Genomic DNA, 288,358 nt, shown 5'->3' with positions numbered 1-288,358 from the left:
TGTGAGAGGGAAAGGGAAAGGAGGAAAGGCTCTACCCTCAAAGTACATGAGTATAGACACAATATTGTTCTTGGGTAGGCCTTGAGAAAGCCTCCTTCCTCAGTAACCTCTGCCAGTGTTCCACTGACTGTCAGCACAAAACAAGCATCGCTCCTATCGCAATAGGTCAAGTGATTTGCCTACCTCACAAGGTTAATAAGGATGAGAGGCAGGATATGAATAAAGGTTTCTCCTGACCTCAAATCCAACGATCTTTTTAGTATATCACATTTATTATCAGGGACATCAGGAAAATGCCTTGGATTTCTCAAACTTCTATTAATAACCTGTTACGAAAAAATTGTTCATTAATTTCCATAAGCCCATTTATACTTCATGGTGTAGCACATTCCACTAATTTCCAACCAGTTGTTTAAAGTAGTAGCTCATTTTATTTTCTTATGTCCAGAATTTCAAAACTGGAAGGAACCCTGTTGGCCATCTAATCCAACCCATAATCTGAACAGGAATTAATTAATTAATTAATTGATATCCCAAACAAGCTTTTGTTTAAAAACTTCTGGTGAGGGGAAATTTACTATGTCTTTAAGTAACCAGTTTCATTTTTAGATAGCTCTAATTTTCAGGAAGTTTTTCCTTACATCTGTTCTACAATTTCTGTCCACTGCTTGTAATTCAGTTCTTTAGTGTCAGTCACAATCTTACTAAAAATGGAAAGAGAAGTTATTTGTTGTTCATTTGTTTTAGTCACGTCCAACTCTTTTCATGACCCCATTTCGGGGTGTTCTTGGCAAAGATACTGGAGTCATTTGCCATTTCCTTTTCTAGCTCATTTTACCGATAAGAAAAGTGAGACAAAGGATTAAGTAACTTGCCCAAGGTCACACAGCTGGTAATTTTCAGAGGACAGATTTGAATTCAGGAAAATATCTTCCTGACTCCAATCCTGGAATTCTATTTACCGTGTTACCTCAATGTCCTCAAAAGAGTCAGAAAACTTGGGTTCAGATCCTAGCTCTGCTACTTAATATGTGTGATCTTTGTAAAATCACTTAACATGTCTGGGCTTCATCTGAACATGGTGGTGTTGAGTTCAACACCTGATCTCTAAAAGACACCTTATGATTCTAAATTTATGGTACTTCATCTGAAGCCCTTCAGATACTTGAAGATAGTTATCATATTTCTTAAGTGTTCTTTTCTCTGGACCAAATATCCTAGTTATTTCAATAGATTGTTATATAACAAGATTTGAGGATTCTCACTATCCTGGTTGACATCCACTGAACATTTTCTAATTTGTCATTGTCCTTTATAAAATGTGGTGCCCAGAACTGAACACTTTATTACAGATTTGGTCAGACTAGGTAGAAAAGGGAACTATCAGGTGCCTTGTTTGAGACACTATACTTCCACATTGATTCATATTGAATTTTCTAGCTCATAAAAATTCCCGGATCTTTTTCAAATGAACTGTTGTGAACTTCATCTACTAATAAAGTTGACTTATGAAACCCAGGTATGAAACTTTACATTTGTTAACTTTCATCTCTTTAGACTTACCTGTTTATTTTATCCCATTAAGACTCCAGGAAGCATAACCCTATCATCCAATGAGTTAACTACTTCTTACAACATCTACATATTTGATAAGTATGGTATTATGTCTTTATTCAATTCATTGCTGGAAATGTTTTTCATCTGTAAAAGGAAAGGACTGGATAAAATGGCCCCTATAGCTACATCTGGTACTCAAACTATGATCTCATGTGGGATTAAAGATGGATCTGTGGGCCACTATGCTAGAAACCTCCATCCAGTTTGGGACTGACCCCATTCACTGAATCACAGATCTCAGTCTTGGAAGAAATCTCTGAGATCCAACCTGCAGCTGAGTAAAAATGTACTCTATGATATACAACCCTACAAGGGGTCATTTAAGCTTTGCCTGAGAGCCTCTAGGGAAGCTGAATACACTAAATTAAGAAGCACCATGGGTACAATGTAACAAAAACCGCTTTTAGAGTCCGAGGATCTGGCTGATTTCCACCTGTCTCCTTCATACATGGGTGATGTTGCTAGAGTCCTTGGTTAGGTTGTGATCCTCAACTATAACATTGTTCCCCTGAAAAAAATACAATCTCATATATGAAAATTCATTTTGCGACATAATTCTAGAAACACACTTAAATGAAGTTTGTGAAGTGACTTTATGTACTATCGGTCTATTGTGGAGCAATGAAATTTCTGGAGTTCCCTTCCTAGTTACAAAGATTCTCTTCATCCTTTTACTGGCTTCCTTGGTCTGTGGGTTGCCATGTTATGAAATCTAAACCCCCCCGCCCCCACTTAAGATTGTTCTCAATGTTCATTTCAACCAGGTTTTATCTATGTATACACCTGAGGGGCAGAGGGACATAAAATGTAATTTTTCAGGAGGGGAAAGGGGGCCCATGATGCACCCAGCAGAGATTCCTGTCACTTCATATTGCATTTATAGTAATAGCTATTCCAGAACTTGGCCAGAAGAGGGCACTAGAAGTTTGTTTTTGTTTTTGTTTTAATTAAGCATCTTCTTGGGGGCCGTTAGGTTTGAACAACTTTTGCTTGAAATTTAAAAATAATTCAATATTTTTTTTTACTTTTTTTTCCCTCATTTTGCTCAGTGAAATTCTTTGGTGAAACGAGTGACTAAGAATGCTTCTTTGTTATTATTTTAATAATCTTCAAACTTTTTCTTCTTGATGGTATAAAAGATAAGACTCCTGTTCTTTGTATGGGGTCATTCAATCAATAAGCATTTATTAAATGCCAACTATATGCAAAGAACAGTGCTAAGCATCAAGGATACCAAAAAAGACAAAAGGCAGCCTGTGGCTTCTAGGGATTTCCTATTTAACTGAATTACCAAAGTTTAATTAATCACTATGTTCAATAAATCTGATGCAGCCTGTGAAAGGAAGGCAGCCAGTGAGCCATAAACTTGCTCAGAGAACCCTAAGAGTGTGTGTTCAGTTCAAGACTCCTTTTCTCAATCTTCTGCTCAGACATGCTCTCATGCATCATGTGTGTGTTTGTCCTTTGTTGCCGAAGAAGACCATGCCATCAGAGAAATGATGACATGACTTGCACTTGACTTTGTTTTTTGAGTGAGGGAGGGCTGTGCAGGTCACCAGCCTCCCTTCTCCTCCAGAGCCATCTGAATCCAGTGACTAGGTATTCATCAGGATGACTAGAGATGACCCAGGATGAGGCAACTGGGGTTAAGTGACTTGCCCAAGGTCACACAGTTAGTGAGTGTCAAGTGTCTGAGGTGAGATTTGAATTCAGGTCCTCCTGACTCCTGTACTGGTGCTCTATCCACTGCACCACCTAGCTTCCCCCCATGCATCATGAATTAGTGCATGGGAGCAAAGAAGGATGATTAGAAAGACTGAAAGGAAATTCTTTTTAAAATAATTTTCTTTTTTTATTATTGTGAACTTGACAAACATCAACAGATGTGAACATTTCATTATATAAAGAAAAAGATGGTTATATATAACATTGAATTTCTATAACATGCATTATTTTTCAAAAAGTCATCCATATATAAAATTTAACACTAACAGGTTTCAACATTGCTTGTCTATTTTCCCTTTTGAACTTCCTTTTGCTCTCTTCAGTCTTTTCAAAAAATGTTTCATTGACTTTCTTTTCTTCTTTTGCTTTTGGTGTCACTTTTTCTTGTAATTTCTGCTTTGTGTTATAGTTTGAGATCTGGTACTATTGAACTACCATACTTCTCACTGCCCCCCACCCCCATTATATCCCTTAAGATGCTAGACCTTTTGATGTGGCAGATAAATTTTGTAATCACTTTTTCTAGTTCTAATTTGATATGTATGACTCTAAATAAATAAGTTAATTTAGTTAGTAATGTCATTTTAATTTGTATTGTGCAGTCTACCCATTAGCAACTAATCTCTATTTACATGTTTTTATTTCTTAAAAAGTATTCTATGGCTGTAGCCATTTAGTTATAGATAATTATAGATAACATTATAGATGCTAGCTCTGGTTTCTAGTCTTGATTTGTAACTTTAATCTAAATCCTGTGTATGTGTGTGTGTGTATTCATTCACTGCTGCATTCCATCACTGATGATGCCAAAGAGAATGTGTGGTGGTCCTTCCCCCAACCTCCATGACAATAACAAGAAAGTGAGGTGTGACATCAATTAAAAAGGAGAAATTGTTTCATATGTGCTCTCTTTCTTCAACTCTCCAAACAGTATAATGTAACCCTGAGACTTCCTGTGAGGTATGAGGGAGGGAAGGGCCCTTGTCCACTTTGGTAACAGGGTGACCTCTACCATATCATAGTTAGAGGGTGCCCAGCTAGGTAAACTTGAGGCTGGGCCTCCATCTTTGTGGTTTTTTTTAAACAACTAATTGCAAGTAACAAAGCAGCGACCTCGAGATTCATTGACCTGAAGCTTTTTTCTACAGTACTCTATTCTGGCTTAGTAGTCAGTTACAAGGCTTTCTATTTTCATGGAGTAAGTGGATAGGAAACAATCAGAGGATACCTGTCCATGTTCTAAAGTGGAAGGGGGAGAGCCCTTGCATTATGCTTGCCAGGGATAAGGTTCACCAAACCTTCATATGAATTGGAATCCGGTAGGACATGCTCTAAGGCTTGGTTCCTCATTAGTTACATGTGGGAACTAGAAGAACCTGGCATAGCCCAGGAGAGGGTACTTTATGAATTATTGTGTGAATATATGTAGTTCCAAACTACAGAAGTGGTATTTATCTGGAGGTATGAAAGGCAACGGCAAGTTAAATATTATTGCCTGTGGATGCAAATCTAACTGCCACCCTCTTGACTTTGGACAGAATGGTCAATAAGAAGATAGGAATTTAATGAGTAGGGAAGTGACCTGGTCAGACTTGTGCTTTAGGAAGATCACTTTGGCAGCAGTGTCAGTGATGGATCGGAGAGGGAAGAAGCTTGAGGCAAATATCCAAGGAGTCTAATTAGGATGCTGTTTCAATAATACAGGTGATTAATGACAAGGCCTTGAACTAGGGTGCCTGTGTAAGTAGAAAGAAGGGAATAGGAGATATATTGCCATGGTAGAAATGACAAAGTTAGATTAGATATTTGGGGTCAAATAAGGAGTAAGGATAATGCCAAGACTGAGAACCTGGAGGAGTAGAGAATGATGTGCCTCTCAATTATAATAGGGAAGTGCAGGAGCGGAATACAGCAATAGGGAAATACACAAGTGGGATCTGTTTGGGGAAAATAATGATAGCTGACATTTATGGTACCTAGTGTTTTAAAATTTGCAAAGCTATGTGTGTGTGCATGTGTGTCTATGTGTGCATATGCATGGGGGGGGGGAGTCTACTCAAATAACCCTTGGGAGGTAGACTGACATATCATAAGTTTTTTCACTCATTTGTTCATAACATACATTAACCCTATACAATGTTCTACACCTTGATTTATGAGTCAGTGTAAATTTATTTAGCTCACTAAATACAGCTGGCCCCAGACCATACCTCACATCCCATCCACCTATTCACCACTACATTGCTGCCGTGAGTCCACGAATATACTTATTCCTAACGCGCCTCTTGCTTTGGACATAGTAATTAAATTAAAACTATAATTTCTTTTGGAAAATGCGTATTAGTTGACTTTTTGGTCACCATTTCTATGGCTAGCCAGACCAAAGTCTTTTCTCTGGTCAACACTTCCCTGTATGTATGGTTTCCTTCATTAAAATGTGTACTTCTATGAGACAAGAACTGCCTGATTTTTTGCCTTTCTATGCTGTGTTTAGCACAGTGACCGACATATCATAAGCACTTAATGTTTTTTCACTCTTTCATTCATGAAATACGTTAATCCTGTCTGACAAATACTCAGTGTTCCATATCTATAGACTCTCTGTTCTGCGAAGAAAGGAGGGATGTCCATTTTCTCATTTCTCCTTGATGAGCCAACTTAGTCATTCTGGTTGTGCAGGATTTGGGCTCTTTTTTGTTGTTGTTCCTTTTGTATTATTGTAATCATTTTGTATATTGTTTTACTGGTTCTGCTCACTTCACTCTAATCTTAACTCCTGTCTTCCCTGATTTCCTTTAATCTCAATTAAAATTCCAGCTTCTGAAAGAAGCCCTTTGGACACACCTTTAATGCTAGCATCCTCTCAGGGATTGCCTTCATCTAACATAAATATATAACATATGCATAACATATAAGTAAAGCATAGCTTTTATATATGCAGTTGCTTTCCTGTTGTCTTTTGCATCAGAATGTGAGCTCTTTGAGATAAGGGATGATACAGAGGAAAAGAAATCACCAGTGATTGGATGGCTGAATACCTAAACCTTACATACCCTGTAACAACTTCCCATCTGGCCATGTGTTGTGAGTCCTTTCGATGGAACAGGAAGGAGGCACTCACTGTCACAGTAGCATTGACGAATAAATGCTTAGGGATATTATTCCCTTACTTTTGCTAAGGATCACAAGAAAGCTGTATTGCCAGCATAAGAAAAAAATGAAAGTAAACTGTCCATCTGCATTCAGCAACTAGAGAAAGATGAGAATACATTTGTTCTTTAAGGACCATGCCCTGAAAGGCAAAAGAGCTACTTATGGACTTAGTAACAGCACAGGTGAAAGGGGTGATTCTAATAGGGATAGGTACCAAAAGGTCCTGATAGGAAGTACAGTCTCTGACCCAGAGTTAGGAAAAAGTGTTGATTTTCAATGACAGCCTGAGGAATATAAGGAAAGATAACGAAGGAATAAAGATGAGAAATGTGAACCTCACTGGTATTAAAAGAGCCTTAAGTTTACACTATTTATATTGGGGGGAAGTGGTTGTGATTTTCTCCACAGGAGCTCCAGAGGACAAACAGGCTCTTACCACAAAAGAACCTGGGAGACTGAAAAAGAAGTTAAAATCACAACCTTATGGATACAGAGTTCTATTTGTTTGGGGATCATACAGAAGACTTTTGCAAAGTCAGTTATCAGTTTGAGGCTGCTGATGGGGAGTATCCTTAGCTCCTTTTTAGGTGGTTGGGATGGGAAGTTGTTCATACCTGGTCTCATAAAGATAAATTCCCTCTGCATGGTAGACTGGATCTATGCCAGTCCTTCATAGCCTTTTGACCTGCCTGGACATCAGGAGCAATTAGTTCTCACCTTCTGGACAGAGTCCCTCCTAATGGGTATCAGATTCTAGTTATGGAGTCCCCCCCAACAGACCACTTGGCAGACTATCTGGTGAAATTTGAGGAAATTGGAACAGTCTCAGCAGTAGTTTGGCCAAGTTCAGCTCTTGGACCAAATATGCAACAGGAAAAGGGAAGGGAACAATCATTTACTGAGCACCTTCCATGTGCCAGGCACTGTGCTAAAGTGCTTTGACATGATGCTTGCTACTTCATTTGGCATACAGAGGGTGATAGATACCCTCTCCCATAAATAGCTGTGGTTATAGCATCTGAAACACGAGGCTGATTAAGAGATGATCAATTGCTAGTTTACTGGGGTGCTAGTAAAACTATTGGGGAGGAATCAGGAGTAGTAGTGGTATTAGAATAGTCCTATTAGTTAGGCAGTAGACAAATTATTGGGCAGCTAGGTTGTACAGGAGAGTCCCAGGCCTGGAGGCAGAAAGATTCTTCTTCCTGAGTTTAAATCTGGCCTCAGACATTTACTAGATGTGTGACTCTGGGCAAGTCACTTAGCCCTGATTGCTAAGTTTCTTCAACTGTAAAATGAGCTGGAAAAGGAAATGGCAAACAACTCCAGTATCTGCCAAGAAAACCAGAATCAGGCACAAATGAAAAATGACTGAATGTAAAAGCCAACACCTCAATATACACCGGGGGGCCTGCTGTCCCAGGTTCTTAGATCTGCATTTCTAAAAGGAAAGCAACTTTTGAGGGGTCATCAATCACTTTAATCAAGCATATGTATCATTCACTTAGTTCAGGGGGAAAAGTCAGCACCCTGAACTTCAGAGAAAATACAGAGAAATCAAAATCAACAGACAGGGCTTCCAGCTGCCTGACAGATCAACAGACAGATAATTGTCTGACCATACATACATAGTTACCAGAGCGAGAAGCACCAACATCTGAGTTTTCAAAGCTGGGGGTTCCTTAGCATCTGTCCAAACAAACATTTCTAATGAGTAAGCCCCAAAGTAAAACCTTACCTCAGAGTATTTATACATTTTTCACAGCCAGAGGGCATCATAGCCCTACAGAACCAGTGCCTCATTAGCCTTCCTTAATGGGCAGGCTCATTAATGGGTGGAGAAGATCTTTAAATTCTCCTAGTTACCATTACACTGAGCAACAACAAAGATATATTATCATTCCCTTACATCCTCAATTTATCCTGGGGTAGCTAGGTGGTGCAGTGGATAGAGCACCAGTGCAGGAGTCAGGAGGACCTGAGTTCAAATCTCACCTCAGACACTTGACACTCACTAGCTGTGTGACCTTGGGCAAGTCACTTAACCCCAATTGCCTCATCCTAGGTCATCTCTAAGTCATCCTGATGAATATCTGGTCACTGGATTCAGATAGCTCTGGAGGAGAAGTGAGGCTGGTGACCTGCACAGCCTTCCCTCAAAGTCAAGTGCAAGTCATGTCATCATTTCTCTGATGGCATGGTCTTCTTCGGCAACGAAGGACGAAACCACAATTTATCCCTGCTAGTTCTTCCACTCATCAGTAGAGAATCACATGGTTTCACATTTATTATACAAACACAGCATAAATACTTCTTGTTAATCATAGTCAGGTTCAACTGTTATTTTGGTCTCCTGACTTAATATTGCCTATTGGAAGAGTTCATGACAAGAGCCTCATTAATGACCAACTCAAATCATCCCTGGGTACTGTGGAAAGCCCTGGGAAACTTTAAAAGTTAAAGAGCTTGGTCTACCATAGGCAAAAAGCCAGTGTTTTAGTTTTGTTTTGTTTACCAGTCAGCAGAGGGCAGTTGAGAGCCACCTGAGGCAGAATTTGACTGATGGACAATACCACTTAAGGGCATTTCCAACTTCAGGCAGGGAAGACATTGGAATGGGAATATAATAAAACAAAAATAGAAACATCAATAATTCTGGAAATTAGAAAGTTTAAAGAGATAGAAGGATGGGTTTTAAAGTGTCCATTCCAGGAAGCAGATTAAAGGAGAGAAATCCAAAGAATAGATCAGGTTTTCCTTAGCATAAGTAGAACTATGAATATGCAAAGTGGAACGTTCCCTAGGTACCAACATTCAGTATAGCAAAATGAGAGACATTTTTAAAATGCACATATATTTAAAGCCAGAAAATTACTTTCTCTATTCACTGGATTTGAGATTAGAAGAGCTCAGTTGGCATCTTGCCTTTGTCAATTACAAGATATGTCATAGTTGGCAAGTCACTTAACCATTCAGCTTTAGTTTTCTTATCTATCTTATCATATGGAGATTAGAAGCAGTGGTAGAAGGAAACTCTCAAGGTCTCTCTGAAGAACTTCAGTACTGATTGCACAACATGGGAGACATGGGCACAGGACTATCCAGCATGCCAAGAAAGTTCTGATTTCTTTAGGCAAGGCAGAATTGAAGTAGCTGAAAAGAAACTCAAGATGGACAAATTTAGAGAATCCACTGAAATTTTCACATGGAATATTTGTGTTCAAACTGAGGTAGAGCTCTCTGAGTTCATGTTGGTCTGATTAGTCTCAGTTGGACACACCATAACTTGACTCTAATATAGCAATGTCATTTTGGTCCTCTTTGAGAATGAAGGACAACAACCAACCAACCAACTAACCAACCAACCAACCAACCAACCCCGTTTGTAATAATTTCTCCCTGGCCTTCTTTACTGGTGAAGTAAAATTGAATTGACCCAGAGAGGCTGTCCATGAAACATGCTCAGACTTGATATTTCTGATTCTGGTTGGTCCTGTGGGAACTTTGGGACTGACTTCTGACCATGTATAGCTCATGGCTAAAAGGCTTACACTTTGAGACAGTGAAGGAGTCTTCGTTGGCTGAGATTATTGGCTGCAGAGCAGAAAAAGTTAACGATTCATTAAGTGTAAAAAATGGACCAACCACCCCCTCAACATCTCTTTCCTTACTTCGAAGGAATTTCACCCTCTTCTGTCATAACCATATGACTATTTCAAGCTTTTCTGGAGAATTAGGTGGTGGGAGGAGTGGCTGCACTGACTTCCCACCTCAACTTCCATGTGACAAGTAGATGGTGGCTAAAGCATACTTTCTGCCTAGGAAAGCCCAAGTCGTGGCTTAGACTTCCTCTTTGATGCTTATTTTCTATTCTTAGATGAGCAAGTGCCTATTCCGAGATGAATGTATTCAAGTGGATTGGAATTGAATGGAGGTAAGGGAGGAATTCCCTGCAACAACTCCACTGCCCTTGGGAAAGATAGTCATGGATAAGAGGATTGGTTCAAGCCTAGTTGTTTTACTAGCATTCACTTACCAAGAGTTGTTTGGACAGTGCAGAGTTGAGGTAAAATGTAAAATGCCTAACTAAAAGTCTTAAAAGTTGCCTTATATTCTGATAAGGTTTAAGTATCAGCCTCCCAACAATTGTAACAGCTTTAAGTTATGTTATTAAATCTTATTTTAAGGTTATTAGGCTTTTTAAAAAAAATTTATATATTAAGCATTGAGACCCTAAATAACTTCTCTAGGTAAAGTGGACTCATGAAACCTGTAAGCGACAGAAACAGGACTTGAACCCCCTGCTTCTAGATATCAAGGACAGTTTTCTATCCACTATGTCATGCTGTCTTTCTTGCCTATCTCATGCCCCAATCAAATTGTACATTGAGTATCTTTGTACTCTACCTTTTTTGGGGAAATCTTAGATGAGAACCATAATCTAACTGTAACTTGGCTCCTACTGAAGAAATTACATCTTCCTTTATACATAGATTATAGAATAGGGCTACCATTTCTCCACCCTGTTTGGGTAGAAGTTAGTCACATAAGCTATCAATAAAATCTTCCCTGGGGCACCAGGGTATGAGTATGAGAACAGGGAGCCTCAACGCCTCTCATTAAAAGTCAGGCTCCCCATGACAAAACCTTATCCAAATCACATGTTAGGATACAGATCAGGGAGTGAGGGGGTAGTGCAATCCCTGTAGGCCTCGCTGTGGTTTCTCAAGGTTATACTGAGCTGTTCTGGAACTTCGCCTAGATCTTTGTCCCTACCACCTTCTACTTTGTAGCTGTAAAATATAAGGTTGGACTTCGAGATCTTTCAAGTTCCTGCTAGTTCTAAACCTTTGATTCTATGTGAAATATCATACTCATTTGTATCACTGTCACATCCTTCCTTATTACACCGATAGCTCCCTGAGGGCAGGGACAATGCCATCTTTCATCTTGACATCTCAACTCTCTAACAAAATGTCTTGCTATAGCACAACATAGCAAGCACTTAACAGATGTTTGTTGAATTAAATTTGCAAAATACAATATAAATGTGACGTATCATCAATCTAGTCCTTAATGTTTCATTTATCTGAGTATAAATTAATTTGCCAACCTCTACTAAACATTCTAAATATTATAGCAATCAAGCATATAATAATAAAAAATAAACCATGCTTCTTTATACCATCCCAGGGTGGGAGAAGGGAAATGGGATCAGTCTATTTTTTATGACATCATTGGAAGTATCTACAACTTGGTGATCTATTACACTGGACTTAGGTTTCTTGAGGCAATCCTCTCCACTAAAGGTCTTTCTTTCCTTGTATCCAAGCTACATCTCTTATGTTATATCTATGGGGAACTAAACTGAACTTTATTTAGCCCACAGCATGACTGAGAAGAAGAGTGAGATGAAGGAATGTGTGTTCCTTTGTCTCAGGCTGATCCAAAGCATTTTCATTGGACTGTGGTAGCTAGAGCCAAAAAGAGATTTTAGAGATCAATACAGCTTGAACTAACTCAGAAAGCCAGGTTGTTAAATTTTCAGTATGAGCAAATCAGGGCTTGGTTTATTGCTTCATTGATTGTCAAGACTTAAGAAAATCGTGGAGAAAATATTAGTGATGCAGATTAAATTGAAACATATGTAAAGTGTACATTTTCCCTCTAGCAAGTTGGTTATTAAATACTTTCCAGTACACCTTTGATATACGATACCCTCACTTTAGAAATGAGAAAGCTGAGGCCCGGGAAGGTTAAGTGCTTTGTTTAAGGTCACACAGAAAGTAAAGCAAGATTCATATTCAAACTCCAAATCCAGAACTCTTTTTATATCACCACACTAAGTCATGTGGAACCAATTTTCACACATCTTAAGCAAAAGTCATGTCCTGATCTCAAACAAAAATCTGTACTGAGTTTCATGGGGATCATAGGGCCAAAATTATAATGCAGGCCTTGCAGCAGTATCCTGTAATACTGCTGATTAAATCTGAGTCTGAGTCATCTGGGTGTGGAAGTTGTTGGGTTACATTCTTGCAAATATAATAAACAGGCTGGGTAGAAGTTCAGAAAGTCCACACTGTGAGTTTTATTTTTTAAAAATTTTTTTCAAAAGAAAAGTTGATAACAATGCTACCTTTGTGACAGATGTTAAGGGAAAATAATATTGGCATACCTCAGAATCAAAAAAGGTACAAGAATCAGAATGAAACAGGGATAAGTTAGGTGACCTGAAAAAAGACAGGAACACTTTTTAGCAAGGTATAGAGCATTATTGTTTGTGCTAAAGTCTCACAGGAGAATAGAATAGAAAGGAAATAGCTTCTACAAGATGTCTCTCTGCATTTTTAATGTTTATTTTGAACTACGGCTTTCTTTATCCTCTCAGAAAGCCTTTTGTTCTGGGCACTAGTGGGACAGTATGGAAGAAAGCAGAACACAAGAAGCCAACATGTCCTGCTTTCTTAGAAAGGGTGTAAGGGAGGTACTTGAAATTAGGGGTGGTAGGAGCAATATGGACTGGGCTTTCCCTTAAAAGGCAGTCAAACTATTGCCAGACTGCATTGGTCCAGGGGACTAGGACTAGAGCCATTGACCTAGGTATCCCCTGAGTACCTAGAGGATAAAAAGTCCAGCCCACTTAATGAGAAGTTGTCAACCTTTGAACTTAAATGATGCCCCACTTTTGTGCAAGTCAGCATACCCTTGTGACCCAACACACCTTTGTGACCAAACACATTTATTTATGGAGATGAAGGGGATTGCATCTACCTGAACCAGTCCTGTATTCTTGCTGAGTATCCTTTCCATACCATTATTAAGACAATTTCTTTATTCTTAAGGACTGGATAATTTATATATGTCTCGTTTCATTCCTGTTCTGAGTTTGAACCAGCAGGCTGACCTGAGTCAGACATGGTCTAAAACATTTAGTGGTAGCTATCAGAATTGGAACAGTATGACCTAGGAGCTGGTTGAAGTAGGGAAAAGACAATGTGGAGAAAGACGAACAGCCTTAGGAGATCAGATTGATAGGTATAGCAAACTGGCACCCTATGGTCACAAGACTTCTGGCTGTCTTATATGGATAGTCCAATCAATGGGACAGATTTGGAAGTAGGGGTGGGGGAAGAGGATGTGACCCTAATTCATAGGCTTACGCCACTGGATGCCTTCTTGGTTAATATGAAAAACAAAAATGGTGCCAGAACCTGGGTAATGTATTAGTCCCTGAAAAGTTATGCTGTCAGCATAAGGAACATGAAATGCCGAAACTGCCTACATTCAGTAAGCAGAAGAGTTCTTGGTTTTTAAGGATCAGGATCAGAGGCAGAGGGGCAATTAACTGGACTTAGAAATAGCACAGGTAAAAGGGGTGATGCTAGTGGGAACTCAACCCAGTAGAAAGTATGATATCCAACCCAAACAACTGGTTAGAAAACATATTGAATCACAGTGAATCTAGGGAGAGGATGGAATGGCAATAAGGATGAGAATTTACAACCAGCTCTCCCTAGTAAGTGAGTTTCAGGCTTACCTTATTATTTCTGTTTGGAGAGGTGGGGGGAGCAACTTTGTCCAACTTGTTCATTGATCACCAAAGAAACTTAGAAGTTCCCTGAGAAGTGTAAATACCAACTCGATGAGTCACCGGAATAATGGTTAGTTAGGGTAAGGTTGAAGGAAACCAATACAGAGCTCCTCTTGGAGTTCCGGGGGCTTGGGAACTTCAGGAAAACTTACTTTTGAAAATCTAGTTATCAGTTAGAGATACTCTCCCCCAATAAGGACTATCCTTTGTTTAGCTGACTAAAATGGGGGTTGTTTATACCTGGTTCCCAAAATATAAATTCTCTTTACAGCTGGTTCCCGTTACAGCAAGGAAGGGAGTGAAATAACTAAAGAGATGGATTTGGTAGATAGGAGGTATACTGGATCACCATGGCTCCCTATCCCTATGATCAGCTCATATCCAGAGCAGTTAGATCCTTCTTTCTGAGTGAGACCTTCACTTAAGTAGCATCAGGCTTTAGCTTTGGACCTCCTCCAAGACTATACAGTCTTGACATTTGAGTGAGAGATGGGTACAGCTATAGTGGCTCTCCAGGCAATTACAGTTATTAGTGTAAATTGATGCTCTGTGGCTAGCAAGACAAGGCCCAGCTAGGTGAGTGGATGGAGACTGAAGAAATTTTCTAGCAGAGAAAAATAGAGAGATACCCAGTGGGCATATCATATTTCTAATAAGAATTATACAAAGACTATTATCCAGGAAAGATGATTTGAAACAGAGGGGGGCTCTTCAGGCAACAAAATAAAGGGATGAATAAGTCAATAAATCAATTAATAGCTATTACATACCTTCTACAGACCAGGAACTGGGCTAGGCACTGGGCTAGGCACTGGAGATAAAACAAATGAATGATCCCTATTATACTATTGCGTGTAAGGAATGGGAGATGGATAACCTAAGTATACAATATTGGTACATAAAAAATATAAAAAGACATAGAGGAAGGCCTACAGCATATTGAGTAAGAGCTTCCATGGAGGATCTGTGGGAGAACATAGATAAGAATCAAACAGGCTAAGAAGGTCACTAATGGAATGAATACATGTCCATTGAAGTATTAAAGTCTAAAATGATATACAATAAATGAATAATGTTACTAAGTTTTGTGCATGTCCAGATCCCCTAAGATGAAGGTGGGAGATGCCAGAAACCTGCTTCTGCAAGGAGACATTCTTCATTCTCCTACCTAATAGGTAGAAACAGCATCTTTCCATTGGTTGAGTAATCAGAACTGGCTGCATCTTTAAAACTTCCAGATTGGGACAGGCTTGGTCCCTTCTGGTGGTGTCCAGGGAGTAGATAAAAGTCTGTTGTACACTTAAAGCATAGGCATCATGCACTGAACTGAGTGGCAGGGAAAGGCTACCTTCCTCCTTTCTCTTTTAGGTTCTATGTTCTCAAGAATTGAGTTAAGGGTTTGGGTCTGTTTTATCTGTCATTTTAGTTCCCTGGACTTGGGAGCTTGAGCCATAGCAACCTTGGAGGAAGGATTCCAGGTTGGAGGTTGCCGAGGAAATAGGAAAGCCCTGAGAAGCTAACGTGCTGGGACTCAAGCCCAGGAGAATTTTGGACTTGGAGGTACTACAGTGTACAGGAACTGAGTTAAGCTATGAAATAGATCCTAGCACTTATGCAGAGACTGGGGTAGTAGAAGAGGGGAAGGTTTTGCCTCCCAGGTATTTGTATGTGGGAGAAAATTTTTGTATGTTTTATGTGTGTTCTATATACCTTTGAAGTAAATATTCCTTTGTAAAAACTGATTTGTTCTTAAACGGAACTGGGGTACAGAAGACCCCTAAAATTGGGGGAACATAATCTGTGAGTATTTGAACCAATGGCACTGACTAAATACCCTTTGAACTCCTCTTCAGGGTGCCAGACAACCCTGGAGGAGGGACAAAATGTAACTCATCTGGCCTTCCGACAGTGTTGATCGTAGCTGAAATAATAAAGGTAAAAACCAAGGTTTGATGAGGGGGAAAGGAGGCAGGAATATTATTGAATGGGTATATGGGCCTGTATTCCATTTTGCAAAGGAGAGTAGGTGAGAGAGGATGGATGGTTTGGAACAAATCCATCACTGTTGCTAAGCAAAAAAAAGACACATACCTTTATCAAGGTGGAATTCAATTTAGAACTTTTTTTATTATTTCAGGAATATCTCTAATCAATACCTTTCATTCAAACTCCCACCTGAGACTTCCTACTACCTGTTGGATTAGGCTAATTTAGGGTGAAAGAGAAATGTGTAAAAGTTGGCTTGAGGCTTAACATCAAAAAAACTAAAATCTTGCTAACTGGTCCCATCATTTCCTAGCAAAGGGAGAGGAAATGAAGCAGAGTCAAATTTTATATTTATTTATTCATTTACACTCATTTACTTACTTATACTTACATTTATTTATACATTTCTGTTCTATATACTTCATATCATTTATTTAGTTATATTTATATTCTTGGGCTCAAAAATCATTGCATATGGTGATTGCAGCTGTGAAATCAAAAGACGCTTTCTCTTTGGAAGCAAAGTTATGGCAAATCTGGATAGCATACTGACAAACAGAGACATCACCTTGACAACAAAGATCTGTATTGTCAAAGCTTTGGTTTTTCCTATAGTAATGTATGGTTGTGGGAGTTGGACTAGATGAAAAACTGAGTACTGCAGAGCTGATGTTTTAGAATTGTGATACTGGAGAAGATTTTTGAGAGTCCCTTGGACAGCAAGGAGATCAAATCAGTCAATGGTTAAAGAAATTAATTCAGGGTATTCACTGGAAGGTCAAATATTGAAACTGAAGCTTAAGTACTTTGGCCACATAATGAGAAAACAGAATCTAATGAGAAAATGTTGGGAAAGATTAAAGATTAAAGATAAAAGGAAAAGGTCATGGCAGAGGATGAGGTGGATAGACAGTCTCATAGAAACAATGAACATGAAGTTGGACAGATTTTGGGAGAGAGTGGAGGATAAAAGGGTCACAAATGAATGACTGAACAACAGTGTCTTTCTTCCAAACTAGTTCTCTTTTCCAGTTTGCCTATTTTTGAATGTGACATCATCCAATCAAGAGGCTCAAAACCTTAGAATTCTTTATTTATCAACACATTTACTGAGCAAAGTATAGTGGAAGAATATGAAGAAATATAAGACAAGGCCTCTGTCAACTAGGAGTCTGTAGTCTAGCTGGGAAAAGAAAGTATGCACATATAAAAATATCTAAGTGCCACAAAAACCCTTGGAACCAGTCACTCCACAATGCAGATGGGCATAGCTTATTCCAGGAAAGACTGGGATGGCTGATATATTTGGGTGTATAATGTGAGTCATTATTGACCCCTTTATTCCCTATGCCCAACCAGTTACCTAACTTTCAAAAAATTTGTATTCATTTACATAACATTTATTGAGTCCCTATCAAATATAAAGAATTGGAATTATGTATATGAGGGTTGGGATACAGAGTAGAATAAGACACAGTCTCTCCTCTCAAAGATTTTATATTTTAATACAAGAATGATTCTTTGATAGAATCTAGACCAACAATGTTCAACAATGAGTTGGAGAGTCGTTGGAAGAACACTTAAAAGTGCTTGCCTTGACCGTGAAATCATCATGATCTAAATGTGACAATAGAATTGGAGGATACCATACTGCTTCATGTGGTCATTTCTCTCTCCATTCCACCTCCAGTTCTGTCTCCTGCCCCTCTCTTCTAAACTACTCTTCATTCTATTCCACTCTTATGTCTATCTTGTAGAACACCCTCCAACCAATCAGAGCCTTCACTTGATGACATTACCATACTGTAGGCACATGTCCAACCAAAGCATTGCCAAGGTAGATGTACTTTACCTTTGAGGTATGCTTTTAACCCCAGGTGTTGTGGAAAATGAAGTTTTACAGACATTTCTTCTACACATGTCAACTCATCAAATGCAAATCCACTGAAATAATTTGTTCATTTTGGTTGATCCTTTCCTCTAGAACCTTGATCCTCAAAAATGTATATTTCTTAAATGATATGCATTTTGAACCTTGTTTTAACTCCTGACTTTGTTGCTTACTAGCTATGTGACTTCAAGTAAGTCTCTGAGCCTAATTACTTATCTGTAAAATGGATACTATCCTACTTCATAAAGCTGACGTAGAGAAGATTAAATGTAAAAAATGCATTGCAACCATATAAAGTCACACAAAGATAATAGCTTGTTTAAATGCTATTATGACCATGTTGAAAGTAGCTCTGGGAAGAAACTGAGGTAATGAAGATTTGGTTAAATAGAGAGAAGGGCTTTCCAAGGTTCAAGTATTACAATAAAACTGTGTTACAGAAATTTCTTAAAGTCTATGTTGACTATAACCAGAGACCCCAGAAGGAAATATAAAGTGTGAGTGAATCATCCAAACCAACAAAAATAAATCACAGTTATGTTTCCGTGACAATGGATTTTGCTATTCTGGTGTTAGTGCCAGTGACTAACCTTCTGTGTGACAAAGAGGCTAAGCCTGGCTATGTGCTTATGACTCATAGTCTTAAGTTTACAACATTTGCCAACGAGGCAAAGGGCACTCCTCTGTGTGGTAGGGTAGATTCCCTTTTTTGTTTTTTAAACACCCAAAGGTTATCTCTTGGCTATTATTGGACTGAGGGAAATTGAAGCAAATATCACTTATCATTTTACAAGTTTGTAGCACCCCCTCTGGGGTTCCTCTCTGGCATTGGTTGGGTTTATTTCCCTCAGAGTTTTAGAGAGGTAACTAGAGGTAACTCTGAGAGGTTACTAGAATTTCTAGGACCACTGTCCAAAAGCCCTAATCTGATATGCTCCTAATTATCAATTAACCAGTAGAATTTTATTAGCTTCTGAAAAAAAATGTTTGCTGACAATGGATAGCAAGGAATGAAGGGTTTTTTTTAAATCCCTTCAAACTGGAGGAACACTCTCTCTTTGCACACACAAAGTCCCTGAGGAGAGTTGGCTCAAGTTCAAAGTGCAGTGAGAGTGAGGCACATTTGCAGAAAACACATGTGGTCAAGAAAGTATCTCCTGATTTAAGACCCTGGAAATCTTGTTCTCCTTTCATGGAGTCCTTATGAGGTTATCCTTAAGTTTAGCTTTCTGCTTGGGCTCAGTTTTTATTTTTATTTTTATTTTTTTTTAAATTTTATTTTATTATTATTATTTTTTAATGTTTAACAATCACTGCCATAATATTAAGATTTTATCACCCCCACACCTACCCCCCATTACCTCCCTCCCTCCCCACGACCGCATACAATTCTATATAGGTTCTACATATACTTTCCTATTGAGTACATTTTCACTATAGTCATGCTACGTAGTTGAACTAAAATAAATGCAAGAAATAGTATAACTAATCAAAACATGATACACAAAAACACACACACTCACAAACATGTTCTGCTACATTCTGCGAATGACTTCCATATTTCTTTCTCTGAGTGTGGAAGGCATCTTGCCTTAGAAAACCACCATTGGGATTTTTTTTTTAATAAGTTCTTGCGTTATTACGAATTTCCAAGTCTACCAGAAAAAACTCTCGCACGCTGTGGTCGTTGCTGTGCACAAAGTTCTCCTGGTTCTGCTCCTTTCACTCAGCATCAGATCATATTTGGGCTCAGTTTTTAGAGGGAGGCCTTTCCATTTCCACTTGCAGATGTTCCCTGCAAATACCGTAGAATTTGTTGCAAACTGTATTGGCTGGTGGGATCTTTGATGGATCTTCCTTCATTCATCTGGGGACTCTCCACTTTCAGAATATTCATTTACTCATCTTCAGGAAAGAATAAACACAAAAGAAACAGAGGTGCTGTGTGTTCACAGACATGTCAGCTAGGTGGGAAAAGTGGTCATTACCTCTTCACCTTACAGCTCAAAGTGATGCTCCTCATTCAAAATTTCCTAGGAAAGAGAATGATAGTCTGTTCGGACTTTCTGTAGGAACACTCGGTTGCTGCTCATCCTCTCCTGGTTTAAAAAAATAGTATTAGAATTTTAGCAGTCAGTCAATAGATATTTATTAAGTGGCAATTATGTGCTAGGTAAGTACTGAAAAAACAAAGAAAAGTAAAAGACTGTCCCTACCTTTGAGGAGCTCAGTATCTAATTGGGGAGACAACACACAAGAAATTATGTACAAACAAGCTATATCTAGGATAAATTAGTGCAGTTTCTTGGTCAATCATCTTTTTTCTATTCTGCTATGTTATGGAAATGCTTGTTTTATTTCTTAAGTTCAGAATAAAATAAGTAATTTTTTTTCAAAATAGAAACAATCAACATAAGGAAGTCACTGGAATTAAGAGGGATTTGTAAAGGCTTCCTGAAGAAGTTGGGATTTTAGCTGGGATTTGAAGGAAACCAGAGATCAGAGATGAGAAGGGAGACCATTCCATGCATGGGAGACAGTCAGAGAAAACGCCCAGAAGAGAAGGATGTGGAGTATTTTGTTCATGGAACAGCAAGGCCAGTACCCTTGAATCAAAGAGTAGGTGGTGCGATGTGAGTGTGTAAGAACACCAGAAAGGCGTGTGGAACAAAGGTTGTTTGTAAAGGTACTTTACACTGACTGTTTTGTTTGGTAAATAGAGGTGGTAACTGGAGTACCTGGTGTTTATTGAGAGGGAAAGTGATAAAGTCAATCCAGGGTTGGGCTTAATGAAGATCTCTTTGTGCTCTGACTCAGGATTTTCTATTTCCTTTCCCTGGGAGCTTGTGTCTCCATAGCGATTTTATTCTGAATACCCCCAGGCTACAGGCTTTCAGTCTTAAGTGGTCCTATTGATTTTTTTTAAAAGTGATTTTGAAGAAAAGTTTTTCTGTCTAGGTTTTTCGTTTTCTTTTCTTTTTTAAAGTGGAGCCTACTGGCAAGTTTTTCTTTATTCCCTTTTTGATCAAGATATTTGGCCCTAAATTTTCTTTTGGTGTAGTTATATTTGGTACCCTAATTCCTGGAACTGTAACCCAGGGAAAATTTCAGGGCAGCCCTGTTTATATTCAATGCTATTTTTTAAAAATAGTTTTATTTTTTGGAGATATAAAGAGCTTATCTGGACTAGCTTAACCTCATACTCCACCTGATACTAGCATGCAACTATTGTTATGCATGTGGGTACTGCTGAATTTTATTCATGTTCTATGTGTTTATAAGCAAGTTTTGAATGCTTGCTCTAAGCACAATGATTTGCTTTATGTTCATACATGAAAAAGTCATTGGTATTGTTTCAGGATTTGAGCGGTGACATGAAACTTTTAAAGCAGGGTATATGAATCCCAAAGAGCATTGTCTGCATAATATTAAACGTTTATTGCTTTGAAAGACTTAATAGCTCTGATTAATGCTGTAACCAAGAGGTGTGATTATGAAACATGCCCACTACCTGACAGAGATGATGGATGGATGATGCAGACATGGCCAACGTATGGCTTTGCTTTGCTTGACTGTACTTATGTAGCTCAAACTGGATCTGAGGAACATTATGCCTACTTCCATTCTCAGGGACAAGAGGCTCAGGTCTCAGAATATGGCTGTATCTCTCCCTTGGGGACATAGGGATACCCAGGAGGAGTTGAGGGTGATTGCCTAGTGTCATTCTTCACATACACACCAAGATTTTCAGTTGAAAATTGGTTTTAGTCAGCTTTTAGCAAGAGGTATTTACTAAGTAAAGGCATACATAAGAATTGATATAAAACATCCCCTCCCCCCAGTTCTGTGAAACTCTCCCACAAGTACATACAGGTTCCTGGAGAAAGTAGGTTCAAGTTTTGACAGTGCATTTAATGAAAGGCTAAGTAAGCTCTTAGTTATCCGAAGTCTTTTTCCCCTATTCATGGGGTGCTGAAAAATCTCCCCTTGAGTCTCATGAATCTGTATCCAACTGTTCTTGACTTCCAGTGCAGACCTTGCTGTTAGCTGATAAGAGTTGTGGCTGACTCTGAGGGGAAGATAATGAGGTCCAACATCCTCTACACCTTTGAAACTCACAGATTCCTCCTTTAGCCAGAGGCAGAGGTGCTAGAGGAGAGGGAAAAGAGACTGAGGACGAAAGCCAAAGCCCAAGTCTCTCCTTAATTCTCCGTGGGGATGGCTGAGTGCCACACTTGCTCCAGCCTTTCAAGTGAGTTTGGTTCCAACTACCTTGGTAATTGATAGTAACCCCTGGGAAGAATTTCCTAGGTCTATCTGAATATTATAATTCTTTTACACCATTACAATTCAAAGGACTTTTTGTACTTTGTCTGTGGTCTATGATCTCACCTAGTTAAGGTATTAAGGCTAAAATGGGGTTTCACAGGGGTACTTTGGTTGAGACAGAAGATTTTTTGTTTGTCAGTCCTTTCAGTTGTGTCTGATTCTTCATGATCTCATTTGGGGTTTTCTTAGCAAAGACACTGGAGTGGTTTGTCATTTCCTTCTTCAGTTCATTTTACAGATGAAGAAATGGAGATATTCAGATTTAAGTCTCCTGCCCAGGGTGACACAGCTAGTAAGTGTCTGAGACTAAATATGAACTCAGTTCTTTCAGTGGCTGGTGTTTTATCCACTGTGACACCTACTTGCCTCCAAGTAAATGATTGTGATGGCAAAACAAAAATGAAGAAATAAGAGAGTCATTGAAACATTTTAAACATGTAGAAGATAACGAAAGGAATTTCAGAGGGAGATACAGATATGCTGAATTTAAAATAAATATTTTGAAAGCTAGCATATTGAATCTACTTTAGTGTGAAACAGCTATCTGTAATAGATATCTACAATATCACGTGTAATCCTCTTATTCTGTTCTTTGTCCACTGAAATGTTCAAGCAAATTGGTGTTTGTCAAGTAAAGAAAGACAAAAAAATTAACATTATCTTAAAAATGAAAGTTAAAGTTCATTAACTGAGTACCTATGAATCTAAGTTTACACAAATCAGTAGGTAAAGTTAAACACACAATGTTTAAGTTATACTGCACATTAATTTTCTTTCATTTAGGTTTTAAATCACTAATGGTGATTACAGATATGCACAGGCCTAAATGTTATCAGTTTTATTATGTGGGTAGATAATGTGGATTCTTCTGGCCTCATTATTAATTACCCATAAGAATGTTTGTAAAGTATCTAGATATGCTTAGTTTGCAAACTAGGAAGCTGAGAAAGAACCCTAGAGTTTATTTAGAACAATCCCTGAGAAATTCTATAATAGATCATTAAGGAGATAGTTAGTGACCACTTGGGCAACGAGGTTGAGCACCAGACTCAGAGGCAGAATGAACCAAGTTCAAATCCAGCCTCAGACACTTACTAACTGTGCTACCCTGGGCAAGTCACGTAAGCCTCTTTGCTTCAGTTTCCTCATCTGTAAAATTATCTAGAGAAGGAAATGGCAAGCCACGCCATTATCTTTGCCAAGAAAACCCCAAATGGGATCATGGAGAGATAGACACAACTGAAAAAACTGAACAACAACATAGTGAACACTTAGACAAAGAAGCAATGATTACAAAGAGCCAGTGTCAAACTTTTTCTGTTTTTGACTAGCAAATTGTGGTACCACTACTGATATAGTTTAAATTTTAGCAAAGCATTTGATAAAGAATCTCCAACTATTCTTATGGAGAAGATGGAGATGTGTAGAATAGGTGATAATATAATTAGATAGATTTGGAACTGTTCAAATGGTTGAACTCAATAAGTAGTCATTAAAGATTCAATGTCAGCTGGGCAGGAGGTCTCTGGTCCATGGATCTATGCTTGGTCCATGCTGTTTAATATATTTTATCAGTGACTTTACCTGATTATTTCCATCATTTAAGTGAAATAACCGATCAATTCAAGTTTTGAGTTTTAACCAGGTTTTCTGGTATCGGGCAATCATTGTGAGTAAAAACCCATTAAAAATTAATATTTAAAAGAAAGGCTTTCTCATTCCTGTTGACCTAAATTAAAAAGACATTTTCTCCTCTTATTGTCAGGAGTACATTTATTTTCAGTCCAATAAAAAAGCACAGGATACCAACTACTAAATATGAAGGGCAGTATGATAGAGTGGACAAAACTAGTATAGGGGAAAGAGTACTGATCTGAAAGTCAAGAGATATGGATTTAAATCCTGGCCCTGATACTTTTCCTTATCTGTAAAATGGAAATAATAATCTCACCTACCCCACAGAGTTTTGGAGAGGACAAAATGAGATAACAAGTACATTAGGAAATGGAAAGCCTTAGACGGCTCAATAATTTATCATTATTTCTATTATCATTATTAATTTTATTATCATCATTATGAATTATTTTTACTTATCTCACAGGATTATTGTGAGGAAAGTGCTTTTTAAACTCTAAAGTGAGTTGTGCTCACTATCAGGTAACATTCTTGAACTTCTAGGCTGGTCATAAGGCCTTTCCAAGCCATGTTCTCCTGAACATTGAGACTGAGCGCTAATTAAAGAATCCATTGTAGGAATTCTTACTTTTATGTATCTTGATAGGTGGAACTCTGTATTTACATGGAAGATAAATGAGGAGATGACTATTTAACAAAATGATTTTTCACTGCACTTACACACAGTTTTTCAGGAACAGATCTAGTGTCTAAGGAAGTCTCTGCCTTAAAAAGGATGAGTCACAAGCTGTAGTACATCTAAAGGAGAGCAAACATACCAATGGAAACATTTCACACCAGGAATGGCTGAATGAAGTAGGGATATTTGACTTGAAGAAAGAGAAGACTTAAGGGACCTGGTGACCACTGTTTTCAAACATTTAGACTCTTATCTGGAGGGACTAGATTTATCTTGTTTATTGAACCAGCACCAAGAAGGGAAGCTTCAAGGAGGAAGATTTCATTATAGTAGAATATTTTCCAACGATTAGGACTTTACAAAAATGGAATGGGTTTGTTTTGAGGTGCAATATGTTCCCTATCATTGAAGATATCTGTTGATGGCTAAATGATTATATGTTTGAGATGCTGAAGAAAGGGATTAATATTTAAAGTAGGGATTGTTCTAAATAAACTCTAGGGTTCTTTCTATCTATAAGATTCAATTATTCTAAAAATCAGTATTTCTTTCATAAGTGCCAAGAAAGAGAGGAGACCTTCTAGAAGGAGTGTCCTCTGGGTCCAAAAATTAAATTTTGTATATTAAATTTTAAATTATTAAAATTGTAATGCCATGTAAGTCTTTTATGAAGTCACTTCATCTCACTTATTAATATCATTTTTCATCTTAGATAATGATAGGGAATAGTGACCATTCCTTCTGGAGATCATGCCTAGAACTGGACTCCTTCCAGAGCCACATGGGTTCTTTCTGGTGAGAAACACTCAATCCCTGGAGCTGGGCCCCTACAATGTTACATGCATTCTGGTCCTTTCCAGGGGGCCCCTTGATAAAAGACACATACAGACAGAAACCTCTAATGGATGTCTATGTGCGCCTTAATGACTGCCAGAACTTAATCAAAGAGGCTTGACTGTTGAGTCAGGAAGAGATCATTAAAAGGAGTGACTCTATCCTCTCACTTTCTCTTCCTTCTGTCAAGTATGTGAGACTCTCCTTCCAACTTTCAGTGAAGGGAAGAGGAGATTGCCTCTCTACTGGCAGCAATGGTAGCAAGAAGTTTTCCCAGGTTGAGTTTAATCTTGGACTTTGGGTCTCTGACTCCTTGTTCTGCTTTTATTTTTTCCCCTGAGCACAGCTGAGTCAACAGCAATCTTCTTAAACCTTGGTAGCCACTTCATGGACTTCAGAGGTTAGAGTTAATAGTGTCATTCAGAGGTCAGAGTGGCTAGTAGTAGGAGATGTCTTCTTCAACTACATGTAAAGCTGAGGTCTGATAGGTCTATTCAACAGTACTCCAAAGTGTTTCATGTTTTAATGTCAACTGAGAGAAATGATTATTAAATTATCAATTATTGAGGAGATCCAGGTTATTTTTCCCTTCCTAGATCTTCATTCTGTACTAGGCCAAGCCAGTATCTGCACGATGTTGTTGATGGGTGAGATTACCTAAATACTCAGCGTATTTGCCTTTCATCTTGGGTGGAAGTTGTTGCCCCATCCAACTAGAGAGCCTTACAAAGAATTTAATCTAAGGTGAATTCTGGCTCAATGTATTCCTCTCTGCTGGGTCTAAGTAGACCCTTTTTGTCTAGATTTCCCTAGGCAGGAAGAGGTAATCTGGATAAGAGATAAGTCTCTTTGACCAAGACTGAGTGATCAGTCACATCCCCCAGAATCTTATTAGAATAAGCCTTCTCATCATAATATTCATTCTGTCTTTATTTGTTGACCAATCAGAGTCAATTGCCACCCTGAAAAACATCCACTCTTTCAAAGGTATATAAACACTGAGGGGATTCCACAAGGGATCTTTGGCGTTCAATAGTTTCATTGACCTCATTTATTAATTATTGCTAGCATGATTAATAAAATGATTAATTACTCAGAGAGGCTGCTTGCGGGTCATGTGACAAACAAGACAGAGTATGGAATGGCAACCCACCCACCAAGTCATATGATTGGCACAATAGTGACTAGTGAAAAGCAGGTTAAAGAGGGTACAGACAAAGCACTCATTACATCTTTACTTTCTTTTGCATCCTCTACATTTTTTCAAGGCTGTCCAAAATCCTTTGGTGGGTGGCAAGCACCCCACAGGCTATATGTTGTTCAGGCTTGGGTTTGGAGGTTGGATACTTAAAACATCATGCTCAGAGTTTTAAGTATCAACCTTACAAGAGAATGTAAATTGTTGCTGCTTGTTTAGGTATCTCTTAGTGCCAACACTTGTCAGTCTTTTGTGTTTTTAGCATTTATTTTATGTAGAGGAAATCAATAATAGTCCTGTACCTGATTTATGTTTTACATTGAGTATCTTTATACTACCCCTTTGGAGGAGACATGAGACAAACCTAAGCTTTAAATGATTCTCGTTAACGTGCTAGCGTAAGGAAAGAGAAAAGCCATAGAGTTCAGTTTTGGAGGTTAGGTTCCCTCATTGCATAAATCTTAGATGACAGGGACCACTTTAGTAGAGAGATGTAGGGTGACCAACACAGCTCTATCGGACCTTATTGTTACAATCAGATAATTAAGTTAAAAATTAGAAGAGACCTCAGAGAGTAGCTAAGTGAACCCCTTCAATTAAAAAAACCCAATAGCAGCAAAACACTAAACTGAATGCCAGATAAAATGAAACTTTCCATCTATAAAAGTAGGATAGAAAAAGAAGATTGTACATGAAACGGCAGATCTTTATTATAATAGCTGTCTTTACCTCTTAAATTAAAGAGAAATTCAACAACTTTCAAAGCTTTTTCTGGCCCTTCTGTTTTCTACTGCATAATTTCAAAAAAATGTCTCAATGCCCCTCGGGTTTTCTTCCTTTTTTCTGTGTGTGTGTGTATGTGTGTGCACCTGCATGTGTGCTTGCATGTGCATATGTGGGTGTGAGTACCTGGGCACAGAAAATCTATCAGTAGCCCTCCCCCCGATTTTATTTAATCAAAGGTATACATTTTTCTTCTGTGATCTTCTTTATCGCTTGTTTGGCTATGGATTTTGTTATACTTTTGTTCTACTCAAGGTTAGGAAGTCTACATTCTTCCCTGCTCTTCTAATTTGTTTACAATGTGACCTTTTATGTAAGTCTGGTATCCATATGGAGCTCATCTTTGTACATGGTATGAGATATTGACCTTAACCTAATTTCTGCCTGACTGCCTTTCAGTTTTCCCAGTAGTTTTTGTTGAAGAGTGAGTCCTTCCCTAATAGGTGAGGTCTTCAGTCTTCTCATTTTGCTACCGAGCCAGCTCTGTCCTTAGTCTCTGACAGTCTGGTGAACAGTGAAGTGAATCAACATTTCCAAACTCCTGTATCTTAAATACGCCATATTTCCAGTGCAATCCAAACTTTTAATAATAACAGTACTAGTTCACAAATTTTGTGACTTTATCCTGCTCAGCCACAAAAAATGCACTGAGATATTTTTGCAAATATTTCATAATAGCCATAAATCCTTTCACATGCATACATAATGAAACCTATCCAGAATCTGTCTGTCCTCTGGAATTCCCAAGGTGGTTTATGTAATTCTTTTTTCCTTACTAAACATAATTGGAGCTCTAATTGAGGAGAGGCATAACTATTTTCATTTGGGTGTTGTTGCCCAACTAATTCTGAAACCATAAGCAAAAAGAACGGAAATTGGGACATAAGCACATTTCATAAGACTAAGGCTGTTGAACAGAGATCCCTCAAGTTAAGTTTAAGTATGGCAGGAAAGCTCTGAACATGAATATGCAGAAATGTTGTTTGCTGGCTACCTTAGGGGGAGAAAAAGCAAAAGCAAATCCAAAGCACCCCAAAGGGAGTTTTTCTTTTGAGCAGATCTCAACTTTCCACTCTGCTTTAAGTCTTGGGGAGTCCTGCACGTTCACTTTTGCTCAGTTAACACCGATCACAGCTTCCCCAGAGCAGGGGGGGCAGGCCCCTGCCTGGGGCTGCTGTTCCCTCCCTGGAGAGCTGAAGCGGGGGTTGCTATGGATCTGTACCGTCCACACCCAGGACCGCGCCCGCCCACTCCGCTTCCTAGGCTGGCAGGGCGGAGTTTGGCTGGTGGGGTTGGGGTGTATTTGTGCTGCGTAGCCGATGCTGCCGTAGACCTAGCCAGTGACCGCTCCAGCCACTTCGGGACGGAGATCGAAGCCGCTACACCAGGTGAGCGGGGCAGCACTGCACCAGGTGAGCGGGCGAGGGTTGGGACGCAGGGAGGACGCCTCCGAGAGCCAAAGAGAATGCAGATTTTCCAGCAGTTCCTAAAGTGCGACTTTCCCCCTAGCCTCTGGCATGGGGCCGCGGTGGGGAGGTGACAGAGTACGGGGGCGCCTTCCTCACTCGAAGTGTTATAGGTAATGGAGAGAAAAGTTTTCGCTGTCTTTAGTGAGGGATGCTCTGTTAGGACACCTCGTCTCAAAGACTTTATTTACTTGCCTGGAGACTGGTAGGAGAATCCCTGTTTCCCAGAGAAGCTGTTGCAGTTAAAATTCTCGAGGTGGAGGATGGAAGCCTTTGTGGGCGCAGGATGGCAGGACACTCCGAGGACAGGACAGGACGCGCCCTAGGGCAGAGGACGGCTGCAGCGCTTTTCAGGGGTCCTGCCACCCTTCACCTTGGTGAAACAGTCCCCTGCTACCTTCCCCTCTCTATGCCCATGGAAATATAGCCTTTGATCCTCCTCAGACACTTTAAAAGTAATGAATTGGTGGCAAGTATAATCCAATTGTGATCTAAAACAGAATGCAGGATGCCCTTCACCCCCCACTGAAGGACATAGAAAAATTCTATTAGGATAATACTGCTTAAATACTTAAATCTAGTGCTTAAAAACGAGACCCACATCACACCTACCTAGTAAAAGCCAATACTCTCATAATTGTAGAACTACTTCTGAAACTTGGGAATAGGGAAGAGGATTCACATGATTTTTCTTATGAATTTTGTCAGGATTACTTTATCAGAAGATAACCTCTGTCTAACTTGGGAGACAGGAAAGAACATCGGATTTGGTTCAAGTTGTCTGTTCTAGTTACAGTCTGTGTGACCTTGGACAAGTCACTTAGCTCTCTGGGTCTCAGCTCTCTCATCTGTAAAATGAGGGGGAAAAGAAGGGGACAGGCATTTATTAAACATTCTACTATGTGCCAGGCACTGTGCTAAAGTGTTTTACAAATATTATCTTATTTGATCCTCACCACAATCCTTTGAGCTAGGTGCTAATGTTATCCCCACTTTTTAGTTGAGAAAACTGAGGTTAAGTTTAAGTGAGTTGTCCAGGATCACACATCTAGGGGGATGGTAGACTTCTTGAGTCCTTACCATTCCTAAATCTACAGTTCTGTGAATTCATGCATACCAGGCTCAGTATCAACTCTTAACTTAGCAGCCAAAAAAAAAAAAAAAATTGAATGTACAAAAACAATCATTGTCCCATAGATTCTTGAGAAAATAAGTTTAGGATTATCCTGTGAAAAGTGACTCATTGTATTGAGGATGGGGTCTGGTACCTTTTAGTCTTCGACTAGCAGGAGGGAGAAAGCTAGATCTGGTGCTTTTAAAATAGGTATAAGGGTTTATTCCAGGGGTGGGGAACCTGTGACCTTGAAGCCACAAGTGGTCCTCTAGGTCCTCAAGTGCCACCCTTTGACTAAATCCAAACTTCAAGGAGCAAATCCGCATGATAAAAGGATTTGTTCTGTAAAACTTGAACTAAGTCAAAAGTCCACTCCCAAGGACCTAGAAGGCCACATATGGCTTCAAGGCCAAAGATTCCCCACTGCTGGTTTATTTAGTCATCAGTTCCTCAAATGAATTTATAAAAGATCTGTGATTTTTTTTTTTTAGTATAGGGGACTTCTTGTTCTACCCACTGAGCTGTGACTTAATAGAAAAGTTGTCTGAGGTGTTATGTAAAGGTTAAATGACCTGCCTACTGTCTAGCAAGTAAACGTCAGAGGTAGGATTTGATCCCAGGTGTTCCTAATTCCAAGCTCAGCATTCTTTTCACTACAATTGTTGCCTCTTTCTTCAATGATAGAATTTGAAAATGTTCCCAAACTGGAGAATGAGGGTTAAATGCCGAAAATTAGGAGGGAGCAATAATTACCAGAAGAGAAAAAGCTAGGAAAGAAAGTTATAGATCTTGAGTCAGAGGATCTGGATTTAACTACCAGCTGTACCAATTACTATCCATGAGATCTTGTGACTCATTTAACCTTTATTGATCTCAGTTTCCTCATCTGTAAAATAAGTAGATTGAGGTGAAAAGACCCCTAACATCTATTTTAGTTCTAAATTTAGACCTGCTAGAAGCTCCTAAATACCTATATCCATCCAGATACCTAACTATAGGGCTATAAAGTATTGTTTCCCAAAGCTAGTAGCATACTTGACTGTATTCATTTTCATTCTCCCTTTTCCTTTTAACATCCCCCCAACATCACCAAACAACAAAAAGCCATCCATTTGAACAGATGTTCAAAGCATTCAGTTTCCTATGCAAGATACCATAGAACAACTATAAAATGACTTCCCATTTTTAAATTTCAAGGACATTGACGTTAGTAAAACAGTTAGCCTTTCAAAAATAGGGAAGCAGGGAAAAGGCTGATGAAGCTTGCATAGGTTCTGATGTGGTATTGATAGAGAGAGACAAATCACACCCAGGTATTGCCATGGACACTAGACATCAGAAAAAAATACCATTGCATTTTGAAATTCTGACTAGTTCTCTAGAAGTTTAGAATAGGCCTTTCCATAATAGGAAACAACTTCTCTGCTTTTCTTCTCAAATTGTAGAGTTTTTAAAATACAGATTTATCTTTTCATGAAATTCTTAACATTTCCCATATTGTGAAGAATAACCTTAGTTTCAGAAAAATGACTTTAAAGACTTAAAAGTGTGAGTTAGCTGCTATTCATAAAAGTTCTTTTGACCACAAACAATTTTCATTTACCTTGTCCTCCTATTTTTTCTCTTCCTTCTCTTTTTCCTTCAAAGAAATTTCCTTCTCATTGAAAAGCATATTTAAAACCAGTAGCTCTTGTGTTGTGTTGAATTTTTTTAAATATAAAATCCTGATTTTTGTTTTATTTGGGGCCAAACAGGGATAATATATAGGCAGGCTTTTTTTAACGCAAGGAAATAATTGAAAAACTGTTCAGAAATAAATGGATTCAACCACTGTTCACAGATCTTTTAATATCTCTGAATGTGTTAATGACAGCACCATGGCCAGAGTTTGTTAGTTACTTCTAGTAAGAAGAGTCAATTGTATGATAAGTAGCTGTGGAAATGGAGAAGTCACTATGCAGGATCTATGTTGAGGATATTTTCATAGGTCTTTTCCAAAAATGTTTGACATATGGTTAGGTCCTAGAAATAAACTTTAAGACATTTTTAATGAAGCTAAGGATTCATCCTCTGTACCCCACTGACATGAGGATATTGTAAAACTTCTTTTTCTGATGTGTGGCAGATGAAGGGAGGTTTTAATAACTAGTAATAATAACAGCTAGCATTTATATAGGGCTTTACGTATATTATCTTATTTGATCCTCCCAACAGCACTGTGAAGTAGGTGCTATTATTATTTCCACATTCTAGATGATGAAACAGGCAGGAAGACAAGTTAAGAAATTTGTCCAGGGTTGCTTCAGCAAATGCCTGAAGCAGATTTGAACCTAGGACTTCCTAACTCCAAGTCCAGCACTCTTATCCACTGCACCACATAGCTTTATGGACAGAAATTCCTGAGAAGGCAAATTTCAGTGATTGTTCAAATGTAGATGAATTTAAAGAAACCTTAAAGGCAATCTCATCCTAACGCCTTAAATTGAGATTAAGACAACTGGAGAGGGTACATGTTAGCAAGTACCTGAATAAGGTTTTGAATTCGAGTTCTAAAGGGTTCCAAATCTGACCATTCTTTCCTCCATACTATGGGATTTACCATAAAAGGAAAAGATCTTATAGCTAAGATTTCCCTTAAATATTTAGTAGAAAAGTAGCTATAGTGACAAGGCATTTACTGAGGCTTCATTAATTAAGGCTAAGCTAATGTAACTGATCAATTCACTTATCAGCAAAGTTTATTGCAGCATGTAGTAAGGATCCTTAAGTAATTTATTTTGTCCAGCATAGTACTAGGTAAGCATACTAGAGACTTCCATATCTATTCTAAATTCCTTCTTTATTGCTTTTCTGCTTCTTGGGGTGGAGTTGTGGAGGGTGGGGAAGGAAATGGAACAGGACCAGGATAGACATGGATGGAGACACAATCCACAGAGTAATTCTACCTCCATTATTTACTGGACTTGGAAGTCACATGGTGATTCTGGGCAAGTTAAGTCTCAGCCTCTGTTTTCTCTTCTGTAAAATGAAAGAATTGACCTTGCTGACCTACAAGGCTGCTTTCAGGTCTAAAACCTGTAAAAAATCTTATTAAAGTATCATCTCAGTTGTCTTACCTTAGCACTACTCCATTCCATTTTTGAAACTTTGTACTTTCTCTCTTTCTTTTGTAGTTGTATTTACACATAGATAGTGTATTCAGAAGGAAACAAGTGAACCCATTTTCGTAAGTTCTTTTGAGTCATTCCAGTCATGTCCGACTTTTCATGACTCCCATATGGGAATTTCTTGGCAAAGATACTGGAGTGGTTTTGCCATTCTCTTCTCCAGCTCATTTTACAGATGAGGAACTGAGACAAACAGGGTTAAGGGACTTACCCAAGATCACGCAATCAGTACTCCTAATAGCATAGGAAAAGAATGCAGATTGCTCTAGTGCAATTAAAGCAATAATACAAATAAGCTTTTCATAAAAAGGTTTTAAATTAAACTGAGGAAGAACTTATTGAAGAACCACACCCTCAGTTTCAGAGAAACTAACATCCTGAAAACAGCAACCTTTGTTTCATATGCCTTATAAAAAGCTATCAGTTAAAAAAAATTTTTTTAAAAGATTTAAAAACTACAGTTACCAAGTATCTCAATTTGATATTGAGGGCTAACAAAGTACATGAAAATCAGCAATAACTGCCTGGGTGTTTTGTTTTTCCACTTCTTTTCTCTTCTTCCCTCTTTTCCCCCCAGAGTTACACTAAGTGGAAGAGAAGCTTTATTAAAGAAACTCACAAATCCTTTCAAAATTCTCAGCTTTCTGTTGGCATCTACATTTTTGTAGAGCTAGAAATGTCTTCTTTGCTCATCTGTTAGGGGCGTCTCTTGCTCCTGGGTCTTTTAATTAGTTTCTAGCCCTCGGAATTGTTGCATAATTCTAGTGCAATTTTAGCCTACATACAAAACAAATCCTGCTGTCTTTTCACTCCCTAACATCCTTACACTTAGTAGAGGAAGTCCCTAAAGCCCTAAGGAATAACATTTGTGAGAAAAAGAAGACAATTTGACTTACTATTATTACTTTCAATAGTTCTTTTTTTTTTAAGGAAAGTTACATTAAAAAAGTTTTCACATTTATTTCTATATCCTGTAACATCCTATGTTCAGATTACGTACCATAGTTATTTGTGTATGTACCACGGTTCCATGGTTCCCTACTACATTGAAAATTGTTTAGGGTCAGAGAGAGTTAAAGTTGTTTTATCTAAAATTCTTTTCTCTTCTAATTTCTTTGTACTTTCTTTGAGGAACTCTCTGTTTTACCAAGTGCAAAGTAGAAACATCTCTACTGTGACCTAGAATTTCAAAGTTATTTGCTGGGAGGAGTAGCAGAGTAAGGCCCTGAGTTTCTGGGGAAATACATTTAAGGGAACTTTTTGATATTCTGACAATATTTTATAAAAAATAGAGAGGTTCCTTCAAGGGCAGAACTTGCACATATATTCTTGGGAACCCAGGTAATTGGATGAGATGCAAAGACTAGGATATTATAGTAATTGCTGGGCAGGTAAAGGCTTGCATGGTACTACAGAGAGATATTTGTTATTAAAGGGGTAACTTGGCAATTGAGTTTTCTAAAATGAAAGATTTCTGACTCTGACTCATGTTTGTTTTTCCTTATCTGAAATTACACAGAATTATCATCTGATTTCCTAATATTCTTCCTCTGCATAGTATCTCTATAAACAAATATTACTTTGCTGATTTATGGCTTCATTGCTAGGTCCCAGACCTAGAAAAAAAAATTCTTGTTTGGCTAAATTTCTAGGATCATAGAGTCTGAGACTGGAAAATACTATAGGGACCATCCATCCAACCCTCTGATTCTATGGGGAAACTGAAATCCTGAAAAGTTAAGTGATTTGTTTGAAGTCATATATCTATAGCCAGGGTTGAAACTCAAGTTTTTTTAGTCCAGATGGAGGATTCTTTCCCTTATATCATGATGTCTTTGTGGAATGAGGGACTTTTTGCATTTTGTTTTGATTAGCTCTTTAAGCATAAATCACTCATCTGAAAAAGATATAGGTAGAAATATGCTAGGCAAGTGGGAATATATTTGCTTTAAATTAGTGTAAGTTTTCTAGAAAAAGTTCTGAAGTTTTTCACTTTGATTTGGATCCAGAATAAACTTAGAAACTTTGTCCTAAATGATATATAAAATTCAGACATCAACAAAGCAACATAGCAATCCTTGTGGATGTTGATTGGAAATTTAAGTTCCCTTGGTTAAAATGTGGCTTTAGTTTGCATAGTGACTATGCAAAATGGCATTTTCTGAGTCAACATCTGAGTCATCTAGTTTACTAAGAGACATGAAATATTAACATTTTGTCTTCAGTTTCTTTACTTTTTTAAAACATCTGTAGTTGCTAAGACCTGACATCTAATACTACCTATGTCTCCTTGGCCAACTCACTTAACTTCCCCAGGCCTCAGTTTCCTCAACTGTAAAAGGAGGAGATTAGATTAGATGGCCTCTGAGGGCTCTCCAGTTCTAAAGTTTTGAGTCTAGGTATAGAAGAATAGTCCAGAGAAATAATTGTAAATAAATTTTAAAATTCTTACAAAGTATGATACTTTGAGACAAGGACAAAGTGTAGTTATTTTTAGTAGTCTTGTCCCATATATCATTAAAGAAAACCCTCAGACTTTAAGCAAAAGGATAGAGGAAACATATGTTCATCTATTTTTATTTTCTGTATTTCATTTGATCAATAAGTACTAAATTTGAATGTATTTTCATCATTCAGGTTCTTGATAGGTTCTAATCTTAATGGTACCTAACTTTATTATTATACTTTGAAGTGTGTATCCATAAGAACTCAGTCAATGAGATAGTACTATAGTTAGCAGTATAAATTTTCCTAACTCTCGAAACTGACTTTGAACTTTTTAATTTTACACACACTCACACACACACACACACTGGCCAACACCCAGATTAATAACTCTAAAATATGGCTGTAGGCAATGATTGCCAAAATCATTTACTCATGGAACATTTGGACTTAGAGCTCTAGTGTCTGCGTGGTTTGGAGGGCGCAGGGTACATTTCTGAGCAAAGTAAAGTAGTGTAGGGGCAGTTAACTGGTGTAGGGGCAAGCTAGGTGGCATAGTGGATAGATTGCCAGGTCTGGAATCTGGAAGACCTGAATTCAAATCTGACGTCAGATATTAACTAGCTGTGTCACCCAGGGCAAATCACTTAAGCCTGTTTGCCTCAGTTTCCTCATCTGTAAGATAAGCTGGAAAAGGAAATGGTAAACTACTCCAGTAACTCTGACAAGAATACCCCAAATGGGGTCACAAAGAATTGGACATGACTAAAATGACTGAACAACCACAACTTAAAATAGTGTGACCTTGAATACATCTCACCACTTAATGGGATTCATAATTCAAACAAATCAGTACCTAGTTGTTCTCTGTTTTTGCTTCTCCTTTCTAGCATTTTCTGCTGTGAAGAATAGGCATTTTGGTTCCTCTCTCACCTATGGTTGATAAAGTCATTTGAGAGCAAAGAGTGGAAAATAGGGTGATGAAGTTTTAACGTCTTAATACTTGGTAATGCCTTTACTGATGTTTAACCATTTACCTTTGAGCCTATCGGGATGAGCAAAAGTTGGACAAATTGGAAACAAATTGGCTTAGTAGGGTTTTAAAGAGGTTAAGCCCTGGAATGAATTTGGCAATTCAAGGGAGTACAGGCCAGGAGCTACCTATGGAGAAGACTCCCAAGGTGGGAGATGAATTTCTTTCTCCTCCCTAAAAATTGACTGTGTAGCTTTGAACAGGAGTTACTTGACCAGTGGAAAACACTGGTCAGGGAGTAGATGTATGTACTCCAGAGACAGCTTTAATGGATTAGAGGACCTCCAAGCATTTCTGATGCTGAGTAGGAACTTTGAAATACAAACAAAAATTCAAGAGAAACCTTGTAAGGTAGATATAATGAGACCATTAGAAGAGGCCATATGATGAGGAGGCCTTTTTTAGTTGCTTTTCTATGACTATCACTACCTACCTATCCTTATCAAGTAAAAACTCTCTCGTGGCAAACACAAATAAACAAATTAATACATTGGCCATGTCTGAAAATATGTATTTAGTTCACCTCCCTCCCAAGAGATGGGAAACATGCTTCATCATGAATCTTCTAGTGTCATGAATGGTCATTGCAATACCAGAGTTCTTAAATCTCTTGAAGTTGCTCTCCCTTACATTAATGTAGTTAATGGATACATTTTTCTTCTGGTCCTCTTCACTTAATTCTCTATCAGTTCAAACACTTAATCCTCTAACAGTTCAAGTTTTCATAAATCTGTCCCTTTTATCATTTCTTGTGGCCTAATAATATTTCATTATATTTGTATCCTATAGCCATTCCCCAGATGATGGGCACCTACTTTGTTCTGCTATAACAAAAAATGCTAATATAAATTTTTTTTTCACAAATGAGTCTTTTACCTTCTGGGCTTTTTTTTCTTTCTCTTTGGGAATATATGCATGGTAGTGATAATAGTTGAGTCAGAGTATAATAATAATATGACAGCTAACATTTATATAGTGCTTACTATGTGCCAGGAACCGTGCTAAGCACTGGAAATACAAAAAAAAAAAAAAAGGCAAAAGACAATCCTTTTCTTCAAGGAATTCACGATCTAGTGAGGGAAACAAAAAGCAAATGTACATACACACACACACATACACATATATATGTGTATGTGTGTGTGTGTGTGTGTGTATATATATATATATATATATATATATATAAAGGTATGTAAAGAATTAATAGGAAATAATTAAGAAAGGGAAAGCCCTGGAATTAAAAGGAGTTGAGAAAAGCTTCCTAGAGAAGATGGTATTTTATTTGAACCTTAAAGAAAGCCAGAGAAGTTAGTAGGCAGAGATAAGGAGGGAGAACATTTCAATTATCAGGGACAGCATAGGATGTCCAGAGCCAAGAATAGAGTGTCTTGTTTATGGAACAAGGGGGCCAGGATCACTGGGTTGACGAGTATACAGTGGGAAGGAAAGTGTGTTTGTTAACAGGAATTTACTGAGCCAGTCTCTAACCTGAAAATGATGAAACCTCAGACCAGAGACAAAGTGCCAGTAATCAGGTAGCTGTTTAATTAATTAGCTTCATTATGAGGAACAGATTTGCAAATTCTCCTGTTCAGAATTCCACTCTGTTGAAGTGAAGACAGAGATTATACACATAAATCACAAGCGGGAAGGGATGAGGGAAAATGGATTACAAACAAGGGCCAGAGTGGTTTCCCAAGACAGGCCCACAAATGGAAGACAGTGGAGTCTTGTGGGAGCAATATTGGATTGGATTTGAGTTTAGGAAAATCATTTTGGTGGCTGAATGGAAGATGGATTAGAGTAGGAAGAGTCTTGAGGCAGGCTGACTTACTAGCAGGACTGGGAAGATGATGTTGCCGAACAGTAACAGGGCAAACAGGTGAGGAGGGTTTGGGGGTGGGGGAGAGTACTGAGTTTGGTCTTCTCAGCATCCAGTTTGAAATGTCTGAAAGACACTGGAAGATGCAAGACTGAAGGTCAGCAGTGAGATTAGGATAGGATAGGTAGATCTGAGAACTGTTCACCTAGAGATAGTAATTAAATTCATGGGACCTGATAAAATCATCCGGTGAAATTGTATAAAGTTGTATAAAAGAAGAGAATCCAGGACACCTACAGTTAGAAGGCATGATCTGGTTTGGGATCCAGCAAAGGAAACTGAGAAAGAGCAGTCAGAGAGGTAGGAGGAAAACTAGGAAACAGTAATGTCCTTGAAAACTTGGAGAGTATCAAGAAAAGGGGGAGGGTTATCAACCACGTCAAAGGCTGACTTCAGATTTTATGTCCTAGTAGGAATAAATAGTTACAAAAAGGAGAGGAATGTTGGCTAAATAAAGAAGAATAAAGGGAAAAAAAAAGGGGGTCCTGTATGTTTCAGGGTATTCATAAGTTTAGGCTAGTTGTTGTTTAGTCATTTCAGTCATGTCTGATTCTTCATGACTTCATTTGGGGTTTTGCTATTTCCTCCTATTTTAAGATGAGGAAACTGAGGCAAACAGGGTTAAGTGACTTGCCTAAAGTCACCCAGCTAGTCTTGAGGTCAGATTTGAACCTAGGAAGATGAATCTTCTTCCTGCCTCTAAGTCCAGTACTCTCTACTGTGACACTTAGCCACCCAAATTTTAGGATAAACTATTCTAAATGGTAAATGGCATAAAATCAGAATGAGAAAGTTTCTTATTGGTAAGATTTCTTTGTGTATAAATGATATTTTAAGAGTAGATATTGATGAACTTTTCTGTTTTTACTTTTAGGAAAATGGCTGACGGATTTTCTGTAAGTCTTTCATTTCTATATTTTTATTTCTAAAATATATTCTACTAAAAGTGAGACATTTTTATAACTAGACTTGCCCTTTTTAATCACTGGGCCAGTGATTCTGGCAGCCCTCTCCTCACTGCAAGTACAGTAAGAAGACCTTTTATCTCCAGTTGATGTTTTGTTTTGGTTTGGTTTTTTTCTAGCCACAGATTCCAAGGAACAAAAATTAGGTAAAGAGATTCATGAGTCATTAATAGTAACCCAGATCAGTGGGAAGGTATTAGGAAGAAGAGGGTATAGCTAGCACCCACTGGCTAAAATGCAGCAGTATTGTGGGCAGTATAAAATTGGACTAAAGCCCGGCAATAGAAGTTTTTGATGCACTCCAAAACTGACTTTTTAAAGTTTTTAAGCCTACAATTTAAAACCCTAGAGTACCTAGAAGTAATTCTGAATTACTTGGAATAACAGGAAATAATAATATGTATAATAAAAGACACAATTTAGAGAGCAAGTAACTTAAACCTTCTATGCAAACAAAAATTTTATTAGAGCAGCTAACACAATAAGTGACAAAATTCACAGGAATTGGTTTTATTTTTATCCTTGCTCTTACTATTTCTAGATCAGAAATATTTTATTTTCCATTTTTTGCTTCCCCTGATTTTATTTAAAAAGTTGATGAAAATTATTTTCATTCTTATGGTTGTTTTCTTCTTTCTTCCAGCTTAATGATGCCTTATACGGGTCTGGAAATCCAAACCCACAAGGTTGGCCACAAGGTTCGCCACAAGGTTCTTGGGGAAACCAACCCGCTGGTGCTGGAGCCTACCCAGGATATCCTGGGGCCTACCCTGGTGCAGGAGCACCTGGGGCCTACCCTGGAGCAGGAGCACCTGGGGCCTACCCTGGAGCAGGAGCACCTGGGGCCTACCCTGGTGCAGGAGCACCTGGGGCCTACCCTGGATCAGCAGCACCTGGAGCCTACCCTGGTGCAGGACAACCGAGTGCTCCTGGAGCTTATCCTTCAGGGCCCATGACTACTCCTAGTGGACCAATACCCTATGCGGGAGGCCCACTGGTGAGCTCAAGTTGAATGATCTGGCTTATTGTTAATTTGACAAAGCCTAAGAAAAGGCAAAGTTGTAGTCCAGAACAAGCAGAACCATCTCTTTCTCTCTCATGCTTTTGTAGAAAACAAGCTCTGATCAGTATTGCAGACATGTAAAAGGGGTCTAGACCCAATTTATATTAGAAGAAATACTGGACAAGAAGACCCATAGTCTTCAATGTTCATACTTTTCACCATATGCCTGGAAACCACCAAGTTACTAAGCAGCTTCCCTAGCATTTCTTTCTTTTCACATCTTTAGGAATAGCTGCAGGACTGGTATAGGGAACTTCCTATATGAGGAAACTCTATTTACTAAAACATGTCAGCACTTTCTTTGCGACTTAATGGTCTTAAAGAGTTACCTAAAGCACAAGGAAATTAAGTGACTTGTCCAGAGTCACACAGCTAGTATGTGTCAAGAAGCAGAACTTGAACTCAAGTCTTCTGGTTTTGAGGCCAACTCTTAATCTCCCACAACAGACTGCCTTTCTTGTTTTTATTCTCTTTAAAGAAAGGTACATGGACCAACATTTGACTTACTCTCTATTCAAATTATATTATACTCTACTTCCTCCTCTAGTTTTAGCAGTCAAATAATCTGTGGTGAAAGTCTAACGTCTACTATTGGAATACTTGGAAGACCAAAACAGAACGACTATTGTAAGCTTAACTAACATTGTTCACTATAGTCAGTATTTTCCCCCAAAATATCACATAACACTTTTTCACACCACTTTAGTAGACTTACCCTATAGTACTTTGCATCCTAGTGATCTGTGTGTGCATGTGAAGGTTACACCCCTCCTCAATAGATTTAAAACTCCATGGAGGTAGGAACCCATTTTATTTAAAGGCTGTTTCTCCCAGTACACACAGTACTTTGCAAATGATAAACACAACAGATATTTGTAGAATTGGATTTATCAAATTGAAATGTCTAGGAGCTGCAATAACTCATGCCAATCTCATAGTAAAGGATGTTGGTTTTTACAAATTTTATAAGTGTCTTCTCAGGGAAGGATGGGCTGATACATATCTTCATACTCTGCATACTTTCTACATTTATAAAATGGGGTTAACAGTACCTGTTACCTCCCTCCCAAGTTAATGGGGGAGGGTGGGGAAAGTGCTTTGTAAACCTTTAAGGACTATATAAATGTGAGCCATTGTTATCTTGGCCTGCAAAACTGTTCTAATCTATACTCTCATATATACAGTCAGTTGCCAGATCTCTCCTATTTATCTCTTTCCCTCCACTCACAGAGCCATGACTTTAATTTAGGTCCTTATCACCTCTTACCTGAACTATTTTGATAGCTTTTAAAAATACGTGCATATTTTAAATTCTCTTGTAAAATCTTCTTATAACTAACTTTTTAAAAAGGCTTAGGGGGCAATCTAATGGCCCCTAACATCCACATGGTCCTCATCTCTGTGACTTTAGAGAACGTATTTTAGATGAAAAGCTATGAGTGTAATCACAATTGTTCTGAGCCCTAAGTTTCAAAATTCCCAACATTTAAGCTGAGCTATGAATGTCTGCCTTAACTTAAACTTATATCTATCAATAGTTAACTCCTGGTGACTGTTTTTACGGCAAAATTCAAATAGCCAGAAATATAATAAAGCAGTAGATTGTATTATAGTGTTTGTAGATAAACAGATACTAAGAGGGAAAGCAACACTTTTTTCTTGGAACTTGGAGCAGGTGGGTACAGCTGGTGCTGTGAGCCTGAATCTTCTGCTCTAAGTTTCTTGTAGATTTGACAGCTCTCTCCTTTCTCTGTCATGGCTCAGTACTACCATCTCTTTTGCCTCACATAAGTGGCATCTGGGCTGCTGATTCTTTCTGGCAAAAGTCTGTGTGACCCCACTCCTTCTCTACTTTCAGACACTCAGAATTTCTCTGTTTCTGAGAGAGATCCAGCTTTTTATACATGTTCCCCAGGGTGTGATTACATCTTTCATATCATTACTTTGATTGATTCAAGGAGTCTTACAGGCCCTGTTCACACTCAGTTCTTATTGATTGATTCCATCAATAAATGTTTTTACCTAGCAACAATAATTACTTTTAGGTTAATTAATGGAGCCTCACCTTTAACACTGGACTTAAAAAAAATCCCACTAAATAAAATAAGCATTTCATACACATAGTAGAATGTAAAAAGAGAATTATAAATGGAATCACAATGTTTTGTTAGGTACAGCTTGCTTTTCTTTTTAAGTATATAATAAATTCAGCTTATAACTTTTAAAGCTGTCCTGATTGTCTGTATTTCCTTTGCTTTCTTCTGTGCATTTAAAAAAATGACCTTTTCCCCCTTTCTTTCATTTTCTACTATTTTCTTTCTTTTCTTGACTACTCTGTCAACAGACCTTCCTCTCCTTCCCAACTTTCCTTGTCCAGTTAAAAAAGAAAAGATAAAACTTTTGTAATGAATATACAGTCAAGGAAAAACATATCTGAAAATGTATGTCTCATTTTGTATTTGGAGTCCCATTATCTCTCAGGAGATAGGTAGTAATCTTCATCATCAATTCTCTTGATTATGATTGGTGATAATGCTAATTAGATTTCCTGTCTTAAGCCTCTCCCTAGTCCAAACTATTCTCTAAATAGATGCCAAAATTATTTTCTTAAAGTGTAGACCTGACCACTCTCCTAAATCTAGTGGTGCCTTATTACCTCTGGTATCAAATATAGAGTTCTTTGGTACTTAGAGTTCCACATAACCTGGTGTCTTCTTATCTTTTTTCTTATTTATTTTCTTCTGTCTCCAGACTTTGTATGCATTACTACCCTCCGTGTACTATGTAATTCAGGCATACTGGCCTGCTTGCTGTGCTCCATAACATCTGATCTCCCTCCCCTCTCCATCTGTACTTGCTGTCCTCCATGTTTGATATTCTCTTTCCTTACCTTTACCTCTTAGAATTGCCGATTTCCTTCAAGATTTATTTCAAATGCCACTTTCAGCAGGCGGCCTTTCCTGGTCCCCAAGCCTTTAGTGCCTTTCCCCAAAAAGTTACCTTTCATTTTCCTTGTCTGTATCTCATCTACATTTAATTGTTCATGTGTTGTCTACCTCAGTAGAATATAAGCTTCTTGAGAGCAGAGACTATTTTTGCTTTTTCTTTTAATTCCCAGAACTTACCTGATGTACCTGTCACATAGTGACTGCTTAATAAATGATGGTTTAATTGATCAACACCAAAAACTAGTTGCTTTTTTTCTTTTTGCCCAGACCTGTATGTTCATCAATGTAGAGAGTTTCCAGTGGGGAAACTTTGTGACAATTTAGATTGGCAATCATTTTTCAGTTTTTAGTCCTAAAGAATTGCCTGTGGTGATTTGCCTAGGGTCACATAGCAGGTAGGACATTCAAGGTAGGACATCTAGATGCATAGTAAGTGAGAAATTAATAAACTTTTTAAAATTTCTTTCCTTAACTGAACATTTATTGAGCACATATTTTGTACAAGTTCTCACAACTGGGTGGTGGGTGAGAAATATAAAGATATTAATTAAGTTCTCAAGGAAGGAAAGGATATGCCCTCAATTGTTAAGTGCTACAAAGCAGATATAAACAAAGTACTCTAATTTAATTTGAGAACATGGTCTTATTCGATTCTTTTCAAGAATCATTCCTAGAGGACTAAGTGTTGGGGAGGGAGGGGAAAGTGTATGAACTAAGGATCAGAGTGCTAGGTGTAGAGGTTATAGTTTAGTGTGCTAAAGAAGGGGCAGTTTTTTGCCTTTACTACCAATCAAGGATTTCCTCTCTTTCCTGCCCTAAATGAAATCTATAATCTCTTTCAGATACCTAGGTAGCTATTTAATATAGAATTATTGTGGATTCTAGGGCTCAGACGTCAGCTTTACCTATCAGTGTCAAAAGGTGGAGGTGGTGGAAAGGAGTTTAAACTGAGCAGGTCTGAGAAATTTGATCAGAATTCTTTTAGTGAGTTATTCATGTGTGTACATTTTGATTAAATATCAACAGAATTTTTAAGGTTAAGAATTCATGTGCTACTTTTCTTACATATATATATAATATCTTTTTCATTCACAGACAGTGCCTTACGATCTTCCCTTGCCAGGAGGCATTGTTCCTCGCATGCTGATTACCATTATAGGCACAACAAAACCCAACGCAAACAAGTAAGAGAAGTATGGATAAAAATAAGATTTTGATGTTAGCATCTGGAAGAGTTGAAAATGTTTGAATTTTTACTTTCAGTAGGACAGTGGTGTGTTGATAATAAGAATTTTATATTTAACCTCCCATCTTTTTCTCTCTATTAAAGGGGTTATCCTCAATAAAGTAAAACACAGCTTTAAAGGAGGCCTCACTATTTATCGCTTTAACATATGAAAGAGACCAAAATGGCATGGTGGATGGAGTGCTGGATCTGTAGCCCAGAAGATCTGAGTTTAAATACAGCCTTTGACACTTACTATCCGTGTGACCCTGGGCAAGTCACTTAACCCTTATTTGTCTCAGTTCCTCATCTCTAAAATGGGGACACACCGCAGAAGGAAATGGCAATCCACTCCAGTATCTCTGCCAAGACAAAAATCCATGGATTCACCTAGACACCTTGGACAGGACAGGACAGAACACTTGACTAACAATAGTGACAATAGTGACAAAAGCTGTATGCTAAGGGGTAATTCATTTGATCATTTTAGAGTCCTAGTTTCTTTTTTGTAAAATAAAATAGAACCTCTCTTAAAGGGTTGTTATGTAGCTCAAATTAGATAAAATATGTAACGTACTATTTAAGTGTCTGTAGTTATTATGCCACAGATTGACTTATAAGCTCTGGGTCAAGTCAGTGCTCTTGCCACTACACTGTGATTTTAAGATCGAATTGGTGCTTTCATTTTTATGATTTTCCAAATTTTGTAGGCAGTATATATTGAAATTTAAGGTATTTGGAAGGATGTTATGAGATTTTATCAAGACAAACAGCCTTGTTTATGGAACCTGGCTTAGTTTTAAGAATATGGGCATAGATCCAGGAAAGTTTATTCTTTTCTGGAACAGCTTTTGCTTATTCATTGTGGCTTAAGGTTTTCCCTTGTCCTAAACACCACTCCTCCAGCTCACAGGAGAGGTTAAATCTGTCCTTTGAAAATATTCCAAGGGTTTGAGTTGGTCTTCCCACAAGTTGTACCTAGAACAATCTTGGTGCTCTAGACTCACTGGGACTTTGAGTTAATTTGGACTAGAATACATAGAACCTCTGGTCCTGTCCCAATACTAATCTGATTTTCTAGGTTTATCCTAGAACTAAACTAATCTCAAATATGAAGGAGAGGCAAGAGAGTGGGACACACAAGGAAATCAATTGTTTAGCCTCTAAATTCTACTGGAAGTCCAGCTGCTGAAACACTTGAGTAAAAGGTATTAAACATTAAGATAAAGGCTCTTCTTACTGTTGGAAAAACTAAAGATGGCCCTGTCTCTTCCATTTTACACTATTTCCTGCAGGTGAAACAAAACATTTATGTCATTAGTCATATTCAACAGTTGGCCCTGCCCTTGCTTATTTATAGCAAAACTACCATTGTTCTCTAATGGGTATGTTTGTGAGTGATCCTGAAATGAGTTCCTTCTGTTGGGTAATTTAATAGTGCTGAGTTTTAGGCCTAGAAAGCTAGATAATCCTTTTTAATAACCCTAGATCACAGTTATATATTGTCTCAAGTTGTGCAGTTATTTCATCTGATCCTTATAATCCCTTGGAAACATGTGCTTCTGTCCACCATCATTTCACAGAAGAGGAAAGTGAAATTCTGAAAAGTTAAGTGGCTGGCCCAGGGTCACACACAACCCAGACTTTCTGGTTTCCAAGTCCAATACTGTATTCACTCTGCAACACTACCTTTCTTCAGTAATCAGAGACTCCACCCTGTAGGTGTGTCAGCATGTAAGGAGAAATTTTTTATTTTATTTGAAATAAAACTAAATCTACTTAACTAGGTGAAGAGTGTCAAAGTGAGGTCAGTATTATGATGAAAAATGCTATCCATCCCCCAGGAAAGAACTGATGGTGTCTGATTACAGACTGAAGCATACTTTTTTACTTTATTTTTCTGAGTTTTTTTTTTTCCATCTGTGTTTTCTTTCACAACATGACTGTTATGGATAGGTTTTGCATGACTACACATGTATAACTTATACTGAGTTGCTTACCTTCTTAACGGTGGTGGGGGAGGGAGGGAGAGAATTTGGAGCTCAAAGTTTTAAAAACATGTTAAAAATTGTTTTTACATACAACTGAGAAAAATAAAATACTAAACAAAGTGGAGTCAGTAACTATATAAATTCTAATTCATAGAACTGGAGTTTCCATAGGCAGAGAAGCAAAACTCAATTCAGTTTCTCCTTAGGTACCAATAAGTCTCAAAATCGGATCTGCCTCTGAAATTAATGGATTAGGAAGCAGTGTTAAGAAATTCAAGTTACCTCAAATTTCTTGATTCCCTGCAGGAAGACCTGGGTTCAAAACTGACCTCAGACACTGACCAGCTGTTTGATCCTGGGTTTTGTTTTTTTGCCTCTCTCAGTTTCCTCATCTGTAAAATGGAGATAATAATAGTACCAACTTACCAGAGTTGTTGTGACAATCAAATTTGCTAATATGTGTAAATGTTAGCTGCAGCAGCAGTAGCCCTATGTTTTTCTGTAGGGCTTCTTCTTCTCTTCCAGAGGCCTTGTATTCAGGCTTACTGCCTGAAGTTCTCTAGTAGCCAATGCACTGTTTTCTGTGGTCATGTTTTCAGTCTTTAAATAAGCTAGAGACCTGCTTGCTTTTTCCCTGAGAGGTGGTTAGGAATTTAACATAAATGTCCTCACAAACCTTCCACATCATGGCCCTAGCACATGGAACATTTCATCTGGTGTTCACATTGCTGTCTCCCTTCTCATAACCCTGTTTCAGTTCATTTGGCTGTGTGATTCTGCCAACAAATTTTGAGGGTGGATATCAGAGGGTTCCTCCTAGATTCTCCATTTCAGGAGGGTGTCCAGGGCAGTCTTCTCATTATGTTTCCCACCTGCTCACTGGGTGTCCTCCTTCTTCCTTCTTTTTGTGTTCCATCTTCCCCCGTTAGATTTCAAGCTTCTTGAGTGCAGGGACCATCTTTTGCTTTCTTTGTATCAATAGCACTTGGTACAGTGCCCAACACAAAATAGGGTTTAATAAATGTTGATTAGCTGACTGTCTTAGAAAATTCAATTCAACAAGCATTTTTAAGTGCCTGCTGACTGTAGGAGCTTACATTCTACTGGAGGGATACAACAGATAAGTATTTTTAAAGAATACACTAAATACAGTAATTTAAGGGAAAAGGACCAACAACTGGGGAAATAAAGAAAAGGGCTTTGTGTAGGAGATGGTACTGGGGCTGGTCCTTGAAGGAGGCTAGGGATTCTCCCAAAAATAGAAGTAGGAGGTTATTTCAGACAAAAGGGATTTGCCTGCGTAAGATGAAATGTTGTGTAAGGAGAGTAGCAAATAGGTGAGTTTGGCTGGAATATGGAGTGCATGAGGCAGAACAGCGTGAGTCTAGAAAAGTCTGCTGGCATCAAATTGTGGAGGACTTTCAATGTGAAACAAAGGATTTTTTATTTTAGTCTAAAGGGAATAGGGAGCCACAATAGCCTGCTGAGCTTGGGAATTTAGGCTAGATTTGTAGGGCTCATCGCAATGGTTGGGGGATGATCACATTCTCTTTCCTGCCCATGTAATCACCAATGCTTTCTAAATGAATAATTATGTGGTAGACATTACTTTCTTATCTACAAAAGCTGAAAGCAAAACCAACACACCATTCCTTTATGCTAGAGTGAGATTTACTATATGATATGAATTGTTGAAGTTATGGATTACAGTAAACTCCAGATATTGGATGGATAGCAAGTGTCTAGAGAACATAAAAGTAGCTAACATTTATACCGTATTTACTATGTGCCAGGTACTGTGCTAAACACTTTACAATCATTATCATATTTGATCCTCAGAGCAATCCTATGAAGTAGGTGCTATTATTATCCCCATTTTACAGATGAGGAAACTGAGGCAAACAGTAGTAGTTCAGGAACTTTGCCCTGCCAGTAAAAGGCAGATTTGAACACATCTTACTGACTCCAGCCTGGAGCTCAATCCATGTACCAACTAGTTGCCAGTTCTTGCAGACGAAGGACTTCTCAGCTTTTAAGGACTTTTAAATCAGTTGCCAGCCTTCTCCATGCTAATTGTTGTTGTTCAGTTGTATCTGATTCTTTGTGACCCTATGTGGGGTTTTCTTGGAAAAAACAATTGGAATGCTATTTCCTTCTTCAGCTCATTTTACAGATGAGGAAAACGAGGCAAACAGGGTTAAGTGACTTGCCCAGAATCACACAAGTAAGTAAATCTGAGGCCAGGTTTGAACTCAGGAAGGTGAATCTTGCTGTCTCCACATCTAATATGCAGCCTAGCTGCTCCTCCAGGCTAATACAAGCACTTGAATCCTCTATATCAGAGAATGGAGGAGAAAATAAGGAATGGTGGGGGGTAGAGTTTGAGGTATATAATTGGGGAAAAGAGGGAGCTAATAATGTATGTTCTCCATTTTCTCAGTAAAATTGAAAGTGATGCCCTCAACTAAAATGATGTCCTTTATTTATAAAATGTGAACGTTTGATAGTCATTTGGCAATTCAATTCAACAAGTATTTATTCAACTTCATAGGCACTGTGTTGGGAGCTGGGAAGATAAAGATTTAAAAAAAGTTCCTGCCCTCAAGGAGCTTATATTTCTATTGGGGGAAAATAACATACGCATAGAAAACTAAATGCAAAACCATATAAATTACTTTCTTTTGAGGAGACAGTCTGGTTTAAGTGACTTGCTGAGGGTCACATAGCTAGTAAGTGTCACTTAGATACTTGTCTAAGGCCAGATTTGAACTCAGGTCCTCCTGACTTGAGGGGGCCATTGGTATATCCACTGTGCTGTCTAGCTGCCCCATGAATTACTTTCCAGAGAAACACCTGGGGGTGATGGGGTGTAAGGAAAATCAGAATAGATTTTGTAGGAAGGAGTACTTGAGTTTAGCTTTGAAGAAAGCTAGGGATTCTGTGGCCGAGCTTAAGAGGGAGGGTATTCTAGGTGTGACCTGAGGGAGATGGCTTGAAAATGGAAGAAGGAATATCATATATAAGGAATAGCATACATTATTCAGTATTTCTGAAACATAGAGTGCACAAATGAGAGTAATTTTAAAAATAACTCTAGAAAGACATACTGGAACCAGATTAGAAGGGATTTAAAAGCTAAACAGAATAATTAACGTCTTATCCTAAAAACAGTAGGGAACCCAAGGAGTTTCTTGAGCAAGTGAGTGACATGGTCAGACCTATGCTTTAGGTTTATCAGTTTGGCAGTTCTATGAAGGATGGTTAGGTGAAGGGACTTTGGTAAGGAAACAAATTAGGATGCTGTTGAAATAGTCCATTTGAGAGGCAAGGAAAATTTGATTGAAGGTGGTACCTATGTGAGTGGGGAGAAGGGAATGCTTTAAGGTAAATTGTGTAGGTGGAATCAGCAAGACCTGGCAACTGATTGAGTGTTGCAGGTAAGGGTATGCGAAGAGACAAAGATGACTCAGGTTCTGATGCTGGGTTACTAGAAGGATGATGATACTTTCAAAAGAAATAAGGTAGTTAAGAAAAAGGGAGGATCTGAAGGGAAAGACAAGTTTTGTCCCGGACATACTGAGTTTGAAATAGTTATGGAACATCCCTTTGGGGGTGTACAACAAATATGATCTTGTAACTAAACTCAGTTTCTATTTAAATTCACATTTTTTTCTTAACAGAATTGCTTTAGATTTCAAGAAAGGGAATGATGTGGCTTTCCACTTCAATCCTCGCTTCAATGAGAACAACAGACGAGTAATTGTTTGTAATTCAAAATTCAACAATGCCTGGGGAAAGGAGGAAAGACATGCCATGTTCCCATTTGATGCTGGTAAACCATTCAAAGTAAGTCAGTGTGAAGAGTCTTTTGTGTGAAATGCAAAATAGTTTAACCTTGAATGTTCTAGAAGGGGTGGTGGCTCTCAGTTTCCTATCAAATTCTTACCTCAGGATTCTCCAGATAGTACGTTTTATATGCCCTGTATCTGTAGGACTGTTGCCATACCACCTTCTCCCTTCTTTGAAGTTTCCTGGAATTCTTAATGAGAAGGGCTGTGTAGGCAACATTAAAAATCCCTCCCCTCTCTACTCAGGATGACACTGTCAGCTCTTTCCTTCCCCACTATGTCAATCATAGGACTGCAGAGAAATCAGAAGTGGTTCCTTTCAGAGGCTGGGGACTCTTTGTCATTATCTACATTTAATTATCACCTCTTACCCTGATCCTTTCTTTAACCTGTAGCAATATGAATCCTTGCCTAGAAACAACAGGGATGCCTGCACCATAGTTCTCTGGTTCCATCTAAGGAAAGAGTGATCCAGGTCAATAGCGCAAAAACAACAGAACACATTGTATATGGCATAGCATGTTTTTGGCATACAAAGTGGAGATTAAAATAATTCTCCTTAGAAATGAGGTGAAACATAGTTGATCACATACGTTGGCCATATTGGTGAAAATCTTGCTTCCCATAGGGAAAAGGAAGGCATTTCAGATCCTAATTCTCAACTCTGCCTTTAAAGCTCTGTTAGTAGCCTCCATAAAGTGGAAGCATGGAGAAAGTCTTTACGATATAGTTGAGCTAAGGTCAGCATGGGAATGGCCATTAATGTTGTTACTAATCGGGACCTTTGAACATAGGTCAACTCTAGTTGCTAAAACAGATGGGAATGTATAACCAGGTTTGTTTACTTATCATTTCAGATTCAAGTTCTCATTGAGGCTGATAGTTTCAAGGTTGCTGTCAATGATGCCCACTTGTTGCAGTACAATCATCGAATGAGAAACTTCAATGAGATCAACAGGCTGGGCATTTCTGGTGATATTAACCTTACCAGTACCTCACATACCATGATATAAATTTAGAGGATCAGAAATATAAAAATATTGACAGGAATTTTCCTGTAAAACATATACTTCAGTGCTTCCTGCTTGTTATGGGAGAAATCTTAAAGGTACTCATACTCCATTTACTCTCTTTGTCATAGCCACACCAAATCTAATAAATGTTCTTTAAGTACAACTTGTATGTGTGTTTTTTCTTTTAATGTTTTTTTCTTTAATGTGGATCATTTGTAATTTATTCCCTGGATGAAATACTGAAGGCTCCCAAGGGATGGGGAGGAGGTGCAAATGTATAGTAATCTTAATACTATAAAGCTCTTAAAAAAATCAAAAACCCAAAGCTATATCTGACTTCGAATTCCACCCATTTCTTCTTCACTTCCCTGCCCCAATTCCCATAATTATATTTAAAGAAAGATTAAATTTGAGTAGATGAAATGAATGAATGAGTGGAAAAGCATTTACTAAATATCTTATGTGTGCCAGGCACTATGCTAGATGCTAGGAATCAAGATGTAAAAGTGAGATAGTCCATGTCCTCTAGAAGCTTATATTCTAATAATGTGAAAGTATACACATACACAAACATGTGTGTGTGTGTGTGTGTGTAATACACATATACACTACAGGGGTGCTTGTACCATAGATCTCTGGATTCCATTTAAGGAAAGAGTGATCATAATATACAAATGCGTACGTGTGTGTGTGTGTCTGTGTGAATACTGGCCAGGAAAGGAAATTTGGGTTTGGCCAGTCACAGAAATGCCAAGTGAAGTCAAGTCAGTTGTCATATCCTTTCTAGAAGCAATGGTAGTACTGTTGTAGTAGTGGTGATGATAGTAGTTGGGTTATGTGTGTCAGGAGAGTACATATCAAGATGTCCAAGGTGGATGGTCTGAGGCCTGCTAGACATAGTGGTAAGTTTGCACTCACTCACCAATCAGTCCTGGATGGTAAGTAAGACAGTAATGTATAGTAGCTAGAGGGCTTTGCAGGCCAGTAATGAAGATTTGGGTTCAAGTTCTGCTCTTATAAATTACGGTCTATGTAGCCATGGTTAGTTCACTTGAACTCTCAATGTCCCAATTCTACTAGAATGATTGCTGATCTTTATCAATGAAGAACATTTTCATACTACGAGATTCACAAATATGGGAAACCACAAGTCTGGATTAAATAAAAAGAAAAAAGGAATGGAGTATGTTATCACAAAAACCTAGATTTTTCTCTCACTTTCAGAGATTCACCAAAAACAGAAGACCTCTACAATAAACTGCTCTTTCATCTCCTGTAGACCACTCCAGGCTCACCACTTCCAATTCAATATTTGATAATTATCATTCCTACGTTCTAGTCTTAAATACAATCTGTTTTTTAAAAAAAGACAATGGCATTTTTTTGCTTTTCCATTATTTAAAAGTATATATGAATATCTATGGAGCACTATGCTCATTGATTAAAATACCTTCCTTCTAGCTCCTGATCCCAGTTGGAATGTTAAAAGATTTATAGAATATAGAAGGGTCCTTAGAGATCAGTGTCTTGAAACTTGGCTTTCCCTTAAAGTTTAGTCTTTCTCTCATCTTGAACACCTTGCCAGCATCTTGAGTACCTTTAATATTTCTGCTGATGACAATACTCTGGCCTCTTTATCAATCTCAATCCTCTTTACATCATTTTCACTTTACATCAGCAACACGTGGGTTTAAACCTTACTATCCCTACACCATACAACCTCAAAGATCTTAAACTCACCAATTTCCCTTTCTGATCATATTCTCTTGTTTTTCCATTTTATTCCAAGTTTGCTTTTTGTACTTCGCATATCTTCTGATTCCTTGATCCATTGTTGTTTTCCCAGTTTATCACTCCTCTTGTACTTTCTGCTACTTGTTTTAATAATGAATGAAAGATACTAATACCTCAGTCTTGTGCCCACTGGTGTGTGGCCTGGACTCCTAAGTGGCCAGCTGTTTGGTGGACCCATTTTGCTAGTACCAGATCATTAGTTGGTGTCAGAGTAGAAACAGCATGTTGAGTAGCAATTTGCTAGTTGATCAGCATGTGCGTTGTACTCACATTCTGGCATGGTGAGGGTCACGTAAGCATCTACATGAAAAAATTACAAAATAGTAACCAAAGACTTGTCCCACATATCTTCCCATAATTCTTTGCCTCAGATTGGTTTGCCATGAATTTCCCAATTTTGATTTTTCCACATGGGCATCCATGTAGCTAACCCATTACCTACCACCTGTGAATCAATGAATATATGACACTGTCCTCCTTGTTCCGTTTTTATGGCTTGATGTACTGCCATAAGTGCAGCATATTGCCTATTTCCACATCTCCCAGGACTTTCCAAAGTCCACCTAGTACATGGGTTATAGGTCACCACTTTCCAATGTCTTTTGTGGCCCAAATATTTTGCTATCCCATCAGTCTCTTTTATTCTTCACTTAATCCATCATATCCCTCATTTCATTTTACCAAGGACTGTACCAACTGTTGCTTTGGTTCAGGGGGTATATCAATGCTCTCAGTATCTATGTTTGCTATACATTCATGTAAAGCAGAAACTCCACTTTTGCCTGCTTTAAATCTATTTGGAATATACCATTTCCATTTAATTATGCTAGCCTCTTGTGCATATCCAATTCTGTGAGAAGCTTGGGTACTCATTACCTAGGTCATAATTGGAATTCCAGGCCTTAATATTACCTCATGGCCCAAAGTCAGTCTCTACCAAAGCCTAATATGTATCTAACAACTACTTTTCAAAAGGTGTATATTGAATTCCAGATGAAAGGAGTTTCCTAGACCAAAATTCTAAGGGTACATTTTGATTTCGTTTTTGTCATAAACTCCAGTTTGCATATTCATCCTGTACAGTCACTTATAATTCCACCAGGCCACTTTGCGTAGGCCATAAATTTAGTGTCAGTTGTATAGCAGCCTTCAATTCTTCAAAAGCTTTTCTGTGCTCAAGTGCCCATTCAAATTCATATTTTTTCCTAGTAATTTTATATAAGGGTTTCAAAATTTGTCCTAGCTGCAGTATGTGATGTTGCCAATATCCATATAATCCTATAAACATTTGGACCTCTTTCTTTTTGGTGGGAATAGAAAAATCCTGAATCTTTTGGGGGGTTTGTAGGAGAATCTCTCATAGTCCTTTATTCCATTGTATACCCGAAAATTTTACAGTTTGAACTGGCCCTTGAATCTTTGCAGGGTTAATTTTCCACCCTTTGCTTTTCATATGCTCAGTTAAAAGTATCAAACTCTTCTCTACTTTTACATTTTTTCCATGTATCACAATATCACTTATGTAGTAGGTAAGTTGTACACCAGGTAACTCTAATTCATCTAAACGTCTAGCCACAATCCTATGACAAATAGTGGGGCTATGCAGATATCCTTGTGGCAAACCTGTAGAAGCATATTGTTAGCTGTCCCAAGTGAGAGCAAAATATTTCCATTGTTTACAGTCTATTGGGATAGTAAAGAAAGCATTGGCTAAATCAATACTTGCATACCAAGTCCCATTATATTTCTGGATTCTTTCAATTAAGGTAATGGTATCTGGAACAGCAACGTACAAGGGAGGAGTCATCTTATTCAATTGTCTATAATCTATTGTCATCCTCCATGTCCCACCTGACTTTCATACTGGCCAGACAGGATTATTCCATCTAGTGGTTGAAGGGACTAACATTCCTACCTCAACATATTCCTTTATAGAATTGGTAATTTCATCTTGCCTACCTTGCACAAGATACTGCTTTGAAGCAGTTACTTTAGAAGGTTCAGGTAAAGTGATTGGGTTCATTTCTGTTTTAGTTACTGGGTTTTTATTTTACTCACTAAAACTGTATTAATTCCAGTCTTCCTTACCACAAATTGGCATCTCCCCTCAGATAAATTTAGAGTCATACCTCTCAATGTATACATTCCAATAATGTATTCAGGAATGGGTGCTATTAGCGTGCTATATTGTTTCTTAGGTAATTGTTCAATTTTCATCGTTAGTTTGGTTTGTCTGGCTGATATTTCAGTCCCTCCCAGTCCTGTGATGGTGATAGGAGTTCCATGTTTATACTGATCAGGGTTTCCGTATACCATGGGAGCCCTATGCCCCAGTATCTATTAATGCCCCAGTTACAGTATTTGATTCATTTTTCCAATATATAGTTAAATTGATATGGAGTCTGTAATCCTGTCTGGGTACTTCTTTAATCTGAGCTGGGACTCAGCCAATTTCTTATTCTCCCTGAAGGTGTGATGAACTTGGATACAAGGGTTCAGGAGAATCTGTAGGGGCAGTTCTTACTTCTCTGTTCCATCTAGTATCAAGACCCTTTTCTCAGTATATTCTGTATTGTTCATTAGTTGGAATGCTTCCAAAATCTACCCCTGCTCTCAATAGAGCAGTAAACAATTCTTTCTCTGTCAATCTATTCTGACTTTGAGGGGCAGCTAGGTGGTGTAGTGGATAGAGCACCAATGCAGGAGTCAGGAAGACCTGAGTTCAAATCTCATCTCAGATACTTGACACTCTCTAGCTGTGTGACCTTGGGCAAGTCACTTAACCCCAATTGCCTCATCCTGGGTCATCTCCAGTCATCCTGATGAATATTTGGCCACTGGATTCAGATGGCTCTGGAGAAGTGAGGCTGGTGACCTCCACGCAGACCTCCCTCACTCAAAACAAAGTCAAGTGCAAATCATGTCATCATTTCTCTGATGGCATGGTCTTCTTCAGCAATAAAGGATGAACACACACTCCCTTTCATAAATTTGAGTCTGTTGTTAGGCAGCTCATTAATATATTGTTCTCATTCTTGACCACTTTTGCTTCTGCTGTTCCCATCTTGATAATCTTTACCATTTGCTTTTTCCACTGCCACTCATGTATTTTCAATTTTTACTGGAGGAAATCATGGAAATTGTTTGACTGGATCCATTTTTCTTGATGCTCTCATCCCCAAACTACTTTCTTATATCTTTTTTCCCTTTTACAATCCAAATTACATAAAAGATAGTACATTCTAAAAACAAGAACAAAAACTTCTCTTCAAGTTCACCAACCTCCTTTTCTAATTCAGTGGCCTTTTCTCAGTCATGGAATCACAGAAAATCTTAAGAGTTGGAAAGGATTTTCTTATTGTTCAGTCATGTTCAACAAGTCGTGACCCCATAGATCAGAGCACACTAGGCTCTTCTATCTATCCTCTGACTATCTCTTGAAGTCTGTCCAAGTTCATGTTTGTCATTTCCATGACAATCATCTCTTCCTCTGACATCCCCTTTTCCTTTTGTCTTCAATCTTTCCCAACATCAGGGTCTTTTCCAATGAGTCTTACCTTATTACATGGCCCAAGTGTTTAAGCTTCAGCTTCAGTATTTGACCTTCCAGGGAGTAGCCTGAATTAATATCCTTAAGAATTGACTGATTTGACCTCTTTTCTGTCCAAGGGACTCTAAAAAGTCTTCTCTGACACCACAATTTGAAAATATTGCTTCTGCTTAGTTTTACTTCTAGTAAATCTAATTCAACTCTCACAGCTATACATTACTACTGGAAAAGCCATTTCAGCAGTCATCTAATCCAACTTACATACAAAAGGAATCTGTACTCCAACATATGACAAGCTGTAAGCGCAAGCAAGATAGGATTTTTGTTGTTTTTCTTTTTGGAGCTCAGTTTCCCAGGCTCATGCTTAATTGTAAACATCTGAAGGATTAATCTCCTTTGAACCCTGGTAATTCACAGCTGTGCTGAGTCCAATAGGTTTTGTGCCTTCTGGCCCTGAGCCTATAGTTGAAAGTGTATATATATTCTGAGGTGGGATATTCCCTTGGAGCTCACTCATGGAAGGATGGTTAGCTGTTATTAAGGGTCCCCTGGCTGTGAATGTGAATCACTCATCAAGGCTTAGAGAGGAGACCCCTGATAGACAGAGGAGTCCTCCAATACCAAGCCTTGTGAGAAAACTGAAACACTGGACTCAAATAAAGTACTAACAGAGAATACGGGGTTTAGTGAGACTGGGGTAGTTATCTATTATTTTCTGGTTATTGTGTTATTTTACTGTGCCCAGAACTCGGACTGAAGAAGCCACAGGAGGAGGATGAACTGCCTCAGAGTTGGGGTTGTGAAGGTCAGAGATAGAGGCTGGTGGCAAGAGTCCCTGGAGCCAGCTGTATCTGATCCCAGGCAGGAGCAGGAAGAGCTTGGAATAGAGCAGTTCCTACTTCTGTGAGTAGAACATGAAGCAGGAGCAGATACCTGCCTCTGTGTGTGTGTGTGTGTGTGTGTATTACATATACACAGATATATATATATATGTATGTGTGTATATGTGCATGTGTGTGTGTGTGTGTGTGTGTATATATGTGTGTGTGTGTGTGTGTGTGTGTGTGTATTCATAACAACAGCCCTCAGATGTGCTGTGTTCATTGGCATTACACAAGTAGTCACTCAACTTCCGCTTGAAGACCTCCAAGGAGGGGGAACCCACCAACTACCTTTGAATCTACCTGCTCCACTCTTGGACAGCTTTAGTTGTTAGGATGTTTTTCTTGATATCAAGTTTAAATTTGCCTCTTTATAGTTTCTACTCAGTGCTCCCATGGGGAGCAGAGAAGTTCTCTGGGGCAGAGAAGTAGTCTCATTTATTTTTCTTATATGACAGCTCTTCAAATACTTCACAGAATTTCAAAGTTAGAAGGAACCTCAGTGGATGTAAAGAATTACCTCTTTAGCATACTTGGTAAGGAGATGTCCAACCTTTACTTGAACCTACTGAATCCCAAGGAAGCTTATTCTACTTTTGGTAAGTTCTAATTGTCATGGAGAAATTAGGTGGTATAGTGGATAGAGTGTCAGGCCTGGAGTCAGAAAGATTCTTGAATTCCAATCTGCCCTCAGACACATACTAGCTAGGTTACCTTGTGCAAGTCACTTAACCCAGTTTATCTCAGTTCCTCATCTATAAAATGAGCTGGAGAAGGAATGGCAAACCACTTTAGTATCTGTGCCAAGAAGACCCCAAATGGGGTCACGTAGAGTCAGACATGACTGAAAAATAACTGAACAATAACAAATTGTTAGAAAGTTTTTTCTCACATCCAGCCTAAATTTGCCTCTCTACAATTTTCACCCTTTGCTTCTTGATCTATTCTCTGGGCCCAAGAAGAAGAAATTTAACAGCTCTTCCATGTAATATCCCTCCAAATACTCAAAGACAGTCAAGATGTTCTTTCTCCTTAAGTCTCCTCTTCCACAGGAGAGGCCCTGTGATCTTCACACGGCACACACTGGAAGACATTTGTCTTCTTAGCCACACATCTCAATGCTTTCCAGCTTATCAGTGTCATTCCTGATGGTAGCACCCAGAAAACATAGTACTCTAGATGTAACCTGTCCAGGATCAATCTATAAATAAACCTATATTAAACCTACTGTGCACCAGGCAACCATTCTAAATGTTGAAGATACAAAAAAAAAAAAGGCAAAATACAATCCCTCCCCCAAGGAGTTTACAGTCTGGGGGGGAATGGGGGCACACAACAAGCAAACAAACAAACAAATAAATATATATATGGATAAATAGGAAGTAATTAACAGAGGGAAGACACTGGAGTTAAGAAGGGTTGTGAAGACTTCCTGTACAAGGAGGGATTTTAGCTGAGACTTAAAGGAAGCAGAGAGGTCAGAAGTCAGGGCAGAGGAGGGAGAATGCTCCAGGCTAGTGTCACTGGATTGAAGAGTACATGATGGGAGGTTGGGGGGGTAAGGTATAAGAAGGGCGAGGTATGAAGTGCTTTGAATACCAGAGTATTTTATCTTTGACTATTGCTTCCTTAGCCTGGGATACTATGACTCTTTTCATATAGTTTCAGATTGTTGTAATTTTCCCTCTGCTAGATCACTGAGGTAGACAGTTCAGTATAGCAGAAAGACCACTGGCTTTGTTGTCTGGAAGACCTGGGTTCATATCCCAGCTCTGTTATTTATTGCCAACATGACCTTGGGTGAGTTCTTTAACCTCACTTGGCTTCAGTTTCCTCATTCCTGTAAAATGAGCCAAAAAGACAAAATGATTTCTGGGGTCTTGTCTAGCTCTAAATTGATAAGACAATTAGGTGACATAGTAGATGCAGTGCTGGAGGTAAATACAGGAAGATCTGAGTAAAGGTCTTGATTTGGACACTTAAGGTATGGATGCTGAACAGGGCACTTAGCATCTCAGCCTTAGCTTTCTCATCTATAAAATGGAAATAATAATAGCACCTACTTTGTAAGGTTTGTTGTGAAGATCAGCTGAAATAAAATATGGAAAGTGCTTTGCAAATCTTGAAATACCAGCTATTTTGAGACAATGACATATTGAAGTTTGCAGTTGTGTATGAAATTTAACAAAAAAGGTAAATTGAGGCAATTCTCTGAGCAAGATAACAGTTTATAAACAGAAGGATGGGTCGAAGGCACCGTCTCTGGCCAAAGACCCCAACTTGAAGATGCAAGTCATTTTTATATCCATAGGCTAAAGAACAGAACAGAAATTGTATTATTGCCCAGAATCACAGGGGTGATGGAGCATGACTGTTTACATTAAAGAAAGTGCGCATAGCGCACACATGAGATGAAGACCACCTCTCTTCAACTTTAAGGAATGCTTTTGTGAATTTACAGGTCCTAGCTGCATCCTTGCGGTCACTGATAGAAATGCAGGTTTGCAGACTCACTGACACCTAAGGAATTAGATAAAATCACCTTTTAAATTTTTAAACAGGGGACAAGGTCAGTTAATCCAGCTTCTCAAGAATAACACACAAACCTTGCAGGAAATGCTGAGATAATGTTTTAGGAGAGTATTGAGAACAGAACTTTCCTAACAGGGACTGTGGGAAAACTTAAGCTTTTGGTATCTAACTTCGGAGAGAGGAGACAACTACTGAACACGTGAGCTTCCCTCAGAGATAAAGAAGAGGCTTACAGAATAAAACCACTTACAGTAAAATCAAATATAAAATCAATATTAATTTTCACACAGTTCACTAAAATCTCTAATTTTTTTTTTCAAACTGCAATCTAGTCATGTCTTCCTTGTCTTATACTTAAGAAATTGATCCTTTGGACCCATGTGTATGTTTTTCATATAAAACTCAGTATTGGTATATGTATTTGATTTGGCCCAATGTTTTATCCTCTAGAGATCTTTACAGAGCCTGATATCCAATATGCTAGCTATTCTTTCCCAAATTTGTGTCATCTGCAAATTTGATAAGCATACCATTGATGTCTTTTTCCAGATCGCTGATTTTTTTAAAAGTATGAAATAGCAGAAGGAAGGAAACAAGAGTTTATTTGAAAGCCTATTACCTGCAGTACCAGGCACTGTGCTAAAGGCTTTACAAATATAATCTCATTTGATCTTCACAACTGTGGGAGGTAACATGTTATTATTCTCCCAACTTATAGATGAAGAAACTTAGTCAAAGAGAATTTAAGGGTGACCCAGGGTCACCGAGCTAGTAAGTATATGAGGTTAGATTTGAACTCAGGTCTTTCTGATTCCAGGTCTAGCCTTTTGCCTACTGCATCACCTGGTCCCCTCTAAGATTTGTGCATAAGACCAAGCACAGATCTTCCTTCTAAGTTGACACTAATGACTACTCTTTACTATAGCTTTGAATTCATCTAATTGTACTGTGGTCTACTCACACAGCAATATTTTTCAACAAGCAAAGCATGAGAGACTGTCAAATGTTTGCTAAAATCTATAGCTCCTCTGGGCTAAGTCGGGGGTGTAGGGAGACACATTCCTACAGTCAATCCTCCATACATCTCATTGCTCCAGGTGGTGAGAGGAGAGAAAGATGGGAAGAAGGTGCTTGCTTTTAAACTAGCTTCTGGGGCATCTCTGCACTAATTTTGGTCTGAGTGGTGATGATGATCAACCAGGAATTTGGATTTTCAGGACTGGCCCAGAACAGAAGGAAAGGCAAGGCTTTATTTTTTTTTTTAACATATAACTTACTTATTATTCTGCTCTCAACATTCACTTCCACAAGAATCTGAATTAAAATTTTCTCCCCATCTCTCTGCATCCCCCACCCCAGGACAGCATGCACCCCATCCACCCCTTCCTTTAGTCTGTCCTCCTTTCTATTACCCACCCTTCTTCCATCCCCCTTCACTTCTATTTTCCTGTAGGGCAAAATAGATTTCTGTACTCCATTGCCTGTATATCTGAATTTCCAGTTACATGCTAAAACAATTTTCAACATTCATTATTAACTGTTTGAGTTCCATTTTCTCACCCTCCCTCCCCACCTACCCTCATTGCGAAAACAAGAAGGTAAGGCTTTAAAGAAAAAATTACCTTCCGGGTCACTGACAAATGAAGAGGCTACCTTTTTGAACAAACATCCATTGGAGCTAGGATATCAGTTTTGCCTTAGATAAGTGCTCATCATTTTGTGTTGATTAGGTTCTGGAAAGATTTTAAAGGGTCTTTAAGAAGAATACAGATTATAGATGATTAACCAGTTTTCTGAATAAGATTTTCAGAGAGATTTTGGTAATTTGCCCAGAAAGTAAGTCATATCAGGTCCTCTTTCTTCATGTGGAGAAGAACATGTCAACCCTATATCCTACATTAAATTAGCAATCACACCTGAGAAACTGAATTCTAGTCACCATGGACCTTGTTATCTCTAGTAATGGACAATTTTAAGGTCTAGTCATCTTGAGTTGACATAGTTTTCATTAATGTCCCAGTGCTGAATCTTGTGTCCTTTCATTCATACAAATTTTCCAGAAGCAAACAAGTGGCTAAACCCTGAGTGACCAGAGAGAACCTAGTAAATTTAGAACTTGACAAGAAGTATGTAAAATGGTATTAACTGGAATCAAGAGGATTCCAGAGAAGAGTGCACCAGGACAATAAAGCCCTAGAAATAATAATAATAATATCAAGCATTTATATATAACTTTAAAGTTTGCAAAGTGCTTTACAAATATCTCATTTTATCTTCAAACAAACCTCAGGGAAATAGGTGCTTTTGTAGATGAGGAAACTGAGGCAGATAGCAGTTAAGTGACTTGCCTAAAGTCTCATAGCTAATGCTGTGGGTGTTTGTCCTTCGTTCTCAAAGAGGACTATGCCATCAAGATGATGACATGACTTGCAGTTGACTGATTTGAGTGGAGGAGGGCTGTGCAAGGTCACCAACCTCACTTTCTTCTCCTGAGCCATTTGGGTTCAGTGGTCTGATATTCATTAGGATGATTGGAGATGACCCAGGATGCAATGTGAGACCCTGGCCCTTTCAGGCTGAGGTCTTATCACAATCTCACTTTAAGTGAGATAAACCCATTCAACGAATAGGCTTCTTTAAGTTACTCAAGGGACTGCCCCTTTAATAAAAAGAAAAAAAAACTTAAAAAAAAAACCTAAAAAGCATTCTAAGGTTGAAAGATGGGGGGAGGTTGAAGTCCAAGACCATCACTATGACCTAGGACTTGCTAGCTTACTTTATATGCATCTTAAACCTTCAAGTTCTTAGAAAAATGGAATTTTACACACAAGATGATCCTAAATCAAATTCCTCTTGGGGAAATTTTAATCCAGGATGAAATTATTCACCTTAGAGATGCCTCAGAATCAAAAACATGATAAAATGAAGCTGAGTTCTAGAACCTAGTTTCTTTTTTTAAATAAACTCCTATTCTGCTTGGGAAAACTTTGCATCTGTGTGCAGAATCTTACAGATGAATTGTAAAATTGAATTCTTGTTTAAGTTATAAACTCAGAGTGAAAACTGAAAGCTGCAAAGGAGAAATTGACAGCTCCACCCTTCACACCCTACCCTCCCAATCAATGCACAACTTGTAATCCTCCAGAAGTAATTGAAGCAAGATGTGGTGCCAAAATAAAGACATTTTTTTCCAGCCTGCTTAAAATAGAGTAAGGCTTTACTGTGAGTGAAGAGAAGGAGGGGGAAGAGGTAACTGCCAGCATCGGATTAGACGGAGCATAGAATTAAAGGGAAAGTTCAAAATATGGTGCAGAATTCAGGGAAAAAATGTTTTCTGTGTTAATTAGTTTGAGAAAAAAAGCTATCTGGTCTTATTGTCTTTAAAAATTCCTTTTTTGTGTGAGGTACTCTGGAAGCAATGGTGGGATAGCTAGGTAGTGGAGGGTCTGAATTCAAATATGAATTCTACGTACTAGCTGTGTGACCCTGGGCGAGTCACTTAATTTAAATTGCCTCAAAAAAAAAAAAAACCAAAGAGAGAGCAATAAGCAACTTTAAATTTAGCTGTGAATAATTTAGGAAGGGGCAATTATTTTGCTATAAAAGCAAAACGTGTCCAAGATGATTTATAACTAAGACTAGTATGTTCAGTCATTTCAGGCATGTCTGACTCTTCGTGATCCCATTTAAGGTTTTCTTGACAAAATTACTGGAGTGGTTTGCCATGTCCTTCTCCAGTTCATTTTACAGATGAGGAAAGTGAAGCAAATAGGGTTAAATAATTTGCCCAGGGTCACACTGCTACTAAATGTCTGAGACTACATTTGAACTCAGGTCCCTCAGACTCCAGGCCTGGTGCACACTAACTGCTCATATCTGGGACTGGAAGCTGTTAAGCTAAACTCTTTCTTCTGACCGCTGTATGTCTGTCTAGTGTTTTCAAAGTTTATACTTTGGTTAAAATCCCCACCCCCACTCCCCATATTTGAAAGAAATTACACATGTGATTTGGGGGGAAATAAGAGAAAATTTTTCAACATTTTGGTTTGAGATATTTATGTTATAATTTTAAAGTGAAAGGCCAGACTTAGCAAAGTTTAGAAGGGGCACATAAGGGGCACATACACACACAAGCAGGGTAATGTGGGCACTACCATGTCAAATCGAATATTCAATAATACTTTTAATGATAATAGCTAACATTTATATAGTGCTTTCATATTTGCAATGCATTTTCTATATATATACACACATTTATATATATATATATATGTATGTGTATATATATATATATATATATAATGATAGCTGCACAGTGTGGCCTTCTCATCACAGCAAGGGGAGCAGGATGGGAGAAATGAGGCATCTTATGCTTCTTGAGGTTTGAAACAAACTATCATCATCATCATCATCATTATTTTTAGCCCTGCACCATTTGTGATATCCCTACTATCAAAATACCCATTTAGATAAACTAGATGACAGTCTGGGACATCCAATTATCTTATTTGTTCTGCTGGTCTGTGTTCTAGTCTTGGTACCACATCGGATATAATAGATCACTCAAAACTTTAGAGTTCAAAGTTCCAGTATATGAATGTAATGGAATACTATTGCGCTATCAGAAATGATGAACAGGTGGACTTCAGGAAAACCTGGGAAGATTTATATGAACTGATGCTGAGCGAAGTGAGCAGAACCAGGAGAACATTGTACTCAGTAACAACCAAAAGTGCAGTGACTGACTTTGATACTTAGTTCTTCTCAGCAATGTAAGGACCTAAAACAATTCCAAGACTCATGATGGAAAATGCCATCCATATCCAGAGAAAGAACTATGGAGTCCGAATGCAGATCAAAGCAGACTATTTACTCTTTTTCTGTTTCGCTTTGTTTATTCTTTCTCATGGTTCCTCTCATTTGATCACATGACTAATGTGAAAAATGCTTAATAATATTGTATATGTAGAGCCTACATTGGATTGCTTGCCATCTTGGGGAGGGGGAAGGAGAAATGTTGAAGAGAGAAATGGGAGTGCTGGTTCAAAACGTGAATGAATTCACTTAGACCTTCCCTGTAGCCCTTGGGAGCTTTATTGACACAAAAGCAGCGGGCCTGAGATTTAGCAAGGAGCTAAAAACAAAGGCAGTGATATAGGAAAAGGGTCAAATTTATACAGGACGATTTTAGGGTTTCCTTATGAGGGTTGGAAATCTAGGGTGAGTCTTGCAAGATAAAGACAAAGGATGAGGACTATGAATGACACAAGATAAGGGAGATAAGGAAATCCCATTCCCAAGGCTGAGGGGTGGAGACAAGGAATTTTATGGTCCCAGATAAGGGAAAATTGTGTGTTACGGGGAGACTTTAGGGCACCTTCAGGTTAGAAAATAAAGCAGAATTTTCACAAAGTCAACACCTAATATTATTTTTAACTCTTAGGGAACTGTTTGTATTCACATCATTTCCCCACTCAACCACTAGATAGGAGAATTCTTTCGGGGAGGCGGGGGAAGGAGGGGAAAGGGGTGAAGGTCCATTGTCTTCAGTAGTTGTTTCCTGCTGAACAGGGGTGAAGAGTCCACTTCAGGGGCAGGGAATAGGTTGAGGAGGGGTAGTGGGGGTGCGCAATAAGATGCTTATAATAAAACATGTTTGTACCACAGAACACACAGTATAACAAACTTTGAAGTTGACTTTTCCATTAATACAAAAATATTCCATGCTACCTCCCTGTAAGAAAATTGCAATGAAATTTTTATCCTCAAACTGAAGATGTTTCTAATCTAGTTTGAGTAATTAATAGAATAGCAGGTAGGTCCCTCAATCAGTTGTACCAATGCCCAATTATTTTAACATCACTTTGAAACATTTAAGGATCCTATTTCATACAAACATATATCTAGTAACAGGCAGATGACTAAGCCAAATACCCATTTACTAAGTCATTTGAGGTATAAAAAGCAATATAGTCTTAGGCTGAATAGTTCAAATCTTAAACACACACTTTAATGTAGTAGCTCAGATGTATCCCAGCATTAGTCTATGGGATAACAATTCAACATTGCATTTGCATCTTCATTTCACAAACTTCTTTCCTTTTGTTTAATTATTTCCATATCATTCAGAAAGAATATTCTATTCCAGGGATTTAATCTTTCACATGGCTCTACAGGAGTACTAATTTACCCAACTGGGGTGTAGAATAACTACCCATTCAGATTGACCTCTTCCTTTGATTACAGAAATTTGCCACAAAAAGGAAAAGCAAGGACATGATTAGATAAAACATCACAGCTTTGCAAACATGTAGTATCAATTCTACCTCATAGCCAGACTCAGGAATAGTCAAGTGGGAAACATTCCTTTTGAAAGGAACACAATGAGGAAACTGTGCCAGGAGGATCCCATCCTAGGCAGAGGCTGGGATTGTCCCCTCAGATTTCTAGAGGAAGATCTCTTGTAATAGCCACATTTTCTCTGAGTAGCTTGTGGCATTTCTCTCAGATGGTGGATTATTGACTATTGACTATTGATGGATTTTTTATGACCCATCAGATAACTCAAAACATAATTCATTATAGTCCCAAGAGCTTTTACCTCAGATGGCAAGTTTCACTAATCAAAAATTTACCAGGACTCACATCTCAAATTTTAAATTTGTCCTTGTGCAAAAGCCAGTTACTAGAGATCATTTTTATATATTTCCAAATTCTCACCAAAACAAGTTCCTTCTTTAGGAATGCCGTTACTTAAATCAATTCAGCTGGGGGTAAGGTTAATTCAAACTGCTCTAGGATGTCTTCTCAATGTGATGGCTCAAAATAGCCCTATTGATGTTGTGAAAGTGTGAGGGTTAACTAGAACATTCCCAGGTCTGTTAGCATTCAACCACTGTTGAGTCAAGTCTGTGACCAAAGGGCAATTACTGAATATTTGGATGTTGTTGTTCAGTAATTTCAGACATGGCCAATTCTTTGTGACCCCATTTTGGATTTTATTGGCAAAAATACTATAGTGTTTTGACATTTCCTTTTCCAGCTCATTTTATAAATGAGGAAACTGAGGCAAATGAGGTTAAGTGACTTGCCCAGTCATCCAGCTATTAAATGTCTGAGACCAGATTTGAAAATGAGTCTTCCTGACTCCATGCCTCACACTGTATCCTCTGAGCCATCTAGCTGCCCAGAATATTTGGATAATAACTGCATAATTAGGAGATACTTAAATTTAATTATTCTCCTGATACTATGATCAAATTATAAGCCTTATGGGCATAATCCCAAGTCTCTTATTTATCCCTTAGGTGGTCCTATTAGTAGGGCAAAATAAAGAAACAGCAGACTACTTTTTTCCTTTATTCATGATAAAGTTTTTCTCTTATGGTAAGACATTTACGATATGTTAAAGAATACTCTTTACTCTGGGTCAATGAAAAGGGAGATTGTCTAGGAACTTACGGGGAAAAGACCACAGCAGGTATCCCAAACCACTCACACTGTTATTAAATGTAAGGATCCTCATCCTTGGATTTATATGTTCCACTTTAAAGACTTTTCCTCTAGGAGCAATACTTCAACAGAAAGGTTGTGTTTGTTAGTTAATCAGTCAATAAACTTTTATCAAGAGGGTACTATATGCTGGGTACCATACTAAAGAGGCAAGACAGTCTCTGTTCTCAAGGAGCTCACAATTGAATGAGAGAAAACCCAATCAAATATGTCCAAACTACATACAGGATGAATTGGGAAAAATTAAAAGAGGGAAGGCACTAGAATGAAAAGAGATTGGGAAAAGTTTCTGGTAGGATTTTAACTGAGACTGAAAGGAAGTTAGAGAATGGCAATAAGGAAGAGTATTCTATGCATAGGCAATTAGCCTAAGAAAATGCCTGGAATCAAGAGATGTAGTTTCTTCTTCATGTAGCAGTGAGGAGAGTACATGGAAGGGAGTAAGGTGTAAGAAGACTGGAAAGGTAGGAGGGGTCTGCGTTACGAAAGGTTTGAATGTCAAGTAGAGGATTTTGTATTTAATCTTGTAGGTAGTCACAGTAGAAAGCCACTGGACATTACTGAGTAGGAGAGGTGACGTGGTTGGACAGTCACTTTGGTGGCTAAATGAAGGATGGATTGGAATGGGGAGAAATATGAAGCAGGCCAACCCACTAGCAGACTCTAGAAATAATCCAGACATGCAGTGATGAGGGTCTGTACTAAAGTGGTAATAACTAATTACCTTCCTAATAATGGGGGAAAAATACAGTGCTTGCAACTTCAGAGACATTGAGTTATCCTGTTAATCCAAATACCAATACCTTTATGGGTTTGAATGAACCCTTTAATTTCTATATAAAAAGCTCTTTATACCTGGAAAGACTTACATGAGCTGATGCAAAGTGAAAAGTACTGTATACAAAGTAACAGCAACATTGTAAGATGATCAGCTGTGAAAGACTTGGTTATTCTCAGCAATAAAATGATCCAAGACAGCCCTGAAGGACTTACGATGAAAAATGCTGTCCATCCCCACAGAAAGAACTGATGGTTCCTGAAAACAGATTGAAACATACTTTTTTAAACTTTACTTTTCTTGAGGACTTTTCTGGTCTGTTTCTTTTCACAACACAACTAATATGGAAATATTTTGCATGACTACACATGTATAACCTATATTGAATTGCTTGTTTTCTTAATGAGGAGCACTAGGGAGAGAAGAAAGGAGAGAATTTGAAATTCAAAGTTTTAAAAATGAATGTTAAAAATTGTTTTCAGATGTAACTGGAGAAAAACAAAATAGTAAATAAGTTCAAATAAAAGCAAGAGCTGTATATAAATTCTATTTTATTTAAATTATATTCCATATAAAACAATGTCATTGCTTTATTTTTGTGATTAAGTTGTACGATGGATGCTCACTCTGAAATGCATTATGAATGATAGGTTGCATGTGTTCATAGCAATGACAGAAGAGGAATTTAAAGTGTTTAAATCACCTTATATAAACTCAGGGCACAGGGTAGATATTTTCAATGTCATCTCATGTACTGAATTAGAATTACAAAATAGATGGGATGTCTTTTACTACTAGTACAAGTAAGAACAGTAACAACAACGTTTCCACTGAATTGTAAGCAGTGAAAATTACTGTATTATTAACTATAAATTTGACTGTTATCATGCTCACTTTGATACAGTGTTACTGTTGAAAACATCAGCAATCCCTCATGGATGGGAAAATGCCAACATCCCCCTACAAGGCTATAATGCTTAGAAATAAATGTCAAGCTAGTTACGAGATTGATATAACTTGCTAGGATGCTTAGCATGGCATCCAGGAAGATGATGGCTGGACCATCCTGATTCATTCTCCTGTTGTTTTGCTTCTACCTTTCCAGTAAGAAAAACATGTACTTGTGAGACAAGGAGGCAGGCTCTTAGCATTCTTAAGTAGCGAGGAAGCATGTGTTATAAATTGGCTATTTCAAATTGTTTTCTGACATTTACCTAAAAGAACTGAGAAACTTTGTTTACAGTGTGCCTTGTAAGAGGTCAGTCTGCCATTTTCAGAGCCAGATCTGATAGGTGTTTATACTGTCAAAGCAATGTCCTCCTTTATAAAATCCTACTCTATTACCTCATTGTGGCATGGAGGTGACTTTGGGCTCTTGAAAGCTGCAGAAAGTCAATCATTGAGTCAATAACATTTATCAAACACCTACTTTGTGACAGGCATTGTGTTAAGTACTGGGGATTCAAAGAAAGGCAAAAAGAAAAAACCAGTTTGAACAGTTCAAGCTCTCAAGGGACTGACTCACAGTCCAATGGGGAGACAATGTGCAAAAAAAAAAAAACCCTAAGTACAAACAAACTCTCTTCAGGATAAATTGGAAAAAAATCAAAAGTTTATTGACCAACTGTCTGTGATTAGAGAGCTGCAGTTTCATCAACATGAATACCAAAGTTACTGAGGATGATGGAAGATAGAGAAGATGGTGAGTCAGGTACCAAAGTCATTGAACAAATGGTCTTGAGTTTGGTAGGTGAGAGCGGAAAGGATGGTGAGGGGAAGTTAAAAAGAGATTGCATGAACTTCCATAAGAAGAAAGAATAAATAATATAAAAATCTGCAATTTAAGTTGAGCTGTGCAAATCACAAAATGTAGAATTTTCCTTCTACTGTAAAAATGACCTCTGAACAAGAAAAGTTATGACTATTTCTGAAAACCATTCTAGGAGTCAGAACATATAAGATTTTTTTAAAAAAGTATGAAACCAATTATAGTTTATTTTGTATCATAGCAGTTGTTTTTCCTGCTTATTCATTTAGCTTTAAGTAGTGAGACAAAGGACACCTGGTGGTAAAGAGTTGAAAAAGCATTTTGGATAAAGGAAAAAGATCAGTTTCTAATTTGTATACAATGTACTTGTAGATCATAGAATCTTATAGTGATCATTTAAAACTGGCCCTCCATCCTGACAGGTATGTCTTCCTCATTTTGAGGACTACAGATATAGGAAGCTCACTACCTTTTGAGTTAATTTTATTTTTAGATAGCTCTTCTTATTGGTACTAGTATTATGGCAAAGTTTCAGCATAGATGTATTAAAATATGGAACATTTAAACACCTGTAGACCCAGGGCAAAAGAAAAAACAGACCACTGGGGTGGTAGGGCTGGGAAAAGTGTATAGATGCCTCATGTATGGTTATGTAGATAGGCCAGTGGCCACAGGAACTTACTACTTTCTCCAGAGCTGCAGCCTGGGATTTTCTCTTCTGCTTTTCTCCTTCACTATTTTCACTTCCCTCAGTTCTTTTTTCTTAATTTATTTTTTCTTTATTTTTAAAAATTTATTTATTTTAGTCAACATTCATTTCCACAAGATTTTGAGTTCCAAAATTTCTCCCCATCTCTCCAAGTCCCTGCTTTACTCTGTCATCTTGGTGTTTCTTTCCTCCCAGTTCTTTTTTCATACCTCCTTCACAAGCAATAGTAGATAGGCAGTGGCAAACATCCTCCACCACCCACACCCTCACCCTCTCAACCAGCATTTATAAGTACTATGTGCTAGGCACTAAGCTAAGCTTAAGGGAATACACATACAAGCAAAAAGACAGTCCCTATCCTCAAATAGCTTATATTCTTTTTTAAAAAATTATTTTATTTTAATTTATGGGATAAAACAAGCATTTCCACAATACAGTACAATAAAAAAGATGATTGCTCATGACACTGCAAATCTACTATGCACAGCTTTGTTCCTTTGAAAGATACAACAAAATTATCATGTAAGTGTCTTTTTGTCACTAACTTTGAGGGAACTTTAGTAAGTTACTTGCCCAGCTTCATCTTTTTCTCCAGTGACAGCAAGAAACAGGAAATAATTGCAACCCATTAACCACACAATCATAATATTAACACAAATAACTAGATATGAGTATCTTCAAGGCAGGATAAGCTAAATTGATTATGTAGAAATGTATAAAAACTAGTAATAAATGTTGGTGAAGGATGGTGACACAAATTAAAGTAGAAATGAGAATGATAGTTATAAATAGCTACAATGTTAAGAATCATTAGGTTGTTTTTTCAGAAATAATTTGGCTTAGGTATTAAAAATAACAATTATCTTTCAGTATTCCCTTTTTCTTTCACTTTTAAAATATATGTAAAGGATAGTGCTCATGAACAAACCTCCTCATTCCTTGTCCTTAAAATGTCAGGTGGAATCTTCAGACAGAATGCTTACCAAATTTCCCTGGAAAGAAAGGAGTACCTAATGAAAACTCAAAGAAGGGCCCAGTAATACTAGACTCGAAACTCAACTTCAAACTTATTGTTACTATGGATTAGCGTTGCTGCTGGAAAAAACCTCAGAATCCCATTCCACATATTAAACAACATTGTTATATTAATATAGGAAAAACCCTAAAAGTCTTTTTAAAAGTTGTATTTCTAACAAAACAGCTACTTACCTAAAAACCAAAACTCAAAATCCATCCAGACAATCTTTTCATCACACTTGTAATCACAGTGATTCACCAGTCTTTCAAACTGTTTAGATCTTTTGGTTATCAATGACTAACTGTTGTATAATGAGATCTTTGGTTATTAGAAAAATAAAAATTTTAGAAGTTCATTTATAAACCAAAACCCAAATACCTGGCCTGTATATCAACTAGCTGTATAGTGAGTATTCCAATCCCAATTGAGGGGGAGGGTATGAGGAGGGGTGCAGACCTACAATTTCATTGGTTTAGGAAATTCTACCAATAACAGTACAAATAGGGAATTATTCTGCAACTTACTGTCTTAAGAGAGCTGCCTGGAGTGTGCCTGGAGAGATTAAGTGACTTACCCAAGGTCACACAGTCAGTATGTGTCAGAGGCAGGTTTTGAACTTCTGGATTTGAGTCTAGCTCTCTATTATTACACACACACACACACACACACACACACACACACACACACACACACACACACACACACACACACACACACACACACACACACACACACACACACGTAGTGAGGTGGTACAGTGGATAAAACATCAGGGCCTGGAGTTAGGAAGACCTGAGTTAAAAATCCAGTCTCAGACACTTACTAGCTGTGTGAATCTGGACAAGTCACTTAACCCCGTTTACCTCTTTCCTGATCTGTAAAATGAGCTGGAGGACAGGGCAAGCTACTCCACTACGTTTGCTAAGAAAACCTCGTTGGACAGTCTCCCCATGGAGAGTCAGACACAACTGAACAACAACAAAATACACACACATATATGGACACAGATAAAGTATATAAATGTATAAAAATAGACATAAAGTAAATTTTTGAGAACCTACTAGTGGGGTTTTCGTAGGGGAAAATGTTTGTGGGGGTGTTGCTTGAGCAGAGTTTTTAAGGAAATGAGATTCTAAGAGCCAGAGATGAGATGGAAGTTCATTCTCAGCATGAGAGACATCCAGTACAAAAACAGCAAGATGGGAGATAACAGTTTTGTATCTAAGAAACAGGAAGAAGGCCAGTTTGGATGAACCAAAGTGCAGGAATTGTATAAATGTCTAATAAGGCTGTGAATGAGAGAGCTTATACTTGATCCTAGCAGAAACAGAGAGGCACCAGAGGATCCTGAGTAAGGGACAAACTTACATGGACATACTTAAACTTCAAAAAAATTATTTGGCAGCTGCTTAAAAGATACATTAGAGAGGGCAAGCCTCTCCTGAAGCAAGGACAATTAAGGGGCTATTCCAGTCATCTACTTGAGTGATGATGAAGGCCTGAATTAGAATGATGACCATGTGAGTAGAGAGAAGGGGATGGACACAAGAGATATAGCAAGATTTAGCAACTGACCAACATATGAGGCTGAAGAGTCAAGGATAATGTTGAGACTGGAAACCTGGGTGACTGGATGGTAGCATCCTTGATAGAAATAGAAAATTTTGGAAGGGATATGGGCTGGAGGATATACAAAAATAATGAATTAAGTTTTAGACATGTTGAATGTCTGTGGAACAGCCAATTTGAAATATCCAGTAACCAGTTTGAGATGTGTGACTAGAGCTCAACAGAGAGTCCAGGTATACACTTATACACACATATATGTATACATACATACATATGCATAGTAAAGATTGAGCAAGGACTGCTGTTCTTATTTGTGTCCCCTGCACTTAGCACAATACCTGGCATATAATAGCCATTTAATAAATGCTTGTTGACTGACTCACCTAGGAGAGGGAATAGAAGGGAAAGAGAGTAAAGAAGGAAAGAGAAAGGGGTGGAAAGAGGTTGCAAAGGGTCTAAGACAGAACTTTACACTGCACCCATAGTTAAGGGATGAGATATAGATGATAAACCATCAAAGAAGACTGAGAAGGAATAGTCAGACCACGACAAGCAAGAGAGAAGAGTGTCATGGAAAATCAGAGAGGAGAGAGTGAACAACAGAATCTAAAGCTACAAAAAGATTGAAAAGGATGAGTTTGGAGAAAAGGCTATCCAATGTGGCAATTAAGGGATCAGTGATAACCCAAGAAAACAGCTTCAGTTGTGATCTGATGAAGATCTGAGTCACAGGGATAATTTCATCAAATAAAGAAAATTATTTATGTCCTGTCAGCTAAAATACTTTGACAAAAAGTAACAGAAAATTAAAGTCAAGATCAAACTAAAACTCTCTTCTTGATCAATAATCATATTCCAAAATAGACCACCTTTTTTAAATCTGCGAAATAAGATCAAGATACCATACTACAGGAATGATCTCTTTTTGCCAACATCAGTAATATTCAATTTGAGTTTCTTTTTCCACTCATGGCAGTATACTGCCAACTTCTCAGTTTCTGACTAAAGGCTATTTTTTAAAAATAATTTATATATTTTTTAGTTTTTTAACATTCACTTCCATAAGATTTTGAGTTTCAAATTTTCTCCCTCTCCTCCTGCCCCCTCCCCAAGATAACATGCAATCTGATATAGGCTTTACTTATCATTCATATTAAATATATTTTCATATTAGTCATGATGTGAAGAATTAGAACTAATGGGAGGAACCATGAGAAAGAAGAAACAAAACAAAACAACAAAAAAAGGAGAATAAATAATATGCTTTAAAGACTATTTCTAATTGCATATATACATTGCCATTTTCTTCTATCTTTTTTAGTCTTTTGAATTTGTTTTAATATTTCTTATTTTCTCATAGAGGCATTGACTTCTATTTGATCCATTGTAATTTACAGGGAATTTGTTACTTGGTCAAGGTTTTGTATTTCTTACGCCAAGCTATTCATTACTTTTCCAAGTGTTTCTTCCATAGTTCTCAATTCTTTTTCATTTTTTTCCTACAGCACTCTCATTTATAAAAAAAACTTTTCAAACCCTTTTAAAAGTTATTGCTTTATCTCTTCTAGGAATAGTAGTCTTATATCCCAAGTACTTAGCAAATAGTAGATACTTAATAAAAATATTGGGGGGCAGAGCCAAGATGGCAGCGTAGAAAGACGAACATATGCTACCTCTTACCCCACAGCCCATAAAATACCTGTAAAGAAGAACTCTCGACAAATTCTAGAGCAGCAGAAGCCACAGAACAACGGAGTGGAGGAGATTTCTATCCCAGAGTGATCTGAAAGACTGACGTGACAGGTCTGTCCCACACCAGACATGGAGCAGAGCCCAGCCCTGCCTTGGCCACGTGGCACTGAAAGGAGCAGATCCAAGCAGGCTTCAGGGATAGAATCTCTAGTGGCAGCGCAGATCCCTCAACTCACAGGCACCAATGGTCAGTGAGAGGGTCTTTTCGGCTGGCCGAGAAGGGAGCAGGGTGTCCCCATAACTCGAGCCTCCTCAGGTGGCAGCAGTAGAGGCAGCAGTGGATGGGGCTCCCAAAGCAGGCAGTAGCCTGCATCCATTGTTGAAGGTCTCATTGTAAACCCCTGGAGGAAACTGAGCCCTGTGTGGCTGCCCTATCCCCTCCTGAGCAGCTGCTCTTAATCTCACACTGAATAGAGACCTGCCCCTGCCTAAAGCCCCTGAGGCTTTGGAGCAGCTCATCTGAATCTCAGCCCCTAGTGCTGGCTTGGCGGAACTGGAGGCCAGATGGTCTCTGAAGTCTCACTTCTTAATTGTATCCACTGTGGTGATAAAGATCTTGGAAAAGAATCTATTTTTTTAGAATTAAATTAGATTAAATATTAATTAATTAAATAGAAACTATTTTTATAGAATTAAAGTTGAATCATGTAAGCAAGTTTCTAAGACCTCTGCTGGATCACTGCCTTGTCATGGTAGAGGGACTTGTGTAGCTCAATGAAACTCTGCCATGCAGGGTTACCTAAGACAGGCAGGTCATAGTAGAGAGAGTTCTCACAAAAGGTGATCCGCTGGAGAAGGAAATGGCAAACTGTCCCAGTATCTTTGCCAAGAAATTCCATGGTCAGTATTAAAATGATAAAAGAAATGACATTAGAAGATGAGCCCCACAGATTGGAAGGTGTTCAACATGTTACTGGGGAAGAGCAGGAGATAACCACAAGTAGCTCAAGTACTAATGAAGAGACTGGGCACAAACCAAAAGGAAGCTCATGGATGTGTCTGGTAATGAAAGGAAAGTCTGATGCTACAAAGATCAATACTGCATAGGAACATGAAATGAAAGATCTTTGAACTGAGGTAATCTGAATGTAATCAAAGAGGAGATGGAAAGATTAAACACTGACATCTTGGGTGTCAATGAATGGATGGGAATGGGTGATATAATTTAATTCAGATGATCACTACATATACTACTGTGGGCAAGAATCCCTTAGAAGAAATGGAGTAGCTGTTATAGTCAATAAAAGGGTGAGAAAAATAGTATTGGGGTATAATCTCTAAAATGATAAAATGATATCTGTTTGAATCCAAGATAAATGGCTCAACATCACAGTAATACAAGTCTATGCTCCAATCGCTGATGCTGAAGAGGCCAAAATTAATCAGTTCTATGAAGACTTACAATATCTTCTAGAAATAACACTAAAAAAAAAAGTCACATTCATCATAGGGGATTGGAATTGGAATAAGAGGCAAGTTTGGCCTTAGAGTACAAAATAAAGCAAGGCAGAGCCTAATAGAGTTTTGTTAAGAACTCATAGCAAACACTCTTTTTCAACAACCCAAAAGGTGATTCTACACATGGACATCACTAGATGATCAATATAGAAATCAGATTGATTATATACTTTGCAGCCAAAGATGGAGAAGCTCTATACAGTCAGTTAAAACAAGACCTGGAGCTGACAGTGATTGAGATCATGGACTTCTTTACAAAATTCAGACTTAAATTGAAGAAAGTGGGGAAAACCATCAGACCGTACAAGTATGACCTAAGTAACATCCATTATGAATATGAAGTGGAGGTGCTGACTAGTTTTAAGGGATTAGACCTGGTAGAGTACCTGAAGAACTATGGAGAGAAGTTCAAAATATTGTACAGGAAGCAACAGCAAAAAACATCCCAAAGAAAACGAAGAGAAAGAAAGTGAAATGACTATCTGATGAGGCTTTACAAATAGCTGAGGAAAGAAGGAAAGCAAAAGGTAAAGGAGAAAGCAAAAGATATACCCAATTAAATTCAGAATTCCAGAGAATAGCAAGGAGAAATAAGGTTTTCTTAAATAATCAATGCAAAGAAATAGAAGATAACAATAGAATGGGAAAGACAAGCAATTTCTTCAAGAAAATTAGAGATATCAAGGGAACATTTTATGCAAAAATGGGCATGATAAAAGACAAAAAGGGTAAGGACTTAACAGAAGTAGAAGAGATTAAGAAGAGGCAACAAGAATGCACAGAACTATACAAGAAAGATCTTAACATCAATGATAACTATGATGGTAGTTACTGACCTAGAGGCAGACATCCTGGAGAATAAAAGCTAGTGGGTCTTAGGAAGATTTGCCAACAATAAGGCTAGTGAAGTCTTATTTCAAATCCTAAAAGATGATGATATTAAAGTGCCACACTTAATATGCCAGAAAACTGAATGGTGGCCTCTGGATTGGAAAAGATCAGTTTATGTCCCAATCCTAAAGAAGGGCAATGCCAAAGAATATTCAAATTGCCAAATGACGGGACTCATTTCACACACCAGAAAGGTTATGCTTAAGATCTTGCAAGCTAGGCTTTAGCAATGTGTGAATGGAGAATTCCCAAAAGAACAGGCTTGTTTTTGAAGAGGCAGAAGAACTAGAGACTAAATTGCCAATGTTAACTGGATTATGGAGAAAGAAAGGGAATTCCAGAAACATATCTACTTCTGCTTCATTAACTACATTAAAACTTTCTACTTTCTACTATACAGATCACAACAAAATGTGGCAAGTCCTCAAAAAGATGGGAATATCAGATCATCTTACTTGTCTCCTGAGGAACCTGTGGGCCAACACTTAGTACCAAACGTGGAATAACTGATTGATGTAAGATTGGAAAAGGAATATAACAAAGCTGTATGTCACCTTATGTATTTAACTTATATGCAGAATACATAATACAAAATGTCAGGCTGGATGAATAAAAAGCCAGAATTGAGGTTACTACGAGAAATACTACAATTTCAGATATGCAGAATATGCCACTCTGATGGCAGAAAGGGAAGAAATAAGAAGTCTCTGGATGAAAGTTAAAGAAGAGAGTGTAAAAGCTGGCTTGAAGCTTGCCATGAAAAGAATTAAGACCTTGGCAACTGGTCCCATCATTTCCTGGCAAACAGAGAGAGAAGAAATGAAAGCAGTGTCAGATTTTACATTTGTGGGCTCAAAGATCACTGCAAGATGGCAACTCCTTGGAAGGAAAGCTATAGCAAATCTGGATAGCATACTAAGAAACAGGGACATTACCTTGCCAACAAAGTTTTGTATAGTCAAAGCTGTTTTTTTCAGCAGTAATATTTGGCTGTGAGAGATGGACTATAAGGAAAGCTGAGTGCTGCAGAATTAGTGTTTTTGAATTGTTCTGGAGAAGACTTTTGAGAGTCCCTTAGACATCAAGGAGATAAAATCAGTCAATGCTTAAAGAAATTAATTCAGACTACTCACTGGAAGTTCAAATACTGAAGCTTAAATATTTTGGCAACATAATGAAAAGAAAGGACTCATTAGAAAAGGGAAGGGGATGGCAGAGGATGAGATGGATAGATACTGTCATGGAAGCAATGAAAATGAGCTGAGATAGACTTCAGAACATAGTGGAAGACAGAAGGACCTGGTGTGTAATAGTCCATAAAGTCGTGAAAAGTGGGACACAACTGAACAACAAGGTTCCCACTATATGGTATCTTTTGGACTGGAAATGTTAAAGTGGAATGGCCAGATTGCCAGTTCAGACGGTGATGTAAAAGGTCATAGAGAAGTCAAACTCTCCCACATGAACCCAAATAACAATGAAAATCAAAATTATTAAAAAGTACAGTCCTCCAATCCAGTCCAGAACTGCAAAAAAAAAGGCAGCCAGAAGTCAGGAAAGGTGGGTAGCGTAGAATCGAACCTGAGTTCCCGTGAATGGATGTGAAATAAGTTGGGAGTGAGTGGGAGGGTACACAAATCATATTAAAATCCTGTGGCTGAGAACATGAAGATCCAGACCCTAGCCTATCAGAACAGAAAAGAGAACAGAATAAGCCCCCAAAGAACACTATATAGCAAGACAAAACCAACTAGCGCATTCCTTGGAGCATAGGGAATCATAGTAATAGGGTCAGCACTAGGAGGGCTATTGAAGAGGTTTGATTTCAAGATGATCTCTAAAATACACTGGGGTTTGTCAGGCCATAACAGAAATGGAGTTAACTCCCATTTGGGGTTGTATAAGGAGAAGGCAAGAGTTAGGCCAAGGGCCAGAATCCATAGTGGACTACTAGGAAACATACAGAAGTTAGGGACTGAGGCAGAAGGTAGGGCCCAATACCAGTCACCCAATCCAGATCAGCAGAAGTACCAAGATGAAAAAGGAGACTGGAACGCACAAAGCCTACCCAACCTATCCAAGAGGACTGGTCCAAGAACAAAATCCCAAACCAAGAACTCAGGCTAAAAATATGAGAAAGACAGAAACAAAAAACCCCACACTAAATAATGAAGAAATACTATGAGTTAAAAGTACCCAAGAGAAAAACTTAACAAAATTTCTAAGCAGATGCTCAGAAGAAAAAAATTGACTTGATCACAAAGGCTAAAAAGAAATGAAACAGCAGATAAAAAAGAAAATTATAAATGAAATGAGAGTTAGGAGGAAAAGAAAAACAGAACAAGAAGAAATATCTTAGAATCCTTGAAAAATTGAAGGAAGAAAGTAGAACATAGCAATTCTAGCTGTTGTGGTCTAGGGGTATTAGCAATCCCAAAATGCAAGGGTATAGGTTTGGGACACTGAGGTTTAGGGGTCCTGGGACCATAAAATAGGAACATACAAGTCCTGCCCAAATGAATTCGACTCAAGCCCTCTTTCAGCCAAAGAAAAACAAGGTTTATTAAAGAGCTGGCATATTGGCCAGATGCTTAAGGAATCTGAACATTTTTAACACTAATATAAATGGGCCAGATTGAATCTGCGTACCTGCATGGAGGCCAAGATAGAGCTTATACACGGAAAGACCACGGAGGGGATTCAGGGTTGTCTAAGTAGTCAGGGGTGATTGGAGGAGGGGTCTAGGGAGGATCTTGATGGGTAGACTGGGTTGACTAGAGGTCAGAGGCCAAGAACCAAGAGAGTGGGACCTAGATAGGATCAAGGGTGGGAAGTAACTGGAGACAATCTGGAGGTAATAGACTATGAAGGCCTGGGCTAGGTTAAGGGTAACAGAGAATTGGGTATAGATAATGAAAGGCCAGTTGAGGGGATTATAGCTTCAGGCAAATGCCAGATCAAGTGGCAAGATTCAAGGAAAATCCAAGGGGGTTTCCAGAGCTGGTATCTCTTCAGGGGTCTACCTCAAAAGAATTCTACCACTGGAGCCTTCTTTCAGTCCAAGTGGGGAATTTATTAAGACACTGGTTTGGTGGGTGAGATTCATGGTGATTCTGTGCTTAATGGTGTTGAGAATGAAACTTTTATAGAAAGAAAGGGAAAATGGATAAATTGAAAAGATCTCGAAGGGATTAAGGATACTTCCTACTTCCTAGTAGTCCACTTCAAGCAGACCGGATTAGTCCAGAGGTAACAGAGAATAAAGGGCTGTGTTGGAAGCCACAATGAAAGGACAGCTGAAAGGATTACACTGGGATGTGTCAGATGCCTTAGGAGAATACCAGGGATTTGGTCTGATGAAATTTGTGGGAGAGTTTCAGGACCCTTTTTAGAGGTTCAGGTCCCATATCCTGACATTAGCTATAAGAGAAAAGATTAAAACAAAGTCAAAGGATTGGAAAAGATAAGCAATGTAAGGTATTTACTTTCAAAAACAGCTATGCAAAATAGGTGGGATTTAAGAATCAATGTATTTCATGAAAGCACATGATCAGACAAAAACTCTGGACATCCCATTTCAAATAATCATGAATGAAAATTGATTATTGTGGGAAACAAGGAAGTTCTGTTTCCACAGAGTCCTGACCTAGCATGGTCAGGTAAAGATCAGAAACTGCGAAGTCTCCATGAGCTGTGTGAGGCAAAGCCTATCAGAGAGGAGAACATAAAGTCACATGGCCCGGGGACGGTGTAAGCATAAGAAGTATAAGTATAAGAAGCTCCATTTTTTTGGAACGTGTTGTAGTGGTCTTATAACCTTACTGGGGAGGCTACCTGTCCATTCAGGGGAAATGGATGTAAAGATTAATAAAAGCTTTCCTGATTTCACAATTGGTATTGTTCTTTGTTTAAGGTGAGCATGTTTCTCACAGTTGGGGGCTTGTTAGATGGGCTCATTATTCACAATTATTAAAACCAGAAGAAAAGAGGAAAATAGAAGTAATACACCAATCACTTCCTAAAAAGAGACTGCCAGACTGGAAATACCCACCAACATTACAGCCAATATTCAGAGGTTCAAAATTAAAAAAATATATATATATATGGCAAGAAGCCAGAAAAAAAAAGTCAAGTACCAAGTAATCACAGTCAAAATCACATTCAACCTGACAAGAATTACTATAAAGAATAAAATCTTGGAATATGTTGTTATAAAAGGCAAAAGATAAAGCTTTAGAACTATGAATAACTTAATTAGTATTTAATAAATGCTTACTATGTTTCAGGAATTAAGATGCTGAGGATACAAGTAAAATGAATGAAACATCTTTGTTCATTTGGTGAATTTAAGGTAAACTTGACCATATCTCTCCTTTCCTAAAAATACCTCACTTAATTCTTGTTTTCCTATATCTCTTCTGACTTTGGAGCTAAATTCTTTGAAAAGGATGCCTATAATAGATGCTCCTTCTCAATCTCTTCCAATCTGGCTTCCAATCTTATTATTCCACTGAAATTAATCTTTCTGAAGTTACTAATCATATCTTAGCTGCCAATTCCAGTGGCCCTTTTAAAATTCTCATTATCTCTGACCTCTTGGTAGCCTTTGATACTGTTTATCACTTTCTCTTCCTCAATACTCTCTTCTCTTTCCTGGCCTGATCATCCTCCTACTTATCTGCCCGCTGCCTCTTGTTCTCCTTTGTTGAATCCTTCTCCAAATTATATCTTCTAACTGTATATGTCCCTCAGGGTTCTGTCCTGGGCCCTCTTCTTTTCTCCCCCATATTACTTCACTTGGTTATATCTTCAGCTATGATACCTCTCTTATTTGACTTTTAAAATCCTTGAGCCCTTCCAACAAGGCTTTTTGGGCTTGAGACCAATTCATATTCCCCTTTGAGGTTTCTGATGTGGGGTATATTGAGCAGGTTGTTGTCTCCAGAATTTGTGTTTTGATTTTCCCTTTTTTCCCTATCACCAAGGTATTTCTCTAGTGTCACTGTTTTTCTTTGATTCTTCTTGCTTATGTTGTTTACCCTTTTTTTCTGGTTTTTAAATTTGATCTCTGCTTCTGGGGCTCAGGGGGCACTGTCCCAGAGTTCTTGTACTGGGAGCTAAGGGCCTATTTACTGGTTTTCTGTGCTGGGGCTTCAGAAGTCGGCAGTTGGATCTTGTAGTTTACCTGGTGCTGAGCTGGTGGTAGCTCGTATGTGCCTGGTATTGGCGCTCACCTGCTCCTCCTTGTGGCTTAGGATTTCCCAGTGGTCCACTGAGGTGGGGCTTTCGTCTTGCTTGCTGGGATATCTTCCCTCCTGTACTGGTCCCTTTAGTGGTTTTTTGTTCTGCTTTGCTGGAGGAAAGCAATTTTTAAGGGGTCAACAATCTTACTTTCATTAAAAAGAAGAAAATACAAGCAGAGAAATTAGCACAGAGATTCAACAGACAGGGCTCTCACTGTCTGAAAAAAGTAATACAACCACCTACTTACACCACTGGACTGTGAGTTCACCAACTTCTGAGTAGTTGGGGGGGCAAAGAGGGGACTCTTAACAAACAGCTACTCAGAGGTCTGTCCAGGGAATCAAAACGTCCTTCTCCTAATTGAACCCCCAAAGCAAAATACCAACCTCCCAGTATACGTGTAACAAAAACTCTGCTCCTGATTGACTTGACTCAGAGCCAGTAGGCACTAAACGTGACTCAGAACAGCTGCAAACCATCAGGGTTTAAAGAAGATTGAGCCTGGGAACTGAACTCCAAAAAGAAAACAACAAAAATCCCACTTTGCTTGCTCTTACAGGCTTGTAGATTTCACCTTTGCAACACCTCTCCATATGTTCCCTTTTCTTCTCTTGTTGAAGTTTAGGTGTGCTCAGACCCCAATATGTCCTTCCTGTCCTGCCTGAATGAACCTTCAAACCCAAGCCTTCTTTCAGCCAAAGAAAAACAAAGTTTATTAAAAATCTGCCATATTGACCAGACTCTTAAGAAATCTCAGCGTTAGCTAGCCTCTTAATGAATCCGAACATTTGTATTGCTAATGCTATTGGGCCAGAATGAATCTGAGCACCTTCATGGAGGCAAGATGGATCTTATATCCAGAAAGATTGTGGGAGGGATCTATGGTTGACCAAGTAGTCTGGGGTAACCAGAGGAAGGGTTTAGGGAGGGTCTTGATGGGAGTGGCCAGTAGCTGAGGTGAGTAGAGCTCAGACACTAGGAACCAAGAAAACGGGATTTTGATGGGATCAAAAGTAGCTGAAGGCAATCTGGAGGTAACAGACAATGGAGAGATGGGCTAGTTTAAGGGCTTGAAAAGCCAAATTAAGTGGGAAAATTCAAGGAGAGTTCATGGACTCATGGGTCTCATTCTTTTGGGGTAAGGGATAAAGGTATTGGCTAGAACCTATACCTGTCAGTAGCTCATCCAGCTGGCCACAGTTGTTCAAATGCAAAACATATGCATGCCAAAAAGACTTTTATGGAGAACTTAACATACAGCAGGCACTCACATGGTGGTCCGAAGAAGTGATACAAGGACACTCCCAAGGTCTCTTGTAAGAACTTTGGAACTGATTTTGTGACATGGGATGGGAGACACTGGCACAAGACTGCTCAGAATGACGTGCCCACATCAGAGAAGGTTCTGTGCTCTATGAGCAAAGCAGAATTGAAGTAGCTCAAAAGAAATGCAAGATGTGCAAATTAAGAGAATCCACCCCAAATGTTCACATGGACCATTTGACCTGTGGTAGGGCATTTCCAGCTCATATTGGTCTGATCAGAGCAAGCTGCAACCTGACTCTAGCACAGTGATGTCACTCTGGTTCTGTTCACATATTGTGTCCCTCTCAGATCCGCCCCTGAGGGCAAAGAATGTTTGTTGCTTTTTTCTGTGTCTCCAGCTCTTAGCACAGAGCCTGACACACAGCAGGCGCTTAATAAATGTTTATTGATAAAATTGCAAAGTATCTCTCTATTATTAGGGATTTCCAGCAACTTTTAAAATGGCTGATACTTTGTATTTATTTTGAAAATTTCCTAGTTATAAAGTTCAAATTTGGGAACATGTGGAGAGAAGAAAGATTACCCGTTCTACCGAAAAATGAAACACACGATTCTCAAAGAAAACCCACCCAGCCCACTTCCACTTCCTGGCAGCTTCAATTTCCCGCAACCCTCCTCGGATTGGTGAGTCTAGCCAAGGAGTGAGTCCGGATTGGTTGACACAGACCTGAGAGGGCGGGATGAGCAAGCAGTTACAGCCAGTCACTACCTCAGACCTGGCGGGCCGGCGCCCGGAGGATCCGGTTGGAGCTCTCGGCACTTCAGCTATAGTCTCACTTTGTTGCCCCGCCCACCTGGGGGGAAAGGGCAAGATTCCGGAAGTTGTGGAATTCTAGGTAAAGTGGCCCGTCGGAACATCCATTCCCTTCCGCCCAAGATTCCAAATGTCACGTGTCTGGGCAGGGGGGACGTGAAAATCCGGGTTGCACTCTTGAATAAGGTTCCGGGTCAAGCAGATATTTTTCTTCCTTCCACCCTGGACCCTGAGTGGTTCGGCAGTTGCTGGGCGGAGCCCTCTCTCATAGCGCTTTTCTTCATGGAGGCCCGTCCCACTCGACCTGGGGGAGAGGATAGAAAGGTGGAAGGGGAGGCGGCCGCCCTTGAGCCCCTAAAGAGGTTTCCTGAGCAGCCCTGGAAGGCCTCGGGGAGCAGCCTCTTGGCCTGTCACTTCTCGGCACTCTGTGGGATGCTGGCGCTGGGGAGGTCCCCGGGAGCTCTGGGCCTGCAGTCCGCTGTTGGTACCGGCTTTTTTGCGCCTGAGGAGCAGTCCGGCGCCGGTCAGCTTATCTTCAGAAGAAAACTTTTTAAATGCAAAGTGTTCAAAGTGAGAATCGCGCAGTTATCAGCCCTTTTGAAAGATGTTTGGAATCGCCGAGTGATAATATGCGAATTAAAACTTGGCACGTTCACCTTGGGTTTATCAAATGAAGAAAAGATGAATTAATGTAGGAAAGGGCCAGCATTGGAGGGGTGCAGCGTGCTTGACCTACGTGGGTCGGGCAGAACGTGGGTGCAGCTTTTCTGTGAAAGTTTAGAGTTATCCAAGAAGATTACCAAGCTCTGCTGCTTTCTAACTCAGTATCTGGAGCTGTATACATAAAGAAAAGTTCCGTATATACCAAAAGAAATGAAGCAAAGAAAAAAACAACCAAAATCCTAGACAATTCTATTAATAGCTAACAGTGCTCACTATACGCTAGGCACTCTAGTGCTTTAGAAATATCTTATTTGAGCCTCTCAACAAACTTGGGAGGGAGATACTATTATTATCCCCATTTTACAGATGAGGAAACTGAGGCAAACGGGTTAAGTGACTTGCCCAAGTGACAGCTAGGGAAGAAGAAAGCCGCTGACAGGAGAGCAAGAAATCAGGGATGTGATCAAACAAGGCCTTCTCCATGTAAGAGTGGCCCTCTATAATAGTCACAGACCACAAAATGAGGATAGAGATTTGAATAAACAGAAGAAAGCAACGCAATAAAGGATCAAATCCTTAAATATGAGTGCAATACTTGATATGTCATATTTAAATGATTCCTAAATCTAGATATATAACCAAAATTTCATTCCAGAACCCCAGTCATCCCATCAATTACTTCAGTTTCTACTCTGGGTTGTCTGGAACTTCACATGTCTAAAGTGGAATATAAGATAATTTCCCCTAAAGTATAGCAGAGCTTGTGCTATTTTTTGTGCCTCAGATCAGAGCTCTATAGTCTTTCAGTTCCTGGGGAAAAAACTTTACAGTAAGTTTCTCTGAAAAAAAATCTACTTTTTAAAGATATATAGTTAACTGATAAAAATTTATAAGAGTAAAAGTAATTCGCCAACTGGTAAATGATCAAAGGACATGAACAGGTAGTTTTCAGGAGAAATTCAAAGTAGTCTTGGCCATTTGAAAAAATGCTCTAAATCACTAATAATTAGAAAAATACAACTCTGAGGCTCTATCTCACATGCTCAGATTGGCAAAATGGACGAAAAAAGGCAAACAACAAATTCTAGAGGAGCTATGGGAAAACGGATACATGAATACATTGTGGGTGGAACTATGAATAAAGTCCAGACAATCTGGAATTCAGAACTATGTTCCCAAAGCTATTAAACTGTCTGTAGTTTTTGACCTTATAAAACTACTAGGTCTAAATGCCTGAAAGACATCCAAGAAAGAGGGAAAAGATCTGTACGTATGGACATATTTATAACAATTCTTTTTGTGATGGCAAAGAATTGGAAACTGAAGGAGTGCCCATCAGTTGTAGAGTTGTGGTATGTTAATATGATGAAATACTATTGTGCTATAAGAAATGATGAGCATTGCTTTAGAAAAACCTAGGAAAATTGTTGGGACTGATGCAGAGCCAAGTGAGCAGAACTAGAAGAATCATTTATATAAGAACTGTGTAAAAACAATCCTGAAAGGTTTAGGAATCCTGAAAAACAATGACCTGTCAGAGGACTTCTAACACATGCTAATCATACAGATTGAGACATTTTCTGTATATGGCCAGTTCTAGAATTTTTTCTTGACATGGTATGTTTGGTGTGTTTATGGCATATTTATAACAGCAGTTTTGTTTATCTTACTTTCCCAGTGGAGAGTGGGGGTGGGGGGGAAGGGAAAGAAGATAGATTTTTGCTGATTGAAAAAAATAATTTAAACAAAAGCTAGAAAGTCTTCCAGTCTCATTGAAATGACATCCCTAGTCAAGGTGCTGATCTCCCCTGTGTATACTTGGTCTAAGTCAGCCACTTTCCCTTTCTTTGTTGTTGGATTTGTTTGTTTTTTCAATATTTTTACTTCCGTTATAAACACATTTGGAGTTGTGTCCTTTTTTGCCTGGACTATTGGTAATTAGCCGTATAATTAGTCTCTGCCTCATATTAACATTCTCCAAACCATCCTCCACTAGGCTACCAAAGTAATTTTCCTAAAGCATATGACTGTGTCACTCTGCTTTTGTCCAAGCCTCTGGTAGTTTTTCTAAGGGACAGCCCTGTGACATGTACTGTTTACATAGAAAGTGATATGATTCACTTCAGGAAATGGTGAGCTGTGACACAGAAGGGAGATGGGACTTAGTTCAGTTGGTTGAAGAAGACCTTATCAGAGGACTTAAGTGAGTAGTAGACTTTTGAAAGGCAGGCTGAAGCAAGAACCATACACCCATAGGGTAGCTAGCCCCTATCATATTCCTTGACTTCTAGCGCCTGTCGCTCTAATGACTGCTTGAGATAGCACTCCTTCTTAGGTATATTATTCCCTTCCTCACTAGTTGAGCTAAACTGTTTTATCTCACTCCCTGCTGAAGAGCTCACATTTATAATCTTTGTGTATTTGATATTATGATTGATATAACTTCTCCAATTTTTTTGGTTGATTTATTTGGTAAAGAGGTTTGCTAGCTATTCATGATGGTCGTTTATGTAACCAGCCTTTTGTGGGAAGGAGCTAGACTCTATAGCACAAATTAAGCGCTATTCTCCCTCTTTGAGAGTGATCAGGAAAGTGATTTTATTCTGAATCCAGAGTCTTATCCCTAAATTAGAGATATTTGAAGGGTGGCAACTATGTCTAGACTAATATTTGGATATAGGAGAGATCACCCAGCCTTAGCAATTCTAGATCTCTCCTTTTCCTCTTGTCAAAGGTACACCAGATATCAGATCATATCTATCTACCATATCATATCACATCCACCTGTGCCACCCATAAGCTGTGTCTATATAGTGAAACACAGCCCTCCACATACACCTTAGATGTGTATATATATTTAACATCTACCTAGTTATTTACATGTCATCTCTTCCGATAGAATATGAGCTTCTTAAGAGTAGGGACTACTGCTTTTCTTTGTATCCCTAGCACATAACACAGTGACTGGCATGTAGTAAATACTTAATAAATGCTTGTTGACTGACTGACTGACTGCTATGCAGGACTGCACACAATGTTCCAGATGTGATCTATATATTGAAAAGTCACTACAGGATAAGGTGTATGTGTCTAAAGGGAGTATGAATCACCATAAAATTTAGATCAGAAAAAAAAGTGTTAGTTTCTGCTGTTTTATTCACTATGAGTGACATTTCTTGGCCAATTTGCTTTTTTACTTGACACACCTAACTCCTGAATCTTATGTGATCCTAACTGTGGCTCCACAATATTTAAATTATTTTTTTCCATATGTTTGCAATATTTTCTTCTTGACTTGCAACCTCTGGAATTTGGCTACAATATTCCTGGGAGTTTTCATTTGGGGATCTCTTTCAAGAGGTGATTGGTGGATTCTTTCCATTTCTATTTTACTCTCTGTTTTTAGGATATTGGGACAGTTTTCCTTTCCTTTATAATTTCTTGAAATATTATGTGTAGGCTGTTTTTTTTTACCATGGCTTTCAGGTGGTCCAACAATTTTTTTGGTTTTCATTTAATAATTTATTTTTTTCTAGTTACACGTAAGAACAATTTTTAAGCTTTGTTTTTTAAAATATTTGAGTTCCAGATTCTCTCCTTCCCTTCTCTCCCACACTGAGAAGGTAAGCAATCTGATATAGGTTACAAGTCATGCATGCATGCAGTCATGCAAAACATATTTCCTCATTAGTCATATTATGAAGGAAAACAGACAAAAAAACCCACAAGAAAAATAAAGAAAAGGTATGCTTCAGTCTTCATTCAGACTCCATCAATTCTTTCTTTGAAGATGGATAGCATTTTTCATCATAAGTCCGTCAGCATTATCTTGGATTATTGTATTGTTAAGAACAGCTAAGTCATTCACAGTTGATCATCATAAAATATTGCTGTTATTGTATACAGTGTTCTCCTGGTTCTGCTCATTTTACTTTGAATGAATTTATGTAAATCTTTCAGGTTTTCCTGAGGGCATCATGGTTGTTATTTCTTAGACCACAACAGCATTCCATCACAACTATATATAGCAACTTGTTCAGCCATTCCCCAATTGATAGACATTCCCTCAATTTCCAATTCTTTGCCACCATTAAAAAAACTGCTATAAATATTTCTGTACATATAAGTCCTTTTCCTTTCTGTTTTTATCTCTTTGGTATATAGACCTATTAATGGTATTACTTCATCAAAGGATATGCATGGTATTACATACTTTAGGCATAGTTCCAAATTGCTCTACAGAATGGTTGAATTAGTATACAACTTTACCAACAATGCATTAATATCTCAATTTTCCCACATTCTCCCAAGGTTTGTGATTTTTGTTTTCTGTTGTAATAGCTAATCTGATATTTATGGGGTGGTACCCCAGAGTTGTTTTAATTTGCATTTGTCTGATCAATAGTGATTTAGATCATTTTTTAATATCACTATAGAGAGTTTTGATTACTTTGTCTGAAAACTGTTCATATCCTTTAACCATTTTTCAATTAAGGAATGACTTATTTCTATAAATTTGATTCAGTTCTCTATATACTTGAGAAATGAGGTCTTTATCAAAAAAATTTTCGGTAAAATTTTTCCCACAGGACTACTACGTATTTCCCTCCATTCTATTTTCCCTCTCTTTATCTATTCTTTCTTTCCTTTCACCTTGTCCAGTCTCAAAGATGTTTTGTTTCTGACTTTTACCTCCCCCAATCTGCTCTCCCTTCTATCTGTCACACCTGCTTTCCTATATGGTAAGATAGATATTTATACCCAAGTGATTATGTATGCTAATGTTTAGTCTATGAAATTTTTCCTCCAATTTTCTGCTTTCTTTCTAATCTTGGCTACATTGGTTTTATTTGTACCAGAACTTTTTGATTTAATATAATTGAAATTATTCATTTTATACCTCATAATGCTTTCTATCTCTTGTTTCTTCAAAAATTTTTCTCCATGACTCTGATAAGTAATATGTTCCATGTTCTTCTAATTTTCTTGTAGTATTGCCCTTTATATCTAGGTCATTTATCCATTTTGACCTTATCTTGGTACATAGTTTAAGACATTGGCCTATGCTTATTTCTGCCAAACTGTTTTCCAGCTTTCCCAACAATTTTTTTTAAACAAATAATGAATTCTGATTCTCAAAACTTAAATTTTTACACACAGGCACAAGGTTACTATAATCCTTTACCACTGTGTATTGTATGTCTATTCTATTCCACTGATCTTTCTATTTCTTAGCCATTTCCAGATAATGTTAATATTTACTGCTATATTAGAGTTCAAGGTCTGGTACTGTTGTGGCTTGAGGTGCTGGGAACTGCAAAATGCAAGGATTTGAAAGAATTTGACCACTCAAGCCTTCTTTCAGTCAGAGTAGTGAGGTTTTATTACAACACCAGTAAGATTCCCAGTAAACCTGCACTATTTTATCGCCAATAGGAGTAGGCAGAGTCCATAGGGAATCTGTACAATTTAATGGAGGGGTGGTAAGATTGATACTTCTATACAAGAAAAGACAGTGAGATTTGGATGGAATTAAGGAGTGGTAAATTGCCTGGGATGGTCCAGGTACAGACAATGAAAGGAGTTAAGTGGTTGGAGAGTCACAGTGAAAGGACAATTAAAAGGATTATTGAGTATCTAAGTAGGCTGGGATGAACCAGATGTCTCAGGCCAAACACCAGCGTGGGAAAGTTCAGGGCAAAGACATGGTCTTTTAGGGGTCCAGGTCCCATCACTCCATCAGTACTGCTGAACCTTTTTCTTTTCCATTTTTTCACTAGTTTCTTTGAAATTCTTGACTTTTTGTTCTTCCAAATGAATTTTGTTTTTAGTAATTTGATTGTGATAGTATTGGATAAATAGATGAGTAAAATTCTCATTTTTATTTTTAATTTTTTACAATGAAATAATATTACGTTACATTCATGTACCCCCTTTTATTCAGTCATTCCCTAATTTCTAGGCATCCTCTTAGATTTTAGTTTTGTCGTTCTTTTTTCCTTTTAATCCCCCTTTCAGTATCAGAAAATTTGTTATGCTTTTGACTATCTAATCATTATCCTTTTTATTAATTCTCCTTCCTCCAATTGTTCCCTGTTGAGTTTGATCTATTTCTGCATTGAATTTGCTGTTTTCGGTGTATGTAATGTATGTAGGTGAACTTTTATGAATGTTTATATGTCTATATTAAGTCCTTTGTCTATTTCTGAAAAGAGTGAGGTTCATCTGATGCCCACTTTTTCCACTACTTTCTCATTTCTTTGTATAATCTCATACTCCCCCAATTATGAAAAATAACAAATTCCACCCCCCTTTTCCTCCTTCCTTCACTTCCTTTCACTCTGTTTTGTCTCCCTTCTTAAAACATTGAACTGAAACAATTCACCCTCCAGGGTCACCTTTTCTTTTTAAATTCAATTTTATTTTATTTTCAGTTCAAAATTCTCTCCCTCCTGTGCCCATTTCCTACCCATTGAGAAGGCAAGAAATACAAAACTGATTGCAAATATCAAGTCATGCAAAACAAAACTACATTTTGAAAAAAAAAAAACAAGAAAAAAGAGAAAAATGCTTCAATTTGTACACCAAGTCCATTAGTTTTACATCTAAAGATCATATATTTTTAAGAGTCCTTTGGAATTGTGGTGGATCATTGTGAGAAAACTAAATTCATTCTATTTTGCAATTGCTTCTATTCTGTGTCACTGCTGACATTTTGTATAACTGCCTATGTCATGTCTCTTTGTCTTTGGATTAAATTCAGTTTATTAGGTTCAGAAGTTCAGTCTTCATCTCTGAGTTAAGTTTAGAAGTTAAGTTTTCTTATAAATCATTTTAATTAAAAGAAAACCTATTATTTCAATGCCATTAGCTGTCCTTGTACCATTAGAAGAAATCTGTTATCTATATATGCCTTTAGTTATTCTTTCAGGTGGACTAAATCAATCAGAATTTCTTAGGGTCAATATAGGAGGGTTTGTTGCTAGCTCCATATTCCTTATTTCCAGCCAATCATATTATTTTCCCCATTTATAATGCTGCCTTCTAAATTTTAGATGATTTTCTTTTTATCTGTAAAAAATGATTTGTCGGCCCTCTTTTGGAATGTTAGCTTGTTGAGGAGGCTGAGACCCTGTTTATTGGCAGATTTGTTCTTTGCTACTGAATTAAGCATGTTCAGAGCTTTGTGCTTCAGTTTACCTTAGTTTCAAGTGTGACAGTTGTATTAATCAGGGTTACTAAGCCTTTCACTGTTGATGTTTATAAAATTGCTGTTACTATGTAAATTATTCTTCTGGTTCTACTCACTTCACTTTGCATCACTTCACATGAGTCTTTCCAGGTTTTTCTGAAACCATCCCCTTCATTATTTCCTATAGTACAATAGTGTTCCATCACATCCATATAACCATTAATTGTTCAATCATTCCCTAGTTGATGGGGAATCAGTTTCCAGTTCTTTGCTACCACAAAGTGTTACATAAGTATTTTGTACAAATGGATACTTTCCTTTAAAAAAAAATCTTTTTAGGGGTATAGCACTAGTAGCAGCTTTTGTGGGTCAAAGAGTATGCACAATTTAATAACTTTTGGGGCATAGTTCCAAATTGCTTTCCATAATTGTTGAACTAGTTCACAGATCCACCAACAGTGCATTAGTGTACCTATTTTCCCATATCCCCTCCAGCATTTGTCATTCTCCTTTTCTGTCATCTTAACATATTTAATGTGTGTCAGGTGGTATCTCAAAGTTGTCTTAATTTACATCTTTGTAATTGTTAATGATTGAGAGCACTTCTTATATGTCTATTGATAGCTTTGATTTCTTCCTCTGAAAATTGCCTATTTATATCCTTTGACCATTTATCAATTGGGAATGGCTTTTATTTTTATAAATGTGACAAGTTCCATATACATTTTATTAATGAGACCTTTATTACAGAAACTTGCTTCAAAGTTTCTTTTCCCAAAGATCTTCAAACCCAAGTACATTATCTCTGGTTACAGCAAAAGCAAAAGAAAGGGGGAAATGTTGGGCATGCAAGTAAAAAAAATTAGAAAAAGAACAAATTAAAAATCTGCAATTAAACAACAAATTGGAAATCCTGAAAATCAAAGGAGAGGTTAAGAAAATTGAAAGTAAGAAAACCATTGAACTAATAAAACTAGGACCTGGTTTTATGAGGAAACTCCCCCCACAACAAAATGGATGAATCATTTGTAAATTAGAAAAAAAAACAAACCACCAGTTTCAAAAATGGAAAGGGTGTATTCACAACCAATGAAGATGAAATCAAAACAATTACTGAGAGCTATTTTACCCTATTATATACCAATAAATCTAACAGTCTAAGTGAAATGGATGAATATTTACAAAATTACAAATTGTTCAGATTAACAGAAGAGGAAATAAAATACTTAAATAACCCTATCTTAGAAAAAGAAATCGAACAAGCCATCAATGAGCTTCCTAAGAAAAAATCCCCAGGACCAGATGGATTCATGAGTGAATTCCACTGAACATTTAAAGAACGATTAATCCCAGTGCTATATAAACTATTTGGAAAATTAGGCAAAGAAAGAGTACTGCCAAATTTCTTTCATGACACAAATATTTTGCTGATACCTAAACCAGAAAGAGCAAAAACAGAGAAAGAAAACTATAGACCAATTTCCCTAATGAATATTGATTCAAAAATTTTAAATAAAATACTATCAAGGAGATTACTGCAATAAATCACAAAGATCATATACTATGAACAGGTGGTATTTATACCAAGAATGCGGGTCTGGATCAATATTAGGAAAACTATTATTATAATTGACCATATCAATAACAAAACCAAAAAAAATTATAATTATCTCAATAGATGCAGAAACAAAAACATTTGGCAAAATACAACACCAATTCCCTATTAAAAACACTAGAAAGCATAGGAATAAATGAAGCTTTCCTTAAAATAATAAGTTGTTGTTGTTTGTCCTTTGTTCTTGAAGAGAACCAGTGACAGAAGGGTGATGTCTTGACTTGCAAGTAAATTGGATTTAAGTGAGGCAGAGCTAGTGCAGGGTCACCAGACTCACTCCCTTCTCCAGGGTCATCTGAGTCCAGTGGCAAGATGTAGATCAGGACAACTGGAGATGACCCCAGATGCAGTGTGAGACCTTGGCCTTTTTAAGCTAAGCTGTTTCCCAAGTCTCATTTTGTCTGAGGCCATACCCATTCAGTATATGATGTAAACATAAAGAATTATAACATAAATCAAATTAGGGGAGCATGGAGTAGTTTACCTGTAAGGTCAAACTTATGACCAAACAGGACTTAGAGAGCATTATAGGATGTAAAATGGATAACTTTGGTTACATTAAAGATTTTTGCACAAATAAAACCAATACAGCCAAGATTAGAAAAGCAGAAAATAGGAGAGAGTGTATGTGGATTTTATAACAAATTTCTCTGATAAAGGCCTCAGTTCTCATATATATGTGTGTGTGTGTGTGTGTATACACACACACACACACATACACACTATACACATACATACATATATATATATACATATATACACACACATATGTATGTGACTGAGTCAAATTTATAAGAATACAAGTCATCTACAAATGGGGATAATAATAGCACCTACCTCCCAGGGTTGTTGTGAAGCTCAAAGGAGATAATATTTATAAATTGCTTGGCATAGTACCTGGTACTATGAACATAGTACATAGAAGGCATGAAACAAACTAGCCATTACTATAAATGAAAAATGCTCAGATGTTATTAGAACGAGAGGCAAAGTAAAAATAGAGAGTCTACCACTCACTTCCAGAAAGAAACCTGAAAATTAAAACCCTAGGAATATCAGTCAAAAGCCAGACCTTCTAGGTCAAAAAGAAATAATTCAAGCAGTCAAAAAGAAAGAATTCAAGTACCAAAAATATTCACAGTCAGGATCACACAAAAGTATGAAGCTACCTCTATAAAGGAGAAGAGAGGTTCAATTATAAAGATGGCCAAAGGCAAAAGATAAAGGCTAACAACCAAAAAATAAACTATCTAGCAAAGCTTAGTATAATCCTATAAGGAGAAAAGCGTAACTAATGAAATATTTTCCAAGTATTCCTGATAAAAGTTCAGAACTGAGTAGACACTTTGAAATACAAATGCCGGAGTATTTAACTAGGGAGTGCTCTAGTTTCTTTTGACGGTAAGACTACCAATGGGAGTACTCTTGCTGAGGTGAAGGTATATATATATATATATATATATATATATACACACAAACTCTCTGTTTGGGTTTCAGCCGTTGTAACTGGTTAGGGGGAGTATATTGGGAGCAAGAATAGTAAGAGTCCATAGGAGTAAGTACCTATGCTGGCACTTACAGTCATCCCTATGGTAATTATTATTGATAGGACTATGTGGAAGCCCTCAGAACAGCCTAGTATCCAGGGTAGCTAATATTTAACAATATGGCATCTAGATTGGTAGTGTGAGTGGAGATGTTTCCTTCCTAATTATGAAGATGAAGGAGGTTGAATACTTTGTAATACAAACTTTGTTATAATAATTGTTTCGATAACAAAGAAGGTGGATGATACGGTGACTTATTGGGAGCTGAGTGAAGTTACTATGCTGATTGCTGAAGCTGTTCTGGTCTTGTTAGAATAATCAACTAGGTCATCTAGGCTCCAGTTTAGAGGTATGAGAATACTGATCTTGCCAATGCCTTTTTCTGCATTCTTGTGGCTGACACTGGTCAGGAAGTTTGCTATTATTTGTGAATGAGTTCAGTATGGTTTCACTATTGTTTCACAGGGTTATTAAAATTCTTTTTCACACTGACATATTTTGGTGAATAGAGAGCTAAAAGAGGCCCTACTTCTGGAGGTCATTGATGTCCATTAGTAATTACATTGGCAATGTAATGTTGATTGAGCTAGGTGAGGACATTGTGGCAGAGTCCCTGGATCAGATGGTGGCTCACATGAGAGTAGGAGGTCAACCCTATGAAAATTCAAGGTCCAGTCCACTCAGTTAAATGTTTGGCAATACATTGGATGGGGAAAACTCAGATGATCTTAGATGTACTCCATGATACTTCCCTTGCAGACTGAAAAAGAGACTTTTAGGGGTTGGCTTAATGTTAGCACTCTATTCATGTTTGATGTTGGGACAAAATGAGGCACTTGCAAGTCATTGAACAGTTAACAAAGGAGGTTTGCTTTGCCCTGACACAAGAAAAATAAGCAGGAAGAATCCACTGGCACCTAGCCTTTTTGGATGCAGTGTCTTGTCCTGGACAGCAGGATAGGGGGTTTTCAGAAATATACCAACTCAGAGTGGCCCTGCATCTATGTGAGTAGGACTTTTTAATGTCCTAACATGGCTAGGAACCTGTGTCATAAGAGGCAGGGGCCAATTAAGGCCCAGGAACAACTTTGTTGTTTTTTAGGGAAAACATCCCTATTTTTGGAAATGAGGAGCTCTGGTCTTACCATAGATTCTCAGAGTCTCAGGCCTTATTGGACTCTGGGTTGGGGGATCTTATGTTCCTCACTTGGGTTTTTTGATATCCCCTATTTACTCAGTTGATCACAAATGCGTTTCTTTAAGTAGGGAAGACATCAGGCTGTATCTGCAGAACATTTAAAGTGGGTTGTCCAGTAGTCTTTTCTCTTGGGTCCTTAGAATCCTGTAAGGCCTGTGTTCTTGGAAGACTGTTCATAAGTTCCAATATGAGTAGAATATCTGAAAGGTACCAAATCAGGGCAAGACCAAGTAATTATTAGATTTTTGGAGCCATAAGTGTTCTGAAGTAGCTATTTCAAATACTACATTTGAAAAATTGTTGTTCAGTCATATCTGACTCTTTGTGACTCCATTTTGGGGTTTTCCCAGCAAAGATACTGGAGTGGTTTTCCATTTCCTTCTCCAGCTCATTTTTACAGATGAGGAAACTGAGGCAAACAGGGTTAAGTGACTTGCTGGATTTTAATTCAGGAAGATGAGTCTTCCTGACTCCAGGCCCAGCACTCTATCCACTATGCCATCTAGCTGCTCTATATTTAGGCCCTGCTTGAACTGAATAAATTTTTTCTTACCTTTTCTCATCATGAGCTGAGTGATACAAGATGGTTCCTTCAACAAGATGGAGGATTCCTTTTTAAAATGGAAATAGCGTATTCCAAATTGTGCTCATCTGGACTTCTCACATGTTAGTACACTTCATAAAGAGGTTACAGCTCTGTGAGAGGCTTAGTCTCAGTCCTAATGCTTTGTTTTTTCCGTTATAGAACCATGACTACAAATACGTAGGTTCTTTAGTACTGTTGTTTTGCTTGGCCAATTGTTTTGCAGATAATCACATAGGTAACGCTGACTACACCAAGTATGAGACACGTGGAGACTTGGGAGACACAGGAGGGCTGCTAGCACCTGATCTAGCATTAGCACAATTTCACTCTTGATCTGGGCAGAGAGGAAGACAGGAACGGAGTCATAATAAGGAGTTAAATAAGCTTACTTTATTTTGTCTTAGTCTTCTTAATGGGTTCCTAATAATAGAAGCACCAGCTCCTATAGGATTCCCTCATCATCCTTTTCCAAAGGGAGGAAGAGGAGAGGGGCCACAACCCCTAGGTCTTGATGGGGTCAATCGATACAGACACAGAATTCCAGCTTGTGCACTCCCCTAAATCACCCAAGGCTCAATGGAGGCTGGTTGAGCCAGGTACATGCATTCCTATATGCATTACTCAAATCACAAATCCTCCCAAGCTTGAATGGGGGCTGATCAAGGCATACATAGCACTATCATATTCCCAACTCACTGACCAGTGCCCACTTGATTTATAGGGCAACAGACAAAGAAGGCATATTGCCAGCAATAGCCTTGCAGATTAACTTAAGCAATCTCATCATTCAGTGCAAACATGGTAAACATCACTTATGTTATCCCATATCTCACTGTGCAGTTGCAGTGGTAGAGATGTTCATAAGCCATGAGCCTGGGAAATATTATCTCTCACCTGGGAACTAGAGATTGGTATGGCCATAGATCCTGAGAACTAAACTCTAAGAAAAAAATAACAAAATCCTCCTTACTTACACCACTGGTTCTGCCCCTTTTGAGAGGAGTATAGGCAATTGCATCTCATTAACATAAATTCAGTAAATGGGGACAATTAGAGGAAAGGGGATCTTGGCAAGTCCCCTTAGCAGACCAAGCTGTAAGCTGCATGGCTGGTCATAAGAGAATGTTAAGAGACAGGGCCGACAAGATTTTTATTTATACTGGTTCTTGGGTGGTGGTGGTGAGTTTGGTTGAGTGGTCTGGAGTTGGAAGAGAACAGGATTTATTAAATAAAGTTCTTCACTTTGGTGTCAGAACTATTGACCTGAAAACTTGGTTAGAGAAAAGGCAACATGGCTAAATGCATACATCTTATGATTTAATTAATTAATTGATCAATTCCCCATAAAGAAAACAGTTACATAGCACTATGGAGTCAGAGGTGACTCTGACTATCTAGTACAGAAATCATCTGTCTTAAGTACATTTTGCCATGAGAAAGAAACTCTCCTAATTAAGCAAATCATAAATTCAGTAAGACAGGACAATTAACAAAGCAATGTTAGTCAGGCCTTGAGATTCCAAGCTGGGTAAGCATATGTCTCGGTGATAAGGAAAGAAACCCCACCACTAGTAAGTGGCAGGCTTCCTCCCTTAAACAGATAATTGACATAGGAAAGGGTAAACAATGTTCAACAGAAATTATGATCTAAGATGTCTATATTTTCTTTATCATTAATACGCCATAACATAGTATATGTCTATAGATCAAAGGAAAGTCCCATTATTCAAGATATAGTGTCTTAGGTTAAAGGTCTCCTTAAGGAGTGTAGAGTCGGCCTTGGCTGGCTTTTGCTGACATAGGAAGAGGCACTCTCTGAGTTTACTTCAGAGAGAACAAAGAGATTATTCCAAAATTTTATATTAAACATTGTCAGAACCAAAGAGGAATTTGCTGATGCCCCCCAACACATATAGTAGTTTATGGGGCATGTTAGTGTCTGGACTTTATACACTCTCTGTTGAACTACATAATTAGGTTGATGGTCTCACAAGAACAGAAAATACTGGGGACTTGGTTCCTCTTCAATCTGGATGTAGGGTTTATAATGCTACATTATAATGGGTGCATGATCATATCATCCTCTTAACTAAGGATGGTACTGATACTTGTGCTCTCTGATACTCTACACCAATCAGAGAGTTTGCCTTTGAAGGATTAGTACGGGATGATCCCATGTCTTTCTCAACTGGTCTCTACCAAATGGATTGTCATCTTAGGGTGAAAAGGTTTGCCCTCACTGTAGCTGATACCTATTTTGGATATGGGATTCTAGTGTGAGTTAAATCTGTACGATACCAGCCATTATCAAGGAATATATTTTCTCATGGGCTTCCTGTACCACAGTCTCTGATCACAGTACTCATTAGTCCAAGATTGGGTTTTGTCACCCTCACATTTGCTGGAATTTCTATTTTCCATATAACACATGCAGTTGGTATTATAGAATACTAGGGCAGGCTTTTAAAACAAGTTTTGTCATTACACCTTGATTATTGGGAAAGGGGAGGAGAGATCTTCACTCTTGTAGTTTCTTGGATCAAGCCTTCAGCAGGACATATTGAACTTGACTAGGATGGATTACACCTGGACGTAGTCCCAGTGAGCTCTTCCTTATTCCATCCTCTGTTTGGTCATTTGGGCCTCAATATTTCTGCCCCTTTCCTCAAAGATTTCTGTATAACCCATCTTTCATGTCCCCCTTTCCATTTCCTGGAAATGGTTTTGATAGATACTCCAGAAAGGGTCTGGAAGACCAACGGGTATAACTCCTGGGAAAAGTTTTGCTTTTGAAGGATTTGGGAGAGGTAAAACTTTTTCTTATAATGGTAAACGATAATTTGTTTTGAAAAAACAAAGGGGGTCATTTAGCTGACTTGATAACTTGATCCTTGTATGAAAATGAAGGGGAGTCTTCATCCAATATCCATAGAAAGGGATAACCTCTTGTAAGACAGATAAACACAGCACACTAGAGGGCTGCTAGCATAGGTTCACTCTTGATTTGTTCAGACAGGAAAGACACTGAGAAGGGGTTAATAATCTTTATTCTAGTCTAGTTCTCTCAGAAGAGGTTGCTGATAGTAAGAGCACAAACTCCTACAGCATTACCTAATCACCCTTCTCACAGGGGCTGGTAAGAAGCAAGGACAATTACTCCTATGTCTTGATGGGGTCAATTGAGACAGTCACAACTTGTGTTTCCCCTAAATCCCCTTAATCCTCAATGGGGGCCAGTTGAGGCAAGCACAGATTCCCCCAAGCCTTGATGGGGGCTGATTAAAGCACACTCAGGATTCCAGCCTGTGCATTCAACCCTAATTTTCCCTCCAACCCTCAATGGAAGCCAGTTGAGGCACATACAGCATTTGTGCATTCAACCCTAAGGGTTCCCATTGAAGTGACCACCTATTTTATAGGCCAACAGACAAAGAAGGCATATTGCCAACAACAGCCTCACAAGTTTACATTACCTTTTATCCCTGTATCTCACTGCGCAGCTGCCGTGGATGTTTATGTTATTTACCATTATACAACTATGTGCAAGAGTAGCAGAGATGTTTTGAACCATAACTGTGGGAACTCATATCTAATACTTAAGAACTGCTGATTGTTATGGCTATGGATCCTAGCAAACTGAACTCTGAGAAATAATAGCAATTCACTTCACACTCACTAAAATCCACCTTACTTACACTAAAATTCACCTTACACACACCCCTTATTAGAGGCTTTCATGGGGACAAACACTTGGTACCATACCTCTGATAGGACTTCTAGGGAGGAAACTTTGGCTGGTAGTTTGGGGAACAATGAATTGGTCAGTCTTGGAATCAACTTAGGCCTCAGGATTGGTTTCATTCCAGAGTACTATGTTCATTTAGCTATCTCAGTGGACATATTCATGACCTGTAATGGGATCAAGGGATAACATCGGAGATACGGTTATTTGGTGGGCCTAATATTCTTTGTGCTATTTCTGGCCATCAATATTATTTTTAGCTTTAGAAGACTTATTATTAACTGCTCCTGGCATTGTTTCCTTACTTTTAAAGAAGATTATTTGTATTTTATGTTTTTATTATTTGTATCAAGCTCCTACAATTGTTGGGTCTGTTAGTTGTGGAAAGTCCTCTAGAAAATTTTTGGGACCCTGCCTCCAAGGTGTGGGACATGGTAGAAAGTGTTTTAGTTTTTTGTGGGTGGCTAATGGGATGAAGGCTAAAGTTAAAGAGGGACCTTGTCTAGGCTCCTATGCCACTTTGCTTATGACCACTGAAGTAGAATCTTGTGTATACTTCTGTCAGATTATGGCCAATATCTTTTTTCACTCTTTCTCCAACCCCTGCCCCCTTTCTTTTCTTTGGGTAGCCCTGGACATCATGCAGTATACTGGGTAGAAGACAGGGCCATTTGATTATTTTTGCTACTTAAAAGTATGAAGCCTAGCCTGAAGGGAAATTGCCTAAGAGATTATTCCTGAGCTCTAACTGATTTTAGGACACCTTTCTAGATTTCTGCCCTGGTAACTATAGAGGCAGAAGGAAGTAGTATTCTATGTTCCTTTCACTTTGAAGTTGCATTGTTTTAATCTTTTGTTGGCAGAGTTGGTTTAATCGCATTTTAGGATCCATGAATACCTCATTGCACTTTTAGTCCTCAACCCTGAATCACTGGTTTGGCCAGATTGAGCCTGACCCAGAATATCTTGTTTCTGCTCACTTTATTCTTCATTAGTTCAGTCAATTACTGTCAGGCAGTGATATAACTTGATTACTATGGGCCAGGTACCATGCTAACCCCTGGGGGTACAAAGAAAAGCAAAAAACAAAACAAAACAAAACGAAACCCCCCCCCCCAAGCCCACCAGTCCTCTTAAGGAACTCACAGCCTAATGGGGAAAATGACAAGCAAACAACCATGTAGAAAAAAGATACATATAGGATAAATTGCAGACAATCAATAGAAGAAAGATTAAAGAAGTCTGGGAAAATCTTGCAGAACGTGAGACTTTGAGGAAATCAGGAGGTAGAAATGAGAAGGGAAAGAATTCCAGGCATGAAGACAGCTAGTGAAAACACAAACCAGGAGAGGGAGTGTCTTGTCAAGGAGGGCAGTAAGGAGGCCAGTGTCAATGGACTGCAGACTATGTGGAGAGGAGTAGGAAGACTTGGAAAGGTAAGAAGGGGCCAGGTCATAAAGGACATTAAAAGGCATACAGAGGATTTTGTAATTGATCCTGGAGGAAACAGGGAGTCACTGAAGTTGAGTGAATAGGGAGGTGACATGGTCAAATCTGTACTTTAGGAAGATCAGTTTGACAGATGAGTGGAGGATGGACTGGAGTGGAGAAGAGTCTTGAGGCAGGGAGACCAAGCAGAAAACTAGTGAAATAGTCTAGGTGTGAGGTGATAAAGATCTGCATCAGGAGAGTAGCAGAGTCAGAGGAGCAAAGGGTTGCCTATACAAGAGTAATCGTGAAGGTAGAAATGGTAGGACCTGATAACTTATTATAGATGTGGAGGGTGAGAGAGAAAGAGCTGTCAAAGATGACACCTGGGTGATTGGGAGGAAGGTGGTAGCCTCAATATTAACAGGGAGGTTTAGAAGGAGAAGGACTTTAATGGAAAGACAATAAATTCAGTCATGCTGAGTTTAAGATGTTTATAAGCCATCTAGATTAAGATGACTAATAGGCAGTTGGAGATATGAGAGTGGAGGTCATGAGAGAGGTTAGAGCTGAATAAATAGGTCTGAGAGTCATCTGCATATAGATGATAATTGAAAGCATGGGAACTGATGAGATCACAAAGTGAAATTGTATTGAGGAAGAAAAGAAAAGTGTCCAGGACAGAATTTTGGGGAACTGCCAAAGTTAGTGGGTGTGAAGTGGATGAAGATCCAGCTAAGGAGACAGAGAAGGAGTCAGACAGGTAGGAGGAAAACCAGAAGAAAGCAGTGTCATTTGTTTAGATAAGTCCTGCCAAATTTCTCTGAATTCATCCCTTTTGTCATTTCTTTCATTGTAGTAATTATATTCTTATGCCATAATTTGTTCATAATTAATTGTTCACAAATTAATGCGTACCTGTTCCCACAAGAAAAAGTGCTACTAAGAACTGGAAACTGAGGAGATGTCCATCATTTGGGAAATGGCTGAACAAGTTGTGGTGTACTATTGTGCTATAAGAAATGATGAGCAGGTGGATTTCAGAAAAACCTTGAATTACATGAACTGATGGTGAGAGAAGTAAGCAGAACCAAGAGAACATCGTACACAGTAATAGCAGAGGTCATACTACTTTTACTTTTTTTTTCTTTCTCATGGTTTTTCCCTTTTCTGATTCTTCTTTCACATGAATGTCGAAATGTATTTAATATGATTGTACATGTGTAACCCATATCAGATTTCTTGCTATCTTGGGGATGGGAGGGAAGGGAGGAAGGGAGAAAAAAATTTGAAACTCAAAATCTTATGCAAATGAATGTTGAAAACTACCTTTACACATAATTGAAAAAATACTATTAGGTACAAAAGAGTATTATAATTGTAAATTATTATAATTTATGAATTATAATAATTTCATTGTATTATTATAATTAAAATTATAGACATTTTTATAAATAGTCATATCTTCCATATTTCTTTGATCTCTTTGGGGGATAGGCCTAACAGTGGCGTAACTGTGCACAAGAGTGTGTACAATTGAGTAACTTTTCAGATATTGCTCCAAATTGCTTACCAGAACGTGTGGATCAAGTCACACCTCTATCGGTAATACGTGAGTGTGCATATTCTCCCACCACTCTTCCAGTAACTGTCATATTCCTTTTCTGGGTCAATCATGGGTGTGATCGCATGGGTTCTTTTTGATCAAAGTCTATGATGGACACTAGAAATAACTTTTTTCACATACCATTCACTTTCCGAATGTGATTAGAACCGAAACGGCATGACCTAAATGACTTCGCTGCCACTACATTTAAAACTTGTGTGGTTCATAACATCTCAGTACTACACAGGTAGAACTTTCACAGCCTTACTGCTTCTGACAGAGACCTGCAGAAAGGACAGTCCGATGGGATGAGATGCCCAGGGTCAAACCCTGAACACGTGGCTGTCAGCGTAGCTAGGATTCACACCTTACAGAAGCGGTGTTCTCGGCTCGGCAGGAGCGCTGTCCGCTGCTGACAGCTGGCACAGCCTGGATAATCAGGCTCCTTCACAAGGCTCTCCTCCGGAGAAGTCAGTCGAGAGACAGGTTGCGCAGGTGCTCCGAGCTCACTCGAACAGGCAGACTGGGGACGCCTGGCAAAACAAGGAGGTGGGGTAGGGTGTGCCTCTGCTCCATTCACCTGGCACTCACTTCCCTGTCCTCCACCCCCAGTGCCATGCTGTGCTGGGCACTGTTCCTTTCATTTCTCTTTCCCTAGAACCCGGATTCCTCTCCCACTCGGTCTCCCTCCTTCGCCTTTCCCGACCGTACCGGGGAGAGGCAGTGGGATGCCCGCAGGGGCCAGGGGAGGTCTCGGGCAGGTGTCCGGGCTCCCGAGGCGGCGGGAGGCTGTCGAGGCTCGCCTGGACCTCTAGGTGGCGCTCGTGTCGTACGGCTGGAGCGCACGTCTGACGGGCGGGTGAGAAGGGAATACATACTTGGATACACACACACACTCACACGCACACTCGTACGGTCCAGGAGGCGGACGAGGGGCGGGCGGCTCCGCGACCAGGCCCACGACCGGTAGTGCGGTGAGGTCGGGGAGGCCGCCAGAGCTGGAGGCGCGACCCCGAATCCTCTCCCCCTGCAAGGCCTCGCCGCTTCCGAGCCTTGGCCTGGAGCGGCCGCCTCGGCCAGCGGGGAGCGGGGAAAAGGAAGCGGGCGGGCGCGCTCCGGCCAGCGGCGGCGCCAGACAAAGAGCGAGGCCCCCGGCTTCAGGTACCGGCCGGAGCTGGGCCCGCACTCCAGGCTGGGAGGCGGGGAGGATCTGCGGGCCGCTGCGCCCGGGAGCCCGGCCGGCCGGCTGAGCTCAGGCCCCGAGGCCGCCAGTGCCCCCATCTCCGCCTCCGCCCGCTAGCGCCCCATCCCCGCTGCTCTCCGACTCCGAGCAGCGCGTCTGCCGGGGCCGAGGCTGCAGCCCGGAACGGGCGGAGGCGGTGAGGGGAGAGGGGAGCACCGGACAGGAAGAGTGCAGCGCCCCGGGAGGAGAGCGGGAGCTTAGGCCGGGATATCCCGGGAGCCAGAGGAGTCAGAGGGGTGCGCACACAGGCAGGGGTGCGGGGGGCCGGCGGCCAGGCTGGAGCCGGGGTCTCGGAGGGCCGGCCGGGAGGGACAAGAACAGAAAGGGGAGCATTGGCCGGGAGGGCTGCAGGGAGTCTGGAAGACAGAGGGGAGCGCACGCAGGACGGGGTGCCGGGGACCGGCGACCGGGCTGGAGCCGGGTCTTGGGAGCCCCGGCCGGGAGGGGGGCGGGGACCGGGGGGAGCTTGGCCAGGCCGGGGTTGCTGGGGGGGCGGCGGCAGATCGCGCCCAGGGGCCTCTGGATTTGGCCGTGGCGCCGACTCCGTCCTCTCCCCGTTTTCCTCAGGGGCAGGCGGCGCCACACGCGGGGAGAGACCGACGGGGATCGCTCGAGCTCCATGCTGGGAAACGCAGCCACCGCTGCCCCTCGTAGTTAGCCCGCGCTCCGTGCAGCCTGGGCAGCGGCGGGAGGGGGCCCGGCCCCGAGAGAAGATGGAGGCCCCGGCCCGACCCGCCGGGGACATCCTGAGGCGGAATCCCCAGCACGACTACGAGCTGGTCCAGCGGGTGGGCAGCGGCACCTACGGGGACGTCTATAAGGTGAGGGACGCGGCGGAACCCCGGGCCTCCGACCCGGGGACCTTCTAAGCTTGGTCACTTTCCACGGTGTGTGACTTTGCGTTGCTGCATCCCGGGCGAGGAACAAGGGCTTGGGTGTGCGCGTGAGAGGCTTTGGGTTTGCCTCCCGTGGAGGATGAGCGCGGGACTTCACTCATCAGCCCCTCCCGAGCCTGGTTACATGGAGCCCGTGGGAGCCCCAGCAGCTGGGTCACAGCGCGGCGACTTTCCCCGTGGGCCGGCGCACACGGTCGGATAGGTTTCCGCTGGCTTTCTTACGGGGTTGACACAGGGCTGCTTGCTGGCGCGGATGGCTTTGGAGCGGGCTGGGAAATTCGGTCATGTTGTTTACCTCCCCTTGTAATTCCAGGAGTCCGCTTTCTGTAGAAAGCCTGGCTCTAATTTATATATGCCAAGTTTCAGCTCTGGACTTTCTGAAGCTAATGGAGTGGATCTGTGTAAAATTAAAGTGAATGATGATAGTATGTTTATTCTTTGTTGTGAGGTGTAGTGGAATCCTGTTAGAGATCTGGTCATGGATAGCTTATGGATGTTGCTGGGGACACTTGGAAAAGCAGAAACGCGATTCCTGCGCTCCAGGAACTCACATTCTAATTGCTCTCCTCCTCGGTGCCCTGACAAGCCCCATGAACTGGTGGAATCAGTTGCTGTTTTCTACATACTCTATTGTAAAAGCAGTAAAAGCATACCTTCTCTTTTTTGTTTTGCTTTTTCTTGCCTTCTATTAAATATTAGCAATTAATATTTGTATCATAGTTGCTAATTTTTAGTCTTGTGTGTGCTCTTCGGTTGAAAAAATGGGTACTTTAATTCATACGTATGTCTTTTATTTGAAATACAATTAGTCTTAGTGATTTGAATATGGATTATTCTTTTTTTAGTATTGCATTTAATTTTTAGAATTTCAGAGTCACTTATACCCCATCTGCATATTTTTGGGCATAGAGTTATGCAAACCAGTTCTTTTTAATTTTGAATATTTTTATCTTCCCCTTTTTCCCTTGAGAAGAAAATCAAGGATAAGTATCTTTCTCATCATCCTTTCTCCCTCCTGTTTTCCTCTCTCCTTAGTTCTTGAAATGTATGCTACTTAATGCCAGAAGAGGCATCTCTGAATTTTACCTGCTTGGTTTATGCTAGGGTGAGCAAGGCTTTAAATCGGAGGTAGAGTAAGTAGGTGTTGATGTTAGGGAGAAAAAAGCTAGGTAATCAATAACTCCTCTCTATTCACTCATCTGCTTCTCACCTTTTATCTCCTCCCTTATCCTCCCTCTCTCTCCTCCCAGTCTCTTTATCTAGCTCACCTGGGTTGAGGAAGCAGTTACCATATCACTGTCATCCCTTACTTGGCTCTCTTTTCTTTTCATCCCCACATTCTTTCCTTCTGGAGGATGCAAATAGCCTGCTCTTAAAAAAAAAAAAAAAAGAATCAAACTAAATTAGAAGGAAATCCAAAATGTAGACACTACCTTTCAATTCTTTACAAGTCCCTTTCTTCTTTTTATAGACACTGTAGAGCACTAAAATAAATGAATATGGAATAAAGAAATCTTGGAATATCTAAGTTCCAACTAAAGATTACTGTGTAACTCAAGGTAGATTTTATTTTGGTTTTATTATGTCTTAGTAAAAGGAGGTAAGAATTCCACAAGTTAATAAAGTGGGTGCCAGTAAGCACACATACTCACTTTTTTCCTTCCCTAATGTACTTTTAGAATGAAAGTGCCAAAGAGAAGTTGAGTAAATACATTTGGATTTTGGTAGATTAGTCTTCCTATATAAATGTATTTAGGAAGAGCATTGTATCACTCCCTCCATGACCCTACCTCAAAAGACTAGTACATTGAGTTGAATTTTTGTGCCCTACCCCTCCTGTATTTGCATAATTGAATAATAAATGTTTGCTTTAGTTAACAGAAGCCAATTACTAGAATATAGTGTGTTCCATTACAGCCATAAAGGAGAATTTTTCTTTCTTCTACGTTAGAGGTGGAGATCCTGATTCCTCTAAAAATAGATTGTATTGTTTTAAAAACTTTAGTGACTTTTGGGATTACTCAGCAGATTGTAAGAGGAAATCTTTATCACTTATTCAGTATTAGCTATTACTTTATTATACCTCATATAACAAAGTCAACCTTCTGAATTTAACCTTGAAATATTCCTTTTATGGATAAGGTTATAAAATCTGTGTATTGGGAACTTATATAAAGATTTAGTGAATGTATTTTTTGGGGTGTGGGTTGGGTATTTTTTTGTTTGTTTTTTTGGATACAAGAGATGTATGTCCTGGATAGAGTGATGAATTTGGATTCAGGGGATTTCCATACCAAGAGTTGCCACACTGAGGTAGTTACAGATTTTCCAATGTTTTTGTATTTTATGACTAATACAAAGAGATGAATGTGAACAGAAGCAGAAAATAAAGAATAGCAGAGAGAAAAAAGAAAGGAAAGAGGACTGAAAATGTGAGGAATAAATAAGACTATGCTTTACAGTTGGCACATTCTATTTGGAAATTTACTTATCAGCTTTCAATAGAATTTTGGCACATTTAAGCATTTGTGAGCCCTTGTTCTGGCACTGCAAGGATTAGTTAGCAGTCAATGTACTGATATTTGCCCCAGCCAGATTACAGTGGACAAATGCAAACCAGCGGGATATTGCTACAGAACATCACTTTTCAGGTTATTCTTTACCCTGGCCCTAGGATGTCCCATTGATTTCTTGGGTAGGACTTTAATGTATGAGCATTCCCAGAATGGCTTGGAATTGGCTTGTAGAACACCTTACAGTGACTAAGGATTTTCTAGTGCAATTCTGGGATGATTTTAGGACTTAGTGGAATAAAGCCGATGATCTACAAATGTGGTTAGGGAACACTTGTAGAGAGTCAGGTTAAGCTACAAGGGATGGATGTTTGTTGCTAACTTACTCTGACCTTTTCCTAGAAAGCATTGGGTGTCTGAATTCTCTGGCAGGTGTCCAATCATCAGTCCATAGAGAGCATCACATTGGAGTACTCTGCTCCATCACCTAAGCCAGTAAGAGGGCTCCTGAATTTAGGAGGAGAGGAGGAGTTTGAGAGGAGTTGCAGTGAGATTTTCAAGAAGAAGTTTTGGGGGTAGGAAGAAAACAAGAGTTAGCAATGCTTTAGGTAATACCAATTAGTAGAGTTTTTTCACTCCTGAAATTGGCTTCTACTAAACATGTATCTGACATTTGTATCCTAAGATAGAGACCTATTGCTCTAGTCTTCTTTTGATAGACTAGTGATAGACTTTGATAAGTTGTGATATATCGGGCATTACTAGCACAGTGGCTGGTACGTAATAATCACTTAATAAATGTTTTACTTTTAGACCAGACATTTTCATTGATTCTTAGACCAGGCTAGTTCCATATGATCATAATTGAGGCCTAGATCTCTAGTCCCAAAGGACTCGTTTTGAATTCTGACACTGCTGCTTAATAAGTGACTTTGGGAAAGTTATTTAACATATCTGAACTTTAATTTTTTTCCTTTGTAAAATGGAGATAGCATTGCTGATACTACCAGAATTTACAAGGATTAAGTGAAATAATTTATGTTAAGTAGACTGAAAATACTAAAGTGCTATATAACCATATTACTAATGATGTTGTCCTGGTGAGACACTTGTAATGTAAGTGCTATGGTGAAGGATTTGGAAAGGGATTAGAAAAAGCTCCAAATGACTCCATTTACTTACTTAGCTTTTTGGGTTATCTGAGCTGTCTCTACTCCAATTAAATTAAAAACTTGGGCGAGTTAAGGATGTGTGGCTCCCATTACCTTTTTTCCATCTCATGGACTAGTTTTAGAATGCATCAATTTGTATACTGCAAGCTACTTGCAATTTTACTTTAGATTAGATTTAACTTCTGGCTTGTGGTTTACTAATTCCTGTCTTTAGAGATCAGTCTCTATTCATCATTTTGTTTTAGTATAGCTTTAGCAACAGTATTCTTTACTACTATTATGTTAGAACAAGTATTTCCTATAAATTTCAAGTACTGATCAAGTGTGAAGGATGTGTAATGTTCTAAGTTTGAGGGGAACCTCGGAAGTAGGTGCAAGTATTTGAAATACACTATTCTCTTACATCTGATAGACTAAGATTCTGCTTTCTGCTTCTGGAAGTTTCTTTTATCGTATAGAAGAAACAAGTGTCACCCCACAACCCAGACTTCAAGGGGCATAGAGGGAGCTAAATTGGATAGACAGAAGGCCTGGGGCTGTTCTGTTTTGTTTTGATGGTCTTGGGAGAGAAAATAAATTGGAGGGGAAAGGAAGTTAGTTTAATCTTGTGACTTGCTGACTTATTTTCTATGGCAAATTTTTCTTGACAGTAACAAAATTCATGACAAAAAGTAATTTTAAACATAGATGGAAAAATTAGAGACAGTATTGAACAATACTCTTGGGAAGAATCTTGAAAACATTTTGGAAGAATGGGAAAGAATTAGCAACAGAGAGAGATGCAAGGCTGCTCTAAAGGTCACTTATTAAGTGGAAAAGCCGGAACTCAAATCTAGGCCTTTGGGACTCCAAGTCCAGTGCTGTTCTTTCTGACAAATACTAGAAAATTTTAAATTAATTTGTGTGAAAATATTTGCAACAGAATGTTAGCATTTTCTTTGTCTGCTTTGTTAGTTTGTAAAGTTCTTTGAAAAAGTATTTTTGTAAGTATAGAATATTACTGTTGTTATTGATGTTATTAATTAACTGTCTTGTAACTCAGCTAATGGACTTCTTCATAGCATTCATTTGCTTTACTGTTAGGGAAGCAGAATTTTTACAAAACTTTATCCAGTCTCCCCAAGTTTTTTTGGTCTAATTAGTTTTTATTTAGTGACTTTTGGAGAATGTGTAACTGATTTTGTGTTACAGAATTAAAGTTACCATCAATCTAGTCCAACCCATTCTTGACAGGAATCCCAACTATAATACACTAGATAAGGGATCTTTGAGCCTCTGCTTGAAGGCCTCCAAGAAGGGGATTCCACCACCTTCTAAAGTTTAGAGACCCTTAGATCATGAATGCTACCTCTGCTTTTTTGAGTTAATTCTGTGGGAGTCATTTTTTCACATGGATTTCTTCTAAATGACTGTGTTGGATTCTTATTTCTAATCGATTCTGCTGTCTTCCATCCATTTTATGGGTATGTTTATCCCATTCATCCTATTTACATTCATGCTTATGATTGTAAATGGTTTATTTCCCTCTGCCCCATGACCTTGTATTTTTTCCTGTCTTTTTTCCCTGACCCCTCTCCCCTCCTTACCAGAAAAGTTGGTAAGAAGAATGTGATTAACACTAGTGATCTCTTAATAGACTCAAATTGTTTCAACTCTGTTGCTCCTCTTTTCTCACTGTCCTTCTTTCCAGTGCAGGTTTTTATTCTTTCTTTCCTTCTAATCCCCCCTTAATGATTCACATTCCAACATTGAACTTTGTTTTGCTTATGAATATTCCTTCACTTTTTCTACCTTTTCTTTCTATTCTTCCACTTTCCTGTTCAATAGTATGTCCTTCTATTTCAAGCTCTGAGTATGTATGTTTTCATTCTTTCTCTATCCAGTTCAAGTGAAAGATTCATGTACTGCTCGTTCCACCTAGCTCCTCTTCAATATTTGTATACTCTTCATGTATCTCTACTGTGTGAGATGATAAATTTCCTTTCCCCTCCAATTTATTTTCTCTCCCAAGACCATCAAAACAAAACAGCCCCAGGCCTTCTGTCTATCCAATTTAGTTCCCTCTATGACCCTTGAAGTCTGGGTTCTGCGGTGACACTTGTTTCTTCTGTAAGATTAAAAAGTAAATTATCATATAGTCCTTTGTAGTTGTTCAAATATACCTTTTTTTGTTTCTCTTGATCCCTACAGTTGCATTTCACAATTTCTCCTCTGTTTTGACCTTTTCATTAGGGATGATTGGAAATCATCTATTTCATTAAAGGGCCATTTTTTCATCTGTAGGATTTGTTGTATAGGTCTTGATTATCATATCATATGATGAGTCTTAGATTTTCTTTACTTGGCAACTTTCCCAGGTCAGTCAGTTTTGATAGTGTATAGCTTCCACTTTTTTCCCCCGCTTTCTAAAAGTTCAGTCTTGATTTTAATTTTTTATTGCCCCATGTAGTCATTGCTTTCTGTTTGATCAATTCTTATTTTGAAGGAGTTAAATTCTTAGGTAAGGTTTATTACTGTTTGTTCTAAGCTATTATTTTGTCATTTTTCCCCTTCTTTACTGGCTCTTTCCTTTAAAATTGCATTTTGTGTCTTCTTTTATTTCCTCCAGGTGCTCTTGTGTTTGGGATTTTCTTCTGTTTTCTCATCTCCATCCTAGATTTCTGGATTGAAACTTTGTGCTTGGGTCAGATTTTACTCCCTTCCATACTCTAAAGATGGTGTGAGCAGACCCTGCTTGGTTCTAGATATGGTAGCTAAAACTGTGCTTCCCCTTCTGTAGGAATTCCCAAGTTTAGGCTTGTTCTCCTTGTGACTTAACTTTGACTTTGGCTCTTTCTCTGTCTCCACATTGCACAGTCTTGAATCTGTAGTTGTCTTATTATGAATCATACATGCCCCAACCAGATATTGTTGATTGTTCTAGTAGTAGGATGCTTTTCAAACTCCAGGGACTTTGCTTGTGAGGTACTGCCTGATAGTGAGGCACTTGACTGGCTCAGGAAGGGCTGCTGGGCTGCCTGGTCTAGTCCAGTCTCCTGATGTGGTCCTGAGCTGTCACCTCTCCTGATTTGTCTCTACTTAGTTCCTCTATAGGATGCTTAAAGCCTGGACAAAGGATTCCACAGCTGCTTGTCCTTGATTTTTTTCCTCATTGTTTCTTTGAGTGCATTGGCAAAGCTCTCTCCAAGATCTGGAAGGTAGGGAAGGGAAAATCTGAGCTTTGCAAGATTCAAACACTCCCCTGTCTTTTTTATAGTCTTTTTTCTCCTTTTTAAATGTTACTACTATTTCTCTAATGATGGCAACCATTGCCAACCAACTGCCATTCCTAGGGAAGGCAAGGTCACCTGCCTAAAGCAGCAAGGTACCATAAGGGACAGGTGGGACAAGCAAATCAAACTACCAACACCTTGACCACTGTCTCCCCTCCGAACTCAATAGAGACAGCCCAGGACCCTGAACCCAAGAGCCTGTGGAATAGCAGTGCTTCCAACCCAATGCCCTCAGCCATTGTACTGATAAGCAGCCCCTTGGGGATGGCAGCCTGGCCACTGCTCCTACAAATGCTGCAGCCATGGCTCCTGAGTGCCTTCAGCACCGTCAAATGGTTCAGTATCAGAAACTGATGTGATTTAATCAGTGGAAATGACATTAGAGAAGAGGAATTATCATCTGCTTTGCCATCCATCCTAAGGGCCATGGGGCTTTTCCATCTGACTTGCAGTTGATTCCTTCCATATGTGTCATTTCCCCCATTAGACTCTGAGCTCCTCAGGAGCAGAGACTGTCTTACTTTTCTATTTGTATCTCTAGTGCTTAGCACAGGGTTTGCACATAATAAGCACTCAAATTAAATGCTGTATCCATTCTTTCATCATCTGTTTATCCTGTCTAGCTTCCTTATACATTGTTTGCATTTTGTCTCCCCCTTTAAACTGGGAGCTCCTTGATAGCTCAAACTGGTGTTTTTGTTTTTGTTTTGCCTTTGTATCCCGTGTGCTTAGCACTATGCCTGGCATATGGTAATAATGTTAGCTAGCACTTATATAGCACATTAAGGTTTGCAAAGTGTTTTACAAATATCTCATTTTATCCTCACAACAATCCTGGGAGGCAGGGGCTTTTATTATCTCCATTTTACATATGAGGAAAGTAAAGTGGATAGAGGTTGCCCAGCGTCACATAGCTAGTTAAGTTTCGAGACCAAATTTGAACTCAGGAGAAACTTGCTGCAAAGATCTTTACCACTTAACTTTTTGCTTCTCATTTTATCTGCATTGCTATTAGATTCATTAGTTTCTATATGGTATATGCTGCATCTCTTCTGATGATCAACCTCTTTCTCTCTTTAAAAATAGTACCGAATTGTTTTGATGATGACTTGCTTTTTCACTCACTTCTACCTCTCACCTGATTTAAAAAAAATGTCTTTCCTGGTTGGTATATGAGACTGCCAGGGCTTCTTTTCAGCCCTTCATACAATGCCCAGCAAGAATAGCAGACTGTGGAGTGGGTGGTAGTAGCAGGCCCAGCAGCCATCTACTGTGACAGTGGTACAGGCTGCTGTGACCAGGCAGTAAATAAAGACATGGACTGCATCAGAGTGGGCACTAGTGTGGGCAGCATTGAAGGCAGGCCCACGGTGGCCCTTTGTTTACTTATGATCTAGAAATGATTGGCCTCTCCACATCACTGCTAGTACAGCTTCCTGTGGATAACCCCTGAGGGAGGGCTTGAAGGGCTAAGGGATGGTATTATTGGAGGGGCTTGCTTTCTGGCAACTATTGATCAGTCATTTTTTAGTCATATCTGACTCTTTGTAACCTTATTTGGGGTTTTCTAAGCAAAGATACTGGAGAGATTTTCCATTTCTGTCTCCAGCTCATTTTACAGATGAGAAAACTGAGGCAAACAAGGTTTAAGTGACTTGCCCAGGGTCATACAGCTTTTAAGGATCTGAGGCCCTATTTGAACTCTGGAAGATGAGTCTTTCTGATCCTATGGCCAGTTCTCTATCCACTGTAGAGAGGTAAAAATGTCTATCTACCTGAACCCCTATGAAGAGGTGGGTAGTTGTGGCTAGTTGTCCATGGTACAGTAAATCAGAGTACAGATCAGTATTCCCTAACCCTTGATTGTGGGTTGGTGACTATGTAAGAAATGTCATCTTTGCTGTAGTCATCATGGGGCTGCTGCTACTACTCACTCCACAGTCTGCTATTCTTGCTGGTCATTATGTGAGAAAGAACATGTATGATTTTTCTGCTTATAATCAACTTTGTGACCCACTATGAACTGCAAAGATTTGGCATCATCAACCACATGGATCAGTTCCAATTCATTTAGACCCAGGACACAGTCCTTCAAAGGGGGAGGGGAGGTAAAGTTTAAGATTTCTGGTCTTCTATGTCCAGTTATTCCTTTAGGTGGCTGATAAATTGTTTTGTTTTTGCTGTCTTTCTGGTTTAGTTTTCTTCCGCCTCCTTTAGTATTGCCTATGTCAGGCTCCTTTCATTCCTAAGATCATGGTTGACTAAGAACTGCCCTAAATTAATTTAAGCGGTAGAATGTCCTCTGGAAGAACTTAAGAACCTCTTTCCCCCTTTGTTTCCCAATGCAAATTAGGTTAGTTTTATTCCTTTAAAAAATATTGAAACTGTCATTGAGCTTTGATTGACTCATCTTACATAAAATAAGTGCTTCTCTTATATAGGATACATAAACAACTAAAAGGAGATAATTTACATTTGATTAGTAGTCCATAGATCTTCTCATCCTGTGGTTTCATGTCCCATTATAATTTGAATTTCAGATTTGTGCTTGTTCTATCTTCTCTAAATCTGCCTTCAGCAAATTCTTACTGAGTACCTGCTTAATGCAGTGTATCAGTTCATACTAAGTGGTAGGAATAAAAAGACAAAACTGAAACCCTTTCCAGCCTTTTGATTTTATTAGGAGGGAAACACCATATGCATAAGTAAGAAAATATTTGCATGTGTGTGTGTGTATATATATATATATATACATATATATATATATATACACATATATATGTATATATATATGTAAATAAATAAGAGAAGGGGTGTTATATAGAAAGTGACACTTGAATTAATCCTTGAAAGGGCAGAGGGAATATGAGAGTGAACTTCTTAGTTATTAATTGGGGTTTTAAATGTGGAACATCCTTTTTATGTTAGCATGTCATAAGTTTATTCAGATTGTTGATAAACTGCACAAGGTCAGTAACAATTTCATGTAGCATCCGATTGGAGACCTTCTTCCAAGTTGATATAGAAAGCTTTATGTATAAAGCCCTTTATGTGTAGTCATTCAACCACTTTTAAATTCATTTTAATTATACTATCACTTTTCCATAAGAATAACGAGATATTTATCAAATACTTTGATACAGTCTGAGTAAACTAGAGCTACAGTATTCCTATTCATGCCTTTCCATCTTGTATAATCCTTCTGTTACTGTAGAGTGGTGGAAAAAGGAACAGACTTCTCAAAATAAAATTTTTAGATATCCAACTTAACCCACCTTAGACCCTACTTAGATCCTCAAGAGGAGGGCATAGTCTTGCATGAGGTAGATACTTAATAAATTCTTGTTGATGGGAAGATTTGTGCAACCTGATGCAGAATAAAAAAAGAAGGATCAGGAGAACAAAGTGTGTAATAACAATAAACAATTTTTTAAAAATCTCTGAAAATTTTAGTAATCATAGTGGTTGATCTTTGCCTTGGATTATAGAAGATGAAATGCTCTTTGTTCCTTTTGGTAGAGACTAGGTAGTTATGAATTATAGTATCTTATTTATGTAACACTCCCCTGGGCTCATTCTCTCAGTTTACACTGGCAGGTTGGGTCCCCAGAGGGTTGGTGTTACTACTTTCAGAATCCTAGGGGTACCCTGTAAGTGGCTCCTCCTAACACTACTTCATTAGCCCCACTGGTCTGCTTCCTCTTAATTAGCCAGTAGACTCAGTTTTTTAGCTAAGGCAATTTATCCACATGATATAGCAAGAATAGTAATTAGGAAGCCATTTTTCCCAAAACTCAAGCTCTACTCTCCCATAAATACTCATTTAACTCATGGGGCGGAGGGGAAGAGTGGACGTGACATTAAAGTGTACTGCTAGTGAGCAAATGTGTAGGGAGCATAAGGTCGAACTTATAACTCCAGCACCGTAGGACTTCCACATAATTTCTTTCTCTGAAAGTCTTCACAAAGTTTATTACAGGCTGTGGTATCTGCGATGGACAAATTCTCCATTTCTCAGGTGGCCTGACTCCATGTTGGACACATAGTCTTGACTGGATGGGTCGTTTTGCTGCTGTACTAGTTCAGGCTCGTTGTTGCTGTTTTGGACTAGAAAGATGGCCCAGCTCCTGGGCTCTCCTGCTTTTAGTCTGTGATGGACAAATCACTCAGCCACTGCTTGGCTGTTGGACTGGTCCAGGAAGGTCATTCAGTTTCTGAGCAGTGACTGCCAGGTTGATTGGTTGGTTGGTTGTTGTCCTTTGTCTTTGAAGAGGACCAAAATGACATCACCATTGTAAAGTGAAATTTCAGTGTGTCCGACTGTGGCTGATCAGACCAATACGATCTCGGAATGCTCTACCACAGGTTGGGCACAGATAGTCTGCATGAATATTTGGGGTGGATATCCCAAATTTGCACATCCTGCGTTTACTTTGTCAGGTAGAGTTGGACAGGTTGCTTGGTGCATGTTGTATATTCCAAATTCACTTACTATTAAGTATGCTAAATGGTGTGATGACAGCACTAAATCAGACTTAGACTTATCAATGCATGCAGTTTCTATTAGTTGACTGTTTGCAATGATTTATTCAACCATTCATACCTCACACCCTCTAGAAATAAACTACCAACCTTATTCTTAAGAGGTCCCAGTAAACATGTCATATCAATGTTCCCTTGTTACATCCAAGTTCTGATTGCTGTGGGAGTTACCTGAATTTATGATGAAAAGAGACTACTAATTAAAGTTTCAGTCTCCTAAATCATTAGCAGGTGTTTATCAGTTGTATGTATGTCTTGCATAAGCATCTTGCATGATAACTACTGATTTACAAAATAGAAGCTTAAGGCAAAATTAAGTTGTTCATACTAATTTCATATACTTATTCCCACTACACTTGAACATTAAGTATCAATTGACTGTCTGGGCTCAGTTTAGGTTTCTAGGCTCTGAATCTCAGGACTGATCCACTAAACTCTCTGGACTTGTAGTCTCTTTCTACCTTCAGCCATAGGCTGAGCTAGGTAGCATTGCATTCTCTTCAACTGGAGTTATTCTTTTCATTTGGAATTCTATGGCTCTATTTTAGCTCGGGCAGTGACCCGGGATTGGAAGAAGGCTTTTCCTTTTGAATTGGTCAAAAGCCTCTCTTTTGGTAGGAGGTAGGATGTGAGAAATGAGCCCAATTAACAAGCTCCCAACTGTGAGAAACATGCTTACCTTAAAGAACAATACTTGTGAAATCAGGAAACCTTTTTATTAATTCTACAGGCATTCCCCCGAATGAACAGGTAGCTCCCAAGTAAGGCTACAGGAAGACTACAATTTGTTCAGACAAGTGCAAATCCTTTTATACTGTCTCAGTTGGACTTCCGCCACACCATCTTCTGTCTGATAGGCTTTCCCTCAAACTGCTCGACAAGTCTGTGCACAAGTTTCTGACCTTTTACCTGACCATGCTAGGTCACAACTCTGATTAACTTCCACTACTCAAAGCTGGGAGGAGTTTTAACCATGTGGAAACAGAATTCCTTCCTTTGTTTGCCACATGGGATGATTCTGTTCAGCCATCGCTGAGGCTCTCCACCCAACTTAAAAGAGTGATCAGTCTCAGTTCAGTAGTTATATTTTTTTCTCTCTCTTTTTTTTAGGGAAAAAAAAAAACAAGTTTACTTATGTAGCCTGTATAAACTTGGTGGGAGCCGGGGGTGGGGTGGGGCGCTAAGCAACGCATCTCAATTCTCATTTACATTGACAAGTTAAAATGCTGGAACAAGACCACATCTTCCCCTCCTGGTTGTAGGGAGATCCTTGAGGGGTTGGAGTATCTCTCTACTACTGTCAGCTCAAGGCCAGATTCTGGTGTGTTCTTCCCAGTATCCATGACTGGTTACAGTTAGTATCTCTTCTATATAATTGATCAACCCTGTGTTTAGCACTCTGATGTCATTTAACTATGGTGGAGTTGTTTTAGTGGAGCACAGTCAGTTACATTTCTTAGCCTTAGTGATCTTATACCCCGGGGCTATGAACAAAGGTATGGAGTCAGTATGTACCCCGGAGACAAGTTCATTGCCTTAATATTTTTGTCCATTGTCAAACTCTTGGTAACCCCATGGATCATAGGCCAGGCCCTTCCATCCTCCACTATCTCTTGAAATTTGTCTAAGTTCATGTTCGTTGTTTCCATGACACTATCTAGCTGTCTCATCCTCTGCCATCCCCTTCTCCTTTTGCTTTCAATCTTTCCCAATTTCAGGGTCTTTTCCAATGAGTCCCATTTTCTCACTATATGGCCAAAGTATTTAAACTTGGGATTCAGTAATTGATCTTCCTGTGAACCTAATTTAATTCCTTTAAGTATTGAATGATTTGATTTCCTTGCTGTTCAAGAGACTCTCAAAAGTCTTCTCCAGCAATGAAAAAGCATCGATTCTTCAGTGCTCTGCTTTCGTTATAGTCCATCACTCATGGCCATACGTTACTACTGGAAAACCTATAGCTTTAACTATATGGACCTTTATCTGCAGGGTGGTGTCTTTACTTTTTAATATGCTATCTAGATTTATCATAGCTTTCCTTCCAAAGGAGCAAGTGTCATTTAATTTCATGGCTGCAGTCACCATCTGCAATGATCTTTGAGCCCAAGAATATAAAATCTGACACTGTTTCCATTTCTTCTCCCACTGTGTGCCAGGAAGTGTACTTTACCTATAAGTTAAATAAATAAGGTGACAATATACAGTCTTGTTGAGCCATTTCAAGCCTCAGAATTTTTATTAGATAGGGAAATGTTTACTTTTCATCTTAATGTTTTATTTTTTTCCTCTTTACATTTCATCTTCTCTGTCTGAAGCCCTTCCGGATCTCTAGCTTTTGTGGAGGAGACTCACGTGTACAGTCAGTTGTGTTCTGAATAATGTGGTTTCACTTAACTTTTTTTTCCTTTCTTACCAGGAGAGGCTTAATGAATATATGTGGAGGTATATCCCCCAAATGACCAAATAAAAGCTCAAATGACCTTATTTTAGAAAGAAAGAAATGCTTGTTATGTTGTATTGCTGTGAGCCTCTGTGTGTATTAACATAAGAAAGACCTTTTTTAAGTAGAGCTATTGAACAGTGAATACAAATGAGTTTCCCTAGACCAGCAGAGCTTCTAGCCAAAAGTTTAAGACTCTTTTATTCTGGTAAATCTGTATTCCAAAGGTAAAGTACTTGATCTTCATAGTTCAGTTAAAAATATTGTTACAAACAGGCCCATGCTTAGGGTATTTTAAGACCTGACTTTCCCCTGAAACTCTCCTCACCACACCTTCACCTCCCTCCCCAAAATACCCCAAAACTTCCCTACTTTATCTCACCCTTATTTTCCTTCTTTGGTAAGGGGAGATGTGTGTGTGTTTGTCCTTCGTTGCTGAAGAAGACCATGCCATCAGAGAAATGATGACATGACTTGGACTGGCTTTGTTTTGAATGAGGGAGGGTTGTGAGGTCACCAGCCTCCCTTCTCCTCCAGAGCCGTTTGAATCCAGTGACCTGATGAGATATTCATTAGGATGATTGGAGATGACCCAGGATGGGTCAATTGGGGTTAAGTGACTTGCCCAAGGTCACACAGTTAGTGAGTGTCAAGTGTCTGAGGTGAGATTTGAACTCAGGTCCTCCTGACTCCTGCACTGGTGCTCTGTCCACTGCACCACCTATCTGCCCTTAAGGGGAGATAAGAAAATGGTGAAGGTGAGTGTTTTGAGGATTAGGGATGTCTGCCTTGGTTGGTAAAAAGTATATGTATGAATGTATAATATTATGTATATGTGAATACATATGCTATAATACATACGCATATTTTTATACATATATGTATACATACACATAGATATAACAGTGACTACCCTAGCCCCCACGGCCTAAAGGCCAAGGATGCTACATTTCACCTCTCCCCCTGGTTTCTCTGTTACCTTGGATGGGATTTGGGGGTGTCTAGGCTCTCTGCTAAGTGATGTTTCTTCACTTGTAGAGAGGGATCCCCTGCACCCTAGTTACATTTAACCATTAACAGTTGGATTAACTTTTACAAAAGAATATTTACTTTAAAAGTATAACAAATACAAGCATATTCCCCTAACACCTGAGAGCTTAAATCCCTCCTGCAGTAATTCATCTTCTGAATAGATGGGGATTAGTTTCACACTTTAGCTCAGTTCATATATAGCATAGTCCAAAAGGCTTGCACCTTGACTTCTCAGGGCTTTCTTAACAGACTGACTGCCTGCAACATCCAGCCTGGAATCCTGGCTCCCAGGTCACCATGACTTGATGTTTCTGGGGATTCTGCCTTCTGCACCAAAATTGAGAAGGACGTATGAACTAGAACAGAAACCTCACCTCTGTTTCTCAGGCCCATGAGGTCTAAAAGGAGGTGGGAGAGGGAGGTAGCGCATTACCCCAACTGGTTTAGTTTGTAGTTCCTAGTTTGTAGATAAATCTTCATCTTCTCAGGAAGCTGCATATAGAAAGAGTGCAGGAAAAAGATTGAGTTTATCCTGGTCTGGCAGTTTTAAAGTTGCATCCTGTTCCTGCTGTGCAGCCAGTTGTCACCTGTATGGTAGGGGAAAGAACACACAGGATGTCTTCTCCCTGAAGCAAGGTGCATCCTTATTAGATGAGCTGAGCGTGCTCAAAACAAAGGCCCAGTTTTTTGTATCTCTTTCTCTATATGTTATTGGATGTATATTGAATATTAATAAACTACAGCATATTATGTTTATTATACATTTTATACAGTGTGATTATGATATATTTAATAATACAAAATTGTATTTATGTAATTTGTTCTGTATCGTAATACATTATATATACTATAATATGTGGCATGATATTTCCTTTAATTTTTCTGATGTCCCATTCTTATCTTTAGCTAACATTTTAGAATCCAAGTATACATCTTATTTAAAACTGATGACTTAGGTTACTTTACTGAAGTGTTTTAAACCTGGAAGTCACTTTGGTGGGTGGGTGGGGGGAATGACTATGAGTAGCAAAAATAGAATGGGAGGGCTGTCCTTCTTTTATGCCTATACATTTGATCACCAACCTTAACCTGCTCTCATAACAGATGCAAAAGTTATTTTAATTCAGGTTTGGGCATTTATTCTCTTTCTAGCTAAAAAAACAACTAAGATTTATTTTGACCACCACTACTTGCAACTAAATTGTATATTTTATTTGTTTAAAGATTTTAAGTCAGATACTCATAAGGGAGCAGTAGTAGATGTATCTTTAATAAAATTATGCTTTGGCCAAACTTAGTCATCATATACAATGTGAATGGTTACTTGGTTTATAAAACTGAGGTCCTCTATGTGACATTTTTATTAAAATTAGTTTATTAGTTTCAATCAGTATGTAGAAACTTAAGAATTAAAAGTAGAATCAGAAATCTTAAAATGAAATATTTCTTGGGTGGGAAATTCATTTGAAAATATGAACTAAGGGATGGGAGAAAATGAATTGGCCAAGAAAAAGAAAGTTTAGAAAGCATTTTATTAAAAGTTCGACACTGCTGTTGAAAATAAAGGATGGATTTTCATTTGTAAGGAGGTTTATCATTTTCATCCAGCAAGACTACTTCACAATTTGTTAATAACACAAATAATATTGACATTGTTTTGAAGTATTCTTCTTTTTAGAGAATTATGTTCTGTTGATGTATTTTGTCTTTAGTGGGCAAATATTTTTGGGAAAGGAAAACAAAAACTCCAGCCTCCCCACCCCCAACCTTTTTTTGTGGTAAACAGAACTAGCTGATATTGTGTGTGACCAGATCTGACCATGCAGTCTCCCTACTCCTGTTTTGTGAAGGTGGAGAAATATTTCATTAATTGTTGTCCTGAATGTTCATTGGTTTTCTGAGTCAGACTTAAGAGTTTTACTTTCATTTATTATGTTGTGGTAGACATTTTGTATATTGTGCTTTTGGCTCTGCTTATTTGTATCAATTCATGCAGAGCTTCCTGTGTTTCTCTGAATTTCATATATTCACTATTTTTACTATACAGTATAATTTTACTACCTCCAAATCATTTGAATCCTGTAGTTTTTCAGTTATTCCCCAAGTAATGTACACATACTTAATTTCTAGTTCTGTGTTACCACAAAAAGCTCTTGCTTTGATTGTTTTGGTTCTGTTGGACCATTGTTCCTCTCCTTGACTTTCTCAGAGAGCCAAGAAACGGGGCTCACTAGAGCAAAAAGGCTATATGCTGTTTAGTTACTTTTCTTGTATACTTCAAAATTAACATACAGAAAAGTTGGACTACCTTACTGTGTTGCAAATAGTATGTTGGTGTGTATAGTTTTCTACAACCCTTTTGACAATCAATGATTGTTGCATTTTTAAAATCTTAATTAATTTGCATAGTGTGGGGTAGAGTCTCAAAGTTGTTTTACTCTGCATTTCTAGTTATTTGGAGCAATGTTTTTTTTACAAATCTATTTATATTCCTTCTCTTACAATGCTACCACCCTAGGGCAGGCCTTTATCATCTCAGGCCTGGATTCCAGTAGCTTTTTGGTCCTTGTAGTCCTGCCTCAAGTCTCTCTGGGTAGCCCTCCACTCAGCTGTCATATCTATCTGTCTAAACCACAGGTATGACCATGTCTCTCTACTATTCAGTATACTCCATTAGCTCCCTGCTGTGGTCAGTATCAAATATAACATTCTCTGGCTTTTCAAAGAGCTTTATTACATGACCTCTTCCTACTTTTCCTGTCTTACCTCGGAGGACTATTTGGTCCCAGTGATACTTGTTCCTTGTCAGTGACACTCTCTTCTATTTGAATTTTCCCTGACTGTCCCCCATAGCTAGAATTTTCTCTCTCCTCCCCTGCACCTCCTGGCTTCCTTCAAATCACAGCTAAAAACTACATCTTCTACAAGAAACTTTCCATAGTCCTAATATTAGTGCCTTCTCTGTGTAATTATCTCCAGCTTATCCTGTTTGTATCTTGTTTGTACATAGTTGTGTATTGTCTCCCTTGTTGAGTGACTGTGAACTCTGTGAGATCGAGGATTTTTTTTTCTTTACATTCTCAGTGCTTAGCAGAGTGGTACACATGAAAAAAAATCAACAACCTAGTGCTCTAAATACTCTAAAGTCTTTAAGTTCAAGGACACAAATGGCTTTCTATTATTTAACTATATGAAAAGATTAGGAATAAGAAATACGTATATATTGTCTTTGGGTGATAGGATACTTCTAGTGTTATTTTCTTTTCTAATGCCTACCTATCATTTAGGGTCTTCTTATTCTGTAAAAATCTTTTTAAAGAAAGATTTGAGGGAATTTTGTCCATTTTTTTTTTTTGGTGAGAAAGAATGACAGATAATGATCCAAAATAACATATAAATACAAACCCCAGCATTGTAAATGAATTTACTGTCTGAATCTTACTCCAAAGTTGTACAGTTTAATTTCTGAAAGATCTCTTTAATGAGTTGAATCTGTAGAGTCTCTGTTTAGGAAATGTATTTTTTTCTTTCTAAAAGACCTCAGTGCCTTTCATTATAAAAGAGCCTGGTACAGCTTTCTGTCTTAGAAATCTGTTTGGAAAATTACAGTGTTTGAACAATTGCCCCATCAGTTCTTCATTTTGGTGGAACAAAAGGAGATCATCACAAGAGAGAATAAAATTAGGTGTTTTTCCCTGTCACCAGGGCTTTTGTTTTTATATTCTTTCTTTGCCTTTTTACTACTGTAGCTAGTTTGAGTACCCTTGTTAGTAGGAAATGTTGGTAATTCTGCATGGTGTGATTGTGATTGAACTTAAAAACTATTTTATCATAGAAGGAACCTAAAAGATCATCTCTTCTACCCCTCATATATATTTTTGTTGATGAGGAAACTGAGACCTGGAGACATTAAACCATGCAGGTATTAAGAAGTAGAATAAAGATCAGAGGCCAGGTCTTCTTACTCCAAACTCACTTACTCTTTCCATTGTACCACACTGCCTCTCCTCAGGTTTATTTATATGGTTCAATAATTGATTGATGTCTTTATATAAAAAACCCTGAAAATCAATTATGTAAGGCAATCTCTGAATAAGAGGCAACACATTAATGCCCAGCCATTGAAAGTGTCTCAGAAAAAGACCTGTGAGTAGGCTAAAGGCATCTGCAGCTAGTGATTGGAGCTTTGTGGATCTAACCCAAATTCCCCAGCCCATCCTCCACAACTCTTTTTATGTTTACACAACATTTTATGTTTAATTCTTCCAAAAATCCTTCCCTAAAAACAGAATTCCTTTCCCTCTCCCTTTCCCCTACTCTTAGATCTCCTGGCATTATCATGTCATTCAAGAGCTTTAATCTAGGTAGTAAATATCACTTAGCCCTTGTTCGAGAAATCAGTGGTCCTAAAAGCCTCCAGTGAAGGCTTGCCCAGTTCTAACCCTGCCATTTGTTATCCTCCCATGACAGATGGAGGCACTTCAGAACACAGAGTTTTTCAGAATCATAGATGCTGCTGTTGTGTAGCATCTTGGCTTCAAGAAATAACAGAAAAGAGAGGTGACTTACCCATTGGACATCTAAGACTTTTTAAAACTTTCCTCTCCTCTCCCGTTTTTATTGCTGTCCTTTATTCAAATCTGCCTTAGTTTTCTCTCCCTCCCTTGCTTGAATTGACCTTTAGACCCTTTCTTCAGCATGCACATGCTTGGAGAATTAAGTAAAATGTGATTTAAGAAATGAGCATGTTCTCCCTTCCCCTTTCTTAGCAAAAGATGGAGGAGGAGAATTCGGTAAAATGACTGCACTTTAATATTGGCATCATTGTAAAGTTTTTAATCATCCCCTTTTCTGTCATCATCCCACCAGACGGCATCAATTTGGTTGTGCAATAAATAACCAGTCTTATGACAGGTCTGTATGGGGCAGTCAGTCCTGGGAGATGAGTATTTTGAGCTGTGGTTGTAAACTTTCTTGTGTTGCTAGCCGAGTTCAAACTTCAACCTTGAAAAGACTACCTTCCAGTGTAATCACGTAGGCCTTTTCGTAGCCTGGTTTCTCTGTCACAATAAAATTTTTGTAGATTGGGAAAAAAAAAAGAGGAAGTAGTGAGTAGTGGGATGAAATAGGGCCTTGCAGGCTGGAAGACCTGAGTTTAAAGTCCTCCCTCTGGCACTTTATTCTCTGGCCCTGGGCAAGTCACTTAACCTCTTACTTGTGCCAACCACCTTTCTAAGACCCTAAATTGTAGAGCAGATTCCAATCTATATTGGGAGCTTCCTGCACTGAGGAAATCACAGGTCCAGTTTAAAAAAACAGTAACAAAAAAGCCTCTCCTAAATATTTTTTTAGGTCTTAATGCTTCATCTTCTATTATTAGGAATATAACAAAATTTTATCAATTCAGATTTAAAATATTAAAAGCAAACATTTAAATTAATAATTACCCCAAAGTAGTAAAAAAATAGGATTTTTATAGTGTTTGTTGTCAGTCTTATGGTACTTCATGTCTGTTGGGTTATCTTCTTTTGTAATTTTACTGTCTTTAAATGAAAGTGAATCATAAATATTTTTACTCTACAGTAACAGTGAAAATCTTGCCAGAAAATCTGATTCATTGACATATGACTAATTTTGCTGATACCAGAATTAATCTTTTCAAGACGTGGGTGGGTACTTCATCTTTTTTGACTATGTTGGCACTTGACTGATACTATAACATTGTGAAGGCCTGCTTTTTCGTTTTGCCAGTGATATCTTGAGTAAACTGCACTTATTTTTGTTTTGCCTAAAACAATCTCGAATAATAGTAGTTGAAATTATTTTTTGGTCCCAACTGGATCAAAGTCCATCGTAGTAAGATGAATATATTCCTAGTAGTGATTCAGATTGTAACTAATTCAGGCTTGCTTATCTATGTGGAACCCTTCTTGTTTGTGTCCTCCTATAATTCTTCCACAGAGAATCTATCTGTTGGAGTCTTTTTTATTTGTTGTTGTTGAAAAGAGGCCAGAGAATGTGTGGGCTGTCCCTCATTTTCACCATGTGATCAACACATCTTCCATTTTGCACATAAAGTTGATGCCTTATCTTTGAAATTTGCTACAACATACTTACACCCACCATGTATCTTTCCATTGCTCTTTGGGTAATATTTGTTATCAGTTCTTTGGATACTCTTTGTCTTGTCAGGTATACAACACTGGAAAAATATTAATATTTAAAAAATGGGATTTTCTTTCAGGGGAAGTTTGAAATCATTAAAAGAACTTTGGAATTCCCTAAACGCAATTCAACCCACTCTCCTATTCAATTCTGGGTGCACTTAATTGTCCTTTTTTAGTGTGTTCATTCAAAACACTTCTTTTTTCCTATGTTTTAAAATTTACTGTTAAGTTTCCAACAAATTGTTTCTAACTTAATTTGTTGGTGGCGTCGGGGTTTGAGAAGGGTAGTGAAGCACGGGACTACCAAAATCAATTTTGTGTTTGACCTCAGCCTTAGTGCTGTCCATCAGGCTTTAGCTCTGCATCTGCTTCCCTATCATGAAGCAAAATAGCTCTCCAGGGTAAGCTCATCACTTAGAAACTCCAAACTAATGCTGCTGACTTAAGCTTTGATTGACACCACCTCTCAGCTTCCATGCCCCTCTGACTGGAGGGCCAGAAAGCAGAGTACCCATTCCTCCCGATGCTTTCCGTTGTAAATGCCAGAAACTTGACTTTTAGATTTAATCCATTCAGCATCTACTGATCTTGAGTGGTTTCATATCTTCGGAACAAATTCCCTCCTCCACCCTAACCTCCTTTTGAGTTCTACCCCCACATTAGACTGTAAGCTCTTTGAAGGCAGAGACTCCTTTTTTTCATATTTGTATCCCTGAAGCTTGGCACATTGCCTGGCACATAATAGGTGCTTAATGAATGTTTATTGAATTGAGTTTATGTTTTGGTGGAGGTTTGATAAAATTAGAACTTGAAATGCTATTGTTTATATACTCTGAGGGCTTCCACCCCCACTTTTTTTTTAAAGTTCTCATGACAGCAAAATATTGTTAAAGTCAGTACTTCACCTTAATATGATCTAGTTTTAATGAGATTAGCCACTCAAAGGAGAAATAGTTGTGTTTGGTTCCAGAAGACAGAACTTGGAGCACTGGGTGGAAGTTTTAGAGAAGCAGATTTAGGGGAAATAGTATCTGGCAGAAAGTGGAATTGACCGACTTAGAAAGACTCCTGATTATATTAAGTATTTGTGGAATTGAATGACCCTTTGTTTGAATGTTGTGGAAGAGCTTCTTGTTCAGGTACAAGTAGGGCTAGATGGCTCCTGAAATCCCTTCCAACTCAAATTCTATCAATGGTAGTTAAAAAAATGCTTACTTTTAAGCAAAACGTAATGAAAAAAATCCTTCTGTTTGACTATTGCAAAGTAAAACAATGTCCCTGTTTGTTTTGGGAGTAGAAACCTTCATTTGCATGCTATGGGCAAAGATTAGTAATAAGGACAGACAAATTTATATAGCACTATAAGGTTTATGGAGTGTTTTTACATAATGCTTACACTGATCCTCGCGACAGCCTGGTGCTAGTATTCTTTCCAGTTCGCAGATGAGGAACTTGAAGCTGACAGATTCTAGGATCACCAGGTTCCTGAACCTGAGCCCAGTATTCTATCCACGAAGTCATGCTGTTTTCACAAATAATAATTTTTATTGGGAGAGTCTGTATGATAGAGTAGAAAGAAGACTAGACAAGTCAGACACTGGGTTTGAATTCTAGCTCTGACACTAGCTGTGTGACATGAGGCAAGCTCCTAAATCTTTTCGCAATTTCTTCATTCTTATATTCCCTACCTCACAAGGTTTTTTGGTGAGAAAAAATACCTTTGAAAGTGTACTGTTATATAAATGTCTATTGCTGTTATTAATTTCAGTGGTTTAAGGATTTTGATTTTTTTAGAGTGTGATCTATATAATCTTACTTTATTTTTACAAGTTTATCAAGTAGGTCAGCAGATATTGAAATGATCATTTCAGGCAAGTAAGCATTTTATTTTCTAACTCTCTCATCTTGGAGCCTCTAGAGTTGGGGGCTCCAGTAGTTTAATTAATCGATCTTGAACTGGTCTCTTTTATTGTACTTCCCTCAATCAGCCCTTAAAGGCCAGTCCCGTATACCTTTGAAATGCCCTGTAATCTTCAGGAAGGGGTTAAAGGCTGAGGTTTCTCTGAATCCCTCAAGTTAATAAGGATGATTAGTGAGCATTGTTTAGAATAGTCACTGAACCTTACCACTCTAAGGGACTTGAGAGGCTATTTAGTTCTACTTTTACTTGACCAAGATTCTGTTCTACAATATCCATGTCAACTCCAGCTTTTTTTCCAAGGCTTTCTATTCCACTTTTGATTACTGCCAGTTGTTCTGATTTTTCTTTCTAAGGCAAAGCAGAACAAGTCTAAACCTTTGCCACATGACAGCTCTTCAGATACTTAAATCTATCCTGTTCTCCTCAAGTTTTCTCTTCCTCAGACCAAAATCTTTTAAAATTCCTTTGGCCTATCTTCCTAGGGCATGGTTTTGATGACTCTCCTATCATGAGGGCCCTTCTTTGAGTTGTCAGCTGCTTGTCCTTCCTGAAACATGATGCCACTGCTCAGAATAGATGAGATTATGAGAAAGTTCAGGTGGTGGGCTCCTATTTTGTTTTTGTTTTCTCTGCTGAGGACAGTGGCTTTGGAAAGGGAATGTTAGGACATAAATGTTAGCAACCCAGATAAACAAGCAAGGAGTTGGTCTGGCAGCATTCCAAAAGAGTTCAGGTCCCTGGACCGGGAAGAACTATTAGGAACCATCTGTTGGGAGCAGCATCCTAAGAATCACACCTTCTCCCTGGATAGTTTTTCTTTATGAAGTATTGAAACAACCCTTGAGATTTGGTTGGCTCAGGGGACTAAGATTCAGGCCATTAAAAGTAGCTTCCTCATCACCTGCATACAAAACATCTGGGAAGTGACTAGATTAGAGTGTCCCTATCCCTTCCTACCTCTCCTCAATCTGCAGACCATAAATTTGCAGCATGAGCAAGACTTGGAAGGTGTTCTCAATTGAATCAATACCCTGACTGTTCTCTCACTGCTTTGGCCAAGTAAAATTTTTGTCATTTGTTAAGTGAGTGGTTCCTTTATTTTTTTTTCTTCAGTTTCTTACCTAAACAGATCATTACAGTTGATGGGAAGTTTGTAGAACTGGATGTTCTGGGGGAAGGGAAGAGAGGGGAGAGGCAGTAGTATGGGGGAGGGTGGATAGACAGAGGAAGACTGGCTCCTATGTTTCTGATGATGCTTCTGGTGCTGCCTTTCCCAATGATATAGTGGGTGTTGTTTTTCTTTTTCTTTTTTTTTCTCCCAAGCCAACTGGAAGTTTAATCGCTCCTCAGGAAGAGAGGCCACTGAAGAACAGGACTGGTGTGACAGGTCATGAATGGGGTGCACGGGCCCACTGTCAGCTTGTCACCAAATGGCCACCTCTGGGAGAGGTAGCAGCAGGAGGGAGGATCTGTCCCTGGAGACCCCATGCAGACTGAGGAATGAGGGGGAGGGGAAGAACACAGATACTTCAGTTTCTAAGACTGATGGGCATGGAATGTATTCTAAAGGGAATGGAATGGCAAAGGTCCAGGAATGAGAAAGGGAAGAGAGGTTGAGTTATACCCCGGAAAGGCAGAGGATCCAGGGTTGGGGAGGAGTAGTGCAAAGACTTGTGGTCACAGAATTAGGGAGGGGGAGATGGGATCTAGGATTAGCTGTATGAGGGTCTGGAATTGGAACCCATATATACATTTCAGGTAAAGAAATTGGTCCTAGGGTCCTTCATGACTGGGAGAGGAAGTGGGGAGAGGGAATGTTGGTCAGTCTATGGGGCTGGGGGGTCAGTCCAGCTTCAGGAACTCCTGTAGGGTGTTCTGTTCCACAGCCTCCATAAAGAGCTCATAGTCACCACAGTATTTGTTCCCATTGCATATTTGGGGGGGAGATGTCCTTGGGGTCCCCAACCAGGGTCCTCATAGCCTCCTGAAGGGCATTGTCCTGGGAGATAGCCATCAGTTCATACTGGATCCACTTCCAGTCCAGGATGCCAATCACCTCACTCTGCTGGGACTTGATCTCCTGGGAACTGGAGATTGAGGTGCTGTAAACCCAGAGAGGACCCAACGATAGCTGTTTACTTTGACATTTTCCCCAACCAGACCCTGGGGAACTGATTGGTGAATTAACTGTGAGAATATTTAGCCATAAGAGACTAATGGACTATGTTTTGTGTCCTTTAGACTGCACCTTGGTAGTTGTGGTGAATTGTCTTGTAGGACTAGTAATTTAAGCCATCTCCCAAGTTCTGCTAAGGGGATTTACTCATAACTCAGTTAATTTTCAAAATTGCCAGAAGGAATTGAATTTTGTGGATTAAAAATGACTTTCTTTCCAATGGAAAAAGGATGAATGTAGAAGATGGAGATGTGCACTGCCCTTGCAATTTGAATCAGTTCCTTATGTATCAGAAATAAGGCATTTATAAAAGAAAAACTTGTTGCAGGGACTTTGTTCTAGTTAACTGTTAGTTACATTGGTTTTGTTTTTGCAACAAGCTTTTAATTTTATGGAACCAAAATTGTCCATTTTCTTTTCTCTAATTCTTTCTATCCCTTTGGTCAAGAACTCTCTCCAACCGTAGATTCAAAAGGTATGTTCTTCTTTGTCTAATTATTTTTTTGTCATATTCTTTTTTACCTAAATGGCTTGATATTATAAATCAGTTTTATTTCTTTTATTCCCCATGTATTTTTAAGTTTTATTTTTTACATATTTAAAATCTGTTCTTATCCTTCCCCCCAATGAATTTATTTATAATTTGACCATTTATATCTGTCAGGCTTAAAACTTATCTTGATATATAGTATATGATGTTGATTTAACACTTAATTTTGGTAAACTGCTTTCTAGTACTTCTATCAAAAGTGAATCCTAACTGAGGAAGCTGTGGCCTTTAGGTGAATTGAATACTAAGCGATTAGGTTCATTTTCTTTTATATATGTGTGTGTGTGTGTGTGTGTGTGTGTGTGTGTGTGTGTGTGTGTGTGTGTATTTACACTTTAAATTCTGAACTGTCTCCTTTACTTCCTCCCTATCCCACTTTAGAGAAGACCACCATTTGACACATGTGTGTGTACATGTGTATGTTTGTCATTTCTTTCTCTGGAGGTGGAATAGCATCTTCCTTTTTTGGTCTTTTGTAGTTGATTTGAGTCTAACATTCAGAATAACTTGTTCACAGATGTTCTTTATATAATATTGCTGTTACTGTATATACAGCATTCTCTTGGTTTTGTCCATTTTACTCTTCATTATTTAAAGCAAATCTTTCTGTGTTTTTCTAAAATCAGCCTGCTCATCATTTTTTTTTTAAAATTTATTTTCAGGTTTCATCATTCACTTCCACAAAATTTTAAATTTCAGATTTTCTTCCCATTTCCTCCTTCCGCCTACTCCAGTACAGCTGGTATTCTGGTAACCCTTTCCTCCAATCTGCCTTCTATTCTGTTAACTACCCCTCCCCCCCCATCTCCTTCCCTTCTATTTTCTTGTAGGGCAAGATGGATTTCTATATCCCACTGCTTATATATCTTTTTTCCTAGTTGTATGTAAAAACAAATTTTAACATTCATTTTTAAAGCTTTGAATTCCACATCCTTTCCCTTCCCCCCTTCTCATCTACCCTCATTGAGCAATTCAATATAGGTTATACATAGCCATGCAAAACATTTTCATAACAGTCATGTTGTGAAAGACTAACTATGTTTCCTTCTATCCTGTCCTGTCCTCCATTTATTCACTTCTCTCCTTTGACCTGTCCCTGTACCAAAGTATTTGCTTCCGATTACCACTTCCCCCAATCTGCTGTCCCTTCTGTTATCCCCCCTCTCTTATCCCCTTCCCTTCTGCTTTCCTACAGAGTAAGATAGACTTCCATACCCAATTGAGTGTGTGTAATATTCCCTCCTGAAGCCAAATCCAGTGAAATGAAGGTTCACTTATTCCCTCTCATCTTCCCATTCTTCTGAGCTTTTTCTTACCTCTTTTATGTGAGATGATTTACTACATTCTGCCTCTTCCTTTCTCTTTCTCCTAGTACCTTCCTCTCAACACTTAATTTTCTTTTTTAGATATCATCCCTTTGTGCCAGGCCTAGAGGCCTGTATTGGGCTACCCGAGTTTTTCTTACCTGTCCCAGGTCTTCGGTTGGCCAAACCGGATAAACATATGAGAGAAAGGACGTTCCAGAGTCGAACAAGGGTTGAGCTTTATTTCAGGGTCTAGTTACAAGTGCAGGGGGTCTTCCTTAGGAGGAAGAGGGGGAGATTTCCTAAGGAGGCTAAGCTTAAGGGATTGGAAGTAGAAGTACAAGCGGGGAGAGAGGGGGAGGGGAGAGAGGAAAGAAAAGAAGCGGAGCCTACTGTCCTCTTTGGCTCCACACGTGCTAAGAGAGCTTTCAGGCTTCCTCAATCCTACTTAACCTTCAGCCACACAGTTTGCATCTCAATACCGTGCTGTTAGGTAACTAGGTGTGCTCCAATCCGGGACAATCTCGAGGGCAGGGAGACTCCACCCATCACGTATCTCCCCGGGAGAGGCGGAAATACCTGAGCTAGCCGAGCTAGCTCAGTCTGACCTTCTTGAACCCCCGCTGTTCATGGAGGGCCTCGTAAGACTCTAAGATTTAGAAGTCCCACTTTTACCCGCCCGAGACTGTCCACACGGAATTGAGCTTCCAATCCCAACACCTTTGTACTCTTGCTTGTCATTTCTTATAGCATAGTAGTACTATTTCATCCCAGGCATATACCAAAACTTGTTTAGCCATTCCCCAGTTGATGGGCATTTCCTCAGTTTCCAGTTCTTTGCTTCCACCAAGAGAGCTGCTACAAATATTTCAGAACTCAGAGGTTCTTTTTCCTTTTTCCCTGATCACCTTGGGAAACAGACCTAATACCACTGTATTAGGTCAAAGTGTATATACAGTTTTATAATTTTGGGTATAATTAATTCTAGGTTGCTCTCCAAAATAGTTGGATCACTTCACAGTTCCACCAGCAACTGTTGTTAGTGTCCCAGTTTTTCTGTGTACCCTGCAGCATTTGCATTTTTCCCTTATTTCATTTTAGCTAATCTGATAGGTGTGAGATGGTATCTCAGAGTTGTTTTAATTTGCATTTATCTAATCAATAATGATTTTTCCTTCAAATGATAAGAGGTATCTACCTGAAACTACCAGCCAACAGTATTTTAATGGAAATAAGCTAGAAGCCTTCCCAGTAAGATCAGGAGTAAAGGAAGGATGTCCATTACCACCAATATTATTTAATATTATATTAAGAATTAGAATTAGGAATTAGAAATACTGCTAGCAGTAGCAGTAAGAGAAGAAAAAGAAATTGAAGGAGTCGGGATGAAGTCAGGTAATGAAGCTATCTCTTTTTGCAGACTATATTATGATTTACTTGGAAAATCCTAGAGATTGAACAAAAACTAGTTGAAACAATAAAAGCAGAACATTAGGTTCATTTTCTTCTGTATGTCTTGTACCTAATCTATTCCAATGATTGATCTCTCTTTTTTAACTAGTACTAAATTGTTTTAATGATTATTTCTTTGTAGTATAATTTATTATCTGGTTCTTTATTCTCTCCCCCCATTATTTCTCTTAAAATTTATGACATTTTATTCCTTCAAATTTTAATGTTCCCCTCGCAGCTGCATAAGGTAATCCTTTGGTAGTGTGGTATGATGCTACATTAGTTAATTTATTATATTGACTCAGCCCACATGTGAGCAATTACTGTTTCTCTATTTAGATCTATTTTTGTTTCCGTTCAGGGTGTTTTCTAATTGTTTTCAAATCATGAACATTTAAGCACCTACTATGTTCTGGGTACTGTGTCAGGAGAGAAAAGGTTTAGGGGGCAAGATAACGTGTTCTGTTTTGGACATTGAGTTTAAGATATAACTGAACATCCAGTTTGAGAAGGTTGTTGGAAATGAGAGATTGGAGGTTATCAGAACATTTGGGGCAGGATAGGTTGATTTGAGAATCATCAGCCTGGAGAGGGTAATTGAATTCATTTCATAAAGTTCCTGGTTTTGTCTGTAGGTAAACTTTATATACTCTGTAATTATTTCTATCTCTTTCTTTTGGGTTTTGTTTAGATTTATTTTATGTCCTGAAACTTTGCTGAAGTTATCATTTAATTAATTTTTTAGTAGTTTCTGTAGGGTCCTCTATAAACCATCATCAAATCTTCAAAAAGTAATTAACTGTTTTCTCTTTGCCTGTGATTATTTCATATATTTCTTTTCCTTGTCTTACTGCTATAACTAGCATTACTAGCACTATTAAATATAATATTGGATGATGCTTTTACATAGATATTGGTTGGTTGGTCTTCGTTCTTGAAGAGGACCAAAATGACATCACTATGATAAAGTCAAGTTTCAATGTGCCCAACTGTGGCTGATTAACCATATTTAGGAAGGTTCCATTAATTCCGTTGTTTTCTAGTATTTTTGAGTGGTTGTATTTTGTTAAAAGCTTTTATTTGGCATTTATTGATAAAACATGATTATTGTTGTCAATGTATTTTTTGTGTTTATAGTTACAGTATTGAATCAACTCTATAATTCTGGTATAGATCCAGTCTAGTCCTAGAGTATAATCTTTTTATGTTTATCCATTTTGTTATTTTATTTATATTTTTTGTGTCAGAGCTTATTTGCTTAGTAATTAATAGCTTTCTTTCTCTGTTGTAATTCTGTTGGGATTATCAAAACCATATTTGATATTAGAAGAAATTTGGTAGGGATAACTCTCATGCTGGTACCCTGGTAGTTCAGGTTTCTTTTGGACATGAAATAAGGTACTAGCAGTTCATTAATAGTTGACAAAAGGAGGTTAGTCTTTATGTAGCAAGAATATGGAATAAGGATGCTGGAGTTCTTCTATGTCTGGATAAATGGAATGTTAGTCAAGGTCAATAAGCATTTATTAAGTACCTACTATATATGTACCAGATACTGTGTTTAGTTCTTGGGATACAAAGAAAGGCAGAACACAGTTACTGCTCTCTTGGAACTCACAGTATAATGAATCTTTTCAGGGATTCAAAATCTGGTTTGTCATTTACTACCAAAGTGTCCTTGGCCATATTGCTGAATGAGGAATCCAACCAGATGGCTGTGAAAGTTTTTTCAAGCACTATATCTGTGACTATGATTACCCTTATATCCTTTCACTTTCTTTTCTCTATTTCAGTCCTCTTTTCTTTATTTCCCTCTCCCCCATTTAATTCGCCAAAATAGGACCTTTTTTTGGTGTTTGTTTTATCTAATGAAATTATGTTTGTCATTAAGAATCAAATGAATGTAGTAATTTTAAGAAAAATTTCTATTTATCGCCTTTTTTTTTTTTCTGTGTGACCCTTGAGAGTCTTTTTTCCTACCATCCACCAAAGTGACTTTCTCTTCATTCCTCCTGGAATCTGAATGGACAGATTCCTTTTTAGCCTTAAAATGAAGGATTATTAGCCTTATAGCTCCAGGGGTTGGTAGAATTATTCAGAGAAGGACTGAAAAGGGAAGAAGCCAAGTTAATTTGTTCTCAGAAATGTCATGGATGATTAAAATTTTCACATCCCCTTAAGATTCTGTTGAACAAGAGTGAACATATACCTTTGTTGTAGATTAAAAATTAGTTGATCAGATAAATATTTATTTAAGCACATTTATTTCACCATATAGGAGTAACTATTTAGAAATTTATAATTTTAAGTTTTAAAAGTAGAAGCTATTTAATTAAGTGATTATGAGAGAGTGATAATGGGTAACATGCTAATAATAACTAAGATTTCCTTGATTATGGAGTGAGACCCTGGACTCACTCTCCTATAGCAAAAGACTGACTAGAGTGCCCATTTAGGGGCTTATATGTCCCCTTATGAAGATGGTATGACTTTTTATAATACCATCACTTGAGTCCCCATGAGTTCCATTTAACCAATCAATACCAATTTTCTTGTCCAAGATTATTTACTATGAAGATAGAGCAGTAACAGAAGTACAGACATTTCCCTCAACATCTACGGGCACTTTTCCCTGTACCACTTCAATACTTGGGGAAGTCAGGATTTAACTTAAAGCATTAGTTCCACCAAATTTCCCTTCCAAGTGCAGAATACCTATTGGATGAGTCTCCATCTGAACTACTCTTGAGTTAGAACCTCAGCACTATTTGCTGCTGGGCTGCAAAACCAGCAGTGGACATACCAGCTCCCAAACTTTTGGTGGCTCACTGTCTGACATTTTAAAATTCTGAAGGTTGTTGTAGCTGTCTCCAGGATTCCACGTAAAATCTAGAAAGAATACGAAAAGAGGCAAAGAACAGAGGCCTGTATTCATGGGTCATGTGTTGGCCTCAGATAGAGATAAAGACCTTGAGCCTTTCTCCCCAGAGAGGGCTTACAGCATCTTTGTCACACCAAATCTTAGGCAGTCAGGAAAGAAGCACAGCAGGAAAGTTGTTGTGGCTGGTTGGAGGTTTGTGAATGCTTCCTGTTCTGGCTCCACAGCCTGTCAGAATGACTTCTCTTCACTGGGCAGTTAGTAGACCAGAATCCGTGACAGAATATCTGCACATGGTCAAAAGCAGGGAGCAGAGGCCTTCTGTTACACATCTTTATGCCTTTTAAGAACCAGGCTCCCCAACTGTCCTAGTATGCTGTTCATATTTACCAGTTGTCTTTACACTTCCCCATATTTATATAGAATTGACTCATGATCTGCGAAAATATAATAGTTCTGGCTATACTTATATGAAACAAATATTTTTTTCATTTCAGAGCTAAAAATCATAATATTCATTAAATTACTCCAGATCTCTGATAATCAGATCACTCAAGAGATTAGTAGAAGTGGGAGTATGTGACTTTTCCCCTTGTTTTTATAACGTTTCTGATAATATAATTCATTTTTAGTAACTGAAGTGTTTTGTGTTGTTTTGTTTTATATTTAATACCTTTAAAGGATGAAACACTAAATTGATTTTTATAATCTAGTCTTCTCATAAGGTAAAAAGCAAGTATAAGGTATAAAGCCATTATGTTTTTGTAATAATTAAAAAAAATTTGTTTTCATTTTAGGCTAGAAATTTACATACAGGAGAGTTGGCTGCAGTAAAAATCATCAAATTGGAGCCTGGTAAGTTCCATATCCTTCAAAACTATTAATGCATATTTTCCTATTAGAGTGAATAAACAAATATGATGATGTTTTTAAAAAAATTTCTTATGTCTTCTTGCCTTTACGTTTTCCTCCTTCCCAGATTAGGTCAATGTGCTTTTAGATGTTTCACCAAGATAAATATGCATCATTTATTAAGACTGAGTTAAATCTTTTATGCTCCTTGGTTTATGGTTAAACATGGCTTGTATATTGGATATGATCTTTAATTAGTAAATAAAAATAATTCAAAATTTACTTATTGTTTATACTGAGAGCTTATAAGTAAAAATAAAATATCACTTTGTAATTTCAAAATTAATAGGTTATACAGCTGGCAAGTGTATTCTCAACTAACTGATGGATTTATATAATTTTATCTTTTTTATACAAAAGGTAGAGGGGAGATAACCAGTTTATTACTTGATTAATCTTAGTTTAAAGATAACAAACACCAATAATTTTATCATTGATAGAAATAATGATGTTGGTCTGTTAATCTCTAATAAGAAAAGTTGCCTATAATTGAATAAAATGTTCATTTTTGCACTTGATTAAACAAAGAGCATTCTACCTCTTGTGGACCTGTGAACTTTGCCATATAGAGAAAGGATGTGGATACATAATATATATTATATTTTTGGAGTGTTTAAAGTATTTTGGGTTTCAAAAATCACTTAGAACATTATGTAATTAGGTAAGTGTATGATTGAAATAGTAAATGGTGGAGTCTTTCCAGGATATATTCTGGAATGACAAATAGTATACTTTTTATTTCCTGGGAGGTACAAATTATTTTAACATTTTTAGTATTTTTTCTAACACTTAGATCCTGGGCTCCTACAGTGCGTTTGATTGTCATGGAAATATGATTCATAGAATCATAGATGTATGAGTCATCCTCTGCCTTTGAGTTGGTTCATATCACATGTTCTAGCATCATTGAATGTATGTACTGTTCTGTTTTGATTTAGATTTAGGGAGAAAGCCATTCTGGCTTAGTACTTTTAACGTAGTACCATATATATTATAAATTTAATTGGATCTCACAGTTTAAAATACTGCAATATCAAGAATATTCCAATAATGGATTAGCAATCAATATACCAAATAGGTAACATGAATATTGTTAATGAGAAAAAATTGCAGTTCAAAGTAAACTTTTGTTATGTCATGAATCTCTAAAAGTCCTTTAACATACAAAGAGTAATTTACCTCATGATGATACTGTATCCCTGGCTGTCCTTTCCAGTTCTGACTATACTTTTATTCATACCCCCTGACTCACTGGTCTTGGTAGGGGCAATTAAATACTCCTTGTTCTCTGTTGCCAAGTCCAGATTCTCTCTCTGTCACCCTGAAACTTCTCTTTTGAGATTTATTCAATTCAAAATGATCACTCAGTCTAGATTCTGGTAGCTTTATCTAATCCTCAGTATGTTCTCCCTCCTTTCTCGACGAGTTCAGTGCCTAGATTATGTAGTCTTCCTCTCCAATCCAACTCTTTTTCTTCATTCTAGGAAACTTCAAACATATCTGTTGATGTTTCCTCAAATACCCTAACATCCCAGTTACTCCTAACTTTCTCAGTCTGCTCAAATCACATGATATATTTTTCTACACAGAGATAGTAGTATCCTTGATCTTGCTGTGAACCACATATATTCCATTTCTTTGTTCAAGAACTTTAAATTTCCTTTAACTGATCATAATATTTTATCTTTTCATCTCTCCTTATGTCTCACTCCTCCTGAACCTATTCTTTGTGACCTCTTCCCCTTAGTACTGTTCAGGTATTTTAGCTATTCTCCTCCCTTCCCAAGTGTTGAGCCTTTGAACTAGTTTAATTCTACACTATGTTCTGATCTTGAATACTTTGATGAATTGTCCTTATTTTACCAAACATACTTCGCCAAATTCCAACTCTGCATTACTCCCACCATTAGTCTCATCTTTGCTCCTAGACTCAGGTGCTGCTGAATAGAAATGGAGGAAATCATGAAGCTAAAGGACAAGACTGATTTTTCTCAGTCATTTATTAGATAGTCTCTGTGATTACAGTATTTTTCATTTATTGGCTGTTGCTCTATTATTTTATTATAGAAAGTTTATTAAGGAACTCCTTCATAGTTTGTGGGGTTGTAGAAGAACTCATTAACATCTCCTTTATTTTACTTAAGTTTATTTTTTGAATTTGAACTTACCAAGCAAAGAAAAGAACATTTCCATATACAAAATAGAACACCAAAAGAGGATTGTATATGAAACCATGAGTCTCCATGCCATAATCCTTGCTTTTAAAAAACTAGAGAGTAATTTCAGTACTTTACCTTCTATGCTTTTTTCTGAACTTCCTTCTGTTCTCTCCTGTGTATGTTTTAAAATGGCCCTCATCTTTTTTTTTTTTTTGGCATCCCCCTCATTACTCTTAACTCCCCTTTCCTCCTCATCAAAAATCAAAGAAAAATTCTTGTAACAAATAAGCAGAGTCAAATGAAACAAATTTATATAGTGAGCATGTCCAAAAATGTGCTTTTCCTTCTACACTTTGAGTCCATTCCTTCTCTGTTAGGAGATGGGTAGCATTTTATTTTATTTTATTTTAAAAAAAATTAATGTATTTGTTTTCAGTTTTCTACAATCACTTCTATATATCTTAGATTTTTTTCCTCCTCTCTCCCCTTCCCTCCTTCCTCCCCAAGATGGCGTGCAATCTTATATAGGTTCTACACATACATTTGTATAAAATACATTTTTACCTTAGTCATGTTACATAGAAGAATTAAAATGAATGGGAGAAACCATAAAACAAAACAAAACATAACACACAAGAAAATGATCTGCTTCATTCTGCAATCCAATTCCATAGTTCTTTCTTTGGATGTGGAAGGCATTTTGCCTCAAGAGTCTATTGGGATTTTTTTAGGTCCTTGCATTGCTGTGAAGGGCTAAGTCTACCAGAAAAATTCCTTACACATTGTGGTTGTTGCTGTGTTCAAGGTTCTCCTGGTTCTGCTCCTTTCACTCAGCATCAGTTCATATAAGTCCTTCCAGGCCTCTCTGAAGTCTTCCTCTTCATCATTTCTTATAGCCCAGTAGTATTCCATTACATTCATATATCACAGCTTGTTTAGCCATTCCCCAGTTGATGGGCATCCCCTTGATTGGGGTGTTCTTGGCCACCACAAAGAGAGCTGCTATAAATATTTTTATACATATGGGACCCTTTCCCATTTTTATGATCTCTTGGGGATACAGTCCTAGAAGCGATATTGCTGGGTCAAAGGGTGTGCACATTTTTGTAGCCCTTTGGGCATAGTTCCAAATTGCTCTCCAGAATGGTTGGATTAGCTCACAGCTCCACCAACAATGAATTAGTGTTCCAACTCTCCCACATCTTCTCCAACATTGATCATCTTCCTGTTTGCCAGTCTGCTAGGTGTGATGTGGTACCTCAGAGTTGTTTTGATTTTCATCTCTCTAATCAATAGTGATTTAAAGCATTTTTTCATATGACTATAGATAGCTTTAATTTTTTGCTTTGAAAACTGCCTGTTCATATCCTTTGACCATTTATCAGTTGGGGGATGACTTGTAGTCTTGTAAATTTGACTCGATTCTCCCTATATTTTAGAAATGAGGCCTTTATCAGAGATACTAGTTGTAAAAATTCTTTCCCAGTTTTCTGCTTCCCTCCTAATCTTGGTTGCAGTTGGTTTGTTTGTGCAAAAACTTTTCAATTTAATGTAATCAAAATTAGACATTTTGCACTTCATAATGTTCTCTATCTCTTGTTTGGTCAAAAATTCATCTATTCTCCATAAATCTGACAAATAACACTATTCTTTGCTCCCCTAATTTGTTTATAGTATAGTATAGTTTATACCTAGATTATGTACCCATTTGGACTTTATTCTTGTGTATGGTGTCAGGCATTGATCTATACCCAGTTTCCGCCACACTGTTATCCAGTTTTCCCAGCAATTTTTGTCAAACAGTGAGTTCTTATCCCAGAAGCTGGGGTGCTTGGGTTTATCAAACAGTAGTTTACTATATTCATTAACTACTGTGTCTTGAGTACCTAACCTATTCCACTGGTCTACCCCTCTATTTCTTAGCCAGTACCAAGTGCTTTTGATAATTGCTGCTTTATAATATAATTTGAGATCTAATAGGGCTAGGCCACCTTCCCTAGCATTTCTTTTCATTAGTTAATCCATTCTGCTATCCATATCTATTTTATGGGAGAGTTCATCCCATTCACATTTACAGTTTTGATTACTATCTGTGTCTTTCCCTCCAGCTTCTTTCCCCTCCCCCACCCCCATTTATGCTTTTAGTTCTGCCTTCTCCCTTCCCCTCCACAATAGGGTTTTAATTTGACCACTGCCTCCCTCAGTCTTCCCTCCCTGCTTTCAACCCCCCCCCCTTTTATTCCCCTTTTCCTTTACTACTTCCCTCCCTTTTAGCATCCCTTCCCTTTTCTTTCCACTTTCCCCTCCTGCCTATAAAACTAGTTAGATTTCTATATTTAACTGAGTTTGTTGTTCCCTCCTTGAACCATATCAGATGAGAATGAATCTCAAACGGTGCTCATCTTCCTCCCCTCTTTCCCTCTACTGTAATATGTTTTTGTGCCTCTTCCTGTGATGTAATTTACCTTTTTCTACCTTCTCCTTTTCACATCTCCCATTACAAACCCTTCGCACACTTAAATAATGTTTTTATCATCACATCATTTAATTTATGCCCACTCTATGTATAACCCTTTTAAATATCATAATAAATATGAAATTCTCAAGATTAATAAGTATCATCTTCCCTTATAGGATGTAAACAGTTTGCCCACAATTGAATACCAAGTTGTTTTTTTTTTCCTGTTTACCTTTTTATGCCTCTCTTGAGACTTGTGTTTGAAGATCGGATTTTCTATTGAGTTCTGATCTTTTCATCAAGAAGGTCTGGAAATCCCTTATTTCATTGAATGTCCATCTCCTTGCCTGAAATATTACGGAATATCATATTCCAGTCCCTCAGATCTTTTAATGTAGAAGCTGCAAGGTCCTATGTGATCCTGATTGTAGCTCCTCGATATTTGAATTGTTTCTTTCTGATTTCCTGTAGTTTTTTCTCTTTCACTTGATAGTTCTGGAATTTGGCAATGGTATTTCTCAAGGACTTTTCCTGGGGAAATATTCTCTGAGTTTTTCAAGGTCACCAAGGGGAGTAGGATAGCATTTAACGATCACTCTGCCATCTTGACTCCCAGAAGTTCAAGTAGGTAACTTACAGGCATTTAATCTGTGGGCTGATAGTGTCAGGGGCAGCTACTGCAGTTACCTGGGGTTCTGCGATTCTCTCTCAGTCACTTCCACTAGACTCCCATACTTTGCTGATATATTTGAGAATCTACCTTGCTGCTGCTGCTTCAGACCACGTGGGCCTTCCTGCTCAGCTTTGCTATGGTGGGGTCCGCGCTGGTACAGACTGTATGCTGTGCTCTCCTCCAGCTCTGTGCAACACATCCTTTCTGTAGACCTTCCAGGCTGTCCTGGGTTGGAAATCTGCCACACTCTGACTCCTGTTGTATTCTGCCACTCTAAAATTTGTTCAGATTCTCTTTTTAGAAGTATCTGAAGGAGTTTTTCTTAGAGCTTAGGTGAGTACTTGCTCTCACTCCACCATCTTGACTCCGCCACCTGGGTAGCATATTTTAGAGCAAAGATTACTGAAGTTATTTGACCTTACATTCCCTTTAAAAAAAAAAATTATTCATCTCCCTCCCAGAAATCTACTTTAACCTTTTAACTTTTTTTAAAATTTGCATCATTTCAAAAAATATTTTAAATGACACATCTTAAAATTTAATAATTCGTTGCAAATTTGTGTTTTTTTGCTTGGTTGAAATTTTGTTGATACAATATTGCCATGTAATCATATAGTATTATATTGTAGACCAGTCGTTATACAAACATATTCTTACATATGCATGCTGGACTTCCAGACGATATGCAGCAGGCTTGCCTGCCAACGTTTGCTTGTTAAGACTTGTTGGAGGAATTGACCAGTGATCAGTTGTCACTTGCATTTTGTGTATATATTTGGAAAATAATGCAATCATTATAACTTTCTGTGTTTCACAACAGATGAAACATGCACAAGGGTTTTTCAAAATTTTCTTCTTTTTTTTCCTTATACTTCCACTGTCCCCTTAGTTTTATTGCAGTTGCACTTGAGGCCACTACCTGACTGTGCTCCACCATGGTCCCAGCGCCTCCCAGAGGGCAGTGTCACCCACTTTGGGAACCTCTGCTAGAGGTCTGGTTTGTCAGTCCTTTGATTGGAGTCCTTAAGTCTTTCACAATTTTTTTGGTTCTGTTTCCTTCACTTGATATGTTCATCCTTCTAGGATTTTCAGAATTCATTTCATCATTTCTCATGATGCGGTAATATGCCATTACCTCCTTATTTTATAATTTGTTCAGCCATTCCCCAATTGATGAACACCCACCTTTAGTTTACTGTTCTTTTCTTTTTTTACCTCCCCCTAACCCCTCATCTTGGGATAAGTAAGTTTGTTTGCTTGTGACTATTCTCTTCGTAGTATTATCTTCCTGTTAACCTTCAATTCCATATTCTCACCTATTTCCTTGTTGAGTTTGATATATTTCTAAACTAAAGTCTTTGTGTATTTAGCCCTTCTTTGTTAGATTCAGAGAAGTAAGGCCTACCTGATGCTCACAAAGTTCCACTTTCTCCCCCTTTTCTCTTTTTTCTGCAGAAACATAGAAACATATATACATTATACTGTCCATTCTTTAAAACCTCAGAGCAGAACCAGTTCTGTATGGGTTTGTTTCATTTCACTATAGTTATCAGTTAAAAGGATTTTTTTTTCTGGTGGGTTCCTTTCAAGAGGTGCTTAGTGTATTCTTTCCATTTTAACTTTGCTTTATGGCTCTAATCGATCTGGGCAGTTTTCATTTATGATTTCTTGAAATTTAGTGTCCAGACGTTTTTATTAATGATGTTCAGGGACACCAGTGATTCTTAAATTATTTTTCCATGACCTTTTTCCCAGGTCAGTTATTTTTGATAGGCAATGCCTTATATTGGCTTACTTTTCTTTTATTTTTTTCAATCTTTTGCTTAATTTTTTTTTTAATTTCTCATGAAGTCCTTGATTTCTATTTGGTCTATTCTATATTTTCAAACGGTCTGTTACTTGGGTAATGTTTACCATTTTATGGTCAAGAAATGTATTCTCTTTCCAGTTCTTCCCTCTAGAACTTCTATTTCATGAAAAAAAAACACCTTAATTTCTTCCAGATATCTATAATTTTTGTGCAAAGTCCGTTTTTCCCCTGGAGTCTCTGCTTGTAGTTGTTATGAAGTTATTCCTTTCTTCTAGGTTAGATTTTTGAGTACATTTGGAGCTTAGACTTCTTTTTAAGTTGTCAGTATCTTGTGTTTATTTATCTCCCATCAGCTCATCTTTTCCCATCTGCTACTTTGCAGATAGGAATCTGCATGAATGTCATGCCTCACCCAGGATAAGTTAGTCATGTAGATTGATTCTGTTTTGATATTCATTTGATATTTCTTCCTCAGCACCCTCAGCTGTCTTTCCCCTCTGATTGGGTGAATGGGTGCAGGGTGAGGGTAGATTTTCTATTTCATTTTGTGTATTGTCTTCTTCCATTAGATTGTTAGCTTCTTGAGTGCAAGTACTGACTTTCTTATATCCTCAGTGCTTATTAGCAAAGTGTTTGGCACATAGTAGTTTATTAACTGTTGATTCTCCCTCATTAGTTCCTTATCCTGGCTTTGTACCAAAACATGGCTCCATCCCTGGCAGTGCTGTGGCAAGGTTGTCTGTTTTTCTTGGGTACCTGGGTTCACCTTGGTTGACTTCTGTCTTTGGGTGTTGGGCCCCTCTGGATCTTTGAAACTGGATCTTTACTTCTGTGGTGTCATTCTGTGAATCTGACCCAATCTGACCACTACTGGCACTCCACTGATTGTTGCCACTCCCAGTGACTTCCAAGGCCCCTTACTATTAGTTCACTCTGGGGCTTTCTCATGGGAGACCTTTATTTTTACTGTCACGATATAGAGAGTCCCTTAGGTAACAAGTGTCTCTGACTGATCTTTGGTCATACTGTGGAAGAATGCTCTCTTGTCTGGGCTGCTGGTAGTTTGGGGGGAGGAGGGATGACTTTTCTATTTCTCATAGGCTTCCACATGACTTTTTGTGTATTTTTGGGGTGGACAAAGACACTGTAGTTTCTTAATCATTGTTCTGGTGCTGCGTGTGTGTGTGTGTGTGTGTGTGTGTGTGTGTGTGTGTGTTGGGGGGGGTATATGGGCCAACTTCCAGTTCTCCCCCCAATTCAGGCAACTGTCTTGGACCAAAGATCTAGAAGCATTTTTCTTAGATCTAGAAAGATCTGGATCAAAGATTTAGAAGTACTGCTTTTTGGTATCATTTGTTTAAAATATTGAAAAAAAATATATATATATAGAGAGAGAGTTATTCAAAAGTCAAACACAGCTTCTTCATAAGCAGTTGGCAAAAACCAAAAATAAAACTATATGATGGTAAAAAATGTTTCAGAAAGAAATACATTGATGGATACTTAAATGAGTATTAATGTCTTAAAAGTCAAAATAAATCAAGCTTTTAAAAGAGATTTGAATCAGGGAGACTAACTATTATTTCAGTAGTCTAGGTATAAAGTGATAAGGCCCTGTACCAGGCTTCTCTTTTACCAGGAACCTGAGGTTCTTCTCCCAGTTTGATTTTTTTTTTTAATTTTTTTTTATTAAAGGGGCCATCCCTTGAGCAACTACTTAAAAGAAGCCTATTCATTGAATGGGTGTATCTCACTCAAAGTGAGAATGCTATAAGACCTTAGCCTGAAAGGGCCAGGGTCTCACATTGCATCCTGGGCCAACTCCAGCTGTCCTGATGCATATCAGACCACTGGATCCAAATGGCTCGAAAGAAGGAAGTGAGGTTGGTGACCCTGCACAGCCCTCCCTCTCTGAAATTATGGTCCTCTTGAAGAACAAAGGAGAAATACAGCAACAAAGATAAGAGCCTACACCAGGGTAGTTGCATTGTCGGAAGGGATAGGGTGTGTGTGCTCGTGCCTGTGCTGTGAAGGTAAAATCAACCTGAGGAATTATCTTGTACATTTCAATTAAAATTCTCATTTCCTATCTGACTGTACCACTTTGGGACTTCTCTGACTTGCCCACCATGTCCTATGAAGCCCACTGTTGAGATAATCTCATCATCCTATAATATTTCATCAGCCTTGGATACTCCACCTCATCCCATCCTCTGCCTCCCTAATTGGAGTGGGGGAGCCAAGAACTGCAAGCCTCCATTTAAGGAGGGAGCTCAACTCAGAGCATCTTCTGCTTTGAAACTTATCCAGTATTTCCCTAGTCAGGTACCTCCTTTCCCCCTCCCTCTATTTTTCATCTTCCTTTTATGTGTTATTGTTTTCCCCCATTAGATTGTAAGTTCCTTAGTGGCAGGGACTGTCTTTTTCATATGTGTATCCCCAAAGCTTAGCACAGTGCCTGGCTTTTATAGTAGGTGCTTAATAAATGCTTATTGACTATTAACTGGTTATTTAGTAAGTTGGGTCTAAAATTTCAGGTACTAAAAATCACCAACTCTAATAATGTATTTTGGTGAAAAATTGTTCCATCTAGAGTAGGAGTTCTTAAACTTTTTTGTGCCATGGACCCTCTGGCAGACTGATGAAAGCCATGAACCTCTTCTCAGAATAATGTTTTTAAATAAATAAAACAAAATACACAAAATACAAAGAAAACCAGTTATATTGAAAGTTTTCAAAATATTTTTTAAAAGATTCAGGAGTGCCTGATCTAGAGTTTAAAGCATAGCTGGTGGGTTATTTAATATACTTTCAGAAATTTTTTTTCTGCTGTACCACAAAACTTTTTGGCAGGTGGTTATCTTTTCCTGTCCAAATAAAAATCTAGTCTGGTTCATCTGTTAAATCCATACAAGGAAGCACTTTTGTATTATTTTGGCTTCAATACAAATTCAAAAAGCTTGTGAGCAGTGTTAAGAGTTTATATCTGAAACACGACTTGTTCTAGAGTTATATGAAGTGTCTTAACTAAATGTTCGGGAATTCGTTAACATGTTGTGATGCTTTTTTAAACTAAATAGTTTCTGAAGTTCCTTCCAAAATGAAAAACAAAATCTACTTCACTTTTGTTAAACAACTATGGCATAAATGCTCACAGAAATTCTGAAAAACGTATTCATGAAAGCAGTCTAAGGGAAATTAATTTTATCTACATACATAGGGAAAAATTACCCCGCACAGAAATGGAAGACAGGAATCTACATATTCGGAAGCATTGGCAGTGAAAATTATTGAAAGTTAATGAACAAAAATACATATTTAAGAATATGGAAAACCCTATTTTTCTCGTTTATACTTATATCACTGGTAACTAATTTTAAAGTTTAATGAATTTATTATTAAATATGTATTAGAAACTAAAAGCATGAGAAAGGATTTTAATAACAGTTTTCTGAACAGAATGATTTAGGGAAGTTATGCGGTTTGATAGAGAAGACAGTGTAGAATTGTTGAAAGAACACCGCAGTTGTACCTAGAAAACCAGCCTGGGAATCATACTCAATTCTTCCTCCTTATTTACGCCTCTCATCTAGTCAGCTGCCAAGTCTTGTCTGTTCTACATCTATAATTTCACATGCCAAAAGAAGATACTAATGGGGAACTGGCAAGGTATCAGTCCTACTCTCCTTTAATACTAAACATAGCATACATTGATGTTATATTTTATTTTTCCCATTTTATAGATTTTACCAGAGAGGTGAGAAGTGTAGTAGATAGCGTGCTTGTCTTTGGAACTAGGAAGACTTGGGTTCAAAGTTCAGACCTCCTTTGACACGAATTGGCTGTGTGACCCGGGGCAAGTCACTTTAACCTCTAGGCAGCTCTTTAAAGCTGGTGCCAATTTAGACTGATAGAGGAAATTATTTATACCAATAAAATCAGAAGTTGAGTCCCTTTTGCTATGTTGAGAAAGTTGTAGTAACTTGCCTAGGATCATACAGTGAGAAAGTACAGTCAAGTCTTGAAACCAGGTTTTCTGACTCCAAGTTCAGTGCTTTTCTCCACAGTAGCATGCTGCTTTCAGTGAACCAGATAATCTTTTGTAGTTTTAGCACATCCATTAGGTTTATATAGATGCTGCTAAAATGTTTGAGAATAGTCTGAAATAAAATAGCTACCTTTGTAGTCCAGTTTATACATTAATCTGCTTTAAGCAGAACTTACTTTTCATAATACAAATAAACTGGATCTCAGTAATCATACATTCTGAATGATCAGGATGATAATGAAATTCCATTGTTTTATTTTTTAGCTTTTCCTAGGGAATTTTGGGACTATCAATCACAGCTGTAGAAAATATCTTTTCAGAGATTTGAAACTAAGTTGTTTACTCCATAGAAAAAAAAGATTTTTGGTCAGCAGTCACCATCAGATTGATGAATTGTTGCTATTTTTCAAAGTATAATTTCTTTGTAAGTGAAATTTTTTTCCCTTGGTAGAAAAACGTTAAAGTATTGAAACAATAGTTCACAGAGATGCAATTTGTGTTGCCATTTCTTGCAGTTCTTTAATAAACTGTAGCTGAAACAAGGCTCGTTTTCAGTCTTATTGGTAACAGTTGAAAACAAGGAAAGGGTGAATATACAGAAACCTTTTTCACTAGTAAGACTTCTGTAAAAGCCTACAATCATTTTGAATAGAATATGTAGTTTTTAAAAATGGTAAACTCATTATATGAGTCAGAATGAGATAATGCCATATGAAGAAACTATTAAAGTAACATTTTCTTTTTGTATTGTATTATTTTGATGGGGGAAGGAGCATGTAATACATAGAGAGAAAGAAGAATGAATAGAGAGTCATCTTCTGAATCAGTAAAGCATGGTTCAAGTCCAGCCTGTAACATACTGTATGCTGTATTACCTTGGGCAAATCACTTAACCTCTGAGTGATCCTGGCAACTGTCTAAGGCTAAAAGTTGCAAAACAGTTGCTGATTTGCATTAGTAAAGAGCACTAACTCTCTGGAGGTTCCCTAAACCAATAGAATAAAAGATCCTAACTTGTGGGTGGTGGTGGTAGATAGGATGGGATATACTTTTATAATATAATTGTCATCCATATTTTTCTTTGAAAGCCTTGAAAACTTTGGATTCTTTTGGATTCGTTGCAAATTAAATTGTTACAAGGTACAGTAGGAGGGTGAGGAGGGCATAGTATAAAGGAGAGACTTTTAGGAGGGTGGGTAAATTAAGGAATAGGAGGGTAAAGGGATAGGAAAAGGGAGGGATTTTAAGAAGGTGTTTGGATTAGGGAGGCAGTGGTTAGAAATCAGTTAGATTTTTGAGGAGGGTTAGGGTAAAAGGAGGAGAGAAAGATAAACAATAATGAAAAATAGGATGGAGGAAAATGCAAAACTAATAACTGTAACTTTGAATGCAAATAGGATGGATTCACCCATAAAATAGAAATGGCTAGCAGAATGGATTAACCAGAATCTGACAATATGTTGTCTACAAGAAGCACATTTAAAAAACAAGAGACATGCATGGAGTAAAATTAAAGGGCTGGAGTAGAATTTATTATGCTTCAGCTGATAAAAAAATAAAACAGGGGTAATAATCGTGATCTCAAAGTTAAAACTAAAATAGATTTAATTAAAAGAGAAAATTTACATTATGAGAAAAGTTACTGTAGATAATGAAGCAACATCAGTACTAAATCTATAAGCATCAAATGCTGTAGCATCCACATTTTAAAGGAAAAGCTAAATGAATTACAGATGGAAGTAGCAAAACTGTAGTAGTGGGGGATTTCAGTCTTCTCCTTTCAGAGCTATATAAATCGAATTAATAAGAAATAAGTCAAGGAGATGAAGTGTCTTAGATAAGCTAGGTATGATAAATATCTGGAGAGAACTGAATGAGAATACAAAGGAATACACATTGGTACATGATACCTTTATTGACCACATTTTAGGGCACAGAAACTTCTTTAAATGCAGAAAAACAAAAATATTAAATGCATCCTTCTCTGATCATAGTAAAATAAAAATTACATTTAATAAGTGACAATAGGAACACAGATTAAAAATTAATTGGGCATAAATAAATGCATTAAAGAACAAGTCAGGAACAGTGATTTTTTTAAAAAGAGAATAATAATTAAACATGTCAAAACTTATGGGATGCAGTAAAAGCAGTAATTGGAGGAAAATTTACATATTTAAATGCTTATACCAGTAAAATAGAGAAAGAACAGACCAATAAGTTGTGTATGCAATTAAAAAGGCTAGAAAAAGAACATATTAAAAATCTCCAATTAAACACCAAATTGGAAATCCTAAAAATTAAAGGTGAGAATAATAAAGTTGAATATAAAAAAACCACTGAATTAATAAATAAAACTAGAAGTTGGTTTTATGAAAAAAACCCAATAAAATAAATAAATCATTGTTTAATGTGATTTTTTTTTAAAAAGAAGAAAACCAAATTACTAGTATCAAAAACAAAAGGGGTAATTTGTACCAAGCTTGCATGGGTTGGTTTAATGCAAGGAAAACTAATTGATTATGTCAGCATAATTGATTACATCAATATCAGAGGTAAAATATAATATATTTCTAATGCAGAAGAAATAAAAGCAATTTGGAGTAATTTTGCCCAATTATATGCCAATAAATAGATATAACAATTTAAGTGAAATGGAAGAATATTTACAAAAGTATAAAACTGCCTAGGTTAACAGAAGAGAAAATAGAATATCTAAATAAACCTATTTTAGAAAAAGAAATTGAACAGGCCATAAGTAACCTTTCTAAGGAAAAAGCATCAGGACCAGAGAAATTTACAAGAGAATTCTACCAAACATTTAAAGATCATCTAATTCCAATATCACATAAATTATTTAGAATAATAGGCAAAGAAGGAGTCCTACCAAACTCCTTTTGTAAAACATATATGTTTCTGATACCTAAACCAGGAAAAGCAAAAACAGAGAAAGAAAATACCAATTTCATTAATGAATATGAATGCAAAAATTCTAAATAAAATACTAGCCAGAAAACTACATATATTACAAAGATTATGCATGGGGGGACCAAGTGGGATTTGTACCAAGATTGAATGGGTTGGTTTAACACAAGGAAAACTGATTGATTATGTCAGCATAATTGATTACATCAGTATCAAAGGTAAAAATCATATGGTTACCATATTTTACTACATAATTGTCATGGATTTTATGCAAAATTTTATTTTTTTGCAAAAAAAGTGGGGTGCAACCATTATGTATAGCTTTTTAAAACAATTGTGCTGGTATTACTTAAAAATCATTCATTAGTAAACTGTCTTTGGTGCAAGATTAGGATGCATGGAGTACTCATGAATGTATGTTAAAATTGAATACTAACAAAGTGCGTGTGCTCAGAATTATAGGCTCGTGGATCATAATGTGTGAGAGATAAATGTATATTTAGATGCCACTGGTAAATACATTGCTTCTCTGTTTACCTTTTGAGCAGCAGCAGAAAAGGAATTATACAGTGCAGCAATTTACGTGATGAAAGGTTATAAACCAATTTTTGGACTGGAAAAAGCAGGGTGTATTGATTATATGGTGTAATATGGTGTATCAGTAGATGCAGAAAAAGCTTTTGACAAATACAACACTCATTCCTATATGAAATACTTGAAACCATAGGTATAAATGGATTTTTCCTTAAAATGATATGCAGAGTCTACCTAAAACCATCAGCAAACAGTATTTATAAGGTGGATAAGCATTGAAGCATTGTCAGCAAGATCAGGAGTGAAACAGAGATGTCCACTGTCACCAATATTATTCAGTATTGTATTAGAAAAGCTAGCCATAGCAATAAGAAAAGAAAAAGAAATGGAAGAAATCAGAAAGGGCAATGAGGTAATAAAACTATCTCTCTTTACACACATTTGGAAAATCGTAGAGATCCAACTAAAAAGTTAATTGAAACAATAATTTTAACAAAGTAGCAGGATATGAAATAAATTTATATCAGCATTTCTATATATTACCAGTAAAACCTTACAAGAAGAGATGGTAAGAGATACCTCATTTAAAATAACTGTAGACTGTATAAAATACTTGGGAGTATCCTTGTCAAGACAAACCCAGGAACTACATTAACATAAATATAAAACTTTTTATACAAATAAAGTCAGTTTTAAATAATTTGAGAAATATTAATTGTTTGTGGGTGGGCAGAGCCATTATAATAAAAATGACAATTTTACCTAAATTCCCCCCAAAATTTTATTTAGCTAGAGAAATAATAATAGCATTCATTTGCAAGAACAGAAGGTCAAGAATATGAAAGGAATTAATGAAAAAATTGCAAAGGAAGGAGGTTTAGCAGTACTAGATCTTAAACTATACTATAGGGCAGTCATCAAAACTATCTGCTAGTGGCTAAGAAATAGAAAGGTAGATCAGTGGAGCAGAATAGACATACAATACACAGTAGCCAATGGTTATAATAACCTTGTGTTTAAAGACAAATGTAAAGATTTAAGCTTTAAGTCTGCCCTTTCCTGCTTCCTTTTGTGTGTTGTCTTCCCCATTTAGGTTGTAAAGTGCTTAGCGCAGTGCCTAGGACATAGTAGTGGGATCTTGTCGGAAGCTGGGTACCATTCATTATATGTCCTGTAGAGATGTGGCTGGTCCTTGTGTTTATTATGATTCTTTTTCTTTAGATTGTTGTTGTCTTCGTATAAATTGTCCACTTGATTCTTCTCACTTGACCCTGCATTAGTATGAACTACCCAGCATTTTCTGAAATTGTCTATTTTGTCATTTCTTATGGCACAGTGACATTCCATGACATTCTTAGACCACAATTTATTCAGCCATTCCCCAGTGGGGGGCTTATCCTCTTAAATTCTAGATCTTTGCTCCCCCCTTCCCCTTAAATTCCCTTCAGAATTAAGAAGATTTTTGTTTTTTATTTTTTTGTTTGCAGGGAGGCCATCGTCTCCCTGGTATTATCCTCTCTGTTAACATACTACCCCACCCTCTAAATCCATTTATTTCTCTGTTGATTTTAATGTATTTCTCTAACAACTCAGAGAGAGAGAGAGAGAGAGAGAGAGAGAGAGTGTGTGTGTGTGTGTGTGTGTGTGTGTGTGTGTGTGTGTGTGTGTGTGTGTCTTTTGTCTGTTTCAGGTCAAATTGAGATTCATCTGATGCCTGCTCTCCCTACTCCTTTCTCTATGTTTGTATGTGCTCATGTACCCTTAATTATGAAAAATAAAAAGTTCTGCTCCCTCATCTCTCCTTTCTACACTAGTGTAGTCATCCTCTCATTTCCTCTTCTCTTTACCCTCTTTAAATCCTGAGAACAGAATTTCTCTTATTTTTTAATTCCCTCAATTATCCTTTGAAGACCTTCAAGGTTCTGAAAGGACACTTAACTTCTCCCTAATTAGAGGATTAGCACTCTGTATATCATGATACAGCTCCCAACTGCTTAAATACAGATATTTTTCTGGGTTTTTCTGCACTCCTATGTTTGAATTTCAGAGTTCCTACTCAGCAAGAATTTTATCAAGAATTCTTAGAAGTCTTCCCTTCTGTTAGGGTTCATTTGCTCCCCTGTAGGATTATACTCAGCTTTTCAGGGCAAGTTACTCTTGGTTATTTTGACCTTTTAGAATATTGTATTACAATATCTCTTTTCATTAGAAATAGTATATTCTGTGATCTGACTGTGGTTCCTTGGTACTTGAAACTCTGAATTCTGACAAGGCTTAACTTTTCATCTTCATATTTCCTACAGCTGTTTTTCTGAACCTCTTCTTATTATGTTGTTAATTATTCTTATGTAACATCTCCTTTGACCTACTCCCCATGATTTGCTCTCTTAGGGTTTGGTCTTCAGAAGGGCTACTGCTCTTTCAGATTGTTGGGATAACCTTGTCTGTGGATATTCCCAACATGGTAGTTTTAGAGCCCTGACCAGTATTAGTCAGTGCACTTAATTAGCTTTTTAACAGTGGTGTTTAACAAAATGGTAAAGCAAGAACAGTTGATACGAAGCACTCTCAAATACCAAGGGCACACTATCTCACAGATACACAGAGTATTTGGGAAAGATGGGCTCAAACTTAAGAGTACAATCATAGTGAGGCACCAGGCCTACAGTCTCTTTTTTTGATTTCTTACTCATTATTCTCCTCTGTTGCAAGGGGTCACACTTCTTGAAGCTCCCTCTCCCTCCTTTCTCTGCATCCTTCTGTCCTTGTAGGTCTCTTTGCTTCTGTCTGGACATATTGTCTCTTGTCTGATTGGGGGAAGGAGTAGAATACCCCTTTTGATTTCTCATCCCTACCCTCTTCTTGCCCCACCCTCTGATACAAGATCTAAGGGATGTCTCTTCAAGGCATCCTCATCTACTAAACATTTCAAGACTGATCAAACTCCCAGGCTTGCTTTTTTTATACAGATGTTCAAGGAAATGACTAATCCTCTGAGGCAGTTGTATTTCTTCCTCCAAGTAGAGAGGAACATACCTGATAAAGTAGTCATTACCATCTAATTGTGTATGATTGCGATGTTATAGAGTTGTAGGAAACTTTCTTAATGCTTACTACTCTGTCACTTGATTCATTTGAAATGTCTGGACCAGGGGTAGGGAACCTGAGGCCTTGAGGCCACATGTGGCCCTATAGGTCCTCATGTGCAGCCCTTTGATGGAATCTAAACTTTGTAGAACAAATCCTTTTTCTGTAAAACTTGGACTCAGTCAAAAGGTCATATCCAACGACCTGGAAGGCCACATGCGTCCTCAAGGCCGCAGGTTCCCCACCCCTGGTACTCTGAACTTTCTGTGATAACTGAGGTATGACATAGAACCCCACTTACATTTTTATGTGCCTTTTTTTCTCTATCTCTTCTCCTGCCCCCCCAACACCTTCCTTATTTGATTATAAAGAGAAATAGAATAGAGAAATTATAAATAGAAATAGAAGGCCAGCCTTGGAATCTGGAAGATTCCTTAATTCTTGTTTCAAAGACAGAAACAGAGGTTCAGTATGTACGAGGATATTCATGGGAGTACTCTTTATAGTAGCAAAGAATAGGAAACACAGTCCATCAATTGGGGGAATGCCTCAAAAAACCATGGAATATTAAAATAGTTGAATAGTATTATGCATTAAGAAATGATATCCATAAGGAATTCAGAGAATTGTAGGAACAATTAGCTGAACTGATGAAGAATGAATAAGCAGAACTAATTGGATAAAATATAGAATGACTACAGAAAACATGAAAAGACCTCTATAAGGAAGTTGAACTATGCTAATAGAAAAGTCATTGAAGGTCCTGAAGGAGAGAGGATGAAATACATTTCCTCCATCATGACAATGAGGTGGGGAACCCACTAGAACATCGCATCTGTTTTTGAACATGGATTCTCTATTGGATTTTTTGGTTCTTTTTCTTCGTCAAAAGAGAGGGTTCAGTTTGGAGTGAGGTGTGGGGAAATGACAGAGAGATAAATACAAAAAGCATCTACAGAAGTTTTTTTTGAGGAAAAAAACTGAATACAAGACCCAGTCTCTTGTTGTACTTCCTTTCTATATATGTTCCTCTCTCATTCTGCTCTTTCTTCTCTCCTCCTACATTGTCTGTGTGCCAAAGCTTCAGTGCTGCTGGGTTACTACTTACTAATTCAGAAATATAATTCAACTCCTCATGCAGTCACAGTACAGATGTGGTTTTGTGGCCAAATTGAGACTGATCTTGAAAGAACCTTGGGAGTGGTTTAAGGAGGGAGAGGAAACAGTTAATTGGGGTCTATTTTTTAAATGCTGTAGCATATGCACTTTCACATTTTTTAGTCTTAGAAGGGTGTGGCATTTCATGATTTAGTGGCATCACCAGAAGAATGTTGATGTTAAAAGGAGAAACCTTTGTTTCAGAGACAATTTGGTACTTAAAAGCATTGTTCCATTTCCAAAAGGCCATCCAGATTACTTTCTTCCTCCTAATCATTTTGGTTCATAGATCATTGTCTGTCTGCAGCGCCTGTGCAAGACATATGTGATTGTGGACCAGTTCCATGGGCTATCATTCCAATTGAATATGATAATGTGCAAAATACATTAACTTGTTTTTTCTTATGTCAAACTCTTTTGAGTGAATGAAAATCCTATTTAGTTGACTGCAGTTTTCCAAGGCTTCACACAGTCTCCACACCATGCCTTTCAATCAATCTGCAAACATGTACGTGGGTCCTGCATGCCAGGAACTGTGCTGAGTACTTGAGAATACAAGCAAATGCTTTAGAAGAGTTTATATTCTTTGGAAGAAGAGAAATAAATAAGTACATAAATGAGTGTATACAAAATAAATACAAGGTAATTTTTTAGGAGGAGGAAAGAACACTGCTAGTATTAGGGGAAGGAGTGTAAATAGGAAAAGTTCATATAACACATGTCACTTCAGCAGAATGTTGAAGGAAGCAAGGAATTCTAAGTGATTCTCAAGTGAGGTATAGTCCAGGCATGGAAATTGCAAAGTAGTAGAAATGGAAAACAACGGGTGGTGTGTTTGTAAGGAACAGCATGAAGGTCCCAAACAGAACCTTCTAGAGGACTTCAGCTTCTCTAGGATATCCTCCTTCATTTGGATTCTGTGCAGGGCATACTCCACGATAGTGTTAGAACAACTTTGGCTAGCATATACCCCTTTTGTTTTATTCTTTGCTCATTGCAATGTTGGAAAAGGCTAAAGTGCAGTTTTAAATGATTAAAATTGCACTAAGATTTTGGAATATTCTGGGTTGGTATACGTGTAGCACAAAATTATCTCTGTCATATCTTTCAGTGAATAATCTTGTAAGGTTTTAACATGTATGAAAGAGACTTGGAGAAGAGCCTGTAAGGTTGCGTTTTACACATGATTTTTAATAGTATAGTGCCTGGGAATTCAGATAAAAGTTGACCAGCACAGAGAGAACTTCAATAAGCTTTATTGTTATTTACAAGGGGAAGATAACTGGATATCAGAGGTAGTCTCTGTGTGTGACCTCTATTCTAGCAGTAGGCAGCACAGTGGTTGGGGGACAAGGACAGAATATCCATGTGTTTTAGTCAAAGGTTCAGGGCTCAAGCATATATTCTTTGAGACAAAAGGCCAGTGTGATACCAATGGGTGACTTCTCTGTTATCTGTAGGACCAGTAAAATGAAGGTATTGCCTAATAAAAAGTAGGGAAATAAGGAACTATTTTTCCCCTTAATAGTGTTTTATTTTTACCAATTATATATAGTTTTCATCATTCACTTTTTAAAGACTTTGAGGTCCAAGTTTTTTCCTCCCTACCTTCTCACGATAGCATGCAATCTGATAAATGCTATTCAGGTACAGTCATATTGAACATATTTCCACATTAGTCATCTTGTGAATGAAGAATCTGAATTAAAGGGACAAATCACGAGAAAAGAAAAAAAGAGAAAATAGTGTGCTTTGATGTGCATTCTGATTCCATAGTTCTGTCTTTGAATGTAAATAACATAATCTATTTTGAGTCTTTTGGAATTGTCTTAGATCATTGTATTACTGAGAAGATCTGTCTAGCAGAGTTGGTCACTGCACAGTGTTGCTATTACTTTGTACAATGTTCTCCTGGTTCTGCTTACTTCACACAGTATCAGTTCCTGTGAGTCTTTCCAGGTTTTTCTGAAATCTGCCTGTTCATCATTTCTTATAGAACCATGTTATTCCATTACATTCATGTATCACTTACCAGCCATTCCCCAAGTGATGGGCATCCCCTCAGTTTCCATTTCTTTGCCATTATAAAAAGAGTTGCTATAAATATTTTTGTACATATAGGTCCTTTTCCCTTATTTATTATCTCTTTGGGATACAGACCTAGTAGTGGTTGCTGGATCAAAGGGTATACATGCACTTTTTTATAGCCCTTTGGGCATAGTTCTAAATTGCTCTCCAGAATGGTTGGTTTAGTTCACAGCTATACCAGGAGTGCATTAGTGTTCCAGTTTTCCCACATCTGCAACATTTATCATTTTCTTTTTTGTTGTTGTTGTAATAGCTGATCTGATAAGTGTGAGGTAGTATCTCAGAGTTTTTTTAATTTGCAGGAAATAAGGAACTTAACCCTAATTATCTCAATCCAGCAAGAGGCCAAAAAGGGTTAATGCCTAGTGTTCCTGTTTATTAGCCTTGGTATACTTGCCTCCTGATAGGACTTGGGCTATACCAGTCAGACCAGTTTTCATTGGTCAACAGATAATCAATTGTAAGACAGATAAAACACAACACACTTGAAGGCTGCTGGCACAGGTTCACTCTTGATTTGGTCAGACATAAAAGACACTAAAAAAGGGTTAAATAATCTTATTTTATTCTAGTTTGGTTCTCTCAGAAGAGGTCGCTGATGGTGAGAGCACAAACTCCTACAGCATTACCTAATCACGCTTCTCACAGGGGCTGGTAAGAAACAGGGGCAACTATCCCTATGTCTTGATGGGATCAGTTGAGACAGGCACAACTTGTGCTTCCCCTAAATCCCTAAGCCTCAATGGCGGCTAGTTGAGGCAAACACAGATTCCCCCCAAGCCTTGATGGAGGCTGATCAAGGCACGCACAGCATTCCAGCTTACGCATTCAACCCTAAGGTTGCTCCCAAGCCTCAATGGGGCCAGTTGAGGTACACATAGCATTTGTGCATTGAGCCCTAAGGTTACCCCATTCTACACTATCTAGTGACCACCTGTTTTATAGAGCAACAAAGAAGGCATGTTGCCAGCAATAGCCTCACAAGTGTACATCACCTCATCCCTGTATCTCGCTGCACAGCTGCCGTGGATGTTTATATTATTTACCATTATATAACTATGTGCAAGCCTGGTGGAGATGTTTTGAACCATAACTGTGGGAACTCATATCTAGTACCTGGGAACCAAAGGTTGTTATGGCTATGGATCCTGGAAAACTCAACTCTTAGAAATAATAACAAAAATTCACTTTACACACACTAAAATTCACCTTACATATATCAATAAACAAGCAAAGTGAAATTTTAAACTGTACCTTTCAGTCATTTGTGTTGCAGTAAAAAGGTGGTCTACTATAAAATTTTGTTTGTGAAAGTCTGCTTTGTATTTCAAAGACTTAGTAGAGCAAGTAACGTGAATCAGTGCTTACTAATACCCTCCTGATCGCCTCTTTTAAGTTAATAGTGTCTTGATTTTTTTCTAATCTGATTCAGTATCTTTTCCTGTTTCAGATACTTTGAGAATCCTTTCATGCCCTTAAAATCATTTCACCTTCTGCCTAAAATTTATATTGTATATTTGGACTGATATAGTTGTCATTTCTGTCTTTTTCTTTGGTTCTATTTCCATTTCCTTATATCACATTAGACATTGATTTTTTGGGCCCAAATGGTGGCTATTCTATTATTGGAGGAGAAAATAATTGTTATTCAATTGCTAACATGTTTTACATTTTTTGTGGGTTGTTTTTTTTCCAGTTTTTGTCTTTCTGACTCTCCCCACCTTTTAACCCTCCAACTTCTTGCTTTTTATGATTTGATACTGTTAATAGTCTTAAAATCACTTTCCTCTGTAAGAGTCTAAAAATTCTAAACCATTGTTTTTCTTGGCCAGTACATATTTATTTCTACTTGGGAAGATCAGGTGTTTGAAGTGGTTTCTAGGCTCTTTGGGGCCTCCTCTTTGCGGTAATTGGGTTTCATTAGTTAAACTTTCACAGGTGGTGGTGAATCGTCTGTTGTCTTTCCCGGTTTTTCAGATTAGCAGTTTATTTAAATAGGTCAAGTTGGCACTGTTAATATATATCTTCCCATCTTTTTCTAAGAAAGCCATCATATCAGTATTGGGGATTATTTTTTCTCCACTTTAATAATCTTTATGCCTTTATTTTTACCCCCTTTCCTTATTATTATTGCTAGCATTTCCAGAATGATACTAATTATTAGTGGTGAGAGTTAGCATCCTTTATTACTGTATTTATTGGAAAAAATTCTAGTGTATCTCCATTACATATGATGCTTGATTTTAGTGTTAGATAGATACTTTTTATGATATTTTTAAAAATTCCCCTACAGCTACACTTCATAGAGTTTTTAGCATAAATGAATGTTGTACTTTGTTAGATGCTTTTCTGCATCTGTTGATAACCATGTGGTTTTGAATGTTAGATTTTAATATGATTAATTTATCCTGATTGTTTTCCTAAGATTGAACTCACTTCCCTGTACAAATTCAATTTAGTCATATTGAATTATTCCCTTGGATAAATGACTGTAGTCTCTTTGGCAGGATTTCATTTAAAATGTTTTAATCAGTATTCCTTAATGATATGTGTCTATAGTTCTCTTCTGTGTTTCATCCTTCCTGGCTTAAATATTAGGATTATACTTGTCTCATAAAGGAGTTGTGGTAGAGTTCCTCCTTTCTCCATCTTTGAGAATACTTTGTGTAGCATGGATACTACTTGTTCTTTACAATTTTAATAGAATTCTCCCCATACCTATATGGATCTGAGTTCACATCCAGCCTCAGACACACTTACTTAACCTTGTTTGTATTAGTTCCTTTCTCTAAAATGAGCTGAAAAAGGGAATGGCAAATCACTCTAGTATATTTTCCCCAAGAAAACCCCAAATACTGTCCCAGCGAGTAGGACACCACTGAAATGATTCAGCTTAATCTCTATTTGGTCTTTTATTAATTTGGGCATTTTATATTTTTGAAGATACTCCTTTATTTCTTTTGTGTTCTCAGTTTTTGCTAGCATATAATTATATCATAGATTTTGATGATTTTTGTTTCTTCTGCTTTTGTTGTGATTTCACCTTGCTTATTTGGTTTTTTTGTTCTCTTTTTTAAATTAGATTGACTAAAGGTTAATCAATTTCATTAGTCTCCACAGCATTCAATTTTGTTTATCATTTCTATTGTTATAGAAATTTTTGCAATAATTTTTAATATCTCCTTTTCTGTACTTATTTTAGGTTTATTTGTTGGCTTTCTAATTTTTTAAAATGCATAATCAGTTTCCTAATCTCCTCTTTTTATATCTTGTTAATGTATGTTTGTAGGGATGTGTTTCCCCCTCCCCCCGAACAACTGCTTTAGAGCCATCCCAGAAATTTTGGTATGTTGTTTCAGTATTATCATTTTGTTTTATATAATCATTATTATTTAGGATTTATTAAATCTCCATTTGGGTCTTTGTCTTTTTTTGTGCTTCCTGAATGGATGACTGTTTTTATTGCATTATGGTCTATAAAAGATATAGTAGGTGGCTCTTCCTTTTCATATTTCTTTGCTATATCTCTGCTCCGATACATGCAGTTTTTGTAAAAATTCCATTGGTTCTGAAAATATTTTAGTCCATTTAGCAGATACCATAAGTCTTTTAGCTCTAGTTTCTCCAGCAATTTTTCAGTTCTGTATTTTACTGTTTGTGTTACTGTATCTTCCTGTAGTTCAGTTAATGATCCCTTTGTGTGTTTAGATGCTAAAACATTTGAAGAATATTATTGATAATTGGTGTGTTATCTGTGTTTCCTTTCGGCATCATGTAGTTTTCTTGTTTATCCCTTTTCATGTTTTGAATGTTTGTTTTTGCTTTTCTGATAGCATGCCATTTTTGAATTCACTCGGTGCATACTAAATATTTTCCTAGTTCCACAGTTTTAAATTATGTTCTATGTGTCTTTGTATTTAAGATGTGTTTATTGTAAGCAACAGACTGGTGATTTCTTATTCATTCCACCCCTCTTTTCCATTTTATTGGGTTGTTTAATCGTATGAATTAGATTTATATCTTTTTCCATTTATCTCTCATTTGTTTTCTCTTCCTCAAATTAGGAGTCTCTCTCTCTACCACCTATAAAAATAATACTGTTTCTTTAGTTATTTTAGCTTTATTTTAAGGCAACTCTTTTCCTACAGTCTCTTTTCCTATCACCCTCAAGCATCCCCCACCCTTTTAGTTAGTTAACCCATAACGTAGTTTTGGAGTTCTATATATTAGTTGCTTTTTGTTTCTTGCTTTTATCTAGATATCTAATTCTTCCCCTCTTTTCCTCTTAGGTAAGTAGTCTAGTTGCATCTCTTCCTCTCCTCCCCTTTAACTTCCTTTTTGTTCATTAATTTCATTCTTTCTGTCTTTGTGTAAAAAAGGTTTTCTTTCATTCTTTTCATTATTTATCTGACCGTTTTATTCTATTTTGGACTTTTGTTCTTAATTCATAGCCTTCATGCTTATTTAGTACTTTATTCTCCACATTCCTAATGGAAGTAAAACTTTTGAGGTGTACCCTCTTCTAAGCGTTTCTAGTATTGCCTTGCAGATCTTATTTTTGCCCCCGCTACCCCCCCGCCTTTTTCTTGCTTCCCTATTAGAAATACTAATACTTGTAGGTAATAGAGAAGATACTGCTTATTGGTAGTTATCTACCTATGTACCTGATTGCATAGTTCATTATTGACTTTTTCACTCTCCTTAGCCATTCTTCTGCCCCCCCCTCCCCCCCCCTTGCCTTGAAATCTTTTCTCTGGATCTATTTACTCATTCTTTTTATGTCAGTTAACCCTAGGAACTCTGATTCCCTTTCTGAGGTCAGATGAGTAATCTCTAAGCCCTAAATCTCTGCAGATAATATCCATTGTAAATAAAGTTCCCATCTTTCTTTATAGAATATTTCTCTTCTCTCTGAGGAGTATTCATCAGGTTCATCCCTGAAACAAGGTTTCTCCCTCTTTGTCTCCCTTTTTAATCCCTCCCTTTGTTTCCTTGCCAATTTTCTTGTAGGTTTACTTTTTCCTGAGAATGACAGGAGTTATTTTCCCTTCATTGCTTGTCTTTGACTTGACTAGAGTACGTAACATGCCTTTTTTATCTGATCACCCATTCTGTAATCTTTATTCCTATTAAAAAAACACTGATTTACCTATAGGCAGTATGTTGTGTTTTAATTTGTGATGTTTCAGTCCTTTCTCTCCATTACTTCTATTTTACTTCTGCTTTCACACTTTGTTGCCTTGAGTACATTTAGGGGGAAAGAATCTTTTCTTGTGTCTTTGTTGTTACTTTGTTGTTGTTGTCCTTGGTTGATCTATTTTTTTTTTTTTTACCCCTCTTATATTTCTGTTGTCTGAGGTATTTGAGACAAATAATAATTTTTTCAGGTGTGATTTTTCTCTCCAAGAATATTTCAAATACCTCTTTTATTATTGCACATCTTTTTTTTTTTTTCCCTCAGCTCAGCTTTGCAGGGTAGGTTGCTTTAGGCTGCATCTTGAGAGTCTTTGTTCTTTGGAATACATTTCTCCATTTCCTTCTGTAGTTTCTCATGGGTGTAGGATAATCTTTTGTTATTTGAATTTCTAAACTCCTGGTAGCTTGTAGAATTTTTGGTTGCCAATGAAATTGTTAAATTTAACTTCTAAGCATCTTAGAGTTTGAAAGATTGTTTTTTGTTTTATTTTCCCTTGCAGATGATCCGTGGATTCTTTGGTACTTTGTTTTCTGTTCTTGTTTAAAAGTTCTGGGCAGTTTGCTTGTACTCTCTTATACATTATGATCTCCAGATTTTTTGACTTGTCTTGTTCTTCTGGGAGACTTATAATCCTTAGCTTGTATTTAAACATCCTATCTTTAATGTATGTTTTGTTTTTAATTGCGATCATACTTTCTTTTAATATAATTGTTTTTTGCTTCTCTTCTACTTATTCCCTCTCTTCTGTGTATTTACATTCCCAGTTATCTTCTCGTTTCTTTTATGAGACTTCTCATTATTGATTCATTTTTCATTTTTCTATTCTTCCCTTTTCTGCTATGCATGCTATAAATTCTTTCAAAATTTTATTTCCCTTTTAATCCATTCAGGAACATCCTTCTGTTGTTTCATGTTTTTTTGAAGATCTGCAGGGTCCTTTGCCCCATCAAATATTGATTTGAATAATTTTCTTTTGTCTTCAGATATTTTTTCATTAATTCCCAAAGTCTTTTACCTGATCGATAAGCTATATATTCTCTTCTATTATTAGTATCTCCCATTGTGGGCTATCTTCATATTCTCAAAGTTTTTAATTGAATTTTCTACCTTTCAAGATTTTTTGTAATTTCAGTCCTTTTTCTCATTTTCCTCTGTTGCTTGCATTCTGACTCTTTCCCTTTTGATGTCTGTTTTCTTTGTGGCGTTGGCTCTTAGTCTCAGTTTGTCCCAAAGCTGGGCAGTTCATAGTTTGCTATCCATGGGTTTTGCCCTAAGTGACTTTTAGGAGAACAACTGACTCTTGCTGGATGATGAATACCATATTTCACTACCACATTGCAACATACATATGTCCTGCCCTAGTTTCCTCTGATTCTTCATTGTCTGAATAAATTTTGTTAGAGCACAATGCTACTGCATTTGACTACTGTCATGTTCTTTATCGATGTTGGAACCTGAACAAACTCTCTACTGTTTGGATCTCAACCATTTTGTGATGAGGGGTCAGGTAATAGATTTAAATTCTGGTATAGGCAACTGGGTCAGCTTTGTGCAGTCCTGCCGCTGGGAGCATGGTGAATAATGAGGGAGGGGTTGTTTAGTAAGCATATTATTAACTTTCTCTGTTCTTAGTTCATCAAATTTTTACCTTTTTTGGGTTCTTAGTGCCTTTGACAGTGGAGAATTGCTTTATCTCTAATGCATAATACCTGTTTTGGAGTTGTTTGAGACCTCCTGAGTATGGGAGGAAATGTGTAATCTTCCATCGTATTGGTCCTGTGACAAGGACATGACCTTTAAAACTTTATCACATCCATTGATCCTGTAATTGTCGTTGTCAAGGGGCTTCATCTTTACAGCTTGAAGATTTCTAAAGTTCCCTTCTACTTCTGAATTCATCATCCTAGCTTCTGTGATTAAGCAATTTAACCTCTTAGTTTTTGAAGAAATGTTTGAAACTTATGCGTTGCATTGTGAATTACCAATTTACCTTGGTGTAAGGAGTTTCTGTGTTTAGAGTTCTATAACCTAATGAAATTACAGATCTAGACTTCCCCTCAAAAATAATGAAAAAGAGGAAAAGGACCTCTCTCTATAAAAACACTTATCTACTTAATTTGTAATAGAAAAATAACAAAATCAAAATAATCACTAACCTATGAGCCTAGTGTTTGGAGAATGTCTAAATAAATTGAGGTCTCTTAATGGATTATTATGGTTTTGTAAAAAACAGAACAATTATAATTAATTTAACAGCTATATAATGTTCTATATGAATGTGTGTATATTAAAATAATAGGAATTTTAAAAAGACTTGGTAAGAGATACAATAAGTATACCTTTTGTTTGGTATTGATTTGTTTGGTACTACTTTGTTGAAGTGAGTAATGGTTTGTATTAAGGGGTTTGTGTATGATTTTATTCCTCATTTTTCATGTTTGTTTTATTATTTGAGTTGATGATTATTTTAATTTTAAAACATCTCAAAATAAAATGGGTCTCTTTAAGAATATTCATAACATTGCAAAGAGCTTTGAGGCTCCATTTGGCACTCAGAATGGACCAGGATAGAAATAATTCCATTGATTTCTTTGCTTTTAGAAGAAAGTTTTCAAAATTTTGTGGGGAAATTTCTGTTACTTTCCATCGTAGACCCTGTTACTCCCTCGAATGACAGCAAAATCTCTTGGAAGGCTGGAGATTGCAGTTGTGAAATACCAAGGGATTTCTGCAGAGTGGTCAGAAATAGGTATCTGTAGAAAGGGGTAAGGATCTTTTGATCCTCCAAGGTCACTCTTCCAGTCTTTAGCATACTGCATTAGGTTATTCTATGAAGTTAATATTCCTGTTTCCATGTGAAATTATAATTGAATGTGATACTAAGTATCACTAATAACTTGAGGGAGGTTGACCTTTGTAAATGGGTTATTGATTTTTAATCCCATAATCATCTAGTTTTTTCTAGGCCATAAAAATGAAGTATCTTTTTAAATGTTCTTGATACAGAGATTGAGTTTTATGCTGATGTGAATGTTTTTGTTTTTCAGGAGATGATTTTTCACTGATTCAACAAGAAATATATATGGTTAAAGAATGTAAACACTGCAATATTGTTGCTTACTTTGGGAGCTATCTCAGGTAACAAAAGTCTGTTTTCTGTTTGCATTTAAACCTTTTGTTATCACTCTTTCATTTGAATTCCATGTTTTTTAAATATGTTTTCATACTGTTTCTCTGGAATTCTCAAATTTCTACAACTTTTGTAGGTTCCCTCTTTCCATATACTCCTATTTATTCAGTTACCATCCTATTTATTCAGAGATTACTTTATCTGGCAGCTATAAATACCCAGGACACAATTGAGAATCAGTTAATAAAGTAATGGTTTACTTTACCTTGGTCTTACCCACAGAGAACCCATAGAGTCCATTTATTCTTACTTTAAACACATTTATAACAAGCTTGTTGAATCAAAAAATCCTTTGAGTTGGGAAGGGATTTCAGAGTTCCTCCTACCACAGGAATATCTTCCACATCATCTATGACCTGATTACACATCAGATTAGAAGTACCAAATTAGAAATGAGGACTGCTATACAGGCAGGCAAAATGACAAGAAGTGCTACTTAACAGAGAGGGAAGAGACAAAAAACCTCAAAAGCAGAAGACATATGAACCCTGAGGATAGCTGTTAAAATCCAAGGCAGTAGAGGTGGTTCCCTGCTCAGGGCCACCCAGGGTGAAAACAAAAATATAGACATACCTAAAACCTAACAGGTAACCTCTGAAGCTTTATGGAGACATAGCTAGTGCTCCCCTTCCAGTAAGAGATTTGAGCCCAAATAATACTGACAGAAAGTATTTTAAGAATACTGCCAAAGGTTACACAGTCTTGGACAAGAAACTGAAGACCAGAGGGACGTAGGTTTTTTCCTTGTTGTTGCCCACTGATTTGGGAAATAAACAGTGCCTTAAAAAAGTCTGAAAATGGGATTTGGACTCCTGGACAGTGGCTATAAAATATTAGAGATGGCAGAAAGAAATACATTTTACAAAAATTGGTAGGAATGCATTTGTCAGGTATCTTGTCAATCAAATTTTTAAAAAGCTTACATTAAAAAGAATGGGGAGGAATATAACTGCTTATTTATATTGTCCATGCCAGATACTGTAGAGAGTAGCTTTAATGAAGGAAGAAGAAGACAAATTAAGATACCTAGAAGCTGATGTGAAACAAAATCTAAGAAAGCAACCTTTGCTTCAAATGCCCACAGTTTATGCAACAAGCAAAATGAACCAAAGGTCTAAATAAAAGGCAGATTTTACCTCATATATATTTAGATTTAGATGAAGCTTTAAATGGAATATGGCTTTTGGAGGGATTTTAACTTATTCAGAAGAAATAAGATAGGTAAAAGAAAGGAGTGGGGGAAACACTGTTTATTAAAAAAAGTATAGTTAAGGAGAAAACAGGAAGTGTTTGGGTGTAAGTCAGTGAAAGGACAGAGAGGCAGAGCCAAGATGGCAGAGAAAGGGTAGCTCACCTGAGCTCTCCACAAAGCCCTTCTATATACCTTTAAATAATGCCACAAAACAATTTCTGAAGCAGCAGGATACACAAAAGGATGAGGTGAAATAATTTTCAAGTCAGAGACAACTTAGAAGGTCAGCAGTCAAGGTCTGTCACAGTTGGGTGAGAGTGGAGCATAGTTGGGTGCAGGCTCTTCCAGTACAGACAGGGCCCCAGCAAAGCAGGAGCAGGTTTTAGGAGCCACACTACATTAGCAGTGGCTGCTTCTGGAGCTCTTAACCCATAAGCAGTAAGGGGATTTAACAGCTAATCAGAAGGAGATTACAGAGGTCTCTTTGCTGGCACCAGGGATAGGATTCTGTTGTTTTGCCCATACTCAAATATGGGTGGCAATCCCAGAGCAAGGAGAAGCGCTAGCATACCAGAGCTTGCAGCCACACTGGAGCAGGGACTCTTATTATAGTTCCAGGGCAGAAAAGAGTGCTTGTGGTCACTCACAGACCAGAACACAGGCCAGGAGAGTAGTAAACATACCTTCTGCTGTCTTGGAAGAACTGAAAACTTAAAGGTCCCTAGAAACATCTCTGAAAACAGTTGCACAAAATCCCTGAAGCTTGGTACAGTGTACTCTCTACCCTAGAAGGAGAGCCCTACTTTAACAAGGAGTTAAAAGTCAAAAAATAGACTAGAAAAATGAGCGAACAACAGAAAAAAATTCTGACTACAGAAAGTTACTGTGGTGACAAAGAAGAACAAAACATACACTCAGAAGAAGACAACAAAGTCAAACTCTAATATCCAAAGCCTCCGAGAAAAATATGAGTTGATCTCAGGCTGAGGAGGAGCTCAAAAAGGATTTTGAAAATCAGGAGAGGTAGAAGAATGGACAAACAGAACTGGTTTTGTCATTGGTCTACTTGTACAGACACAGGAAATAAATGAAGAATTAGGTAGCATCACCAGTCTGTCACATGAGCATAGTATAGTAGTGATGGGGGAATTTCAATTATCCAGATAGCTTTTGGAGCCCTTTCTCTCTCTGCCAAAAGCAGAAAAGCAAGTAGCTTTTTGATTTCCCTTAATAATACCATTCTTCAGAAACTGAAGAAAAGCAACAAAAGGGAATTCTGTTCTGCAACAGGAAGGGACTGTTTGCTGGAGTGGAAATGATGGAAACCCTTGGAGAAGAGACCATTTCCTAAAGTTTATGATAGAGAAGGAAAGAAAAACTAGGTATGATACATACACACACCTACATATACACATACACACATATACACATATACCTCCTATATGTATGTGTGTGTACATGCGTGTACATGTATACACACATACATTCACACATATACAGAGAGAGAGAGTATTATAATATGAATCCTAGATTCTGGAAAAGCCTATTTCATTGCTTTCAGAGGAAGCATGAGTAGTGTCCTATGGACTAAAATTCTGTCAATCCAGGAATGAAGGGGAGATCATTTTGTAATGAATGTAATTGTAATGAGATTCTTATGAGTCTAAAGGAAAAAATTCCAGTGAGAAGGAAAAATGAAAATTTTCTGAGGAGACCAATATGGATATATAAGAAGTTCACCAACCAGTTTAGACTTTAAAATTTGTAGAAGTAAGGGTAAGTTATAGAGGATGCTGAGGAGAGGGTTGTATGACTTGTTAAAGAGTGTCATGAGTGCAGCACCTCTTAATCAGAGGTTGATGAGATAATCCAAGGGTTACAAAAAAACGGATTCTAAGACCATAGATTTAGACACTAGGGGACTTCAGCAGCCATCAAGTGCCACCCCCTCATTTTATAGATGAAGAGACTTGGAAACAAAGAGGCTAAGTGCTTTGCCCACTTAGCAGTCAGTATCTGAGGTGGGATTTGAACCCAGCTCTTCCTGACCCTAGGCCCAACGTTCTGTTCACTATATTGCACTGCCTGATCAGGTTTGATTTTCTTTTTTGTTGTTCTTCTTCTTAGTTAAATTGGGTGAAAAAGAAGGATCAAAGGATGTATATAGCCTCTGTTTGGGATAGGTGTGTTAACAGTTGACAAGAGGGAAGGCAAAGCTGCTGAGTCTTAACTTTCTTTTTTCTGTGCTAAGGATAGTGACTTTTGTACTCAGAGTCACTGAATGAAAATGGCTAATGGAGATACCCAAGATAAATAAGGCTTATACTAAGAGAATACCTAGTTTTCATCCTTAGATACAGAAAGAACTGGCAAGTGGTATTACTGAGGCCCTGTCAGTGATATTTGAAAGATTATGGAAAACTGGAGAGCTACCATAAAGTTGGGGGACAAATATTCTAATTTTTTTGATTAGAAGGAAGACTTCGGGAACTAGAAATCATAGATCAGTGTACTTGACTTTGCTTCCTGGGAAAATTCTAAAGTAGATCTTTAAAGTCATGATTAGTCATTGTCTACGAGGGGAAAGGGTGATTAGAAAGTGCCGGCATAACTTCATCAAGAAAGGGTCGTGTTAGACATTTTTTTTTTTTAAAAAAGGAATATAAAACTGGTGACAAAAGAGGAATGCTGTAAATGTGTTCTAGCTCCATTTTAGCAGAACATTTGATAAGGTATTTCTTACTGTTCTGGGAAAAAAATAGAGAGGTGTGTTTTTTAAAGTAGTTAAATGTCCAGACTTAATGAATAAATGTCTTCCTCAGGAAGAAGATCTTCAGTGGAAGGTCCTAGGAAGTTATCATCGATCATGTGCTGTTTAATATGAGATATTTTTAACATATGCTACATTTTGTTTTTAGAACATTTTCATTTTCCAATAGGACCCTTCTTCTTCTTTCCCCAGACACATAGGTGTTCCTTGTAATAAAGAATAAAAAAGAAATTAAGCAGGTTAGCAAAATTAACCAATACATCAACTAAATTGGACATATTCAGTGTTCCATACCTGTAGTCTTTTCACTTGTGCAAACAAAGGAAGGAGATACATTCTCATATACTTAGGGCATATATAGGTCAATATAATTACACAGTATTTAGTTTCAGTTGTATGCATATATTGTTTTTCCTTCCATTTCCATTATCGTAGCCAGGATATACTGTTTCCTGGTTCTTCTTACTTTGCTTTGCATGAGTTCACATAAGTCTCCTGCTTTTTTTATATTCTTTACATTCATAATTTCTTACAGGGTAGTAATAGTCTGTTCCATTCCTGTACTGTGGTTGTTCAGCCGTTCCGCAAATGATTGGCATCTACTGTGTAGCAAAGAACTGGTAACAAAATAGAAGCCCATTGATTAGGGAATGACTGTTTAACATTTTTATCAGTGATTTAGATAAAGTTATTCTTAAGTTAACAAGCATTTATTCAGCACTTATTTGCCAGGCCCTGTGAGCAGCATGCATAAATGGCATGCTTATCAAAATAGCTCCCAGCTATCCTGTAAATGGAAGTTAGGAACCAAAAAAATTTTGTCTAGTGCAGGAGCGGGTAAGCTGTGGTCTTGAGGGCTAAATCTGGCAGATGCCTGTTTTTTATATGGCCAGTGAGCTAAGCATGGTTTGTGCATTTATTGTATACAGTAAAATTTTATTTAAAATGTTAAAGCCATTCTTAGCTTGGGTGCCAGCTGTAGTTTGCTGACTGCTATATAGCATTGAGTTGTGTCTAATAAGATGAAATTCAATAGGAATAAACATAAGGGTTCAAGAATATATATATATATATATATATATATATATATATATATATATATACACACACACACACACACACACACATAGGTTCAGGAAATAAATTTCACAAGATAAAAAATGGCAGAACCACTGTTAGTAGTTTGTCTGAAAAACATCTAAGAGTTTTGTTGGATTGCAAAGTCAGGATGCATAAACGCAGCAATGTGATGTAGCAGGCAACCCACCCTCCACCCCCACCCCACACCCAAATATGTGATCTTGTGCTGCATTAAGAAAGTCTTAAGATTCCCTACCTTTTAGTCAGACCACATGGAGTATTATGTTCAGTCCTGGGTACCATAGTTTAAGAAGGACATTGATGACTATAGACAACCAGGATGGTAATGGGCCTTGTGTTTATATGATATAAGGATAGTTTGAAGGATCTCAGGGTGTTTAGTCTGGAAAAGAAAAGACTTAGGTCAGATTATACCCTTCATATATTTAAAGAATGGTCACATAAAAGAAGGATTAATTAGATTTATTCTACTTGATCCCAGAGTGCAGAAGGAAGATCAGTGGGTGAAAGTTGCCAAGAAATTTGCAAAGAAATTTAGATTTTTGGACATGGGCATTCTGAGAATTTGTTTCGCTAGATTATGCATCTATGAAATGAGAGTTTTTATTTTTATTTTTTAAAAGTTTGCTCAGTTAAGGGCAGTTCAAGGGACAGATTTAAAAATTTTTTTGAAAAAGTATTTTGCAGCATGAACACTAATTGGCATATTGTTTTTGCTAACCTGTGTCACTCCTCTGGTGCAGAAATTTCAGTGGCTGTAGGATAAAATACAAATCCTTCTAGCACCTTAAGCCCTTTACAATCCGACTCTAATCTGTCTCTCCAAATTGATTTCACATTGCTACTCCTTACAGACTTTATGTTCCCAGCCAAACTAGTTACTTTATCTTTCTTTGGATGACATTGTTTTTGTCCCACCTTTGTTCTTTTGCACAAACTGTTCCAGTGCCTGAAATGGTCAATCTCCTTATTTTTGTTTCTTGATAGCCCATCTCTCTTCAAGGCTTAGCTCAAGTGCTACATCTAACGCTTGATTTTTGCTGGTTTCCCCTCTCCCTTAATGTTTTCTCTCCCCCCCAAAGCATGAACTCTGCCTAAGATATTGTTCTGGGTTCTCAAACCTAGTCAGTTACCCCCACTCTGGAACCTGGTATTCTAGGGATGGCTTTTGACCAGCAATAACTGCTCTACCCACCCTCCCTCCACCTTGTACTTTGGGCTCTGTGAGAGTAGGAGTCAGGCCTATTTTTCTAAGATACACTTTCCCTTGATGTTTCTTTAAAATTTAATTTAATTTTTAACTTATAGAATAAAACAAGCATTTCGTAACGCAGTATAATAAAAAAGATGATTGCACTTGAAATTGCAATTCTGTTACATCCAGCTTGCTATTCTTTTTAAATGTTCCCCTGATATTTTACAGTCCTTTATAAATAAGACCCTGTAGTTACAAGACCATATGGAAAAACTTTCTGTCCTCAAGGTGCTTACTTTGAAAGAGAAGGGAAGGCAGTGTGTACACAGATAAGTAAACATAAAATATATACAAAATAAACTCAGTAATATTATATACATTAGAAATTAGAATTTTTGGAATAAGCCAGTTAAATACCATTCCAGGCTGGGAGAAACTCAGCTACTAAGTTTATAACTTACCAACTTTTACTGAAGAAAGGATAGAATTCTATGGCCCTTCAATGCTAGAGTGATTATTGGGCTGCTTCCCTGGTGTGTACTTGCCTCTCTTAGCTGTAGGTGCATGAAGGAAGGTGAAAGGAAGCAATTTTAAAAACAAATTTTAGAAAAATTTTTGTTCATTTTGTTTTGGACTGATGATTTAATTGGCCTAGAGAACTCTAGGTGAGGAAACTTTATCTACCAATGCAAACCAGCTCTAGTGTTCTTTCTTTTGAATCTGGGAAATGTGCCCCAGGCCTTTGAGAGGTTAAGTGATTTGCCCAGGGTCATTCTGGCAGCATATGGCTGAGGCAGGATCTGAACTCAGGTCTTTCTGACTCCAGAATCTCCAAATACTATAATGCTCTTCAAGGATGTTTTAATTGTCAAGAATTATAATCTAACTTCTAATCTTCTTTTTCATAATAGTCGGGAAAAATTATGGATCTGTATGGAATATTGTGGTGGTGGATCACTTCAAGACATTTACCACGGTACTGTATACTTTTAATACTTTTAAACTTACACAAAAGAAAAAACTTATCCATTTGTTCTTAAGAGTAAGAGAATTGCTTTCTAATAAATCTGGTTATATGCAAAATAAAATTTAACAAGTTAAAATGAGAAACTTGTGAAATAAAATTAAATTTATTATTTGATATTGTCTGGGCTCTGAGCTACCATTTTGAACACTGTCAGTATATATTGTGAAAATCTTTAGAATGTGCCTGTACTTGGACAAGGAATAACTTTTTGATAATTACTACCAAAACAAAAATGAACTTTTTTATTCATTTTAACAGGAAAAAAAACTTTTACTATAGCAAAGCATCCCTTATCTAGTTGTCACCTGAGTGGTTTTTCTGATTAAGGGTTGGCTAACCCATTTATGAAGTTAGATTGTGATTGCTGTGTAGGAGAGGTACAAAGTACTACAAGAGCTCTAAAGAATTTTAATAAGCAGACTATCACTATTGTGCTAACATGCTTTGAGAGAGACTCAACTAAATAGAACCAGTTTAGAAAGAAAGCTTTCTAGTGCTTCACGTAAAAAGCAGAACACTTCAGAAGTCCATGATAAATGACAAGTATAAAATATAAACTTTTCTTAAATGTAAGAAGCTGGTTTATTTTTTGTTGATTGCCTAGATTTAAGAAGTGATAGAGAAAACAATAATATAGATTAAGCTAACAGGGTGTCGTGTATACATTTTTTTCAGTGGGATATTTGTTAAACATTTCCTAGCACACCACTGAGATGTTTATCCAGTGATTAAAGATCATGAAACCATGCTGATGGGATGAGATCTATTAAAAATTGACTATTGTTTAAAAAAAGAAAGAAATATAAGATGCTAGTGTTGGCTTTTTACTTAAAATATCATAAATTTTTTACCCCTTGTCCTTGGTGGCTGTTTTTAACACATTTAAAGTACTTCTTTCTTTACCCAAGGCAACTTTTAGGTACAGGACTCTGTGCCTTCTTATCATTTGCACCATTTATTCTATATCTCTTCTCACATTCTCCCCATATTCTTGAAGTCATCTGTTGTTTTTCAGGAGACACCTCATCCAGTACCTTCTCCAGTACTGGTTGTCGCTTCTCTTATGTCTCCCTGTCCACTGGTTCAGGAAAAGCATCACTCTTGCTTCTCACTGCCATTTCCAGACTCTGCCCTCTGCCATCATTATTCTGTTGCCTTCCATTTTTGAAGTTCATCCTATCTGGATCCTTGTTGCTACTATCTCTTAGCCATTCAGGTAGATTCTCTTCCTCCTTCATCAGGTACTTCAGTAACTGCCTCACAATCTTACTCCTTAACACTATGCTTTCATTCATTCTTGAGACTGAGGATCTCTTTATTGTCAAGGAGAAGTCCCACTTACTCATCAGAGACTGAAACAAAGGAGAAGAGAATAGGGCATGATGAATAGAGGTTTTGAGGTGTATAGTTCAGGAAAAAAGAGGTAGCTTGCTACAGAAGTCTGCTATTTTTTGGTAGGAGGTGAGATTTTCCTTCTCCTGAGGAGTCAGGAAGAGGTATTAGAGAGTTGAGGAGGAAGGAGAAAATTTAGCATAGCTATTGTAGAGTAGCATGATACTGAAGGAAGAAATAAAATCATGTAGCAGTGAGGGTCCAGTTGAGATTAGATAATATAAATTTGTAATAAACTCACTTGATGAGTATTTATGGCTTACTTTCTCCATGAGTGTTTAGCAACTTGTGAATAGGAATGGAGAAAGTGGACAGTGAGGGGTGAACCAAGTCTGGAGTTTGGCAGGCATGATGTGATAAAATAAGGGAACAAAGAATTTAAGGGTAACTGACAGCGTATGGTTAATCAGATAATTGTAGAGTTTACCAAGAGAAAGAAGGAACACCAAAACATAAGTGACAAACTAGGAGAACAAGAAGGGGAGCAAAGTTAGAGTGAAGACAAATTATAAACTTAGGACAGATTAAGCAGAATGAGAAATTGAAGGATATTGGGTTGTGATTGGAGAGAATAATTTCAGAGAGCTGGATCATATGATGGGTTTGGGTGATGATCACATCGAAGTTATGATTATGAGTATATTTAGCTCAGGCAGACTAAAGGTGGACTATTGTGAGTTTGGGAAGTTGATAAACTGAGAGACCAGGCTATGGTGTTCTAGGTATGAGGATAAGGTAAGGTTAGAAATAAATACTGAGCAAGATACTGAACTTTATGAGAAAGAAGACAGAATGACCTGAAAGTTAATAAATGTTACAACTAGGAGTTAAACTGGGGCATAAATATGAATGAGTAATCCTCAGAGGAAAAGGGGTTATTGAGTGATGGTAGAAAAGGGACAGTCCAGTCTGGAAGTATCAGTTTTATTATCTTAGTCATTCTTAATCCTCTCTCTGCACTCCTACAACACTTCCCCACCACCATCTTTAATGAAATAGTCAGCTCTGGAAAAATCTACTGGATATCCTTTTCTTTCTAGGAGTATAACCATTATTAGTCTAATCTAAGTTCTTATCACATTGTCTGGACCAATACGTTACATTCTTTTAAAATTTTTTGTTTCCTTTAATATTCTTTTTCTTTGTGAGCTTAAATCTCAACAAATACAAACAAATATACAAAAAAAAGGAATTATATGAAACTGAACTTATTGCAGTTTGGTTTTTCCCACTACATACAACATTTTTTGTAGTTAAATTTTTATGATAGTCCCAACACTGTCCTGCTTGTTCAGGACAAGTTTGCTTCTTGCTTCTTTTGAACTTCCTTTTGCTTTCTTATGTTTATTTTTTAAAGCTTAATCAACTAATTAATTTTTTTTTCCTTTTTCAGTATCACACCTTACTCCCTCAGCCAACTTTTCCCTCCCTATTTCCTGCAAATAAAAGCCCTCTCTTGACCCCCTCCACTGCAAAATATAAAATCACACAAAATAAATCTACATATTGCCTATATTTGAAAATATAAGTCTCATACTTCCCCTCTAGTCCATCACCTTTCTGCCAAGAGGCAGGAAATGAAGCACAATTCGTCATCTGTTGTCTATTTAGAGTTGTAATTGGCCTTTATATTGATCATGGTTCTAAAGTTTTGTATACGTTTTTCTTCTGGTTCTACTCAATATACTCTGCATCCTTATACTTAAGATTTGCCTGTTTCTCTGAATCTATCCTTTTTATCATCACTTAAGATGTGATAATATTCCATTACATTCACATAACATTTGTTCGAACATTTCCCCATTGATGGGCACCTGTTCTCTTTCCATTTCTTTCTTACAATAAAAAATGCTACTTTAGATATTTTTGTATGTATGACTCCTTTCGTTCTATCTCTGATCTTTTGGGGTTGGTTGGTGGTTGTCGTCCTTGGTTCTTGAAGAGGACCAAAATGATATCACGGTGCTAGAATCAAATTACAGTGTGTTTGACTGTAGTTGATCAGATAATATAAGCTCAGAATGTTTTCTCACAGGTCAGGCACAAATCCATGTGAACATTTATGGTAGATACTTTAAATTTGTGTATCCTACATGTCCTTTGAGCTGTTTCAATTCTGCTTTGCTCATAGAGCATAGCACCTTCTCTGATGTGGGCATGTCACACTCAGCTGTCGTCTGCCAGTGTCTCCCATTTTACACAATCAACTCCAGAGTTTTTAAGAGAGACCTTTAGAGTTTCCCTGTATCACTTCTTCTGGCCGCGATGTGGATGCTTGCCCTGTGTGAGTTATCTCTAAAACAGTCTTTTTGACAAGTGTATGTTTTGCAGTCGAGCAACATGACCAGCTCATTGGAGCTGTGCTCTCTGCAGTAGAGTTTGCATGTTTGGCACTTTAGTTTGAGAAAGGACCTCAACGTCTGGTACGTTATCCTGCCAGGTGATCTTCAGAATCTTCTTAAGATAATTCCAATGGAAGTGATTTCGTTTCCTTGCATGGTGCTGGTAAGCTGTCCAGGTTTTACAGGCATACAACAATGAGATTAGCACAACAGCTCTGTAGACCTTTAGTTTTGCTAGTCAGTCAGAAGAGGTATTACTCTTCTCTCCCACACTCCTTCAGAGTCGCATACACTGAGCTAGCTCTAGCAATGGGTGTGTCAACCTCACTATCAGTATGTACGTCCCTAAAAATTATACTAGCAAGGTACATGAACTTATCCATGGCATTCAGAACTTCTCCATTTGCTGTAACCAGTGGTTCCATGTATGTATGGTGGGGTGGCTGATGGAGCATCTGTATATTCTTAGTGTTAATTGTTAGGCCAGAATTAGCACAAGCAGCAGACAATCAACCTATACTTTGTTGCATCTCAGCCTTAGAGGCTGCATTGAGTGCACAATCATCTGCAAACAAGAAATCATTCACCATCACTGCCTCCACTTTGGTCTCTGCTTATATTCAAGTTGAAGAATTTACCATCAGTGGGATAGTTGACTTTAATTCTGTGTTCATACTCACTGAAGGCATTTGACAACATGACTGAAAACGTCATGCTAAAAAAAGCATGGGAGGTAGCACACAGCCCTGTTCCACTCCATTGGTGACTAGGAAAGCATGAGAGCATAGTGCATTATCCAGAACCCAGGTAAGCATGCTGTCATGAAATTGCCATGCAATGCTGATGCACTCTAGGCAACCAAATTTTGGCATAATTTTCCATAAGCCCTCACAATTGATAGCATCAGAGACCTTAGTTGGATCTATAAACATTATGTACACACTTCTGTTCTGTTCCTGGTAATTCTCCTGAAGTTGTTGGGTAGCAAACACCATAATGACCTTTCCTTGGCCCTTTCTGAATCCACACTGACTCTCAGATAGATGACCATCTTCCAGGTGAAGGATCAGATTGTATAAATCTTTGTGGGTACAGGCCTAGCAGTAGTATTGATGAGTTTAAAAAGTACATGCAGTTTAGTGACTTTTTAGGTGTAGTTCCAAAATATTTGCAGAAAGGTTGGAACACTTAGCATTTCTACCAGTGTTCTACCAACATTTCTTGTAACTCCTTCAGTGATTTTCATTATCCTTTTTTGTCATCTTTACAGATCTAATGGATATGAGGTGAAACTTTAGAGTATTTTTTATTTGTATTTTTCTCATTTGTGATTTGGAGCATTTTTTCATAACTTGTTTATAGTTTGAATTTTTTACTTTGAGTGCTGGCAGCTCATATCCTTTTACCACTTAACTTATTTCTTAATATCTCATACATTTGAATCAGTTCTCCATGAAAGGTATTCCAAAAGCTTTAGTGCAGTTTTAACTTTAGTAGATTAAAACAGAACAAAGGCTTTTTGGATAACCTTCATATTTTGGATATTAGACCATTTTATTATAGAAATTTGATGCAAATATTTTTCCTAGTTTATTTCTTCCCCTGCTAATTTTAATACGTTTTATTTATGAGGCAGAGCCAAGATGGCAGAGTAAAGTCAGGGATCTCAGTTCTCCCCCAAAGTCTTCCACACATCTTTAAAAAATGACTCTAAACAAATTCTAGAGTAGCAGAACCCACAAAAAGATGGAGTGAAACAAATTTCCAGTCCAAGACAACTTGGGAGATTGGCAGGAAAGGTCTGTCTCACCTGGGTGACAGTGGAGCACAGTCTAGTGCAGGCTGCACCAACACAGCCCTGGCCTCAAGCAAACCAGAAGCAGGCATTGGGAATGACCAAATCAGCAGCGGCTGCTCCTGGAGCTCTCAGCCCACAGACAGTAACTGGTCAGATGGAGATTACAGGGGTCTGTTTGCTAGCACTGAATCAGGACTCTGTTGCTTTGCTCATACTTGGTTCCAGGCCGCATTCCTGAGTGGCAGTCCCAGGATGATGAGGAAAATTAGATAGTAGAGCTTATAGCTGCAGTGGAAGGGAGACCCTCCTCACAGTTCCAGAGTAGAAAAGAGTGCTTGTGGTCACTCACAGAGCAGAGCACAGGCCAGGAGAGGAATAAACACCTCTCCTTAAATCATACCACCTTGAAAGAACTGAAAACTTACAGGTCCTGAGAAGTACCTCTGAAAGTAGCTGCACAAAGCCCCTGAAGCTTGGGACAATGCACGCTCTACCATGGAAGCAGAGCTTTACGTTAGCAAACAGCTACAAGTCAAGTAATAGACTGGGAAAATGAGCAAACAACAGAAAATAACTCTGACTATAGAAAGTTACTATGGTGACAAGGAAGATCAAAATACACAGAAGAAGACAATAAAATCAAAGCTCCTGCATCCAGATCCTCCAGGAAAAATATGAATTAGTCTCAGGCCGTGGAAGAGCTCGAAAGTATTTTGAAAATCAAGTAAGAGAGGTAGAGGAAAAATTGGGAAGAGAAGTGAGAGTGATGGAAGAAAATCATGAGACAAGTCAACAGCTTGCTAAAGTAGAAACGAAAACTACTGAAGAGAGCAGACTCACACTTAAAAAGACAGAACTGACCAAATGGAAAAGGAGGTCCAAAAGCTTACTGAAGAAAATAATTCTTAAAAATTACAGTGGAACACATAAAAACTAATGACTTTATGAGAAATCAAAAAACAATAAAATAAAACCAAATGAATGAAAAAATAGGATACAATGTGAAATATCTCATTGGAAAAACAACTGACCTGGAAAATAGATTCAGGAGAGATAGTTTTAAAATTATTAGACCATCTGAAAGCCATGATCAAACAAAGAACCTAGACATCATCGTTCAAGAAATTATTAAGGAAAACTGACCCAATATTCTAGAATCAGAAGGTAAAATAGAAATGCAAAGAATCCACCAATCACCTTGAAAGAGATCCCAAAATGAAAACTCCCAGGAATATCATGACCAAATTTCAGAGTTCTCAGGTCAAGGAGAAAATATTGCAAGCAGCCAGAAAGAAACAATTTAAGTATGGTAGAGTCATAGTCAGGATAACATAAGAGTTAGCAGCTTCTTCATTAATGGATTGGAGGACTTAGAATATGATATTCCAGAGAGTAAAGGAGCTAGGATTACAACCAAGAGTCACCTCAGCAAAACTGAGTATAATCCTTTTGGGGAAAAAAATTGATATTCAGTGAGATAGAGGACTTTCAAGCGTTCTTGATGAAAAGACCAGAACTGAATAGAAAATTTGACTTTCAAATACAAGACTGAAGAGAAACATAAAAAGGTAAAAAGGAAAGGAAAATCATAAGGGATTTAATAAGTTTAATCTGTTTATATTTCTACATGGGAAGATGATATCTGTAACTCATAATACCTTTCTCATTTTTAAGGTAGTTAGGAGTATATATAGACTGAGGGCACAAGTGTGGGTTGACTATGAAGGAATGATACCTAAAAAAATAATAAAATCGAGGGGTGAGAGGAATATACTGGGAGAAAGAGAACAATAGAATGGGGTAGAATTATCTCACATGAAAGAGGCAAGAAAAAACTTCTACAGTGGACAGTAAAAGGGGGAAGTGAAGGGGAGTGAGGGAACCTTACTCTCATCAGAATTGGCTCAAGGAGGAAATAACATACACACTCATTTGGATATAGAAATCCTTGCTTGCCCTCTAGGGCAGTAGAAGGGCAAGGGGATAAGAAAAGGGTGAGTGAGATGATAGAAGGGAGGGCAGATTGGGGAAGGGAATAGTCAGCAGCAAAACACTTTTGAGAAAGGACAGGGTGAAAGGAGGGAGTAGAATAAATGGGGAGTAGGAGTAATACAGTTACAAAGAGTAATTGAAAAATTTTTGAAGCAGATTGTTCTGATAATGCCTCATTGCTCAAACATGTAGAGAACCAAGTCATTCATAAAAATTAGAGCCATTTCTCAATTGATAAATGATCAAAAGATATGATCAGTTTTCAGATGAAGTAATCAGTTATCTATAGCCATATAAAAAAATACTCTCACCATTGATTGGAGAAATGCAAATTAAAACAATTCTGAGTTACTACCTCATACCTATTAGATTGGCTAATATGACAAAAATAGGTAAATAACAAATGTTGTAGGGAATGTGGGGAAAATGAGAAATTAATATACTGTTGGTGGAACTGTGAACAGATCCAACCATTCTAAACAATAATTTGGAACTATATCCAAAGGTATAAAGGTATAAAACTATATATGCGTACATACCCTTTGACCTAGCAATACCACTACTAGATCTATATCCCAAAAGAGATAAAAAACAAAAAGGAAAAGGACCTATATGTACAAACATGTATATCTGCTCTTTTCTGGGGGCAAAGAATTAGAAGTTGAGGGAATCCCCATCATTTGGGGAATGACTGAACAAATTGTGGCATGTAATTATGATGCAGTACTATTATACTGTAAGAAATGATGAGCAGGGTAGTCTCAGAAAAACCTGGAAAGACTTGAATGAGCTGATGCAAAGTGAAGTGTACTTTGTACAAAGTAACAACAATATTGTAAGATGATCAGCTGATAATGACTTAGCTATTCTTGGCAATACAACAATCCAAGACAACTTACAAGAAATTAGATTGAAAAATGCAATCCATTCCTAGAGAAAGAACTGATGGTGTCTGAATAGAAGTTGAAGCATACTTTTTTTTTAGTTTATTATTCTTAAGGGTTTTTTCTGTTTTCTTTTACAGCATTCCTATTATGTTTTGCTTGACTACACATGTATAATCTATGTCAAATTGCTTGTCTTCTCAATCAAGGGGTTTGTGGAGGGAGGAGGGAAGAGAATTTTGGAGTTCAGAGTTTTGAAAACAAATATTAAAAATGGTTTTACATGTAATTAGGGAAAAATAAAATACCAAATAAAGTGACATCACTTTTTAAACCACCCATTGTTGTGAAAGTTATTTTTTCACTGCTCCTCTAATTTGTTCATTATATGACTATATTTAGGTCATGTATCCATTTGGAACTGATTTTAGAATATGGTGTGAAATGTTGGTCTAAATTTAATTTCTATCCAACTGCTTTCCAGCTTTTCTACCAGTTTTCAGTTAGTCTTTACTTGAGTTGTTGAAGTCCTTAAGAGCTTTATGGCACAGTGGGGACTATATTTGATTGCGCCAAGCTTTTGTACTTGATCTTATTCCACTGATCAACTTTTCTATTTAATATCTACTACCAAATAGTTTTGATGATTACCACTTTGTAGAATAGCTTAAGATCTGGTATGTCTAGGCCCCTTTTCTTCCCTTTTTTGCTTCATGATTTCCCTTAAGATTATTGACTTTTAGTTCCTCCAGATCAATGCTATCATTATTTTTTTACTCTATAAAATTAATGACCCTAAATCTATAGTTAATTTCAATAGTATTACCATGTTTTGGGCAGCTTCATGGCACAGTGGACAGTGTACTAATCTTGGAGTCAGGAAGACTCAACTTCATGAGTTCAAATCTGGCCTCAGACACTTACTAGCTGTGTGACCTTGGACAATTCAGTTAACCCTTTTTGCCTCAGTTTCCTCATCTGTTAAAATGAGCTAGAGGAGGAATGGCAAACCACTCCTGTACACTTTGCTGAGAAAGGCCCAAACTGGGTCATGAAGAGTTGGATACAATTGAACAACAACAAAAACAACATTGTCATGTTTATTACAGTGGCATAGACATATCACGAGCAATTAATATCTCTCCAAATAGGTATTCTCATTATTTCTTTCAAATGTCATATTTATTTTATTAGCATGGCCATACTATGAGTGATTAATATTTCTCCAGTTAGGGTATGTCATTATTTCTTTAAAAAAATGTATTATAGGATATTAATGATAGCTGTTATCTCACATATTTGATGAATTCTAGAATTATTTTTAAAGGAATTTTTTTCTCTTTATCTGTAGCTGATTTTATGAGTTTAGTTTATATCCTCCTGTGTTGCTGAAGCTAATTATTCTAATAAATTTTATTTGAATATCTAAGATTCTCAAAGTAAGCCATCACATATGTCTTCTTTTAAAAAATATATGCTTTGCTTATGTTTATTCCTTCAGTTTCTTTTTGTCATATTCCTGTAGTTAAAAGGGAAGACAGTAGCCTTCCTGACCTTACCCTGTAATATCGTTGGAAAGATTTCTGGCTTTTCTCCATTTAAGATAATGTTAACTTTTGGTTGGAGAACTACTTTCTATCATGTAAGGGAACAATCTTTTTTTTTCCCTGTGCTTTTTAATGTTTTTAATTTCCTCCTATAGACTGCTTTGCCTTAAAGAAATTTCATAAGTCTGTGATGCAGAGTGAAGACCAGTTAGGAATCACAGACAAGGTCTATTTGGAACACGTCTTTTAATGTATACATTGTGGGGAGCCAAAAAACTGCTTCTCTCTCCAAGTTACAGCGATATAGGTTGTTTTATATGAAAACAGTCACTGGAATGCTTAATAGAACTCCACTGTTTGAAAATAGCTATGCATAAGTAATTGCCAGCTAGATAAGAACACAGCTGTGGAGACTTCCTGGAATGTTTATGGTCTGGGTGTCCTGATTAGCCTCAGCTGTGCAGTCAAGGGCAGGGTAATTTTTAGCTATCAGTCTGTATCCCAAGCATCTTGGCATGTTGTTTCACTTTTCTCATTTTTTTTTACTGAAATTATTTATAGTTTCTATGTTTTGTTCTTTGATCTGCCAGTTCTTTAGGTTTAAATTATATAATCTCCATTTAGGCTTTACTCCTGTCTTCAAAGACCTTTTATTTGTGTGTTTGTGTTGTAGTCAGTAAAGAATGTGTTTGATTTTAATGCTTTTCTTCATTTATTTATGAAGGTTTTATTCCCTGTCACGTGGTCAGTTTTTGTAAAAGTGCATCCGTAACTTAGAAATATACATGTTACTTTCAGTTATTACCTAAGGTAATCTAATTTTTCTAAAATTCTATTCATCTCTTTTTAGATTTGTCTATCTATAAAAGGGACACAATTAAGTGCGCATCTCTTACAGTTTTGTCATCCATTTCTCCCATTAATTCATTAATTTTACATTCAAGTACTTAGATTGTATGTCATTTGGTGACTGCATATTAAGTATTGCTATTATTTCATTACCTTTAAGCATAATGTAGTTTTCCTGGTAATTACTTTTAACTCTATTTATTTTGGCTGTTGCCTTCTCATGAGATTCATGCTTTTTTGAATTTGCCTAAAGCATAATATTTTAGATCCAGACCCTCATTTTAACTGTGTGAATCTTTGTTCCAACTGTGTTTATTGAAAAAACTTAGTATTGGATTCTCCTTAAAAATATTTCTGCTAGTCTCCATATACAAGTAAATTTATAATTCATATTCACTTTTATGATCATTGTTTATTTTTCTCCATTATAACCTTTTATGCTCCCTTTTCCTCTTGCTCCATTCTTTACAGTAAAAAATAGGGTGGAAAGAAAAATAAGGAATCTGATCAACAACAGAAAACCTATAATTGAAGTGGTTTGTTCCTCCTCTGACTCCTCTCTGCACCAAGCCCAGACCCTTATTTCCTTACATCTTTTCTCTTTTTATTCATCTTTTGTGATTGACTTTCCAAAGTGGAAGTTGATATTGTTTTTGACTATTCCCTTCCCCCCTCTACCTTTCTTTTTATAATTCCTTGACTTCTTTCTTTGACCCAGCTTGTATTCCTTTTGAATTTAATGTATCTCTACACCAAATTTATGTGTGTGTACGTGTGTGTAAGTAACTATTTTTTTCTGATGGAAGTGAAGTCATGAGATGCCTGTTCCTTCTATCTTTTCTTACAATGTTTATATATTTTTGTTCTCTCACACTCCATTTTAGACATAGTTAAGTTCTTCACCTCTTTTCTTCCATAGTATATTTTTTTCTCTCCTTTTCTTTCTTCTCCTAAAACAAAATATGACCACCACCACCCCACGCCCTGTATTGTCTCAGTTTGTCTGAGTTCTCTGGGAATTCTAAACTTGTGACTACCTAGCTTGTCCAATATTCAGGCCAGTTGAAAGCTCTCAACCATTAATCTTTGTTTTAGAGAAGGAAAGTTCTCTGTCAGAATTTCATCGGGATTTCCCTTGGAATGCAATTTTTTCCTGAATTTTTATGGAGATCTCTAAAAACAAAAAAAGTTAAAAGTTGCCCTTACACTTGGAAAGATTGGAATCCGGTGGGGTCTGATTCTGAAAAAGTGACTGTGCCTTAACCAGGTTTTGTCAAAGCTTTAGTATGCTAACAGCCAATATTCCAATAGATTCTGATCTTTTCAGATTAGAAGTGAGATTTAAGGGTATCTTTGGGTTTAAAACTAATATTCTGTATGTCTTTCGCCCTTACCTTTCTTATTCTGCTCCTAGAATTTATTTACTTACTCATTTGCAGCATATAGAAACTTTAGTACTTCATGGGACTTCCCTACCTTGCTTTATACTTTTGTTTTCTCTGGTTTTAAGCCTTCCCCTGTAGCAGTCCCAAAGATAGGTTCATCTATGAGAAGCTAGGGAAGAATTACACTAAAATTAGAGTGTAAATTGACCTTAAGGAAAATATGACATTCATGAAAACTTTTAAGTTATTCTAATGCTGTGTAATTAGTATGTATATGTATGTAATGTTTCTTTATATATGCAAATATTTATGTTGTCCTGTTTACTCCATTAGAATGTAAATTTCTTAGGAGAAGGATGTTTACTGCTTCTTTTGTAAATCCCTCTTTTTTTCTTATGCTATGTATGTTTAATAAATGCCTTGGATTAAAATTGTAAGGAATCCATTGGCATAAAAGTTGTAAATTTGTGTTATTTGCATTTTAAAATTTAAATGTTATTCTTATTGATGCTTTTTTATATCCCCTTCATTCCCAAATATGTCCTCCCAAAGCAGTCTTTTAAAAGCTTAAAAAAAGAAAGTGACCAAAAAGTAGTTTAATAAAGCCATCCAAACACATTGACTGTGTCTGACATGTATGCAGTGTACCCCCCACACTGAGTTCAGTATCATCTTATGTCACATTTCCATCATTGTAGTAATTGTGTATATTGTTTACATTATTTTGCTTGCTTCACTTGCACATATAATTTTAAATTACTTCAGTCTATACTTTTTCATTTAGAATAGTTTTTGTTTGAAAATTGCAGCGCTATTAATTGTTGTTTTTTATGTTATGTTAGATGTGTAAAAATGTGATTTCTTTATTTTTCTAGTTACTGGACCGTTGTCAGAATTACAAATAGCTTATGTTTGCAGAGAAACATTACAGGTACTTGTATATATAGCTGGAAAGATAATTCAGCATGAAACTGTATAAATAAAGTTATCTTAGGCTACAGTTATGGTCCTGCCCAAGGGCAAGGGAATGAATAAGCTAAATATCGTCTCATGATTATTACCTTATTCTGAGAGCCTCGTTTTTCCTTCTGTTAGTCTACTGAATAGACAGAGTTCACATAAACTCATTTGCTAAAAATGGGGTGAGGTTGAGAGGAAGAAAGTTCTATTTGAATATTGTCTGACTTCTGGGCCTCAAAATGGTTTGAGTTAGAGAATTTAAGAGAGTGGAATGGATGTACAGAAAGATTACTAATCCTGTCCACAGTTCTGGTTGTGTTTTACCACTACCCAGTACTTCAACTACTTTGTACCACTTTACCTCTTTGAGGAAACTGCTTTGTTAATGTTGTGGTATGGGCTCCCAATAGATACTTGTGTCCCTCTTTCAAAGCATTGAGGAAAGCTGGGCTGATTTGATATCTGAGAGAAAACTATGAAGAGTTTGGTGACTTAAGATTTTCATGAATTAATGTGAATATTACTGACCATTTTCAAAATCAGTCACACATTTTCTTGGCCCAGGAAAACCTGATAAACCAGAAAAAAACAACAATCAAACCCAGAAACTTTATGATTAATTGTACTGTTTATGATTAATTGTACCAGAAAACCTGTTGTTGAAACTAGCAGGTAACCCTTGTGTCACATTAAATTTAACTTTTTTTTTTACAATTCAGTTACAATTATTACTTGGTATATTAATTTACAATTGAGGAAATTGTTGATTTTTATGTCAGTAAGTAGGATCATAGATCTGTAGCTGGATGGAACATGAGAGGCCAAATAGTCTAGTTTCCTTATTTATTTTCTAGTAACTTGTTTAGAAATAAAAACAATGTCCAACTGATACCATTTGTGAACTTTTTGACTGAGCAAGAAGTCATTGCAAAGAAAGTGAAATGTTTTTATTCTTATTTCCTGTATGGAGAAATCTATAATACAGCGATATATACGCCTGCGTGTGTGTATTTAACATGCCACAGTAGATAGAAAGCTAATCTCAAAGCCAAGAAGACCTCAGGTCTAGTCCTACTTCTGACATGTACTGGTTGTCCCTTGTAAGTCCCTTGACTTCTCAGTGCTATAGACCAGCACTGGGTGGGACCAACTCTCTGAAGTTGCACCCAAACCTGTAATTGGGAAACGCTTAACAAAGTAAATAGAAATACAATAAAACATCACATTTTAAAACTAAATCAACATACAGGCCTGCAGAAATCTTTATGTACAAACTAGCAGACCCCTTTCTATTTGAGTGACACCACTGCTTTATACCATTTTTCTTAAACCTTAAAGTTTTCATGCTGACCTTCAGTGGTAGAAGGAGTTTCCTTGCCTGGGAGTTTCTGTACCAATAAAATCACCTTGTCACTATCCTTATCACACTTCAGACACATAGAACTCAGAACAGTGAGCAGATTGTTTTGCTGCTATTCCCAAAGCTGGTTATGGCTTTAAGTAATAGAAAAAGCTTTGAATTGGGTGTCGGAAGACCTAGATTTTATTCCGAATGCTTCCAGTAATGAGGAGCATGACCATGAATATGTCATTGATTGTATCTTATCCAGATCTTTCTCTGAGTAAAAGAGATGAGTGATTTTTGACCTGTAGGGTCCAGGCTACTTCCAGAGTTGGAGGGAAGGCATTGTGTAGTTTTTCGGCTCCAAATATTCCTTTGACTCAATAAATAAGCATGCTTTCTTTAGACTGAACAAAAATACCATATCTCACAATATGTGTGTAGAGATTCCTTTTATAATTGATACAAATTTATTTAAAAATATAACTGAATTTTTGGTAGCTTTTTGTCATGTTTACGATCAATAAATATTTCTTATGCTTAGAAAGTTTGGGAACCACTGGACTAGATGACTTACACCTTTAATATTCTTTAATTCTAATTAAGAGCTACTGCCTTAGAGAGTCAAGCCAGATTCTTCCAACAAAAAAATTTCACTTATTCATTCAATAAGCATTTATTAAGCACTATGTGCCAAAATGTTATGTACTGAGGACACAAAATGAAAACAACTCTGTCTTGGAGGAGCCAGCATTCTATAGGCAATGTTAGGAAGGTTTGGTTTCTTTCTTCTCACTTTGCCCCTTGTCTAGTGCTATTAGTATTACTTTTCTCTTTGCTACCCTTCCACCCTAATTTAATTAGTTGCCTTGTTTCTGTGTGGAAGAATGGATTATAGACAGTTTCATGTTGACCTAGCTTTCCCTTACCCTTGCTGGTTTCCATCTCCATCCAGAGGAGGAGGACAAATCCATGTGACCTGAGTTGTACTAGGCTTTAAGTTTACTCTAGAAATGGTCCTGGCATGGTGGTAGTAGAAAGCAAGGTCCGGGTTTGCTTCTCTGCTTTGTAGTCACAGCTTGACCATTTGCTGCTCCTTTAGCCCCAAGGCTACAAGCTCCCACTTTAATATTCTAGGAACCAATATATTAATATGGCCTGATTATCTCAGATCAAAAGTAAGATTTAAGAGTTACTGAGGCTTAACTACCCTCTAAATTAAACATGTAGCTTAATTGCCAAAGGTTAACGTGAGCTCTTAACCTAAATATCTGGGGATGAGGAGTGTTCATTTTACCTTAATTTAGAATGCAAAATATAAACATTCCCAGTTGCTATTCAACTCTGCTTTTGTCTTTAGTTTTAATATTTTTAATATTAATTTTAGTTTTAATATTTTTCAAATTGAAGGTTCTCAAGGTTTTATGTAGAGTATGTAAAGGAATAAACTTTAGTTTTTAGGGAATCAGCCTGATACAGAAGTAGCACTGAATTAGGACTCAGAGAACTGGGTTTCAGATTTTAGTTCTTCCAAGCAAATCACTTCACCTCTCTAGACTGGGTCAACTAAACAGAACTGCCAGTTCTATGATGTTATAAATTTACATGCAAATTCCCTAAATTGCATTTAATGTCCTTAGTTACTTTTACTTTTGTTCTTTGGAGACTAGCTCTGGCTAGATGAACTGGAGTTGAATACTACAGGAAAAAACAACCAAGAAGCATGAGTTAAGACTTAAATAATTTAAATAGTCCCCAAATTCCTGTAAACTCCTTCTCTTCTGGTCCCCCATCAGTTATTTAATTACTCTTAAGTCCTTTCATTCTCAACAGGTGGATTTAGGAAGGCTTATTTACTACTATCAAAGAATGGGTAGTCCATTGCATCTTGATAATAAGAAGCTTTTTACTATATAGATTGATTCTCTTTCCTATCCCCTTCCCCTCAAGTCCTGATAACTGGGGAGAGAGTATCCTTCCTTTTGCTATGCTTTTATACTTACCATCAGCCCCTGCCTGGGGTGGGTGACCTCTCTCCTATTTATACCCTGAAAGATCATCTTTGCCACTGATATACGAGGTAGTATGAAGAATAGAAATCATAGAATTTTAGATCTGAAAGGAGAAGATCCAGTCCATTCATTTTATAAAGACATTTTAATTTGATGACCTACTAATTATTACTCCTTACTACATATTATGATGTAGATTTAATCACCTTTTCTAGTCAGAGGTGACTGGGAAGGTTTCTTGTTTGTGAGTATGTATGGTGAGAAGTAAAGGCAGGGAGTTACTGAAGGGACCACCAACACCAAGTAGGCCTTTCTGAATTTGGAGAATGATAGTTTAGTAAAAATCTGTGAATTTCGTCCAGGAGACATACTGGAAACCTTTGAGAAGTAGTAAGTAGTGATCAATAAAAGGAAATATTTATATGGTATCATACATAATACTCTATCAATTTCACTCCCCTACAAGTCACAATCATAACAAATGTTTTTTAGATCATGTGATTTTTAAAAACTTTTTTATTTTTAAAAAAGTTTTAGTAGTAACTAAATAGCTAAAAACCCTCTGAGCTAATTAAGAAACTTTCTGCTCTTATCCTTTTTTCCTTCCCTTCCTCAATATCTCAGCTTTCTTATTAAGCTGATAATTTAATGAAACATTTTTGTTGTTCTTTCAGGTATATTAATGCATATATTTTGTTTTTGTAATTTTTAGGGTCTTGCTTATTTGCATACTAAAGGGAAAATGCATCGAGATATCAAGGTAAGTTAAAATAATGTTTAAATTGCTATGCTTTTCTGTAAAAAGACATAAAAATGTGTAATCCTAATTCAGTAATGTTTGTTTTTTGCTTTAGGGTGCAAATATTTTATTGACAGACCATGGTGACATTAAATTAGGTATGTTATTTCAAGATCCTAATTTATTACTAAATTTTAAAAATCAATATTAGAATTATGTGAGTAGCTGAAAATGCTGGTGCTAGGGAGGCTAAGGCTGATGGATTGCTTGATTTGGAGCTGCAGTCAAGCTAAAGCTAATTGGGTGTTTGCACCAATCTGGGGAGCCCTTGGGAACAGAAGGCTGGCAACCTTTCTAAAGAGGAGAGAATCAATCTAAATTATAAAGAGCAGGTTAAAATTTTGGTATGAATCAGCAGTGGAATTTGGCCCCATGAGTGGTCATTGCTTTTCTTACCTGGGGGTGAGGAGGAGAGAGACCCAGTCTCCTTCAAGATAAAATTTTTTTAAAAAATTAAATTCTATATAAATTCTGAAAAGAAAAAAAAGGTCAGGGAATTTTCTTGTTTTCAAGCCTTGTGAATAGAAGATTAAACTTTAAATAATGGTATTTTAGATATCTGCTCTAGTTTTATATTCCATCTGATTTATTTGCATGTCTCTCTGTAGCATACCATATGATTTTATATTTGTATTGTGTTGTAGATGCTGATTTTTTGCTATTAAGATGAACAAAACTCCCAAATGTCTTTAAAATGTAACAATTTGGTTTTTTGCTTTGTTTTTATAGCTGACTTTGGTGTGGCTGCAAAAATAACAGCTACCATTGCGAAGAGGAAATCTTTCATTGGTACCCCTTATTGGTAAGAAATAACCTTAATTGGTTTTAATACTTCATCATTTGTTAAAGGTTAGGATCTGCCTTAAGATTGTCAGATATAATTATAATTTTATAAAAGTTTGATGCTCTAATTCTTAACCCAAAGTCTTTGAATTTTGATATTAGTTATCAATATAATTAGTTTCAATATAATTCATTTCCTTTGTATTCCTATTTACAAATACTATTCTAGGAATGGATCCATAGATTTCACAAAGCTGCGAAAGAAGTCCACAATATACAAAAAAGTTTAAGAACCACTGATCTAGAAAGGAAAGAAACCATTTGACATTGTCAGAATACTTAGATCCCTCTGGTTTCATTATAAGCTATGATTTGATATATGCAATTGGAAATTGTTTTTCAGTGCCCTGTTCTTCCCAATAATGAACTGGTAATGATTTCTAATTTTTCCTGTTATAAATATCACTGAGAGTATAGACTGAGAGCTTTTATTTCTTGAATCTGTCCTTTCCTTCCCACTACCACTGTACTGGTACAGGCCCTCATCTCTTGACTAGACTGTTAAAGTAGTTTTCTCATAGTTTACTGTCATTGCCCTCACATCTCTTTGGATCCCAAGCCTCTAACACAGGCTCTGAAATACTTGGTACTCAGTAAATATTTGTTGGTGGTGATATTGTTAGTATTTGCACCAACATAACTATATAGAAGGACCTAGCTGAAATGTGCAAACTACCAGTGTATGAGACAAGGTCAGAATAATCCGCGAGATTTAGCACTTCCTGGAAATCAGTAGTGCTCTGTTGTTGTTTTATTTAAAAACCGTCAGCTCCCAAGAGTATTCACATGGTGGGGAAAAGAGTAGAGTAAAGATTTATGGAATAAGTTATACCACAAGGCAGCGAAGCTCCGAGGGCTGGCAGGCAACACATTAGAGCTCCTTAGGACTTGGCAATTTTTCTTAGTGAACAGTGATGTTGTAACCAGGAATTCATTTAAAGCTTTGTAGATATTTAAGTCTAAGAGGGGGAAGTAGGGGCAAAATCCAGAAAGGAGGAGGAACAGTTTATCTTCTTTATCCGGCTTATTTATTGATATACCTTCCGAGTATTTTAGGGCTCTGTAAGATTTTTAACTGCATGTTCTCTTCCCCCAATTTGAGAAACATTGTTTGAGAAGACTACACAAGGGGGAAAAATTGTTATACTTTAGAGCCACTTTGTAGTGTAGATGTTGTTCTAATTTTCTTTTATTATCATTTTAAGAACTGTATTTTATATAACTGGAAGGAACAGATTTCAGTTGTTAGGTTTTAAAAATAGAAAATTTCTTTTCATTGATGATAGTATTTTGAATAGTATATGAATTTATGCATGCATACACAAACATTGCAGGATGGCTCCAGAAGTTGCTGCAGTGGAGAAGAATGGTGGATACAACCAACTTTGTGATATTTGGGCAGTAGGAATCACAGCAATTGAACTTGGAGAACTGCAGCCACCTATGTTTGATCTTCATCCAATGAGGTATTTATTAAAATGTTAACACATTTTTGAGATAATGATATTCTTTGATTCTCTGGAAATGCTAAAAACTGGAACATTTCAAGTTTTATTTTCAGCTATATAACAGAATAATAAAACTATAGAAGAAATTTTGAAATAATTTGGTTTAAGCCCTGCTTTCTGATGGGGTTACATCTACAGCATTCAAGACAAATAAAGATGGAAAATGTTCAGCTTGATAATTACAGTTTAGTGTTTAACAGTGTCCAAGCAAGTTTTCATTACATTTTCAACTTCTGGAAGTTGAACCCATTTTTCCTTCTTTGGTCTACCTCTTTGGAAATAGAAAAGAATTGATCACAAAAATGGTTTTTTGCTTTCCAGAACTGATTATCTGGCATGTTGGTTTTTCCAGACCTTTAACTGTTTTTCCTTTCCCTTCCTTATTGATCGTTTTGCTATCGATGTTCCCTAGGGAGTCAGCAGGGAAAGTATGAAGATCAAAACCAAATAGCACTTCTGTTGGTCTGGAGAAAATGAGACTAGGGAATAAACTGAAGCTATTGACAAAAATGAGTTTTGGATGTGGGAGGAAGAGAATGAGGGTTATCTATGAATTTAATTTCTTTATATTCTTTTTTACTATAATCTATCAGTCAAGCATTTGTTAAGCACCTGCTATGTTCCAGGGAACTCTACTAGGCATAGGAGATGAAAAGACAAAAATGAGATAGTCCCTGCAGTCATTTAAGGAACTTAAGTGACTTATTTTGTCAGTCAAGAAAATATGCATGTGTGTAATAGATGCTTAGATACAGAATAAATACAAAGTAATTTTGAGGAGACCACTAAGAAAGGCTTTATGAAGAACAAGAGTTCATAACTTGGTGTCGGGGTTGTAAAAAAATGTTTTTATAACTGTAATTTAATGTAATTGTTTTCTTTAGTAATCCTATGTATTACATGAAGTACAATAGAAATTCATTTTGTTCTGGATTGTAGAGTGTGGGCAGGGAAGGAATATGTAAAGAGGCTGGAAAGGTAGATTGAGGTCTGATTGTGAAGGGCTTTAAATAGCAGAGTATTTATTTACATTTGATCTTAGAGGCAATAGGGAGTCACTGGAGCTCATTGAATAGGGGAGTGACATTACTAGAATTATACTTTAGAAAAATCAGTTTCATGCAGGGACCTAAAATATTTCTAAAGGACTCATGATGCAAAGTACCATCCACATGCAGAGAAAGAACTGTGGAGTCAGAACACAGAATGAAGTAGACTGTTTTCTCTTTTGTTATGTTTTGTTTTTCTCATGGTTTCTCCCATTCGTTTTAATTCTTCTATGCAACATTACTAATGTGAAAATATGTTTAATAGGAAGGTATGTGTAGAGTCCATATAAGATTAAGTGCCATCTTGGAAAGGGAGGGGAGAGTGAGGGGGGGAAAATGTGGAACTTATGGAAGGTGATTTTTGAAAACTGAAAAAAGATAATACATTTGGAAAAAAAATTTTTTAAACATACATTAATAAAACAGTATTAATGTGCTAAATATGCATTAAAAAAGAACTAGAAATCAAAATAAACACAAAAGAACAATGTTGAAAATTAGAAGAGCAATAAATTAAAAACCAAAAAGACTAGAATTATCAGTCAAAATGAAAGTTTTATACTTTGGGGGGGAAAAATCTAACAAAACTGATAGTCAATCTGATTTTTTTTAGAAGAGGAAAAGAAAACAAATCAATATAATAAAATATAAACAAGTTTATATTATAACAAAATCAGAAGAAACAAAAATAATTATGACAGCCAACTAAAAAAAAGAAAAAGAAAAATCACTTTCCTACATAGAGGGAAGATGGATTAGAGAGTGGAGAGATTTCATGCCATGAGAGTAGTTAGGATTCTATTATAATAATCTAGGAAAGAGGTGATAACTGAGTGGAGAGAAGGCAACAGATATAAGAGATTTTGTGGAGATAGAAAAATTTGGTAACTGATTGGATATGTTGATTGAGTGAGACTAGAGTCAGAGATGTCTCTTAGGTTGTGAACCCGGGTGATTGGAATACCTTAAACTGAAGTGTGGAGGATTGGGAAGGATGGAGAAGAGCCAAGCCAGAGAAGTGAGAATGAATTCCTGCAAATGGTCCTGGAGCTAGCCAGCCCCCTGACTAGGGGAACAGCTGATTGATTTATATAAAACCAAGAGCCAAGAGCCATTCTGGTGAAAGAGTATGAACTGGCCGTTCTCAAAGAAAGAAGTGCAAGCTATCAACACACATAAATGGTGTATTTATTTATGATATGATATCAGTGTAAATTGATATGTTGATATGATATCAACATTAATATCAATAAACATAAATTATCACTAGTAATAAAAAATGTAAGTTAAAACAATTCTGAAGTTTCAACTCATACTCATCAGATTGGCAAAGATTGTTTTTAAAAAGGAAAATGACAGTTGTTGGAGGGATTGTGGAAAAATGAGCACACTGATGTACTATTGGTGAAACTGAATTGGTCCAGACATTCTGGAATACAGTTTGAAACTATAACTAAAAAGGCAGTAAACTGATAGAAGGGAAGGTTTTTTCATGTGACCAATATGTGGATTTTTTTTCTTTGCTCAGTTATTCTTATTTATACAAGATTTTTAAAAAAATGCCCTTTGATCCACTGATACTATTAGTGGGCATATACCCCAAAGAGATCAAATAAAGAGGAAATGATTCATATATGCAAAAATATTTATATCAACACTTTTTGTTCTAGCAAAGAAATGGTAACTTAAGAAGATGTCCTATAATTGTGGATGGCTAAACAATTTTGAATGCAGTGGAATATTATTAGACCAAGAAATTTCAGAAGGCAGAAGTCTTGTATGAAATATGAACAGAGTAAAGAGTGAAGTGAGCAAAATCATAAGAACAATTTACATAGTAACTATAACATTTTTTAAAAAAGAACTTTCAAAGATTTAGTTCTGATCAAAACCTTGACCAACCACTACTGTAAAGAACCCATGATGAAGTATGCTGCTCACTGCCTAACAGAGGAAATAGACATTTTCTGATGTGGCCATATGTGTGATTTTTTTTCTTGGCTATTCTTATTTGACATAAGAGGTTTTTTTGTTGTTGTTTTGTTTTTAAATTGAGGGAGATTTGGGAGGAGGAGGTGTATTAGCAATGCTATTGCTCAAAAAAAAGAAAGAACAGAAGAGAAAGAATAAATCATTTTTTCAAATGCAAAGAAGAAAAACATAGGTGATATTTGGAAGAAGGTACTTTTAGAAATCTTTGGTGTTGAAATTATATTATTCTTTAAAAAGAAATGTGAATTGTATGTAATAAAGATTTTTGGCTTCATTTACAGCTCAATCTTAATTTTCTCTTTTGTACGTGGAAGTGCTCATGTTTCTTGATGTTTGTCAAGTTCAGAATAATAAAAAATTTTGTTACTTTAGGGGCAGCAGATTACAGCCCATACTCATCTATCCATCTCATCAGTGTCCTCCATGAACGTTACTTACAAGGGGTCGACCCCAGTGTGCTAGAGGCCTTCCTTACTGTTCCTAATATCTGGAGGGTAACAGGGTTACACTTAGGTCCTGTACCTGAGACAGTGCTTTTACATAATAAATAAGCAAATATACAATGGGATCTTTTATTCTCTACATTTTTTTAGTCAATTATGAGATAATCATCTAAACCGGGGAATAATAAAGAAAAATACAGATTATCTCTAATGAGTATCAGTGTAGAAATATTGAACAAAATATTAGCAAATTGAGGATAACAACATAAGAAGAATATTTTACACTACGAACAAATTGAATTTATACCAAAAATGCAAGGTTAGTTCAGTATTTTTATGATTTATTTGTTTATTGCACTTATACATTATCTGAAGGTTTGTAAAGTGCACTACATATATTTTCTTATTTGACCCTCTTAAGATTGGTGCTAGTACTATCCTCAATCGCAGATTTGAAAACTGAGGCATAGAAAGGTTAAGTGATTTACCCAGGGGTCACAGAACTAGTAGGTGTCTGAGGGAGAATTTTAACTCAGTCTTTCTGACTTTTAATCTTATACTGTATCCATTTTACCACTTAGCTTCCTATTAGGAAAACTCATAAGTATAATAGACCCTGTTAATTTTTTTTTAAGTGCAAGTCACATGATTACATCATATGATACAGAAGAGACTTTTTATAAAATTCAACACCCCTGTGTGTTAAAAAACATATTAAAAAGATTTAACTGCACTCTTCCTTAATTTGACAGACTATCTAAGACGAAGATATAGCATTATCTCTAAAGGAAAAATTCTAGATGCCTATTTGTAAATCAGGGGTAAATCAAATATATCTGTCATAACTATTATATGTTTCTAGAAACAATAGCTTTTAGTAGTAACAAAAAACATTAAAGGAATAATAAGCAGAGTCAAAGAGGAAACAAAATTGTAACTTTTTGCAGATGACATACTGGCTTATTTAGAGACCCTTATGAAGTTAACTTAAAATGTATTAAAATAGTTAATAACTTCAGCAAAGCACTGGGATATAAGATAAAGCTACAAAAAACCCCCAAAGCCTTTTTCTATATCATACAAAATCCAGCATGAAGATAAAGAAAAGAAATTCCTTTTAAAATAAACATAAGACATATAAAATAAGTGCATATTGGCACAGGTAGAATTTAACAAAAAGGTAAACTGAGGCAATTCTCTGCAGATGTTTATTAATAAGGTGCCAAACCTATTAATAGAGGGGTCTCTGGCCCACCTCCATTTATGCCAAAATACCCTGAGTGAGGGCTGGCAGAGTCTTTTAAACCTGGGTATATCTTCCTTCTGATTAGCCTGACTGTACATCGTTTGGACCTCCCTTGGCAGAGGCAAGGCAGTCCCAATTGGTAAAAGTTTTAAGGAGGAGGAGGATTAATAATTCTCACCTTCTCCCTATTAATTCATCTTTGAGACAATGGTTGGGAGCAGACAGGACTAATCCTCATGTGAAAGGATCAGTCTGCAAGTAGGGCAAGTAGACTGCCCTTCGGATGTGGCTGATTATGCTCTTTTCTGACCCTTAATACTAGCTGCATCATGAGACCCAGCTGCCTTTAGCAGTCCTGGCTAGAGAAAACCCATCACAATCATGTTCTCTTTGGTTTTGGCTTCCACACTGGAGACCACATCACTCTTAACCTTGATTAGAAAGGAAGGACAGTAGACTTGTCCCCTGGGGAGAGGAGCTCCAGCTATTTTTCTGACTGAAAGGTCCCACTTGCTAGTGGGATGAGCTGGTTATAAACAGTTGCCTTGGGGGCTTGGAACAATCACATTCCTCAACCACACCTTAGTTCTGGTTGGGAGAGAGGTCTCCTTTTGAACTAGATTAAGAGATGGGGGTTTTGACAAAAAAGGATATATTATAGATTAATGTTAATTATCAAATGATACATTATCAAATAATATTAGTAATCAAATAATACATTAATATTAATTTTCCTTAATATCTACCTATTAAAACACATATCAGAGCTGTATGAACACCACTCAACAAGCATTTAGTAGGCACCTACTTTGTACCAGTAAATGGGCTAAATGCTAAGGATACAGAGAAAAGCAAAAAACAGTTCCTGTTATCAAGGAGCCCACAATCTAACAGGAGAAACAACATACAAAAAATTATGTGCAAACAGGATATATACAGGATAAATTTGAGATGATCACAGAGATCAGGCACTGATATTAAGAACTGGAAAAGACTTCTTAAAGAAGGTGAAATTTTAGCTGGCGCTTGAGAGAAGCCAAGAGACAGAGATGAGTGAGGAAAGAGAGCACTGCAGGAATGGAGGACAGTTAGTGGAAAAAACCTGGAGTTTAGAGATACTGTTTTGTTTGAGGAACCACAAAGAGATCAGTGTCACCAGATCACAGAGTATATGGGGAGAAGTAAGGCTTTAGAAGGTAGGAAGATCCCAGGTTATAAAGGACTTTAAAAGCCAAGCAAGATTTTCTATTTGATCCTGGAGGGAATAGGGAATCACTTGAATTTATTGAATAGAGTGGTGACATGATCAGAAGATAATTTTGACAGTTGACTTCAGATTGGGCCGAGTGGGGAGAGACTTGAGGCAGGAAGACCAACCAGCAGACTAATATATGAGTCCAGGTATGAGATGATGAGGATCTGGACTAGAGTATTGTTAGGGTCAAAGGAGAGAAATGGACTTATAGAAGAAATGTCATGAAAATATAATTCACAAGACCTGGCTACAGATTATATATGGGGGGGAGAGTATGAGAAAATGAGGAATACCACAAAACATTTCCTACAGAAATAATTTAATTAGACAATCAAATTTAAGTAACTGGAGAAAATATAATTACTTTATGGTTGGGCCATACCAACATAATAAAATGGTCATAGTCCCTAAATTGATTTACAGATTCAATATCATATTAATCATACCACCAGAGTTTCCTTATAGAACTAGAAAAATGCCTACATTCATCTTGGAGAAGCAAAAAGATCATAAATTTCAAGGGAATTAATGAAAAACAAAGCAGGAATGAAGTGGACCTAGCAATATTAGATCTCAAGGTATTCTACAAAGCAATAATTATCAAAACTATTTAGTCCTGGTTAAAAAAGAGAAAAGTTGTTCAGTGGAACAGATTAAGTACATGAGACCCAGAAGCAGTTGAACAAAATACTATAATGAAAAAAAAAACTAAGGCCAACAGTTATTGGGTTAAAGATTCAGTGTTCTGCAAAATGGTTGAGAAAACTGGAAGGCAATCTGGAAGAAATTAGATTTAGACCAGCACCATACCACACACTACATGGTGTTCCAAGTGGAAACATCACCTTTATATAAAAGGTCATATCATAAACAAATCAGGGGAGCAAGGAAAGAAATGCTTTTCACAGCTGTTTATAAGGAAAGAAGATTTCTCACCAAAGGATAAGGGAGTGTCACAGGAAATAAGCAATATTAATTAAATAAAATTGAAAGGTTTATGTACAAACAAAATCAATTATATTAGAATTTGGAGGAAAACTCTTAAAAAGGCTTGTGGCAGATTTTTCAGATAAAAGCTTAAAATCCAAGATATATAAGGAATTGATATAGACATATAAGAATTGAAGTCATTTAAGCAATAAGTACATGGTAAGAAGATGCAAAGATAATTTTCAAAAGACAAAAGGCAAACTATAAACAACCATAAGGGAAAAGCAAATTAAGGTAAATCTGAGATTTTACCTTATACTCATCAGATTGGCAAAGATGATTAAAATTCCAGCCACTGTTGGAAGGGTTGTAAAGGCTGCACACACTACTGAATTATTGATAGAGTTGTGAATTGATCCAACCATCCTGAAAAGCAGTTCATACCTCTACCAAAGAAGTCTAACCAGTATAATGGATAGCTTAACCTGGAACTGGGAAGATCCTAGTTTAACACTGTTGTGGGATACTTACAAGCTGGGCAAATCCTTAGCCTTTGCCTCAGTTTCTTTATCTGTAAAATAGGTCGAATAATAGTACCTACATTCCAGGGCTGTTGTAAGGATTAATGAGATAATATTTGTAAGATGCTTTGCAAACTTTAAAGTGAAATTAAATACCAGCTATTATTTTTCTCAGTGATTTCACTAAGTTTGTAGCTTAAAGCAATCAAATAGAAAAACTGAACAAAAATATTTTTAGCAGCTCTGTATGTTGGGGAAGGGCAGAATGAATTATGGTTATGTGAATGTAGTGGATATGGTTCTTAACTTGGAGTCAGGGAGACCTGGATTCAAATTTTGCCCCAGATATTACTAGATAGCTACATGACACTATACAAGTCAATCTAACTTCTTTGTACCCCAGTCTCTTCATCTGAAATAGAAATAGTTGAACCGAATGGTCTTTAAGGTCCTTTCTAGCTCTATATCCGTGGTTTTATGATAATTACACTGTAAGAGGTGCGGAAGGGGTGAATTCAGAGAAGTCTGAGAGGACTTATAGGAACGGTTGAAGAGCAGAGTGAACAGAAGCAAGCCAATTTAAGTAGTTACGACTACATTTCAAAGGAAAACAGCTGTGAGAAAAAGACTAATAACTGATCAGTGCAGTAACCATTCATGACTTAAGAAGACTGATGGTAAATTAAATTGTGCTTTTTCCCCCTCTTAACAGAAAAGTGATAGATTAGAGGTACGGAAAGACTTAAATTTTTAGATGTAGCCCGTAATTTACTTTTATTGACCATACTTACTAAGAAATAATAGGACTTATTTAAAGGAGAGAATGGCCACTTGGGGAAGATTTTGCAGAGAAAGGAAGGAAAGCAAGAAACACAGGTCATTAAAAAAGTTCAAGAGACATAGTTGCCAGCTATTTACTAATAAGGCTAGCAAGTTTATTAATAAAAGAATGGTCATTTAGATGTCTCTTCAAAGACCATTGTAACAGCAGGCCCAGGGTTTATTCATCCTTGGAAGAGTAGGTGTTCCCCAGGGTGGGAATCAACCCTAATTGGTTAACAATTACTGAAAAATTAATATTATCATGAGGAGCTAAGAGTAACCTCACGTCTCTCATATCTAGACCCCACCCCCTGCCTTGGGCAATCTATTCAAACAGTTTAAGTCCTACCTAGGCTTCAGTAGAATACTGTAGCTACTCCATGTGGGTAAAAGTCTGAATGAGAAAGTTAGTCCAGTTTCATTATCAGCAGTGTCCTTCAAGAGACTAAACTTTTTAACATCAGGACTTTAGAAAAAGGGGGATACTCTGTAACTCCCCAAATTAATAATCATATCTCATTAGTAAAATGCAATACATAGAAGAGAGCAGAAAAAAGTTCAGAAGGAGACACAGCCAAGCAGGCCTGTGTTGTAATTATTTTGTTACATTTGAAATGTACTTTTTAAATTGCTTGATTTATAACATTCACGCTGTTCTTTGTATTTGGAAATGTTCATGTTTCTCAAATTCATGATAATAAAAAGTCAAACTTTAAAAAACAAGATTAAAAAAATGAAAAGTGGAAGCAAGTTTTTCTGGGTGTTTCTAAGCCAAGAAAATGAAGAAAGTCATGGGGTAATGACTTAAGGAAATAGTAGGGTTGTTTGTTTTGTTTGAATGAAGGGTTGTTTGTTTTGTTTGTTTTTTGAGCATACATAGGTGGTGCAAACTAACATTTGTAGGCAGCAAAGAAAGGAACCATTAGTAATAAAGATTAGAGGTAAGGGAAGATGAGACAGAATCAGAAATGTATGTACAGAGTTTGACTGCGGCAAGAAGGGCCACTAATTCATAAGGGGTAAAAGAAACACAGAGGGAGGAGATAATGTCAAGGGGTTTTGAGATTCTTTTTTTCTAAGATAGCATGAGTCAAGGGCCTCAGCTGAGGAACATGAATAATGAACAATTATTCCTTTCTTGTGACTAATAATGACTCAATAATAATTGAATAGCATTCATACTTTTAGGTTTTTGTTAAAAAAAAAAAAAACCTTTTAGAGGGCCTAAAAATTTGGTTTTAAAATGTTGACAATGAAAAGTTGAGTGAATTTTGACTAGAAGCCTGGGGTTTGGAAAAGAGACACTGGAAGACATCCAACAATTCCTTTTCCTCTCTTTTGTCTCTCATGACACTTCAGGGAAATGTGATTAAAGACATTTGTGGATAAAGACCACTCATTCATAAATTTTAATAATTTTTATAAAGAAATTTTGTGATGGTTTTTGCCATATTTTTCCCCCAGTATCCTTACTCTTCCCCCTTAGATAGAACTATCCCATATACCAACAAATAGTATTGTTTTTAAAGAAGAAAAAATGAGCATAACTGATCGATGTAATACATTTCAAGCCTGAAAATATTTGCAGTAGTTTAAAGTAAGTTTGGTAAGGCAGAGTCAGGGTAGTATAGTGAAAGTCAACAATATTTTTGCCTGGCTCTTCTAACATACTGCCTCTACAACAACCTAGAAAATGCCTTATACCAATTTCTGATTGGGAAAGCCAAGAACAAAGTTATAATAAGTCATTTTTTTTCTCAGTCTTTGGACACTGCTGTGGTGATAGCAGCAGTTTAAGTAGGATAGGGAGTGTTCTAGCACCTAGGGACACAGTAAGGGGACTGTGAGCAAGCATTGGGACAAAGCAAGATCCCAAGGGACCATAGAACTAGCACCAGGAGCAGATCTCTGGCAGATCTGTCTCCTATCACTCAGTTCTAGCTCTTAGATCTAAGGTATAGAGAAGAGGTACAACCAGGTGCTGCAGGACCCCGACTGAGGATTGAGCCTGATATGAGGTCTGGAAATTGACCTGTGTAGCCCAGGAGCACAGCAGTGACGCCATCCTAACCTTTAGCCCAGCATAGATGCCTACAGTGGAAACTCAAGGACAGGAGACCAAGACTAAAAGGGAGGCAGCAGTTCAGTTGTTCTGAATCTACAGAATCTCCCAATGTGCAAACGGTGACCAACTATATTACTAAGTGTGACAATAGTCTACCCAAACTCAATTCCTGCACAAGCCACAAACCCAAACCTGTGTCAGGAACTTGCAGAACTTAGACCAGCAGGGCTGGGAGCCTCTCCCCACATCACACCACTTTGGAAACACTGAAAACTTGCAGCCCCTGAGACTGAGCTGTGGAGCAGCAGAAGCTCAGGCTAGACACCTGCCCAGAAGTGAGCAGAGCTCAGCGCGTACATGGAGTCCAAAGTTAACAAGTAGCCCAGAAGAATAAGTAAAAAAAAGGTGTAATACTTGTGGCCCTGCCACCTCTTCTTTCAAGTCACTCTTGTGTTTTGGGGTTTGTTTTGTTCATTTTGTAGCATCCACTTTTGATTTTTTTCGTGTGTTCTTTCCATTTATATTGTTGTGGTAGTTGTACTGTTCACATAGTTGGAGAGAAGCATCCATGCTTAGAGAGCTAGCCATAGCATTAGGAATATCTGAGTTCAGGTCTTGTCTGAGACACATACTATCTTTTAATCTCTAGCATTCCCAGAAACTCTCTAAAACTTGAGTCAGTAGTAGCAAAGCAGGTATTCCCTGGGAGTCACTCTAGACAAATGAAGCCACCTATCTGGTCTAGGCATGTGTATCCATGTGTATTTTTGTTGATGAGTCCAGTACTTAGGTAGATCTATGCCCTCTTCTCTTTGGGATGTTGCCTAAGCCCAGGAGGTCCAACCATCCACATGCCACCTCTTGCCCTTGCCTCAGGACTAGCACACCTTTCTTGTTACATATTTCTCTGGTGGCAGCTCTTACTCCTTTTCAGTCATTCTCGTTGGTTATTGGTTGCAGCACCCAGCTTACCTTCATCACCCTTTGTTTGTTACTCGTGATCCTGTTCTTTGGTTACTCTTGTCTTCTGTTTCATGTAGCCTTACAATGAAACTGTGGGAATATTTTTAGATGTGCTTTTGTTCCTAGGAGGAACTTGAGGTCACTGAAGGAACTTTGTAATTTCCAAAAGGCCATTCATTCTCTTGTATAATCCTGCCTCCAGCTTGTTGTACAATATAAACTTGGCATTTGCATTATTATTTGTACAATTCATAAGTTAGCCTACCTTAGTAAATTCACTTTAGTAGTTTTATTATAGATCTTGGATATTTTAATACAACTGAGGATACATTAATGAAACTGTTTAATTGTGCTTTTTGTTTCAGGGCTTTGTTCTTAATGTCAAAAAGCAATTTTCAACCTCCAAAGCTAAAAGAAAAGACAAAATGGTAAGTCAAAATGCACAGATTCACAGCCTTTTTTGGGCTAGATGGGACCTTAGACATATACCCTAACTTCTTTGTTTTATAGCTGATGAAATTGAGGCCTAGAAAGGGATTATTGGAGACAGTCCTCTCTTGGAGGAGGTATGAAGCAGTGGACACATTATTGTTTATTATTTAGTACATCTCCTTATTAAATACATCTGTTTTTTATAATGAAAACAAAGTTAAAATTAGAGTTTACAAAAGCGAGAGTAACATGTCAAATTCACGCCACCTGACAGTATAAGACAGTGATGGCATATCCGATTTCAGGACAAACGCAGTGCTGTACATCCCAGTCAGTGAGTGTAGGTTTATGACACAGATGTGTAGTGTTCTCTGCTTGTCACATTGGAATGTTAAGTATGTAAACTCAAAGTTAGTCTTCATGTGGGAGTTAGAAGTGTCGTAATATCAGTTCTATTTCTTAACATCATTTATTTTGGTAAATACAGTATGATATGATTTTCTTTTTAAAGGGGAACTTCTTAAAAATTGAAATAACTCAAGAATGGTTGCAGATAATCATTTGAAACTTGAAACTTTCAGCAATTACATTTAAATAAAATCACAGTATCTTAAATCTTTTGTTATCTTTAGTTTTTTAAAGGTAAAATAATAGCCCTTTCTGATAGTGAAATCCCAAACTGTTTTGAGTGGACTTGTTTCTCAATGTAAATTATCGAAATGTGATGTCATTCTTTTTCAGCCACAATCAAGATTGATATATTGTGTTTATAGTGGGTATAGAAGAAAATTCTGTTCCACACAAAATTGTTAGAAAAGTTAGTACAGTCTGTAATTCTAAGTTAGAGAAGCTAGAAAACTCTTTATTTACCCAAATCTAAAATGTCATACAAGATTTTCAGGTTCTGATGGCTATTTGAATGTGCTGTCACGAAATAGTCTCTTAATGGTTCCTTTCCAGCTGGAGTAAGACAAAGCCTATCACATGTACCCAAGGCAAATGGGCATCTGTCCATCCATATATAGGAGAGGCTTGCCTGTAAGGGTAAAACAACAACTGCTTCTGTAGCCTAGTCTTCTGTTTTATTTTCAAGGCAGTTTTTTTTTAAAGTTGGGAAATGTTCTTTTTTGTAGGGGGGTGCAGGGTGGGATGGGTTATTGAATTATTTGTAGCTCTGTCTTTTCCTAAGTAAAGTCACTTTATCTTTCTGGATCAGAGTGTGAATTTAAGGACCTTACAATTGATTAATTAATTTAAAGCACTCATTAAAAGTGATTAAAATAAATAAATATCCACTAAATACACATTTCAGAAAGTAATTTTTATTATAAAAATAAATTTGCTTCATGTTCATTATCTATTAATAATTAAGCATTCACAATCCTCACTGGGCTCAAGGGTCTGAAGACCTTATTTGTTTTCTCCCTCTCCACTATGGGGCCCCTCTCAGCTCAGGATGCATATACTAGGGGACAGTCCTTGGGGAATATGTTTTCCTAAAACAAGGGTCAAGTTGGTACCCTCTCCCTTTCCTTCTCTTTCCATTTCCTTCCTTCTCCCTTTCCTTCTCTTTTTCCACACTCACTTCACAGCTCCAGGGGAAATTATTTGCTTGTATTTAGATTTTGGCTCATATTTAGAGTTTCCTCAAAAAAGAGTACTCAATCTACAATGTAGATCAGATATAGGAAATCTGTTTGTTTCTGTTATATAAAAGAAGTGCCTAATACACCCAGACTCACAAAGGCACATTAATAGAAAAACATACAGCAATAGTTACATTACTACTGTGTTATTCGTGTGGGAGGTTGAAACTTAAAACATCAAAACATGATGCTGTCTGTGGGATTATTGAACAGGCATTTTACATTTCCCCTCAGCATTATACTAATTATCTTCAAGCACATGTCTTTCAGCAAGCCAGGCCAAATCTTGGGTTTATCCTTCTATGAATGCTATCCTTCAAGGAGCACTAGAGTAGATATAGAAAGGTCCCATTCTGGGGTTCAGGCAGCACCAGTTGAGAACCCAGAGTATTTTCTGACTCACAAGACTGCTTCCAAAGATACTGCAATCATTCTAGGATCAGCATATAGTTCTCTGATCAAGAAAAAGAAGCAATATAGAAAACACAGCCACAGGCTCCGATTCAAGCTCACTTAGCTGAGTTTCTACTCCAGCTGCCATGTGGGAATAATTGTCATACCTTAAGAGTAGAAAAGACCACTCCTCTTGGACCCCTAATGGAAAGTCCCATAGTTGTACATGGTAGCATATCTCGCTACCAATTGAGGGTGTTGTTTTTTTTAAAACACTTACTAATTCTGTAAAGCAACTTTATTTGACACAAGTAACTTTTGGTGTCAGACATAACTTTTTTAATATTTCAGTTTTTTCAATTAAATGTGAAAACAATTTCTGACATTCATTTAAAAAAAATTTTGAGTTCCATATTCTCACCCCTCATTGAGAAGGCAAGCACTTTGATACAGAATATATGTGTGAGGTCATGCAAAACATATTTCCATATTAGCCATGTGAAAGAAGACAGACCAAAAAAGCCTCCCCCCCTCAAATAAAAAAGTTTTAAAGAAAGTATGCTTCAATCCACATTCTGATTCCTTCAATTTATTCTCTGGACGTGGATAGCGTTTTTCATCATGAGTCCTTTGGAATTGTCTTGGATCATTTTGTGGCTGGAATAGCTAAGTCGTTCACAGTTTGGCAGTATTGCTGTTACTGTGTACACTGTCCTCCTGGTTCTGCTCACTTCATTTTGCATCAGTTCATGTAAGACTTTCTAGGTTTTTCTGAAAGCATCCTACCCATCATTTTTCATCACAATAGTGTTCCATCACAGTCATATACCACAACTTATTCAGCCATTCTCCAGTTGATGAGCATTCCCTCAATCTCTAATTTTTTGCTACCACTAGAAGAGGCACTATAAATATTTTTGTACATATAGGTCCTTTTACAATATATATATTTTTGGGGGTTACAGGCATCATAGTGCTATGATATAACTTTTTAAAAGGTTGACTTATTACAGGCACTTTATTCTTTTTAGAAAAATTCTCAGCTTGGCATCTTGCATGTCCACTTCCAAAATACAGATTCAGTTTGTTGGGTTGCATGCTACCTACAGTTACAAAGCAAACACTAGTTTTCTTTCTCATTAATAACAGTACTTAAAGATATTTGAGGAGCTGAATGATAGGATATAATAGATCCTTATTTTTTAGAGTTTGGGTTAAAAAAACTTTGTTTTTCAGTATTTCTACTACTTAAATTATAATTATTGTTTTTGTTTAGACTAGTTTTCAGCTGCTTCAGTGAATTTCCTTTTCAAACCAGTTGTATAGGTATCCATCACAAAAAAGATAATCACTTTCAAAGTATTACAGAAATGAAAAAATTTAGTAATTGAATTTTCCTTTAATTTTTAAAAATTTCAAATACTTTTCGATATGTAGCCTCACTCTTCCCTAACTTTGATCAGGAATGGCTGTTTAATAAGATATCTGTACATCATCACCATGATAATAGCTAGCAATTATATAGCACTTAGGCTTGCAAAGGGCTTTACAAATATTATCTCATTTTATCCTCACAACAATCCTTGGAGGAAGGTGCTACTGTTATCCCTATTTACAGATGAGCAAACTGAGGCAGATAAAGTTCAGTGACCTGTCCAGAATCTCACAGCTAGTAAATTTCCGAGGCACAATTTGAACTTAGGTCTTCCTGACTATTAAGTCCAGCACATTTTCATAGGTTTTTAAAAAAAATTTGCTTTAGTGTTGTCATAAATTTGTTAAGTAATGGGAAAAACCTACCTAATAATCTTATATGACTTTATAATTTGTGGTTTGTTGGCGGGGAATGAGAAAGGTCATGGTTTACAAAACCAAAGGAAAGAATTGAAGCAAGGAATTCAAAGTAAGCACATACTACGAACTAATCAGCAAGTGTAACTGCCTACTATATACCAGACACAGTGCTAAGCACTGGAGATACAAAGAAAGGTCCCTGCTCTTAAGAAGTTCACAGTCTAATAGGAAGAGAATATGCAAACAACCATTTATAAACCAATTATATACAGGATAAATTAAAAATAATCAACAAAGGGAAGGCACTAGCATTAAGAGGGATCGGGAAAGGCTTTCTCTAAAAAGTAGGATTTTAGTTGAGGACTTGACACTAGGAGGTGGAAATGAGGAGGCAGAGCATTCAAGTCATGGGAGATAGCCAATGAAAAGGCCCAAAATTGAGAAATGGAGTATATTGTTCAAGAAACAGTAAGGAGGCCAGTATCACTGTGTCACAGAGTACTTCGGAGGTGTAAGAAGATTGAAAAGGTGTATGTGTAGAGGGAGGGCATTTTATGAAGGGCTTTATTTGACAAAGACTTATCTTTGATCCTGGAGGTGATAGTGAATCACAGGAGTTTATGGAGTAGAGACAGGTGACATGGTCAGACGTGCACTGAAGAAAATCATTTTGACATTTGAGTTCTTCCTCTCAAAGAACCTACTTCTTACAGGGAGACAAGTACATAACACTAGTATATTCAGAATAAAAAGAAAACAGAAATAATTCTACAAAGCAGTTAAATTCACTAAGCAGCATAAATATAACTTCAATAAAATGCTGCTTTTCCATTATTTTAAAGTATTCTGTTGTGGTTTATTTAATAAAATTTTTTTTTGAGGAAAGAATGTTTAACCCATCCCATTTTGCAGTAAATGATTTTGAATCTCAAGTACTCAAGTATTATGGTATGTTGAGATTCACAGATGAGTTCAGCTATGGGTGTATATACTGTTTAGTTGTTAAATATCTTGTTCAAATTAAGTTATACCTCAAGATATCCTTCAAAAATCAGAAAACTTGAAGTTTGTAGATTTGCTATATGAATAATAATTTGATGTACTATCAACGTGAGTTGGAAATGATTTAAGCCTTAATTCAGGAAGTAAATATTCTTATGATCTGAATAAATTTGATATGTAAGCTAGTTTTAAAATAGGGTGAACCTTTGAATGTATAGGAAACCTGAATGGTGGTGGTGGTACTACTGAGAAATGCAACCAATATAATATACCTACTATAATTAGTAATTTTTAAAAGTTTCACACAAAGAAAGTTTAATTTCAGATTTATGCACTTCATTTTCAAATTGAAGCAGGCAGCCTATGCCAGCTGACAGGTAGCAAATCACTCTGTCATACAGATTAAACAAAGACCTGTCAATTCAGATTTAACCTCATTTATGTCCACTCCATTAAATAATCACTACCTTTGCATTTGTTGTCAATTCGAGAAAATTTGCTACATTAGTTTCATTTTGTTGACTTTGATTGGAATTTTGTTTTCACAAAAAAGGTGGATTTATCTATGAAGAATTTGTACAATAGACAGTTGATTTCTTCATCCCCTCCTCACAACTCACTATTGTCTTAAGAACCTTCTGTAACCACTAGGTATCTGTCATCTTTCAGTGCCTCTGTTTGAAGGTACTCAGGCCAGTTGACACTCAAAAATCAAAGACTTTGGTACCCTGATATCACTTATGGTGGTTTATAGGAGAAGGTCATTGCCTATCTCTCAAGTGGCCATTGCTCCTTCTTTTTCCTAACTCCTAAGAGGTATGATGGTAGTAGCAAAAATGCCACCCTTATCATCCCAGACCCTTTCAAGTGTCCTATAGTCATAGAATTTAGAGCTGGCAGCACGCTGCCAGCTCTAATCTTCTCATTGTAGAAATGAGGAAATATGTTCAGAGAAGTTGAGACTTCCTAGGGTCACACAGTACTAAGCAGCAGCACCAGAATCAATCCAGGTTCTTTGATGCCAAAGCCAGTGTTGTTTCCATTGCATCACACTGCTGCCACTCTTCTAGGCCAAGGAACCTAAAGGTAACAAGAAAGCCCCTTCCATTGCTCACATCACTCTTAGTCCCAACGTGTCTTTTTTGCTTCTTCTTTTCCCCAAAGGTGTAGTAGGGTGCAGGTAGCCTCTAGGGTTACCTGGGGGTGTCCTCATAGTTATGCCTTCACAGACTAGGCAATATGAGAAGGAAATTCTGGTTTCTGAATGGTGCTTTTGTTACAAAATAGAGCTTTGCCTTCTTAATTTCCAACTTTTTTCCTTATCAAGGTATTTGCTTCTTAGTAATCGCATTGTTACACCAGTATTGTCTAATCCTTGTTTAAGGATAACGGCTTAGATGTTTTCAGTTGCGTAAGTTGAACTTTTGTGTAAATTCTGCAGCCTTATGGTGCTCAGTGGTCTCAAATATATATTCTTACCAGACTTTATAAATTACATTTACAGAGACATGTCACTAATATTATAAAAACAATAGTAATGAAACACGTCTGTACATGCTTCTTTTTTTTAATCTAAAGGTCATCAACATTCCATAGTTTTGTCAAAATAGCATTAACCAAAAATCCAAAAAAGAGGCCAACAGCTGAAAGACTTCTAACTGTAAGTATTTAATTACATAATATTTACATATACATAATAATTACAAACAGCATTTTGAAATATCATTAGAACAAATGACTTTCTCCTTTGAATTGAAATATTCAGTTTTTCTTTTGTAATGGTTACTCCTAGAAGAGGAACCAAATATTTTTCTTATATAAAAATAAAATAGCACAAGTCTATAAGCATAAACAGTGATATCTGTATTAAAATCAATGCCAGAATTTACAGGCACCCAAAAAACCATTTTTGATAAAATTTTATTTAAATTTTTTTCATAGTTTAAATATTTTGGCTTTTGTATGTGAAGATAATTCTCTTTACTGATACATACTTTGAGTCGATATTTCAGTAGTAGATAATAGACTGCACTGAACCATTTAGACTCTTGCCCACCAACACAGTGTATGTAACATTTATGAGGTCATTGGCCAGTGTCTTAAAATATGGTACTAATTGTAGCCAAGTTTTTACCTTTGATTCGTATTTGGACCAATTATTTTTGCAAAAGAAGCTCTGTCTATCCACTATAGACTTCATTGCTATAAGTAAACTGTATACAAATGATACATAATTCAGTACTTTTCAAAGTTGAGTCACATAGTAACTGCTTATTTGTTTGCTTTTATATCATTTCCTTAATGAGAAAAGTAAAATAATGAATTTAATAGGTGATGTACATATATAAAATTTTAATCTCAGAATATATATATGTATTTTTCTTTTATGAAGCATAGTTTTGTAGGACAGCCTGGTCTCTCAAGGGCACTAGCAGTTGAATTGTTGGACAAAGTAAATAATCCAGACAACCATTCACATTATATTGAAGGAGATGATGATGATTTTGAGGTAAGGAAACATTTGTACACTCATATCGGAGAATCAATACATATAGAGATATAATTAATAGCCTACGTCACATAATTTAAACTGCCGTTAAAAAATTTTGGCCCACAAAAATGATTAGCCTATAAAAATCCGCACTTTCCCTACCTGTCTATTTGCTGATGATAGCAAATCTTGTCTCTTCTAGTCTGTTCCTTTTACTGTTCTCTGGCCCCAGATTAATGTTTTATAATCTGGATCACTACTAAAGTCACTAAGGGTAAAGTCATTAAGAAATTACGATTAGGCATAGGTCATGAAGTGTGCAGTCCCTATGCTTATCTACCACTATAGCCTTTCTCTTTCCTCAGAAACAATTTGATCCATTAACACCACATGTTATTCTGGCCCAAACCTCCCAAGCCTCCAGTTTCCAGCCTTAGCCGACAGTTCGCTTGAGAATCTGATAGCGTATTTACTTTGTTGTATCTATTTAAGAAATTATCCATTTAAATTTTTTTTTTAAGATTATAAACATTGCAGTTACCCAACAAGAGAACGTAAGTGTTTGCCCATGGCAAATGCGCTCAGAACACATCTCAAAGAAATTGATGATAGAAAATCAGCAAGGATACTTTCATGTTTCTCCACTTTGAAAAATTTTTTAAACACAAATGATTGTATATCATATTTAGTCTTCAAGATAAGTTATTTCCATTGTAATTCCATTATTTTCATAAGCATTTTTATTTAATCCAGCTTAACAATGTGCTTAACATTTCTGGAAAATATTATAGTAAGACAGGTTTGATTTTTAAGTACATTATCTTTAATAATTAGGGTGAAGCATATCTAGTCCTCAGCTTATTTTCACCCAGACTTCAGGATAAATGTGTAGGTGTGGGTGTGAGTGTATGGTTGTGAGAGCAACACATGACTTAAAATGTTTAGTAACAATATTCCCAAAATCCACACAGTCTACATATCTTTCATCTTTTTAAAAAAAATTCTTTTTCTTCCTTTTCCTATTCATTTCCATTCTTTATGTATTATAGAACTTAACTTTTAAAATTTATTATATTTAATTGTGTCTTAATAATTTATATTTTAATTCTTTCTTTAAAAATTAAGTGTTTAGTGATTTTTTATTTAAGTGGTCATTGGACCTCAGTAGAAAAAAGCAGCAGTTTTTTCAAACCAAATTTTTTCATGTTTTCTCACTGACTAGAAATAGTCAAGAATGTTTCCTAAATCACACTTGTGAAGTCTGAATTAATGAGCAAGACTTTTTCAAAAGCAAATGATATGAAATGCTAAAAATAGGATTGTAAGTTGTCTACTCTTTAGGGAGCCTTTGATTAATCACACAATTGTCAGAATTATTCCCTGTATCCATTATAATTTTTCTTTGAATTTTCATTTAGCTTATACTTGATTTTCATAGTTTTTTAAGTTTTTGGAGAACTTATATTACAAAAGGGCTGTTGAAACTCAATTATTTTGTGGTGTTACATTACAGCCCCATGCAGTTGTCCGTCATACTATTCGGTCTACAAACAGGAATGTCCGAGCTGAACGAACAGCATCAGAGATAAACTGTATGTATTTGTGATATATTTTAATTTGTCAGTATATTAAACATATATATTTAATAAATGTATATTAAATATCTTTAATTTGTTGTGTGGTTAAAAGTTCTTATATTTCTTAAAGAATTTTGAGGGCTAAATTTATAATTATAAATTATCAAAATTATTTTCTGACAAAATAATACCAAAATTTGACTTGTCTTTGCTATCTTAATTTGGCATGTTTTTATTATTTTGTTAAAAAATTATGCTGGAAACAAAGTGTTATTTCTAAAAAATTAGTTGCAGATTATTGGTGTGTTGTCAGATTTATAGGTTATAGATTAATAAATATCTTCACATGATTTTTTGAGAAAGATTATAGAAAAGAGTTATTTTTTTTGAAAGGCTAGGATACAAATATAAGACATTGTCACAGGTTTTAAGGACTCAATTTTTGTTGTTTCTCTTTAGTTCAGTGGTTATTTTTAATTCTTTTTCAAATAGACTTTATGGTTATAAGACTTATTGATGTCAGTATACCTCAATTAAATTTAATCATAAGGCTTGAAAAGATTCAAAATTGAATTAAGCCATCATCCTCTTAAACCTGCATTTTCTTAAAACTACCAAATAAAAGTAAATAAGTATGCTATGTAGAAATTTAGTTGATTAACACTTAAAGACATAAGACCTGATTCTGTTTATAGTGTATATATATAGGCTTAATAGTATAATTAATGGGCCCAGGTGATAAAAACTCATTTAATGAGTGTACATAGTACTGTAAAATTTCAACTTTTATTTATATGTGTCTGAATACACATATAATGCGCACACACACACACACGTCTCTTTTCTTAGGCTATTTGCATGTTGTCTCCCCCATTAGAATCTGAGCTCCTTAGAGTCATGGGCTATTTTTAAGGGCCTTTCTTTTGTTTCCACTGTGCTCAGTACAGTTCTTAACACATAGGAAGAGCTTAATGAATGCTTATTGATTTGAGATTATATGTATGTAAGCGGCATGGCAAATTAATGATTGTAACTTTTATCAAAATCTGAGTGTGTGAACATTTGAAATAGAATTATCTGTTACACGTGTCTTTTGCAGTTGACAAACTACAGTTTGAACCTCCTTTAAGAAAAGAAACAGAAGCACGTGATGAAATGGTAGAGTCTTAATTTTTCTGCTTTGTTTTCATTTTTAAAAAAATATGTATTTCATGTTAATCATTTGATATCACACATGAAAAATTATAACACTGAAAATTTTGATTTGGAATGCTTGAAAAGTGTTGTGCATGAGTTTTCCCTTCAGGTATGGATTTTGATAGCACATTTTAAAAAAGTGATTTGTTTTCTTTCCAAATGAAAATATTTGCTTAACTTGTTAGACTTGTATATCCGAGGTCTCTCTGGGTAATTGATTACCATCTTCTCAATGTTAGGGCTTATTTTCCTTTCCTGTTATGCCTTCCAGCTGTTTAATGTATTCTTCAATTTATTGATAGGTTTTTCACCTTTATTTTATGCAGTTAAAATATTCCCAATTTGAAAGGAAAAGCTTCAACTGTTCTATCTTTGAGATATATAGATAGATAGATAGATAGACATAGCTATAAATAGATAGGTATAGGTATATATTTTTTGCAAAATATCTCACTTATAGCTCTGGGCTTGAGAAAGTCTGTTTTTCTGTCCTTGTCAATTCTTACTCCTACCTTCTCTATTTTAAAATTAGAAATCTTGTTTAGTTATGGTTTTTCTTTATCCTTTAAAAAATAACTGACACATTTTTCACGTTATTGGCTTTTATTTAGTTATACCATAACATTTTGATTTTCAGTTTATCTTATTGGACTGTTGTTCTTGATCTCATTCCTTTTGGACTTGGAAATTTGCCCCACTTTTTTTTCCAACTCTATTTTTCATTAGTTCCACTACCTCTACTACTCTCTGCATTTCAGCTAAACTGGTGCTTTCTATTCTGATATACAACACAAGTCCCGTCTCTACATTTTCACTGACCTTTCCTCAAGCCTTGAATGTATTCCATTTTCACCTCTACCTCCCAAAAATCTTTCTCTTCTTTCAAGAACACAGCTCAAATACCCTCTTTCCTCAACTCCAACTTGCTAGTGCCCTCTCTTCTCTAACTACATTTTATTTAACTAAGTTGTATGTATTTATATTTATTCTTTTTATATATATTTAGTTATGTAGTTATATATATATATGCTTTTTTGTTGTTTCTTCATTATGATACCAGGACCCTTTATGAAGTAAAGATTATTTCATTGTTTAATTTGTATCTCCTGTACCTAGCAGAGTCCCTGTCACATAATAGATATTCACCAAGTGCATATTGATGGGCTGATTGAATGAATGGAAATACTGTTTTTCCTGAATCATGCAGTAATTCATCTTGTATTCAGTGTACAACGTTAAATCTTGTTTTCTTATTTCCTTAGGTAGTGTCAGGTGACACAGACTTTTCCTTACAGTGGAATCCTTTTGTAGATAGTGCAAACACCAGCAGGTAATGGCTTAATAATGTTAGATAATTTTTTTCTATATAAGTGAGCCCTTTAGAAAAGGGGCCTTTTACAAACCTTACGTGTTATTCACCTATATTCTTTCGAGTGAGAAGGTAGTTAATGCAAAATTGTGCCTGAATAGCACTGCAGATTGAATACTGAAAGAAGATTATGTTTTCTTATCATAGTTATGTGTTGTTTTTCAGTCATAGCCAGCTCTTCATGACCCTGTGTAGGGTTTTCTTGCAATAGATACTGGAGTGGTTTTCCATTTCCTTTTACTGGCCATTTTACAGATGAGGAAACTGAGGCAAACCAGGTTAAGCCCCAGGTTAAACTACTAAGTGTCTTAGGCTGGATTTGAACTCAGGAAGATCAATCTTCCTGCCTCCAGGTCTGGCACTCTATTCATCATGCCACCTAGCTTCCCTTTCATAGTTATATACCTGGGTATATTTTGATGTTTTTATTTTATTTTTGGAAAGTAGCTTTTGCATAATATAGTAGGTGGGTTAGTATTTTTCATTTACTAACAATTAGTTAATGTCATTAACATTTCAAGTAATTATTGTATGTAGTGTTACTGACACAGCAGCATAATATGGTAGAAAAGATGAAGTATTTACATTCTAATAGGGAGAAAAGAAATGTGTCACCTCAGAACTTTAAATGTCTTCAAGAATCATTAAGACAATTTTGTTATATTTTAACAATAAGAAAAAAAGAAGGGAAAAAGAACTATTCTGGAGAAGAAAAATTAGTAAGGGGATTTGAACTGATTATTATATTCCAAGTGCAAGAAAAGACTACGTGACATAGAGCAAGCCTATACAATCTGCAGCCCACAGGCCACTTGTGAAACTTGGGCCACCAGTGGCAGGCCAGAGAATTTTGAGTGGCCTGTGAAAAATGTGGAGGAAAACCTCCTTTGTATGTAGAGGAATTCCTTTGGCAGGCCCAATATAGAGGAAGAGATGGGTTACGCAAGCTGCATATATGAACATTACTTTAATTAGAACCAGAGAAAGGAAGACTGAAGATAAGCATATACAAAGAATTTAGTGTAAAAATGAATAAAACTCAGCATCAGATGGGAACAGGGACGTAAGAATGATGTGGGAGTTAAGAGGGGTAAATTCAAGAAGATATTGTAAGTAAAACAAACTCCAGGTCTAGAGGGTGGATCACGAGTAGGGAAATAAAAGGAAAGGAAGAAAAGATGAGAAATTGTCATCAAGGGGAAAAGAGAAGCAGCATATCAGAACAGATTTCATGAAATATAAAAATGCATACTGAACTCTTTTTTGTTGTACATGACTGAGTACAAAGGGAAGAAAAGGTATAAGCAGATAGGAGGTTAGAAGGGAGGGAAATACTCAGTCATTATAACCACAACATGAATGTGATGGACTTCACCCACCAAACAGAAAAGGATGACAAAATGTATTAGAAAGCAGAATCTGGAGAGCTGATGGCACACTGGATAGAAGACTGGATCTGAGTAAGGAACACCTGATTTCAAATCTGGCATCAGACAGTGACTGGGCACAACCCTGGGCAAGTCACTTAACCTTTGTTTGACTCCATTTCCTTAATGTAAATGGGGATAAACAGAGTTGTTGTTTATATTATAACCAAAAAGATAAATAAGAAAGAACATAGGACCTGAGCAGAGTTTTAGAACGGTTACAATATACTGTCAGCTTACTGAATGGGATCACAAAAATAATGTATGTATTTCTGATCTGTGCATGGCAACTTCACAAAAACTGACCACATGTAAGGGCACAAAAACCTTACATATTATGTGGAAATATGCAAGCATATCAAATATATCCTTTGCTTCACAGTGCAACAAAAATTATATTCATTATAGGTCATTTTAAAGGTCCTTTTAATCCTAAACAATTGTTATGTCAAAGAGTAAATCTTGGAAACATTACTTCATCAGAAGAAATAAGAGAAAGTGATATAACATGCCATAACTTTTGAGGTGCATCCAAAAAGTCCTGAGAGGAAAATGTATGTTTTTTTCCCCAAAAGAACAGCAATGAATTAGGAATACAAACTTTTTAAAAAATCAAGTAAACCAACAAATTTTAAAAAGTCAGCTAAACATAAAAATAGAAATTCAAGTTAGAGCTGTTTTTTTAACTAATAAAAGAGAAGCCATTAAATAGTCTGGTTTTTTTTAATAAGACAAATTGCCATTATCAAAAATGAAAAAAGAGAAATCCTAACAAATAAGGGAAAAAGGGAAATTATTAGAAACTGTTTTGCCCAGTTTTATGACCACACAACTGTCAATATAAGTGAAATAGACGTGTATTGACAAAAATATAAAAAACCAAGATTAACAGAACAAGAAACAGAGGATTGAAGTAGTTCAGTCTCAGAAAAATAAAACAAGCCATAAAGTAATAACTCTTTGAGAAGGGGAAGTGCCAGGATTAGATAGGTTTACAATTGTATTCTATCCGACCTTCAAAGAACAATTAATTCCAGTATCACATGCAGAAAAAGAAGGCATCTCACCAAGTTAATTCTGTGATATAAATGTCTTAATACCTAAGCCAGGGAGAGACAACAGAGAGAAAGTATGATCAGTATTTCTAATATAGATGCAAACATTTAAATCAAATGTTAATAAAAAGACTTCAGCAGCATATAAAAAATGTTGTGCGTTGTGACCAGGTAGGATGTATAGTAGGAATCAAGGTTGGTTCAGTATTAAGATAAGCAATCATAGTAGACCATGTTATTAAAAGAGTAATCAAAAGCACATCATTATATCAACAGATACCAAAAAACATTTGTTGTTATTGAGTCCGTGTCCTACTCTTCATGACCTCAGTTGTGTTTTTTTGTTCTTGGTTGGTTTTTTTTTTTTGGCAAAGATACTGAAGTGGTTTTGATAAAATATAATACTCATTTCAATTAAAACAAAACAACAGCAACTAAAAAGCATAGAAATATGTGTACTTTTAGAAGTATGGCAAATCTTGTCTATTATAAACCAAGAGTTAGCATTATATGTAATGGAGATAAACTACAGGCCATTCCAGAAAAGATCAGGGGTAAAGTAAGGCTACGTATTCATTCCACTGTTATTTGACACTGTGCTAGAAATCTTAGCTTTAGCAATAGGAGAAGAAAAAGAAATCAAAAGAATAAGTATAGGGAAAGAGTAAACAGAATGATTGTTTTTTGCAAATGATATAAAGGTCTACTTTCAGAATCCTGTTGGGTCAGCTAAATATATTGAAACAATAACAAGCAAAGTATCAGGATAAAAAATAAGCCTACAGAATAATCATTCTTGCTATATATTATCAATAAAACCAGCAAGAAGAAGTAATAGTAGCATTTATTTAGTGCTTTAAGATTTACAAAGTGCTGTGTACATATTACATCATTGTTATAGCAGTCCTTGGATGTAAGTGCTGTTTTTATCCCCATTTTACAGAGGAGGAAACCGAGGCAGGCAGAGGCTAAGTGACTTGCCCAGGGTGACACAGTAAGTGTCTGGAATTCAGGTCTTGCGGTGTACCACCTAACTATAGAATGTATAAAGTATTCTAGGAGTCCACTAGCCAAGACTCACACAAGAACATTTTTTACAAATTTTACAAATTTAAAAATTACAAAAACATTGTTTAGAAGTGGGGAAAAGAGAGGGAATAAGAATTAAGTGCCTATTATGTGGCAGGTGCTTTACAAGTATTATTTCCATTTTATATCTACTAAGGTAAATAGTGGTTAAATGACTTGCCCAGGATTACATGTTTGAAGCCCAACTTGAATTCAGGTCTTCTCTAGGCCCAGGACCCTATCTATTGTGCCAGCTAGCTGGAAGCTTTATTTTAGAATTAAAAATATGTTTAAATATTCACTTTTGGTTAGACTCCACCAATATTATTGTTAGACTATAGTTAGACTATACCAATATAACAAATAGACTACACCAATATAATAAAAATGGCAATATTGCCTCAGTTTACTTATTCCATGCCATATGGGTCAGACTAGCCAAAGGATTCAGCTAGATGCAAAAGTTCAAGAGGAATACGGGAAAAAAGTCAGTTAGTGGAACAGATTAGATATACAAGGTACAGAAGCAAATGAGTATGATAGCACAGTATTTGATAAACCCAGAGATCCCAGGTGCTCACTATTTGACAAAAAGTGGTGGGGAAACTGGACGGGAATCAAGTTCAGACCAACATTTTCACACCATATGCCATATTAAACTCCAAACGTGTACATGGCCTCAGTCTATAAAGTCAACAAGTCAGTAAGCCTAGGCACAAGATAAAGTGCTGGTGTTAAAGAGAAAGGCACAAATAGGCCTTCCTCTCTCAGAGTTCACAGTATGACGTGAAAAACAACATGGAAATTGCTAAAGTAAACTAGCATAGGCCCAGGAAACATTTTTTTGTAGAATGTAAGATTTTAGCGGGGACTTGAAGAGAAAGCCATGAGATGGAGAGGAGGAGAGAAGGAATTCTAGGGATGATGAACAGGCAGTGAAAATGCAGTCAGGAGTTGGATTGTCTTGCTCAAGGAAAAGCAAGACCAGTGTTCCTAGATAAGGGAAATGGAGAGGGATGACGGTATAAGAAGATTGGAAAAGTGGGAAGGGGTCAGGTTATGAAGGGTTTTAAAGTTTATGCACACACCAAAAAATCAGTGTCATTAAAATTAGAAGAGGGATAATTAAGTGGTTAAAAAAAAGGAAAACAAAACCCCAGGCAAGAGTTCTAAAACTGATAGTATGTGTTCATCCTTCATTGCTGAGATAGTTAAATCAATTATGAATGCAATGGAATATTATTAGGCCAAGAAATTTCAGAAGGCAGAAATCTTGTATGAATATGAGCAAAGAGTGAAGTGAAGTATACAATTTATATAGTAACTATAACATTTTTTAAAAAAGAACTCTCAAAGATCTAATTCTGGTATTTGTATGACCACTGGTAGATCACTTAACCCCTAATCTTTCAGTTTCTTCCCTTGTAACATAGGAATGGTGTTCTACACTTCAAATGGTTAAGGAAATTGCTTTGTAAACCACAACATATTATATAAATGATGTTATATTCAGAGTCCTGTGGTAAGGAGACAGTTTTCTTTGCAACCTTTGAAATGTCTCATTTCTTTGTAGTCATGTTTTAAATATATTTCAAACTATGCTGACATTACAGTATTTCCTAAAAGATTTTTTTTCTTTGTGTATGTGTAGGCTTTACTTTTTGTTCTATAGATCTTCCAAAGAGAATCCAATTTCTTTATATTCACTTAGAATTTTTTACCAGATCTAATGGTTTCCTGATTTATAGAAGATAATATTTTATGTTCCCTAAATTTATGTTTTTCTAAAAAATCCTATTCTCCTTGTGTTAGGTCAACTTTAAAGCATGCAGTACCACCACCACTACCTCCCAAGGTAAGTTGCAAAATTATTATGAAGTTTAAAAATATTTTGTAAATAATTGAATTTTGACAAAATACAAAAAAACTGAACTTCAACTGAAAGCTTTCTTCTAATTAAAAAAAAAAAAGCTATGCAAGTTACCCAGTATGTATCTTCTATGAATTCCATGAGAGTGAGAAAAATCTCTGGTGAGTTGTTGAGTCAACGATTGTCACTTCCCAAATATAATGTTATAAAAATATACTGTAGAATATAGGTAAGATCTGGTGGTGTGGATACTTACAATCCCTATTACTATGGGAGGCTGAGGTTGGTGAACTCTGAGGCTGGAGGATTGCTTCTTCTTGGGAACTCTGAGCCACTACAGTAGGGCTAAAGCCTATTGGGTGATTGCACTAAGTCCAGCACCCCTGGTATGTTAAACACCCCTCCCAACGCACACACATACATCAGGAGTAGGGGACCACCAGATTAACTAAGGAGGGGTGAACCAGTCCTAGTCAAAAATGGAGCATGTCAAAGCTTTTATGCTTTTTATCAGTGGACTTGAGACTGTGTGTGGCTATGGCATTTCTAGCCTTGGTGAGATAGGGTGACAGTCTTTTCAGTACCTTTTAAGGAAAATCTAGCCTTAATTTATATTGGGGAAGGGATTAGGATATATCCCTACCTTCAGGGAATATCTTTGTTTTGAACTTAATGTGACTTATGGTGTAAAATCTAGACCTGTGTCTTTAAATTTCTATAGGACATTCACCTGAGTTTTTTTTTTGCACTATTTCCAAAACTGAGTTGTTTTTTTCTTCCTTCCCAAATCTGTTGCTCCTAATTCAAAACTTTTTATAACTTCGGCTCTTACCTTTCCCTCACTTCTGTTATCTAATGTTACCAAGTCCTATGGATTATTGTTCGTTGACATATCTTATTATAAATTCATAGGTTCACAGGTTGAGAGTGGGAAGAGACCTCAGAAATCTTTTAATTCAGCTCCCTTAATTTTACAGATGAGAAAATTAAAAACATTCTCTCACTTTTGTGACCTCATTAGTACACATTATCATCTCTATTAAGGTGACTTTCAGAACTATATATCTAGTCTTAGTATTATATTAGTCTTATTGTATATTAGTCTTCTGGGCTCATGTCCCACATTACTAAGTACCCATTTTGAACTGGATTTCTCATAGGCATTTCAAATAGAACTCATTATATACACTAATCTTCCCAAATCGTCCCATCTTTTGAAATTACTGGAAGGAAATTAAGGAAATCACCATCCTTCCAGGCACCCAGGTTCACATTCTGAGTCTTATCCTTCTCTCCTCACTTTTAGTCAACTTGCATATCCAGTCAGTCCTTTCTATCTCCTCAACTGTCTTATGTGACCACTTCTCTGCACTTACACAGAAACCACTCTAATTTAGGTCCTTGTTATGTCTTAACTAGGGACTGTTTCACCATCCTCTTAATTGGTTTCCCTTTCTAAAAGTCTCTCTTCTCTCTAGTCCATCTTTTTACACAATGGCCAAATTGATTTTCCTAACATGCAGTTCTAACCATGTCACTCCCTTACTGAGTTAGTATCTATGTTTCTACTTTTCTTCCAGGATGGAATATAAAACTCTTCACAACTTGACCTCAAACTACCTTTCTCATCTTATTCCTCCTCCATAGACACCAAAATCTAAACAAACTGATCTCTTGCTGTTCTCCACACACATCCCTCCATTTTTCAACACAGATCTTTGTACTGGATGTCCACCTCCCTGTAATGTATTCCCTCCTCATGTTATCTTCCCTGGTCAGGCTGGAAACTCCTTGAAGTCAGAGACTTTTTACTTGTGTCTTTGATTCTCTAATGTCTGACACAATGCCTGGCACACAGTAGGGGCTTAGCAAATGTTTGTTGGTTGATTCTTCAGTGAGGCCCTGACATTAGAAAGAAAACCTTCTGTGACTTTTACCTCTAGAGTACTTCAGTGACAAATAGTTGATTGTTTTCATTTCTATCAAACGATAAACATGCATTTGTTAAGCATCTACTTTGTGCCAGGCCTTGTGCTGGATGCTGGAGATACAAGTATAATCGATATCTACTTGCATTCTAATGGAGGAAACAGAAAATATATATAACATAAATACAGAGTGGATAAATATACATAGATATATTTATAGTATGTATTAGTAAAATGTGATGGTGCTAACCGTTGAGAGGATCAGGAAAGGCTTTATGCAGAACACAGTACTTGAGCAGTGTCTTAAAGGAAGAAGGAGGACTCTTCCCTCTGGTAAAAACAGTGTGTGGTCTGTGCATGTGGGGTGGCCAGGACAAAGGCACAGAAACAGGAAGTAAAATTTTATGAGTGAGGAACAGAAGACCAATTTGACTGATTAACAAAATGTGAAAGAGGGAGTGATGTATAATGAGGTGGGAAAGATAGGTTGAGGCTATTTTGTTTAGGGCTTTAAAGGCTGAACAGAGGAGTTTATATTTTATCCTAAAGACAGTAGGAAGCCACTACCCTTGATGGAGTGGGGGGGGGGGGGGGTGTCAAATTCTCAAATTTGTGTGTAAATTTCAAAGGACTAATGGTGAAAAACGCTGTCCACCTCCAGGGAAATAACTGATGGGAGTCTGAATGTAAATCAAAGCGTACTATTTTTCACTTTGCTTATTTTTTATGGGATTTTTTTGTCTGTTTTCTTTCACAACCTAATATGGAAATATATTTTACATGATTGCACAAGTGTAACATATATCAAATTGCTTGCCCTCTCAAGAAAGGGTGAAAGGAAGGAAGAGAATTTGGAACTCAAAATTTAAAAGAATATTTAAACGTTGTTTTTACATGTAATTGGAAAAGATAAAATTTTCGAAAGGAAAAAAAATGTGTGTGTAAAGGAAATTACTTAGATAGCGTCGTGTAGTGTGGATGGAAGCAGGGAGACCAATTAGGAGGCTACTGCAGTAATCTAAGCAAGAGGTTGAGAGAACTTCAGCTAAGGTGGTCATTCTCTGCGTGAAGAGATGGAACATGTGAAACATACCATAAAGCTTGAAATGGTAAGATTTATGTGGAGGCAGGGAGAATGAGCAGTTAAGAACAGTACCAAGTATATGTATCTGGAAGACTGGAAAGGCCTGACAGATTGGTCTTTGACAGAAATAGAGGATTTTAAAAGAGGGAAGGGTTTAGGGGAAAAGATAATAAGTTCCATTTTGTACATCTCTAGGACGTCTTTTCAGATGTCCAAAAGACAGTTGATAATTAAGGACAGAAGCTTAGGAGAGAGCCTCAGGATGGATATGTTTAGATCTGGGAGTCTTCTGCCTACAGATGATATTTAAACCCCTAGGAGCTGATAAAATCACCAAGTGGACAAATGAAGAGGGAGAAGAGGGCATAGAATAAAACCTTTTTAATCCAAGTATATTTAAATAGCGTTTTATCTTCTCTTGTTTTAGCCAAAGATAAATTACTATTCTGAGGACAGTTTCCCAGATGAAGAAAAGTCATCAACCATAAAATATTGTCCCAGTTCAGAGAACAGAGCTCCACAGATTCACAGAAGACAGAGTTGTATTCCTGGGATTGACACTTCCTCTCTTGGTATGAGCAACAGGGTTTGCTGATCTGAAATTCTCAGAGCCAAATACAGGGACATGGATAAATACTAGAAAAGTTGAAAAAGTAACCATTTTTTTTCATTTGGGTTTAGTTTTTATGGAACCATTTTCTGTTCAAAACGTTTTCACATATTAAGCCAGCTATTAAACTGATGATGCAGCCTTGCAAGGCGTGTGTTAGAAGAGGGCACCAGATTTGGGTGTCTTTGTCTGGTAACAAAGAACATAGTCAGACCAATGGTCACCCGTTACACATAATATTGTAGAAAAAGAATGTGTATATTGAATGTGTGTATCTGTTTATACAGTAATTTCCTTTACACCAGTGATTCTCTTTAGGAAACAGTGATGGTGTTTTGAAACTGATTAGTGAAAATGCAGGAGGATTAGGACAAGCACCACAATTGCCACGGAAAAAGGACAAGCGAGATTTTCCTGTAGGTATTCCATGTTGTTGATGATCTGGAACAAGTAATATATTTGCAATGTAAATGGAATATTTGATGTTATTAATTAGGTATATCTGATTAATAATTAATATATCAAGTTTTCTATGTCTTTTAAAATATTAGACTATTTAAACATTTTTTTCCCCACAGAAACCAGCCATCAATGGCCTTCCACCAACCCCAAAAGTATTGGTAAGAAATATTTTAATATGAAATTGTCATGTAACTGTTTGATAACAGTATATATTTATTCAATACTGAAGAAAGTCATTGTGTAAATGTAAAGGAGAATAATAGAATACTGTTATTTATAATGCAGTATTGTATGGATTTAGTAGTTACATGTCATAGTGAATGGAGTTCAGCACTTGGAATTAGGAAGACCTGAATTCAAGTGATGCCCCAGATCCTTACTAATTGTGTGACTCTGGGCACTTTAACTTCTTTTCCCTCAGTTTCCTCATCTGTAAAATGGGGATAATAAATAGCACCTACTTTGAACTGTGTGAGGATTAAATGAGATAATATTCATAAAGTGGTTTGCAAGCCTTAAAGTACTATATGAATGCTACTAATTAACCGTTATTTACCATAATCCATAAGTCAAACTATATCTTCCAAAAGAAAAATAACCCTAGAGAATTCCACTGTCAAATACTGTTTTCCAAGAGTTTTTTCCAAAAGATTTATTTTTAAATTATTATTTTGAAACAACGTATATATTTTCATAGAAATGATGGAAGTTAAGTTCGCAGATTACCTCTTTAATCACAGAAGACTAACTAAAATAATGCTAGTAGTATTCCACTTCATTTTGGCTTAAATAGGCTTTGTCATTTGGTCTGATGACCTAACCACCATTGTGCCTATGGGAAAATAGACAGTGGGGTGTGATAAGGAAGAAATTCTTGTGTATTTGATCATATGAGCACCTGCTATTGAGGTGCAACTAACTGATGTTTTTTTACCTTGCCAATAGTTTTGGCCATAGTCTCACTTACTAGTCCACAAAGAATTTGCCCTTGGAATGATGCAATCCCCCCATTTGTGTGAACAGAACTTTTGCAAATTTGTCAAGGAGTACTTTTCCTTTTTGCCTGATATGAAATAAATGTTAGTCCTCTTCTCTGATGTCAACCTTATAAGAGGGTTTCACAGTAAATATAATCACTGTATATAACCTACAATAAAATAGCTTATATTTTCACATTGAAGATAAATTAGGAATCCATAGAAATTTGGGAAAGCAATAAAAGAGTGTATGTCACAGTCACAGTTAAGGGCCATCTTGATGCCCAAAAGGCAGAAAATAGCCAGGGGTTGAGGGGAAGAGGCTCCTTTGATTTAAGGTCCCAAATTATAGCAGTTATTTTCTAAAAAAGGTATGAGGTGACTATATTGAAGTAAATAATAATTTTCTTTTTTAAAAGATGGGAGCATGTTTTTCGAAAGTTTTTGATGGTTGCCCTTTGAAGATAAATTGTGCGACATCCTGGATACATCCTGATACAAAAGGTAAAATTTCAGAATTTTTTAATTGTAAATTCATAACAAAATACCAAGCAGAATAGAATTAAGAATCCAGTGATTTAAGTTTTCCTAATTTCCCTGATCACCTTAAAAATATGATCTAGTGTCAGAGAAAGAAAGATCTCACATACACTAAAATATTCATAGGTTTTAGAATATCTGAACAAATTGTGTACATGAATGCAATGGGCTATTACTATTCTATAAAAACCAAAAAATTATGAAGAATTGAGAGAAGCATAGGAATACTTATGTGAACCAATTCAGAGTGAGGTAGGCAGAACCAGGAAACCATCACACAATGTTTGTAGCACTGCCAATGAAAAATGAAACTGTTCAATGCATACATACATGTTATATACATATATTTTATAATAACCAAGCAAAACCCTAAGAAAAGAAGTGGGCAAATCCCTTTTTCTCCCGTCTTAGAGGTGGGGAACTATGGATGTGCCTAAACTCTTACACCCAGTTGATGTGTTGATTTATTTTACTGGACTTCTTTTTAAAAATTCTTTGTTGCCCAAAGGTCACTGAGTAGGAAAGGTGGAAGGACATATTTGGAAATGAAAGTGATATAAAAAGAAAAATATTACAAATATGATTGTTTTTAATGACATACAAGGTTGATTAATGAAGGAGAGGAAACATAGAAGTCTCACTCACAAGATTAGACCTTATCTGAAAGGCAAAATGGCAATAATTTCATATTTTGAGAAATCTTTTAACCTTAATCTAATAACCTCTGTAACTTCTTAGTGGCAGAACAGATAGAAGTTTCTCTATGACAGTGCTTCCCTTGTTGGGTGGAGCAGTTTGTTGTAGCTATGTTTAGAGAAATCAAACAGTTGTTACAATAGGGTTGAGAAGAGTGGGATGGTATGAAATTTTTAAATTGATCTTTTTTCAGATGATCTTTTGCTATATAATCTGTAAGTGGACTATAATAAGTAACTAAAGTAATGCTCCATTTTCTATAAGGAGAAATTTCACAACACTAATTAGACGCAATTCATTTATAAAAACTTTCATCTCTTCCATGTAGATCAGTACATTATTTTTGGAACTGAAGATGGTATTTATACATTGAATCTAAATGAACTACATGAGGCAACAATGGAACAGGTAATTAAGAATTTTCCAGTTAGAATTCAAGTTTGTTAACTGAAAAAACCAGATGATTGTATTTTATTGAAGCCCTAGACTTAATATACTTGATATAATTCTTAAAAACATCTTCTCATTTTATTATTCATCATTTAAAAAAAGGCTGTTTATTTTTGAATCCAGACGTGTGATTTCATTGGTGTCAGCTATCAGTTAGGAAATTCTTCCTTAACAATTCAGATCAGCCATTTAAAGTGTTAAAGAGTTGTCTAAGTCCATAATAAGTTAAATTACCTGCCTAAGATTTCACAGTCAGTGTATATATCAGAGGCAGGCGTTGAACAGAGATCTTCCTGACACTAAGGCTGGCTTTCTCACCTTATATTGATGTATCATTATTATCAATTATTAGTAATAATGACAGACAATTAATTATTGCTCTAAAGGCCATAAACTAATAGAATCTGTTGGAAGGGGCCTTTGGTATCACATACTCTAACATATTCTAAAAAGAATCTTCTCTGTGGTATTCCCAGCAAGTGATCATTCAGCCTCCATCTGAAAATTTCTAGTGATTGAGATTCACTGCCTTCTATTTCACTTATGGGTGGCTCTGTTAGAAAGTTGTTTTTGTTTTTTTCCCCTCATCACACTTAATTCCACCTCTCTTAAACTTTCTGCCTTTACTTCTGGTTCTGATCTCAAGAGGCAAAAGCCAAGCAAGTCAGATCCTTTTTCTACTAATAGCCCTTCACATACTTGAAAGAAAGCTTTCTCTTTTCACCTAAATTTTCTCTTCTTCATATTAGAGATCCTCAGTTCCTTTAATAATCTTTGCATATGATTGCCAGTTCTCTTCTTCCCGTCCTTTTGTATTCTTTAGTGACATTTCTACTTCCTCTAGAAGCACGTCTGGGACTATAGTGTGCATTCAGGTGTGCTGGCTGTTCACTGCCTTTTACAATAAAAAGAGTTTTTTATTTTAAAAAACCATTGCAGATCTTTTCTATTATTGCCCTCCTATTTTCATTCTCAGATGCCCTTAAGATGATTTTTCTTACTTCCTTTGCTATGCTTTCTTTGAAAGTTTTTTTTTTTTTTTAAGAAAAAAGTCAGGAAGGAAAGGAATTATCCTAGCCTTATTTTAAGATACACAGAATGGGAATGGGAAAATGGAAAATGCCTGTGTATATTCATATTATATTAAAACAATGATTTTTTTTCTATAGTTATTTCCACGGAAGTGTACCTGGCTGTATGTTATTAATAATACATTAATGTCATTATCAGGTACGTATGCTATAGCCTAATATATATCAAAAATAAGCATGGTGCCTATTCAACTAATTTTATCTGTATTACTTAAAATTGCCATTTTGGACATATAACTTAGTAAAATAGCTTTGTAATATGCAGATTTGCTCTGCCACCTAAAAACGATAGGATTTTAGAACTCTCATCCTTTTTCCTACTTTGAATAATTTTAATGAATTTCTTATATACTGTCTTAAAAATCAGTGTTACCTTCTCTGTTTTCCTAACTCCCATCTCTAAGTTCTCTGTAGTAAACAAGTCTAATAAGATGATTACTTCATGGTCCTTAGGGTTTATATTGCCTCTAGATTTCCAGTTGTATGTGTGCTTTTTCGTCTATTTATATTACCAAGTATAAGTACCAACAAAGTTTTAACCTCATTAATTTCTACTTAGCCAGTGGGAACATCAGTTTACACTAGTGAAAAGTTTGAAATACAATGAATTTTTCAATAAATGTCATGGTACATTATTACTTATATATAGTAACTTAAATTGAGTCAGTAAATATTGCCTGGTAGGGAATTTTCAGGGACCTGTATTATAGAACAGATTATTGAGTTAGCATTTGAATTTTATATAAATAATTTCTAAAATGCAAGAACATACTTGAATTCAGATGTTTCTCTGAGATTTAACCTTTCTCTCTACAAATATGCTTTTATTCTTCATTTGTTTATGAAACCCTTCTTCACAGAGAGGAAATAAGCTTCAACTAAAGTTACTGTGTGAATTTTTCAATGCTGAATTTTTTCTTTCTGAATTAACACATAAAATTAACATAAAAGTGCCTCCTTCAACATTACCTGGAGTAATAATGTTGGGTTGTCACATTTCTATAGTGCTTTTAAGATTTACAACAAGCCTGCAAGACAAATAGTGCAAATATTGTTAGCTCTCTTTGACAGTTGAGGCAACCAAGACTCAAAAGAGATAAAATTACTTTTGGAAAGTTCCACAGCTGATTAATGGGAGAAGTTGGGCTAATCTGGTGCCCTTTATTTATACTAAATTGTCTCAACAGCCCTACAATAAAATAAGATACAAAAGCATTGTATTAATAGATTATGTTGCTAAAATAGCCTCAGAAAAACTGGCAACATTGAAAAAATTACCTATACCTTTAATGTTAGTTATTTAGTGTAGAGTCAAGTTAGCAAATTACTAGTTTCCTGGCCTAGAGTTTTTGAAAATATTTTTAGCCTGGGGAAGAGATATTTAGAGAAAAGAGTTGTGTGATAAGGTACACCTTGTGCTAGTCAACTTGAGGACTTCAAGGAACATAGAGAAAGCCTCATATTAAGCTTATTTATCAACATGGCTTATTGAAGACAAGCCACAGTGGACATGCTCATACAGTACGTATTCAAGACGATTTGTACGTTGCCCCACTGCCAAGCCCTGGGGGTCCAGTCTTTGTCAGGAAGGTGAAGTTGTTCATGCAGTTCCTCAGTGTGTCATCCAGCCTACTGGTTGTGTGACCACTGGATGACTCACAGGTCTCCCAGCCCTCACAATTTTTAACTGAGTTAGACAAAGGGAGCTGAAACTTCTTACAAATGGAACAATTTTTAGTAGGTCAGACACGGCCACATTTGTAGAATTTCTTTGGAGTCAGGGCCTATACTCATGGATATTCGTTAGTTCTAGCTTCCTCCTTCTGAATGTCCCCTCCTCCTCTGAGTAAAGGGACCTTATTAGCTTACATCTAATCTTCCCTCTTTAGTTCTAGTAACTGTAATTTTTATTGAATAAGAACATTGTTACTTCATTTGTTTTTCATCTTTGTATCTTGATTACCTAGCATAATGTCTTGAACATAATCGGTACTTAATAAATATGTATTCATTAGTTTCTTTAACAGCCATCTAATTGCCTTCTATGAACAAGAAATTGCGAGGCATTAAAAAAGATGAATGTAATTAGGATATGCTCTCTGCTGTTGTTATGGAGTTTACGGTCTAGTGGGGAATGAAGTGGGGAGACAGCAGTACACAAATGTACTTACTTGCACATTTGTGCAGAAATATAGAAGGAAAGATAATATGTTGGTAGGGGGTCAGGGAAGGCTTCTTGGATGAGATGACATTTGAGCGGCGTCCCAAAGGATGAATAGGACAGTAATAAGAAAGTACTGATATATACAAGGAACAAGAAGTTGACCGATCTCTTTGGAGTATATTTTATGTGACAGAGAATGCTTCCTTGGTCTTAAACTAGACTTGAGGATATGAATTTTGGAGCGACAGGGTTAAGTCTATGTACATAGATCAATTGAAAGTTAATCTGTCAATGATATGATGGATGTATTGGGAGGAGGGAGAAACTAGAAGAGACCAATTAGAGGGTTGTAAGGTATTAGAGCCTATTCTCAGGTGACAGTAGGACTAGAGAGGAAGGAATAGATTCTAGAGATATTGCTATTTCCTCATCTATAAAATAAGAGGATTGGACAAGATAACTTAAAGAATGTGGCTAGCTCATAAATCTAGGATCCTAAGTAATAAATAGGACACACACATGCATGTACACACGCACATAAAATTGATTATTGAAAGCGAGACAGAAGAATCAAAGATAATGTTGAGGTTTTGAACATGGGTGATTTGTTGAATGGTGGTGCCATTGATAGAAAGAGTCCATTTGGAAGGAAAAGATCTATTTTGGACATATTGTGTTTGAGGTGCAAAAGGGATATGTTGGTTGAAATGCACAAGGAGCAATTATGAATGTAGATATGTATTTAGGAATCATTCGTGTAGAGGTTGGTCATGGGGGAAAAGTTCCAGGAAGGGAAAAATAGCAAAACGAGCACAGAACAAACCTTGGGAAGTATGTAAGGTGTTATCAAGAGGAATAGGAGCCAGCAATGGAGCAGGCAGAGAGGTACGGTAAGAAGAGCCGACCGGAGAGAAGGTTACATGCTGTAGAAACATCGGGCAAGAAAGGAAAGTCTTAAAGTCATCTAGAAGCCCTTCTACAAGTATGCCTGAGATGTAGCTGCCTAGCCTTTGCTCAGAGAGATCCTCAGTGATGAGGAAGCCATTACCTCACATGGCAACAAATTCTAGTTTTTGATAGTTCCCATTTAAGAGGAGTTTCTATAAAATAGTAAAATAGTACAGTGCAACTCCAGTACCTAACAGGACAGTGGAGATGATAGGTGTGTCATCCTCTCCCCACATGATTTCGATTTCCTCTTTCAGGCCTCTGTATTTTGAAAAAGCTGTTCATTCTGTGTAACTTGGAAATTTAACTCCAACTCTAAATAGCAAACAGGACAGAAAGAACGATGATGTGTCTCTTCCTGTTCTCACATGATTTTGATTTCTGCTCAGTCTCTACATTTTGAAAGCCTGTCATTCCAGTTTGCTTGGAGACTGAGTAATTTGATATGGCAATATCTATTGTAGAAGTTGCATTTAAGTGTTTGCAGAACATTGTTATATCTGGGCAATTCTGGGCAACAGTTCTGTATGTGAAAATGGTTGAGTTCTACCACTACTTAGTTCTCCATGGTATTTTGAAGCTAATTATCATATGGGAATGTGTTGTCTGTCACTCTTTGAAAGATAGCAGTCTTATAATTCTACCCTTGAGTCATGCCTGTGATATTTCTCACAGTTTCTACCATTTACCACATTGATCAATCACAGGTTGTCTTCTTCATCATCTCATTCTTCTCGTCTTTTTTGATAGGATTCAGTTAAAAACAGTCCTTGGAACAAGTTGGTAGCCTCTTTTAAACTTAATGTTCTATGAATTATTATAGAATTGTTTTTTAATTTTGTTTTTTTGTTCTATTTTAAAATTTATTTTAAACTTTAATACACAATAAGAAAAGAAAAATAAACACTATAAACTTAAATACAAAATAAGAAAAGAAAAAAATTGTCATGCACAGCAGAACAAGAGAAGATTCAAAATATACAGCAATAAATTTCGATTCTAAGAAAGTCTGTACAACGAATTCTATTTATTGTGTTCAGAGCTGTACATCTTTTCTTCCTTGTAAATTTTCTTTTATTCTCTGCTATGTACTTTTTACTTTGTTCTTTTCCCCCTTTCTCCCCGCCTCCACCAAGAAGGCTACAATTAATCAGATATAGATAGATATATATGTATAGATATATACATGTACACACATAGATACACAGACATACATATATACACACAAAAATATACATATATATTGCAACAGTAAGCACCCCAACATACATAGGGGGGCCTGCTATCACAGTTGCTTTGATCTGGTTTTCTAAAAGGAAAGGCAACTTTTGAGGGTTTAACAATCTGCTTTAATCAAGCACATATATCATCCACCTAGTTCAGGGGAAAAAGTCAGCACCCTGAACTTCAGAGAAAATACAGAGATATCATAGGTCAACAGACATAGCTTCCAGCTGGTCTGACCATAATCAATACCTATATCACAGATCAACAGACAGATGCAACTGGCTGACCATACCTACATAGTTACCAGAGAGGGAAGCACCAACATCTGGGTTTTCAAAGCTGGAGGGCTCCTTAGTGGCTTCTCAGAGTCTCATCTGACCAAACAAACACTTGTAAGCCCCAAAGTAAAACTGCAACTGAGAATCTTATTCACCTTTTAGAGCCAGAGGGCATCACAACCCTTGAGAACCAGAGCCTCATTAACAAAAGTTGTGGGCGTTCCTACAAAACTTCCCAGGCCCATTAATAGATCAGGAAGATCTTTAATCACATCATTCAATCAGAGGCACTTCATACTAAAACAAAAACAGCAAAAGATCCTACTTTGCTTGCCCTTACACACATATATACATATATATTTATATACACACACACACACGCATACTTGCATACACATATAATCATACTCATATATAGAAGTATACATTCATATACAGTTTGTCCTCTGTTTCTTTGAGGGTGTATAACCTCTTCCTTCATAAGTCCAAGTCTTTCCATATTTTTCTATGTCCACCAACTCATCATTTCCTACTCCACAGCAGTATTCTGACCTTACATTTCAGTACTCTAAAACAATATTAATTAATATGACTGACTTTTAAATCTGTTTTAGCTTTAACTTTGAGGTTATGGTTACTATTCCTGCTTTTTTCCCCTAATAAATACTATTCCTGATCCTAATTTTATATTTGTGTGTATATATATATATGTGTGTGTGTATGTATATGTATATATATCCCTCCTGTCTCCTCTACTTTACTTTTACCTGTTACCTTGCCCTCCTATTACTTAACCTACCCTCCCTGCCCTAGGATCCCTCCCTTATTTTTCCATTCCTGTTAATCTAAATACTCTTCTATTACCCCCCATATCCTATTTCCTCACCCTTCCCTCTAAAAATTCCTCCCTTATTCTCTCCCCCCTCCCTATTCCCTTTTATTTCTTTCTGAATTTAGAAAACTTCTAGGTATGTATTTATTTTTCCTTCTTAAACCCATTCTCAGTTGAAGTAGGGTTAGAGAACTACAGCCCTTCTCCCCCATTTAATTCCTCTGAATCAGTTCTTCCTCTTGCACCTCATTTGTATAATTACTCTTTACCTTTTCCTAAATGGTTTTATTTTTTAGAATCATATCATACTCAGGTGTACCCCATTCTTTCTTTCCAACTACCCAATTACTAATAACAATCTTAGACATATATTTTACATTTCCTCATATAAAGAATATAGTCTGTCCTTATTGAGTCCCTTGTATTTAGTCTTTGACATATACCTTATATTTCTCTTGGATCTTATTATGTCAAACCTTTTATTATTTTTAAGTTGTTGTTTTTTTCACAAAATCCTGAAAGTGCAATTCATTAAATGTCATTTTTTTTCATTCTGGATTATGCTTAACTTTGCGGGGTACGATGTTTTTGGCCATAACTTCCACTCTTTGATACATATTGTTCCAAGACCTACTGTCTTATAGTATTGCTGCTGCTAGGTCTTGTGTGATTTTAATTGTGGCACCATGGTATTTAAATTGTTTTTTTCTTGTTGCTAATAATATTTTCTCCTTGAGCTGGGGCTTTCAGGATTTTACTATGATATTCCTGTAGGTTTTCCTTGTAGGATCTCTTTCAGGTGGTGATAGGTAGATTTTTTTCTATTTTTACTTTCTTCTCTTGTTCTAATGTTTCAGGGCGATTTTCTTTAATTATTTCTTGTTTATTGTATTAAGATTATTTTTTGATCGTAGCTTTCAGGTAGTTAGATTTTTTTTATATTTTCTCTTTTTGATCTGTTTTCCAGATCGGTTTTTTTTATGAGATGTTTCACATTCGCTTCTTTTTTTTCTTTATTGCCTTTTGTGATTAAATAAAAGTATTAAAATGTAAACTCATCTTCCGTAGGCTCACTGAAAGTTTTTTACCTCATCCTATTCCCACATTATTTTAATGTTCTTGGGCATAATGTTCTTAAAAGCTTTTCAGTCCATTTACGTAGAAGAAATTTGAGCATTTGATGTGGCAACATCTGTTTTAAATGTTCTTAAGTTTTTATGAATCAGTGTTATATTCAGATGATGCTGATAATTATTATCTAAACTGTATCTAATAGAAACAAAATTATAATGTAACTGCCACATACTGGTAGTATGATTTTTTTTGTATACTTTTTAGATTTAGATATAATTTTTTTAGATATAATTCAGATTTCTTACTCTGCTGATTTCAGTCTCTTTTCATTTAGGTTTAATCCACTAAGTTAATTTAAATATCTACCTGATACCTGCAACATAACTATCACAATTTATATGGCAGTGAATAAGGAAAACATGTTTTATTGGTTTTTCCATGTTATGGCAGGATATGTAACAGTGAAAAGAATGTTTTGGCTTGCATTGTAATTTCATTACGAGGTGCTTTTATTAGTCTGTATTATGCTTTTTTCATATGTATATGTACATGTATATGTATATGTGTATATATATATATATATATATATCCTCATTTGGTATGAATGATCCTATCTGTTGTGTATGCTTCTATAAACAATTTATTTTCTTTAAAGTAAAGTTTAAAAGGAAAATCTGTTTTAGTTATGTACTACCAAGAAATGCTTAATTTCTCATTGCAAAACAAAATTTTGGCTATGATTTGAAATTCTCTCAGAATAGTTTTAACTTTTTTTAAATTTTTATTTTTTTGGGTCTGGCTTTTTGAACGTTTCTGGACTCTTCATTTTTAGAAGGTAAATATTTGTACTTTTACTTGAAAATTGCATTAATCTACTATTAATGTCTATAACATAAATAACCTGTTTCTCTTTTGTAGGAAAAACTTTTCAACTCTATTCCCATAATCTAATAGCCTTGTTTGAACAAGCCAAAAAACCAGGATTAGCTGCCCACATTCAAACCCACAGGTTCCCAGACCGAATATTGCCAAGGTACAGAATATGGACTTTGTTATTTTGAGAAATAATCATCTTTTTAAATGAACTCATTTGTAAATCAGGAAGAAATCATAAGAATTCCATTCAGAATAACTACAGAATGCATAGTATACCTAAGAGTTAGTCTACTACCACACAGTAAAGATGTATGTAAATATTATCGCAAACATTCTTAAGAAGGGAAATATTTACTGTGAGTGATAAATTTGTGCTAGTATACTTAAAATGATGGTGGTACCTAAATTAATTTATACATTTAGTGCAATACCCCTTGAATTTTGGAGCATATTACCAAATTCATTTAATTTGTAGAATGAAACAAAACATTGAACAAAATTTATTTCAGTGACTAAAAGGTGTAAAGTCTTTAGGGAAATAATGACTTAAAAGGAAAATATGATTGAAGGGAGCATAGAAGATGTATATGCATACTGTGAAGCAGTAATGTTCAAAACTATTTGCTGCTGCTTAAAAAAGAAAAATTAGATCCTTGGAACAGCTTGGATAGCCCAAAAGCAGAAGTAATTAAATGGCATTTCAGTGTTTGATAAATGCAAAAATATAAATTATTGAACCTATCTTTTGGACAAGAATTTATGGGAAAATTGAAAAGAAATTTTGCAGAAATTTGACTAACATCTGGCACCACATGCCAAAATAAACTCAAAATGAATATGTGTGCTTATGCAAAAGATAGGAGGATACTAGAAGAGGAAAAAATGAGACCAAGTATTTTTCACAACTATGAGCAGTCAGTGTTTTTGTTTTTTACGAAGAATTCTTAAGCTAAGGAATAGAGGCAATCATAAAAGATAAAACAGAAAACTTTGACTATATAAAAGTAAAAAGCTTTTGCAGGAATGAAATCAATATAGAATTAGAAGAAGAATGATAGAGTGAGAAAATATTTGTATCATATATTACCAATAAAAGTCTGATATTGACACAATATGTAATGTGTAGAGCTAGAGCCATTCCCCAGTCGCTGAGTGGTCAAAGATACGGTGTTTTCAAAAGAACTGCAAATTGTAAGTGACCATTTGAAAGCATACTCCAAAATCACTAGACGAAATAAAAAATGAAAGCAAATTTAGGTATCACCTCACACAAAGAAAATTGGTAAAGATGAGCTAAAACCATGATGGAACAATCAGTGTTGGAAGGGTTATAGGAAGACAAACACATTAATATTCTGTTGGAACTGTGAATGGTTCAGCCATTTGAGTTATCAGTTTGGAATACAGTACTTAAGAAAAGTGACTTTGACCAAGCAGTTATGTTACTGAGCATATACCTCAGAGAAGTCAAAGATAAAAACAAAGGCTAGTGTGTAAGATATTCATAGTAGCACTCTCTGTGGTAACAAACACAAGAAATGCCAATTAGGGACAAATAGGTGGCTTACTGGATAGAGCACTGCTCTTAAAGTCAGAAAGACTTATCTTCCTGAGTTCAAATCTGGCCTTAGACACTTAACTTGCTATGTGACCCTGAGCAAGTCGCTTAACCCTGTTTGCCTTAATTCGTCATCTGCAAAATGAACTGGAGAAGGAGATGGCAAATCACTGTTGTATCTTTACCAAGAAAACCCCAGATGGGGTCTGGAAGAGTCTGAGACAGCTAAACAACCACAACAATCTTTGGGGGAAGGGTTGAAAAAAACCCTAAGATATTTGAGTGGGTTAGAATATTGTTTTACAGAGATACAAAAGATTACTAAGGCAGAATGTTGCATACTTTGTCAGATTTAGTCACTATGCCATAGGTTTACGCTTAATTGTTTTCTTTGTTTCAAATGAGGATTCAGTCTGATGTGAAGGTAGAAAGTAGCTCCAAAAGTGATGGATGTAAAGATAAATGATGTAAATAAAACATTTAAAAAACCAAATCAATAAAAAGTATATTCTCCAATCTTAGCAATTAAAAGAAAATAATGCAGTTTGTATTGATGGAGAAAATTCTTCATCTTAGTTTTGAGAAGTAGGGTATAATATAATATCTGATCATAAGAGTACAGCAAAGTATCTGAAGATCTGTTTATAATTTCAGGAAGTTTGCCTTAACAACAAAGATTCCTGATACAAAAGGCTGTCACAAATGCTGCATAGGTAAGAATAATACTTTTTAACTGGAGGGTAAGAGCTTTGAAATATTATTTTAAGAATGTCCAGGAATAATGTTATAGAGTTCTTAGGTTTTTGTTTTTTAGTGATATGTCTGGGAGATCATAGTATAAAAAAGTTTGAGGATCATTGCTTAATTGCTATTTGATGTGTATAATTCTAAAGTCATTTTACTGTGTTATCTAAGGGCTTTCTCTCTTTATTGTAGTTGGTTTGGTTATATCTTCCTTCTTAACCACCTGAATCAGTTGTCCCTGAAGAATATTCTTTTTTCCCCATTGCCAATTCCATACTCTCTTGCACTGCCAGCATCATTCAGCATCCTCTCCTTCTTTGAGATCCCCTGAATTTAAATCTTATCATTCAGCCCAGACCCTGGTTACTGTTATTTACTGGTCTTCAGGACATTCTTGTTCCCTTCTCAGTGAGTTTAGTTGTCTCAGTTGTCTGCCTCACAGACTCCCTCCAACCTGATTCCTTCACCCTTTCAATGAAATTTCAGCAAATATGTTGTTGACTAAAATACCCAAACCTAGTTTCTTGATTCACTAAACTCATGATCTGTTCCTCCACTTTTACCTTGCTATTATTTAAAAGTGGTGAAGTTCCTTTAGCTGAACATAATCTTTAACTTCATCTCTTCCTATACGTTATTTTTCCAAAACCTATTTTTCATTTTCTTTGGACTTTTAGTCCCTCTATCCCTTACTGTTCTCCAAGGCTATCATCCCTACTTTGGCTACATTGTCTTTTCTTCCAAATCTCAACCCTTTAATGAACTAGATTAATTTCATACTATCCACACTTGCTTATATTTGTAAAGCACCTAGCATAGTACCCAGCACATAGTAGGTGCTTAATAAATACTTATTTACTCCCTCCCTTGTCTTTCATATATTGACAAATCTCATTCCTGGATTGCTTCTACCATCTACTACATCTCTTTCTGCTCATATCCTCCTAATTCGTATGCCCTTGAACTAGAACCATGCTAACTTGGTCTACCACAAATTTATACTAGCAAATCTGAACTGGGCCTCTTAGCAGCAAAGCAATTTTTTTTATTCCCTTTTTGATTCTCTGCTTCACACCACAAATAGTTTTGTTCTGAACTTTCCCTTCTCTCTTCAAGCTTCCCATAGTAACCCTTTCAGCTGGAGACTTCATATTTTGCCCCATGCTTTACCAAGAAAATCAAGGATATTCACCCTTGAGCTCCCTCTTCTCTCCACATTACATATTCCCATTATGTCATCTCCTACTAAGTCCTCCTTTACCCGTGTTTGTGATGAAGTGCTCATAGGTCCTCTGGAGACAACATTATTGCATTAATCTGAGTTCTTAAGTCCTTTAAAATTGTTTTACTTCGCAGTGTTGCTGTCCTTGTACAAATAATTCTCTAGATTTTGCCCACTGCACTTTGCACTAGTTCATACTACCCCAAATTTTCTGTTCTCTCTCTTGTTGTTTCCTATGATATAGTAATATACCCTTACTTTCATGTTCCACAATTTGATTAACCTTTAAAACCCAGTTGTCTAAGATGCAAGTTAAGGTACCCCTGTAGATCCTAATTCTTTGATTTTATTTTCTTTTTTCTCTTTTACTACTTCCTTCAGAATGAGGAAGTTTGTTTTACTTGCAGCTATTTCCTCCCCGAAATCATCCTACCTTTTAACATCTCCCCTCCTTATCTTTTCTTTACCAAACTCTTTGTGTATGCAGTCAGACCTCTTTTTTTCCATTTCAGATAAGCGTGAAACATAGATGATGCCTACTCACCCAATTCCTTCCTCCATGTTGTAATCTTCTCACATATCCCAGTTATGAGAATAGTTAAATTCTCCCTCCTCCTTCTCCCTCCATTCTGTGCTAGTATTTTCCTCCCCTTACGTTCCTTCCCTTTCCCTTTTCAAGCCTTCAGAACAGAACCATTCCACTCCCAGGTCTTCTGTTTTTCTTATTAATTCCCTCCCTTTAAAGACATTAAAATTCTGAAGAGACATTTGGGTTCTCTCCCCCCACCACATTAGAATGTTAACTCTTCATCATCATACAGCCCCTTTCTATTTATTGCACAAATAAATTTACTTTTTTAGATTTCTTTTGACTCTTGCATTCACTTCAAATTTTTTACTTAATTTTGTTCTTTTCATCAGAAATGCTTAAGTCTTCTTTTCCATTAAAGATCCATTTTCCCCCTTGGAGTATTATAATCAACTCTTCGGGGCAGATTATTCTAGATTGTAAGCCTACATATTTTGACTTTGGAAATATTGTATTCCAGGGTCTCCCTTCAGTTTTGGAGATAATTGCTCCATCCAGTGTGATCTGGACTTTGATCCCTTGGCAGTTGAAATACTTGTTTATAGATATTTGAAGCATTTTTTCTTTTACGTCCATGGAGGCTTTGGATTTTAGGTATGACATTCATGGGAGGTTTCCTTTTGGGGGGCTTCATGGTTTTCAGGAAATGGTTGGTGGATTAGTTCTTTCTATCTTTGCCCTCTAGCTCTAGTAAATCTGAGTAGTTTTCATTTGTGATTTCAGGTTTTTTTTTTTAAATCATGGCTTTTAGGAAGTCATACAGTTATTAAATTTTCTCTGGACATATTTTCCAGGCCAGGTTTTTAAAAAAGTTTTTCTTTAGCCTTTTACAGTCTTTTGATTTTATTGTAATATTTCTTGCTGTTTCATGGAATCATTGATTGCTATTTATTCTCTTCTAGTTTTCAGGGAATCCATTTCTTAAATAAATGATATTGCTTTTTCTTTTAAACTATGCCTTTCATATCTTTCCAAAGCTTTTATTTAACTTTTTATCACTTCATTTTTTTCTAGGTATCATGTAGTGGTAATGGAAAATCCATGTTTTTCTATGAGTCACTCCTTAGAGTTGTTATAGTTGGAGGATCTAAATTTTACCATATTTTTTTGGTACTGATGGGTGTTTTCTTTTATTCATCTATCCATCTTTTTTTTTTTTCGCCAGAAAGTTGTTTATTAGGGGATATAACTTTTGGCTTTGGGAACCTATGAAGCGAAGAAAAAATATAAAAATGATCTTCAGTCTCTTCCATTTGTACAGTGATGCTAGCAAAGTGATAGAAAAGAGAGGAAAGAGCACTAAGGATCACAGTTTTTAGACAGTCTATAATACCAGTGTAACTGCTAATACTCTACATGTTATCTTTTTGTCCAAAGACCAAGAAATATAAAGTACTGTGCAAAATTGAAAGCATTATATCCTTCTCCTCCTCCTCCTCATCTTCTTGCTGTTGTCGTCGTCATTTTCGTCTTGTTATTTTCGTGTTGTACTCCTCACTAGAATGTTAGTTCTTGCTTGGTCTGTTGCCTTCTACGGGGAGAGGAGAAACACCATGCTATCATTTCTAGTCTCCTACTTTTGGGATACGGGGCAAGTACCATTCCAGCACGCTAGGTCTTCTACCTTCTGAAGGAAGAGGAGAAGCACCATTCCATATAACAAAGGATTTCCCCTTTCCAGTAAAGAGGAGAATTGTCAGTCTACCATATCTTTTTTCTTGTCTCCTGCATTGAGGGAAGGGGAGTGGGGAGCACCACCATTTCTTTTGCTCCCTCAACTTGTTTGAGCAACCTAAGGGCTTGAGAGGATTCCATTTGTGGCCAAAGCCTAGAAATGTTGATAATTTATAATGAAGAACTCATTCCTCTACGATTAACGAATGCCCAACAATTCTTAGAGACAAGTAATGGAACATGTAGAGTTGGCTTTATCATGGTTCCAAAGACATCAAGAGACATCATTTCATAGGATACTTGATCTTTTCTTATGATCACACTGAACATTTGCAAAAAGGTCATTATGGTAGGAGTTGCAACTGATGTGCCAATGTCTGAAGTGGAGGATGAGGAGACAGGGCAATTCTGCAAAGAATTTGCTAACGCCTTCCAAATTAAATTGCTACGTATATACTTAACTACACTGCACAGGTAGGCATAGGGAATAATGTTAAAGAACTTTGAAAAATGTGTTTCAGGGTTAATGAATGAAACGAAAGTTTTATAGTTTAGAAGGAACAGTGCCTGTGAAGGTGAATGACATTAGACGGAGGCAGCTGTTTTCTTTATTGCCATTTCTACTTTCTCAGATGAGAGGCTGTGATCTTAGTGGTTACAACTTTTGAGTATATAAGGTGGGGTTCATCTCTCCATCGTTAATTCCTGAACTGTTGCTTTGCTACTGTGCTTTTGGGCAGGGATGTGCTTGGTCTTGTCCAGAGTTACTTGGGTCCACTGTTGACCTACTTTCAGGGTTAGGCCCTATTGTGCTAGACTTTGAGGGCTCTCCCTAATATCTCAGGACAGAGTGCTAATAAACACCTCCAGCTTCTAGGCCCTGTCCAGGTCTGAGCACTACAGTGATGTAGTGGTTTTTGCTGCATTCAGCTGCCCTGCTGCACTTCCACAACTCACCCCCTGGGGCTTTCTAACCATGGGATCTACTCAGGAGACCCCTCCACTCTTGTTTCCCGGGGACACAGAGTCTTGCAGGCTATATGTATCTTGCCTCTTCTTGGTCTCTACGTTTAGCGTACAATTCCAGATTCTTTCCATAATGGTTGGTAAAGTTATGATTCACTAAGATTTCTTGGAGGACCTAGTATTTCATGTAACTTTAGCAAATGAAATGATTATCAGGGGAAGAGGAAATTGCAGGCATGGGGAAACCTCATCAGCAAAGACATGGAAGTGAGAGTACAATGTGTTTAAAGGAAAAACAGTAATTCATTTTGACTTGAATGTATGGAAGGGAATAATATGAGAAAAACTTGGATATCAGTACTTTTAGATTTGTCATTTCTTGCTACAATTATGTGATGTTCATAGTCTTATATTTCCTTCAAGTGAGAAACCCGTACACAGGACACAAGTACCTCTGTGGAGCTTTGCAGTCTGGAATTGTTTTACTTCAGTGGTATGAGCCAATGCAAAAATTCATGTTAATAAAGGTATGCTCCCTATATTTATAATTTCTTTTTCTGACAAATTATAAAGAGCTACTACTATCATGTCATTTGTTACAATTTCCTTACCAATTTTATTGTTTATTTAAGTAAATTTAATTTTATCAAGCTAATCTACTTCCAAGAAGTTTCACATTTTTTAGAAACTATTACATGCTTCATGTTTTAAGTTCTGTTAAAAGTAATTCTTTCTGGAATTACATCTATAGGGAAGTGAATACATGTTTGGTATATTCAGTAGCTGTCTAACTGACAGAAAGGAAAATATCTTAACTAAAGTTCTCTCATTTATTTTCCTGTAGCACTTTGATTTTCCTTTGCCAAGCCCTTTGAATGTATTTGAAATGCTAGTGATACCGGAACAAGAATACCCCATGGTGTGCGTAGCTCTCAGCAAGGGGGTTGAATCAGGTCAGGTTGTTCAGTTTGAGACAATCAACTTGAACTCTGCATCGTCATGGTTTACAGAAATTGGTGCAGGTGAGTAGAGTTCTCTTCTCCTTTTAGAATGTGAGGGGATGTTTGTTTGTGTAACAAAAACAAATAAATAAACATATTCTCTTTTCCCTGCCCTCCCACTCCCATGATAAAGGGGAAAGAAAAAATATTTAAATATAATTTGATGCTGTAGTCAGGAGTTAGTTTATTATGTCATGGTACAAGATGATTTACTAAGGAAATTTTGCCAACTTCTTCAAACATTAATTTTCAACCCTGAGTCCTTGTCCTGCTTGAAATTTCTGCTGCCTTTAGACACTGTTGACCATCTTCTCTTCCTGGCCTTTCTCTACAATTTCATGATAATATACTCTCCTGGTTTTCCTCTTTCCTGTCTCCTGTGCAGGCATTCCTATGATTCATATAATGATTGCTCTCTTTGGGTGTTCCCCAAACTGAGCTGCCTGAGCCCCCTTTTCTCTGCATTTTCATTCATGAGATCATCATCAGGTCTCATCATTTTAATTGCCATGTCTGTGTAGATGATTCACAACTCTATATTGTCTCTCTTTGGAATTGCAGCCCCATATCACCAATTGTGGCCATAAGATATTCCATAGGCATCTTAAACTTTCCATGTCCAAAACAGAACTTGGTATCTTTCTTCCCTCCCCTACATCCATTCTTCCTCTATACTTCTCTTTTTCTGTCACAGGTACCACCATCTTTTCCATCTCCTAGATTCATATCCTCAGTGTCATCTTCATCTCTTCCCCTTCCCTCACCCTATATTTCTAATTACATTCCAAATCTTGTTCCTCCTGCTTTTATAACGTTCTCACATCCAGTCCTTTCCCTTTTCACAACCTTTAATTTCAGACCTCAATCTGCTTTCCTAGACTATTACAATGACTTCTGGAGTGGTCACCCTGCCTCAAGTCTCTCCTCATTCTAATCTGTCCTCCATACCGCTGCCAAAGTAAATTTTCTTAAGTGAAGATCTGATCTCTTCTGGGTCTCTTCTTCTCAGTCAACTCCAGGGGCTCCCTAGTGCCTGCAGGACCAAATAGCAATTCCCCTGTTTAGCTTTTAAAGCCCTTCCTAAGCTGGCCCCATAGTACCTTTCTATCCTAAATGGTCATCACTCCCTCTGCAATCTAGCCAATCTTTGTTCCTGTCCCTTATACCTGGCCCACCGGCTGAGTTGTATCTACCTACAATTGTACTGGTTGTCTTCCTTCCCTGAAATGCACTCCCTGCTTACTCTGCCTCAGAATCCCTCTCCTCCCTCAATGAGACAATCAAGCACCACTCTAAACAATGAAATAAAAACATTACTTAATATTACTTAACCTTTCCTTTGAGTTTTCCTTCAGTTTATCCGGTACATGTCATATTTGCACAGATTTGTTTACATGTTGTCGCCACTGTTAGGCTGTGAGCTTCTTCAGCGCAGGGACTTTTGGTCTTTGTTTATATCCCTAGCACTTAGCACTATGCTTGGCACTTCATAGACCCTTACTAAATGCTGTGACTTAATTTAACTTTCTGCATGAAGCCCTTTTTGATTCCACTATTCCCAACTGCTAATACTCTTCTCCTACCTTATATTTAACTACCTTGTATTTATTCTTATGATACTTATTCAGTGTGTACTTATTTGAATATTTGTCTCTGGTTAGAATTTAGACTCTTTGAAAATAGGGATTTCCTTCCTTGTTTTTATATCATCAATGCCTAACTCAGTGTCTGTCACATATAAATGCTTCTTTATTGTTTGATTGATAAACACCATTACTGATAAAAAGAATTAAATTTGCTTCACTATTTGTATTTTAATAAATTTCTACACAAAATTCCATAACTTTTCAGTCATTTCCAATATCAAGATAGTTTTTCTCTTAAGTGGCACATTGCAAAATGGAGAGAGAGCTTGTTGAAGTGGCTCGAAAGCTGGTCTTGAAATTGAAACCAGGAAAATCCAGGTTCAAGTCCCACCATTCTTGTCACATACTAGCTATGTGACCCTGGGCAAATCACTTTATCTCTGAGGCTACAAGTTATAAAGAAGATAATCTCCTACAGGAGTAAAGGGAGTGTTCTCTTATTGGCCAAGTCCCTTTTACCTATGGTTATAATTAGTTGTATCCTATTCTTCTGGCTCTGCTTTATTTTCTTTGAATTATTCTGTAAAAGTTTTTCCCATGGTAGTTATTTAACTATTTATTTAATGTTTTATTTTCCCCAATTACATGTAAAAATAATTTTTAACACTGATTTCTTAAAACTTTGAGTTCCAAATTCTCTCCCTTCCTTCCCTCCCCCTCATTGAGAAGGCAAGCAGTTTGACATAGGTTATACATGTGTAGTCATGCATTTCTATATTAGCCATATTGTGAAAGAAAACAGGCCAAACAAAAAAGAAAGTAAACAAAAGTATACTTCCACCTACATTCAGGCTTCATCAGTTCTCTGGATATGAATAGCATTTTTCATCATAAATCCTTAGGAACCTCCTGGGATCATTGTATTACTGAGAATCGCTGATATTCTTACACTGTTCTCCTGGTTCTGCTCATTTCACTTTGCAAAAGTTCATCTAAGTCTTTCCAGGTTTTTCTAAGGGCATCCTGTGTATTCCATCACAATCATTTGCCACAACTTGGTCGACCATTCCCCAGTTAATGGACATCCCCTCAATTTCCAATTCTTTGACACCACTAAAAGAGGCACTGCAAATATTTTTGTAGATACTTTTTTATTTTTTGTATATTTCGAGGTACAGACCTAGTAGTGGTATTGCTGGGTCAGAGGGTATGCATGGCCTTATAGCTCTTTGGGCATAGTTCTAAATTGCTCTGCAGAATGGTTGAATCAGTTCACAATTCCATCAACAGTTCTTTAGTGTCTCAGTTTCCCCACATCCCCTTCAAAATTTGTCATTTTCCTTTTCTGTCATCTTAGTCAATCTGATAGGTGTAGGATGGTACCTTAGAGTTTTAATTTACATTTCTCTAATCAGTAATGATTTAGAGCATTTTTTCGTATGACTATAGATAGGTTTGATTACTTTGTATGAAAACTACCAGTTATATTCTTTTGCTATAGTTATCATTTGGGGAATGGCTCTTATTTATATAAATTTGACTTAGTTCTCTACATATTTGAGAATATCAGAGACACTTGTAAAGTTTTTTTCACAGCTGTGATTATTGTGTATTTCCCTCCATCCTATTCCCCCCTCCCCCCCATTTAAACTACTCATTCTCTCTCTTTTCACCCAGTCAGTCCTCAAAAGTGTTTTGCTTCTGAGTACTGCCTTCCCCAGTCCACACTTCCTTCCATCAACCCTCTCCCAATTGAGTGTCTATGTCAGGGATGGGGAACCTTCAGCCTTGAGGGCACCTAGGGCCCTCTAGGTCCTCGAGTGTGGCCCTTTGACTGAATCCAAACTTCACAGAACAAATCCTTTTATCAGGAGGCCTTGAGGCTACAGGTTCTCCTCTCTTCCACTTCCCGCCATTCTCTGGTCTATGTTATTCCCTCTTTCAGCCAATTCCAATAAGAGTAAGTTTGAGGTGTCCCCACCAGTCTGCCTCGTCTTCCCCTCCAGTATGAAAGTTCTTTCATGCCTCTTTTATATGAGTTAATTTACCCCATTCAACCCTCTCTTCCCTTCCCCCTTATCCCAGTGCATTCCTCTTTCTCACTCCTTAATTTTGTTTTTTTAAGATATCATCCCATCATATTCAGCTCACAATCATGCTCTCTGTCTAGGCCTACTCATTTTCAGTGCCCAAATAGTAGGAATTACAATTATCATCTTCCCATGTAGGAATTTCTTATGCCTTTTCTTTCCTATTTACCTTTTTTCTTGACTCATATTTGAAAGTCAAATTTTCTATTCATCTCTGATCTTTTCATCAGGAATGTTTGAAAGTCCTCTGCCTCATTAAATATCCATTTTTCCCCTGACAAATTATACTCAGTTTTGCTTGGTAAGTGATTCTTGGTTGTAATCCTAGTTTCATTACCCTCTGGAATGTCACATTCCAAACCCTCCAATCCTTTAATGTAGAAACTGCTAAATCTTATGTTATCCTGACTGTGTCTCCACGAAGTTTGAATTGTTTCTTTCTGGATGCTTGTTATATTTTCTTCTTGACCTGGGAGCTCAGGAATTTGGCTGTAATATTTCTGGGAGTTTTCATTTTGGGATCTCTTTCAGGAGGTGATTGGTGGATTTTTTCAGTTTCTATTTTACCCTCTGGTTCCTGAATATCAGGGCAATTTTCCTTTATAATTTCTTGAAAAATGACAGCTAGGCTCTTTTTTTTTGATCATGACTTTAAGGTAGTCCAGTAATTCCTAAATTATCTCTTCTTGATCTGTTTTCCAAGTCAGTTGTTTTTCCCATAAGATATTTCACATTTTCTTTTATTTTTTCATTCTTTTGATTTTTTTTATTGCTTCTTGATATCTCATGAAGTCATTAGTTTCCACTTGCCCAATTCTACTTTTTTAAGGAGTTCTTTTCTTCAGTGAATTTTTATACATCTTTTTCCATTTGGCCAATTCTGCTTTTTAAGGCAGTTTTCTCTTTATTGGATTTTTGTGCCTCTTTTACCATTTGGCCTATTCTGTTTCCTACTCTACTGGTCTGTGCTCTAGTCAGTAAGCAACCACAAGTGCTCTTTCATCCTAGAACTGTGACAAAGGTCGCCGTTCCCCTGCAGCCACAAACTCTGGTGTGCTGGTGCTCCTCTTCACTCTGGGATTGCCGCCCAGATGCAAGTATGGGTAATATAACAGAGTCTTGCACCCAGTACCAGCAGAGAAATTCCTGTAATCTTCTGACAAATTGTCCAACCCCCTTACTGTCTGTGGTCTGAGAGCTCCGGACGCAGCTGATTCTGTCACCCAAAGCCTTTCTCTATAGTTATCAATACTCATATTTGTTGATCTTAAATGCATTTAGTATTCTGTTACATTGTTGTAACACTATTTAACCATTCTATTGCTTCCAGTTTTTGTTTTTAGTTTTCTGGCAATTAACAAATAATGCTACTTTTAAAACCTTTGAACACATTCCCACAGCATGTTCTCAACAATGAAGTTATTTGATCAAAAGTTGTGATGATTATTATTATGACTTTATGATATTGCCAGATTGCTTTCCAAAATATTTCCACTAGTACTTAATTCCACCTGCAGTAAATGAGTGTACATATTGTTATGTTACCTCATCACAATTATTTTATTAACTCTGAATTGTTTTAAATTATATTCTGATATTTGTGAAGTGGCACCACCAAGCTGTTTTAATTTATATCCCTGATTAATAGCCAATTTAGGCATTTTCTCAAGTGATCACTAATAATTTGTGTCTTTTGTAAATTGTTAGTTCATACAGTTTACCTTTTTGTCTTCCAGGAACATGGAATTACTATATACATTTTTAATAATTCCTCATATGATTTAGATGTCAAGTTTTTATCTATCATATTTGCTACAAACATGACAGTTTTCTTTCTGTTGATTATATTGGGGTTTTTTGCTTAATTTATTTTAAATAGGTTTTTATTGATACCTTTTTTATATGACCTAGATTTCTTCCTATGTCCTTTCTCTTCTCCCCTACAAAGAACCATTCTGTGTAGCAAAGAACTTTTCAAAAGAAAAAGAGGAAGAAAAGAAAAACACTTGGCAAAACCAATCAGTGCATATTTTTTTTACACTTGACCTTAAATCCAGTGTTTTATATCTCCTGACCTTCCCCCTCCCCATCTCTGCAATGGAGAATGGGTTTCTTCTCATATATCTTCTTTCGGGCCAAAATTGGTCTTTATAATTTCATAGCATTTGGTTTTTGTTGTTTGGTGGGTGTTCTTTCAGTTTACTTTGTTGTAGTCATGTTTATTATTTTCCTGGCTCTGCTTACTTCACTTTGCCTGAGTTCATGTAAGTCTTTCCATGTTTGCTGTATTCCTTTGGTTTGTTTTTTCGTACAGCACAGTAACATGCCATTGTGTTCGTTTACCACAATTTGTTTTGCCATTCCCAAATTAGTGGGCATTTACTTTGTTTCCATTTCTTAGCTACTACAGACATTTAGAGCAGAACTTTTTGTTTTAGCACTCGTGTGTGTGTGTGAGCGTGTGTGCGCGCGTGTGTGTGTGTGTGAGCGTGTGTGCGCGTGTGTGTGCATGTGTGTGTGTGTGTGTGTGTGTGTGTGTTGGTATTACCTTTTTGTCAAATGCTTACCTGGGACATAACACAGGTCTCGATCACATTTATGGAAATTTTATCCATTTATTAGCATAATTACAAATTTCTGGAATGATTTTACTAATTCTTAGCTCCAGCACTAACAGTACATTAGTGTGCTTATCTTTCCACAACCCTTGTGATACTAACTATTCCCATCTTTTGTCCTCTTTACCAATTTGTGCAGTTTAATATAATCAAGTACATCTCTCTTCCCTCTGGTTCCTTGTATTTTTAATATGTGATTCATCTCTTCCTACAATTGATATAAATATATTATTCCATTTCCATTTTTTTATAATTCCTTTTTTGTATTTAATTGTCATGTGACTGAACTTACAGAGGTAATAGTGTGATATGTGTGTTCTGTATGTTTCCAGACAAATACTTGATCAGTTTTCCTAATTACATTTATTAAATAATAAATCCTTTCCCCAGTTCTTAGTTTTAATAAGTATAGAAAGCTTTCTTTTTTGGTATATACATATATGTATATATTTGTATGGATGACTGGTAGTTATAATTACTTCCAATGAACTATTTCCTGTTTTTACCTGTAACAAAATAGTTTTGATAACTACTTTGAAATATGTTTTATAGTCTGGGTATGCAAGTCTTTTGTCATCTTTCCTTTTCACCATATAACTTGACAGACCTAACTTAATCCTTATGGATGTATTTTAGCTTTTATATCCACTTTTCTTACTCAAATATAATCTTATGCTTAAAAAGATGATGATATTAATTACTGTTAGATTTGTGTCCATAGCTTGAAACCCATAGAACCAGAGTCAGAGCAGAATTTTAAGATGGCATTTATTTTCCAAATTCTAGTTTCTGTGTTTTGAATTTGTTTTAAGATTCCACATAATTATAACCTTTTTTTTTCTTTCATCAAGGCAACCAGCAGTTAGATTCCATTCATGTGACACAGTTGGAAAGAGATACAGTTCTAGTGTGTTTAGACAGTAAGTATTATTCTTGTCTTTTTTGTGAAAATTTCTGTAATTGCAAAATTTGACTGTATTGTTTCAAAAAGTTCCATGGTTACTCCATTTTAATTTGGCAGTAGTTAACTTTTTTCAGTAAAGAAATAATGGTTGTGTGGTAGTTAACTCAGAATTATCTTTATTCTCCTTAAGATGTTCATTCAACTGTCAAAAAAAAAATATTCTTTCATGCCTAAATATATTAGTTCTGTACAATTTAAAACAAAATTATTAGGAAGTAGTGGAATTTATTAAACTAGCACTGATTCCTATAAGATATTCCTTATTTGACCGGTTTCGCTAGCTATAGTAAGCCCAGTCCAAGTTAATTTAAAAATTTAGTCATCTCTATAGTAGTAAAAATATTTTAGAGAATATGTTGTAATACTTTTGTCAAATTTTAGTATTATTTACCTGAACTAGTTCATAGAATATTACCCCATGGAATCATGGAATTTGAAACTAGAAGCAGCATTTAAGATCATTTAGTCCATTGTCCTCGAGATGAGAATACTTTGGTACCCAGGTGCTGTTACTTCCAAAGGTCCTATCTTAGTTTATCATCTTGTCACAAGGAATAAGAAAAATTGAGGATTATAGAGTTGCTTTGAATGGTTGCAATAAACTCCCCTCTTTCAGTTGATAAATCAATAAACATTTATTGAAACAGCTGCTGAATACCGTATATTATACCAAACACTGGAAATATAAAGGTAAAAGGGGAAAAGTTCCTGCCCTTAAACACATCTTAACAGCATGTAAACAACTAAAGTGGCCAAATTGCCATTTTCCCCCACACTATTATATAGTGATAATTGATACTCATAAAATCCTATAAAATCATGAAATACCCTGTGAATTATCAAGGAAATTAAAATATGCTTAGAATAATTTTGGTGCTTTATATATTTCACTGTACCCTCTGTGGTAAAATGTGCTTTAAAAAACTGTAAAGCACCTGTATTATATAGAATACGGTATTAGGGAGGGGAGAAGATATAAAGTGTAGTTAACATTACTTCCTAGAGCTTATTACACAGTAGGAGAATGAATAACAAACATAGATGATTTTAATGCACAACAATCTCTGATTAGCAAGTTGCAAAACAATGCCATGTGATAATAGAGGTTCTCGCAGATGTGGATGACTTAGGGAAAGCTTCATGTAAGAGTCGGTATCTGAAGGTAAAAAGGGCTAAGTTTGGGGTCCTGAGATCTTAGTTTAAAATCCCAAACTTTGTCAAGTCATTTAACTTCCCTGGGCCTGTTTCTTCATCTGTAAAATGGAAGGGCTAGATTAGGTGACCTATCAGATTCCTTCTAATTGAACCCGTGCTCCAGACCACAAATTGTGTGACCTTGGACAAGGCTTTATTTAACTTCTCTTTGTCTCAATTTCCTCAACTTTAAAATAGTGCTAATAATAAATATTATCTGTCAAGTTTGCTGTAAGGATCAAAGGAGATAACTTTTCAAAAGCACCTAGTGTAGTGCCTGGCACATAGTAGGGGCTATATAAATGTTAGCTATTATTCTTTTTGTTATTAATTGGAGGAAATCTCTGTATTAGATCTGTAAATATAATACCTGGTTAATATCTTACTAATTAGAATCAATAAAGTACAGTCATAAATTTCTTAATTACTGAATTTTTTTTGTTTTGTAAGAGAAAAAAGGGAATTTGGGAGATTCCAGGCCCAGGAAACAAGCTTGAGTCAATCAGGCAGTAATACTACACCCAGGATTCCATAAGGCAGAAGGTGGATATTTAGCCAAAAAGTATGGTTATGGATAAATGAGAATTTGGCTTTTTAAAAAGAAGAGATGCCATAGACAAAATGGAAATTGAGCTGGCAAACTTAACGCTTAGGGGAAGTTGAGGAGTTAATGTGTATTTATTCTTAGCTCTTACTAAATTTACTAAATATCATAGTCAATTTTATTTCTTCTGCAGGTTAATATATTTTTTCTAGTTTGTGCAAATGAACTATTAATATGAGTCCACTTTGTATCAAATTATTAGTTAACTAATAATTTAATTTTGTGGGGGGAATGACCCATTTTTCTTTCTGAAAGTAGTACACAATTCAGTTGACATTAATGTTTATATGATACATTTATGAATATTCAGCTACAGAGAGTAAAATTTTTCCTATATGCTTTATAAGTAAGGAACTAATAATATATACCTTCTGTCCAAAGGAGGCATCTTAATAAAGAGTATTCTTTGTAGAAATATATATTAAGTCATACTAAAAAACAAACAGCCTGACTTTTTGCTTTTAATTAATTAAGAGAAAACGAAGGTACTTTTGACTCAGTTGTAATTACTTTACTTTATCAGGATTTTTCTGTGCACCTGCTTATTGCATATGTATCAGTTTGCATTTATTTCCATAATATTTATTCTCTGTTTGATTGTTGTGGATTTTTTTCTTTGAGGGTTTGTGAAAATTGTAAATCTTCAAGGAAAACTGAAGTCAAGCAAGAAACTGGCCTCTGAACTAAGTTTTGATTTTTGCATTGAATCTGTAGGTGAGTCAATGAGTTTTTCTGTAATATTTTTGTAGGAAGAAATGTTTTGTTCAATTAGGTTTAGGTTACTAGGTCATAGCAAATTTTTTTAAATTTCTAAATATTTTAAAATTTGAAATCATATTCCTTTGTTTCTCTTCATTGTCCCCTTTACTGCATCAAGTGAGTTATATTGAGCCCAGTTCTTTTCAATACCTTGGAGGTATTTGTGTGATGTGACAGAATATTAGCAATATTAAGGCTTTTTTATTGGCAAAATTCTGCTTGGTGTGTTTGTGATGATCAGTGATTTTAAATTCTTCTTATATTTATAAGATTTCTACTTGCCTTGAAGACAGAATAGAAGTTTTAAGACTGACAAATACAAATATGCTTACTTCATTTATCCTCATGATTGCAATGTGTCTGTATATGTTAGGGGAAGTATTTTTTCATGTTTGCTAATATTTACACAAGGTATATTATTCATCTCATAATTACACAGATGTGAAGTGTGGTACGTTAAATGGCATGCGTCTGAGAGAAGGGCCTATTGGCATTAAGATTTGTGATAACAGTTTTGTGAACTAGAATATTGACATTGCCATGAATCAGGAGGTTTGGTAGTTTCCCTTTGGGAACATGAAAAATATTTCATTTGTAACACTTCATTATATTGATATGACTGTCACAAACACTTAAGCTTTATTATTAGGTGGAAATTGTATTTGACAACAAAACTAGTCACTTGAATGTGAAGAATACCATTATCCTGTGGAAATAGCACTGATTTTGGAAACAGCTTCTGGATTCAACTCCTAGCTCTACTACCTTATTATTTGAACATCTTTGGGGTTCATTTTCCTTATATGTAAATGAAGATTTGGAATACGTTTCCATTCCAGCTCCAAACCTATAATATTATATATCTTTTCATTCAAGTCTGGGAGTTTAACCTTGACATAAATTGTATTAATCTCTTAATGGAATTTTTGAACCAAGAAAATAACTGATTGGGGGAAAGGAATCAAAGTTATCGAACTAGAAAATCTCACAGTACCATATGTTTTGATGCTAAAACAAACTATGTGATGTAATTAATGTTTTTCTAATTCCTCTGTGCTGTGTTCCATGCATGTTAATTTTAAGGCCATTTCTCTGAATCTCAATAGATAGATAGATAGATAGATTATTAGTTCCCATCTGTTATTACCAAGACTTGCCAGCATACTTCAAAATCTCTGCAAATCTGTGTATGTCCTTAATAAATTATCTCTGATTGTTATGAAATTTACATTAATATTAGAGATGCCTCCTGGCTGTAACATGGGTTGCTGGTGATGCAGTGGGTAGAGTGCTGGGCCTTTAGAGTTCTGAGTTCAGATGCTGCCCCAGATATTTACTAGCTGTGTGACCCTAGGCAAAGTCACTAAATTGCCTCCGTTTTCTCATCTGTAAAGTGAACTGGAGAAGGCAAACCACTCCAGTGTCTGCCAGACGTGACTAAAATGACTGAGTAACAACAACATCTAGGCAGCAGCGCACATGTTACTTTTGTTGTCGTTCTTATTTAAACCAAACCTATGGTTTCATTAAAAGGAACTCCCACTGCGGAAGGTTCCTCTACCAGTTCAGACTGGTACCTGTTTTGCAGTTTCAGTATTAGAGAGTTACCCAGAGCACTGAAAGGTTAAATGATTTGCCTGGGGTCACATTGGCAAGTATGAGTCATGGGTAGGATTTTAACCCGTTTCCCTGCCTTTGAGGCTGTCTCTATCCACTAATCCATTCTGCTTCTCAGTCACAATTGCCTCTAGTGACAGTGGTATTTTCTTTAAGCCACTTGTGAGTCCATCAGTTGTGATTTATTTTAAATGTTGGGCAAAATCATGCTGCTAGAATATTCTTCTTATAAAGTATCTAATTTCTATAAATAGCAGCACTATTACAAGACTTTATCTGATAACATCTTGCTTTCCTTTTCCTGTCATTTCCATTTCAGTTTGTGCAACTTTCTTATTTGCATACCCTAATTACTAAATCTCAAATCACATTATTTATCTAATTAGTTGGTAATCTATTATTGGAATCTAATTATTAAGTATTTTATATCTGTACCCTGCTTAGTGTCTTGTAGCCTATGAACAAGTTTATTTTTAAAACTTAATTTTATAAGAAAATACATAAGTTATTTTTAATAAATCACAATTTTACTTTAGTATTATATTTTTATTGTAAGATGGTATTTTCATTGTTTTACTCATTTAAAGAAATAGATATGGGTTATAAAAGATATGTAAATAATACTGATCTTAAGATCATCAAAACTTTCCTCTGGTGTAAATGAGTATGTAGGGTATATATAGTTTTGAAAACTCATATAAACTATTATCAACAAATTACTGAAGCTCAGAATTGATTAGCTTAGCTATAAAAATGTTGGGAATTAATGGTCTATACCCTGGGATTTTGCATCAAACACTAAAGGAACTTCCTAGTTCTTTTATTGAAATTGTTAGGCAAGATTGTGGAACACGGAAAATAAATAAAATAATTTAATTTAAAAAAATAAAATAAAAATAAAATTGTTAGGCACAGTTCATAATAAATTATTGTATGCTGGTTTTAGTTTTAAAATTTCATTTTCTGTTTTTTTTAGTATGCCTTCAAGACAGCGTATTAGCCTTCTGGAAACATGGAATGCAGGGTAAAAGCTTCAAGTCTGATGAAGTAAGTTTCTATCATATGTTTTCATTGATTTTCAGTGATTTAAACTTTTATGATTCGGAAGGCCTAAGGGACATTATCTGTGCTTATGTCTCTGTGTGAGTTTATTTTGTATATTCAGAGTCTACTCTGTACTGATATACATTTAAGATTGGAGAAGGAGGGCAGATTAACTGAATCATTCAGTCATCCTACCCCAATTAAAATAATTAATAAGATGATGCCTTTATAAGATGAAAATACCTTTATTCAATCAACAAGTCAATTAAAGGCATTAAACTAAATGAAATATTCATTCTCAATTTGGAAAGAGTAAATTAGAAGAAATGAAATCATGCTAGATAGGAAGTTTGGTGGGTTTGCAACCAGTGAGTGACTCAGTCATTTCTTTGGAGCCTGTATAAAATATCAAGATAGTTTGGATTCCAGCTTTCAGATGTCTGACCAACCCAGAGGAGAATCACTTGAGAAAGAATCACTTGGGGTGGAGGAGAAGAGTGTCCTCCAGCCCCTCAGTTGCCTTCCTTGACTAGCATATGAACTTCAAAGAGTCAGAAAATTGAACTTGTCATCACTATCCTAGCAGTGTCCCTAGAACAATAGTGGATACAGTGAGAGAAAGCAGTTTCAGCACTCAAGGAGCCCAGCAGAAAGCCATACTCTGTTTAAGAGAATTTCATGAAGGCCTCACCAAGGGAGCCAAAGGATTTCCATTCCAAGAGGTACCTCATGTGCTTTAAGCTTGAGCCCACTTTCCCCCAGACTTCTCTATAGGCTTATGACCCCTGAATTAGGGGGGATGTTTTATAACAGCTATTTTATAACATTCATAAATACTTATAAAAAGTTAATGAAGTCTGACTGGCTAATTAACCTCAACTGATAATCTTTGAGAGAAGCACATTGATGGGATCTAATGAAAGAAGGTTCTTATGAAAATGCAAATCTTCACTACATTCCATTTATTTGTTTTTTTAAAGTACATCATAAATCCAATATGTTGAGTTGTTTTTGACTGTCTCTCCCAGAAGTTTCATCTTCTGTTCTGTGCATTATTTCAAAAGCTTTGTTGGCGTTCTATTTACTTTTCCTCTTTTGGGAGGGATGGGAAGCATCACTGTTGTTAGCCCCCTTTCCTCTCCTACTTCTCCATACTGTCTGCTTCCAAGTAAAAAATAGCCCTTTCTTATAGTAAATAAGCAGTCAAGCAATACAGTATTTTGCCTCTCTTTGTATCCCCAGCTGAATACAGTGCTTATAACATAGGAAACATTTAATAAAAGTTTATTGACTGACTAAAGAGAACAGAAGGAAGCCTAGACTAGACAAGAAAGACAGTATTGAAAGTAACACATAGAATCTATTAGACACTTTTTTAAAATGCTTGAACATACATTAGACCTTCCTCATTTCTCTAAAAAAACTTAAAAATTTGCAACAGACCAAGTAGTAATTAAGAAATCTAATGAGAAATTACGCTTTCCACTCCTGCTATCAGCCAGAAGGCCAAAGCCAGTAGGAGAGGGGAATCTACCAGCAACAACACAAAGCTGCCTCCCAGCATGACTTAAGACTACCAAGGCTTTGTGTCCTTGGGCAGCAGCTCCAGGGGAGTGGGAGGATGGGGGGAGGTACCTTCAAAGTTCTGGAGGACAGCTCGCAGTAGCAATAGCTAGCATGGGGCCACGGAACTCAAACCAGGGACACCCCAGGTCCAAGGGCTTTTAGGTGCCAGAGAGGGCCCTGAAAGCTCAGTGGTTTGAACCTCAAATATCCAGGAGTACCTTACCCCTTAAAGTAGAAGTCAACACAGAAACCCAGGTGACCCCCAGACAAGACCAAGTAAAGCCTCATTCGGAGTATAGGAGGGCATGGAAAATGGCCCTGGCACGGACCCCAATTCAGGAACTTTTAATATGGAGAGATGGTGAATCAAAGACAACACCAACCATTATGCAAATTATTGGAAACCTAGAAATCTCTCCAAAGGAGACTAACTATAACAACCTCAAGAAGAGACTAGTGGCCTTTCTTATAATGTCTATATTAATACCTATAAGAAATGAAGCAGGAGATAAAAATTAAATAAAGCACTAGAAAATTATGGAAAAGAGAATAAATAACTTGGAAGTGATAAGACTTTCTGAAAACTATTATAAATCAACAGAAATTAATGACTTCAAGAAATAGCAGAACAGAATTAAAAGCCCAGAAAAAATAGAAGAAAATATATCTGATATCAAAGGCAACTAGCCCAAAAACCAGATCATGATTTTTTAAAAACCTCGACACCTTTATTTCAGGAAGTCATGAATGAAACTGTTGAGATCTGCTAGAATTAAAGAACAGTGTGAAGATAAAAAGAATCTGTGTATCCCCTGAAATAAACTCTAAAAGGAGAAGTCTCAGGAATGCCATAGCCAAAATCTTGAATTCCCATGTCATAGAAAAATATTGCAGGTATCTCTTAAAGAGATTGAAGTACTAACCATCCATGGTCAGGACTACACAAGACCTGGTAACTCTACTATAAGTCACAAGAGATCTTGAAACACAGTATTACAAAAGACAAAGGAAACAACTAAATACTTTGGCCTGCACAGCTGAGTATAATGCTTTGTCCAAAAAAAAAAAAAAAATTGATCCTTAATGGAATAGAGGACTTTAAAACGTTCCTGATGAAAAGATCAGAGCTAAGTAAGAATCTTGAACTAGAAAGGTAAGTGTCAAGAAAGTCCTAGACGGGTATGTATATTTGAATAATTAGAATAGAATCCTGATCTAGGGCTGACATTCAAGAATGAGAAGAAACAAATATCTCTGCAGAACCTTAATGTCTTCAAAGGGCATTAAATAAGGAAAGCAGAACTGTGGTTAAACTAGTTCTGTTCTGTTCCTGTTTTAAAACAGGAAAAAGAAGGCAGAGTAAAAGGAATACAACAGAGTAGAAAGGATAAAACAAGGGCATGGAACTTAATGTTTCTCATACTTGGGGTACGTCAGAGCAAACAGACAGGAGGGTGGGAGGAGTGGGTATTGGATAAACCTCACTCTTAACTGAAATACACAAAAGATGGTTCAATGTGCACGTATACATACAGTTTGATGTGGAAATAAGTCAGACTCATTATTCTGTGACCAGTGACATTGGCCTCATGCCTGCAATGCTTTCCTTCTTTCCTTCTGCCTCCTACTTTCCCTGGCCTTCAAAGGCTTTCCTTCCTCAATATTAGTGCCTTTCCTCTGAAATTACCTCTTACTTACCCTGTCATGTCATGTATATACCCAGCTATTTTTATCTGTCTCCTCAATAAGAGTGTGAGCTCCTTGAGAGCTTCTCTTTGTATCCCTAGCACTGGGCACTATGCTGTAAGCACTTAGTAAAAACCTTGTGGACTGACTGAAAAGAACAAAAGGAACCATAGACAAGAAAGACAATTTTGAAAGTAACATTTAAAATTTATTATATTTTTCTTAAAAAAGCAAACTATGAAATAGTTCCATGGAAAATTTTTTTGTTTTTCCATGTGTATGGAAATGCTGAGTTTATGAGTTTGGTTTTTGTTTGAGGGAGTTATTTTTTGTTATTTAACTTCAAGGGATTTTTAAAGTTTGGGGTGTTTTTCTCTCCCTCAACTCCCCGATACACGTGTGTGTGTGTGTGTGTGTGTGTGTGTGTGTGTGTGTGTGTGTGTGTAAATTCTGTTTGTCTAAAAATCAAAGAAACTAACTATGATGTAAAAGACATTAGGGCTTATGTATGTAGTCTTCTGATATTTGACACCTTTCATTCCTTATTTCTGTCACATTTTCCAATATATTTCTCACCATCCATACCTATATTCTTAGTTTTGTGTTAAAGTCATCAGTGTCAAACTGTGTGTGGATTTAATTTAGAGGGTCTTTAATGAGTTCTTTATTGAATTTCTCTCTGTTCATCAATGGACTCTTTTGCTAATACATTAAGCCACATGCTTCCGTTGAGTATTATAATATTTAATTACCAGATATCTCATGAAATTACATGCTTTGGGTATGATAAGACCACATTCACCAATTACTTTGCTTCTCCATAAAGCACCTGTGAGTCATGCTTCCATTCACAGGAAATTTCTTTCTTATAGTTTTCCTTTATAGCAAACATGACAACACTGATTATTGAACATTGTGGAGTATAGATACCCACATAAAAGTTTGTAGATGATCTAAATGATTCTTGCCATTCTCTTCCACCTTTATTGGCATTGTGCTACAGTCTCTTCAGAACTGAAAGGGGTCCCTACTCAGGACTGAGGGTAGTTTCATATTTTGATTTAATAGGTTGCTATAACCAAACAATTCATCAAGTTGCCAGCCTAATGATAAAGAGCCTCTCCATGTTTAAATAGACTGGTCTTTAAAAAGCAAATTTGAAAGGCAGCTTGGTGTAGTGGGTGGAGGGCTTGGCCAAGAATCAGGAAAACCTAGGCTAGGTTTCAGTCCTGCCTCAGATATTCACTAACTTTGTGACTCTGGGCAAGTCACAACCCCTCTGGGCTGCAGTTTTCACATCTATAAAATGAGAGGGAGGTCTTGATTATCTCTTAGATTTCATTAGCTCTAAATCTATGGTTGTATGACTTGGTCTTTTTAACACAAAATGAAATAGATAATTTAGGTTACATGAACTTGAAAGGCTTTTGCACAAGAAAAATCAGTGCAACTAAGATAAGAGAACAGTTGAATATAGAAAGTAATCTTTGCATCATATATGTGAGTCTGGTGTCTAAGACATAGGGAAATAACACAAAGATATGGTCATGAGCCATTCCCCCAAGTATAAATGATCAAAGGATATGAACAAATGATTCTCAAAAGGATGATAAACTTTTAAAATAATCATGTATTGTTACCCTAAATTACTAATAGTCAGATAAATGCCAGTTAAAACAATTCTGAAGTTTTACCTTATACCCAGCAGATTATAAGAAATGATAAAAAGATGATAATAGTCAAAATTGGGTGATCTACAGGCTATGGGGTGCTATGAATTGGAAAAGAAATTTGAAATTAAGGTTTCAAAAATAAAATGCATGACCCTTTTGGCTCAGAAATCTCTTTTCTGGGCATGTACCCTAAGGAGGTCAAAAATAGGTAGAAAGGAGTATGTGCGTGTGTCTGTGTGCACAGAATACTGCATATTCTTCCAGAAATAGTCAGTGTATTGATTGGTTTTGCTGAACTGTTTTTCTTTTTCAAATCTTACTTTTTTTATAAGAGGTCATCTAGGGGGAAGAGAAATCTATTCAGAAGTGAATATAATGTAAAAACAAAAGATACCAGTAAAATCATTTTAAAAAATGAAATAGGAGAACCAGGTGCCACTATAGTGTCACCGAAGCCAAAAGAGAGAGGGAATGGGCAGCCATGTTAGATGCTTCAAGGAACTTCCATCAGGCATTAGACTGCATAGAGCGGTTTGGTTTTTTTGTTTGCTTTTTAAAATAGCAGGTATTTGAACATGGCTATGGGCAGAGAGGAAACGAATGAAACAGTAAGATGATAATTAATGCAACAAGTTCTCAAAAAGTATAAGCGAATGGAATACGTGGGTAGAATTGATGCCTCTGCATTTCTGAGCTACTTAAAACTGAACTGCTTAGAACATGTTCCACAAAATTCTGTACACAGCCTTGTGGTCATTGCTAATTGCTTTGTGTATTCCTCTTTTCTCCCCAACAAGACTACAAACTTCTTGAGAGCAGAGACCTTGTCTTATGTATGTCTTATGTATTTCTCACAATACCTAGCAGGAATCTTAGTAAATTCTGAATTGATTTGAAAGAATTGTTGGCTTAAGTAAGTGCTTGTTGTGAAAATTTACTTACTACACTTTTCTGTTATATATGAAGAAAACTTCAGTTATGCTTTGGCGTGCTATCTAAAACTGACTCTCATTGTTAATGTTTTTTAGGTTACCCAGGAGATTTCAGATGAAACTAGAGTTTTCCGTTTGCTAGGCTCTGACAGGTAATAACTCATTTTTAAAAAATTAAAGGGATACAAATGTTTTGTTCATATAAATAAGTCTAAAACTGGAACCCATGGTATACTTAACCATTTTGGAGGAAATTTCTGATTTCCATGTTGAGATGATCTGATATTTTTAATCAGTCAATTTAGAGATCTCTTGCTGTAGAAGAGTAGCATAGCTGTTTCCACAGTGTTAGTCATGATCATTCAAAGTTAAAATTACGGTACATATCTTTGTTATGAAGATAATCAGGCCTGTCTAAGGACCAGGCTGATTAAATAGAGATCAAAATGAGCAGGTTGGCCAGTAAATGATAAATTTGGGGGTAATGGTACAAAAAAAAATAAAAAATGATACTCAGTCTCATGCACTCCCTTTCACTCTTGCAGTGACAGCAGTGGAAAGGAACACCATTTTTAGACAGTTTGTAAATATCACTTTAACTACTGGTACTCCAAGTATGAGATCTTTTCGTAAAAACCAATAAATTAATAGATACTAGAAGAAATCAAACACATCATTTTTGACTTGGAATGAGATGGCTCACAGGTTTTCCTCTTTTAGGCAAATAAAGAAGTTCATAAGAAAGATACAGAGCCAAACAAGACCTTAAGTTTTAATAGATGAGGAAACCAAGACCCATGACTTTTACAAGGTCGCCCATGTTGTAAATGGTAGAAAATAATTGGTTTCACTGTGTTTCCATAAACAGTAAGAAAAATCTTTACATAAGATAGTTGGTTCTCTCTCATAATACTAATGATGAGTGTAAGTAGGAGTATGGTAAAAGTAGATGCAGCTTATTAACCAGTAATCATTGCAAAGAATGATGAAATAAATTCACTAAAGACTTGACAAGAATCTGCGTATTTAGTCAGCATTAATTTTGATATTCAGTTTCATTGTGAAGGTGACATAAGGCAGTACAAGAAAATATGATTTGGGATCAAGAAATAAGATTTTCAAGCCTTGTAGATTACTCAGAAGCTCATATCTATATATTATGAATATTTTCTTCCAAAATATAGAAGGTATTGGACAATATCACAAAAAATGAAATTGACTGTATTATACAGGAAATAACTGCCTACTGATGTGGAAATCATATCAGAATTAGCATCCTGTGCAGTCAGTCCACTGTATATAAAGTGAAGCTAAAAATGGTTATCAAGTTAGGCTACAGAAGAGAAGAGGCTACTGCATGCAGTTACAACAGTGCCAAGTCATCCTTTTTAAATAAGAAGTTGACTCCCAAAAGTAAGAAATTGATTAGAATTAAGACCTTTACTCTCATCAGTATTTCTTAGAGAAATTTGCAAAGCTTTTGATAAAGTATCTTGCACCATTCTTGTGGAGAAAATGGAGAGACTTGAATTAGACATTATTACAGATAGATGATTCAGAACTCAAAGTATAATTGTAAAAAGTTTGGTATCACAATAGCAAAAGGTCTCCAGGGGAGTACCCAGAGATCTGTGCTTGGCTTTAGAGTGGTTAACATTGTTATCAGTGTCTTAGATAAAACTGTAGATCATTACTCAGTTGGGAGCTGGAGGGGGTAACTTCCAGCATACCAAATGACCGAGTCAGAATCTAAGAGGTTTTCTTACAGGCTAGCACATTGGGCTAAGTTTAATAAGATGAAATCAAGTAGAGATGCATATAAAATTTTGCACTGAGGTACTAAAAATTCAGCCTTACCAGCAAAAAATAGGGGCAGGACATGAGTATACAGCAGTTGTTCTGAAAAGATGTTGGGGGTTTTAATTCACTGCAAGCCCAATAAGAGTAAGTAGTGTATTGTCCTAACCAAAAAAGCTATTGTAATCTTGGGCAGCATTAAGTGGAGCGTAGCTTCTAGGGTTAGACAAGTAACAATGCCATTTAACTCTGCTCTTATCAGAGCCCACATGGAATGTTACGGTTGGTTGTGGGTTTCGAAAGGACATTACTAACCTGGAGAGTGTCCAGAAAAAGGTAACCAAGGTGGTAAAGGGCCATGAGTCCATGTCACATGTGAACTGATAGTGGGAACTGAGCAGAAAATACTTGTAGGGCAGGCACACAGCTATCTTCAGATATTTCAAGGACTATTTATTGGAGGAGTGGCTGGACCTGTTGTTATGTTTGGTCAGAAATTGGAGCCAGGGATGGAAACTGCAAAGAGGAAAGTTGCTCCCCAAAGTTCCTATAGCTTTCCTTGAAAGGTGATAGGTTTCTCCTTTTTGGACTTGAAGCAGAAGATGATCACTTGTCAAATATATTATTGTGGGAATTCTTTTTGTATGTGGATTGAACTACAGAAATGGGGAACCTGTGGCCTCAAGGCCATACATAGCCCTCTTTCGCATGTGGCCTTTTGACTAAGGCCAAGCTTTACAGAACAAATCCTTTTATTAAGGGAATTTGTTCTGTAAAGTTTGGATTCAGTCAAATGGCCACACATGAGGACCTAGAGGGACACATGGTAGTCTTGAGGCCACAGATTCCCCACCTGTGGACTAGAAGATAGTCTTTGAAGTCATTTCCTACTCCCAAAATCTAATTCTGTGAATGACCATAAAGAGAAGATTTAAAAGAATCTAAAAGCCATTGCATCTAGCAAACACAAGATCTTTGCCAACCAGAGAAACATGATAACCAATGGCAACCCCATTTTAGTATACAAACTCATTTGTAAAAGGTTATAGGGGGACAGTAGCAGAAAAAATAGGAGCTGTGGCATCTCATAGAATAGCAAAAGTCAACAGAGGAAAACAAAACATACATAGAGTATGGTGTGAGACCAGAGCATAGGCGATAGAAAAAGAGAACAGAAGGTCGTGGTGATGACAAACACATTTAAAAGGAAAAAGGCGAAGGGAAAGATGGGAGAGCAGAGAATGGAATTTGAGAAGCATGGAAGTGGAACAATTATTGGGGTGGTGAGATCTAAGTGACTCTACCTGAAACCATGAAGGTGTGAGTTAGCATGGGAGTTAAGCAGGTTGATGAACTCAGAATCTGGGGTATGCAGGGGGTACATGAACAGGAATATTGAAGTCTAATGTCTCTTGACTTCTCTGAGCCTTAGTTTCTTCCTCCATAAAATGAGGGGGTTGAACCACATGACCTTTAAAGTCTTTCCAGCTCAAAATGCAGTATCATATGTAAATGTGAGATACGTTATATTCTCTGTTCCTAATTTCAGTGATAGTCAAATGTAATCTTCTATATTTCTTTCTGTCAAGTTACCCCTCATCCTCAGAAAAGTTATTCTGTTGTGATCCGTACTTGTTCCTGCTTAGTCATAGCTTAGAGAAACAGGTTAAGGGAGAAAGGTAATGGTAATACTCTGTGAGCATCAGTACTTTCATTATGGTGCCACTGTTTTCCTACTGCCTTGAGAATTAGTCCAAGTAAGAGATCTCTTCAGATGAATTGGGCCTCTTTCACTGATTCTCCCAGCTAGGCACTATGTAATTTTAGTATTATATAATTTTCTGTTTCTGTTAAAGAATGAGCAAAACTCTGATGCTTCTGGTTTTTAAAAGAAAATTTTATTGATATGTTTAGACTTGCATTGCCTAAAATTGCCCCCTCTATACTTTCTTTGTCCTTCCCAAAGCCATTCCATATAGCAAAGATTTCTGATTCCTTAAGATCAGATATTGTCAGACTGTTCTATAAAGAATTTTAAAGCTTTTAAGGAAGTGAATTTAAAGCCAAGTACGATTCCCCTTCTGTATTCCTTCTGTAGTCTTATGAGAATGTGAACTATGAGATGAATTTCTAGTGCACTGTTATTATTTGAAGCATGCAATACGTGCTTTTACTTCTAAACAGTTCTTTTGTTTTGTTTCGGTTTAATTGCAGGGTTGTCGTTTTGGAAAGTAGGCCAACAGAAAACCCTACAGCACACAGCAATCTCTACATTTTGGCTGGCCATGAAAATAGTTACTGAGCAACACCCGCAGAAATGACAAGAAAATGAAAATGGCCCCGTATGAAAATGCCTTCAAGGAAATGAAATACAAACTGAAATATTTCTTTCTTTCTTTCTTGTAGGTGACATCTCAGTGATCTGTATGTTAGGGTAGGATTCAGTACTTTCTGTAGCTGGAAACAGCTATTATATCTCTTGCCACTATGTGGTGGTTATATAAAGTTTGCTTAATAAAAGCTATGAGACAAATAGTCTTCTTAGTTCCTGGAAGTTCAGTTTAAAAAAATAATAATAATATTTGCAACCAAGGTGCCATATCATTTTAAAATAACTCGTGATTGTCTCTAGAGTGGTTTTAGCACTGACAATTCTTGCATTTGAATGTGGTCTTATTCTTTCTTAACGAATATGATTTTGTAGGAATTATCCCCCAATCTCTTGACTTTTTAAATCAGCCATTCTGTGTTTTTGTAAAATAGAATATTTAATTCTTATTTATTAATCTGCTGCTAGAATGGTGTAATGTACCTAACTTTTAGTAAAGGATGGTTGCAAAGCAGCTTAAAATTTTTTACAGTTGTATAAAGAAAGGGTTTTTTTTTCCTAGGTTTAGTGCTTTGTTAGGAGTTATGGGTAGCATATCAATTTGTTGGGTTTTTTCCTGTTTAATTGCAGTTTTATACAACAAAAAAGTATTTTGTAATACAGTTTCATGCAGATTGCCTTTTAAAAGGGAGCTTCATCATCAAACTAATAATGTTTGTAGGGGCATGTAGCGATGTAATGATGGTGAGTGATTGAAGTATTGTTAGAAAAGGGTGTGTGTGTGTGTGTGTGTGTGTGACTGTATCATAGAAGTGTCTTCATGACAAGAGGTAGCATTTCTTTTTACGTTATTGATAATAACTCATGAGAAATTAATCTTTATGCACATCTAGCCATTCCAAATGTAGGAGGGAAAATATTTAACTATTTATGACACATATTTTATTTATACTATGCCAGAAGGAATACCTATAAAGTAACTATGCATGTATCTTGGGGTTTTCATTTATGCATGTGGTTGTTCATTTGGGATAAGGTAAAAAAAGAAAAAAATGCCTTTAAGTGCCAGATAATTCCTGATGGGATAGTATAAATACATATTATGAGAAACAGTATTCTGAAGATAATTAAACTGAGAGTCATTCTTTTTAAATTTTTTTTCCCTCTACCATCTTACTATGCCACATTAAAGTTATATTGGTTCTAGTTGTCTGTATTAATTTACTTAGCATTGATAGTATTATACACAGTACACAGAAAAGATTTTTCTCCACAAAACTTGGTTTCATTTGACCTGAATTAACCTGCGGGAACCTTATTTACATATAAAAAAACTTCTCTGAAAAACATGCTGGAGTTTTCCTTATATTTCTTACATTGACTTGAACTTTTTTCCCCCCTAAATGTAAATGTTTCCACTCCTTGGTCATTTTCACCAGAAAATATGGTAACTAATCTTTCAGTCCAATCCCCAAACTTTTAATCAGTGCCTAGTGTCTAATAAATGGTGTCAACAAACTAGTTGCAGAGCTTCCGACAGGTAACAGCACCCACGGTTGCACCGAAGAACTGAAGAGTGCTGCCATGACACTGATGCTACTGCCCAGAAACGGGCGAGGAATCTAACAGCACCAAATGGAACATGTTGGGTCAGTCAGCATTGTCCATGGGAATGATATTACAAAGAAATGGTTTACCAAAATGTTGCAGGGTTCTGTGATCTCACAGTGCAATAGGATGTTAACGTAAAGTGTTCTTACAAAATGATGTTGTTTGGGGTATACTTACATGAAGCAACCCAACAAGCTTTTAAGCAGCTACTCTGTGCTACTCTGTGCACTGTGTATGTAATGCTGCATGTATGTGACAATAATGTTCCATCAGCCGGTAACTTTATCCACTCCACCCCATTAATTCCCTGTCAAAGCCATGCTTAACCAGAGAAGGGGGGGCCTGAAGGGCAGTGTGGAGATACGGCACGGGACTATCATGTTTGGTAATTAAGAAATAATTGGTCACTTTGGAAGACAATTTCACTTTAGTGGTGATGTCAGAAGCCAGATTGCAAAGGGCTGAGAAGTGAGGAAAGAAAATGGAGACTACACGAATACGTAACTTTTTCTGTGAGTTTGATTGGGAAAGGGAGGAGAAATATAGGGTGATAGTTTGAGGGGATGGTGGTGTCTAGTGAAGATTTTTCTTTTTAAGAATGAGGGACACTTGAATCAGGAGGAGTGTCTCTTCTTCCCTCCCACTCCCTCCCTCTCTCCCTTCCTTCCCTCTTTCCCCCTTCCCCCTTTATTTCTGTCTCTTAACTTTTCTGGATTCCTTCAAGATTTCTCAAATCTCAGGAGTCCGTGGTATTTGCTAGTGTCTTCCCCTCTGATATTAACTTTCACCTACTCTGTATCTATCTTGTATGTACCTACTTATTTTCATGTTATTTTTCTCATTAAAATATTAGCTCCTTGAAGATGGGAGTTCTTTTGCTTTTCTTTGTTTTTCCTATGTTTAGTATAGTATACTGGTAGGTGCTTAATAAATGTGGGTTGGCTGACTGACTAAAATAAGAGGTTTGAATGTGATGATTTTTAGTCTTCTCCAGCTATAATATTTCTTGGTCATTTTATCCAGCGAGGATTTTACCATTTTACCAATGAGGCTGAAACTTACAGACCAAATGCTGGGTCACAAACCTAGTTCTCCACTACTACAATGCTTTTACCCTATGTCAGACTCTTCCTTTTGCTTACTGTATGGGTTTAAGCCAAAGACAGTCATTTAAGCTCCAGGGCCTTCCAAGTAATTCTACAGGGTCAGATTGGGGAGATAAAGGAAATGAGCTGAAGTCTATGTAGTATCCCCTCTGTGTTCATTTTCCCCCGCTTGAACTCACTGGTAGGTTGGGTCCCCTTAGGGGCAGCTGCTACTTCAGGTTCTAGGAATAACCCTGTGGGTGATGATATTATCACAATAACTCATGAGCCCCATATATGCAGCCTCCCAAATATCCAGTAGATTCTTTTAGGATTTAGAAAAGGCATTTATTCAAATGGCATAACAGTTTAAAAAAAATTTTTTTCAAAAGAAAGAGAAACTTGGTAAGACTCTTTGACATATGTACAGAGTCTGTGGGCAGAATAGGCAAAAACTTAAAAGTCCAGTAATGGTAAGGCCCATGTGTAGGGAACATATATGCCCAAGGCAGCTCATTACTCCTCACTGGCAGGGCCTTCATGTTCCCTTTCCCCGGAGAATATTCATGAAACTTATTGTGTAAATCTCAGTGGTAGATGAGTTGCCCATTGCTAAGCTGTCTGACTTCCTGTAGCAAGGCATCAGCTAGGCTTAGTCGCTTTGGGTGATAGTATCTCCACTGCAAGCTGGCTGGGCAAAATTGCTCAGTGACTGGGCTGTCTGCCTCCTCATCAGAGACACATTCTGCTGCATGGATCAGTCCATTGGATCCCCTTGACTTGCTTTTCCATGAGCTGCTGAAGTCTCTTCACACCTCCAGCCTCAGGTTCATTTCTTCCTACTAGGGTATCCCAGTGCTCTCTTTTCAAGTGGAGCGCTATTGTGCTCTTTTGGAAAGGGCTGGGATCTTTAGCTTAGGACTGGCAAAAAAAAAAAATCTCCAATTCTCTTCCCTTAGGGCCTCAACTCTTGAGTCTGTCCCCTCCTAGGTAGGAGAGGTCTGCCTCTTTTTGACAGTTAGTTATGTTCAGAGCTGTTTTCTCAGGCAAGTATCCTCTCATCCCACCCCCAGCTTTTTTGTGACCATGTATTTATATTTCCTAGATTCCTTTTGAGTCATGTAAATAAGTGGCTGAAAATCAAGGTAGTGAGCAGTCTATGCCATGGGGTTAATAAGTTCATTGCCTTTTTAAACATAATTGAGCAATTCAAAGCCTCAGACCCCTTCTAAGTGAGCTCAAGGAGGAAAGGGCATTTTTTTGTTACTGGATTGTTCTTTCATAGTGATTACTCTGAGATGTTCGCTGCTGAGGAAGAAGTATCTGTGGTCCCAATGAGAACCTCTTTGTGTATTCCTGACTTCCTAAGCATAACAGGATCCATTATCTTTTAGGTACCTATCAAGGAAACAAATACTGCATTAAAAGAAAGTCAAAACACTCCACCCCATTTCCCTGTTGGGAAAGCTTCTCAATTGGCTTCATTAGCCAATATCAACCACATACCTATTCTCATGTGGATGTTGTAAGGGAAATTAATGTAATGTTACTGAATCACAATACAGAAAGGAACTAAGGGTGAAATAAAAGCAGCTTACAAAATCCCATGGTAGGGGATGGGGTTCTGTAACAAGAGGAGAACTTGGTGTAGGTTTAACCTCCAGGTATTTGAAGACTCCTGACAGAATGTTGTACCTCCTTGGACAAAATCCTGGGTCTAATGGTGTAGCATTGAAAGAACATGGACCCAGAGAGATTGCATAGCAAATGGATGTTTGTTTTTCATGCTTTGCTTGCATGTCTCTCATTTCTCTTCCCAGTTTTTCCTCCACCTCTCTAACTAGATTTTCAAAATTCTTTTTGAGCTCTTCCATGGCCTGAGCCCATTGAATATTTATTTTGGATGTTTGGAATACAGAAGCCTTGACTTCTGTGTCTTTCCCTGATGGTAAGCATTGTTCTTCCTCATCAGAAAGGAAGGGAGGAAATAACCTGTTCACCAAGAAAGTAACCTTCTATAGTGTTGTTTTTTTTTTTCCCCCTTTTCTGGGCATTTTCCCAGCCAGTGACTTGACTTCTGAATATTCTCTTCACACCCACTTCACCTCCACATCCGCCCAGCCAGCGCTTGGGGTCTGAGATTCAAATGCTCCTTCCCAGCCTCAAGGCTTTGGGCAGGGGCGGGGCTGCTATTCAATGTGAGATTAAGTTCAGGTGCTCAGGTGGGGGCAGGGCTGCCTCACAGGCTCAGTTCCCTCAGGGGGTTTATGTGGAGACCTTCAACAATGGATCCAGGCTGCTGCCTGCTTGGGGAGCCCTGGTCTGCTGCCGCCTCCGCTGCTGCCTCCCGAGGGGGCCTGAGTTATGGGGGCACCCCACTCCCCTCTCGGCAAGCCTAGAAGACCCTCTCACCAACCTTTGGGGCCCATGGGTGGAGGGACCCGCGCGGCCGCTGGAGATTCTGTCCCTGAAGCCTGCTCGGATCCGCTCCTCTCAGTGCCGCACAGCCAAGGCAGTGCTGGGCTCAGCTCCGGGTCCAGGGCGCGACGGACCTTTTGTGAGAGGTTTTCAGGGCTCTCTGGAACAGAAATCTTGTCTGCTCCGTTGTTCTGTGGCTTCTGCTGCTCCAGAATTTGTTGGGAATTCTTTTTTACAGGTATTTTATGGGCTGTGGGTTCGGAGCTAGTGTATGTGTGTCTTTCTGTTCCACCATCTTGGCTCCACCCCTACATAGCAAATGGGAAAAGAAAAAAAACAATCAACGTTTGGAAGGTAGAGGTTAGAATTAGACCACATGGTCAAAGACAAAGGAAAAATTCTACAACAGAACAAATGTTTTTATCTTCATTTTCTCACACAAAAGCTGCTACTTCCAAGAGTGAGGCATAACAGAAAAAAGGGAGGAGGGAACAGAATCTACAAGGCAATAATGTAAAAATAATGTTTAGAAAAAGGAACTCAGACTTGGTGATTCAGAAGCTTTAATTCCACGAAGAAGCCAAGGCAGGAACAAATTATAAACCCCATGAATCAAAGCAAAAATTTAGAACAGACCAAGAAGAGTTAATGAAGAGAGCAAGATAAATCTTTTATTAGGGGAAAAAAAAAACAAAATAGAAAAAAAAAGTGGAGATTGAATTTACTTCAGAGGGGGAGAAAAGAGAAAAAGGGAGAATTAGATAAGCAAATAAAAGGGGGGAAATTGATCACTTCCTATCTTATGAATAAGAAAAGGGTTGACAAATAGGAATAAGAGTTGAGGGGAAGAAGGCCTATCGGAAAAACAGTCCTCAGCAGAGAATAACATCCTTCGAAATACATTTACAAAATAGAAAATGGATATTAACAAACTAAAAATGTATTTAAAAATTAGAAACCCAACAAATAAACATCCCAAGATAAGCACAAAAGAAGAGAATGTTGAAAATTAGAGGATAAGTAGATAAATGAGAAACCGAAAATAATATAGAAACGATAAAACTAAAAGTGGTTTCTTCGAAAAGACTAGCAAGATTGATAAGCCTTTCACCAGCCTAATTAAAGAGGAAAGAAAATCCAACAAAAGAGCACACAAACAAGGTGAAATAACAGATAAAAGAATCATGAGAACTTAACTGTGCGGTTACATCCTAACAAAACTGAACACAAAAGAAATAAATTACCTTTTAAAATATAAAATACCCAAAAAAGCAGAAGACCAAATAAACAATCCAGTTTCAGGACAATAGAACTAGGTGTAAAGTGACTACAAAAGGAAGAAACTTCAAGACTTAATAGAGTCACAAGATTCTATCAAACTTTTAAAGAAAAATGCCAATGAGAAAATGCTCTGCCAAACTCCATTTAAGAGGCAAATGTAGTCCTAGTACATAAACCAGGGAAGGATAAAGTAAGTAAGGAGAACTACAGGTGAACATCATTAATTAATGTTCATTCATAATTGTTCAATAAATAATTGTCAGACTGTATCAATTCATCCAATTAGTTACTCATTATGAGCAAGTCATTATGAGTTAAACCATGGGTGCAACGATGGTTGAATAAATACAAGAGAAAAGCAAGGCTGCCTATTCTCCCCACTATTATTTGATTTAGTTCTAATATAGAACTGTGACATGTGATTGAATAACAATGAGACGAGAAAGAAATTAAAGGCATAAAGATAGGCAAAGATGAGGCAAAACTATTATTTGCTGATTACTTAGGAAATCTTGGGAATAAGCAAAGATGCTATTTGAGACAATGGCTTCAGCAAAGTTGTAGACCATGGGGAAAAACTCAGAAAAATCAACAGCTAATTTGGTGTTTCAGATTTTTTTCTCTACTTCCTCTTTTGATAAAAAATTTTTTTAACAACTTTGTTATATGGAGTGATTTTCTGGGAGGGGAAGGGATGGGGAACAAGGAATTAGGCAATGTAAAAATAAGATATAAATAAAAATTTATTTTAAAAAATCAGGAAAATAGGGGAAATTTTTCTGACATCCTGCTATTGTTGTAAAGGAAGAAGACGGGGAAAAAAATTAGACCTTGTTGGGGCAGGGGTGGAGGAAAATTGTAACAGAGATTATCTTTGATCATACAGGCAGCAGGGAGACCCTGGAGTTTATTAAGTAGGGGAGTCATCTAGTCAAATATGCACTTAAGGAAAATCAACTTTGGTGGAATTGTAGGATATACTAGAGAAGGAAAAACTTGGGGAAGGGAGACCAGTTTGCAATAATCTAGGCCAGAAATGATGAGGGCCCAAACTAAGGTGGTAGCTCCATAAGTAAAAAGAAAGGATTGGATTTAAGAGACATGGAGATGGCTGAGATAGAAAAGAAAAGATTTGACACGTGATTGAAAATATGAGGTGAGGAAGAATGAGGGGCAGATTCTGGAAGCCTGACTGAGCAACCTACACAGCAAATACTGTATCTAAAGGGAAGCTTTGTGAAGACTCCATGGGACTTTGAGGCATAGAAACAGAGGAATGAGGAGGTTTAGGCATGTGCTTCCTACCATTATACTCTAAATTTATGTGCATTCTTTTCATGGACTCTGTATTAGTGGAAAAGTAAATGCTATGGTTATGAGGGAAGGAGGTGTTTTGTACTTACTTTTCTTACTACACCATTTTAGGAAATGATTTTGCGAAGCTAATTATGCCTACTGACTGATTGTGAATAGGATGCACACCTTTAGAGGCTCATGCATTCATGAGCTATCATTTTAGGAGAACAACCCTACAGAGTATTCCCTAGAACCTGGGAGGAGCAGCCAGTCAGGAGATCCAACTAGCAAGTGCAAGCTGGAGAAATGTAAAAAAAAATTCCATGCTCTGCCTTTTAGATTCAAATCTACTGAAGACAAATTTATTAATTAAATTATTTTAATTCTAAGTGTCTTTGCATGGAGAGAAAAATCCAAAAGAAGACATTTCTCCTTGTCTCTGACACATTCACAATTTATAATGTTCTCAAATAAAAGTTAAAATTCAACAATAAGATTAAAACATGATCACAAAGTGAACATTTTGATTAACCAAGCAGAACAATATTCACAAGTTCTAGCATACCCTGAAGAATCATTTTTCCTAAAACCCTTTTCAATACCCTTTTACCTATTCTAAGGATATTCTTTTCAGCCTGGTCAAAGGTAAATTTAATAAATAGTTCTATTACAAATTAATCAAAGATGTTCTTCCTCACTCTTGATCACTTACAAGGAGCAGTGCTTCTTGGGTTGTCATGGGCCAGACCTGAGTCAAGTCAGTCCGTTAGTAGTTTAGGTTTGAAATTGAAATGAAATGAGATACTCACAATCCCTGTAACAGTTATCAAAAGGAGAATTGCTTGACTGTAGCAGGAAAAGGACTGTTATAGTAGGGAAGGATTGGTTAAGTTGAACACAGCTTCCCAGTGGAGTTCATACCATTGATCTCTGGTCAAAAGCCAGAGGAAGGAGATCCAGCCCTTCTTGTTCTAGATGTTTTGTACACAGGTGGCCAGGAAGTTATGTCCCTGGCAAAGCCTTGGAATCCGGAACTAATTAAATCTCAAGGACAACTTCAGTACTGTTTTAGGAAAAACCAGGCTAATTTTGTTAGGGGTGGGGTAGGGAGTAGGGAAGTGCATAGAGGAGTACTGAGGATATTACTCCTACTCTATGACATAATCAGATCTCTCCATTTAGAAAATAGTTCAGTACCTGGTTACAGTTCCGGAGCCAACAGCAGCACTCTTACTTGCTGATGGGGAGTACAAGGGACTTTGGTTCCAGGGCCAAGAGGATTGCTAGCATTTGTAGCTATAGGGGAGCAGTTTTTACCTTTCCTGGGTAAAAACTAGAACATGGTACAAACAGGAGAGCAGGTACACACCTCTCCCCGGATCACTCCTCCTTGGAAGCACCTGTAAAACCACAACAAGATTTGTAGAGAAGACTCTCTTGTCACCTATGTCAATTGTAAGGAGGCTGATCTGTTTTGGACTGTTATGCCAATTGTAAGGACACAGACCCTCCAAGAGAATACTGATATATTGAAGAGAAGTTCATGCCAGCTTGGTTAGTAATAGGTTTTATTAGGATTTGTTAGGTTAATTGAGTTGTTTAGAGGAATTACCTCAATAGACTGGTTCTTGGTAGCAAGAGAATTGAATAGTGGATGCCTGCACCAACCCAAGGGCACATATTGCCTGAGATGGTCCAAGGTCACATGCAACTTTTCCCAGGGGGTAGTTGGAGTAGTTTACATTCTCTGTAGAGTCATAGGAAATGTTCTTACTCTGACTAGCTTTAGACACACCAAAAACTTGCAGATCCCAAGAAATAGCTCTGAACACAACAGCACAAAAAACCCCTTAAAGCTTGGGACTGTATCTCCCCACCCCCAGGAGAGCAGACAACTTTAACATAAAGTTCAAGGTCAAGAAATGGGCTAGAAAAATGAACAAACAATAAACAAAGAATTTGATTTTTAAAAAGCTATTATGGTGACAAGGAAGAGCAAGACAAAAACTCAGAAGACAGCCTTAAGCTAAGTGTGAAAACAGCCTTAAGCAAAGCTTCAAAGAAAATACTAATTGAACCCAAACCCAACAAGAATTCCTGGAAGAGTTGCTGTTGTTCGTCCTTCATTCTCAAACAGGATCAATGTATGACAGAGTGATACTTGCACATGAATTAGATTTAAGTGAGGCACAGCTATACAAAATTGTCAGCCTCACTCTCTCTTCCAGAGTCATCGAAGAAGAGTTTAATTCTTCTCATCAATATACTGACCTAAGACAATTCAGAATTTTTCAGAAAGATTGATGAAATTTCCTATGGAGGTTATATCAAGGACTTTAAAGTACTATCCTAATATTATTTTGTAATATGTAGCCTAAAAAGAGAATGAGCAATGGTCAAAGCATACTTTAATATTGAGAAAATTAAATTGATTCTGTATCTTCTTTGTATTGATCCTATTTATAATTCATTGATTTTGTTCTGGAACTACTGAAGTCATAGCTCTCTATCTCTGAACTTAGTTCAGAATTAATCTTGCTAATTAATCACTGTTCTCTTCTTGCCTCAAGGAATTCTGCTAACCTTGGAGGATGTGATTTGCCATGAGGGAGTAAGGCCTAAATGCCTTATACCACCAAGTTGTCCTTCAAGGATGTCTAATTTGCTATCTAAAGAAGTTTGGACTTTTCTTAGCAATATTCTCCTCCTTCCCTTCCTAATGAACTAAGAAAAGTTCATTGAGTCTACCTTGTTATTCTTTGTTCTGTCCTTAGAACCTATAAAGGAGGAGAGAACCTATAAAGGGGGAGTTATCCTATTGCTTGGGATCTTTGACTGAAAACTAAGCCATCCATTGACCCTTGAATTGGAAGATAGCATGCCCCCATTAATAAAATTATATCTTGCATGGGGAATTGTGTCTCAGTTTATTTTTTGTTAAATTTTACTCCCAACAGTATGCTTCCACAATGAGTAGGGCTACACACCCAGGGGACATCAGTTTTATCATGTGTCACACACACAAAAAAATTCATGTCTCACTCTACATGTCTGCATGGACTTTGTCCATGGAGTTTTCTTGCAAAGATACTGGAGTATTTTGCCATTTTCTTCTCTAGTTTGTCCCCATTTTATAGATGAGGAGCTGAGACAAGTAGGTGGTAAATGAATTGCCCAGGGTTACACAGCTAGTAAAATCTGAGGCTGGATTTGAACTCAGATTTTCCTGACTCCAGGACTGGTACTCTATCCACTGCACCACCTACCTGCCTCTATATCAAGTTATACTTGCTAATACATGTAGCACATTACATTCATTGCTATGGAGTAGAGATGTGAACAAATGTGGAGATGTCTTTGAAAGAACTGTGCTTTTTTGGAGAATTTAAAGAAAGAGGAATCCAAAGAAACAAGTAATTTTCCAATTTTAGAATCACAGGACAGCCAGAATTGAGCAGTATACCTGATCTTGGGGTGCTTTTTTCCCTGATTACTCCTTATGAGACTTTGATAGCAGCTGTTGCTGCTAATTGTTGGACAGAATGATGAGTTTGTTCCTATCTAAACAAACTGTATTTTCCATTGTTTACCGTGTTTTAATTGCTATCATTTTATCCCATTCTTTATATAAAAGAAAATCTAGCAACTGCTAATTTTTATCCGTGTAATTAATACTAATACAGGTAGAGTTTTGAGGAAAGGTGTAGATGCTCATAAAGGGATAGTTTTCAGTGAGGTGGAAGTTCAGGGAAAGAGAAGGAGAATATAGTGACTCCATTCAGAAGTCACAAAAACAATAGAGGCACATTAAAATGGTACCTCTTAGCAGGGGCAGGTTCCAAATTAAAGGAGAGAAAGAAATAGAGGGAAGAAAAACAAACTTTAAAAACTGATTCTTCCTGTAAAGAACGTAAGTGATAGTAAAAGAGACATCCTCTTGGTATAGCATTTCATCACTACTTGATATATCAGGAAAATTTTTTTTAAATAAAAAGACAAAAAATATATATTTAAAAGCTGCATTGTCTCCTTCCCACTCCAAATTTAGGAAGAAAAGAAAACAAAACTCCTATTTAAAAAGTATAATCAATAAAGCTCACTGGCTAGGTTTTTAAAAACATCAAACGTATTTCATTCTGTACTTGGAGTCCATCTCCCTATGAGAAGGTAGGTACTGGGTAGAATGTTTCATCATTAATCTTCTGGATCCATGCTTGGTGTTTACGTCACTCACTCTTTCAAAGTTGTTTGCCCTTTACAATAGTGTTATCAGTGTTCTCCTGGTTCTGCTCCCTTCACTCTGCATCAGTTCATACAAGTCTTCCCAACTTTATCTGAAACCATCTCCATCATTTCTTGCAGTACAGTGGTATTCCATTACATTTATGCACCATAACTTGTTCAACTATCCCCTAACTGTAAGAAGCAGTTGATAGCAGCTCTCAAGATCCAAATATTAAATTTTTAGTGTGAGCATTTACAACTTAGGAGTTGACAGACGCTACAAATCAGATCTTGATTTATTTGGTTCATTGATTTCTAGACTCGAGAAAGTGATAGAGAAAACTATAAACAATTTAGATTAAACTTAAAAGTATGTCATGGGTACATTTTTTTTCTGGAGAGCTAGTTGTTAAACTTTTACCAGGACATCACTGTTCCCCTGTGTTTCCAATTCTTTGTGACCACAAAAAAAGCTATAAATATTTTTATACATTCTTAGAGTTTCTTTTTCTTAGGACTAGTTCCTCCCTTGATTTACTTTTCTTCTCATTCCTACTTCTCCCTTCTCCTCTTTCCTTCCTATTTCCCTGTTGAGTGAAAAGTATTTCTCTACCCAATTATGTGTGGAGGGATGCATGTATCATGTCCCATTCTTTGAATGTAAACACTTTATCCTTTTTTGGTCTCTCTTGAGTGTTTGCTCATGTTTTTTTCTCTTGACTCCTGTGTTTGCCACTCAAAGTCTCAGGAGTAAAAAGCAAGGGTTGAACACTACTCAATCCTACCTGTTCACATGGCACCAGGAGAAGAACCAGCTCTGTCTTCTGGCTTTTCTCTGCTGGCATTCTCTCAAAGTGCAGTCCATGAAGTATAATTTTAAACACATCACTCATTCCTATGAACTCTGGGATCATGTATGTGGACCTGCAGGCAGGCAATAAGCATTTACTACATGCCAGGAACTATGCTAAGCACTGGGGATACAAATAAAAGCCAAACAAAAAGACAGTCCTTGACCCCAAGGAGCCTACATTCTAATGGGGGAAGACAGCACTCTAAATAGAGCTGAGGAGAAGAAGGAGGAAACCTATGTAGAGACATGGTGTGGAAGTCCAGAAAGTTAGACATACATCTGAGAGAGGAATGAAGGGTGGCTGCTGGGGCCTCTCCCCAAAATGAAGCCAGTGGGAGCAACTCAACAATAAGAAGGGGTCAGGATAGTAGGGGGACATTCCAGAAGGCCACAGGAAAAAATAGATGCTTCACTTTCAGAGGCTCCATGGGCTGAGGAAATTTCTAGGATGTCTGCTCCAGTCTCTTGTCTCCACAACAAAAACTTGCAATGTAAGTACATAGTAACCAGAAAGGAATCATTTTCCAGTAATTTCCCATATGGCTTGGTCATTTCCATGTCCTAGGACATGCTCTAGATCCTTGAACTAATACAATGCTCCTTTAAAGCCCTTTTCATATGAAACAGTTTAATGATACAAATGGCAAGAAAAGTGGGTTTTTGTGTAGAAGAAAATATTTATATGGTCAAAGGATGTAAGATATTGCCACTATTAGTAGATGAACATTTTGATGCCTAAAAGAAATAGGAAAAGAAATTTGTCATAATAAAAACTGCTAACACGTGTGTAAAAAACATAGCTTTAGGATGATATTTGAGCAGTTTAGGACAGCAATGAAGTGTGGTTTAAATATAAAAACTCAAGTCCTCTTGTGAACAATGCAGAATGCTGTTTCATTTGTGTGGGGATAATTTGATGTTATAAAGAAGTAAAGATTTATTGAAAACCAGAGAAATATGAATGTGAAGAAGTAGTTTAAGGACATCAAATAAATATTGTACCATATTTAGCACCTTTAGAGCTATGGATTATTGTGATTCCTCAGCTCATTTGAATATGACTTTTATCTGTAAGGTAAAAGTAAAAAAAAATGAGAAATCATATAGATAGTTAAAGACTAAGGAATAATTTTTAAAAGAATATTGATTTGATGGGATGGAACCAAGATGGTGAAGTAGAAGGACAGACCTACTCTAGCTCTACCCCCATAGCCCATAAAATCCCTGTAAAAAATGACTCTAGACAAATTCTGGAGCAGCAGAAGCCACAAAATGACAGAGTGAAAGAGATTTTCAGCCCAAGACAGCCTGGAAGGCTGACAGGAAAGATCTATCACATGGGGCTCAGAGCAGAGCGCAGCCCAGTCTTGGCCACGAAGCATGGACAGGACTGGAGCAGGCTTCAGGGTGTGGAATCACAGATAGCACCTGCAATTCCCAGATTTCTCAACCCACAGATGCCAAAGACAGCTTCAAAGGTCAGTAAGAAAGCTCTTTCACCTGGGTGAGAGGGGAGTCCTGTCTGGCCCCAGTAGCAGGTAATCACTGTGGCAGCAGCATTCACTTTTGGATCCCTTGGTCTAAAGACCATAGCAAATTGGGCAGCTGATCTGGATCTCAGCCCTGACTGGCAGTCCTGGGGTGAGAAGGAGTGCTGACATGGTGGAACTGGTGGCAGCTGTGGAAAGGGAACCCTACTCAGAGATCCTAGGCAGAAAAGAGTGCTTGTGGTTGCTCACAGACTAGAGCACAGACCAGAATGTGACACCTTGGAGGAACTGAGACCTTGTGGGTCCCTAGAATATACCCTCCACTTGACAAAGGATTCAAAAGTCAAGTAACTGGCTAGGAAAATGCCCCAAAAGGGGGAGAATAATAAGACTATAGAAGGTTACTTTTTTGGCAAACAGGTATTTTCTTCCATCCTTTCAGGTGAGGAAGAACAAAGCACACCATCAGAAGAAGGCATAAAAGTCAAGGCTTCTACATCCAAAACCTCCAAAATAAATATGCAGTCATCTCAGACCATGGAAGAGCTCAAAAAAGACTTTGAAAATAAAGTAAGAGAGGTGAAGGAAAAATTGGGAAGAGAAATGAGAGCAATGCAAGAAAATCATGAAAAGTGAGTCAACAGCTTGCAAAAAGGAGACCCAAAAACTGCTGAAGAAAATAACATCTTTAAAAATAGACTAACCCAAATGGCAAAAGAGGTCCAAAAAGACAATGAGGAGAAGAATGCATTAAAAGGCAGAATGGGCCAAATGGAAAAGGTGGTTCAAAAGCTCACTGAAGAAAATAGTTCTTTAAAAATTAGAATGGAGCAGATGGAAGTTAACGACTTTATGAGAAACCAAGAAATTACAAAATAAAACCAAAAGAATGAAAAATAGAAGACAATGTGAAATATCTCATTGGAAAGACAACTGACCTGGAAAATAGATCCAGCAGAGATAATTTAAAAATTATTGTTCTACCTGAAAACCATGATCAAAAAAAGAGTCTAGACATCATCTTTCATGAAATTATCAAGGAAAACTGCCCTGATATTCTAGAATCAGAGGGTAAAATAGAAATGGAAAGAATTCACCAATCACCTCCTGAAAGAGATCCCAAAAGGAAAACTCCTAGAAATATTGTAGTCAAATTCCAGAGTTCACAGGTCAAGGAGAAAATATTACAAGCAGCCAAAAAGAAACAATTCAAGTATTGTGGAAATACAATCAGGATAACACAGGATTTAGCAGCTTCTACACTAAGGGATCAAAGGACTTGGAATATGATATTCCAGAGGTCAAAGGAGATAGGATTAAAATCAAGAATCACCTACCCAGCAAAACTGAGTATAATACTTCAGGGGAAAAAAATGGAATTTCAGTGAAATAGAGGACTTCCAAGCATTCTTGGTGAAAAAATCAGGGCTGAATAGAATACTTGACTTTCAAATACAAGAATCAAGAGAAACATGAAAATGTAAACAGGAAAGAGAAGCTTTAAGGAACTCATTAAAGTTGAACTGTTTACATTCCTAAAAAAAAAAAAAAAAAAGGAATACTGATTTGATAAGAGAGATTTCACAAGCTGTGAGTAACTAAGAGTCAGGACATTCTCATTTAACTATCAAAATATATAGGTATGGGAAGCCTGAGAAGAAGAATTGAAAGAAACAGCAGAGATGAACTAAAGCTGTGGCAGTTGGAAGCAATCAGTCAGCAGAAGGCTCCAGCTGAGTGATTCCTGATTGGCAGAAGAATTAACTTCCTTGGCCAAAAGACTCAATGACAATTATTCTTCTTGACCCCACCTAGAGAGAGCAGTAAAGCTTCTCCTAAGGGCTTGTTGCTCTCTGCTGCCTCCTCTGACTTGGGAAGGAAAAAAACATAGTTTTAGAATGGTATTTGATCCTTTGTTCTCCTCGTGAGCGGACTAGGTTTATTTGCCAGCAAAGTGACTTTTATCTCTTGATCTTTTCAAAGATGATACCCACACAAAACTGGAAAATTTACTATGGAGACTGACTTGCAGTGTTCAGTTTACAATTCTGTAAGTGTATACCTATTAACTGAGGCTATATTTCTTTGCATGAACCTAGCCAACCCCTTTTGTTTATCTGCCCTTTATACACTTTACTTAAAGTAAATCTTAGGCACTGAGTTGCTCAGCTGTGGGCTGGTTAGCTTTGCAGTTTCCTTTTTCTAACTGGTGTCTTCTTCAGTGTTATTCCCCCTTGCCTGCATTTGTTTTTCTTCCACTCAACATTCCTTTTCTGTTTGTTCCTGGTCATCCCCAGCATGTGACTGAAGGGAAATGGCTCCATATGGCTGAAGGGAAACTGATGAACATCTCATGTGTTAGACTAGAAGAGCAGGGTTTTACAGAAGAGACAACCAGGACTGTATAAATCTGGTCTTTCCCCTACATCAGTATCTCCCAAATAAGGAATGTGCTCCCAGAAGATGTAAAAAATGACCTATGGGAGAGCTAGGAGAAAATATCAGAAACTCTATTTCTATATATTTTTTACCTAAAAATAAAGACATCATGATCATAATATTTAATATTCAGCTTAACTCTGATACCCTCATTTGGTTTGTATATCATGTAAATGTACAAGAAGTAACAGAAGGTGAGGTCTACTGTATGGAAGTGTTGGCAGTCCTTCATTTGTTTATTCTGTGTCCTCAAGGCCTCGAAGTCCTTGGATGTGACCTTTTGACTAAGTCCAATTTTATAGAACAAATCCTTTTATTAAGGGGATTTGTTCAGTGAAGTTTGGATTCAGTCAAAGGGCCGCACTTGAGGACCTAGAGGGCCGCAGATGGCCACAAGTTCCCCACCCCTGGATTCCCTTTCAGCCTATTGTAATGCATTACTTTACTTGCTCATAGTTAAGTGAATTTTCAAATTATATCATCTAGTTTTAAGTGTTAAAAATAAACTGAATTTAGTCCTCTGAATCACTTTATGATAACATTAAGCCAAGGCATTAAAAAATAAGGAAGCATATTCAATCATATAGCTCTCACTAAAATGTTAATAGTAACATTTTAGTTTTATTATCAGTAATATTATAATAAAATGTTATTAATATTTTAGTAGATGCATAAGAATTTTTAATATTAATAAGTAAAATAATTATTTCAAAAAGAATTTCTCATTCTTTTAAAGTTATATTTGTATATATTTTATAATATACATATTAGTTCATTGATATATATATTGTTTATGAACAAACATATATATATGGGGGGGCAGGATGTATGCTTAAATGGTTTTCACTTATAAGAGCGTCCAATCAAAAGAATTTGGAGATCTCTTGCCTAGAGAATTAAGAAGGGGGAGAAGCTTAGGGTGAAAAAATGTATTAGTAATAGAGCTAAAAACTTAAAACCCCTTTTCAAAAATAAAACCCAGTAGATGTATATGAGAGTATAGGAGAAAAATATAGTTCCAGGCAAGATATACTGTTAGAAGGCTAGAAGCACTTTTTATTCAGCTTATTTTTGTCTGCCATCTGCTGAGTATAATGTTGCATGAGGTCAGACGGTGTAGCATTTTACTCAAAGGAATTATCATCAGCTCCATAGAATTTAGGGATGCAAGCAACCCTAAAGACCTTTTACTCCATCGCTCCCCCATTTGATGGATGATGATAAAACTGTTATGAAGAAAGGTTATGCAATTTGCTTAAGGAGCCAGGATGGATTTAAATCTAGAGACTCTGGCACGAACCCCATAGAAGTTCAATAAACCAGGCACATGCACGAGGAAAATTTGGGAATATGTTAGTGGACATGGAGCTACAATGTGGGCAGTCAGTGTTAGATGGGACGGATACTCATTGAACTGATACATTTCTCTGAATGGTAGAGGAAAAGCAAAGGGTGAGTATGGGGAGATAATAAGGAAAGAGAAAAGGAAGAGGCTTGTGAAATGTGGAGGTCAGCTTGGAACCTGGGGGTGCGAATTGAGAAGAATTGCTGGAAGGAAGGAGTAAAAGAGGAAAGGAAAAGAGCAGGAAGGGGCTTTCTCTTATGCAAAATAAACTTGTATTTAGGGTATCTTCATACTGGATAAAAGTTACAAGTAAAAAAACAACAACACAAACCAAAACTATAATAACCATTTGAATCAAAATTCCCAAATATCTCTAATCCTGCTATGGGGCTAATGAAGGTAAGAACATTAATTGCTGACTTGGAGCAGCAATTGCTAAGAGTGACAGATTGCCAGCTGCTCAACTGGCAGCTGTTGTTTTTAGGAAATCTGAATTCCTTGGTTTATTATAGAAATGAAAATTCTCCCTAGTGGATGTTTTTTCTATTTTAAATCATGTTTGTTTACATTTTAAAATGGCTCAGATCCTATCATAATATTACAATGAAAACATCTGTATAATGACCACAATAAATATAAAGGAATCTCACACCAACAGGCATCAGTATTCTGGTTGGGTAACCTTTACTTGAGAGAACTGATTGTAAAAGCATTTCTCTGTTCTCTGAGCAGAGAGGTGATGATTAGATGAGGCTGAGGTACTGGCATGTTTGACTTAATTGTATTTTTTTGTTACAAGGGAGGGTTCTGGGCTTTGGGGGAAGGGTTAT

At 37.0% G+C, this 288,358-nt stretch overlaps 2 protein-coding genes and 1 long non-coding RNA gene across 10 annotated transcripts; 2 read left to right on the top strand and 1 right to left on the bottom strand.

The window, feature by feature from the left end:
• Nucleotides 1–28,683: 28,683 nt before the first annotated feature.
• On the top strand, nt 28,684–51,744 carry LGALS3 (galectin 3). Of its 2 annotated transcripts, none has more exons than XM_072629795.1 (6): nt 28,684–28,812; nt 39,403–39,424; nt 40,137–40,490; nt 44,600–44,688; nt 50,401–50,566; nt 51,426–51,744. In XM_072629795.1, the coding sequence occupies exons 2-6, from the start codon at nt 39,407–39,409 to the stop codon at nt 51,579–51,581; spliced, it is 783 nt and encodes a 260-aa protein (XP_072485896.1). In that variant the 5' UTR covers nt 28,684–28,812; nt 39,403–39,406; the 3' UTR covers nt 51,582–51,744. The 2 variants fall into 2 exon arrangements, with proteins under 2 accessions (XP_072485896.1, XP_072485897.1); XM_072629796.1 differs by having other exon boundaries at nt 28,686–28,836.
• A 16,910-nt stretch (nt 51,745–68,654) lies between these two features.
• Nucleotides 68,655–85,405, bottom strand: LOC140518056 (uncharacterized). 5 transcript variants are annotated; one of them, XR_011971817.1, is made up of 5 exons: nt 85,031–85,156; nt 84,309–84,449; nt 83,028–83,146; nt 72,034–72,097; nt 68,655–68,886 (listed from the first exon to the last, which is right to left on the bottom strand). It is a non-coding gene; the product is annotated as an uncharacterized lncRNA (long non-coding RNA). The 5 variants fall into 5 exon arrangements; XR_011971818.1 differs by lacking the exon at nt 84,309–84,449 and having other exon boundaries at nt 85,031–85,405; XR_011971821.1 differs by lacking the exons at nt 84,309–84,449; nt 85,031–85,156 and adding an exon at nt 83,612–83,920.
• A 20,319-nt stretch (nt 85,406–105,724) lies between these two features.
• MAP4K5 (mitogen-activated protein kinase kinase kinase kinase 5) lies at nt 105,725–270,692 on the top strand. Of its 3 annotated transcripts, none has more exons than XM_072629792.1 (32): nt 105,725–105,855; nt 106,505–106,758; nt 139,050–139,107; nt 168,349–168,439; nt 175,661–175,725; nt 188,841–188,896; nt 192,992–193,039; nt 193,134–193,176; nt 193,808–193,880; nt 195,256–195,387; nt 207,081–207,143; nt 213,561–213,642; nt 214,375–214,491; nt 215,987–216,065; nt 217,150–217,208; nt 218,510–218,577; nt 223,979–224,021; nt 227,476–227,620; nt 227,977–228,074; nt 228,237–228,278; nt 229,517–229,601; nt 230,662–230,741; nt 231,953–232,013; nt 239,316–239,430; nt 241,486–241,544; nt 246,450–246,553; nt 246,871–247,048; nt 254,173–254,241; nt 256,705–256,797; nt 259,436–259,506; nt 265,457–265,512; nt 269,372–270,692. In XM_072629792.1, exons 2-32 carry the CDS (start codon nt 106,651–106,653, stop codon nt 269,457–269,459), a joined length of 2,529 nt encoding a protein of 842 aa, XP_072485893.1. In that variant the 5' UTR covers nt 105,725–105,855; nt 106,505–106,650; the 3' UTR covers nt 269,460–270,692. The 3 variants fall into 3 exon arrangements, with proteins under 3 accessions (XP_072485893.1, XP_072485895.1, XP_072485894.1); XM_072629794.1 differs by lacking the exon at nt 105,725–105,855 and adding an exon at nt 106,036–106,173; XM_072629793.1 differs by lacking the exons at nt 105,725–105,855; nt 106,505–106,758 and adding an exon at nt 132,523–132,543.
• The last annotated feature ends 17,666 nt before the right edge of the window (nt 270,693–288,358 follow it).

The sequence above is a fragment of the Notamacropus eugenii genome, chromosome 1 (assembly GCF_028372415.1).
Source record: "Notamacropus eugenii isolate mMacEug1 chromosome 1, mMacEug1.pri_v2, whole genome shotgun sequence".
NCBI classification, from domain to species: domain Eukaryota; kingdom Metazoa; phylum Chordata; class Mammalia; order Diprotodontia; family Macropodidae; genus Notamacropus; species Notamacropus eugenii.
The sequence above is the reverse complement of the archived record's forward strand: the minus strand, read 5'-3'. Positions and strand labels throughout refer to the sequence as shown.

Bases quoted from the DNA above. Each gene is read 5' to 3' on its own strand.
- LGALS3 (XM_072629795.1), top strand. The intron at 40,491-44,599 runs GTGAGCTCAAGT...TTTCATTCACAG, and splicing joins CCTATGCGGGAGGCCCACTG to ACAGTGCCTTACGATCTTCC. The intron at 50,567-51,425 runs GTAAGTCAGTGT...TTATCATTTCAG, and splicing joins ATGCTGGTAAACCATTCAAA to ATTCAAGTTCTCATTGAGGC.
- MAP4K5 (XM_072629792.1), top strand. From the start codon at position 106,651: ATGGAGGCCCCGGCCCGACCCGCCGGGGACATCCTGAGGCGGAATCCC. The intron at 175,726-188,840 runs GTACTGTATACT...TTATTTTTCTAG, and splicing joins ACTTCAAGACATTTACCACG to TTACTGGACCGTTGTCAGAA. The intron at 227,621-227,976 runs GTATGAGCAACA...GATTCTCTTTAG, and splicing joins GATTGACACTTCCTCTCTTG to GAAACAGTGATGGTGTTTTG.